The sequence below is a fragment of the Lethenteron reissneri genome, chromosome 14 (genome assembly GCF_015708825.2).
Source record: "Lethenteron reissneri isolate LAM-NWPU_2019-01 chromosome 14, ASM1570882v1, whole genome shotgun sequence".
In the NCBI taxonomy this organism is placed as follows: Eukaryota; Metazoa; Chordata; class Hyperoartia; order Petromyzontiformes; family Petromyzontidae; genus Lethenteron; species Lethenteron reissneri.
In genome coordinates this window covers 12,632,881-12,875,689 of record NC_083792.1, presented here as the reverse complement: position 1 = coordinate 12,875,689, position 242,809 = coordinate 12,632,881, and the positions used below count along the sequence as shown (strand labels likewise).

Sequence of the window (242,809 nt, the reverse complement as noted above, 5' to 3'; positions counted from 1 at the left end):
GTATCGGTGTGTCTGTGTATGCGGGCGTAATTCTGAACTATGTCTCTCTCGTCGCGTGACTAACTTTATTGCTGGACGTTTTCAGCGACTATTGTTTACCCATTAACTGTCTTGACATTCCTGCATTCACACGTTTTAGCACGCTGAAGCTGCCATTTGATCTCCGTGAACGCGTCAATAAATGATGGGTGCCAGCAGTGTGGAGAGACCTCATGCATCTGAGCAAGGCGGTGCGCTGTTTTCACGACACAATCGCGAGCCCGGTGCGTATGGAGGAGGCAAGGGCCTGGGTGACGTGTCGCGGGTTACTCTGGACAGAGCCGCCCCTAGAGGACGGCGAATCAGTGCAGCCGCCCCGGGCCCTGCACTTTGGTGGGGGGGGGGGGGGTCCTGCAATTCGACGTCACGGTGTCAGATGGAACACTTGCGGTTTGGTTTGAAGGCGTCGGCTGACCCACACAGTGGGATTTGTACCCCTCGATGGACGGCCCTGATACTGAGCAACATGATATTGCTTAGAGACAACCCATGTGCCTAAGATATGGCTAACATACACCCGTAATTGTTTTAGATATGGCTAAGGGACACCCACGGCATGTTTAGCAGTGACGTGCGCTGAGGTCAATGGCTGGGGAGGCACTGGCTCGTGTCAGAGCCAGATTCACACACTGAGGGGGCGTCGCCTCACTGAGGGGGCGTGGCCTCACTGAGGGGGCGTGTCCTCACTGAGGGGGCGTGTTAGACACGTCCCCCTCAGTGAGGCAGATGTGATAGCTGCCTCCCCTGGTGCTTTTTCATTGCAGTTTCATGACGAGACCAGCGAGCCTAAATATATTAATACACATACGTGAAATAAGTTACCTGGAGTATGGAAGGCGAGGACATGAAATGAAGGGGTCTACAAACATTACATTGGTGACATACTGAGATAGTAACAGGCTTATTGCCCGCGCTCCATCCAGTTACTGAGGGGTTGCGCAATCAGAGGGGAGGCTGAGCGCGTCGCTGCCTCACCTCGTCTCTTTATGTATTTGCTGCGGAACTCCGCAAATTTGGCGATTTTTACTATAAAAATGATTGGAATCGTACAGAAATGACATTTATAGCACAGATCAGTGGAAAAATCTTGGTATCTATTTTATTATTCTTTTTTTTAAGTAACAGCTATTTTCATTGGAGTATGACAGGCGAGGCTCTGCCTCCCCTGCCTCAGCTGACCGCACGTCCCTGACGTTTAGATATGGCTAAGAGGCGCAAGCTGTATATTTATATCGCTAAAAGACGCACCCAGATTTCCTAAACATGGCTAAGGCACACCCACAGGAATTTGGACAAAAAAATCACGGCATTTTGAGTCCTCGTTATTCCCTCTTCATAAAGGTGACACGGTCTGATGAGGCTCAGTAATGGGGCAGTGGAGTGTCCAGTCGTTGCGTAGATTGAGAATCATTACGGTGAAGTAGAACTCGTTGTTTTAAATCCTTTATATTAAGTTCACTTGCTTGCTTGCGCGCTTACGACCGTGCAAAATTTTCGGTCGTTTTTTAACCCACTTCCCGTGATCCAATCGAGCTGACATTTTGCACACAGACTCGTTGTGCGTGAGAATTTATTTTCGTGAAAAAAATTCCAAAATTTCCCACTTTTTAGGAAGAAAAAAAATTCATATTTAATTTAAAATACCAATGTTAAAAATGAAACTCTTACTCAAGAAAAACAGAAATGAATAATAAAATAAAACCGATGCACGCATATAAAGGATTTATAGTGAAAAACTTAGTTTTTACGGGTTAATTATTATCCGTTATGAAGTGCTGGGGGGGGGTGGCAAAGTTCGCAGATTCTATCCGTAATCTCACCTCGCCACCACGGGGAACTCGTTCCCTCTCAGGACACCGCCTCACCCCAGCTTCCACCGCGTGGGAGAGCTGCGGTGACTCCCACATCGCTGCATTGCCGTCGTGTGGCCAGGAGATGGCAGTGCAGCAAGTAGGTTCGTCAATCCGCACGTTTGAGTGGCGTCCTCCTCTCGTATTGCGTGGCTTTTTTTTTCTTAACTACAAAAAACAACTTCCTTAAAGTACCCCGGTTTCCTCCAATTGTTAAATACGATAAAAGAAATTGGCCAAACATTTCCATGCAGGGCCCTGCTGAGAGATAATATTGATACTCGGACTTTCTTAGGTAAATACAATGCAGGAAATTCACCGTGAATAAAGAGCTCCAAACAAAAATCAGACATCATGTTCGAGCTGAACCGAAACTAATTTTTTCGTCAGAAGTGACCTGTGCACACAAATGATAGCTCAACAACTTTGCTGATCGTGTGGAACTGTATAGCAGCCAAATACTCGAAATTATTGTTTCTCAATGTGAAGGGAACCCCCGGAGGGGAGATAGACGAACCCACGGGCTCCTGTATATCGGGCGAGGGAGTCAACATCTCGCCACTGTGCCACTCTTAAGAAAAGAACATTGGCTTGAGCATGGCACGTGACGAGACAGGATGATGGTCAATGGGCGAGACTCGCAATGGAATGGCAGCCAAAGTAGGGATCACGTCCAAGAGGGCGACCACCGTGGAAACGGAGCGTTCAAAGCAGTTCATGTGCAGCAGCGAGATGGGATAGTAGCAGCCTTCGTCGAGCAGTCGAGAGACAGCGGCTGCTGATGCTGATGAACGATTGCAACTCGCCCCGGTGCGATCCGGCCACCTCGGACACGTGCACAGGGGCTCGTCTGCTACTAAATCTGGTTTGCATGGAGAGCGGAAAGACCGTCACGCGTCTTTCAACGCGTGACGGCGCGTGACGGCTGGTGGCCGGCTATGCACGTGGCCTGAGATCCAGCACTGGGGAGGCGAGGGTTAGTGGATCACGCACATGTTGCAGAACTCCCTTCCCGTCGGCGTCGAGGTTGCCATACCCTCGCGTACCGGAAGGCGGCACGGTCAATGTGAACTCGAGCTGTTCCATCTGTACGAGATAGCGTATTGCCCCCTCGCATGCGTGGGTTTTCCCAGGGGGTGGGGAGGGGCGTCTTCCCCCCAATTGTAAACACTCATCAATTGGCCGAACTGCAGGAGGCCAGAGCAGATTGAGACATCTCTCGCCACCAGAGCAGATTGAGACATCTCTCGCCACCGCTGTTTCCCGTGACCGGGACTCAAACTCAACTGGATTTAGGTCGGCAACTCGGAGCTTTGATGGTGCCATGGACAGGAGATGTCTGATGTTGATGTGGCACATACAGGTCGGAAGTTCGACATTGGCATGCAATTTCCCAGGCTTAAAATCATGGTTTCCCCTGGTCATAGTATGTACACACACACGCAGCACTAAACACAGCACAGATTGGTATCTCTCAATCGTCGACTAAACTTTCCATATTCGTTATGAAAAGTGCCTTATACATAAAAAAAATATCTAAATAGGCTGACGTTTTGGGCAATGATGCTTCTTCAGAGCATGGATCTCTACTTTTGGACCCCTACCAACGCAGGTCCCTTCAGTGTTCCTTTATATTTGGCGAAGGTGTTGTGGGTCGAACTGACACAGGAAAACAAACGCAGGGCGATTTCCCGAAACGTGATTCGAAACGTTTACTCCTTATCGGACGGTGTTCATGATGCAAAGCCGTGAATTAAATATCTTCTTTGTGCTCGCCTTCCCCTCCCCGGTATTCATTCCCTACACTCGTTTGCCGTGCATACTTTGCTACGCCACCACGGCGACGAAATGTCAACTGATCCTGACGTCTGTATATCTGGAGTCTGCGTGTCGTTCTCCCCGTGGGTCGCGTGGATTTTTTTTCCCTTCAGGTTTTTCCCTCCACATTTCGAAAGACGCGTTGAGTGTATTTGTCCGCAATGCACGTCCACGTGATACGCCACTTCGTCGAGTTATCCTTTGTGACCAGGTCGCTTCTGAAAAAGAGCTCAGTTGGCCTTACCTGGTATAATACATTTTAAAAAATAGTTTAGTTTAAACTTAACCTGCCAGTGCCGAGTAACCGAATAGGGTAACTGGAGGTGCCGACCACAGCAGTGCTGCCATCATCACCCAGGAAACCCACCACGGTGCAAGGTGTCTGCGGCGCTTTGATAAGGCAGAGCGGAGGCAGATTACCACGATTAAGCTACACTCAGCAACACCCGTCGACAAAAATTCCACGAACCCGAAAAAACCACGAGCGTATGCATTGTAGGTGCATAGCCACAGCATTCTCCGGTCCTGGGAAAAGAGGCTTCGTTTAAACTTGATTTGAAGCTTTCGTGACTGCAAGAATTACTCTTTGGTTCTTTCGGTAAAGTCACGTCGAAAGAAATTAAATAATAATAGAATACGACGTTTCGATTTCAACACAAGCAATCGTCATAATGTGAATGAATGCAAGCTCGGAGAGACACACCTAAACAGAGAGACAGACACGGAGAGAGACAAACACAGAGAGAGACACACACATAGAGAGAGACACACATGAGGGAGAGACACATAGAGATACACACACGCAGAGAGACACACACAGAGACACACAGAGAAACAACGCCTCTGTGACGAGGCATTATATTTATAGAGGGGGGGGGGGCAGAGAAATTAGCATGTCAATGAGAGCGGCAGGGGGAGAGAAATTGGAAGTTGATAAATCTAGTACAATTTTAGAGAGCGGCAGGGGAGAGAAGTTAGAAGTCTGAGAAAACAAACCTAGTAAACTTAGAAATGTAATGCATTGCAACACCGAGAGTCGGCAAACACACCAGTTAACACTTTTCCTGGTTGATTACGTTACGGTAAAGTAATATATAATGTCTCGTCACAGAGGCGTTGTCTCTCTGTGTGTCTCTGTGTGTCTCTCTCTGCGTGTGTGTCTCTCTATGTGTGTCTCTGTGTCTCTGTGTGTGTGTTTCTCTCTGCGTGTCTCTCTCTGTGTGTCTCTCTGTGTGTCTTTGTGTGTCTCTGCGTGGGTGTCTCTCTATGTGTGTCTCTGTGTCTGTGTGTGTCTCTCTCTCTGCATGTCTCTCTCTGTATGTCTCTCTCTGTGTGTCTCTCTGTGTGTCTTTGTGTGTCTCTCTCTGCGTGTGTGTCTCTCTATGTGTCTCTCCCCCATGTGTTGCTGCTTTGTGTCTCTGTGTGTGTGTGTCTCTGTGTGTGTGTGTGTGTCTCTGTGTGTCTCTGTGTGTGTGTCTCTCTCCGAGCTTGCATCCATTCACACCCGATGACGGTTGCTTGTGTTGCAATCGAAACGTCGTATTCTATTATTTATATTATTTTCTTTCCACGTGACTTTACCGAAAGAACCAAAGAGCCTTCGTTTAATACAGTATCACGCACGGGCCCTATGTTATCCATTGCAGTCTGCGCTTATTCAACGGAGGAGGAGGAATAGCAAAGCTACACGAACTCTCTCCCGAAGCCCGCTAGTCGTGGCCAGCAGCAGATCTCCACGTGGGCAGGCTCCTCAGCAACGATTGCTGCTCTTGCTGCTGCTGCCGCCTTCGCACGCAACATGAGGATCGAGTCGCGTGCGTTCCTCTAAGCGCGCTGCGTTCGATGCAGATCTCCAAAGAGCCGCCTTGGATACAACAAAAAGAGAACCGTAGGTAAAAATAAACACATCTCTGGCCGGATGTGGGGGGAGGAGGAGGAGGGTCTCATATAGAGGGCGCGACTTCCCTGGACTCGCCAGGAGACCGAATGTCCACTCCCCCGTTACGCGGAGTTACCCCGCTGCGAGTATGCGCTATTTACAGCAGCGCGAGCGATGTTAATAGATGCATCGCCAGCTTAGCCTGATGCGTATTCGTACGTATGGCGTGTATGACCACAAGAACAATATTATAATACTACCTCTATTGCAATCGGGTAAAACAAAAATTCGAATTTAACACGGAAACAAATTTTACAAAACAGGCAAATAAGACGATAACAATATAACGAGGACTTACGATGAAAATCATTGTCGCGCTCAACCACGTGCCTGCCCTGCTCGCCTTCACGTTGGTGTCGTTAACTCTTCTCATACTCACCTACAACATCCTCGTCGACCCCACGCCCCACCAAGCTCACCCCAAACTCCGGGCTATCCTGCTGCGCACACGTGCTGATCAGGGTCACCCGTCACAAGCAGAGTCAGAGCTTCCGTGGTTGGACGGCACGGGAAGAGGGGATCCGAACACTGCCTTTTTGGGGACTAAGTTCCACCAGAAGCAGCAGCAGCAGCGACACGAGCAGCAGCATCAGCAGCAGCATCAGCAGCTCTTCCCCAGGCTTTGGGACGAGAGCTCAATGAATGGCGCTCCGAGCTGGGACGGCCGCTCCGCTCAGTGCTTGCCCAATGCGACCGTCGCTCACGCCGTGGAGGGCTTCGCCTCGCTGTCTCAGGCCGTGCAAGATTTCCTCACTCACCGCCACTGCCGCAGCTTCGGGCTCATCCTGCAGCCGGACGGCAGCAAGTGCGATTCACGTCCGAACGTCACTCTGCTGCTCGCCATCAAGAGCGACGCGCGCAACTTGGAGCGCCGCGACGTGATCAGGAGGACGTGGGGCCGCGAGGGGAACGCGCGTGGCCACCCGGTGCGCCGCGTGTTCCTCGTGGGGGTGCCGAGCGGGGAGACCCCCGAGAGGCGCGTGCACCTGAACGCCCTCCTGCAGGAGGAGAGCCGCGAGCACGGCGACATCGTGCAGTGGAACTTCCTGGACACCTTCTTCAACCTGACGCTCAAGCAGCTGCTCTTCCTCGACTGGCTGCACGAGCGCTGCGCGGGCGCGCGCTACGTCTTGGACGGCGACGACGACGTCTTCGTCAACACGCCCAACCTTCTGGAGCGCATCGCGGCCGAGGAGCGGGCGGGCCGGGGCGACGGGCACCTCTACGAGGGCTACGTCATCTCCAACGTGGGCCCCATCCGCGCGCCCAGCAGCAAGTACTTCGTGCCCGTGCAGGTGCACGCCGGAGAGTCGTACCCGCCCTACGTGGGCGGCGGGGGCATCCTCATGGCCGGGCGCACGGCCCTCGACATCCGCCGCGTCGCCGGGCAGCTCGCCGTGCTGCCCATCGACGACGTCTTCCTGGGGCAGTGCCTGGCGGCCCTGGGGCTCGCGCCCACGAGGCACCCGGCGTTCCGCACGGCGGGGATCTCGCTGCCCGCGCCGAAGCGCGCGGCGCTGGTGTCCTCCTTCCACCCGTGCTACTACAGGGAGGTGATTCTGGTGCACAGAGTGGAGCCCTTCCAGACGCTCATCATGTGGGCCGCGCTGCGCGACCCGCACCTGCGATGCGGGAGACCTTGAGGCCATCGGTGACGGCAGGAGGGGAAAGACGCGTGGAGGCAGAGGGCTGCTCAGCGTGCGCGTTGAGAGGACGGAGCTGCGATTGACGCTACTCGGGTCGTGTGGTGATACATGAGCGTCCCTTTGCATTGAAAGCACATTGTAATTATGATTATTCAATAATGCCAATTATCTTATTATTACTGGTATTGCCGATGTGATAGTGCCAGCGAAGGGATAGAATTCGTCACTGAGGACTCTGTAACAGTTGCGATAATTAAATGTTGCAAATGATGATACCGATTAATGATTATTGCCGATGGTTAATGAGTAGTGACAGTAGCAGTCATGAAATGGTACGCATTCAAAGGAGATGGAGCGATCGATCAATTAAGCTCGTGTGCGTATGAACGTGGCTCTAAGCATGAGTTGTTGATGATGTAAATCTGGTTAAACGTTGACTTAAAACTTTCGTGACTGCAATAATTCATATTCTTTGGTTCTTTCGGTCAAGTCACGGAGATCGAAAAAATTTAAGGAAAATAAATAAATAAAAATATATAAACTACGACGTTTCGATCACAACACAAGCGATCGTCATCCTGCTAATTTTTTTAATTAAATTTACTTTTATTTTTTTTTATCTACGTGACTTTACCGAAAGAACCAAAGAATATGTAAATCTGGTTGTTCCATATGTCTATATACAGATTATATGTTAATTTAATCAACAGTTTTCCAGCATATTAAAAAGAAAATGTTTCCGCGTAATCTGTCGCTGTAAAGAATATACTTGATACAACTTGTTGGATTAAAGGGGAGTTCGATAGAAGAAGCAGATAGTAATACATCCTCGCTCATTATTCTTGATAGCGGCGCTGACATTGTTAAAACAGTCGATTGGAACCTGTTTTTGTGTTATGAGGTACACATCTTGAGCCTAAAAATTAAGACACTTGTGCAGGTTGTGCCGATGAGAATCGTACCCAACAGCACTCGGTACAAAAGAAAAACATATCGGGGAGAGACATAAACTCACGCCCAGACCATGCCTTGCACGAGTGATGCGTATTAGAGTTACAGTATGTCTAAGTCAGATATGTTTCAACTGTAACGTTGTCTCCTTTGAAATTATTCTCCATACGATGTTCCCAAAGCCATTTTCGTCGTTGTGTTGTTGTTGTAATGTGTGTTAAATCTGCACACAATTTGTGCATTTATTTCGTAAATATGATTATAAATACACATGTATTTATTTTTAAGAATATAAATAGTTTTGAAGTCGACTGTTTTGAAGCTATTCACTTTTTTTTACTCAAGTCTTAATAATAATATATTTTCAAAAATGGGAACTTTCAGCCTGTTGACTGTCTCACTCCCGCACGGTGAATACTGCCCCCATGCGATGTTGGGTTAGGGTTGGAAAGAGGGGGGGGGGGGTAATTCGGCCATACTTCACCACGGCGGTCAACCAAGCTGCATGCAGCGCGTACAAAATAGTTTGACAGGAATCATGACGGGCACCGCGAGACCCCAGCGTGTCCGTCCAGTGGCTTCCGTTTGCCGAACGAGAGCTCGTTATGTCACTCCGTCACACACAAAGTGCCTGCCACAAACGAACCACACCACGTCGCCGATGTCGTCAAGGAGCAGAGACCATCATCGCGGGAACTCCGGTCATGCTCACAGCAGCAGCAGCGGCGGATTTTGGCTGCTGCCATCGAACAAAGACGGCGGTCACCGCGTCGCGCGCTTTCAGATGCGCTTCTGCGGCCGTCTGGAACGCTCTCCCTTCCGAGAGCTATGCACTTTTAGATCTCGATTGAAAACTAATTTCTTGAGAACTGCTTCTTGTCTTTAACGCTCTTCCTTCCGATATTAGAAAGCCACTTGAGCTAGGCACTTTTAAATAATTTACATTAAAAACTCACTTCTTGAGAACTGCTTTTTGTGTTTATTTTGTTGTCTTTCCCGCGCACCCACGATTATCTCGGTTGGCTACGTACGGCGCGAAAGAAGTCAAACATGCGTGTACATACGTACAACGCGGATGGGTGAAGGAGAACGGCCCAAGACGAGTTAGCAACAACATAAAATCCACCGCCACTGATGCTCGCCATGATTCGGGAATCAAACTCAGGTCGCCGGCGCGTTCGTAGCGCTGTAGGTGGCCCACTCCGTGGTGTTAATGCCCAGGACCACACTGGAACGTGGAGGCCTTTCATTGCTTGCGTGCGAGAGCGGCGGTGCAGTGTTCAGCGCCACTGCGCTACGAACCTCCCCGAGTTCAATGATCGCTCACGGCGGATAACGGTGGCCACACGAATGTCAAGAAGTGAAGCGATGGTGTCGTGCAGGGGTCGGTGCCAGAGCCGCATGCGACTCTTCAAGAACAGCTTCGTGACCTTACTTGTTTTTGACAGTCTCGTCTTCACATGCATTGCGGATCATGATACATTGAGGATTTTTTTATTGAATTCGAAGAAAAATGGCCCTCCTTGTTACTTTTGTTGCCGAGACCTTGTGTGGTGGTTAGCACACCGAACTTGCAATCTGGACTTGCAATCTCTTGGCGCAACAATTGACCTCCCTTGGAAGTGCATATTTTTTTGCGGCATTGGTTCACTATACACACAAATTCTGGACCGGTTTAAAAATTCAGTTTCTGTTCACAAAAGACAAGCTTAAGCCAATTGCTGGCGATCTTTCCCTTGTTTATAAGGCAATACAAAAATTATCTCCTATTGTTTACTGAAATGACCGTTTCCACTGTTTGCCAACATCGGGTTTGAGTTATGAAACAGCTTTATTGCACAACCCAGCTAATGTCTGTGTCCATCGGCTGCTGTTGACAAATCAAGGATGATTGGGATCATAGACTCATGCCAGGCGGTATGCATTGAACGAACTAACGACCTATTTTTATTTTACCAGCTAAGGCTATGGAGCAGTTTTTTCAGAAGCGACCTGGCCACAAATGATAGCTCAACGAAGTGGCTTATCGCGTACAAATTTAAAGCAGCCAATGCTCGTGTTGATTCTGAATGCCATCTCAGCATCATGGTCCCAGTTGATCATGTGTCGCATGGATTAGGTGTGAAATACATGAAAATTTTGTCTTCAAAAAACAAACAAGCCAGTACCTTGTCTGCGTGAGAAATACTTTAATTTTTGACATAGAGAGAGACAGATGTATGATAGACACATGTTGTCCACGTATCCACTGAAAACACGTGACGTGCAAACTCCAAATATACAGACGTCAGGGTCGCAGTCGGACATCCTGCATAGTCGGGCGAGATAAACACGCGTGCCAACAAGGACACTAAATTTATTTTAATAATGTTGAAGTTCATGTACAAAACTAGCTACTACTGGCCAAGACAAATGAGAGAATCTATCGAAATTGAAAGAAATAAAAATAATTGTAACCGTTCGGATAGCGACCGATTTAGTGCTGCGTGGAAGCGAAACACACAATCCTGCGGAGGGAGCTGGTAGGAACGTCGGGTTGCTCGGTCAATGGCCTGCAGGGTCAACGGCGGCGTGGTGTATTCCGCAAATATGCCCGACTGTGAGGGCGGGCACAAGCCGGCGTGAGTAGGTTAAACGTTGAGTTTTATAAGGGCACCACGGGGTGACCAGCCCCTCCCCACCCAGCCCCACCCTCCCACCCCCCAGCCAGCCCCACCCTCCCCACCCAGCCCCTCCCCACCCTGCCCCTCCCCACCCTCCCCTCCCCACCCAGCCCCTCCCTCCCCACCCAGCCCCTTCCTGCACGACGGACGGACACAATAATCCCCTATGGGCTGGTGTAACCAGGAGGTTCCTACCAGTATAATACATTGTTTAAATGCATGCCTATGAAGGGCAGCATACTTAAAAAGGGATTACCGTTGGTACGGTTATATTAATACACACAATGGACAGGAGGACATGATCAACAGGCTCGTATAATGCGCATGCATAATGTGCGTTGCCTCAGTAATCCCCCCCCCACATTGTGCAAGAGCGCAGAAGCGTGGTCACCACATCTACGCCTCTATATTAGGAACGAAACAGGTGGACTTTTCCACAAACTTGGCTGTCGCCTGATGAAGCTAGTTGTAATTACTGGCGAAACGTCGTACTCGGATTGTAAATGTTGTGGCTTGGCTCTCCAACACACCGGTGTGCTGTACTAGTGACAAATTGGCATGTTCTGTTGACGTGACAACCCTTACTAGTTGGCTGTGTCGGGTGGTGGCGGGTTTTAACGACACATTTATATGCGGAGGGCGAGATAGTTAACATCTAGACCCTACTTAGCTTATGCCTAAATCTTGCCCTCGCTGATGGTCAGTCGACTGGACTGGTAATGGATCGGCAGCCAGTGGAGAGGCCCTCGATGATGAATATCGTGGAGGTGAAGAGATGACGCGAGATGTGGGGGAGCCTTTCATGCAGCAGTAGATAGAACGTGGCGGATAATTTGGGGATGAAACTTGCAGCACCTTCACAAAGCCATGATCACGCGACGGTTTCACGCTCCAAAAAGCTGGCACGCTAGGTTCATGATCCTCGTCACATTGGCACAGCCAAGGTGAAATGGATAAGATAAAAACGAACATCCGTTACATCTTACACCATCATCTTATTATAGCCCACAACGAGAGGGTGTTTTACACAAATAAGGAACCTGGCATGCAAAGCGTTCGTGTCAATCCAAGATTACAACTGTTGAGATATCCGGATTTATTGGTCACGCTCGATAATGCGAATACGCGACGACTAAACCCGTCTACTCTGCTCTGAAGCTGCACGCAAATACAGCAATGCCCCGATGTACGTCGTCTCGCTCTTTTACGTCGTTTTGCAAACGTGTCGTCGCTTTCGTATTAACGCCGCTACCCGAGTCTGCGTCGCCTCAAGCCCACACTCACGTCGCTGACAGCATCATCAGCATCATCATCCGTCCTCTCTCGATATCCGTCGCCTCTCAGCCTTCGCCTCCACCACCCACGACCGCCCTGTACATCGCTTCGGTTTACGTCGTTTCGATATTCGTCGTCGCACCTTCGAGGAACGCATCCCCGACGTACAGCGGGGTGCTACTCGTGCCGCTGTTCGTCTTCGCAGTTGGGACCAGGGTGAGGGGCAAAAGGCGCAGCGCGGACACGTATCGCTCCTTGTGGACAGAGTCATCCTCGATTTGAAGCTTTCGTGACTGCAAGGATTCATACTCTTAGGTTTTTTCGGTAAAGTCACGTAGGTAAAAAAAAAAATTAATAAAAGTAAAATAAAATCAAATAAAAATCACGACGTTACCGAAAAAACCTAAGAGTAAGATTCATCCTCCTGCACCAAGCGGGCGTCTTGAGATCCGTGGCAGTGCCCACACGTCACCCCGCGACTTTGGCGTCCTCGTGTATCCTGATGGTGGACAGAGATGGGCAGAGCAGGGTGGGGGGAGGGATTTAAGCAACGTTCACCATTGCCTCAGCTGCCACGCCGGGAGAATGAATGATCTCTGAATTGCAAGCCAAGTGCGAAAACCACTGCACCGCGACACCTTCCTTACTTTTCGATTTAAAGCTTTCGTGACTGCAGGGATTCATCTTCTTGGTTCTTTCGGTAAAGTCACGTAGAAGGGAAGTAATAAAATAATAAAAATAAAACATAATAAAACAATTCTCACGACGTTTCGGCCACAACGCAAGCAGCCGTCCTCAGGTGAAAACCAGGTCCGTCGAGGCGACAGAGTCTGAATGAAACAGCACACGGGCTTGGAGCATATATATAAGCTGGGCGCATTGACAAAGGAATTTGCATATCAACAGGAATTTAGCATATTTATGGGAAATGCAGGAATGTAATTAGTACTGCATATGCATGTGCATTATGCAGGATTAACAGCATCAAAGGGAGCTGCAGTTACTGCTGCTGCAGCAGTTGCTGCTGCTGCTGCAGTTTCTGCTGCTGCTGCAGTTGCTGCTGCTGCAGTTGCTGCTGCTGCTGCACTTGCTGCTGCTGCTGCACTTGCTGCTGCTGCTGCAGTTGCTGCCTTATCCATTTTAATATAACACTATGTATTATTCTACCCACCCTAATGTGTATCATACTGCTATATGTTTACTGTACAATTACGACACCATACATTACTCTGCACACTGCACCATGCCAGTGAGTGGAAGGTGGTCTGAAAGTCACCGTAAACGTGAACACAATCAGTTAAGATCCGAAATGGTTTATTACGTCCTTCCAATGATTGCTAAGCCAGAATCCATCTTCTCGGTTGAAATTGTCTCTGTGTTTGTATATGTGGATCGCCTCATGAACGAATCTCTCATGATAGCCAGATGGCTTGCAGAGAACCTCTGTCTTGGAGAAGTCAATGTCATGTGAGCCCACTGAATTGTAACAGTGATCTGCCACGGCTGAGGTGTTTGTCCTACCGTGTTTCAGGTCTGCCTTATGTTCACGGATGCGGTCCGAGACATGTCGTTTGGTTTCTCCAATGTAACTGCTACCACAGAGGAAACTTAGTTTGTAGACGCCAGGGTACTGTATGTCTGGAACCACATCTTTTACAGACGGGACCAGATCACGGATTTTATGTACTGTGTTGAATCGGACCTGGATCTTGTGTTTAATCAGGATTTTGGAGATCTTTTTTGTGACCCCAGCAATGTAGGGTAAGGTGATGGTCTTGAAAGGCTCCTCAACAGGATCCTTCTTGATGGTTGGAGTGATGGCCTTGCGGATTGTGTAGTCGGAGTAACCATTAGCCTTAAGAGCTTGGCGTACGTGTTTGAGTTCACTGGAAATGTGTTCATGGTCGGAGATGCATTGGGCTCTATGATATAGAGTCTTGATGAGGGAATTCTTCTGGGATGGATGGTGGTGGGAATCCGGTTTTAGATAAGCATCCGTGTGGGTGGCTTTCCTGTAGACAGAGTGGCTCATTGAACCATCAGGTCTCCTTTTGATTAGGACATCCAAAAAGGGTAGCTTGCCATCATTTTCGACTTCCATGGTGAATCTGATGGCTGGGTGTATGGAATTGATGTGGTCGAGAAATTGGTCTAGAGCAGGCCGGCCATGTGGCCAGATGACAAAAGTGTCGTCTACGTACCTCTTCCATAAGGTCGGGCGTAGAGTGGCAGTCTGGATGGCGTCCGTCTCAAATTTCTCCATGAAGATGTGTATTATGTTTTATTTTTATTATTTTATTACTTCCCTTCTACGTGACTTTACCGAAAGAACCAAGAAGACCTTCCTTACTCTTGATAACGTCGCCTTTAATTTGTGTCAATCGTGGAAGGGAACTCCTTTCCGACTTCAGCTCCTGCTGCCTGGAATTCTCTTCCTCTTCAACTCCGTGCAGTTGACTACTCTTCCCTCGTTGCATGCACGTACGCTGAACTTATTTCGCACCGTACACAGCCGACCGTGTTAATGCGAGGTGCCGGGTGGGGCAGGGGGAAGACCCATTTGTGTCCACGTGCATCTTTGGCAATGACTTCATTTCGTATTCCTTGCGAGGCGTCTGGAGATGCGGTTGCAGTTGGACGCTCCGTCGTCAGTGTGTATCGCGTTGCACTTGTTCGGACCTGCATGCAGCGAGGCCCGTGCGGCTACTTGGGGACTTGGTCACAGCCAGGATGGGAACGGAGTGATTTACGGGGAACACGCTGACGAATTGTGACGTCGCAATGACATTTGTATTATTTGCTCATCATTAACAACAAAAATTAACTTGCATTTGTCAGTATAAATCATCTGGCGCTATGTGGTTAGCCATGGAACAAAGAGGTTGGGTTCTGCATCGCGCGCTTTCAGATGCGCTCCTGCGGACGTCTGGAACGCTCTTGCTTCTGTTTGGATTATTTGGCTGCAATACATTCCCACTTGATTCGCCACTTCGTCGAGCTATTATATGTGGTCAGGTCGCTTCTAAAAAAGTGCTGCATAGCCCAGTGGGCCTTACCAGTAAAATACAAAAACATAGTTTAGCTTAAATATGAGCAAGCTACTGGAGCTATGCTGGGCTAATGCACGTGGACTTCCAGTGGGTCAGTCCACTGCTGGACGATACCGTCTGCAGACTGTGTTGGTCATGGCGGTTACTTGACCATGCTTTCACCACACTGGCCACGATGAGTGGGTGCAGGTGGTGAACATAGACGTTGGAGCATGGCCAAGTACAACAATACGATAAACGATGACATACTGAAACGGTTTAATCAATCGATACCTACGGATAACGTAAACCCGCAATGTTCCATGTTCCTTTGCCCTCTACGGATAACGTAAACCCGCAATGTTCCCCATTTCCAACTTCGACATGGATTCTAGGTGCTACTCAAAGTATATCCACATGAAAGAGAGCAGAATGTATCAGTATCGATTGATGGAACCGTTTTAGTATGTCATCGTTTATTGTATGTATTTCATTTCTGTTACTGATTACTCTACGTGTTGTTTACCGAACGCGATTCAAATACGGCGCAGGGCTTACGAAACCGGTGAACCCAGCATCAACCTGAGTTCGATGACCACTCACGGCCAACAAACGCACCAGACGATTATCTGAACCGGTCTAGGGCCTCCCCTAAGTTAATACAGCGAGCGCCCTGTATATTATTTTTTATCGTTGTTCTAATCTTAATGCAATCATTAATGCATTTTATACGCTTGACTTGTAATGGACCATGTAGAAAAACATTAACCGAACAAATGCTGTTCTGCCAGGAAAGTAAACCCTTACCTCTGGTTAATAATTCAGGTGAATTCCATTTTAATAAAACAAATGTTTATTTCCTTGTTCGCCATTTACCACGACGAATTTGTACCCAGTAATTAAACAAACCCAGAAACTTGGGGCTTTGCAGCGTTTGGCAATCGTTGCAGCTGGGAGCACGACACCGTGAATGAGCGGTGGGTTTTTTTTCTCCAAACGCCAAGCGAACTCCTCATTAACGCAGTGCAATTAGCATTTGAATCGGCGTTCCCAACACACACACACACTGTAAATTGTATTGGATTATTTTTCAGTGGGTTAGTTTGTAATCTTATTCTCACAGGTGTCTTTTTTACGACCGGCTTTAATGACAATGTTTTTTGGTTTGGCCATGTTTGTTTGTTGTAGTACGGAGTTAGACTGATGGCCTTAATCTAAGTTGTCTTGTGGTTGTTGTTGTTTGACTTGCATCCCACTGGGATTTTTTCACACGGCGTTGGTGTACGGTGCTTTTTCTGCAATATTTTGCTGTCTTTTCTTGGCTTTTCTGTTTGCACTTAGTCACACAGTCACTTTAAGATGTTTTCTTGTTCAGGTTTTTGTTTTTCGTTTGTTGCGGTTGCACCCGATTCAAGAGCCGAATGGCTCACAGGGCTATACCTCATAAATGAACTTGAACTTGACAATGCGAGATGGGCGACCACGACACACAAGGCAGGTTTAATAGGCTGCGGGGGCCAGACCGGGGGCATCAGAGGGCAGTGCCACAAAATCCATTGTTGGTTGGGCGCCGCGGTGGCTGCCATCTGCCTCGCCGAGTATGCAAGAGGTGCGTGGGTTCGATCCCGACCTTGACGCCTGTATATTTGGAGTTGGCATGTCTCTCTTCCCGCAATCGGGTGGATTATTCTCCGGCTCCTCCGGGGGTTTCTCCTCCACATTTAGAGACATGCGTGTCGAGTATTTGGCGGCTATCAATTTGCATGTGATAAGCCAACTTCGTGAGCTATCATTTGTGGCCAGGTCGCCTCTGAAAAAGAGCTACATAATTTGGACATCCGTGTTCCCCGTCTCCAAAATGAAAATCGTGGTGGAGTTTGGTCAACCAAACCCATACAATTGGGTACCACTCAATACGCGTATGGAAGAGTGAATTTTCAGTTTTTTGGGATCACACCCTCCTCTCATTTTGCTGGTTTTGGTGTAAATGTCAACTGCTGAGAATCTCAAGCTAATCTGTTAATGTTTACAGGTTGCTTAGGACCTCCGATTAGCACAGTTGGCTAGGTACGTTGCGAAAGCTCAACATACACATATCCCTTCTTTCTCTGCATCGATGCCTCGATTATGTTAATGCATTTTTCAACTCTGTTGAGAAACCAGTAAATACTGAATTGTTTATTTTAAACTCGCAGTGCTTCCGTTTAACAGTAAAATTATAAAATCAGTAGGCGTGACCATGAAAATAACTTGAATTTTGAGTGGCCCCTATCCTATGACTGTACCGCGTGCGGAGGCCACAATCCAGCATCGGATTTACGAAAGGGTTGTACGTGTTATTATAAAGCAATGGTTGATTTTTTGTAAAACTTTTCTTGCAATATTTATTGTTACATGTGGAATACATGAAAAAATACATTAACTGTGGTCCAGTGATCCTCTTATTTATGGACAAAAGCCTTTGCGTTATCCGAGTTACACATTTAGTGTGGACAAATCCACAATTTGGAAAAACATTTTCATCTCCATAATAAATTAAGTGAACTTAAAAAAAGTTAAGTTGTCCATGAATATGAACATCTTCCACATTAAAAAATGTCAACTCATTATCTTCATTTGATTTAATTCTGCAAATGTTACGTGGAATTTAGAAATGCAGGCAAATCATTAAAACTCCCGAGTAAGAAATCAAGACAGGCTATACTACACATTTTACGAAGGGGACAAAGTTACTTACATGAAATGTGTTGTACTTTATTTAAAAATTCACTGATAATTATGACAATACACCGCACTGTAGAATGTTAATCTTTTACTCATTTGTTATGCAGTTTGTCTGACATTGTATACTCACGAAGCGTGACAGATGGCATCAATCAAGCAACACGGCCGTCTCGTGTTTCGTCGGAGTTATTCTCAAATTATTTAATTAGTATGCAACCAATTTTTGGAAAGAAAAAAAACTATGACCACAGGCCAACGAGTTTAAAAAAGTGAAAATGCACTTTTTTTCACTTCTGAACACTGTAACAACACTCATTTCTAGAAACAAGGTTACAAAGAATATTCGCAGGAGCAGACTATTCCAAAGGTTACAATGGGGTCACGCTACAAAACCGTGATTACACCATCAAACCAAACCCTGTGGCCTCCAATATCTCAGTTACTGCAAAGTGTATCAGCTGTCAAGAGGAATTAACATTACGCTTCCCACCACTAAGCACAAACTTATTTTCGTTTTTTTTTACAATTTCAAGTGATGTAGGTGCGTGCCACGGATGACCAATTCTCTCGGAATACACTCAATCCCGTCAGACCTCAGAAGCTAATTACGGTTGATCCCGGATCGTGTTTGTATGGGGGACCTCCACGTGTACAACAACAGGTGTTGTAGCCTACTGCAGGGGACCATTGCACTATGCTCACCACCTTCACCAACCCACGATGACCAATTTGGAGAAGTATGGACATACAACCCACGTGAGCCGTATCGCATGGAGGGTGTCATTCTGCAGTGGAGTGACAAAAAGGGCTGTACACGGAACGGCCATTGTATTCAAATTAACAATTAAAGACCTGGACACATCACCTGTGCATATAAGCTATTTTAACTGTATGAACAAGACCGCCAACTAAGTGAAACGTGGCACAGTAACTACTGTAAGTGGAAAGAGACATCCGTCAGCATGGGTTGTAATATTCAGAGTTTAAATACATCGTGGGCAGTGCCCTGGAGAGACTGGCAATCTAAGTGGAAATCGAAAACATAATTTGGTTTAATTTATAACGTCAGAATAAAACAGCTGTTGCGAGTCGGTGCATTGCAACAATGGCAGTTGACTTTAAAACAACGCAGAGTTCACGAACGGCTCAAGCCTTCTATAGACTGGCACCATTGAATGGTAGCTAAGCAAGCCAACACAGATATTGAGAATTCACTTATTTAGTACAAGGCGATGGTCCATCGAAACGGACTATCTCTTTCTTTACAAAGAGACCTGCTCAAAAAAGAAAGCACGTCCTTTGTCTGAATAAATAATATCAATGTGCGTTATTCTATTGAGACAAAAGAGATGCAGAAAAAAGTGGGTTATCAGCATCCCTAATACTGCAAAAAGCTGTATTATGCTAGCATGGAAGGTTTGTAAACAATAACATTGGATGTTCTTGTTATTCCAGGACATATATATAAAGAAACCAGGGCCGCATGGAGTACTGGGAAACTCATTGTAAATGCTGGCGTTCCCCCAACAAGGCAATTAATGCCAATCTGGGGTTAGGCATTTTAATAACCCAGAACGGCTTAATTGCTTTCTGGAATATTGGTACAACATATTCCACTGAAATTAACAGCCTTAGTCGAGTCTCGTACATCAACATTTGCAGTTGTCATGGCCTTTGTTGAAAAGCGTCGATTCCCTGACAGATCAGGGTTGCTGTGTGCAAGGCTTCCACAGGCAATTGTGCCAACATACATACACGGCGCTACATTTTAATCTAACACCAAAACAAATACATTTAATCGACCACAGAGTACAATATAGGCATGGACAGTATTGGAAAAAACAGGATTATTCCCAGTAACTAACGATAGAATTTCGCTTAAGAAACCGAAAAATAAAGGGGCGCATCCTTTTGCCCCAAAAAACTTGCAGCGCTCCACCGAGAGCATCGTCACTGCGTGGTGATGAGGTGCACGATGGTATCGATGATGCGCGAGCCGCGCGGGCACGTCGACAGATCCATGGTCGGGTTCTTGATCTTGTCTTGCAGCAGCAGGTCAAGCTCCTGCTTCAGCTCGCGCACCAACTCTGCCACCTCCAGAAGAAACAATATTGGCAAAACGCAGACACGTAGGAATTACAGGGAAGTCACAGCGAGGCCAGTGCAGTTGCACTGAACTTTATCAAATAAGTGGCATCAAAGGGCAGCAGCTTCGTTGCGTTGCATTTTGCTCAGACCTGCTGCGAGGTGGCGGCAAAGCGTATCCAGCCGTCGTCCAGCGACACGAGGAACTGTCCCTTGTGCAGCTGCACGTCCACCTGACCTCCCGCGAAGAGCAGCAGGGGGTAAACGGACACCATGCTGCAGTCCCGCACGTACACGCGAGTCGTCTTCACCTTCTCGTGGTACACCAGGTACGGGCTCTCAAAGTAGCGCACCTGCATCACGCACCATATACAGACACAGACAACGATCAGCTCGGTTAGCCTTACAAGACTGTTGGGGTGAGTGCTGTTAGCGAGCACCTATGAAGGCCGCCACGACGGGTGAGTGGCCAACACCACGCCAAGCTGGCTTTGTCTCTCCAGTGGCGTTGTTTATACATCGCACCAGGTATAACAACAACCGCCATTCACCACTAAGTGGCTGTGATGTCACCATGGCGCCTGTGCCAGGCTAAGTGCACTTTAAGGCCATGTGAAGTGTCGAACGCCCGCTGCCAGGAAGTCACGGGACAGACCCAGGTGCCATGGGTTGACTAAGATTACTGGCCGATACACCACCTGTGCCCCCTAATGTGCCAACTTTTTCCACTCTTTGTTGTGAGCATTGCTCCTCCGCCCTCCGTTGTTGCTGGAGGGCAGCGACTGCCTCCAACTGCCCAGTAGCGTCCTTCACAAGCCTCCTCCAGAGGCCGATGTTGACACAGCGGGTACCAGTCATCGGCAAGTCCACTCAGCTCCACAACCTCTTATACCACATCACTCCAACTTCCCTCCCTCTATCCACCTGAACAAAATCTGTTTAAGCATGCGGTGGCTGGGCATGCCGGCTACATGACCCAGCTAACGCAGCCTTGCCTGCTGGAGGAGCTCACACATTAGACTTTTTCCAGATCTTTGAAGGATATGTGAGCTCCTCATACAATCCAGCCTGGTTAAACCAAGGATGGAACATAAGCAGGCCAGTCTGAATGTCATAAGCACACTGCCCAGGTATGGAAAACTCTCCACTCTCTCCACAACTGCCTCATCACCAATGGCAGGTCGACTCAGCCTCAAATGAGAATCTGGTGCGATCTGTAAACGCCGCCACTGGGGAGACAAAGGCAGTCGGGCGTGGTGCTGGCCATCCCCTCCTTCGTGTACTGTGCCGCCCCTCACAGGTGCTACTCGCTAACAGAAATTGCGCCAAAAGTCTGCCGAGACTCTACGGGGGATCTTTGTTCATGGTGGTGACAATGTTGATGATGTCCGATGGTGAGGGATGTGGGATGTGGACCCCTATTCAAGCCACCGGGCCACATGCGTCCTGGCTGGCGGCAAGCGAGGGGACTTTCCTGTTGGCGCGGCGAAATGTGACCCGGGATCCCCACAGCCAGGGGTCCGAGTTGTCAGGCGCCACATTGTTCAGTTAAATACCAGATATTACAGTTATGTTTTAGTTGAGAGCCCATCGAGGTTTGATGGTCATGTTGTGAGGTAGACCCGTGTGGGGGAAAGTACGACGGTTTTAGCTTTCACGAGGGTCGTTTTATAATTTCAGATCTGGGATGTGACACAACATAGAATTGCCTGTCTCTGGGAATATTTTACTCTGTTGTTTAAATGCCCGCTACGCAGCAGATAATGCGCTTAAGTGATGGCCCACAAAGAAAAATAGACCTGGAAATGCTCGCGCCAATTCTCAATGCAAAGCGGGAAGTCCAAATAAATGGATATGTACATTACAGGTTAAAATTATAATTACACATTTTTTGTAAAAAATCCAACACCCTTCGTGATCAATACGTCGTAAAGCGAGTGCTACGTTACACTTCATCGTGACCGCCAGTTTGCCTCGTAACGAAAACGATGAGCCTCTTGGAAGCACCTGAAAGTTGACGGAGGATGGGTGGATGTGCACGGGCCCATCCGACTTTGTGATGAAGCGCAGCTCCTCCGACTTGGAAGGCATCCGCATGGCGCCCGTGCTTGTCTGCTGGAACTTGCCCTCAGGAACTGTCATCCTGCAACGCCGTCGCCACATTTCCAGACGAGTGTAAAGGAAACCAGTGACGACACAATATACAAGCCATCGCAGCGCCTACACCGCTACACGTCCAATGAATTATGAACAATATTATTATTGGGTCATCATGCGTCAAATGGACCAATGTACCGGAAGTCCCACACCTCACCACCTCAGATTCTCTTGAAAAAACGATTCTAGGAGATACATAACTCTGAGATGTGAACAGTCAAAAATTAAGTTCAGTGTGACAATTTTGGCCGAGATATGGCTCTTGAAATATCTGACCCGCGATCTCTTATACACTAATAACCCCGATGATCTGAACTGCATAGGTTAAGCCGCATCAAGCAGTGCATTGACACTAGAGCTGTACATATCAAAATCAAGATAGAACCTTAAAAGCAATACTTATTCAATTTGACATGATCGTTTCAGAATTTATCTATCTTTTATAGCGGGTTGGATATTAAATGGCAACCATTGTGAAAATGTTTTCCTTTTTTTCAATCTCTCATGATTAATGTTTACAAAGTATGAGACCCAAGACAAAAGTCAGTCTACCTTTTCTACCCAGTGGGTCACGCTGAGTGGGTTTCTGAACATATGGTGTGCCACACCTGATATTTTCCATCGATCTTCATGGGCTTACTTGGTGATGTAGATAGCGAATATAAATTAACAAAATTGTGAACACATCAAAGCATATATATATTCATCCAATATAATTGTAATTGGTTGAAGCATAATTTGACTCCATGTTTATTTTCAAATTGTAAAGATTAAAACTCCATAAAAAACTTTGGATATCAAATTATGCACTCGGTAGATAGATGGATAGATGGACTTAAAAAGCTAAAATATCCAAATGGTGGTAGTGACTAACTTAAGGGACCATGAAAAATGAACATTAGCTTTCTTCATTTCAGGATTCAATGACCATGCAGTGCCAAAATGACAGTTTCTATGATGGAAACGCAACAAACAAGAGTGAAATAATTCATGACCATTGTTGTCATAGCTACATAATTGACTCGTGACATCTTTAACCAGGAGGCATTGGTGCTGGTTGGCAGACTGCAAATGCTTCCGTTCATGACATGAGAGTTTGTTCAAGGTCTCACCTGCACAACGTTAGGGTAGAGGGCAGCACACAGCATGGCACCCACAAGCTTCAGATTGTCTGCGTTGGAGTTGGACTGTAAAAAACATATATCCACTTTAATAATATTGCAAATAATTCATCATCCGTGACAATATGATTAGTTGTTTGTGTTTAGTTTGTTGTCCTTCCCCCACACCTCCTCTTAGCACGGTTGGCTACGTACGGTGCGAAAGAAGCTCAACATAAACACATACAAAACGTGTGTTTAGGAAGCGTCAATGACTGAGAATCACTTGGAAAGCGTCAAATCACATCAGATTTTGGTTGCTAAGCTAGCTCGAGCAAGGATTTGTTTGGATGGGCGACCGTCATTCGCTCCATTCTGTCATGGACTGCCGCGGGGGTGGTGTTACGTTTCATTGTTGTAGTGTACCCCTATCCCCACGTCAACGCTGCCAGCCTTCAACCGCCGCTGACCGACGTAGTGCATTACGGTAAAAAAACACCCTAGGATGCACAACGATGTGCATTGACAAAAAGGGCTGTACATGTGCGCATGCTGGCAGTATACGCATGCGTAAGGAGACAACAATCACAAAGGTCAGCAACCCACTTGCTGCCCTGGCATCAGCTGGCCACAATGCAGCTCTGCAGGTTGTAAGTCACACACAAAGACAAATATCCCCCATATATAGCCTTGACAGACTGTTGGGGCAAGTGCTGTTAGTCAGCATCTATGAAGGCCAGCATGGCACACGAGTGGGTGGGTGGACAGCGCCACACCATCATGTGGTCACACACAGACACGATGACATCTACTCAAGTGACCAACTGCACCTCCAGAGCACTGTCTTGGCGGGTGCACCATCATGCCCCAAATGTCTACAACGCTAAAGTGGGGGGCGTAGCTTTGTCTTATTACAAGCGTACCAGTATCCAGCGGCCACCCTGGTTATGACTGCGGGTGTATTAAACCAACAGTAGGAAAAAAGGTAGTTCTAAGCACGGAAAACAATTACATAATGCTACAAAAGGAAAATAATTAGGTCACTACAAAACATTCCCTTTACCTTAATCCTAGTGAAGCTCGGCTCGGTCAAGGCGGTGTTTTGGTGGAGCGAGGCGTAAGGCGGCCCCCCGCTTTACGCCTCGCTCCGCGGTATTCATCCGCAACCTCACCGCGCTGCACTTCTCGCGCTCACGTAACCAACGCAAACGTTTCTGCACATTGACATTTCTTCTTATGTGATTTGTGGGACCATTTCCGTAAGGTGGGATATCCGTAAGTCGGGTCTTCCGTAACCCGGGGAGACTTTCTAGATTTGAAGCTTTCGTGACTGCAAGGATTCAAACTCTTAGTTCTTTCGGTAAAGTCACGTAGGTAAAAAAATGAAATTAAAATTAATAAAAATAAAATAAAAATCACGACGTTTCGGAGGCAACACAAGTCTCCGTCATCAGGTGGGACCGTCACAGCCAGATTTGCTGCATCAAGGGGAGACTTGCTGCACGCGCGAAATCGCACACAAACAGGGGCCCCGCGTCGAGCGAGGGAAACCTGCACTGGGGTCACCGGTGCGGTGAGCGGTGCGTGGAGCGGTGCGGTGAGCGGTGCGGTGAGCGGTGCGGTGAGGGCCGCTACCTCGGGCCCCGTGGTCTCGAGAACCCCGTCGCCGCCGTGCCGTGCCGCTCGTTCCATGTCGCGCGCGCGAAGTCCCTCGCGCACGAAGCCGATGTCCGAGAGCAGCTCGGCGAACTGGCGCTTGAGGCTCGATATCTCCTGCGGCGAACAGCGCAGGCACAATGGCGGCGTTGGCGTTTCACGTGCGTTGCGCGTGCTCGTCGTTTGCCGTCGTCACAATGAATACCGTAATGATCATCGCTCGTTCACGACTTTTGCATCTTTCCCTCGCACCGCTCGACTTTGGGATTCCCTCCCATCGTCTCGGTGACAATGCCCAGTTCAAGAACTGCTTACATGTTACAAGTTTGAAAAGGTTGTAAGCTGTTTGGCAGTTACATCCTTTTGGTCTATTCTGAGTAACTGTAATTAAAAGTTATTTCTTACCACAATTTGATTGTTGTGGTTTTTTATAGTAAGGCTCTATTTTTACAGGCTCCCCTATAAAAAATGATCTCCGATCCGTTGTTTGCTTTAGCATGACACATGATTATTTATCGCACTCGTGTAACTTGTAATGATTAACCACTACTTTAAAATAGCTGGAGTTATAAAACTGCACACAACCCGTGAATCAAGCACATGTGCAGGTTTTTTGTCAATACACTCTTGGATGACAGGATACCCACAACGTGCGGGTCATGGGAGATATTTGACCGTACTTCACCACACCGGTCAATGCGGGTTGGTGAAGGCGTGGAGCATAGAGTTGGGAGCATCATGGAATAGTACAACAGAAATTCCTGCACTGCCCTCTGCTGACAAGGCAGACATGCATTAATATCATTCCAGAAAACATTGAATCACTTTAATCTTACCAAAGAAATCATCATCAGTTTTAACCCTTATATTATACCATCATGACCATTTTACCTTTATCCTCATCAATATAATACATACCTAGAATAAGCCATTTTATCACCATTGCCATCCGTATAACATTGATAAATGTCACTCACCTGCAATTCATTGCGTACAAGTGCTAAATTTAGGTGAGGTTGATAATACAGCGACCGTCATTGGATGCAAAGGTTGATACCGATGTCGATACCAATACCAAAAACAGCACTTGTCCTTCCCCAGCCACTAAAATTAGATGCTTGACTAAAGGCTTTGTACTTAAAAGAAATACCTTAATGCCGCAGCCAAAGGTACTCTCATAACGTCGCGAGACTAAAGTTATATTTAAAACCTACCAGAAGGGATTCCACAGTCACACCACAAGAGCTTGCCTGACAGTGAGCTTAGGTTTTTTAATTCGTAAAAAAAAGTTCAAAACTGCCAGCCATGGAGCTACAGCTTATGTAATTCTACACAGGCTGTTTGTGTCTTGGATTGCAACTTCATTCAGGTTGCACATAGTCCTGCCACCCTATCTTCACGGCCGAGCTGCCACTTATTGCAAAAGGTTTCCGTTTCAGGCACAGCAGCCGCCCTGGTTAACGCTTCGGTTTAATAACCATGAATGCATGCCATCTATTTTACAGTGGATGCTACAGACGCCGTAAAGTTATTTGGAAAAGAGTAGACCACTTGCGCATGAACGACGGTCGAATTGGGAAAAATTATTTGCAAATTACTTAACTGGCTGGTACCACATAGCAACATCGCACCCCTACGGGCAAATCATCCTCGTCTGTGAAACATAGCACCGTTGTGGCAGTCTTGCGTCATACGAATGCCGCGAATACCAAATGTAACCATCCTCACCTGCAAGGTCCGCCACGAGAGGAAGTTCTCACGGCAGAAGTGATGGCCTTCGTGGACTCGATCCCTCATCGCGCCGAGCCAGCCCTGTGGCCAGAACAAAAACATTGTCACTCAAGCGCTACCGTACTCCTCCACCAACCCAAACGCTCTTGTCATACGGCAATGGTGATGCTTGACTATAGCCTACAACCAAATCAAACCGAATGACTGAGGAAGCTTAGCAGATTTTGAGCCTGGTTAGTACTTGGATGGGAGACTGTTAGGCAATACCAGGTGTTGTAAGCTTGGGCAGCGGGGTGAAATGAATATGGCAGTAAAATAGATTTGTGAATCTATCTGTGCGGAGCTTTGAGCATTGCCGCCTCGTATGCGTGGTGGGTTTTCTCCGGGACTTCCGGTTTCCTCGCACATGAAGCCAAACACTCGTTCATAATTCATCCCAATGCATGAACCTTCTAGAAGAGTATTGAGGCTCAGTGCCCTTGCTGAGTAAATAATGAACATTATAAAATTTGCAAGAGAGGCTTACTTAAACAGGATTTTTAAAAAATACATACATAAATCAGTTATCTATATTTAGCCATTTTGAGGAAACCAACGTGGCCAGAAAAATGCATGCCAATTATAGCAGTGTGGCTCAAACGTTGCATGTATAGGTCATAGAGTTGCCGCATAACATTGCTTCTTAAAAAGTAAAAGTTCCGTGTAATTGACACACTTTCCGTAGAATCACAGGCGCGTGAACACACAGGCAAGTGCAGAAGCAGCCAGAACTGGAGCCAACAATTTCCCAAGCTCTGTGACCCTCAATTGGGATGTCTGGCCAACTCATATAATGTGGAAATAACCCGAAGCACGAGGAGAAAACCCACATGTCCGAGGGCAGAAACACTCTATCCCATACAGATGAAAGAGATGGGATTCTACATTTGCTGTACCGCCTTATGGCAAGCCAGGGTAAGGCACCTCGATGCCCACGGGAAGGGAGTTTCGCGGGATTGGTGCGATCCACCAACACTCTCCATCCAAGTCGCTGATATACAGACGTGTAGCACCATGCAGACAACACGGACTCAAACACGGATGGTATGTGGGTGACAGGGTCCGACACACATTAGGGCCTGTATGATTGTGTGGAGTTGAGAGCACAGTCCTCACAGACAGGACCCTCACCTTGTAAGCCTTCAGCAGGGTCAAGTGGTCACTCTTTGCCTCAGCAAACTCCAGCTTCTTGGCATTTGCTTCTTGCCGTTTGTCCCATGGGGAGACCTTACAGAAACGACATTGAAACATCAGTAATGTTTTCTTTGAAACCAAATCTATGAGGAATAGGTTTATCATTGCAATAATTGATAGTAGCATACGTATTAGACCAGTCCCCAATTCCTGTAACATGTAACCGATACTGTTAATATTGTCACCTATGTAACCATGATTGTAACGAAGGTCTGTATTGTGCAACATCTGTACCATCGCAGGACACCCATGGAACAGAGCCTAACAGCTTATGGGGCCCTTGCTGCTGAAATAAATAACATCTATCTAATCTATCAGAAAAATCAGAAAATAAAAGTTAGGAAAAATAACTTCACTCTCATATTCGTTGGGTCTTTCGGTAAAGTCACGTAGATAGAAAAATAAAATAATAAAAATGAAAATCAAGTTAATTGTCATTTGTATTATTCTATCTACGCGACTTTACCGAAAGACCCAAAGAATATGAATTCCTGCAGTCACGAAAGCTTTAAGTCAAGATTTAACTTCACTCTCGTTGTCTATAAAGGGAAAAAGATTATTATAAATAATTAAATCGCCACCTGTTATCCACAAGACACACTGATTCACCTGGTTGTTCAATCGTTCCGGTCCTAGTTTACAGACGAAGGCCAAAATCAACACAACCTGTTGTGGTGGTGGTGGTGGCGGCGCCCTTCCTAATCAGAAACCACTGACACAGACTACCGCTTCATTAACTAATCGACTAATTTATTAATAAATGTATCTATTTATTTATACAATACTATACAATTTGTATTCACGTGATGACTATACAACTGCATTTCAAGACGTTACATACAAATGGAGAACATGTATGCATAGAGGAGCAAACTACAGCACAGAAAGGCACAGCAAATGGAAATGGTAATGGAGCGAATGAAGACAACTCGCAGAAGGAGGCAGTTATAGGCAAAGGGTAACGGGGGAGTCTGCAGCCTGAAATTGAATAAGGTCCTAGTCTTGGCATTCTACACCACTGGAGCACCAGCGCAGAAAGGGCATTCACCCAGTGAGCAGAAGTTGCCTGGGGGTTTTGCCTTAAGGCCATGATAGTTAAGAGCGTAGAGGATATAAAAGTCAGCATCGTGACATAACAAGGGTAAGTTGCGCTGGGAATATAGTCCATGGAGGATCCTAAATCCCCACCACCCCCAGCGGTCACAAAAGGGCCAAGGTTGACTCACAAAGGGCGACTTGAAGGCAAGGCTGGCCGCGATTGTGAGGATGGGGTCGAGACAGCGGAAGATGGCACCGAACAGCACCAGCTTGCCGATGCGCACGTCCACGGGCAGCGAGGCCAGGTGGTAGCCCAGCGGCGTGAGCGACTCCTCCTCTGTGAGCGCGCCCAGGTCTCGCAGGCGCTGGATGGCGGCCGTCAGGCTCTCGGGCGCCGGGGGCTCGATGAGCCGTGAAAACACGCTGTCCAGCTGCCGGTCCTTAAACAGGTCCAGCATCTTGATTCTGCATCGCAAATACAATATTCTATCGTTGTTCGCGAGGGATACGTTCCGGAGAAGCTCGTCAACAGAAAATGTCATGAATAATTCATTTAGGCGTACGAAAAGCATATCTTTTAAATGAATTACCGTAACTATATATACGTAAATAAGCTATTAAATACGTGGTAATGATAACGCGTCTATTTATCTCATCACTTTATCTCTCACCACTTTCTTTCTCTCTCAATTTATAGTCGTGCAGAGTTACAAAAGCGCTTCACCCATATCCAAAATCGTGAATAGCAAGTTCGTACAAAAAAATTAATAACAATGTCAAAATAGTAAACACACATCTCTTATAATACTTATAAAGCGGCGCCATGCTCACACACGTGTTGGGAGGTAATCAAATATATTGTATGTATAGAAATTTAACTTCTTTCACACCGTACGTAGCCAACTATGCTAATCGGAGGAGCTGAGTCACAATAACATATAAAATAGATACCTGTACGCAAACTTCAAGTACTTTTACGGGTCATATTTGGAGCTTCACGTAAAAACATACAGTAAGATTAACAGACAGTAAAGTTCCCGGGAGCGGAAGACCCGACTTACGGAAATCCGACTTTACGGAAATGCTCCCATAAATATTTTTTACAAAATCTATTTCCGTAAATGTTTGCGTTAGTTACGTAAGAGCAAATAGTGCAGCGCAGTTAAGTTGCGGCCCGCCTTGTTCCCTCGCTCCACCTCGCTATGGGATTTCATCTCGAATTTGGGGGAAAATTCGTTTCCGACATGTGCAAAATTCGGGTCACGGATCGTTCTCGGGAACCTGACCCTCCTCCTGCATCCCAGAGACTGCCTGAATTGCCTTGGCAATTTCCCTCGTTATTGGCAATGGAGACATGGGCATGTCTTTGCCAGGAAATAGAGGGAAATTTACATTCACCAACATATGCATTGGGTTCCAATATTAGATATGTAAATTTGACTCAGCTGAACAGAACATTATGAGCTGTGCAGCGTGTAGTACTGCTGTTGGTGATGATGATGGTGGTGGTGACACTGCTGCTGATTAAACCATAACATCCCCCTCGAATTCAATGAATTTCCCGCAATTTGGGGTTGCGATTCAAGAATTCGTGTTGTTTTTACCGTCTAGTTTGTATTTTCTCAATTTGTTTGCCTTATACGTAGCTTAAATGTAACATTCGCATATCATTTGCATGTATTTAAAATGGCAAATATTTCATTCTTACTCAGCACAATTCAATGCAAGTGTCATGAGTTTAAGAATGCATTATTTACATATTATTATAATATTATGCAAATAATGACAGTGAAAACTAGTTCCACCCGTGGCTGTGGAGCAGAATGATAAAGCACAAAGTCAACTAACACCCATCAATCAAGACCAGTGAACGGCAGAAACCAAAGCAATTCGTCGGCTTCCAAACCAACGCCGTTGAATGGCTAAAGAGCACAGACACCAAATTATAACACCTGTTGTCCTTACACCTGTTGTTCTTACACCTGTTGTTCTTCCACCTGTTGTTCTTACAACACGCCGTACACACACAAAAAATAAAGAGGATGACGAAAACGATGACGGCACTTACTGACCTCAGGCACAGCTGCTCAAGCGGGACGCGCTGGATCTCGGGCAGCTGCTGCTCGTCCAGGAGATGTTCGAAGCGGTGGCTTGTGAACAGGTGGAAGCAGGCGCCCGAGGCGACGCGGCCCGCTCGGCCCCTGCGCTGCACGGCGTTTGCCTTGGACACCCACGTCTCCTCCAGGCTCTCCATGCCCTTGCCCGCGTCGTACCTGCGGTGTCAATGATCAACGCGTCCCACTAATCAGCTTTCATTTGCCTATCAACCAAAGGAGATTGTGCAGGGTCAAACATTTGATGCTCAATCAGGGTTTACTTTGGAAGTGATTCTTAGCCAACAGTCATTATGCAAATATCTCCATAAACGTGTGAACAAAGATGGATAGTTTCAGGCCTTGACATCGCCAACTTGTCGTGACTGACAGTTAAAGTGTAAAATAGTTTGCACAGAATGTCCATCTGGATCCCTGAAATTAATGTCCACCCACCCCAAAAGCATAGCATTTGTGGGAGTGCGCAGAGGAAACAACCCGCTCCACTGCCGTATTTTCTGATGCGACTGCTGTAGCATCAACAATCAATGAGAGGTATACCTGCCAATATTGCGTTGGCGGTCGAGGAAGGAGCACCCCTAATAAACCAGAGGAGAGCAGCACCTTCCTAAACGTTGCTTTGGCACAAACCAGGAAATCAAACCTATAGCGCTTCATCGATGTATGCAGCACAGACCAAGTGGTGACCATGCAGATCTCCTCGAGGGGAATCCTATGGGCAGTGGCCAACCAGACCACCTCCACTCGCGTAAAGTACGCTATGGCCCTCTGACGTGGCCAGCTCTCAGAAACATCATAGTCAAGCCATAACATTGAACTCTGAGAAGGCCCTCATCTATACATTCAGCCCTGCGCAGGTACCAATTCAGCACTCTGGCTGGGTCCAGACGATGCCTCTGCCTCTTTCCCTGTCTGTCGTGAAAGGCAGGGACAGAAGGGCAGGTGGGGATTTCTTGCTTTCTATGAAATCTAGAGGCTAGCACAGAATGTCGTGCGCAGGGTGCAAAAACGCACCTCTTCTCCTTCATCTTTCCACAGTCGATGACGTAGACCACGTCGTCAATGGTGATGGAGGTCTCGGCGATGTTGGTGGAGATGATGATCTTGATGACTCCCTCGGGCGGGGCTTTAAAGACGGCCTGCTGCTCCTCGCTCGAGAGGCTCGAGTGCAGTGGCAGCAACAGCGCCCTGGACCCAAACAAAAAAAACATCGCTGCTGCTGCAGCCTCCACTGCAACGTATTGTGTCAAGGTTCTCCCGTTGTGACGTACCTGAATGGACCAGAGGTGAGGTTCGAATCTTGGCAGCTGACGGTGATTAAACTGGGTTCTCATGTGAAGTGAGTTTGTGGTGTCAACCCGGTCACTAGTAACTCTAGAAAATAACGCCCATATTCTACAATTTGGTTCTGCATTTTATTTCATTGAGTACAGTGTGCTAACCATTTACCTGTAACAACATGCCCGTGCCCTTACAGATGTGTGAATTCGTTCGGCAATGATTACCTGTTTCCACGGCGGTTGTTAAACATGGGATTCGTCTGGAGTTTCTCAAAAAGAGTCTTTATCTCCCCGAATCCAGGCATAAAGATCAGGACAGCTCCTTAACACACACATGGGCACAATGCAGACAGATGCAAACCGCAATAAAGTCATAATGCAAATACCATACGCTTGTAGATACACTGCATGCTATTTAGACTTGACATGCAATTTAAAGCAGGTGTTTAAAGTCAAACAGCCAGAGGCAGCAAACAAAAACTCTGGGATTTCCTTCCACCAACAGCCAGAGGCAGAAAACACATACTCTGGGATTTCCTTTATCCACCACCTGCTTGACTTACCTATCTGTGTGATCGACTGCCAGTGGCGAGATATGTCAGCAGTGTACCTGGTTTGTAGTCGTGCTTTCCTTCCAGGATCCACTCCAAAAGTTCCTCTATGAGGTCCAGGTTTATTTTCTCCAGGTCCATGGCAGCAAGTGTCTTTATTGTGGATATTCTGCACTCTGGGGGGGTCATAAACAAACACGAGTTACATCAACACCTGTAAACCCTGCCTGAATTGAATATGTAAAATGACCAATATGGTAACAGATGAAAGATGTTATTTTAATCAGTTTTCACTATCAGCTTCTTTAATCTAAACCTGCAATTCTTCCATGGCAATTTAAGCTAATGACCATTAGCATATGAGTGAAATATGGAATAGAGTAGAACGTGCATTGCATTGCATGGTGTGTATGAAGTGTGTCGACTTCCTAAGGACATGATGCGATGAGGATCAGTTATGGTAAAACTAAACTAGACATTTCTGAGCATTCAATGGAGATACTGCCACTACAGTTATAAAAACAATTTATTAAAGGCACATGCAGGTGTGCTGTTCATTTTCACTGGATGGAATTTAAGGCATGGGCATTTAGCCATGAACTGAGAATGAATCAGCGATGATCAAGGTGATGATTCTAAAGGTGCTGCTCATGACCATTAGCATTATGTAACATCTTGATGATGACTCAAGCGCTGCGAATTATTGTTTTGGCTAGCAATTAAACAAAGACAGCCCCTGCATCGCGTGCTTTCAGATGCACTTCTGCAGCAGTCTAAAACGTCCTTCTGATATTAGGAAGCCAATGGAACTATGCACTTTTAAATCTCGATGGAAAACTAATTTCTATAGAACTGCTTTTTGTGTTTGGTCTGTTGTCCTTCCCCCGCACCTCTGATTAGCAGGGTTGGCTACGTACAGTGCAAAATAAGTTCAACATACATATATAAATCATGCTGTATGATGATGAGTCTGCTGCTGCTGCTGATAATCATGCTAATGCTGTAAAAACCCTGAGAGAGTAGAACAAGGTAGTGTGCCGTCTCGCCTATGTATCGACTGTGCAGTTGCTGGATGGAAAGCGTGTGGTCCGGAGCCTTTTCCTTGACAGGCACCGCGTTTCTCGGCGAGAGAGTCAGCGAGCGCGAAAGCTCTTCCTCCAGTTGTCCCAGGATGCCACCTCCTTTGCCTCGGCGCCCTCCTGCTCCACTGGCACTTGCGCCCTTCCCTTTGCCACCATCTGGGCCGCCGCGCACGGCCGGACGCATGAACGGGCTGCCGTGTTCAATGATGTAGCTGCGCAGAGAGAGTGGGGATACGGACGGCAGTGACGTTTTAAACATTGACGTCAAACCGTTCAAAATTAAAACGTCATCCAAGGAACCTATGTAAAGGTTTTCGCAAACAGCACTTCACTGTGCCTGTATCCAGGAGTTAAATTACCACCGTACACCAGCTAATCTCTATGCACTCGCATCTAAACCCTTTGGGATCTCATTTCAAGCTACCATAGCAACTTGCATTCTCTTGACATTTATCCACATTTCCATTTTAACTAGCCCAATTCAAATACTGTACGTGTATTGTCTTTATCCACCTGGTACAGCATTGCTTTGTTGAGCTTTCTTATGTCGCGTGCACATGACATTTTTATTTTACAGTTCCTCCGTTATGCCTTGCTGAATACTCATTTAACCTGTTTGTTCATTAATTAACTTTACTTATGTTTAGGTTTCATGTTTAGGTGTCATGTTAGCCGACTCTCTGAGTTGCATTACTAAGTTGGATGTCTTTGCATTGACAGCTTGGATGTCCTACTCGCTCTGCCACCGATGCATCATTGACATTCTAATCACTCACGATACAATGGCCACTTCCACAGCCTCAGGGAGACCATCTCCAGCCCCACCCTCTCACCCTGAGGGGACTCCCATCTCAGGCCTTGACAAGACCTTGTTTCAGTAGCTTTCTCTCTCTCTCTCACCTCAAGACGACTGCTCGTGTTGCAATCGAAACGTCGTGATCTATTAGTTTTCTATCTACGTGACTTTACAGAAAGACCCAAAGAGTACGAGTAAAAATAGTACAATCTTGTTTCTGGGTGTTTTGTATACTATACTTTCTTCAGCATTATGCAATTTATTTCTTATCTGACCTCTGGGCAAAAACGGCTTCTAACCCAGATGTAATTAAATGTAAGATGCATTTGCATGTTGTATGCACTCAGGGCTATGCACATACGTGGACACCCTGATAATCGGTTTAAATAAAATGGTGGGGTCTTTACACTTTATACCACCATGATGTGCAAACCTACCCACAGTGTAAAACCATGTAATCACTGGAGAAAAACCAGAAGCACAAGTGAGAATAAACACAACCATGATCTCCACAACAATGACCATGCCTTGAAATAGCAGCTATTGATTCCACCCCATTACGTGAAATTCGATACAATGAAAGGAACGAAGAGCACTGAACTAAAAGGTTTTCTTTTCCATGTTTGTTTGCACCTTTACAGCACAGATCCAGATTGCATTGTGAGCAGACACAGCTAAGGACATATGAGTAAGGCTGCCTGTGGTAAAGGGAGCTGTTACCAACCGTCACTTTTCAAATTATATCTGTTTTGCAGGAGAAAGGGTACCAACACATCAGTGATCATTCAGTGACTCACCCAGTAAGGTCAATGATATCTTCAAGGAAATACTGGTCCACTGGAAATGTTCTCCCTGAGTTTGAAAGCAAACATAACTTGTTAGCATTTGATTGATTAAATGTAACGTCATTATTTTATGTCATTTCAGAAACAAAACACCTGCATTAGAATCTATTATTACTGCAGTGCCTACAAGCGTTATAAGGGCTGCTATGAGCATGATGTGCATTGGCCTGTATCATTAAAAGGATGACGTGCAATTGTTAGAATCAACATGAACTTCTGCCAAGTTAACATGAACACATAAATAAAATTACATTTACATTGATCACCTTAGATTTTTTAATAAATATTTTCCGAGCGATAAACCGCCATTTACACAACATAACCAGAAATATTATGCTCATGTTACATTTATTATAATGGACCTAACACAACTGAACAAGAGAGAAATTCATTATAAGACAAAACTTAAAATAAACTATTTTTATTTTACCAGGTAAGGCCCACTTAGCAATATAGCTCTTTTTCAGAACCCACAAATAATAGTTGAACGAAGTGGCTTATCATGTGTAAATTTATAGCAGCCAAATACTCTAAAAGCATGTTCTAAAATGTGGAGGGAAAAACTGGAGGACCCTGAGAAAATTCCACGCGACCACGGGGAGAACATGCAAACTCCAAATATACAGGAATCAGGGTCTTGATCGAACCCACAACTTCCTGTATACCAGGTAGTTAACATATCGCCACAGTGGCATCCCTAACAATGGAGATGGTAAAAAATAAGACAAATAATAAATCAACTCTTGGATGGACTTGCAGCCGATAATCAATCGAATGTATCGGCTCGCTGGGAAGGGTGAGGGTATGTCATTACATGCCGAGTGAGTGTGCTTGAAAACACTGCAACGCATCTACTAGGCTAGTGCTTCACGTGAAATCTGTCGACTGCGCAGGTCAAACTGGGTAGCCACGTGCCTGGTATGTGCACGACTGGGCAGCCATAGAGGTACTCGGAAAAGAGCTGTGCGTTGAGCGTGGCACTCATGAGCACCACGCGGAGATCACTCCGCTGGGCAATGAGGTCTTTGAGCACCATCAGAAGGAAGTCACTGCACACACGGAACGGATAACAACACGGCACCATCTTCTGAATCAAGACCCGCATAGCAGTCAACATATAATAGCATTGAAATTCCTTTGACCCAAATCAACTCAATCATCAGAGTGCAATGATTGCGAGCATACGCATTCATTTTAATACACGCATCTTTACATGCCAAATCATAATATAAGTGTATTTTTCTCCTACATTGGGTCTAGAGATGCAGATGCTTACATAATCCAAATTGTATCGCAGCATATTGTCCTTCTATAATGTTACGTGATTTTTGCATCTCAACTGTTTGTATGCCTGGTCTGATTAATTATCAAACTGGCTTTCCCATTAGTTATGTAATGACGCATTAATAAAACATAAATTAAGACTAACGTTATATGCATCCAATTGTGTTTAAAATGTTTTAATTTTCAGCTCGTGCAAGTTGTACACCCCGACAGTCACTAAAGGTGCTACCCATTAATTTTTTATCGAATTGCCACACCAAATCGTGACACTTGAATCATATCGAATCGCAGGAGGGCAAACCGCGACGCGCCTATCCCTTGCGTGTGTCGAGTGGCTCGTGGCGATGCCAGCCCAGGTGGTGGTTAGTGGGACCGGGAGTCCTTACCTCTCCTCCGTGCGCTCGTGCACCTCATCCACGAGAACATGCGTGACCCCCTGCAACATCGGGTCACCTTCAAGCCGCCGCAGCAGCACGCCCGTCGTGCAGTACAGCAGCCGCGTCGCCGACGACTGGCGGGGGGCAAACGTACAGCGGCGCACCGACAAGTCAAAATACAGCAACAGAGGCATGTGCAATCGGATACCCCAACTAATACCAAGACCCTTTATCCAAGCCTTCAAAACCTCATCACGGACTATTTTTATTCCACGGCCTCACCAACTTACAACCGTACCCTCGGTCAACCCTTTTGTCAATCCACAAGTTGTGTGGTTTAGTTGCCTATATTTCGTCACATCGGTAGGTGTGACTTTGAGAAGGCGGGCTACACAAATGCTGCACTGCTCTCATTGCCAGAAACGATCATCTCTGTTGCCACGTGCTGATGATTTCTTGGCTTCTGCAGGCGGCAGACTCGGTGCACAACCTGAAGCAGGAGCTGGGAGCATACTGCAGCTAAACATTTATTTTGCTGCACTGCCCTCTGCTGCCCACAATGTCACCCCAGCATCTTTATTTGAAAAGACAATTATACGAGGAGTCTTCCTTAACACATTGACGTGACAAAATAATGAATCCAAAATATTGCCCGTCGGCACTTAAGCACATCACGCAAATCGAGATGCCACGTTGGCACTGGAGCAGGTTCCTAAGCGCCCCCACCCCTGCCGAGCACGAGTGCAACTCCACCACCGTCACCTGCACGCTCTCCAGCCGGATCTGGTACCCGACGCTGTTGCCGAGGCGTTCGGCACGCTCGCGGGCCACGCGCTCTGCCACGGAGATGGCGGAGATGCGGCGCGGCTGCGTGCACACGAGGTTGCAGACGTTCGCGGGCGAGCCCTGCAGGGAGGCGTCCAGCACGAACTGGGGAACCTGCGTGGTCTTTCCGCACCTTCCGACCGATGCCAAAACAAGAGAGCGCGGTTAGCCGCCGTCAAAGAGGTCAACGGGCGTGCGACATGTGAAATTTGGTGATGCTGCGTTAGCAGTGGTGCACAACCGTTGTTAATAAATAAGCTCAACACATTCGTCAATACCACCGTCATAAAATGAACAATATATCACAGGTCATGTTCGTGGCTATAGTTCTTTCTCAAAGCACTTAAAATCAACAATAAGCATTGTCCAACACATCACCTATTATAACATTTTCTTTTCAAGGCATTGATACTTATGAATGAACATGAAAGCGTTATGATCATTAGACATGCAGAGACGCATGGAGGAAGCGTTCCCATTGTGGATACTGCCAGATTCCTCGTAATCTGCAATTCCTTCAACACAATTAATACCAACATCAATAACGAAAAAAAAGGAATTAATTAGACAGGTAACTATTCATCAATAAAAATGTATTAATATACCCATGAAATATTCATATATTTATGCAGAGAAGAACTAATAACTTAATGTGGAGGGAAAAACCGGAGGACCTGGGGAAAAATCCACGCAACCACGGGGAGAAAAACATGCAAACTCAAAAGATACAGGTGTCGGGGTCGGGATCGAACCCACAACCTCCTGCATACCAGACCAGGGAGTTAACGTCTCGCCACCGCGCCATTTATTCGGCTGTTTGTGGTCTCTGGTGACGTCTACGATCGTGATTCACGCGAGCAGAGGGGCTGTGCGTGGACGTACCCCGTCATACCGCTGACAACCAGCACCTGGTGCAACTGCAGCAGCTCCAGGATGAGCTCGCGCTCCTCCCAGGCAGGCAGCTTGCTCCGCTCCTGCAGCATCGACTGGTACTGCCGGCTTGACTGCCACGCACAACGACGCGAAGCGCACATTCAATTAGGACGCACGTCAAACGCACACGCCAACCACTGAATCGGTGACTGGGAGTCGGGTATGTGAATCATAGAATACAATTTGAAGGTGAATGAGCATCTAAATTCCGACTGCATCTATAGATGCTGTACTGCAACAGTGCAGATATTGATTTTGTAGAGGAAAATTTAGTTATAAGCAAAGACCTCCCTGATATGGGGAGGTCATCATTCAACAGTAACTATTATGTTGAATTAATTATTTAAATGTTACCAGGTTAATGCCCACTGAGAAATATTGCTCTTTCTCAGAAGCAACCTAGCCACAAAATGACAGCCTAACAAAGTGGCTCATAATGTGGAAATGTTTTGCCGCCAAACTGAAGAAAGGCTGCAAGTCTGAACAATTGAACACCTGGGAGGAAAATAAAAATCCAAAAAACACACACGCTTAAAAGCGATAAAAGCAAATGCAAAAAAAAAAATGCTGACCATTTTCTCCCGGTACTGGCGGCAGAGCTTGGCATTCTGCGCGAGCGTGTCCTGCTGGCGGCGGTCTCGCCGCTTGCGCTCCTGTTGCCGCTGCTTGAGGCGCACGTAGCTCTCGGGCTCCACGCCGACCGTGCTCGCGTCGTCTCCGTCCTCCTCCGCGGCGTCGCGCGACGACACCGCCGGCGACGTCATCGTCGGCCCCTGGGCTGTGCCGCGCACGCAATCCCTGGGGCCGTTCCGGTTGCCCCGCTTGTCGTCGCGAGCTCGCTCGCCGGGGCCGTTTTGGATGCTCGGCTTCTTGCCGCGCGTCTGGTCGACGGGGTCGATGGCGTTGGCCGCCCTGGTCTCCCAGGGCCGCTGCCTCCACGGCAGTGTCTCGCTTTGGGGGCGCGGCTCCAACTCTTCTCTGGGTCTGGCGGTTGCAGTGGCAGAGGAGCAGTGTCAGCAAGCAGCATCACATTTCGAGTAAAGAACACAAACCCCATTACATTCGTGATCAAGACCACTACAACTATACCATTGGGAATTGAGCCTACATTGACCCAACAAAGCTCGAAATAGGATTATAAATTACTTAAGACGACTACTGAATACAATATTTACCGTTTCATTTTACGCAGCATCCACAATGATAGCTTTGCACTTTATCAACATTTACCATTGAAATTACACCTGTGATAATCCATGGCACATCATCTTGTAACTGAAAATGGTGATTCATAATAATTTCAACTTGTAATACGAACAGTATTCACTTACTCTCGAAGACAGAGAATGGCACGAGGAACCAGAAATGTCGGAAAGGCGGCCAGGCGATGAGGAGACAGCACCAAATTCCCCTCAAAACTCTGAAGCCCTCGAAACATGTGTTATTGTCTAATGAGTGTTTACATGTGGGAAGAAACCCGAGCGCCCGGAGAAAACCCACGCATGTGAGGTGGCAACACTCTATCCCATATAGATGGAACAAAGGCCACAGTTTTCTGTATCAACTTCTCCTGGAAAGATAGGGTATGGCTCCTTGATGCCCACGGGAAGGAGGTTACACAACCAACCCTTGCCTCCAGTGCTGGATTAAAGGCATGCGCCACGACTGCCCGGCTAATTGATGATAATGGTAATGATGATGATAACGACAATTATTACTACCACTGGACTCACTCACCGGGGTGCTCTGCTGGCGATAGCGCTCTGCGGCGGTGCCTTGACGACCGAGGCCGGCTGCGGCGTCTTGATCGGAGCCAGCTGTGGCGCGGGGAGGCTAAAACTGTGCTCCGCCCTCTTCAGGAGCTCCGTGACCCTGGCCTCGTTCTCCTGCAGCAGCATGGCGAGAGTGAACACGGCCGGGAGCCGTTCTGCGGCCAGCGCCCCCGCCTCGGCGTACAGCAGCTCGCTAGCGTACAAGCAGAACGACGCCGGCAGCAGGACGTTGCTGGACACGAACGCCACAAGAGGAGCTACGCACGGGTAGCGGTTGTTGGCGGGGAAGCGGATCTCGAGCTGGTACATGGACTGAGGCGGCTCGGCGATGGAAGATTTTCCTCCCGAAGTACCGTCGGCTGTGGGCGCCACGTGCCTCTGCCGACAGCGTGTCCCGAAGCGACAGCCGCCACCCCGTAGGTAAAACCTGCACACGGGCCCAGCGTCTTCCTTGAGCCTCTCGTCGGCCCTCTGCATCTGGTGAGGGGCCTTGTTCTTCAGCTTGTCCGTTAGGAAGCCCAGCTCTAGGCTGACGAGCCACACCCTGTTCGGAATTCGCTCAATGAAGTTTGAGCCGAAGATGGACTCCAGGGCGAAGGCCTCCTCCTTCCGTTGTTCCAAGCAGTCGTCCAAGGAAATGTCAGCGTTAGCATAATTAAAACTTCCTGGAAATCTCTCCTGGAAGCACTGGGTCAGCAGCAACTCCAAGGAAGCTCCGATGTCTCCGTCGCATCGGCGCAAAGTGGCCTCGCAGCGAGACCTGTCGAAGCCGTACCTGACAGGATAAAAAACCTGTTAACAATATTGTAAACATTGCGGCGATATTCTCACATTGGACGATTTTATAGGAAGAATTCTGCTGGAAACGTTACATTCTCACTTATATGTGCATTAATCTGCATGTTGTGCTGCTGCTCAGAGTCAGGAGTGGAAATTCGACATTCATATGGTAGGAGTAAGTTGACCCGTAATAATAACCACTGTTGACTTCCCACATCTATATGTAGAGCCCTTTTGTCCATCTACTGCTGAATGTGGGCCTCCCCACACCAATTGTGGCAAGGGGTTTATTGACTATACTTCACCACACTGGTCAGTGTGCTTAGGTGAAGGTGGAGAGGAAACAACATGGGAATATAGTACAGCATAACAATGCATTTTTTTTCTGCACTGCCCTCTATTGCTCATAATATAGCCCTATCGTCGCCTATAACACCTGCCTCATGCATGTTAGTTGCCCATCCAAGCACGATCCAGCACAGCCTTGTTTAACTTCTGAGAACTAAGGAGATTGGGAGCATTCTAGGTGATTTATGTCATCTGTGTCTTCCCACAATAGTACTCATTATACTGATCCTGGGCTGAGCTGACTGAATGAGATTTGAGGTTGCAGCGTTCTAATTACGAGCTGCACAATCTGACAACCAACACATTCCTATCGATGGAGACCTTTTTTGGCAGTATTAAAATGATGAACTCAGAAAAATAGGCTTTAACCATTCTGGCAATAACACAGGTATTAAGATGTTCAAACACCAAATCGACACCTATTGCAAGGCATCACATCTGCATTAATCACACATTCTTGTGGCAAAAACATGTAAACAAACATGTGCTGATAATGATATATGCATCGTCTTTGAAACTGATTGGCCCACACCAGAGACAGCCTTGTTTTTGGCCTTGTCTCACCAGTGTTAGACCAGAGAAAGCCGAAAGGCGAACAGCACCGCTATTACATTCTGCTAATGTAAGAATGCTAGAAAAACGACAGGTAGATTGCATGCAAGCCATGCACACTGATACCTACAAGTGGTGTTTAATGTTGACATGGCACAGCAGTGTTTTGTCCCACACCTGGTGAGGTTGTGCACGGCGAAGGGGGACACCTGAGCCTGAGAAATGGGCTCAGGCCGAGGGCTCTCGCAGTGGTTCACAACATCTTCCACCAGCAACTCCTGGTCCGCCTCCCAGTACTCCTCATCGCCTCGCGACTCGTCCTCCTCGTAATCGCTGTCCCTGCTCGCCCGTCACCAACCAACACAACATTATCACACCCTCGACACGCACAAACCATGCCGTGTCAGTGCAATGCCCTGCCAATCCACACTGCAAGAACTCGGGTTAACCTTCGTGCCAATGGGTCCAATTCCCATGCAACGTGAACAGCCGTTTAAATTTAGACAAAAAGACAGCCAGATATAGAAATCAGATGTCTTTTTTATAAGAGAGAGCTGGGATAAAATAAGCACAGCAAAAGAACATATCAATGCCAAATAATTAATATGAATTATGATTAATACATTAATTATTTACTCGTTTGTAAATATTTAATGAAACAAAAAAGAAATGACTCAATTCGAACACACTTAATATAGAATATATGTCATTTACAGCCCTTTATCAAATGACGACCTCCCCACACTGCGATAGTCACCAGGCTTGTTTGACCATACTTCAGCACATACCTCACAATTCACCAGGCATTTAAATTCACAAAATCCCCCCAAAACCCTTAAAACAGCACTTTAAAAACGTTCTTGTGATAACAAAAATTACTATGACATCTGGTACAATAATGACATCAAAGGCAATCATGGAAAAATATAACAATGCCAAAATTGGCCAGAGAAATTAAAACCCAGTTTTGAATTACATTAAACACAAAGATGCTACCTGTCTACACATACAGTGGATATATTTAAAATGTCCTGTATTGTTTAAAGAGGCACTCACTCTGTCTCAGGCTCCTGTCCTTGAAGCACCCGGAGCAGCTCTTTGACGTGCTCCTGGTTAGCACTCGTCATGCGCAGCTTCTGCAGAGGTACCCGCGACTCCTGTCGCCCCCCCCCACGGCTTTTTCCTCCGCCACCACCTCCTCCCGCACCGCCACCACCACCGCCACCACCGCCACCACCACCGCCGCCACTGCCACCGCCCAGCCCATTCTTGCTTTTTGATCCAGAGCCTCCACCTCCCGCCCGAGCTCCACCTTTTCCTGCACCACCACCTCTTTCACCACCACCACCACCCCTTTCACCACCACCACCACCACCACCCTGCCCTCCTTTACCAGCCCCAGAGGACCTAAATAGAAACATGATCAAAAACATGGTTACAAAAAATACTTAAATACGCTTGTCAACTTTCATAATCTCAAAGCAATGGAACTTTAAAGCAATTTTGTAAGTGTATTAAGATAACATGTGCTGTTACACCATCAGGCAGTGTCACTCAGTCTCTGCGACCCTCCAAAGTGCAGCATTATTTTCAATATTATCCATTTATATTACAATACAGCTGCTAAATGTTGCACATAACCCGGTGGTTGATAATCATGAAAATGTGCACTAAAGCGGATCTTGAGGACTGGCGTTTGAGAAACACTATTCCAAGACATTCGTCCGCTGTCAGTTCATACATCTCTTTCAGAGGCAATATTCATGTACGGGCGATATTAATATCACTCATCAGTGCAGCCTCACTGACCTAGGCATACCGTCGAACCTCGGCGCTAGCACAAAGTCATCGTCGCCATCATCCCAAAAGTGGCTGGTGTTCTTTTTTGGACTCGCACAAGCCCGGCCACCGCCCCCCCTGGAGGCACTGCCTCTCGGCTTATTCCCGCGGCCACCGCCGCGGTTGGGCCGTGCAGCACCACGTCTCTTCACCACCTTGCTCATTCTCGGTGTCGCACAACTGCAAGCAGAGAAAACAAAATGACATTCGTGAAAGATTCTACTTTTCTTGCAAGTTTAAATTTAGTGAAGGAGAAAACCGATTTTGAAACAATGGTCAGGTATGCTCAGTCATAGAGCTCTGATGATGTTACTACATTAATGTTGTGATAAAATGGATGGAAGTTAAGTAATTGGGATGTCACGTCTGAACAATTCCATGATTTCAAGTATATTCGAGATGTGAAAAATCCTTAGTTTCGTCATAAAGTGGCTTTTCACTTGGGCATATGACAAATTAAGATTGAAATTGATTGTCCATTTTTGTTTTTAGGCAGAAATGCTCACAAAACACCCTTGACAGACCTGCACAGACAGATTTATTCATCCACGGTGGGATGGTGATGGTGCATTCAGTTGTGTATGTGTGAAACCATTGATTTATTCCACGAGAAAATATTTTCAAAAACAATAGATAATCGATGCTGCCATTGATGTGATCGTCAGTACATGCAATCCAGAGCTCGCCGGTTTGATCTCCCAGCGTGGCAGTTGAAAACATTTACAGCTTTATTAAATCCCCCGAGTTCTATGCACCGGGCTATATGAATGGGTACTCCACAGTGGGTTAAGCTAGTTGCATCCCATCTCTTCCAAGCAGTCTGGCGAACATGGACGGAGGCCAGAATACTCACGAGAGAGGTTCTCCACAGCATCCTCTCATTGAGGCCCATCAACCAGCAATGGCTTACCTTAACCAACCTTAAACAAACAACTACCTTCCAAATTCATATCCCTAATATTGTATTATAATTATTTTGATACTGTTACAGAGGTTGCGAAGTTTGTAAAACTTCTCTACTGCACTACATTGGTTTCAAGCCTTTTTGCTCATTACCGAATCTTCAAACTCAAATAAAAACGGGGACAAACAATTTACACGCGAAGATATACAGTGTATGGTGTTTTATCTTCCTGAGATGCGTTTATAACAACATTTTAAACCATTAATCATAGAAATCTGACCACATCCAAAGATCCTGTGCAAGTGGGGGCACACTGGGAGAAGGGGGAAAACAGAGGAAGGCGGGCCCTATGACGGCAACAGGTTTTCAATGATACGTGTAGGAAAGGATTTGAGCCAAGTTGCGAACATGGAAGGAAGTTAGCAGTACACACGGCAAGAGGCCGGGGGGTGAGGTCGAGACAGCAGGGGTGGCAAAGGAAGAGTTACATAATCATGTAACTCGCTGGCTGACGCCCTTCACCCACAAATCTCACTTAGGTATCAACCTATCACCATATTAGGCTTTTTCGGTTTAAAGCTTTTGTGACTGCAGGGATTCATATTCTTGGTTCTTTCGGTAAAGTCACGTAGACTTTACCGAAATAACCAAGAATATATATTAGGCTTTGTGAATGCCACTTTACAGGAAGGCTAATTGACTGTGTCAGTCAGCAGCGACTAGTAACTGGTTCAAGCACTATGACACAATCACACCCAGCAAAACAATGTCCGAGTGTGGCAGTAAACATGCAGCCTTTGTCAATCCACTTCAGGATGAAGACCTCCCTACGCCGTGCAGGTTGTGGTCATTTCACCATACTTCAACCACGCTAACCATACTTCTCCAGTGCGGATGGGTGCATGCAGGGGGCGTGAGAGGGAGGGATGGTGGGGAGGGACTCAGGAACTGCTCAGACATGAATCGCGACTGATGTTAGATTTGGCTGGGAATTGAACTTAGGTCACAGAGGTCACTGTTTATCCCCGGGAGTAGTGTCGAGAATGTATAATGCTTTTAAACCGGGCGAAATTATGTTTTACATCCAAAAAAGACTGCGAATTATGGTGCAGTAGAAGCTTGCTATAATGCCTTATAATGCCTTATTATCTAAGTGTGCTTGTATCAGACGTTTCCATTCGCATTCTCCAAACAGAGCTTATATAATAACTGTAATCATATCAAGTGTGCGTAGACGTTTCTCTATCTGATATATTTGGAACACAGCCATTACAAACGTAAGTACGTCCAACTTCTTTCGCACCGTACGTAGCCAAACGTGCTAATCGGATGAGAATGACACCGTAATTATGAACCCGGCATGGCCATTATGAAGCCTCGTAGCCTCTTATGAGCCCAGGCACCCATTGTAAAATCGTGTATCCCATCACCAATCCGACATTGCCATGACGAACCCGGCACGGCCATGATGACCCGATATAGCCATTGTGAATGAACACAGCCACCGCGAACACGACGCGGCTGTCGTGAAACCGACGGAGCCATTACCAGCCGTCGTCCCCCACCACCACGCCGACCGAGAGCCGCTTCCCGCGGCGGTGAGACGGACAACGAGAGCGAACAGGAGCCCGAGGGGGTTCGGCAACACGAGGCGGAGGCGGCGGCGGTGGCGATGACACAATGCAAGCCGCGGCGGCGGCACAAGCCGATCGAGTAACAGGACAGAAGCTACACTTCAAACAGGAAAACCCCGACGGATTATTCGCCGTTTCGTGCGCGTGTGTGTAGTAGTAGTAAATACAGGGGGGGGGATCGATAGTTGAGCGAGAATGAATTGAGAGACGCGTCACCTCACGCTGCTCCAGACGCCGGCTTCACGCGAGCGGCGCCATGCTGCCGAGACCGGAACCAATTTTTTTTTGTCCGCGGAAACAATCGGCGATCGCGATCGTTCAGAACGAAGCCGCTTCAAACTAGGGAGCTAAAACGCTCGTTTATTATCTAGCGCTAATCAACCGTACGTGAATACAAATCGAGTCTTTATGTATCCGTAAATGTTACGCGAAACGCTCTTTACCGTTGTAACAGTTATTGGGGCACGACTTTGCTGCGCTTTTTTGCTCTCTTCCACCGCCCGGAACGTCTTACGGTGCCATAATTGCGCGTTTCCGCACGACGAAGCACCGACGACCGGAAGCTGCCGCGTTGCCACGGTTACCGAGGGCCCGAGGCTTTTGTTGACAGCGGCGCCGCCGCTTGAACTAACAACTCGGCGGTCAATTACAGAGCCGCGAGGGAGACGACGACGACGACGACTTTAACCTCCGACACAGAGACGGCGAAGAGGCCGAGCTCGCGCGCTGAACACAACGGCAGCGATAACCACAGCGGCGGCTACAGCCTGGATAGGTGGTGGTGGTGGTGGGGCGCGTTAAAGCTCGAGTCGATGTCGGGTGAGTTGAAGAGTGAACGGGACTCGGGGAGAACGTCGCGTTTGTTGCTCATCACGTCGCGTCTCGGGCTCTACCAGAAGACGCTTCTGGTATCGGCAAGAGTCCGAGGGGCGGTCGGTGTGGAGTGGAGACGCAGAAGGCAAAGAGTTGGTGTCGGGACGGCGGGAGATCGACTAAATAATTAAATACGCAACATGCATGAATACCGTCGTGTTAATATTACAACAGTGATATGTTTATCGGGAAGAATCTCATTTGTTGGTTGGGGGTGTGGGGTTCTGGAGAGCACTGCGTCGGAATGTTTGACCAATTCCTTCATAAGTGGTTTTGGATCCGAGAGGGAAGCTCGATTCAGCTGAATAAACCCCACACCGAACAAGACGATGGCCACAATACGGGACCTTGCTTGCCAGTATCAGAATAAAACAATAGGTCTTCTTGGTTCTTTCGGTAAAGTCACGTAGAAGGGAAGTAATAAAATAATATAAAATAATATTATTTTATTACTTCCCTTCTACGTGACTTTACCGAAAGAACCAAGAAGATGAATCCCTGCAGTCACGAAAGCTTTAAATCGAAAAAAAAACAATAGGTTTTACCCTTTCTGGCAATAAAACAGGTTTTAAGATATTTTTTATTCTGGTTCTTTCGGTAAAGTCACGTAGAAGGGAAATATTAAAATAATAAAAATATAAAACAATAAAAATTCTCACGACGTTTCGACTGCAACACAAGCAATCGTCATCAGGTGTGAAATCCACAGCAAGAAAATTTGAAAAAAGTGGCGGTTTTCAAATTTTCTTGCTGTGGATTTCACACTTTTTAAAATTGTATAATTTCCCTTCTACGTGACTTTACCGAAAGAACCAGAATATGAATTCCTGCAGTCACGAAAGCTTTAAATCAAAATTTAGGTTTTAAGATGTTAAACACCAAATAATCTATTTGCAAGGAATCCTGTCTGCATTAACCACACGTACTTGTGGTGAACATGCAAACAAGAAACATGCTCTGATAATAGGGGATTACCACAACATTCCTTACAGATTGGTCAGCAACAAGCGTTTTTTCCTGTAAAGCTTCTATTTATTTTTTAACAACGTCTATCTCAAGACGAACAGAAAAAGCACGCCCATGTACACGAGTAATCCATGGGAAAAGGCAAAAATGTATGTTGGTGAACCACAAAGCTCCAAATCAAGTTTCTGTTGGTGAAGTTTGAGAGACTGACAGAACAGGGTCCTGTGGAATTACATTTTTGACCAAGACATTCGGACACAGTATAGTACTGTTTATATGTCAGTCACCGTAGTATCGTTGATGAAAAGCCATCTGAGATGATCAGGTTGGGAGTTTAACAGCAGACCATGAGCTCTGTATGATTCACCAACCCTGCAGCTACTGATATTCTGAGTTTTCTAATACGTAAAGTTTGGTTATTTTATGAGGATCATTGTTGCGTTGTTGGGTCCCAGTACGAGCATCGGCATTTGTGTGAAATTTCTGTGAATGGATCTCGGAAGCTAAACATGTTTGAACCTGGTTCTCTGATGGGCGACAGCCTGGGAGAAACCAGGTGTTGTAGGCTTCGGATTTGAGGGAGGCAGATGGCAGTCTAGCATTGGATTCTTGACTCTATGCAGAACGTTGCATGTTACACTTTCATGCTCGAGTTTATCTCCCATACCAATGAATCATGTGTGAAATTGACCAAACATCCTAATACAGGACTGTCATACCTGTCAACCCCTTATCAGTGCCTACCTTATTACACACCACTTTAGACCGTATTGGTCACTCCGTGCCCTTATAAATCTCAACGTTCACCCTACAACGTCCCATCACAAGAGAGAAACACAAATAGACACAACAAATTGCCCATATTGAAACGGCTGCACGCTGTATGGACCCAAAAACTCAATTTCTCTGTACAATTCGGATAAATAACTACTTAAAAAGTCTCGAGCCAAAAAGTGAGGCATTCGTTAAAGGGCATTACAGAACTGTACGTGTATTAATATTTTCTCATAAAGTGTTTTTTTTGTAATCAGTAAATATGTCATTAAATTACGTTTTCTAAGTGTAGTGTTGTTTTTTTTTAGGGCAAGTTATATTAAGTGGTTCATATGTCTTCCCCAATGGAGACAAATACGGTAAGCACAAATACCTCGCATGTAAATGTAAGTTGCCTTACACCATGTGTTATTTCTCTACTCATTTTAAATACACCCTGAGAACTTGTTTAAACATTTTCCTCCCATCTGACTCATCATTCTTAGGATCCATCAGACACACCCAAGTATGTCATGCGCATGCACTTTGAATGACTAACATAACATATACAAACAAAATACACGAGTTGTTTCTATGACACATGACAATCCTACAAAACATCAATTATGCTTTTATGGTATGGTGGGTCTTGTGCTATTTTTTGCTCATCTATGGATTTATATGATTTTATTAATTAAAAATAACCTATATTATGGATGATTAATCACATTCAATCATGACGATTCTTTACAGTTTGTGAGAGTTTACGGAGACGTCTATTTTGCAAGAGAGACTTCGAGCACAAAGTACAGCCCAAGATTGCAGTGCAGAAAATGCATTCAAAAGATGAGATATTTGTTATTAAAGAACATTGCTATAGTTGCCTGCATAATTGTGTGGGTATAGAAAATCTTAAGGAAATTGTTCCCCAAATTGTACTCAATTTGTGTTTTAAGAATTATCCAGTTCATAAACATTTGCTCCTTTCTGAATGTATCTGTGAGCTACATGACCCTGAGTTTACAGGAAGGGCTGATGGCAGAGGTAAAACTATATTTGGACCATACTTGCCACAAGGCTGCTTTGCCCACATATTACAATTATGTTTCGACTTACACTGTAGGATCACGGTATTATTTGGAGATCAATGATTTCCTTGGGGCAACAGTTCTCTACACATCTTGCAGAGGGTGAGTACAGCAAGAGTGAGGATGGTGTGATGGAGCGACATGGCACTGGGACGCATCGCACGGCAGGGGGCAGCATCTACACAGGCCAGTGGAAACACGACAAGGTGAGCACTAGGTTCTTTTTTTGTAAATAATAGTACCCTGAACCTGTAGTCTTGTTCGCAAAAATCACTGCTCTTTTCTTTTGCATATAGCTGAATACCAACATATTAGTCTACGTCCAGATTATTCAGGAAATAGCTTCCTTTTGTGAGCGGTGCATTGATTGAAATTTTGGAGATCAGTGATTCACAATATGGTTGATGAGACATGCGAATTAAATGCTGGCCAGTCTTGGAGATACATTCTGGAGATATTTCGTGGATCAGTGATCGGAGGCTTATTTGGAATAACGGTGTTCGTAAAAATGGTGAAATGTCCAAGGTGTTAAATAATTAGAAGGGCTTGAGCTGCACTCAAGCATTATTTGCACAATTGCAGGCATTTGCTAGATGTTAAAATGAGCTTGTAGTCTGATTAGAAGTGACTCGATTTAAAAAATGCTAAAATGTTTTATCCGAACAATGCCACAGATGGAGGGGACAGGACGGCTGGTTTACCTGTCGGGAGCCGTGTACCAGGGAAGTTTCCACGACAACATGTACCATGGCACAGGCACCTACACGTGGCCCAGTGGAGTGAAGTACATCGGAAGCTTTCAACACAACAAGTAAGACAGGATTATTAACCTTTGTGCTGGGCATGCTATGGCACATGGCCCAGCTCTTTGAATCTGTTTATGATAGTTCAGCTTGCCAAAAGAACTCCAACCTGCTCTCTGCTGTACCTTTATGGTTTTTTAATCTCATAGTCTTGTCTCCATAACTGATCTGGTATACATGTTCTGCTGGTTTCCAGTTGTGTCCCTCCATCAGATATCTCAATTTATTACCAATCTTGTTGTACATGACTTATGTTGTGCATATTTATCTCAAACCCAACTGTGCAGCCTTCTTCGGTAATTCTAAAATTTCCTGCAGGTAATCTTCATTGGACATGTCATCAGCAAAATCTGAAGTGATTTTATAAAATTATATTTCTAGACTACCTTCGACGTTCAATTCTTAACGAGACCAACATTTTTTAGTCCTGCCCATCTGGGCCTTATTAATAGGTGCATAGGAATGTGGAAATAATTCAAACTATGTGTGCTCAGCATGCACATAATTGAGCGTTGAACAAAATGCACATTACCAGTACATATATACATCTTTGGAAATATGCTGCCCTATTAAATATTCAAGAAAGCTCTCCTCGAAATATTTGTCCAGAAGTCTTTTCTTTAGTAGCTGACAGTGTACAATGAGTTAAATGACAGTAGTCGGCTTGTAGTTCTGCATAGCATGAAAAGACCAAAGGCAATGTTTTACCATGGCACACTAAGCAGTTCACCAGTAACAACAGTAGCAAAACGTATTTTAAAACGTTTAATTGAGTAGTAGTACACATGTGAAAGTCTGGAGGCTCATTAAGAGGTTATAATTTCATTAAGAAGAAATAAAGAGATGTGCGCATGTTACTGTTTGAACTCGTTTACTTGTGTTTCTTTGCTGCAGGCTAAAAGGGGAAGGTATGTTCACAGACACAGAAGGACAAGAGTGGACAGGGATGTTCCACAAAAAGGCTGCACCAGGCCTCAAGCTCAAACTCAACATGGGATGACTGCAGTCGTGCAAAGCATGTCCCTTTGCCATTATTACACCTGAAATGAAGTGGGCACCTTTGGAACATTTTAAAAGTGACATCAGTGTAATGGAAATCTACAGTTGCATTTGGTGATAGAAAAGCACCCGTATGCTCAATGATGAATTTAAAAGAATGTAAAAGTTTATTTTATTTATTGCAAAATACATTATGAACCAAAAATAAAGAAACAATGGATGAACCGTGGCTCATGAGATGCTTATACGTGTCAAAACAAACCTTCAAGCACAACCGTGTACATTGAAATAGCCCTCAGTCAACAGACTTTTAAAAAATGTAAATCAAGAGGACACCCTCAGAAATGTACAACTGCCACTGATTGCTCCCCACTATGCCCGATTTGCAGTTACATATTTTCACAATTTATATACAAAAAGGCTTGTATGGATATGGTCCCTTGGCCGCGCTGCATGCAAGGTGACGTGTGTCAATTGCAGAGCTTGCGCAAGTGCAAGATGTTGATGTCGTCGCTGCAAAACTCCTGGTCGTGATTTTCCACTGGGATTTTCTCCACCTCAAACTCTTGCTCGATCAGCTGTGCCACACACAGTTTGAGTACAATTAGTTAAGTGGCCTAAATATGTGCACACACTTGTACAGGAGTTAAAAAAAAATTCTACTTCTAGGTTTGCATTAATCTGTATTGATTTAAACTGACTTATGCTCATAATACCGTACATGCATCAATTTGTGCGTTATAAACATTTAATATTGCTGATTAATGTACATTGCAAATTATATGTTTAACTTACATTAATGCTAATGCGGTGAACAATATTTTATACAGTAGCTCCTTCTTGAATACAGAAAAATACTAATCTGATCAATTACAACTTCTTACACATAAATTACTGGGTTATCAATTAAACCCAAAGGTATTACAGGATAAATTTTGACTTTAAACTTTCGTGACTGCAGGAATTCATATTCTTTGGTTCTTTCAGTAAAGTCACGTAGATAAAATCACGTAGATAGAAAATAAAAATAAAGTGAATAAAAATATAGAAATAACCAAATAATATCACAGGATTGTTGTGGATCACAGACCACACCAAGATTAACCAAGGCCACATGTAAACACGCACGCACTTCACCTGTATAAATCTGCTCTGTATTAGTGGATTGCGTCCTGCTGTGCGCTCTTCATAGCAGCAGATCACAAGGGTGTTTGGCCCAGACAGGGCAGCAACAGTCCTTACCAGTGGCTCCAGAGACTTAAAAAGGACAACACTTTCTGGTAAAGATATATAACCACACTTACACAAAAAGCATCCGTAAGACAACTTTATCTGAGAGGTATTTGCTAAGTACAGTATTACCATTTTAATTTCGTAGCATGTCAAGGCATCTCAAGACCCTAGAAGGCAACCATACACATTAATAGGAGATCTGTTTATATTTAGATGTATACATCCGAATTCTAGCAATCTAATGTGAATATTCAGTTCCTGAAGAAGCTCCCAGAACGTGCAGTGAAATGTCAGACGTACCGGACAATGAGGTATAATCCGAAAACACGAGACGGCATAACTGAGAAATCTTATGCAGTAGCGAAGCCGAATTATATGAAAACATCAGATACATAAACATAATAAAACTAGCATTACACTCAAATTCAGATTATGAAGCATAGCCCTGCAGATGGTGAACTGTACAATTAGTCATAAAATCTAAATATAACCCCTTACCCAAATAAATGACTGAGTTGAATTATGTTACTTATGCCTGTACTAATGAAGACCTGCGAATGAGCATGACGTTGATGGCAGTTATCTGGCCATCCATTACCTGTTCATAGTAGATGCAGTCGGCCATGAGAATGTAATCAGGAGGAGGAAGAAATTCTTCTATACTTTTTCCCCTGCGAGGGAAAATGTTCACAAGTTTAAGAACTACAGTATTTATTCAATGTTGGTCAAGTAAAGAACATTTACATCACTGGTAAAATAAACCACATATCCTCAGCAATAAAGTAGATTTTTTTTTCTATTTTAATCAAAAGCAACTTGTTCAGTCTTCATAAGTTATTTTAAAATTATCTTGGACCTCTTGTTCGCTGTAGTGATTTCAGCATTATCATTTATGATGTAAGCAGATGTTGTTCCTTGCAAGATTTGAGCCCTTTGAGGAGATTGACATTACATGAGGACATTTAAATAGGTAGTTCATTCAAGTAAACAATACGATAAAGAGCATTTACTAAATATTATTGGTTCTTTCGGTAAAGTCACATAGAAAGGAAATAATAAAGTAATACAAATAAAACAATAAAATTATCACGACGATTCAGCCACAACGCAAGCAGCCGTCCTCAGGTGAAGAACAGAGTTGTCGGAAAGACAGCGTCCTAATGAACACTGCTAAGCTTGGCAGCGTATTTTAAGCTGGGTGGGAGGAGAGCGCCTTGACAAAGGAGTTTCCATATCAACAGAGGAATTTAACATGTTGATGACATGCAGATATGGGGTTTGTCACTCCTTGTGGAGTGTGTAGGCGGTGGGGGGTCTCAAAGTCATTATGCGAGAGAATTTTACTGTTTTAACTTTTAAATTTAATTATTTCCCTTCTACGTGACTTTACCGAAAGAACCAAGAATATGAATCCCTGCAGTCACGAAAGCTTTAAATCGAAATTTACTAAATATCTTAGCGATTTTAAGGAGGCAAAAATGCCATACAGACCATTCGAGTACCTTGGCTTGTGCCCTGCCCTTCAACAATGCAGAGTTGTCCTTGATGTTTGTCTCAATCAGGTCCATGAACTGTGGGAGATCCGTGAGGGTCACGTAAGCCCTGCACAAACACAAAGAGAGGACTCATGTATTGTAATATCAAACTTGTAGAAAATGTCGTATATAGTATAATATTACAACACACTTACAATATTGTACAAGCCTCACTCAACTTAAAACAAATATCAATTAGATATGAAGGATGAGGTGGCGTACGACTTGAGATCCAAGGATTTGTGGATCACGCATACAGTACTTGTGTAATTCCAAAACCTGTTGGATTGCGATGTTGCCAGATGATGTCAGTACAGAAAATGTGCGAATGAACCAATCTGTAGATATTTGAGCGTTATCCCCTCGTGTTTTTCTCTGGGTACTCCAAGAATTGGACAAAAATTAAAATGCAGAAATATAAAATCTAGTCTTGAGGTTTAGGCTTTCTTGGATACATTATTATATTCATGCGCAACGTCCAGCATCTGGCTCAAAACCAACAAGGAAGATTAAACTTGACTCGAGACGTTGGATCGACAACCAAAATCACAAGATACATTTTTGTTCGAATTCGGTGAAAAAAATTCAATATAGTCATATGGATATTGGTCGACAGATTGCCTACCTCTGTCCTGGACATACTGATAAAAAAATACAACCATGCATGATGGCTTGTAACAGGATGTGTGTGTGTGTGAAGGGTTAAGTGGCTTTAACTCCTGGCACTGTGCTGTACAGGTGAGGTCAAAAGAAAGTCGTGTGCGGCCCCCCGGTTCAAGAGGGCCGTTTCAACACCGAGACAAAGACATGCAGACACACTGAGACATACCCAGAGACAGAAACACAGCGAGGCAAAACAAGTGAGGCGGAGACGTCGAGACACAACTCGATAGTAAAAAAGATACGTGACCAGGGGTACGGAGTGACACAGGCGAAAGAGAGACGCAGAGGCGGCGGATACAATGCCCGTCAGGCAATGCCATGTCTTGGCGCCTGTGTCAGGCTCGGTGTTACCGTCCTGTCTGTTGAGGCCACGGGGATACACAACACGAATCACAGACAACGGAAATAATCGTTACTTTATCGTCGATGTGCATCCGATTTTTGTCATTCGTTTAATGCTGGTCTCCACGTGAAATGCCGAATGATCGCTGGCAGGTTCACGGGACCAAACACACACACACACAACAATACCGTCATGTAACATCACGAGTGACAAAGACATTGTAAGAAGAGAAACAACGCCTTCCACCCACTCCGCATGCCGGAAGTACAAAGTCATCACCCCGTGTAACGATCCCCGTGGGCTCCATCCTCTCAGCCAGTGCTCATCGCTGCAAGGCCCGCGGGCCACTGGCGGCCCCCCTCACGGCCTTTCGTGAGGCCCCTGACGTGCGGCCCCAGACAATACACAAAGAGTGACCCCCCCCCCCCCCCCCATCATCGTGCCGCTGTCAAATCCTCTCCCAATGGTTTCGAACGTGTGGCGGCCCTCACACCGATGATGTCTTATCGGCGAAACTTGCCGCCCCCTTCTAAACATTAGCGACGAACACCGTTCTACGGGTTCATGCATTACCCGCAGCTCGCAGCCACGAGACCCACGGCCCCGGTCCCAGCTCCCAGCTCCAGGACCCTGCGGCCACGCAAACAGCTGCGCTCGCCCTCCCCTCCTCCTCCTCCTCGCAGGCGGAAGGCGTCCGTCTCGAGGTACTTGGCCAGCACGATGGCTGCGTCCCACACCACACAGCCCACATCGCCGACGGCTCCCTGCCTGATCCACACAGGGCCTCCTCCGCCCCTGCGCTCTATGGAGCGAGGCAGCAGCCACACGCAACCCTCCTCCTCCATGCCGGCTCCACGTGTGCCGGGGGGGGCGGGGTCAGCCACGGGGGCGGGGCTGGGGGCGTCACTTGGCGCGAGTCAGCGAACTCCGACGGCCATCTTAGGTGGGGACACTGCAATGACTTCTTGACGTAGGGAATGGAGAGGACATCTTAGGTGGGGAATTGAGAGGCCATCTTAGGTGAGGAATTGAGAGGCCATCTTAGGTGGGGAATTGAGAGGGCATCTTAGGTGCGGAATTGAGAGGCCATCTTAGGTGGGGAATTGAGAGGGCATCTTAGGTGCGGAATTGAGAGGCCATCTTAGGTGGGGAATTTAAAGAGCTTCTTGGGTAGGGAATTTAATGGGTTTCTTTTGGTAGGTAATTGAAAGCTTCTTGGGTAGGGAATTGAAAGAGCGTATTAGGTACGGACGTCATTGTACAGTGTGGTACAGATGTCTTGTGATCCCCATTTAATTCTCAAAAACTTAATATGTTTTACAGCAAAGTGCATTTAAAACATAAATGAATGTGCAAATGAGAAACTTTATTTTGGGGGTCAATTAATTTGACGTCACAAGACATCTGGACCACACATGGTTAGTGAGGAGCGGTCGTACGAGTAACGGTGAGCGCGCTGCGCTACGAACCACTCGAGTTCGATGACCACTCACGGCCACACGACCACCAGTGACGAGTCGTGAGTCTCCTCTGGTTTTACTCAGCCTCAAATGAGTACCGCAGCCGGTGCGGTGTGTGGTAAGCATCGCCACTGGGGAGACAAAGGCGGTGGTCGGGCGTGGAGCTGGCCACCCACCCACCTCGCCGTACCATTGCCAGTCTTCATACAGGGTGCCCCATAAGTCTCGAATAATGGGGGGAAATAACCAATTAATATTTCCCTGGTCATTGGAAAGGACGACGTCGAGGGCTTGTGGAATGGCCAGCGAGAAGCTCCGATCTCACGCCACTGGACTTTATTTTGAATCTCTGGGGTCACTTGAAGGCGTTGGTCAACGCAGAGAGAGCTCAGTGTTTCAAATCTAGAAATCTCAGAGTGCTTCAAATCTAGATCAAATATAGAAATCTCAGTGTTTCAAATCTAGATCAAGTCTAGAAATCTCAAGAGTGTTTCGACTCTAGATAAAATCTAGAAAGCTGAGAGTGTTTCAAATCTCGATCAGATCTAGAAATCTCAGAGTGTTTCAAATCTAGAAATCTCAGAGCGTTGAACATTTTGCGGCAGCGAATTCTTGGCGCATATTAACAACCATTACATTACGCCTGGTAAACATTTACCGTGTGCCTGCTGACTGGGTTATCTCCACTGGAGTTGAGTATGAGGAACGATGGGGTCGAGACACATTGAGGACGTTTCTGTGAATAAAAGCGTGAATTGCCCTTTTTCGTGTTACTTTTTCCTGATTCCAGACTTAAATTTCGATTTAAAGCTTCTTTCGTGACTGCAGGGATTCATCTTCTTGGTTCTTTCGGTAAAGTCACGTAGAAGGGAAGTAATAAAATAATAAAAAAAAAACATAATAAAATAATTTTCACGACGTTTTGGCCACAACGCGTTTGAATGAGACGCTGTCTCCCCGACAGACCTGTTCTTCACCTGAGGACGGCTGCTTGCGTTGTGGCCGAAACGTCGTGAGAATTATTTTATTATGTTTTATTTTTATTATTTTATTCTTTCCCTTCTACGTGACTTTACCGAAAGAACCAAGAATATGAATCACTGCAGTCACGAAAGCTTTAAATAAAAAAATAAGTTTTAGAGAGTTAACTGGGGGGGGGGGGGGGGGTCACAAGACATCTGGACCGCCCTGTACAGTCGTTTGAACTTCAGCATCTGCGTGGCAATCAGCGTCGCCAACTTGACGTCGTAAGCGCCGTATAAAGTAGCTGTATAAAGTAGCTGAACGTGCCTTTTATTCAGACTTTAAATCTTCAACGATAAGTTTAATAGAGTTCAATCGTTCTGCCGTAAGCGATTTTATGAGCGTTGCAGATAAGTTGCAAAAAACGTGTACAGTATCTGATATAGTAATAATGCATTGGTAGTGCAGTATATTCAGTGATTATAGTTTGAGTAAACCAGTTCAATCTACGTAAACATTGATGAACGTGCAATGGATTAGCTTTCCTCGCTTTATCTTTTACTTGAATGCGGCAGTGTACGTGGACACGTTCGTTTTGTCGCACACTTAAACCACAACGGAAACACAAATGCCAAAGATTTCCGATGCAAAATCCTCTTTAAAAAGGTCTTGAGACTCGGCGAGCCTCTCCTGGATATATAATTACAATAAATTATTCTTGTTATCGTATCTTTGTTGTTATCCGTTCTTTAGGCCCGAAAGCGGAGCCACGGATTTTCCTGAATTCCCCGCCGGCGAGGGTCGCTCTCCCCCGGCACGGGGAGGCGGGAGGTGGGGGGGGGGAGACCGAGAACCATGATCTGTGTTATTTTGGTAGCAGGACACGGCACGCTGTTGGAAAATGAAATTAAGGTATTGCGCGAATTGCGTTGATTAATTGCACTGACCGACTTGTAAATAAATATCAGGGAGCACGAGAAACTCCCTATGCCCCTGCCCGAACGGCTATGAGTGTTTGTGGTTTAAGGGGGCTTTGTCGTCCACCCTGTCAGGGCAATCTCAAAGGAAAGTGTGACATCCTGTTGTACGAATGTGGGGTCATCTTTATTTAATAACCGATATTACAATATTTAAAGGCACAACCTGAATGTTAGGCTTTGCCCTCCACCTCCCAGTCATTTTGTGACTTTATCAAGTTTACTCAACGATAAAAGCTGCATTGTATATAATTAGTGACCTTAAGTCTTTCGTCACCATTACTCAGTCACCTGTGACCTCACCGTGTCTAATTTCCCCAAGTCTAAATCAAAACCGAACTCTTAACAGCCAAAAATCGGATAAGTTTACGTCTTTAAACCCCATAATACAATTCTGATGTAATGTGAATTCATGTAAATTTATATAAATTGTTCATATACCAATTCACAACTGTTTATATATCAGCTTTCTTAATTCCAAGTGTTTTCAGTACACTACAATCTAAATCACGTATAACGTGAGTCAATCTCTCTGCCCACTCTGCTCTGAAGAAGGGCCGTTTCCAAAAACATCAGCCTGCTATATATTTGTTATTCTCTAAAGCAATGCTATATACAGATGTTGTGGGGTTTTTTTATTTGCATAACCATTAAAAACCTGCAGCACTGCTTGATTGTGACTAACATCCTGTAATCACTCATATGTCCTGGCTGTGTTACGTCTGCAGAGAGACACGAGTGGGCTTTTTGCCCACTTGGAAGGGGTGCCAAAAGCCCTCTTGCCTGGTGTGGGCGGAAAGAAAATACTGGACTTCTGGTGGGAAGCACTACGCACGTAAGTTGCTGACATCTGTTCGTCCGCCCATTCAATCAAGTCGCTGCTCTATAGATCATGTGGAACAGGCGACCTATACTAGAACAATGATGTTTTCTCATCCAGAATTGCATGCCATAGAGGCATCTTCCTCTCTGATATTTATAGAAATACATTTGGATGCATGTGGCAATTATGTAAACTCACATGTCCCCGCTTTTCCACCTGTTTTCTTCCTATTGGCAGTGGTGTATCCTATTTTGACACCCACTGTTAGCCTTCCATCTGCAGTGTTTGTGGATTTTTTTTCCATAATTGAGGTCAATATGTTGTTGTGGCCAATGTCGTAGCTGCCATGTACCCTTTTTTCCTTCTGTTAGATGCCGTAGATTTTACAAAGTCAACACTTCCATAGTCTTACAATATCCCACCATCTGGTTTTCAGTCTTCCTCGAGGTCACCGACCAGTGGTGGTTGCCACTCCAATGCCTGTCTCTGTAACCTGCGCACCTCCATCCTGCACATGTGTCCCATCCATCACAACCTCCAGTGTACATGTACAACACTTTCTTGCCACTTATATTTCGGACTTACAATTACTTCTGTTTTACATTATATTCCTAACATCCTCCTAAAAAGCACCTCAAAATGCACTTACCACCCACTCAACACCAAAGCCCACTGCCTTCCAGATTTAAACATTTTGTGTGCTGGGCATTGGCCAGTGAGTTTCCATTCCTTGAAATATCACAAATTTGAAATGTTGGAGTTGAACAATTTCCGATAACAGTGGGAATTGATGGGGCATGTGTGCTGTGTTATCATTACATGTTGGTGTAATGTTTGGCATGCACCACCATCACTCCAGCGGTGGTGGCGGCGCATGCCTCTAATCCAACACTGGAGTCGAGGGTTGGCGGATTGCACAAATTTTGTGAACTCCCTTCCCGTGGGTGTTGAGGTGCTATACCCTGGCTTGGCCAGGAGAAAGCGGTACAGCACAAAGGTGAACTCGACCTGTCCCATCTGTATGGGCTATAAGTGATTTACCCCTCGCATGTGTGGGTTTTCTTCAGGTGCTTCAGTTTCCTCCCACATATAAACACTCATTAATTGGTTGATAACCCCTGCCTTCTTGCTTGTCTGTAATTCCTCGTGCTTCTGAGTCATTCTCTCTCTTCAAGAATGAGTCAATCAATACTTTGCGTGATGCAAGTTGGAATTATTATATTATTACATTGGTGTTCTCTAACCATTATTGTGAAACTCACTTTTTAGGAGGCAGCTGTTCAGTGAGGTGTACATGGTGACAAATGCTGACAAGTAGGTGACGTAAAATTTACTTTCATTCATCATTTTCAGAAACTTTGGCCTGTAATTTATTATCTCTGTTCAGTTCCATTTATTTTTCTCACCAGAAACACATATGGGAGATTGTTCTTCTGTATCTTCAATAACAATCAACAAATTACGTGTAAAAAAGCGTCGCAAAATGCACTTGCCACCCACTTACTCACACACCCACTGCCTTCCAGATTTAAACATTTTGAGCGCTGGGCAACAGCCAATGAGTTTCCTGTTAAGAACATTGTGAATGATGGGAGCAGCACAGAGGGCACGCGGCTCGGGGCCGTGGCAGACTTCCACTTGGCCGTGCGCACCAAGGCCATCGACGACCATGTCTTGGTGGTGAGATGGTGGGGACACATCTTCATTTACCATCGTCACTATTTCCCAAACGCTGGTCACTGCAGATCGGTGAAGGTGGGGAGAACGGACGTGGGAACACAGAAGTCCACTACAACAATGGATTTTGCTACACTTTCCTCTACTGCCCCCCAAACAGCCTTGCAGTCTGTAGTCTATAACAACTGTCATATATGATGGTCACTCATCCAAATAAGTGCTATCCAGGCTGAAACTAGCTTAGCTTTCTAGATCTAAAAAGATCAGCTGCATTCAAGGTGATTTGGTTATAGGCCAGTGTAGTAGTTTGTAGAAGAGTTAATGCTTTCTTTTTACTTCTGACCAACAGGTGGCAGGAGACATGCTGTGCGGTGACCAAAACTTTGACATCATCCAGGTCCTCAAATTTTTCCGGCTGAAGGTGAGCTCTGGATAATGATTGTGCAGATTATAAGCACACACACGTAGTGAACTCTGCAGGAACATACAGAAAGTAGTGCTCTACACAGGATTGTGTGAATTGTGCTGTTCAGGATGGAGAGCTGGCTATTTACTACGAAATGGAAGAAAGTGAAATCACCTCTTCCCGAGGAATTTTAGAGGTTTGCCCCATGACACACAGGTACTAATCTCACATCGACGTTTCCTCATAATGTTTCTATCTTAATGACATTAAAATTTCAAATGAGATCAAATTTTCCACTAATATGTCAGTTAAAACTCAAAAGTAATTAAAATAGATTAATTAAAATATATTATTTATTTTAATGTTGTATTTCTTTGAAAAAAATGTAAAACGTAATTTTATTATTATATCCTGGCACTCCGTGGTTCCAGCTTATTTGTCTGATCCCTGAGCCAACTAGAACCCTGAGAATGATTGTTTAAGGGCGCTTTATGAATTGAAATTATTATAGTGTGCTTATAACTTTATCAGACCTAACCATACCAAAATAACTCAACACATTCCTCAATAACACCGCAATAAATGAAAATATAATAACAAGCGGAATTTCTAACAGTGGCCATTCTTCATAGCTTTGAAGAACGTGTTGAGATTTTAGTAATTTGTGTTTGTGCTGCACTGCCAAAACAGTATCACCAAGTCATTTGTTTAATTGCAAATACAAGTCATATTACGATTCCACCAGTGCCACTCAATCAGGTGCAATTTTTTTTAAAATATATAACAGAGCAGTTTGATGGACAAGTTGGTGACTCCTGTTTTATAATTTGCTCTACGGGAATGGTTTTGCAGAATCCAACGTTTTTTTGAGAAGCCCAATCCCGGGGTGACTGGATCGCGTCTGGCGAGCGTGGTGTTCTACTGCTTTCGCAAGACGACGCTCACCACCTTCCCGGAGTTCCTTTCCCAGCAGCCACACCCTTCTGAGTGTGGCTTTGGAAAGTACATGGTGAGCAGATGGTATCACTCGCCTTCTTCGGGGAAAAAAAGCAGAATACTTTGATGTGGTGCGGTGACACAGTGGTTAATTCACTGCGCCATCAACCCAGCGGCCAGAATTCAATTCCTGGCTGTGGCTAATATTAGGGGAGAGTAATATATGATGGTCCCACTCTCCCACTTCACCTTCATCAACCTGCACTGACCAGATTGGTGAAGTATAGTTTAACAAAACTCATGACCGACAAAGCTTGGGGAATTCTTCATCCAACTTCGAAATGACAAATGGTTCTAAATTACTATTTTAATTACTGACTTTTAAACACTGTAATGTTATGTAAATATATGCATGTGTGTGGAACTTCTTTCACACCGTACGTAGACAACTTAGCTAATCGGAGGTGCGGGAGCATTTTAAATAAGAATTTTACAAATTGGTAATGATGTTAGAATATACATTTGTTTACTTCAAATAATGATTTATGTGTGGTAATTGACACCAATAGTGTGCACAAAGCAAAGTAATCGTTCATAGCCTGATTGTCTTGAAATGCTATCTTACCTTTGCTAGGAATGGCTGGTTAATGAATCAGATATTCCTGTGTATGGCATGAAACTGCCTGGAGGATTCCACCTAATTGGACAAGTGGTAAGCATTGGATGTTCTTATTGCACTGCACTTGCTGGTGCAGTAATGTTGTAACAACTCACATAATATAATTTTCTAGAATTTAATGAATATTTATGAAGACACTGCATGTGCATGGATCGCTGTATTTTCTCTATGTTTGTTGACTCCGTATGATCTTTTGTGCCTTTTCACTTCTTCCCGTCTGTCTCTTCACTCTGATAGGTTTTGTATTTTACGTGTGTATTTGCAAGTCGCTTTTTAGAGACGATGTTGCATTTCAGCAATTTATAAATGCAAATAAGTGTCCTTAAAACCAATCTTACAACCATGGAAATAATGTAGATATTAAACATTTTGTGCTAATCAATTTGTGAATAAATGCATGTATTAGCATATGCTTAATGTAGTTTTTTGTACACATAGAAGACTGGTCCTCTCCTGCTGTTCAGGGTTATTCAGGGTTTTGTTAATGCCTATGACCAAGTCACCTAGGATGCACTCGACCTCTGCAGATCTTGGAAACTAAGCAGGCTTGAGGTTGGATAGTGCTTAGATAGATGACCACCATCCATAACAGTTATTATAGGCTGCTACACACTACATGGTGGGCAACAGAGGGCAGTGCAGAAATATCAACAGTTGTGCTGTACTTATATGTGCCCGCATGTTCCCTGCTTTTACCAAACCTCACCCGACTAGCATTGTCCGGTATCATCAAGTAGCCCTCACCACCCACATTGTGGTGGCAGGCCTACTTACGTTTACAAAGGGCCGTAGATTTACATGTGTGACCCCCGGTAAGTGGAGTGAATTTATTTAAACTACTTAAGCAGAATTAATTGTTGCAGTGTACATAGCCGATGTGACTGTCGTTGGAGGCACTTCCATTTGGTCAACCTAAAAAGAGGTCTGCATCCATACCGCACAGGGCCTGTCTGACTACCAGAAGTGGCTCAGCTACTACTCGGAGAGACACTGTGACGTGAAGCATCGCCCCATAACGTGCCGCGCATACGCCAGGTGACCCAACAGTTTCCGTTATGTAATTTAATTTGCGTGTTTTTCGACCATTTTTTTATTTAGTTGTGACATTTAATTGTGTTTGCATCCGCGTGTCTGTGTTTTATGTACAGAGTAGGACTTATGGGAAACCCTTCAGACGGGTTTCACGGTAAAACCATCGCGATGACGATCGCCAATTTCTGGGCAGATGCCACCATCACGGAAAGCAAAACTTTGGTACGTTTATTTGCAATTCAAGCTCGTATGTGCGTGCGCACGTGTGTCCATGGGATTTGCAGACATGGAAATTTTGTATTAATAGTGATAAAGAATGTACCAAGCTTGTGCTATTCAATCAAAAAAGTATGTCTTGTATACATGTATGATACAATAAAAATACAATGCAACTTTTATTTATTTTACTTCTAAATCTCAAGATGCTGTACTGGTATCCTGCGAAAAGGAGAGATGGTCATAACCAGAGGAAAATATGACATTTTGGAGCGTAAAACTGTACAGAGGCAGAGACCACAGATGGATGTGAGTTACAGACTATGGGGGCAAAAGAGGAGAAAGAGTGACCTCCCACCGAGTGAAGTTTGACTGGGAGCTTTGTTCATAGATAGTCTTGATTGCTGGAGCAGAGAGTGTGCGTGGAGGGGAGTATAAGGATATTGTAGGGGAGAGTTAGGCAGATGTTGAGGGAAATCTTTGTAATCTGTGAATCGTCACACCTACAGCCATGTGATTGCTTTACTTGCTCTATGCCATCGTGATGATTTATATAGTCTTATTAAATCAAACACAGTAATTACTAATAATAGGTTTTTCCCCTTTTTTCTGGCAACAAAACAGGTGTTAAGATGTTAAAACACCAAACTAAAACAACTTTACAAGGAATCATGTCTGCATTAACCACAATGCTTGTGGTCAGAATGCATTGTTCTTGAATTGTCCTTGAAAAGTAATGACTCCGTAAACACTCAAATTCGAGAAGCGTTTAACTGCTCGCGTTTCTGTTACATTGCACAATAGCAAAAATGCTTGTTTGGCAAATTATGGGCAAATTGCTAACAACATTAATTATGCATAAAATGCTGAGTTTGATGCAGTGCCATAAAAAAAGCCACAACCCACAATAACGATAAAGAGATTTTGAAGTTGCATTTGTGCGTGACTCTGTGGCTCTCCAGAGGCATGTGACATCCCCTTGTGGCATTCCTCCTGTGTGGATTAATAAAGCATCAGTACAGTAATGTCACCAGAGCATGATGAAGGACCTGAGTTTACACTCAATTTGTTTCCCTCCACGAAGCTTCAAGTCTAAGGTAGTCAGCCTCAGACACACGTTCCAGTGATGTAGCTACAGGATAACAGCTGTTAAATGTCCCGCACTTCCGATTAGCACGGTTGGCTACGTACGGTGCAAAAGAAGTTGCATATTTAATGCCCCCCACCCCCCTTTTCCTCTCTCATGTACCGTAGGTTCTGGTTCCGCACCCCTTGAACGACCCGACGGAGTTTGGAAGTCTGCACGACCTCCATGGCATCAGCAGGAAGGAGGGGTCAGTGTTTGTCTTCACTCCAAGATGAGAGTGTTCCAATCGAAGATTACTATAAGTGCATAACCCTGCCACTACCCAATAATTCCTGGGTTGCTTATGAAAACTGTTGCTGTGCATGTAGGCATGAGCATACATTGGGTAGCAGTACACATCTATGACCATTATACCAAGGATAGGAAATCGTTTTTAAAATTGCCTACTTAAGCTGTAATATTCCAAAAGGTGGTCAACATTTCCCTGCACCTTTGCATATGGGAATTTAGTTGAGCTAGCATTTAGGAAGTGCTAGTCTGGTACACTCAGAAATGCAAATAAATACCTGCATAAGTTAACGTTTAACTTATTGGGTTGTATGTAATGTTGCTGTTTGTGATGATAGATACCTGGGCGGCTTGAGGTTGCTCCAGGCCACTTGCAAGAGGTTTTACCACTACTGCGCCGAGCATGGGTATGATGTCAACCTTTGCTATACGCATATGTCTCATCCATGTTTTCACGTGAGGCAAGGTTTGACTGTGAACCAAGCACTTAGGTGTGAAGCCACTGTTAGGTGGGGGCAGCTACCACGGAGAAAGACCTTGTCCAGAGAACGTCTCTCTGGAGAATTTAGGTGGCTCTCAGATGGAAACTATTCAGTGCTGCCTATTTTTTTGACCATTTAAATTAAGTCATTTGATGAACTACTCACATGCGATGTGAATTGGTCAGGAGATGGCAGTGGCTTTGTGAACCTCTGAGTTCAGTTCATTTCATTTATTAGGTATAGCCCTGTGAGCCATTCGGCTCTTGAATCGGGTGCAACCGCAACAAACAAAAAACAAAAACATGAACAAGAAAACATCTTAAAGTGACTATGTGAAAACAGAAAATCCAAGAAAAGACAGCAAAAATGATGAGTGTTATCCACTCATATGTATTTTCTCCAGGTGCTTAAATTTCCTCGCACACACAAAAAAAAACACTTGAATATGGATTTGACCAATACAAGACCTTTGTGATTAAGAGTATTGATACTAAGCCTGTCTTTGGAAAATCAAATACATGTTTTGTTGTTGCTACCATAAAGGCCGTCTCAATTGCTGTCCTCCAAGATGTCATTCTGTAGACAAGTTGATTGGACAATTTCTGGTTGCTTACGTTGCAGGAATCAAATTGTATTGCATGTGATTTTGTACCTGCATGACGGCACATGTGTGTGTGTGTTTATAATTACATTTATTTCATAGAATTGCATTGGCAAAGCGGAACTTCACACTGAAGTATGACACCAACATTCCACGACAAGTGGTGAGTGCATGATGAGGTTCACTAGCTTTTCTCTGATTTTGCATTGCATTAATACACTTATTAGTTTTGGCTGCAGTTGATTGAATTTACATTGTGCACAAGATAAACTAATGGAAAGCATGTAAACACACACATCCCATCCAATTATTATTTGTTCCTGCAGGGCCTTGCTGGCAGCAGGTAAATGATTTAATTTAACAACTACATTCATGAAGCAAATAGCTACTCACAATATTGAATCGTCAATATACATTTGCATGAAATATTTTTAGACATAATTTATTGAAGGTAATTTTAAACCAATAAGTCTGCAATGCGTTCACGGGTTGTGCCGTGTGTTTGGCGCAATGTCCGACGTTTAATTCCACGTTTCTTTGAACTACTTCGGGAACATTAATTTTTGTTTGTTTATTTGTGTGCAGCGCGATTGTTACTGCAACGGTGAAGTGTTTGATGAGATTCTACAGCTTGACGGATGATGTAAGTGCTGTACCACTTCCCATGTAACATCACCATCTGCAATGTGCTCCATTTAGACTAATGAAATACATCCAAAAGTCAAAGCAGTGCTTCCCCCAACATATCGATGCACCAAGTACTTTGCACAAGGGCTGCATAAATATTTATTGAATGAATGCATTCATTATCTACGACAGGCGTTCTATTCCCAACTCAGGCGCCTTTGTCTGGAGTGGCTGAATAGAACTTTCAAATACTTCTGGCTGGCCACACATTAACACGCACTTCAGTCACTGCCATTACTGCAAGGACCACTTGCCGTCACAGAAGTGACCAAGCATACAAAAAGTATAAAGTGTTGCCGGGACCCGATCTTCTTTCGTATGGCTGATGCAGATGCAGAGCAACAGGTACACATGCAAGTGGCCAAGCCAGACAACCGCATCAGGAGCAGTGGAATGTATCGCGGCTAAGATTAGTGCAGCTAAGATGCTTGCGGTGATGGACGGCTATTGTGTGCGGGCCGTTTAGGAGTGATCTGCCTCATCAGGGGCTGTATGAAATTAAATTGCATTCCTGTATGTGGCCCGTGGGCTGTAGGTTCCTCATCCCTGATCTTGAACTTGCCTTGACTTGTGGTGGGTGACCTCTTATTAAAACATGGTGCTCTGATGCCATTATTTCAATTGCTTTATGTCAAAGAAGAACACGTTTATACAATCTGCACTTATTGTATTATGCTTGTTTACCCAGGAAAGCCTCACTGAATCCCAATGGTCCTTTTCAGGAGGGTTCCTGCCAAAAAATTTCAGTCGGGGATCATGTTGCTATTTGTAATCCCAATTGAGTAATTTGCAGGTAATTTTCAGCATTGAAATATGTGGCCAATACCAGGTGCATTGTATGGTTTTTAGCTATGGGAAGAATCCAGGGAACCTTCGAGGAAACCCGTGCAGAACAGGGGGAGAACATTCAAACACCACACAACAAGGCACCCGAGTCAGGATGTGAACCCAGGACCTTCTTGCTGAGGCACAAGATGTTATACTACTGCGCCACCTCACTGCCCATATTTTATTCAGTGTTCATTGTATATGCTTTATATGATGTAATTCGCTCCCCTATATGTGTTATCAATTGATTTTAAAAGTTGTCATGGAAAAGTGAAGTCGTTTTCTGCTAAGGAGTCCTATCAGTACATTTAATCAACACTGAACATTTGATGAAGTTCCTTATTTGCATAGCACTTGACCCAGTAGAGTCAGCAGGTCAACATTTTAGATGAAGTATTAGCACTGCGTAGGTCTTCGTGGTTGTGCTGTGTAGTTCTCCGATGTGTGTTTGGGTTGTACCGCATGTTTTGCTCAGCGTGACGTCCGACATTTTGCTCGTGGGGCCTGAAGAAAGTTCCAAACGACGTAGAGCGAAACGTGGCACATTTTTCCGAACCATACGTGGTACAACCCGAAACGCACATCAGGGCATTTTAAAACAAGTAATGCTGTTCACCTTTGCTGCAATAAATTTCACGTGATAAGCTACTTAGTTGAGCTATCATTTGTAACCAGGTCGCTTTTGAGAAATAAGCTCATAGCTCAGTGTGCTTTACGTGTTAAGATAAAAATATTGTTTAGTTTTATTCACATATATATGTTTTAGTTATTTGTTTACCTTTCCTCTACTTTTCACTCCTATTGTGTTTTTGTATTGCTGTTGTAACGTTCTGACCTGCCCTCACTAGACATCTGTGAAAATTAGTTTTGTAGCTCATTGCATTTCCTGCCAGCGTAAATAAATATTCTGAATCTGCTCTCGACTGTGCCAGGACCTTCCCAAAGCGGCACGTGCAAACTTCATCCTGGGGGTGGAAATGGACGAGCTGTTCATCAACGCCGGCCTGCAGGACCGCGTGGTGCAGGTGTGAGCAACGTCTGGATGGGCGGTCCTGGGGCCGTCTGGAACGCTCTTCTTTCCGACATTAAGATGCCACTGGAACGATGCACTTTTAAGTCTAGATTGAAAACGAATTTCTTAAGAACTGTTGTTTTCTGTTTAGTTTGTTGTTCTTTCCCCGCACCTCTGATTAGCACAGTTTTTTACGTACTGTGTTAAAGAAACCCAACATAAATACAACATTTATTTAACGAAGGATTTTGTGCGGTCGACTGGCGACAGGGCTGACACCATCATCTTGCTGTTTTTGAGAGCCCAGTTTAATCACATGCGGCTGCTGTGATTCGAACCCAGGATCTTGGTGGTGCCAGCTCAGAGCTCCTGAGCCTCGTCCACCCAACTACCTCTGGAAATTCCCCGTTGTTGGGACCAGTTTTCTCCAGTCACCTCCCACTAAATAGTGCTGTATAAAGATTTGGTTAAGGGACATCTCACTGTCACTCCACCGAGGGACATTAAACTATAATAACATTTGGTGTGAGCTCAACAATGGTTGTCTTACTCTAACCCATATTGTTGATTCACTTGTGGTGTAGGTTTACGAAGGTCTTGTCTACATGGATTTCAGTAAAGAACTAATGGAAGAACAAGGCTTCGGCAAGTATTATGAATGGGTAGACAAACCCCAGTTGTCTTCTGTTATTACTTCATAGTTGAACTTTTGCATAGAATGATAAACTTTTAATAACACTCATCACACACTTACATACCATTACAGTAAGTAACTTATTCTCATATTGAGACCTCAATTATTAATTGACAAACTGTAGTTTGTTATTTGGCCTCCTTTTCTTCAAGGTAAGCCTCGACGACTTGTCAATTGTCTCATTCTGCCCCATACAGGAAACTACGTGAGCATGCCGATGGACTGCTTGCCCGAGTTCTGGCTGGCTTACCTGGGAGACCCCAGCGATTCCGGAAAGATCCACAGCGACGTGAGACAACGGTGGCTCAACGGCAAGTGGCCAAACGTTTATATATTGCATCTTTTATCTCAGAACAATACTTTGTGTTTGATTAAGATAATAATTCTTCAGTAATATAAACTGGATTCATGTAATAATTGAATTATTGCTTTCTATACCAGACATATTTATATCCTTGAAGAATGTCGGTCTTCGAAGTAAGATTGTCTTCTTATTCGCTGACATTTGCTCAACAGGTGATCAGGACGTGGTGGAAGCCATGAAGACGTTTGCAGAACTAACGGATCAGGCAAAGTATGGCATCGATGTTACGGTTGTGGTATGCAATGCGAGGTTAATGCTTGCGGAATGTGGCACGGCTCTTCCAGCCCTGTCATTGCCCAGAAGCTGGCAGTGAATCTTGCCCCTCTTAACAGCTGCGTTATTCTGGACTGTAGGCAACTGCACTGTTTCACAAGGCCTTCTCAAGGCAATTTCAAGCTGAATAGACGTTGGCAAAGGATGCGAAAGACCACATTGCTACGTTTACTCACGTGTTGCATGGGTGGAGCGGTGGCATAGTGGCGAGCACACTTGCACTGGAAGCTCTGTCACTCGAGTTCTACTCCTGCCCGCAGCTTATATTAGTGGTGAATGAGTAATTTAACCAGTTCTTGGTGCCCCCTTCACTCACCCGCACTGACCAGGATGGTGAAATATGGTCAGACAATCCCCATGACTGATACGGGAGTCGGGGGGGGGGGGTGCAGGCTTTGTCTATTAGTGTGTTGACAAAGGAATAAACATTATTATGTTAATATAGTGATTGGTTTATACCAAAGACTATCGACTGTTTGCGTGTTATTTAATTACTTTCTGTATAACAAAAATAATGCATGCATTGACAAAAGGGCTATGAGTTACTTATATATGATTATATGTTGCTATAACAACTGCGTCGATGTTTATTGTGATTCTCATGCAGAATGGCATTGGAGACGAGCAACTGGACTCTGCTTGCTGAACTGATGAATCAGAATTTTGACCTGAGAAGGTAAGGTTCAATGGTTTAAAGCACGGATTTGTATAAACACGCAAGGCTGTTGCACCTGCATCTGTGTTTACTTTTGGTTCTTAATGTAAACAGACATTTCATTTTGCGTGTTCCAGGTCACTCTACACCGATGCCTGCCTGGGTTCTGCTAATTTAAACATGGTCGAGCTCGCCAGACAGGTAAGTCCTAACACGCATGCTTATATTATAAAAAAATCCATGTTTTTCATAACTACAATAAACGACATGAAGAATAAATTTCACATGATATACATAACGTATTTAAAGCTTTAATTTTTAATGAATTATCATTTACTTTTAGAAAATAACATTAATTTTTTGTTGACCATGTTATTGCTGAAAATCCACCACAACGATGGATTTGCACAACTGCTCGTGACTTCCAACAAAATAGTTTTCATTTTATCAACGACAGCTGAATCGACCCCTAACAAGGAATGATTAATTTCCCGACTTTCTAATTGTGAGCCTTGTCGCTTCATTTCTCGGTGGGATTTTCCCATCATGGACTAGATATTTCATTCATTGCAGTGTTTATGAACTTTCACGATCCGTGCTGCTGCTGTTGTTGTGCATGTCGACGAGTGCCTCCATTGTGTTGCAGTTTGGCGCAGCGGTGAAGTTTCCAGGAAGCGGTGGGGCCGTCGTGGGAGTGAGCGCTGACCCACTGAGGCTGGCGAGTGCCCCATGTTTTCATCCCTCCACTCGTCCGCACCTGCCATCGCGGGGCCCGCATTGCTGACGCGTGTCCCGATGGGTCTCCTGGCCGAAACTGTGGCTGCGTTTTGGCCATCTGTTTCCTTTCCGTCTTTCATGCTTTTTAAAGGAGAACACTGTCGTGGCGCGAATGAATTTGTTTGTGTGTGGGGAGCGGTAGTGTAGCGGTTAGCGCGCTGCACTACGAACCCGGCAACCCGAGTTCGATTCCCGCTCACGGACAACATCAGTGACGATTATCTGAGCTGCTCCTGGGCCTCCCCTAGGTTGACTCAGCCTCAAATGAGTACCTGGTGTGATGTGTAAACATCACCACTGGGGAGACAAAGGCAGTTGGTCGTGGTGCTGGCCACCCACCCCCTTATGTGCTGTGTGTACCTTCATATGTGCTCACTAACAGCACTTGCCCCAAATATCTGTGAAGGATATATGGGGGATCTTCGTCTTGGTATGCACACCTGTGTTGTTTCAAAAGTGACCTATGGCATTTTACTCAAATTTTTCCCTTTCTGCTCACCCCAAACTTTTTTTACATGTTTCCGCAGAAAAACAATTCTGTGAGTTTAAATATCCGTGTCCTTGTGTGTTGTAGAGTTGTCCACCTTGTGGCTGCAAATGCAACAACACATCTTTTGCTAAATTGGCATACAGGTTGGAATTTGACACTGCAATTTCCCTTGTTAATCCACTCCTAGTATAATTGACAGTCCTTTTGTTACTGTACTGCTAAATGAAGGACTCTACATGCCATGTCGGTCATGTGAGGGTGTTTTTGCCATACTTCACCATGCAGAGCGGTGCTTGATGGTGAAGTGGAATTGGTGGGGGTGTGGGGCCTGGTACAGATATAATTCGTTACTGATGTCATCTGAGACCACGAATTGAACTGAGGTTTCCAGGCTCATAATGTAACATGCTTAGAAAGTGTGATGGCAGGATACATTTTAAATGATTTAATCCTGTGTTCTAACTGTGGTTACATAACTAATTGTTTAGAAGCTTGAAACACCTGCTTTCCCTTATTTACGCCTCTACAACACATTTCTTAAAAAGTATAAACAAGATACATTTACGATATTCCTAGCATCTGTGATATTATGTCTTGTCCGCTTCGTGAGACCAGCCACCTCACAATGAGCTTTTGTCTGAATGTTTTTTCAATCAGAACTCTGTTTGCACATATACATGTACAACCAGAGTTCTGTGTGATTCGCCCAGGAAGTCGGCATTGCTCATGATTGTGATCGTCCTCGTTGCAGGCGGAGATGAAGAAGGCTTTCCAGCAGCGTGGTTACGTCGTCTGCGACGTCGTGCCCTACGACCCCAGCACCAAGGGCAGCACGACTTCAACCTGACACCCCCGAAAGAGGCGGGGCGCACTTGCCAACCGCACGGCCGCCGTGCCTCTCGTCTCCAGCTGATGTCACTTGAAGCTTTTATCTGCATTGCCCATCGCCTTACAATTATCGGAACCGTTGCATGCATCTCAGAAGCGTTTGTCTCGGAACGGCATTCAATGGGCGAGTCCTGATTAGGCCCGTTCTCTTGGCACCATTGCGATGCAGCTGTGCTCCTGAAATTTCTCAAGATCCATATGTGTAGAAGTCGAGTCCAAGTGTGATTGCATGCTCATTGAGCATTTAGACAGTGCTCATCTCCTGCCTACAACCCATGAGCCAATGGTGGAAATTCCACATTGCTATGACGGGGACGAGTCTATAGAAGAAAATCAATGTTGACTAATTCTAGATTTGAAGTTGACTACCCCCCATAGTGGCACTCTTTCTATTGACCCTGGATGGACAATGGCTGCCGAGTCAACCTCCAAACAGGATTTGAACTTGCAACCTTCTGGTGTATGTATTGCATGTTGAACTTCTTTCGCACCATACTTAACCAACCATGAGCCACTTGCATGCCAGGTGAGCCGCCAGGATGGTTGATGTCGGCAAGGTGCATCTGTAATATGTAACAACTTAAGAGTCGTGAAACTCAATTGTTTTACCGCCAATGGTACACAAGCACAAAGTGGTCACTTTTTGTTTGCTCTTGATAGTTTTTTATCACATTTTTTCGCGCAGTGTTTAAGCTGAAGCCATTATTTGTCAACCTCATAACTCTCTTTGGTTCTTTCGGTAAAGTCACGTATAAAGAAAAAAAATATAAGATTGAACCTCATTATAACTTTAGCTGAATGTTAATCATTTGAGTCTGTGACTTGAAAAGTGCGCCAGAGATAATCTGTTTTAAGCGAGCATTAATTACTTCACGCTTCTAGAGATGTCGGTCGTGTTCATATTTGACGAGCACTGGATTAGAATGAGACCAGTGATCTGTGTGATGGGAAATTCACTGAAATGTAGTTTTTTTCAAAATGTGTTGCAGCCAATATTTGGCAATACGTTAATGAATAAGGCGCTTGAGCCCATGAACACTCAACACTTCAATAATATTTTGCATAAGATGCAAACACTTTTTTAATACTATAATTACAATAAATTAAGTTTCACTTATCAGATGTACACTTATTTTCATTTCAAGTTGCTAATGTGGTGGGCAGAATTGCTGCTGTATGAAGCATTACATTGTACGTGCGTTGCCTTTTTTTCCCAATGTTGGCTCTGGTGAAGTGGACGATGCGATGCAATTTGCATTTAGATTTGGAATTACAATACGTATTTATGTCGTGTATCTGCCAACCCAACTGATTGAAACAGTAGGCGAGTTTGATTCTGAAATACTTTTACTGCATACTGATTTTCAAAGCTATTCATTGCCGCTTTGTAATAATAAAAACTAATCTGTGATGCTATTTTCGTTTTGAAAATCAGTTTGTGGTACATTGGTTTAAAAACAGCCTACCGCGTAAAGCTGTAGGATTGACAAGTTAGATATACTAAGTGCAGATCCATATCAAGACGCTAAACAAAACCCAGCCGTGCACAACACAGCGAAGCCACAGAACACGAGATCCAACGTTTTAATGTATAACGCTTCACACTGCGTTACTGAGCACAGCGATGTAGACTTCTTTCAAAGTACAAATGCACGTGTAAAGCCTAATTGTCAATCCACGGCTGTATGAGGGCATCACCATGCGCCTGCGTAGTGATCAACTTCCAAGACACGTCGTGGAGAAGGCTTCTTTTTTATTATCACACTTTAAGCACAACAACTGGGCGATACATCTATGCGACGTTCTACGTAGCTACACAGAGCCGACCCTTCTGCACAACGGCATCGTCGGCGTCCAACTACACAGCTGTGTGACTAGTGCAGCGACGGCGACGATGAGAGCCTCGCAGAAGATCGGCCACGTGGCCGGACGACGAAGAGAGATGACGGCAAGCAACGACGCAGCCAGGACCCAGGACCGCAACAGCACCGAACCTCTGTGCTGTTCGGCCCCTCTTATATACACCCTGGCGCAGCCAAGCCACGCCCCTGGCCACGCCCCCTTCCAGAACCTTCGAGCAGGTTCCCGACTGACTCCGCCTCTCACCTTTACCCCAGACACGCCCCCCTCATAATGAGACATTATTACGTAACTTGCCCATAACGCATTACCCCTTCAGGCCGACAGGTGGCACCCTGTCATTACACTTGTGCAGGTCGTGAGGGTAATTGACCATGCTTCACCACGCTGGTCGATGCATTGTTATGCACTGCCCTCTTTTACACCACCACGTGGCCCCGCAGCCTATCATCAGAATATTTATAGTGGAGGAATGCGATGAGCTATAAAGCTCTTTTTTCACAGATGTCCAGAAGGGGTAGGGGGTAAGAACGTTACAACAACAAACATTACAAAAACATGATAGGAGTGCAAAGTACACTAAAGGTAAACAAATCTCCCAAACACAACACAACCATCTTCATCCTACCAGGCAAAGCCCACCGAAGTATTAACTTATTGTTCAAAAGCGCCGTGGCCATAAATGACAGCAAAGTGGCTTATCATTTGGACATTTATAGTAGCAAAATAATCTCGTCTAAACGCATGTTTACGATGGTCACCCATCCAAGCACGTTCGCGCTCGGGGCTCAACCATACTTTAGTTTCTCAGGTCAGTTCACGTCGGAAATATTTTCGGTACGAAATTTGGTCACTGGCAAACGTACACGTAAAGGTATATCCATTAAAACTTGATTTGGAGCTTTCGTCACTGCAGGAATTACTCTTTGGTTCTTTCGGTAAAGTCACGTAGAAAACATTATACACGAGGCTGACGGGGCGCGCCTTAATTGGCATGCGCCTTGTAAGCTGATAGCCAAAGGGTATTGAATTCACGTCCGTGCTCGTGTGTGCATGCATCGCGTTAGTAGCAGCAGCCTGTGTGCCAGCACCACCACGCAGTGGTCCTGTCCGCTCGTGTCGAGGGGGCAGCGTTGAGCGCCAATGTCGTGCTGTGTGCAGCTCACGATGATCAACCAGCACGGCTACTCTGCTGTTGAGCGTTGATGTCGTCTGCGCCGTCTGTAACTTGAGTAGAGACCTACATCCTCATCAGCTTGGAATTGCTACAGCCATTGCCCTGCCCTTTAATGCAGCTGATTGTCCGTACCTTTTTGCCTTTGTCTAATATCTACGTGCTCGCGAACAGCACTTGCCCCAACAGTCTGTTAAGGCTGTACGGGGGATCTTTGTCCTTGTTTTGTGTGTTATTTATGGCAGCATCTGCCCCCACCGATGTGGGGTTGCCTCCACCGGGGAATCATTTTCTCCGTGGTCGTGGTGGTGCAATGGTTCGTGCAAAGCCAGCAACACCGGGCGTCTGATGAGGTTGCTTCCCGGCCATGAGGGGCCGTCCATAAATGACGTCACGCGATTTTGGACGATTTTTGACCCCCCCCCCCATCGTCACACGGCGTCACAAAAAGTCAGACCCCCCCCCCTCAAATATGACGTCACAAAGCTCTGCCCCCCCGCCAAATAAAACATGCTTCAACTAGCTTTAGATTATTGTCATTGTAGTGCGTATTTAATGTGGCGCTGCACTCTGATGTTGTAGGAGAAAACATTTATTTAAAAAGTATATTTAATTAAGTAGAACGTGTTGTCTATATTTATTAAAAGTTGCGCATTTTTATGTGACGTCACATTTCTCACCCCCCTCGTCACACATCGTCACAAATGTCTGACCCCCCCCCTAGGTGCGTGACGTCATTTATGGACGGCCCATGAGCAGCATCAGTGGGCGAGTCATATCAGAACCGGTCGTGGACCTCCCCTGGGTCAACTCAGCCCTAAAATTTGTACCCGCTGCAATGTGTAAACATCAGCGCTAGTGAGACAGAGGTTGTCCCGTGTGTGCTATGCAGCCTTAATAGGTGCTCGCTAACTCCACTTGCTAACAGCTAGTGTTGACTATAACATGGGGGGTGGGGTGGGTGGGAGCATTGTGTGCTGTGCAGGCGTCGGCAAATGACGCGTGTTCTGTTAGCGTTGGTCCCAAAGCCCCTTGGTTACGGTTAAAGTCTCGCCTTATCAGACTGCACACAGTCTCGCCCGAGACTGCTTCTACACAAAGTCGGTAAGAACTTTACAAACATTTTGCCACCTCTATCGACTTCCATATATGTTTTCTCGCAGTGGGATTTTGTTTTTGTTTTAATATTTTTCTTGCCAATTGTTCACACTGTGAGCTGAGAGCTGAGCTGCGGTAGACTTGCCAAAGTAGCCAACAACAATGTTTTATTGCAGAGCTATTCTGTTTTTAATTGTGAAACAGAGCAGGTGACTTGGCAGGCTGGAAATAACTAAAGCTTCGCTGGTATGAGGCTTTATAACGTGTCTTAATGTTTGATAATTAAAATGTACTCCCTAATACTTTTCGTCTGACCAAATCACCCTGATTTTGACCCCATCTCATCAAAGACCGGATGCTAAGCAGTGTTAGGCCTGGTGAGTACTTGGTTGGGAGACTGTTAGAAAATTCCAGGTGTAGATTTGCAGAGGTTCGATTTGTATACCCACTCGTATGCATGTAGATTTTCGGAGTATTCAATTTTCCTCCCATACACTCATTGTTGGACATGTCCAACCATCCCTATGCAAGACACTCCTGAAAATGAATCTTGATTTTCAGACTTTGCTGTGTAAATATAGGGAATTATTCCTGTAAACCTCTGATTAGCACGGTCGGCTACGTACGGTGCGAAAGAAGTTCAACATACATACGTATACACACTCCCGAATTGTTTCTTAACATCTTAATATGTAGAGGACTACAGAGCAGCACCAACTCGCTGCTTGGCGGCTGCTGCCTTCCAGTACGTCTCTGTTTCCTGCGCGATTGTGAGATGCAATTTGCTTGAACGACGACCGTATATTTATATCTAACAACCATACATTTATACAGATTATCAGATATCTAGAAATGAAGTCTGACGAGCTATATCATCACGATCCATGGGCGGAGAGCCCATAGGTGTCCACTGCACATGTCGTCATTTGTTGTTTCCACTTTCCTCTCCGTCTTGTGCCAATATGCTCAAGCAGTGGCCACATCTTTCTGGCACCGACGTCTTGTGATGTCCTCGTCAAGCCACTCTCTGTCAGCTCATCATTCCTTCTTTCCGGTTCTATTTTTCCAAACAGCACACTGTTAATTGTCTTTGTTATCCATCCTACATCGGAGTCCAAATAGGTCGATTTTCCGCATTACTTTCTTCATTAGGTCTTCTTCCATAATGTGCGTTGATTACCATATAAAGTAAATAATCTAACCGGTGATGGATAGTCATTTATATTAGCAATAGTCATTTATATGCATTCATTAATTCCCCCCCCCCCACTTCACGCAAGAAGTTGCTCACAAATGGTGTCACCACACCTGCCCCTCTATTTAAGGAACGAAACAGGAGGATTTCTACACAAATCTGGCTGTCGCCTGATGAAGCTAGTTGTAATTACTGGCGAAACGTCATACTCAGATTGTAAGTGTTGTGGCTTGGCTCTCCAACACACCGGTTAGTGCTGTACCAGTGACGAATTTGCATCTTCTGTGGACGTTACAACCCTTACTAGTTGGCTGTGTCGGTGGTGGCGGGTTTAACGACACATTTATTAATGCGATCTAACCCAATACCCCTGCATTGTGTCTTCTTCCATGTTGTCTTCTTCCAGGTCGCTCTTCGGGCCCAGCTGAGATGCGGTGCCCCTCTGCAGCAATACATTGAGAGTGCCGATATCTTACATTGAGAGTGCCGATATCTTACATTGAGAGTGCCGATATCTCAGCCCTGCCCAAGTCTCGCGTGCACACGAGGTGACCGCCTCCCGCTGCTGGAGTGCCCATGGCACGTGCACAGCAGAGGGACTCGTGGTGACTCAAAGCCACGCGGTGGATTCCTGTTGCTGTGGTGACGGCAAGCCCGTGGAGACGCCAGCCACGTGCTGCCAAGACGCCAGCCACGTGCTGCCAAGACGCCGTGCTGGAAAGGTGATCGGGGAGGGGTTTAAACCTCACACTGGGCTGGCTCGCGGCCCCAGTAAACGTGCAACGTTGAGCCAACGTCGGTGCAACGTGTTCCAACCACATGCCGAGCGACGCTAGCCCAACGTTACAGGTTTACGTGGGGAATATCCAAACTCCTTCTGGACTTGAATGACAATATGGGGGGGGGGGGGGTGATGCTGCGTCTGCTGCGTTCACAGTGGTGTACCAGCACAGATTACACAAAGGTTCGATGCCTTCGTGGGTAACTCTGTGGCCTTAACAATGAAACGTGTATGATCCAGTGACGGGCATCCATCGCTTTCTTTTACATCGAAAGGAAAATGAAGCAGCTAAATGCAACCGCTTAGACCGAATCGATTATGTAAAAGTGAGGAACCAAATATTGACCTATTTCTCAGAATGCTGTATTGTTGTTTACTTTGACGAAAACGATTCTAATAGATGTATTTTCTTAATTCATAAACCGGTCTATCGCATGTAAAAAAAAACATCTGACTTCGGTAGTGTTCATAGTTGGGCGGGAATGATGCGTCGATTAATCGATATACATCGATGGTAAATCTCACTTGACATCCATCAATTCACGTTAGAATCGATGGTCTTCAATTCATGTCATCAGTTCACGTCACCCCTGCAGCTACTAGAGGCGCTGCCATTCACCGCAATGTTAGCAACATTGTGGGTGGCTCAATTACAACGATTCATCGAATTGTGATATTTTTTTTGAACAGCGTTTAACAACGGTGGCTGGTTCCAGTAGTTGACTGAATGAGTTCTGTTTGAAAATAACTAAATGAGTAATATGCAATTTTTTACAGAAATGTTAATTGTATAAACCAAAGCTGTCACTCTCGTAAGGATACTAATGACAGCCCATTCTCAATCAATTGCTGAATGATGGCCTCGATGTGTGTTGTTTGACCATACTTCACCATTTTTATCAGTATGGGTTGGTAAACCCAGGATCAGTTCAGATATCACTCGCCACTAGCAGGTTTTCCCTTTATAGATAAACACAAAATAAACACATTCGTCAATAATACTGTGGCCTGAAAAAAAAACTAGGCGATGTTTCGGGCAATGACCCCTCTCCATATCACAAAGATATGTGAGTTTGGTTTAGTATTCCAAGGGCCTATTGCTTGAAGTGTAACTGACATTTTACTTTCAAGGAAGTTTTAATAACAAAAGTTGTTTTTGTTAACACTGCATGGTGCATCACTGCCAACAGCGTATCCCCCAACAATCCCTTTACAGATTGGCACATTCCAAGTTAAACCCCTCAACATTTGCGCAGATCTCGGGAGTTGGAGCGTTCCATGTCACATGTGGGGGACGGGGGTCCAGGGGAGTCCTGTATTGGTCCTAAATTGAGCAGCCGTCGGCAAATGAATCTCCGGTATTTAAACCGGCAACTTGTCATGTTTGTGGCTGAAATCCGGCTCTTTAAAGGGCAAATATTCCAGTGGTGATGGCCCCACTCTCTGACTCGACACGTGGCACCCATGTTAGCATTGTCAGTGGAACAAAATAAAAAATAACGTGCCATTAAATACATTGCGACTTATCTGAAAGTTTGCAAAACATTGTAGTCTACAGTAATTAATCACAATGCGATGACATGTTAGCTATGGGCTTTGCCTCTGTTCTATAAGTTTGCATGTCAACACCGAGTGGAATGGGAATTCTTTGGTTTATGTCGTCGTGGTTCATGTAAGTGTTTAGCACGAGACTTACAGCTAAGGAGAACTTTAGACTGACCCTGTCCGATAAGCGATAATCTCCATGCTGTAATTTTAGGGGCAAAATTGTAATTTTTCGCATATTTTATTCGTAATTATAACCGTAAACGTAACTATAATTGTGCCAAATATCAGGTTCTACTCATTCTGTAACATTGACGAGAATGTGCGCTGCTCATTCACTCAGTCCTGCATTTGTATAATTGGTAAATCCACAAGCACCTGCAATCACCGCAACAACAAACATCAGAGGCGAGTCCCAAATTGGCTCAAACTTATGCATCACCGAAGCATGGTGGCTACGACTCGCTGCGCCATTCAACTGAATTCATGTTCGCTCCCTCCCCTCCCCTCATTTCTTTATCCTCGCCGGCGCTGTCCCCATCCCCCCCCAGGTCCAAATGTCGTGGGCACTGCTGAGACTCGGGTTACCCGTGGAGGGCTTCAGGGAGGGAGAGAGAGAGAGGGCGAGAGAGTGGGAGGGATCGTGAAGGGTGAGCTGGGGAGAGGTTTGTAGCGACAGAAAGAATCGATATCAGCAGGCGAGAGAGAGAGAGAGGCTGGAGGCAGGCAGCTTGCATGCGGCTTGACATCACTGCGAGCGTGGAGGCCAACACAATGGCATCTCGAAACAAAAGGCTTTGCCGGCTAGCGCCGTTACATCAACGCCATCCTTAACCGCGTTGCCCTTCTATTTTGCGACAACAAAACACGCGAACCGTTGTGTTGTGAGTGAAGACTTTATTATTTTTTGTTTTAGAACGCGGGCCACTGTTAAATGTGTTCAACAATAACTATTACTGTGTGACAGATCGCCTCTTGATTTGGACGCAAGGCAGCGTGGTCGACAAGTGGCTGCAGCCCCAAGACGCGGTAAGTGTGGCACCTTGCTCACTGCTACGTCCACACAATGTTTGCTTAACGCTGTTGCCTCGTCGGTCTCCCGTGAAGAATACAGTAGTACTACACTCGTGGTGGCCTCAATGGGATTATAAATACAGCTCGTCTCTCCTTCGATATCTGTAAGGGTCATGAACATTGTAGCCTCCTTTTGAAGGGCTGCTCTGCGCGGTCTGTACATCTGTCACGCGCTGGGCTGTCTCTTCATCCGTCTGTCGTGGCTTAAGTTTAATGAAGGCAGTGACAGTGAAACGATGATGCATCTATCCGACAATGAGGCTGTATATGCGCGTGGGCAGTGATACGAATCCGACAATGTAATTAAATTGTTTTTATTTGATTACATGAAAAAACTGGATTATGAATGTATGAAGCAACAGATGTCAGTCACGTGGGCATGTTTTACAACATATCACCCTTCATTCCTTAAATAGAAGCTCCTTGTTCAGCTGCTCAAACACAAATACGATTAAGGAAAACAACTCAATTAGTTCTGAGATAATCGCAGGTGCAATGTGTGTTTTAACTGCGGTACAATTTGTTGTGACTCCTAAACATGCACTCGCTTAATCATTCGGTAGGGTGAGCGATGCTGCAATTGATAAACCCTCAGCACTGCGAACCCCGTGACCAGAGTTGTTTGATTCTCAGCAATAGCGAACTATTCCTGGGTACCAGCCCACACTTCACTGCAAGTCTCCCTGTGACCAGCATGTTGAAATATGGTCAAACAAACATCCATAACCGACAGATGATTAATTGACATCGGGCTGTAAATGTCAATCACTTGGCATGCCGAGCTTGATTTGAAGCTTTCGTGACTGCAGGAATCCATACTCTCTGCTTCTTTCGGTAAAATCCCGTAGGTAGAAAAAATAATAAAGGAACACGACGTTTCGCTCGCAACACAAGTGTCCGTCATCAGGTGAGAAAGCATGATCTGCTGTTGTGGGGGGAAGGGGGGTTTGTAGAGTCGTGGCTGCAGGAGTTCACGACTCAAGCTCATGGATATGCTGATTTCTACAGCCTCACCGTCCCTGCACGCCACAAACCCTCCCCCTTCCCCTCTCTTGTGCCTATATAAAGCCACAACAGCAGATCACGATTTCTCACCTGACGACGGACGCTTGTGTTGCGACCGAAACGTCGCGTTCTTTTTATTATTTTGTCTATCTACGTGACTTCACCGAAAGCAGCAGAGAGTGTGTGTCGAGCTTGTTTAAGTCAGCTTGCCTTGCGCTAGTGTTGAATCCAGTGTCTCATTGCTCCCAGTCACTCTGGTTTCTAATTCAACGTTTGAATCTCACCCTTGCCGTTCCTTGTGAGTGTGGCTTCCAGGCTGTGCACCCACCCGCGTTAATAAATAACAAACACCTGCGTGTAACCTTAATGAGAAGGTTAATTATTCTGCTGAATTGCGTGCCTTCAAGGCATTACTGTAAATAGGTACTTTCAATGTGAACTTGGGTTGACCTTGTGTGATGTTTTAAATTGGTTACAAATGAAAACCTTTGTTCATATCAAGGCCGTAATTATAATACATATTGGGGGGGGGGGGGACACTTCCCCCCCCCCCCCAATATTCAAATATGCTCAAAATGTCCCCCCCAATATATAATAGATTTCTGTTTATATGATTGTGGTTATGGTTGTACTTTATTAATCCATAATCTCTGCCATTACCTACAATGAAACAAGAAAAGGTAAAAAAGAATTATTGTAAAAAATAAATAAAAATAAATAAAAAGCCCATCCCATGTGTTCGTGAATTTTTAAATATTTTAGGCAGGAAATGGCAGGAAATTCGTTTTCAAATTTAGATTTTTTTTTCTGGGGGGGGGACCCGAGACCCCCTGGAAAATTTGGTCCCCCCCAATTTTGACTCCATGGCTACGGCCTTGGTTCATATCCCAATGAAGAGCCCTCTGACATGAGACATCTCTTATAAAGTAGGCCTTAAAGACATTCAGTGAATGGGCAACTGTATGTATTGGTCTTATATTCCTGGCCATGGCTCGTGTCACTGGCGAGTGACATCTGAACTGGTCATAGCCCCCCCACCCTTTCACCAACTTGCCCTGACCAGTGCAGATGAATATGGTCAAATAACCCCAACGAGAGATACAGCATGGGGAGGCCTTCATTGACACAGGGCTGTATGTACATCGTGATGAAACAAATATATTTCACGGTGTACTAATTCATTGCGATGTGATATTGTTATAGTAGGAATACAGCCACAGGAGGCTAGTTAGGATGGCATAGGCAGCGTGATACCCGACTGAAACCTGAGCCAATGTCCGCGTGTACAGTGGCAGCAACCAGCGCGTGTCTATTCGCGACGCTTTCTCTCTCGTGTCTGCCGCGTGCACCGGCGATGTCTGGGAGGACGCACGCGGCGCGTGCTTTGTTTTGCCGAAACGATGCGTGAAGGCTAAAGCGCACGGGCACATAGATAATCTTACGACCCCACAAAAGCCGTGTTGTGTGGGGAGGGGGGGGATTTCGCGTAACGGTTGGCCGGACGGGGCTACCCATGTGCACGCATACTAATTGTGTGCCTGCATGTGCCGAATGGTCTCCGGGCGTAAGATTGCATCGCTGAGATAGACCACGAATTGAAAACTGCGGGGATTTGTAGCCGTCCGTTTTGAGTTATTTTTAAAGCTTCGTTTTTTCAGCACAAGTGCAGTACTGGCAATGTCAAAGGCAGTTCAGCAGTTTGCACTTTCCAATCATCTGCAGTAACTGCAGATCTACAGCTGAGTGTTACAGTACATGTTCATATCTGTCAACCACTTATCGGTGCCTACTTTATTACAGACCAATTCATACCTTATTGGTCACCCCGTCCCCTTTAAAATCTCAACGTTCATCCTACAAAGTCCCATCACAAGGAAGAAACACAAACAAATAGACACAACACATGTTGTGCCCTATTGAAACGGCTGTACGACGTATGGACTTTAAAACTCAATTTCCCTGCACAAGAATACGAGTAAACCATATGGTTTGGCCTGTCCGCATGTTTGTTTCTTTGTTAAACGTCGGTGCTCTCTAATATGTGAATGTAGCATGAGTGATTTTGAGGGCCCAATTTATTTGTGAATGTAAGGTCCATTTTCTGCCAATTTTCTGAGAAGAAATGCCAAAATTGCAGAAATGTGTCAACATTGGGACCCTCAGATTGCCATATATCTGCCGATAGTGCCTTTCTTGTCAACAGATGTATGAATTCCCCTCGTGTCTTATTGAACTATGGCGTTATGGTGCTGTCTGACAAAGCACTGTATTTATTTATGGTTTCTTAGGTTTTCTTTCCAAGCCTTTAAATTGTACAACCTGTACCCCCCCCCCCTTTTAAATAGATTTAATAAAGTTGCTGACTTTCATTTCTTAAGGAAGGTCATAGTGAAATCAAATTTAATTGAAAGTGTTTGAGGAACAATGTCAGCCTAATAATAATTTATTTTAATAATAAAAAAATGCAAACCGGCTTGTTTCTTACAGAAATGGCTACAGAGGTTACTCAAGAAGATGACTTGGCTGCCCACATAACACAGGTAACCTTCCTCTACTTAACACCTTCGCTCAAGGCGCTTAACGTAGTTTAGAAAACGGTAACAACAGAATAACTTACATGGCAAGGGGGTGCAAAGGCTGAGGAATGAGTGTCCTCGATAGAGGAAAAACTTAGGGGTCACACACGGGTATGGGAGGGACGGGAAGGGGTGGAGGGGCGAGAGAAGAGGAAGAGAATGGGCAGTAGAGTGGTGCTTTAGGAAGGGAACGGAAGGAGGTTAAGGATGGTGACTGCTTAATGTGTTGAGTGTATGGGCAGTGCTGAGTCTGTGGGCAGTGCTGAGTCTATGGACAGTGCTGAGTCTATGGGCAGTGCTGAGTCTGTGGACAGTGCTGAGTCTATGGGCAGTGCTGAGTCTATGGGCAGTGCTGAGTCTATGGGCAGTGCTGAGTCTATGGGCAGTGCTGAGTCTATGGACAGTGCTGAGTCTGTGGACAGTGCTGAGTCTGTGGACAGTGCTGAGTCTATGGGCAGTGCTGAGTCTATGGGGTTGAGTCTATGGGTAGTGCTGAGTCTATGGGCAGTGTTGGCTCTATGTGCAGTGTTGAGCCTATAGGCAGTGCTGAGTCTATGGACAGTGTTGAGTCTATGGGCAGTGTTGGCTCTATGTGCAGTGTTGAGCCTATAGGCAGTGCTGAGTCTATGGACAGTGCTGAGTCTATGGACAGTGCTGAGTCTGTGGGCAGTGCTGAGTCTATGGGCAGTGCTGCTCAATGTACAGGGGAAGTTGATTCCAGTGGAGGGGTGCAAGGAGGGGGAGAAGGGCCAGAAACGAAATTGGCACAGGGAGTAGAAGGTGCAGAGAGAGGGGAGATCCGTGTTGGGACGAAGAGGACTTGGGGGGACATGGCAGGAGATGAGAGAGGGGAGATGAGGTGGGGCAAGGCCCAGTGTTGGTAAAGATGAACATGTGAAAATAACATTAAGCTGAGCGTGACGAGATAAATAAGCAGACAGTCCAGCTCCTTGAACATATTTGTCTCTCTACATGAAAGAATAAAGGTATTGTACAATAACATTGCATGGCCTCCTGGGAGGGTGGATGAGCGCCTTCATCCAGCGGTAGATTTCAACAAATGTTTCTTCATTATTTTGGGCATACTCTATTCACCAAATCTCTGTTCAGACAGAGCTCTTCAAATAACAGAATAAATAGTAAGTTAACCGTTTGATTTAAACGAGTATGCTCAGAGACATATTTAACCTCCCACTCTGCAAACATTTAGACTGCCACTGGTATGTACACAACGTTTCAAAGAGGGCATTTCCTCAATCAGTTGTTCTTACTTAGGTCAGGTGAGAGCCCATGAAAGCAGTGGGTCTACGTCGGTTAAAGTACAGTCGTTTGATCTGCTGCTCACATAGAATCAGAGCTCCCAATGCAAAAGGCACAAGAGGGGTCGAGCACATGTTGGTCTACGCACCCAATTCTACCGAAGTTCGAGTCGTGGCTGTGGTTAGCGTGAGTGGAGAGTGATGCCCGAATCGGTCCTGAGCGCACCGCCTTCACCAGCCTGCGCTGACGAGCGTGGTGAAGTGTGGCACGGAGGGACCTTCACCCCCAAGTGGTTTGACGAAAGGCTGTCAATTATCGTTCTGTTTTATTCATTCTATTTACATGTGTATAGACGTTACCCCACATGCCTCGACAGTGAAGACACTTCACACGTGACTCTGCTGCAACTCTTCACTCATATTGGCACCACCTGTGCCTAGTATTCAGAGGAAGGGGAAAAAACAAAACCTTATATAAGAGACTCCGTCACTGCCCGAATGAAATGCAGCTACAGGCATCGTACAAAGTTAATCGATAAGTTTTGATGGCAAAGGTTTCAGTTACCAAACAAGGTTACTGCACAATATTGGATGAAGTGACCTCTTCTACCTGGGTATCCCTTCCAACACATCTGGCCCTGTTAGAAGTTCGAGCAGTGGCGTGAGCAAGCACTTGTAGGGCTGCGCCTTCACCCTTTTACCTTTACCTGGGAATTGCAAACGACAAAATCACCCGCAATGAGGCTGATCTCGTGAGATCTCGGAAGCCAAGCAGGCTTGAGCCTGTAGAGTGCTCGAATATGTTCCACAATGCCTAACAGAGGTTTTAGGCTGTGGGTTTATGTTGTGGGCGGCAGAGGGCAGTTTCAGCTGGATCAGTGTTTGTACTCTACTTCTATGCTCCCACTTCTTTATTTGCCACCGTCACCAACCCATACTGGCCGGCAATGGTGAAATCGTGGTCAAACATCCCCCACAAACCCGCAACGGGCATGGGTAGGGGGCCTTCTTCATCCCGGCAGCGGATTGACCAGCGGCCGTGCCCTGGGTCACGCGTCGGCAGCGAATTCTCTGCGGGTGTCACGGAACGGCCCCGCGCGGGCCCGTTCCGTTGAGAGCGAGTCGCGGCGTCGGGAGTGGACGTGTCTGAGCAGGTCCTACAGTGCGGTGGGGGGGTAAAGGCTTTGGGGAGGGAGTCGTGTGCGTGTGTCGTGCAGTCGCCAAACGTGGCGCCTTACTGGAAATGTGTGAAAAAGAGCTTCACGGCTCATCGGATTCCTCCAGCCCGAATCAAGATTGTGATTGTGACTCTGAAGAGAAAAGGAAGGCACGTGTTGGGTTACCGCCACGTCGCTTCTTTAAGCCGCTTGCTTGGCCAGAAGCTCAGCGATTGTACCATACTGCCTCGTGGCAACAATTCACAATCTCTATATGACGAGGAAAAACCCACGTCACGTGGACACATCAATAGAAACATGTTATCTCGCGAGAAACGCTGACAGGTTTAAAATAATTATTCCCATTAGTCAAGCTGATGGGCCCTCGAAGTGACACCATCATAATCAGTGCCATCAGCAGCCGTGGTCGATCCACTACTGGATGAAGGTGTCCCAAAGTCGTTGTCATCCTTGGTCTCGTGATGCAGAAATGTGTTTGGCTCTTGCGTGCAAGCTGAAATAGCCACAGAATAGCCATGCTAATTATTAGCCTACTGAATTGCACTGATTCTATGTTGCCATTTAATTTAAGGATCACATTTTTTCGTTTCATTTTTACTGTCACGTTTTCATTATTTATCCTGAACTTTTTTTTTACAACGTTGCACACTCCATTTGCCTAAACGTAACAATATTATGTCTATTTCATGAAATTAACATGAATCTTAAATGGCCGAATCTCACGTGCGTGATTCGATGCATGTTTTTGTTTTCACGAAACAATGCCATAACATACCGAGCGTACGATACGGACAGCTTTAGGGGTCGGCCATCAGAGTCGGTTAAGCTGGTTGCAAAGCTCTTCAGGAGTATGCTGGATATGCACGAGGGGAAGAAAGGGAGCTCACAAACCCGCGATCGATTGGCGATCGAATCTTCAGCAACCTCCTTGTCTGTGGAACAATACTCTTCTGCAGCACATTTTGGACTATCAGCTGATCAAGTCTTTTAGATCCTGTCTTGTAAGAGATTTGTTTCCGCTCGTATGCCACCTGTCTGTATAGATTGCGTGACTTTTATATAAAACACGTTCTTTTAGCTAAGGGATTGTTCCGCGTTGGGTTATTGAATGTAAAGCACTCTGAGGTCTTGTGTGAACGGTGCTGTTTCTAATATCGAGTTTTAGTTGGTTAGAAACACAGAGCAGCAACATTGTTTCTGGATGGGTCCTGAACATGCGACACGATACGCGTACGGTACGCGAATCGTTCCGTAGCTTTATAACTCGCGTCGAAACTCATGGGTTCCACATCACGCTTCTGCCGATGACCCCGATACTACGGTGGTTGCCTTGCGTGGCTCGTCTCGAGAGAGACGGGAAGAGAGAGAGACAGTCGTTTTAATAATAGAACATCTCCTGTTCACAAGGGGAGACCGGGGGATGAGGGGTGCTCTTCAGAGAGGAGGAAAGGAGAAAGGGGCCCTGCCTTGTTCCGCCGTAACCACTTGGGAGACGCGAGTCTCGAGAAATAAACGTGAATTGTCTTGCGCAGAAGACAAAAGTGTGTTTTTGTTTGGTGGCTGCTATTTAAATCGCCCCCCACCCCCGTCCGTTCGGTCTATGCTGTTGATGCCACAGTTTGTGTCTTCCAAGGAGCTCAACAAATTGGTGGTGTAGACCAGGGGTCGGCAACCTACGGCTCCGGAGCCGCATGCGGCTCTTTACGTGCTGCTTCTTGACGATATGTTCGTATGTACAGTATGTACTCAGATGCATTGCGGCTCTTGAAATACTGAATTTTGTACCGAATTGGAAAGAAATGGCTCTTCTTGTTATTTTGGTTGCCGACCCCTGGTGTAGACTGTAGACGCTCAGCCTTATTGCACGCCGTCCCCAAAGTCATGGTGAGCCCAAAGCTTCGTGATTCGCGTGTTGTTGGCATTATAAACAACCACTTGTTGGCCTGTGCAGAAGTAAATCGTGCATATACAGCTACTGGAGTGTCTATCCATGCCATGCATTTTGTTTAGCAAGTCATTGGGTGACGCTGCTGTTCCTCCTGCGTTAGCAGTGGTGCTAACGTGCTCACAAGTTCAAATGGATTTGTGTGTGCATTAGAATTGGCAACGTATTTACGATTCGTGCTAAATAATTTCCAATTACATTTAGGCGAATGGAACATGCAACCGTGGGGCCCATCGTCGGTGCAGCGGTTCCATGCACGTGTTCGACGTCTGGCCCAACATTGGCAGGTTTACTGTGGACTTAGAAGGGTGCTCTGTGAGAATGTGCCACAACACCGACGCGGCGCGGGGTGTGAATCCAGGAGGATGTTTGCCCCGCGGCTTCTGCACCATCACGTCGCCTCCTATGAAGAAGGAAGCCACGCTGGGGGTGGGGGGGGGGGGTCAGCATGTGAGGACTGTGCTGTCCTGCGTAGGCGACGATGCCGCCGGTAGAGCAAATCACCTGGACACCAGCGCTGCTCCCCAACACACACACGTGTGGCGGTAAGCCGCCACGTGTGCAAGTGTGATCAATCTCGCAGTGGGGGGCGAGGCAGAGACAACCTTGGTGTGTGAAGGGGGGGGCATAGCCAGTAATGGTCACGTGGCTTGCATGATGCGTGTACACGCTGTGAGTGTGATGTGTGTACACGCTGTGTGTGTGATGTGTGTACACGCTGTGTGTGTGATGTGTGTACACGCTGTGTGTTGTGTGTGTGATGTGTGTACACGCTGTGTGATGTGTGTGATGTGTGTACACGCTGTGTGTGATGTATGTGATGTGTGTACATGCTGTGTGTGATGTGTGTACACGCTGTGTGGGATGTGTGTACACGCTGTGTGTGGTGTGTGTGTACACACTGTGTGTGATGTGTGTACACACTGTGTGTGTGTGTACACGCTGTGTGTGATCTACTTCTACCCATGATGCTCTACAGCATCTCCAAGTGAATGTGTGAACTGATATTCATAGGGATGTGAAGTCGGTGATTACATAGCTGGGTGCAATGATTTTGCATCATGGGTTATGAACGCATACTGGCCACAACTAACACACTGGTGAGTGATATCTAAACTGATCCTGGTCCTCCACCCCCACTTACCTACTCTCATTGACCAGCGTGGTGAAGTATGGTCAAACAACCCCAATGACTAACACAGCATGGGGAGGAGAGGCCATCAGCCAACAGTGACACGACAAAAGAGATGTAACATAACATTATAAGCTCCACCGTATTTATTGAAATGTAGTTTCGAAGTTTTTTTTTCAATATGCATTTTATAAATCAATAAATATTTTGCCGTTCCAATCGTTTACAGTGCAGACGCACAGCGCTGCCGTTTAATGATCGCCGTCATGTCCCACGTTTTGCCCCACGTTGGGCTTAGTTCCTGAAGAAGCCCCGGGTACGTGGAAGCAAAACGTCGGACATTGTGGCAGACGCCACACTCGGTACGACCCGGAATTTTTTTATTAATAAAACGGCGACCACCAACGCATTAGCAACACAGCCGATGGCAGTGGAGAGAGCAATAGAACAAACCTGAGTCAGACTTCTCCTTTGAAATTGAATTATTTTCCTTCTCGGACCATTTCATTTAAAGTAAATGCCGCCTTCTTGGGATGGTGTTTTTTTTTGTTTGAAACGTTTTAGTCGCTGGAATATCACACGTGTTGCCTCGGTTTTATTCCACATGTGGTTAAGATGACACCGATAATAATAAAAAATACTTTCAACTTTGGCTGTGTAGCAATGGGTTTTAACGTATTTTGATTATCGTGCCAACACACATGGTAACCTGTTGCTTAGATGTTATTTTGGAGAAAAAAATGTTTTATTCACTATTACAAAAAGGAGACGACTTTATGTTATTCGTGTGTAAGACAAGTGCTAATTACGTGGAAACTTCCATGCAAACATTTAAAACGTTTGATCTCTTCATAAAACCTCCGGAAAGGTGTGTTCCTTTAATTTTTTTAGTGTGTTTTTTTTATCGAGGCAGTGTGCGGGACCGATAGATCACATTCTGACGCACGTATACACCACCAACATAAGCCAAACCGGTTGTGAAAAGCAGGGGATAGAAAGATAGGGAACAGGCCCGCTGCCCCAAACCATACAGGGGGGTCCCACCGGGTGTACTGCTGTGTTTAAACTGAATGGGCGGCGTGAGGCCCAAGCAAATGAAGCAAACATTTTAAGCCCCCAAGCAGCTCACGGGGGGGGGGGGGGGGGGCTCAGAGTCACGAAAAACTCATGAATCTGGGGTGCGCCAAATATCAACCCCGCTTCAAATCCTCATTAACACAACTGAACTGAAATGAACTAAAACACAAGTCCATTAACATAATAGGGTTTTCCCCCTTTTTTCTGGCAACAAAACTGAAACCTTTTAACAAGGATTCATGTCACTGCATTAAACACAATACTTGCAGTCAAAATGCAAACAAAAAACACACTTGTTTGCAGTCAAAATGCAAACAGAAAACACACTTGTTTGCATTTTGACTGCAAGTATTGTGGTTAATGCAGACATGAATCCTTGTTAAAAGGTTTCAGTTTTGTTACAAGAAAAAAGGGGGAAAACCCTATTATTATATTTTGGTACTGGCCAAGGAGGTCTAATGATGAAGTTCATTAACATTAAACGCCAATTAAGCTCTCTCATCTGGTCTGCAACTCTCTTATCTTATACCACTACATCCACAGTTTTTTTGATAATTTCTCCTGTGAATTGAAAGGGGGAGGGGGTGGGACTCATACATTATTTATGCTTGGGGCCCCGCAATGGGTTAGCACTGCCACTGATTACAATCGCCCGCTGGGTTTTCTGCACTTTGAGGAAATGAAGGCAAAGTAATTGGGCTGAAATTATTAAAACTATTATTAAAATAGAGTGACAAGTAAATTAGTATACGACGAGCTGTTATATCCCTCACCTGCTATGCTGGAGGTCGTGGGTTCGATCCCGACCCTGCTGCGTGCTGTGTATTTGGAGGTCACATGGTCTCTCTCCCCGTGGTCGCAGTGGATTTTTCTCTGGGTGTTTTGCACTCCACATAAAAAAAAAACATGCATTTAGATTATTCGGCAGCTGATATAAATTCCCACATGAAATGATGATATCAGCCATTTCGATTAGCTATCATGTGTGGCCAGGTCATCTCTGAAAAACAGCAAATAGTTCAGGTTGGTTAAAAAAAGAGATATAGTTAAGTAACTATATTAAAGATTATAGTTAAGTAAGTTAATTTCTCTATGTTTGTACTGCAGAGTTTGCCCAACCAGAGGCAAGACACCCAAAGGCTCATTATGACTTCAGGCAGACCACATGTGGACTGTGTCCAAATCCCTGCAAAGCTTGAAGTGTTTATTTAAATCCGGGCTTCCCAGGTGGATGGGTGGCTCAGGAATCAGAGTGCTGAGCTGGCACCCCCTGAGAGCCTGGTGGTGAATCTGGGTTCAATCCACGCTTGACTCAACTGGGTTTCATGGCTTTATGTCCTCAGCCTGGTCACCAATGAAATCCCATTACATTCTATTTTGTTTTCCTTTAATTTGTTGAATCTCAGCTTTGGGAACTAAAATATGTTGGTTTGACTGTCACGTGACATTTATTTCTAGCAGGGCACACAGGAAAGTGCAGCCCTTCGTGTGCTTCTTATAAATGTCACTCGTAGGCATTTCAGAAAGTCTTTCTACGGAGTCTTCCACGATGGCGTTTACTTATTTGTTTAGCAGGTGCATTAGAACTCTACGAGTTGTTCCAGCTCTACAGCATTCGGTCACCACTGGTTGTAACATTAGCTTCGACTGAGGGGGGGGGGGAGATGGGCAACTGCAATGCTGAATCCATTGCACCCCACCAAATCTCCCACCGTGATCCATTCTCTGCCACACGGAGTGATGGCATCGCTCGATGTGCGCTCCAAATGGACGCTTAATATCGTCACGTGAGGCGGATGGGAGGCAGATGGAAGACAATTGTGGAAACAAAACAAAAACACAGAAAACAAAACCAATTCTCGCTTCTTTACCTCTTTTCCTCTCCGCTGGGCTGGGTTGCAGCTGCACACGCTGGTGTCGGAGCTGAAGGAGGGCTTCACGGGCGCCGTGCAGGAGTTGGCTCGGATCCAGTATGGGGACTCGTACCTGGAGGAGAGGATTGAGCGCGACCGCGCCGAGTGCGCCCAGCAGACGCAGCAGCTCAAGGAGCTGCTGATGGGGCTCAAGGTGCCTCCCCGTTGCCGCCCGCATTAGCACAGCGCCAGGGGCAGCCAGCCACCCGGGCAACCAGCCAGCCAGCCAGCGCGACCGCCCGTGCACTGCGTGGCGTTCCAGCTGCCCTGTAAACACGGCGCAGATTTGTTGCCCTTTACAAAAGGCGAATAAGAAATTTCTATTTAAAGCTTTCGTGACTGCAGGGATTCATATTCTTGGTTCTTTTGGTAAAGTCACATAGAAGGGAAATAATAAAAATAAGAAAATCAACCGATTCACTCTTAATGCACTAAGCTTATCATATGTCTTCAAGATCACCGGAGATGGGCATGATTATTACTTGGATTGGAGACTGCCTCAGAGCATCGGTTGGTGTAGACTTGGGCTGTGAGGTAGCAAGGAGATGGAAGCCACAGCAATGGTTCCTGGATTTGATCTGTGTTAACCTCTAATTAAAATTTCCATATTTTTCCGGTGTCCTCCAATTCATTCTGATAATGCCACTAAATAATGGTGTTGGCCAAGCATCCCAATGCATGCAGGACTCTCCTGAAAAATAGAATCTTGACATTGAGTGAGGCTTCGTTTGGTCAAGCCACACCTCACCATCGCTTCCTTTCCTTCTACCAAATTCTTCAGAAATTTCACTGCCAGGGTGTGCTCTCAGATTCTCGTCCCGCTGATGGGGTTTTACATCCAGTTTGTGGCCATGTTTTTTTCTCTTCTCCTGTATTCGGCGGTACTGCTGGCCAACGCATCCGTTCACCGAGTCCGTTTGTTTCTGACTCTCACCCCGTTGTTGTCTAGGATGAGCTGGCGGACGTGGCGGTGCAGCTGCGGAAGGTGTCGGAGCGGCAGGCGAGCCTGGAGCAGCAGGTGGAGGCGCTCGCGAGCGAACGCTCGTGTGCTCCAGCGCAGCGGCAGACGCCCGTCACGCGCAGGTGACCAGCGGGGTAGAAAATTAGAGCTCGCTCCTCGTTTCCCCACATGATACCCTCGAAAGTGAGCCGGCTCGGTTTTGCAGACATCTCGGTGGAAAGATGGTACATACCCCAGGTCGTGGGTTCGATACCGGCCCTGACGCATGCTGTATATTTGGAGTTTGCGTGTCTCTCTCCCTGTGGTCGCATGGATTTTTCTCCAGGGTCCTCTGCTTTTTCCCTCCACATTTAGAAATATGCGTTTAGAGTATTTGGCTGCTATAAATGTCCACATGATAGGCCACTTCATTGGACATTCATTTGTGGCCAGATCGCTTCTAAAAGAGAGCTATATAGTTCAGTGGGGGCCTTACCTGGTAAAATAAAATGAAAATAGTTTTAGGCCTGGGATTACCCCTCTGACCCGCGTTTTGGAATTTGTGCTCACTTTTGGAATACGCGATGCAACTGTAAAAGGCACTGGAACTGCAGGAATTGTGTTGTTCTTGTTGAGAGTTGCCACTCGCTGATAATTCATTTTCACTCTCTGATTTTGGCAGCTTAACTCACCACTTTCATGACTTGACGAAACGTCACCGACACTACATTTGGCAAATTCCGAAAAATCTGCATGAGATGGTCTGCTACCACAGACTGAGAGAGAAACCTTCCTGCCCTTATTATTAAGTGACCGTATGACGTTTGCGGAGTCTCTGAATGTGTTTTTTGGGTTGTACCATCGAGCGTGATGTCTGACGTTTCGCTCCCGGGCATAGAGCAAAACGTCGGACATTGTGCCGTACAACATGCGGTGCAGACTCAAAAGGCACACACACACATCGTGAAAACCTACACAGTGGTCTGCTTGTGGGGAGTCTGCTGTCTACAGGGCTACAGGAGAAGTCGATTCAAACTTCACAACTATGGGCGAATCACAGAGGGGAGGGGCCACTGTTTCTGCTTAGCTTTTGATGCACATTCACGCGTGGATAATCAGGTCCAGATGCAAACAGTAGTTGTCAGGATTAGACTTCGGCAACCTCAATAAAACGCAGCTTGTCCAAGCACAGAGCAGTGAGCACTTCATCATTAAATCCTCTTCACTGCTCGAGAAACTGTGTCAGAGCAAGGGGCTGGTCCTGCATTTGAGTCCACGTTTCAGCCACACATGGCCTCACTCAACCTGTGCAAAAAAAGTCATAGTATTAATTAGTTGTTTTACTTTATTCAGTTACGCCAGTGTTGGTTGAAACGGGGTGTGTACTCTTTGCCGGATGCTAAAAGTGTGCCACGAGTATGGGTAAAAGAGGCCCGATGAAGTGACATCAGAATTACTTCGATGTCATCTTCTGAGCGTATTCGACACAGGATGGTGCACCGGTAGCTGCAAGAGTTCACAAAAATGTAAATTTCTTCTTCTCATAACAGCACGCCAGCAGCATAATTTGAAAATAGACTAATAATGTCATGCCAGTGCTCTCCACATCTTGTCACTCATGGAGGTTGTTTGACCAGAGTTCACCACATTGGTCAGTGTAAGTTGGTGATATCTGAACTGGCCCAGAACCAGCTCTAATATTATTTGGCACTAATTGTCGCCTATGGGTGGGAATCAAATTCACACCGTTTGGTTCTTAGCGCAGTGTTTGATCCACTGCCCCACCACTCCCATCCCAGTTGGAATAACAAAGAAGGTAAAGGTGCAGCTCTGAAATTGTTTTGCTCACACCACTGCTAGCAGAAGGACCTCTGCTCAAGGTAGTTCTAGACAGTTCATTTAGAGCAGCGCCTTTCAATCATTTTCAGAGGGGGGCAACTTTCGCCGATTAGACATCAGTGTGAGGGCCGCCACACACTTGAAACCATTGGGTTTGGCAGCACGATGGGCTGTTTTCACATTTGTGTCTTGTTCGGGGTCACACTTCAGGGATCACCGTAAAGGTCAGCAGGGGCCGGCAGTGGTCCATGGGCCTTGCAACGAAGAACACTGTTTTTAGAGAGTTTTAGATGTGAAAATAATATTTGAAAAAGAGAAGCTGAAATATCAAAGAAGCCAGTTTGAAGCTTTCTTCCTTGGGCCCACATCTGGTTGGGCCTCAGCCAGTGGCAGCCTGGTGGGTAAATATATTGGAGGGAGTGGGGGGCGTATGCGGTTTACAATGTTTATAATGTGCATGCGAGTCTTGCTACAGTTTTGTTTTGTTTCACCAGTGGGGCCCCAGGCCTCGCCACCCGCTCATGGCGAGCCATCCCAGCCGGCAGCGGCCTCACCGCTTGTCCTCTTGGCCCCCCCCCCCCCCCCCCCCCCGCTCAGGGCTCTGTTTGCCGGGGCGGTGGCTGCCGCCGCCGCATCGGCAGCCGCGGCTGCGCCCGAGCTGTCCCCGCGCTCCAGCTGCAGCAGCACGGACGCCCTGCCGAGCGGGAGCAGCGAGGTGACGGCCGACAGCGGCGTCCACTCCGAGGAGCCCGGCTCGCTCTCCTCCTCCTCCTGCCAGCCAGGCGTGCAGGTGAACTCCACCTTCCCCCCTTCCCCCACGCCCCTGCGCTCCTCCGTGCCTCGGTTCAGTCGGAACGGTCCGGAACGGGCACAACCCTGGGGATTATTTTCGGCACGCCGTAGCCAATGTGGTATGCCTCATTTCCCGCCCCCCATAATCATCATTAAACTATTTTTTATTTTACTAGGTAAGGACATTTTAAAAGCAGAACAGGTATTTAGCAAACACCGATGGTTTGTCCCTCTTGCACTTCAAAGGCCTATTGTGATTCAAGGTTGTGATTCAATGACAGAAGTTACACGTTTTATATTGTGGTTAATGCAGCGACGTGGTGGATGGAAAGGTCACGTGAACCAATTACATACAACATCCATTCTTTCATACCTATTCCATGCACTAATGTTAATCTACGCATTGTTAACACCACTGCCAGATATATCTTCATCATCATCACGATCCAAGGGCAGATAGTTCGTAGGTGTCCACTGCCCTCTGTCTTGTGCCAATCGGCTCAAGTAGTGCCACATCTTTCCTGCACCAATCTATGTAATCATCAGCAGATGTATCACAAATAAATAATAAATGTATCTTGTCTCCGGTTTGGCATACTTCATGTGCCACATGGCTGATAATATATTTACATTGTACAACGTGTGCAGGAGCAGTGCACTGTATTTGACCGCGTACTTTCACTTTCTCTTGGGGAAATGTAAATGCCACTTAATGCCATGCATCTCCGGCAGGAGGCACTGCACAGAGTGCTAGTTTTCCGCTAGACCAGGGGTCGGCAACCTACGGCTCCGGAGCCGCATGCGGCTCTTTACAGGCTGCTTCTTGACGATATGTACAGTATGTACTCAGATGCATTGTGGCTCTTGAAATACTGAATTTTGTACCGAATTGGAAAGAAATGGCTCTTTTTGTTATTTTGGTTGCCGACCCCTGCGCTAGACGGTGGAAAGAGGTCTTCTTAGCCAATAACCTTTTCGTCTATTCCAACCTATAATAATATTGTGGTGTATGTACTTTTAATAAATTGCACAGCAGCAACCTCTATAACATACCATCGTTGGTATGTTATAGAGGTGGCCGTTCTTTTCTTAAAATAAAACGTGAGAGTAGGTAAAGAGGAGGAGAGGGTGTGGGGGGGGGGAATGGCTCACACACAGGAGGGCTTGGAGTTGCGATGGTTGGTTGGGGGACATTTGTGCCACTTTAACGCAATAAATATTCTTTGTTGCTATGGACAGATCTACCAAGAATTTCAAGCAACACCCGGTTGCTTTGCCGTATGAAGGAGGTGAGACCTGCAAAGCTCGGCACCGCAGAGAAGACGAGGACGCGCCACAGGCACACGGCAGTCGGCCGCTCCAAAGAGAGGACTCAGCCGGCTCGCGAGCAGAACTCCGCAAGCGCAAACGGCTGCGGCAACCCCGCGGAGAGCCGGCCTCTTCTGCTGGCGAGGCGGCCGAGTCGGCGCGAGGAACCCCCACGAGGATGCTGCCCGGCGACCGCAGCGACGGCGGCACGGGCGCCAGCAACGGCCACCCGTCGGCGGGCCGTCCCGGCCTCAAGGCCAACTCGGACGCGAAAGCGACCAGAAGACGAGGCGGACGACGACGACGACGACTCCATGCGGGACGCTTCAATTCTAGACTTCCAGTCCGACGACGCCTCGTCAACCTTCGAGTCTCGAAGCGAACCTCGGCTCAGCCGGCTCGGGCCGCGGTCTCTCCGCCGCGCGCCAAGTACGGCGTGCTAGGCGATGGGGACGGGACGGACGGCGAGAGCGCCCGCCGCCTCCGCTTCCCCCCCGCGGAGGTCACGTCCAGGCGGAGGCCACCGCCGAGGAACGGAGGTTTGGCCGGGCGGCTGTCGAGGTTCGGCGTGTCGGAGGAAGACATCCTCGCGCGTTTGGAGAGCGACCACGGCTACGCGCAGTCTCGCTTCGCGCGCTCCCTGGCTCGCAGCCGGACTACGGAGAACCTCGCGGTGTGCGTGGCCGATGTGGACCCGGATCCCGTGGGGCAGCGTGCGCCGGACGGCCGGGGGTGTGCTGCGGACGGCAGCGACGGGACGGCGCGCGCGGCCACTCCCACGCGGGGTGGAAAGTCACAACAGCGGCCGGCGAGGAATGACGACGGCCGCTTTGGGCTGAGGGACTCCCTGCGGAAGCTCTTCAACAAGAAGAGGTGAGGCTGATGGTTAACACACAAAAAACACCCCCGAATTTTCTCCCGATTGTGCTGTCAGCGTCATGAGATGAAATACCCATCCCACGTTTAGGAGTGCGGGTGTCACGGAGATCCCTTCGAGTGACCTCAGGTCCAGAGAGTAGAGGGCAGTACTTCACAACACACGCCCTGCCACCGAGACAAACGTTCATCGCAGATCAGCCAAGCTAATATTTGAATTCCCACGACCAAATTACGCTCGAAGCAAAATAATTGTACGAGATGCTTTTTTTGTTGGCAATCAATGGTGACTCACTGCACTTGAGAATCCAGTTTAGTTACTTGCGGCTGCCCAGAATCTCAGTGGTGCCAGCTCAATGCTATGACCTCTGAGCCAGCGGGCCACCCCATAGGCTCTGCTGACGAGGGCGTCACGGTGGAGAGATTGTTCACTCCCTCGCCTGGTGGACATGAGGTTGTCGGTTCGATCCCTACCCTGACGCCTGTATATTTGGAGTTTGCATGTTCTTGAGGTCCTCCGGCTTTCCCTCCACATTTAGAAACATGCGTTTTAGAGTATTTGGCTGCTATACATTTCCACATAATGAGCCACTTCATTGAGCTATCATTTGTGGCCAGGTCGCTTTTGAAGAAAATAGCTGTAGAGCTCAGTGGGTCTTACCTGGTAAAATATTTAAAAGTTTACTTTATAGTGTTTGTCAGTTCAGCGCCAGAGTGTGTGTAAGGCCATCGTTGAGCACAAACACATTTCTCCCCGACGTAAATTGGGAGGTCATTTTGCTGCTGGATGGTGGCCTCTCCATGTTGTGCATATTGTGAGAGATGTTTGACCATACTTCACCATGCTGGTCAGTGGAGATTGGTGCAGGGAGCATAAGCGTGGGAGCATATAAATACAGTACAAGTATGGATTTGTCTGTACTGTCCTATGCTTGCCACCACATAGCCCCACATCCTATAACACCCATCCAAGCACGAAACAGGCTCGAATCTGCTTAGCTTCTATGATCTGACAAGACTGGACACATTCCAGATGTGCGTGTCTCCAGTCAATATGACAGAAGATGTTATCCAGATAGTAATTATCTTGTGCATTTCCAGTCGCTTGGGTCATATGCAAATTTAGAGGAAAATAGTTTAGATGTATTTATTAATAATATACATCCTACACAGACAGAATGTAGAATAAGGAGTGGCGTTGTAGCTGGCATATTCTTGATGTTTTGTGGCATGGAACCAGCCTGATGACTGCAGAGTCACGTGATCTGCAGGATCACACCAGGCACCTAATCCACCCACCGTGCGTAGTCAGCCGTGCTAGTCAGGCATGCCTGTTCCTCCCCTCATAACACATTCTTGTTCTGCTGCTCCTGTTAGTGAATACTCACAGAATATGTGTGTGCCCACTGTCATTCCGATTAGCACGGTTAGCTATGTACGGCGCAAAAGAAGTTCAACATTCGTACAAACATTCGCTGGCACTTCAATTTAATTATCAGCCAGGCAGAGAACTGAGCCAGCATAGCTGTAAACCCGAGCTCAAATTCAAGTTATAGCCACCTGTGCTTAGACGATGCTCTCTGTGTTAGTGAGTTGAAGGCACCAGCCCAATAATCAATAACTACACAAAAATCCCCATCATCATCAAATTAGTTTAGTACTTAATTGGTCAAATTCTGGGCCTGAGAATTGAAAAACATTGCTTTGAATGCCATGTGACGAAACATGTTTTGTCAGGCTGTGTGGGGAAGTAAACCCTTTAGTGTTTAGATAAAAGGTTACTTGTAACGATGCCATAATTAGTTCTGCGATATCACCTTTCATGGGCCATATCGGAACGGTTACCTTGTCTCATTACATGATGCCCATAGCACGATCGGAATCAAATTGAGAGAAAGTAATACAAAATTATAATCAGTTGACCACAGAAAAATGTATGTCACACTCATAACAGTGGCTGTTGCCGTGGTGCAATGGTTTGCACACTGCAATCCACAGGTCACCTTTTCCATTTGTTCTCTTGGCGTGCCACTGCCTCTTTCCACTCAGGAGTATAGATGAGTATAGCACCATGGATTGGCATGTCTTGCATATGGTGGGGTAAGGTGTTGCTACTCCTGCCTCTTCCAAGACGTGCATGAGTAGGCAAATTAGCCTCTAGATGCGCTTCAAGTAACTTACTTTAGTCGAGGCCCTTTCATCAGCGATGGTGTGAGTATAGCAGTCCCACCCATAGCGATGGTGATGATGATGTTGTTGATGATGTTGATGATGTTGATGATGTTGAACGTTTGTGTTCAAAGCTCGACCGTGCGCTTTGCGGATCCGCCTGTCAGCCGACCACGGAGCAACACGCCAAGCCGAGCCCTGGGGATTGGAAACCTGCGCATTGAGGACTTTCTCGACTGCGGGGAGCCATGCAGCGCTGTGTGACAAACACTGACGCAACAGAATCGCTCCGCGAACATTTTTGTCTTTCGCTCAGTGAAGATCCAAGGCGGAAATCTGCGTGTGTTTTGACTCAACGGAATGAAGATTTTCAAAACAGTGCACACTGCAATCACAAATGCCACCACTCACTGTGTATAAATGTACATACGGGTACTGTAAAGTATATCTTGCGTAGGGTACTGCACGTATAAATTATTCCACCATCGGCTCGTGGCTTCGGTCGTGGGAGTCTACGCACACCGCCTCGCGTTTTCAAGTCTCGGGTGACACGTGTCTGTGGATTCATCTCACAGTCGTGATGTGAAGGTGATCTTCTTTCATATGGATTAATAACAGCGGATTAAAGACGTAATGTTAGATTTGTTAGCCACTCAATTTTCTGTTCAGACAATGACATTACCGTACAATCATTATGTTTTTGCTGCTGACAACACAGACCCACAAGCATCCCTACAACAGCCGTATGCATGGTGGCCGCACATCCAGGCACTATCCAGGCTGAAAATCACGCTCAACCAGGACGCACTCTGCCCCTCTCGTTTGAACCAGAAAGCCAACAGCTGTGTGCGCCGTTCCCCTATGAATGAGGTGACTGCCGTAAGATGGGGGGGGGGGGGCAGCAGCCGTGATGAGCGGTGCATCCCGTAGGGAGAGAAAGGGGGAAGGAAGTGATTGCTTCCCAGCCAAGTGTGCCGTGAATATAGCGACCGATTGTAGAATGTTTCAACTTGTGAACAGCGGGCGGGCGAGAGGACTCACACGGACTAAACACGCTGCCCAATCTTGATTGAGATTTTCTGGCTTTGAGCCCAGGTCGTGGTGTTTGTAATAAATAAATAACACGGCTGTATTTATATAATACAGCTGCTTTTTACGCGATCTAACACCAAAACCCCCCTGTATTATGGATTATATTGGTCACGAAAGATTACGCGTTAAACTCCTGGATTCCTACCCACGCAATCATACACTGGGTTTCCATGAAAGGGTAGGAGCAATTACTAATTTGAATAAAATAATATAAATTGTTCGGAATTATTTAACTTTGAAGGCTACTCCATCATGGATTTAAAACCTCGTCGCTCTGTGCTCAGTGCATTTATTCAATAAAAGCTAAACATATATGATACAGTACGCCATAAAAAAAAATTGTATGCAGCTTGAAGGTGGGATACTTTTAAGGAAGTGTATATATTATCTCCCCGATTGCGTTTCCAAACGATTTTCACGTGAATAAACAGGAACTTATTGAAACAAAAAGTGAACTGAAACCCAGCAATGGGTTTTAGGAAAATACGCAGTTCCCTTTTGCTGCAGCAAGATAGCCATTGATTGTTCCTGGCAATGTTGCTTGTAAAATCAATTCTAATGGAGAGAAAAAAATATCGGCTTTTTTCATTACGCAGGGCTTTTACCGCCAATATGATTCATATTCGAGTTTTGGGTTAAGTGGCGTAATTTGTTAAATGTGTGAGGATGCCCTCCAACACACCCCGAGTGTGCTGGCATGTTTGTCCACGTGACAACTTCATTTGTTTACCTGTGCCAGGTGGAGGAGGGTGCACGACAGACATTGGCATTTTACTCACGCGTGGCTATCTGGCCCAACAATCAATAATGAATCATTGTGGTTCAGGTTCATATATTTTTTAAATAATACATTTTGTGCACCTTACTGAAACTTTCGTACCTTGTATTTTGGTAATTTATATATATACATATGTATAAATGAAACCTTAACGGGGTCAAGTGATAGGCACCTTATTAGGGCTACCTGTAAACAAAGTGGCGCAACAATTGAACTTGAAACGTGATTCTGCCTTGGCCAGACTGTGACTCGTATGTCAGTGGAGGAAGTTTTGTATATTGCGGTCTGCATATATGTTCAATACAAGTATAGCCATTTTGTCAAGTCTACTGCTGGATGACGATCTCGCCATGCCTTGCGGGTCGTGGTGGTTATATGACTGCGTTTTACCACGCTGACGAGCGTGGTTTGATTGAAACGACGAGCCGAGACATTGCAGCATAGGTAATTAACAAGAATGGATTTTTATTAACTTGCCCTCTGATGAAATACCATACTCATATATGTAACATAACTCTATCAGTACAAAAACACCCACATGGGAATCTGCATCATGTTACTCTGTGTAGCGGTTACCACACTACACGTGAGCACTGATGTAATCGTTATTTTCATACTCAACACTGTCCAAACACCAGCGTTTGGTATGCCCTTCTGGGTGCATAAATACAGTGACCATTACTGTCAAACCAGATTTCACCAGAATGTATATCACAACTTAACATGCTTGTTCATGACATTAGAAAATGCAATGTCACTTTACCTTTTTTGTTAAAAAGATACTCGATGCAGTCTCGGTTATTTTAAGCTGTTTTTAATCAAGGGCTTGCAAAATTTATTTGGATAATTTTTTAAAGGTGCGCCGTGTTTTGTATGTTTTGTCGAAAGGGAAATAAAGATTGTTTGATGGCGGGCCTTCCAATTTGTTTGCTCTGTTGTGTTAGATTTAAAACTGTGTGCCATAGTCAACGTGTACTTCATGTAAGTGATAAACCTCAACACATTCATCAACACTGCTCTCACACTGAATGTGCAAAACACGACGTTTCAGGCAATGGCCCTTCTTGGCGCCAGCAACGTTGCCTATTATATATTTTTCCCTTTGACGGCAGCATTATTGACGGACTTTGTTCCGTTTTTTGCTGTTTGTGCTTGTGCACCAATGCCACCGCAGTGCCTCAGTGTTGTTTATATGTTCTATAGACTACTCTTGTACATACCAATGAAACAAACAACTGCAAAACGTGTGAAATCATTACGTTCAGCTTTTTGTCAATTCACTTTGTTGATTGAGGCCTCCCCGATGCTGCGATCTTGCTCATGTGGTTGATTGTCCATACTTCACCACATTGGCCAATGCAGATTGGTGAGTGATAGGAGGGCCGAAATTATAGGTTCAGACACCACTCCCCACCGTTAGCAATGGCCTGGAATCGCAGTGCCGGTCACACGTTTCCTCTCGCGGTGTGCAAGCCACTTTACCACTGGTTCCGCATAAAAAAAGACTATACTACAAATATTAATGTGGTTCTTGTTTTGCAGAACTATCCCCATGCTTGGGATATATTAAGACTCTTGTGGCCCATTGAAATATGTGGGCTAACTTGCTTTTGTTCTATTAAACATTACGCTTTGAGCCTTACCGTCATCATTGTCATCAGGCATTGCCTATCCGCTGCTGGATGAAGGCTTCCCTCTGATATAACTTATCCCACAACGGGGAGGGGCTGGGGGCATCCTGCAATAGGGCTATTCCTCCCTTCTGGTAATTCTGGTCGAGAGCCATCACAGTGATAACAACGTTCAGTGGGACACCGTGCACGCCGTAGGGGGTGCACGTGCGTTGCATTGCCGCTGCAATACTTTGGTCCAAACAAAACGCTGTCTGTGGCTTGTTCCCCAAAAAAATGCACCTGGGTAAACTCTTTACAGCTGTTTTAAAATTAATCGGGCCTGCTGATAACTACTCTGAGTTTCTTCCTCTTTAAAAAAAACCACGTTAGGCAAAATATGATCTGTATGGGCTCTTGTTGACCCCTACATGGCTATGAATATGTTAAATGATGTTTAAGCAAAGGCATAACTGCATCACTGTACGCTCGTTGAGACATAGTGAAAGGTGCCTAATAAGTGCAACTTATTGCATAATACAAGGCAGCTGCGAACCAATTACATAGGGTTTCACTTTCATGAAGAATCATCAGGATAGCAAAGCCTTGTTATTATACTCTGTGTTCCATTCCCGGCTATGGTGAGCATCAGTGGTGAGTGATATAACCCCCCGCCCCGCCTTCATGAAGCCACCATTACCAGTCTGGTGAAGTTTGCTAAAACAACTCTCATGGCTGATATGGCGTGGGGGATCCTTCATCCAGCATTGGATTACTACGGGACTGCAAATTCAATGAATACCGTATTAGAGGCATGCAACTAAATAGGGAATTATCACAGCCCACCATCTGTTCAAGTGCATGTCTCGAACTGACCGACATGAGTTTGAAGCCCTATCAACGATAACACACATGCAGGGATTCTGAAATGCTTGTCGGCATGCGTTTGTCTGGGAATGTGCAATACAAATTGTTTAAGCGCAGTTGCCGGACAACAAACAGCGCCATCAACGTTGCAAGTGATAGAGTCAGCACGTTTTTACTGAATTGAGCAAGATTGAAAGAGCTTGGGGACAGAGGCAACGTGGAGCATTTTTGAGGGAAGAAGCAGAGAGAGAAATGCTTTGACCTGCAGTGTGGTGAGTGAGTGGGTGAGTGGGTACGTGAGTGAGTGGGTGAGTGGGTACGTGAGTGAGTGAATGAGTGAGTGGGTGAGTGTGTTGTTGTGGCCTGCAGTGTGGTGAGTGGGTACGTGAGTGAGTGAATGAGTGAGTGGGTGAGTGAGTGGGTGAGTGGGTACGTGAGTGAGTGGGTGAGTGGGTACGTGAGTGAGTGAATGAGTGAGTGGGTGAGTGTGTTGTTGTTGTGGCCTGCAGTGTGGTGAGTGGGTGAGTGGGTGAATGAGTGGGTGAGTGTGTTGTTGTTGTGGCCTGCAGTGTGGTGGTTGAACAGAGTGTGGATGAGGCAAATAGTCAGTCTGGTAGTCCTCAGAATGGGTGGAGGAATCGGTGAGTGAAACTCACGAGAACGGTAACCGCTGTAGTAGCTGTAGAATAGTGATAAGGGGGGGGGGGGGGCTGACCGCAGGTGATCTAAGTGACTGCAGTGAATCAGTGAGTGCTGGAACATCAATCAACCTGACCACATTAGGTTGAATTATTTACGTGGCAATTTAATTTTGTAGAGAGCATGCGCAGGTTAGATTATATTGATCGCTGAGATAAGTAAGTGGTCTTGGGCAGGACACGTTACCATGGCACCTTTCGACGCGTATTTTACATGTATTGCAGAGCTTGGGTCAAACCTTGGATAAATGTGCCTGGTTGGAGCGTGGTCAAACAAGCCTCGATAACCCGCATGGCGTGGAAGAGGCCTCCATCGAGCAGTGGATTGACAAACACGCGCAATCCCATTGCCTTAAAACATGTCCCTTGTTACGCTTCCTTTGAAATCACAATGCGTTTGCTAAGCTGTCTCTGTTCTTTATGACTTGCAGTTAGCATGTGCCATATGTCCTCGTCTGTTTACATACTATTGTAGTCCAATAGCCACCCTCAATTTACTTGTTGATGGGTTTGTATCTTAATTTGACTCTGAATGTTTTTTTAAAAATATCATTTGCCCAAGCCAACTGGAAATCCATTTTATTTAACATGTTTATTGTTCTGTTCATGCACTGTTTTAGATTGATTTTTGCTGCTGCTTTCTATTTGCTTGCTTGTGGTGCCGCCCGGAGTTTTTTTCATGCTATTTGTTTTGACGTTTCGGTGACCCAGGTGATGATTGTAATTGTATAACCAAAACGTGATTTTGGTTATACAAAATCACGTTTTTTGTACTTTAACCTGACATGTTCACCCAATGACAACGTTGCTATTATTATTGTTCGTTTCGTGGTGGTGACGATGCTGCTGCTGCTGCGTTGCCAGTGGCGCAGAAGCACAAACAGCGACTAAACCATCAGCACGTAGGCAACGTTTCGTGTCAGGGCCCTCATTAATAGCCAAAGATCAACTCCAAAACTTAAGGGGCCGTGGACAATTACAGCCAACGTGAGTTAACCGTGGACAATTAGACCCAAGCCGAAACATAACATATTAAAAATAATGTTTAATTTGTTTTAAATGATGGAATATAGTATTGTCATCAGTACGACATAAGTATATCAAGTTTGCAGTCGATACCACATTGGGAAGTGGGTTAAAATTGAGTTACAAGATTTTAGGATACAACAACAGAGTGAGTAACACATCCCTGCGGAGGGAGCTGGTAGGAACGTTGGGTTGCTCGGTCAATGGTCAGGGTCAACGGCGGCGTGGTGTATTCCGCAAATATGCCCGACTGTGAGGGCGGGCACAAGCCGGCGTGAGTAGGTTAAACGTTGAGTTTTATAAGGGCACCACGGGGTGACCAGCCCCTCCCCACCCAGCCCCACCCCTCCCACCCCCCACCCAGCCCCACCCTCCCCACCCAGCCCCTCCCTCCCCACCCAGCCCCACCCCTCCCACCCCCCTCCCAGCCCCTCCCTCCCCACCCAGCCCCACCCCTCCCACCCCCCACCCAGCTCCTCCCCACCCTCCCCACCCAGCCCCTCCCTCCCCACCCAGCCCCTCCCTCCCCACCCAGCCCCACCCCTCCCACCCCCCACCCAGCCCCTCCCCACCCTCCCCACCCAGCCCCTCCCCACCCAGCCCCGCAAAATAAATAAATAAACCCGGAATATGCAAATGACCGCCTAGCACGTGACGCTGGGTGACCACGCCCCCGTTGCCCCCCCCCTCTCCCCGGGGGACGGAAGTGACGTCAGGCGCACTTTAACAAAGTTGGTGGCGCTCGACGCTCGGCTGAGGACGTGCGGTGGCGGCGGCGTTTTTTGTTATTTTCTCTCTCGGGGCCGCTACGAAAGCTATCGAACAAGCGGCAGCGAGCACATGACAAGCAACAACGCACGGGACTACGAAGCGTTCGTGTTGTTTTGAGTGAGCGAGCGAGAGAGAGAGAGAGAAAAGAGCTGTAATTTTTTGTTAAAGAAAAAATATGACGTCCAAAGTGTCTGGGAGTTTGGAAATATCGAAGAAGAATCCGCACGATGACTTCGAGCTCATTCAGAGAGTTGGCAGCGGCACCTACGGGGACGTGTACAAGGTGCGTACCGCCATGGGCGACAAAGCGCTTCGGAGCTCTTCGGATTTGCCCGCTGTACACGCGCACACATTGTGGCTTGCTGGTGCTGTTCGTGGTGTCCCCACGTCCTCCCGATGTGCGAATGAAGTTGATCTCCACAAGTTGATCTCCACAAGTTGATCTCCACAAGTGTTGTTGTTACAATGGTTGTGGTCACCGGTGTCATCGCTGCTGCCTTGCGACTCTTCTACTCAGTAACTCAGCCGCGAACGGCGCTCCTGTTACAACTACAGGGGCGCTTACTGTGTTGTTAGAGTCACTTTGATATCGTTGTATATTCTTGGTTCTTTCGGTAAAGTCACGTAGAAGGGCAACACTATTTTGTATTATTTTTTTATTATTTTATTGATTCTCTTCTACGTGACTTTACCGAAAGAACCAAGAATATGAATCCCTGCGGTCACGAAAGCTTTAAATCAAACTTTGATATCGTTGTTATCGTTAAGTGTCGTAGCTGCTTTGTCTTTACCGCAGCTGTTGTGATTGTTGTGAACCCAAGTGTCACTTGCTTGGGTGCTTCGAACGATACCATCATTAGAAGTTGAACAGAAATTATTGGGTGGTGGTGGTGATGATGGTGATGACCCATTGGCAGTGGTGAACAAGTGTATAAAAATGAAGACATTTGCGAATAATAACAATGCATGTATATCCTGTAAACAATCCAATACGACTATTAAAAGAACACTGCAGTTACTCACGATACAAACAATGTTACATCTATACAATACTTACGTTATAACTCCTCTACAGTACATTGTTATACGGTATTATAGTTACTATTGTAACTGCGGCGGTGTGACTTGTAAGTTCTGTACTGCAATGTGATTCGCCATTCCACTATAACTTCTCATATCCTTTGAGGCGTTATAGTTACAGTAGTTACTAGTATAACGACTGTGTGATATCGGTATGGTAGCCAAAGTGCGTGTTATAACAACTGCAGTGGAATTGCTGATCTTTATCAGGTACTACTGTTATAACTGCAGTCGAATGCTCCTATGATAGTTATCGGCACGTTGAGGATAATCCCAGGGTGGCTGTTACAAGCACTGCACATGTCCCTGTTTTAGAGCTCTAATGTGTTATGATGACATTTACTGTTCAAAGAACTGCAGTATAATCACTACAGTATATACAGGACAACCACTATAGTATTATACTGTCGTATCTACAGGGCACTATTCTCACTGATGTATTATAATTCTAAACATTTTCTATAACAATACAGTATAGCTATCCTAACAACTGCAGTATTACTGTTATGATTACATTACAATATTACTATTATCCCTATACTATTATCACTAGTGTATTACACCACATGTATTACAGCCTAAATCATAACTACTGCAATGTAATTATTATAACCAATACAACACTAATCATAGCTACAGTATTTACATGATTGTTACACATGTGACGACATTGTTTCTGTTGTAAAGTACGGTAATTACAGTGCTGTGGTTTTCCCGAAGTTTTATCTTGCTGAGTGTTGGGTTTCGTGAACCTAACGTGAATTATGAACGAATCCTGCACAGAATGTTACATCACTTCTAAAACCTTTGTTAGTCAGAGACTACTTGTCCGTGGCCACAAGGAAATCGGGAAATCCAAGGTCTGTTTGACCTCCACTGTGCAGCACTGCAAGATGGAAATATGGAAGAGACAACAATGCGTGAGACTTGCTGCCATTGCTGGCATGAGGACAACGTTTCAAACCTGATACCTCTCAATGTAGGACACCGTAAGAAGTAGGGTAAGAAACACACCTTCAAGGTCAGGTGTTGGCTGCTAGAACTTGAGGTATCCGAAAGAGCTGCCTCCAAATATGAGGGCACAAAAGAGGGCATGTTGCCCCCCCCCCCCCATGGAATGTACGATCCCTTGTCAATCCACCGTGTAAATGTATAGGGGGTTTGTTGACGAAATCCCACCGTGCACCATTCTCAGTGTGGTTGTTTTGAAAGTGGTAGGTCCAAGGACCGGTTGAAATTTAACCCCCCCCACCCCACTTATCTTAGTCATGGCCAGGAATAAAATTCATGTCGATGAGTTCAGAGTACAGTGTACTGCCTTAGAATCGCCACCACCACCACGACAATTTGTATTTACATTACCACCCACTCCATCCTGTAAAAGAGTTGGTACTACATTGGTGATTTTCATTGGCGGATGTAAGTACTGGACAACATCAAAAATCCGATTGTGTGGGGGCTGATATGTGACACGAACAGATATTGGAACACAGAAAATTCCAGTTACATCACGTTATATAGGCATTGATCTCAGTCCACCATAATCCAATCTCAGCATTGTGCAAAGTTGAGGTCAAACAGCCCTTAGGTTTTTTTTCTAATGGGTAAATAGTCTAATAAAGGTTTGAGGAGTGATGTAGCAATAGCCCTATACAGTATTTGGTATTTTAAAAGTTACGTTCGTGCAACTCATGATTTTACCTCGGGGAAGCAAAGTGCTGTACTCTACTATTGGAAAGGTGATTTTTTAAAAGTAATAATCTGTTTACTGATTATATAAAGTTTTTAAAGTAACGTAACACAATCCCATGTTTTGTGTGTCAAAAGGAAATGTACTTACATTTCCTTTTCTTTGAACGACCATGTATTATGTTGATTTAGCCTCTGAAATTATAGCAATGTGCTTGTGTGGCTTTGTGGCACGTGTTGTCTCCACTGGACTCCCAGTAACCGCAGTGAATTGCTGACATGGTCTTTTCCCATTCATTTTTGGGGGGGGGGGGGGGGAGGATACGTCTTGACTTTTTAAAAATGAAAGTAAGCATTAAGCCTTATCAAGCCCTGCATCCTGCACAACGGTAAGATGATTGCACACGGGAAAATTAGTAACATGGCTTTACTGGTGCCTGCCTACATTTAGTAATAGGGTTACCGCCGTACAGTTTAACACGTTCCAGGAAATCCACCGTGATGAATTCCATCGTGTGAGAAGTTTCCTTAATTAACTAGGCACTCCTGGCTGAAGGTTGGCTTTTGAAGACATTATTAGTGAGCTGTCGATTCAAAGATGTCGTTTGAATGAACCGTCACTTGCTTTACTGAAGGGCGTTCATCAGAATACAATCTCATTCGGTTCCTACCTGGCTAAATAAAGGACTTGTTCAATGTGGTAAAATAGAGGACATCATTAAAATAAAGAAGTTGAAATTGGTTGCCACCTTATTAATCCTTGTCAGCGATTTTAATGAGGAACAAATGTGTTTCCTGTTTTGGAAAGAGTGATAACAATGGGACAAACAAGCACAGCTCCGAGGGCTAATTCACCACGTCGCCTTAGAGCAAGCCATTTGCCCGTCTGCACAGCTCCAAAACATTGTCACTTGTGGAGTTTGTGCCGAGGAGATAGATCCTGGAGGGATTTCAGATTATTGATGTGATTCCTCAGAGAAAACGTGGCTTTGCTCACTTGAGTGCAATCTGCAATGGAGTAAGAATGTTCATAAGCCTCTTTGTCATGGGCTTGTATTCTACATGATACCTACCCCATCGTCTTATGTTGTGGTTGTTGTTAACGTACTGGATGTGTTTTTTCTCGAGTCCTTTTTAGCATGTCAACAAAACGTTTCAGAATCCCTCAAGACTGCCATGTACTTGTTGCGTGTGTATTATACTGTGCATGTGTGTCTCTTAGTTTGCAATTTACCCTCTAGGCGTTATGTTGTTTTTTGTTGCCGATTGAATAATGGGTGTGGGGCCTCGGTTGTTTTACCTTCAGCTACTTTGAGCACTGTACAACGCCAAGTTTTACTGTGAGCTCCAAGCACATTATGCCATAGTTGTTGAATGGCTGCGGTGCACTAGCTCATTCGAATAGCTTTGGTCCAACTGGATGATCAAATTCACCTATTGTCTCCCAACTTGATGTCATGTCTCTCACATAGCATACGTTCAGATGTGTAGCCTTTTCTAGTGTGCATGTTACACAGGCCTGTAACATGCACACTAGTATGCCAGATTACCTAGGCGGGTATTAAGCAAGTGATTATTCTTTTCAGGAGTTGTTCACAAACAACTCCAGAAGTTGTGGGTTTGTAATTCCAGTCAACAACACTGTGAGGAAGTGTGATACGGCTTCACAATTAAGCGTTCTTGTGATATCAAACTGAACTATTTAAAGGTTTACAGTTGCAATTGGTACGAGCGTTAAAGAAAATACAGGAAGATTGAGTGCAGTGATTTTACACGTTGCTCTTGGTAAACTTGTTCTGCTTGTGTGTGGCAAAGCATTGTTGCCTAGGTTGACCTTAAAATCACGAATGTAAACATTTTTAGCAGTAGCAGTCTTACAAAAATGTGTCCTATACTGCCAAACATTACAGTGCACTCTACTGTATAGAAGTACTGTACTGTGTTGTGTTATGGCTCATTACGTGCACCGCTGTTTTCCCGTTCAACCTCTTCTGACACTGTTCAACCCGGGCACCACTCTCAAATCAACAGACCCGTTCGAACAACACAAGTTCCGGAAAATCGAGCCCCCACCTTGTGTGTGTTGTGAGCAGCCGGAAGGGCAGTCGGTATAGGTTCTCCCCGAGTGCAGAGAAGAAGTGTGTGTGTGTGAATTGGTTTCCAGGTGGGCTTTACAGTATTTCCGCAAGTCTCGGGGTCAACGCGTGGGTTTGTCGGTTTAAAATGTCTTTTCTCACGGGGAAGTACCTTTTCTCAATTGTGCCTGGCTGGAAATGTTGAGAATTTGCCGTCTGAATCAAATTGGTATGTTTTTAAAATATCCAACCCATGAGCTATCGCGTTTAACAATTGTTCGCAAGAGTTAAGCTCTTGACTTTTGCTGGGGTTGTGGCCAGATTTTGCCGCTTGCTAAAATGTAATGCTCTGCCCTCCCCCCAGAACAGCAGATAGGAGGCTCTTTGTGTGCCGAATAGTTTGCAGCTAAATGGGGTTGCACTGTGTGTATAAATGAGCTTAATAATATACTGATTGGGTGAGTGGGGGGGGAATAAAAGCATCCATGTGGTTTTGTTGGGTGCAGCACATTTCTGTAATGTTTGCTATACAAATTAATAAAAGCATCTCTCACTAATAGTTTTTTTCTGATAATGTCAGCATTGTTAGACAAGCATAAAATCGGTTCACACATGCAAATGTTTTTTGGTGTACCACAGACGGCAAATTATTTTATTTTGCACACAAACTCTTCTGAAACGCTGTGCTCTCCTTTACGCTACGGTAGAGCCTTACTGTCCGATTTGGGTTTGGCTTAACTGAGCTATTTCTTTCACCTACCTTATTACGGTGATGTCTCTTTGCCTTCACATGTTGTTCTTTTCTTTTGATAATAATGCTAAATTAAATGTCATATGGCCTTTTGTCTATCTGCTGTTGGATGTCGGCATCCCCAATAACGCCGTGCCGATTGGTTGGTGGGAGTTTGTGAAGGGAGTTTATTGGGTGTTTGCCACTGATGCTAACTGAGATAAGGAACTTAACTGAGGCTGCGGGTTCCGTTGTGCACCGAGCCTGACTCTCCGTCCCACTTGCATGCCTTCTATTATTCATGTAAAATGTGGCCTCTTCTACTGAGGCTATATTGCACCACCATCCACACACACAGCACAAGTGAATAACAACTGAGGCACAAATACTGCCGCTATGTTCACATTGGCGTTCGAGACTATTGGAATGTTGCGATCGAATGCAGAGCAACATTCTGTCTTTAGTGACGTGCTCGCATTTTTAGTTGCCGCACAAACGCTTTTGCGACTGCCCGCACGGGCTGATTGATAGCAGGTCAACATTGGGGCCATCCTGACCTCTGGTTGCCTTGAAGCTGCTCTGAATAAGACAATGGCACTGTACAGGGGGGGGGGGGAGCAGAGTGATTATAGTAGGCAGCACCAATAAAATATTTCCAAACACGCTAACTTGTTATCGCGAGAAACTACTGACTTTTGTGTAGTGATTACTGTTGTTGCGTGTTCCTTATTCTCGTAGTCAATTTCAGTTGTGTTTAAATGCCCTTTGCTTGAGATGTTCAGGGTTACGCAACGTATCAGGCTGACTAGATGTCAGCAAGTGATATGTTGATTTAATCGGCAGACGCATCGGCTCACTTTAAACAGGATACTTTTAAAAGGCTTTAAGAGAGTTATGATCAGCTTTGAGGATATTGTTTTATAAAGTAGTTACATGCGGTAACACCCTGCATTTAAAATATGCTCTTGTTGTAGAACTGTAGTTTTTAGTTCTGGCATAAAACAATACTAAAATGCAAGTCCGTTTCCAGTTTTAAAATTGTCATCGGCCATGATCAACCCACTGCTGGATGAAGGCCTTCCCAAGTGGTTGTCATCTCGACCAGCCCTGCGATGCAACAGTCCATCCACACGAGCTGATTTCCTAATTCTCTCTCTGTGGTCGATGTCTCTCAGACGTATTCTCTCCTTTGCCACTCTGTCGTTAGTCTCGAACACGAGTCACGACTTGTCCTGCCAAAGCCCTTATGTGTTATTCAAGATACATGTTCTGCCAATTCCCACTGTTTCTATGATGTAAAAATTGCATATGTTCTATAATTCATGTGCTCTTCTTTCTATTTCTAAGTGTAACTCTAAGCATGGTCCTGTCCATGCTTTAGTGTTTGTTCCATGTCCATGTTACTGAACCAAATATTATAATGGTTAATTTACACATATTCAAAACTATCTCTTTGAGGTCTATTAGTATGTTCCTTTTTATGAGAGTTTGTTTTTCAAAAGCACTCCAGTTTGCTCCTATCCGGTATATTTTGTTCATCATGTTGGTGTTTGTTTCACCTTTAATAATGGGCCTACGTACAAATTCCGACGTCTTTTCCAGTTTAGTCCCTCGCAAGAGATCTGAATTTGTTTTGCAGACTTCTTGTACCAAAATTCGGTTTTCCTGTACTCTTATTTATTTTAAGACCTTTTTTTCAAGATCCTTTATCAACTTATTCTATCATTTCCTGTAGGTCACTGCATTTGCCGCAAAAAATATCCCACAACAACGCTTATCCAAATAACATGAACAGTTGAATGTTGTAAAATGTATACAATTATTTGCACTTGCGTAATGCCGATTCCGCCGGCAAAATCGGTGATAACGCTGCTGTTTGGTATTTAAATAGGAGCACGGTTGTCCACGTACGGTGCGAAAGAAGTTGAATGTACACGTACATAGATGAAACAGGATTCCACAATTTGATGGGAACACGTAGCTGCTAATGTAGTTCAGAGCCAGCTGTGTCCCAGCAAAGTGTGCAGACCGATAAGTGCGACTGTCATTGTGGGATAGTTATCACTTATCGTTGCACCATGTGCAGCTATAACGAGAGTCAGATCGGTTTGCAGCTGCCCTAATTTTGCAGGGATCAAGTATAGTTCAGAATAGTATTAGGAAGTTGAGCTGGCCTGGTAAGCACAAGATTACGACTGTGTTAGAAAGTAATATTCCAAGGAATATTATTAACAATAGGAGTAATAAGCCAAAAACGTGTGGCGTTATTTTAAACTGACGAGGCAGGTTTCTGATGAAGTCATCGTCATTTGAGAAAATAAAGTTTATACGCTCCACAGTCTTACAAGTTGGTTAATTGTTAATTGCATTACACTATGAAAGCGCTGCTTTGACATGCATGTTTTGTCTGGAATGGATTACTTATAATCTGGAAAAGTGCATTATGATGAATAACTTGTTTTTTCTCTTCATAAACGATAACTGCTGCAGCAAGTGCAGTGAATCTACGCTAAATTAGACCGAAGAAAAACTAATTGGGCCGACTTTCTTTGAACTTCTGAAAAGTTATCATCATCATTATCAACCACATGCAATCTACTACCGAGAACATTCCACCTAATACTCGCATTGTAATCTCCAGCTATATTCTACTGCAGTCTCTTCTATATCTAAAGTACACATGATCGGACATTAACGACGTCCATAACGTGAACCACTCGTCTGCACTCCTTCGATGGGATAATGATTATCGCAGAACGACACGAACTTTCTGCTGAAGCCTTCTCGCGTTGCTTGCAGACATCGATGGTGGATTTCAGCTCCTGAAGATATTGCCATACGCAACAACAGAATACAATGCTCTGAAATGATCACTCCACCTCCAATGTGGTTGTCTTTTAATTTGTTATTCCCATTAGGCGGCAAGTCCACGACTAGTTTTGTCAAAACGTTAAATTATCGTCGCTCTCAGCACGTGTGTCTTGTCGATGCACATGTGTTAGTCTTAGTAGGGAGTTTATCTGATGCATGTTCACCGTCTATCTTTCTTATGTTTTTAAATAATTACAAGTAACGTGATCTCATATCCTTAGCCATATGTGCATGGTACATAGTGTTGTGTAATTGTTTCAATTGTTTGAGATCATTAACCTTTTGGTAATGGAAAGTTAAATATGATCTATATATTTAATTCTGACATTCTTTTTTAGGAAGTTGTGGTTGGTCTATAACTGCAGAGGAAAGGAATGTCTAGTTGGGTATTTATTGACTCGAGTTTGACTACGTTTGCCCTCGAATATACCGATATAAATAATACTGTACCAGTATTTTTCTACACATTAAATGTTCACACTTAATGGCAAATAATAATAATTTGATGTCTATAGAGTCTTAGTATTATATGCATCTCTTGACAATGTACAGGAACATCCATTTATATCAAATATACTGTGGACCAGACTTACTGAAGTTGCCTAGCTCACGTGACAGTAAAATATGAAATAAAATTGAGTTAAAATGAGATAAAATATAGAAAACCAAATACTTTTATCCGATTGGACGTATAAATAACCATCCTAGAGTGGGACATTTTATCCGTGTTTGTGTGTCTTGGGTTTTCTGTCGGTTTCTATTTAAATGTAGGTTTAGATGACAATTACAATCGAGGTGGTCCTATGGAAATGTTTACACTGCAGGGGGATTTCTCATCTTAAGCAACGCGTTTGCTTCTGGTGGCTGAAAAAAAATCAATAAGGCTCACCCGCATAAGACCATCATACATGGAGATCGTAAGCCTACGTGTTAAACAAATCGTAACATGTTCGGCATATCTTCATCGGGCAGATTTTTTTGTCGTTAAGCCCTATCACTGTTTTCCAAGTCCCTTCTAAAAAAGAGCTAATGGCTCACTGGGCCTCACCTAGTAAAATATTGTTTTAGTTTTGTATATATTTTAAAAGTGATTTGTTTACATATTATTGGTTCTTTCGGTAAAGTCACGCAGAAGGGAAATAATAAAATAATATTAATATAAAACAATAAAAATTCTCACGACGTTTCAACTGCAACACAAGCAATCATCCTCAGGTGTGAAATCCACAACAAGATTATTTGAAATTTGAAACGTGAGAATTTTTATTGTTTTATATTTATATTATTTTATTATTTCCTTTCTACGTGACGTTACCGAAAGAACCAAGAATATGAATCCCTGCAGTCACGAAAGCTTTAAATCGTGATTTGTTTACCTTGCCTATAATTTGCAGTCCCAACGTGTGTTTGTATTGTTTGTTGTTTTAACGTTATGACATGCCCCTTAGTGGACATCTGTGAAAAATAGCTTCATAGCTCATCGGATATTCCTCCGGTATGAGTAAAGATTCTGGTTGTGATACTTCGCTTGCTGTCAAATGTAAACTACACTACTTGCCTGCGTTGGCACAAAATCCATTGCAAGTGGCCAATGTACGTGTGGACAGTCATTACCCACCCCTCTCCCCCCCACACTTGTCTCACCAACTCCCACTCGTGGATCTTCATTAGACAAAGTGGCTGCAACAGCGCACCCCCAATGCCCTCTTGAGAGTCAGAGTGGATGACAGTGATACTGTACCGCCCGAGTGGTCACCAGTGCCTCCACTCGTCTCCGAGACGTTTTTTTGCAAAGTTTGTGAATGCTTATAATGGAATCCCCTGGAAATGCGCCACATATGATCGTGACTCTGAAGCCTAAGCGTTGTTGAGCGTGGATGGCGCTTGAATGGGTGACCACCGTGCGCAAAGAGTTTGTCAGAAGCTTGCAGGGCCTACGCGATGGCCATTGCGGCACTGTAGTTTTGTGCTCCCACTTCTGTGCCCTATGCCATCACGAATGCGCGCTGCCGGACAAGCTTGGTGAAGTGGCGTCAAATAACCCCCGTGACCTGCATGGTATGGGAAGGCGCTCATTCAGCAATGGGTTGACAAAGGGCTGTACATGGGTATTGAATGTGCAAACATGCCGGTCGGTTGTGCTAAGTTCATCGGAAGAGGACACAATGAGCTTGCACGCATGTGTTTCGGGCTGATTGTTGAAATTGCAGTGGAGGTTCTTACACAACACGTGTACCGGCATTTTTTGCTTTTTAAGCAAAGGGGACTAAACTACATTCAACACGGCAGGATAGATGTCGTGTCCTGAGGTCTCCCTGGTTCGGATTGCGTCATCTGTCATTTAGCGTGCTTTGTATGAGCCCAACACTTTTTGCGCACTGCCGTTCATGGTGCGACACAATGAAACTTACCACGTTATTCGAGAGAGATCAAGAGAGATCTTGAATAACGTGTCACTTGTCAACTGAAAAGGTGAACGTTGAGCAACCTTATTTTAATGACAATAATCATGCTTTACGGATGATGTTGGTAATATAGTTACCTCCAAATCCACCCACCAATCTTTTACTTAATACAGAAATTTTGCTGTGACGGTTTCACCTGAAGACGGAAGCTTGTGTTGCCTCCGAAATATCGTGATTTATTTTATTTGTTTTCTTTTAACCTACGTGACTTTACCGAAAAAACCAAAGAGTATTTTACCGAAAAGCCTATATCGGAATTTACAAAGTATTTTTGTCCGCTGCACGTGATATGGTTACATCATGGTGCAGATTTTAACGGCAATGAAAGCAAAATATTTTGGCCTGGTTTGGTCATTGCAGACAAACCTTATGGGTTTACACATTAGAACCAAAGTATAATTTAGCACAGTTCTGACATAATATCCTCAAGGCCCAAGCAATACTTTATGTAGGCTGTTGGTGAAGACTTTACATCACTTTATTACTTAAGTTTATTTCAGTGCTATTTATACTTTCATAGGCTTGATAATATAACAATGTAATGTGCACGTGGCATGTTACATGCACCGTGTGTAGGTGCTAGAGAGATTGTTAGATGGCAGGAGCGCGAGAGATTGCGACAGCTTTGGAATGCCTTCATCCAGCAGTAGATGGGTCATGGCTGCTGGTGTTGATATCAATGATTACTTTTGCTAATATCTACAAGAAAGGTCATGTTTGACTAATTTTACTCGACATTGTTGGATACTATCTGACCTTTAACTTTAGCACTAATAATAATTCACATTTATCAACACAGTATAAACTACCTTTAGTCGATAAATTGTTTATTTAGTAGTCTGTGTAAATATGTAATTATGTCAGACTTAGCTTAAATTTTACTTTTAAAAAAATCACATTTAAAGGCTGCTGTTATTTTTGGAATGCCTGCAGAAACTGAGAGAGGGAAAAAGAGGATAAACTGTACCTGAAAGGACAGCTGCCAAGGTTATTCTGCTAAAATGCAAAATAACTCAAATAGTCCAACCAACGCTTTTATTTTTACGTCTTGACAAACTGTAACCGATGAATGTCAATGCGACCACTGGTTACCTTTTGAGGCTTTTGAGGTCAGTGGAAGCCTTCTCTGGTTGTAGCCAATGTTTTCATGGAAAAATTTGAGACGGACGCCATCCAGGCACCCGTCCCTATGGAAGAGGTATTTGGATGGCACATTTGTCATCTGACCGCATGGCCGACCAGCTCTGAACAAATCCCTCAATCACATAAATTCCATACACCCAGCCATCAAATTCTCACCATCGAGGTAGAAAATATGGCAAGCTACCTTTCTTGGATGTCCTAATCCAAAAGAGACCAGATGGCTAAATGAGCGATTCTGTCTCCAGGAAAGCAACCCATACTGATGCCTAGCTAAAACCTGATTCCCACCACCATCCATCCCAGAAGAATTCCCTCATCAACATTCTACACCATAGAGCTCAATGTATCTCCGACCATGAACACCTAACCGGTGAACTCAAACACGTACACCAAGCTCTCAAGGCGAATGGATATTCTTGTTACACAATCCGCAAAGCCATCACCCGAACCGTGAGGAAGGAGCCATCTGAGGATCTGCCATACATAGCAGGGGTAACCAAAAAGACTTCCAAAATCATGAACAAACACAAGATCCAGGTCCGATTTAACACGGTACATAAAATGTGTTATCTGATCCCATCTGTGAAGGACAAGATCCCTGACCTGCAATATCCTGGCGTCTACAAATTAAGCTGTGTCTGCGGCAGTAGTTACATTGGGGAAACTAAGCGACATGTCACTGACCGTGTTCGTGAACATAAGGCAGATCTGAAACATGGTAGGACCAATACCTCGGCCGTGGCTGATCATTGTTTTAATGCGGTAGGCTCACGCGAAATTAATTTCTCTAAGACGATAGTACTTTGCAAACCCACTGGCTATCAACAAAGATTCCTTCATGAAGCCATCCATATATACGGACACAATTTCAACCGAGAGGATGGGTACAAACTTAGCAATCATTGGAAGGACGTGATCAACCAGTTTAAGTCATAACTGGCTGTGATGTTCCCATCCTGCCACCTTCCGATGTTAGTTGTTATTTTCGGCTCTTCTATGAACAGGTTACATTTCTCACCAACACAGCCACCTCCGCGTGCCGACCTCGACGTGACGGCGGCTCTGCGATCTTACATTGACATGCTAATTTTATCTGGCAGCCTTTTAATTGGTGGAAACCCACCAACAGCGCCGTCGTTGACCATCCCTTACATTAACATTATCTGCTCTGCCTATGCTGCCGACACTTGGGCTACGCCGATTTTAAACCTTTATAAACAGTTTGCCTTTAGAGGCTATAACCCCCTTTTTCTGATGACGACTGCTTGTGTTGCGATTGAAACGTTGTGGTTTTAATTTTTATTTAAAAAAATTATATTTACGTGATTTTACCGAAAGAACTAAAGAATATGAATTCCTGCAGTCACGAAAGTTTTAAGTCAAAATCTTCCCCATCAAGTTGAGCTCGGTCCAAAAAAAAATAAGCAACAGTCGTGGGACATTGAGAATTGTAAGAATGTGGGCTGGGTTTCGTTCTCTGGAATATTGACAACAGATGTCAGCATTGGCTACTGAAGCCAGTAAGCATTTTACAAATAAGCTCGGGTGATGGGGGGGGTGATGTTTGAAGTAATTTAGTGCTGTTATGTATATAGTGTCTTTTTGCTAATGGTCAAATTTCATTGCGTTGTTTCACGTGATTTGAAGATAAAAATAACACGTGCATATGGTGGAAGTTTAATCTGTCACGAATGTGTCTGACACTGGGAAAGAATTGACTGATACATATAGTATAATATATTCGCTATGCAAATGTGGGTTTTGATAATTTCGTTTGTATGTCCCCTTCCTGTGCTGTGCGGCCTTCATAGGTGCCTGCTCGCAGTACTTGCCCCAACAGTCTGTTAAGGTTATACAGGGGATCTTTGTCTTTGTTTGTATATATATGTATGTATGCAGAAGTTTTTTTGCACCATACGTAGCCAACTGCTCATCGGAGGTACGGAATGGCCATGTTGGTTGATTGAACGTTCTTGGTTTTCAAGCACAGTGGCTTTGTCTGTTATTCTTCCTCTGCTTTATCTCAATTGGGTTGTCATATTTGTTGAACAATACTTGTTTAAAATGAGGCCTTGATTTGATTATTTAACCAAAATAAAATAAATGTAGCACTGGGCAAAGGGAATGCAACATGTCAATGTACTGAGGGTGTATGTCTCAATACGATACTCAAAATACTTGTATTTCAGTGTACCTTAGTAACAATAAACCTATGTTTTGGTGATATTGCGTTGACGTGGTGCACAAGCAGAAATTATAAATACATGAAGCAATACATTCGTTATTAACACTGCCTTAGGTGACGTTTCAGGCAATGTCCCTTTTTCCTAATCTCATAAATAGAGGCCAGAGAGAGGATTACAATTTGAGACCACCTTTTACACAATGGGGCCTGATGAGAAATAAATGTGAAACATGTTTTCTGTTGATCAGTTTTCAAATTGGTGCCATATATGAATACAACTGTTCACTGCCATTATCCTTGAACTTTAGGCGACTGATTTAATATGATTAAATTGTTTATGCTACAGAGGTAAACAGTGGATTGACTTTTGTGCTGATGAAAGCAAGTTATCTGCTTTATGGCTTTTCTAAGTTGACTTTACTTTGATAATGCGTTTCCCACCCTTGGGGCAACATATCCAAAGTTCAATATATTCTTCTGTGAGCATCAGTTGACTCTGGTCCACTCTGGACAACTTACACATTAACCAATAATTTACATTCACCTGTCAAACACAGGTCTACTCATGAAACTCAACTAAGATACTTTACTCACGACGAGACACGGAACTGATCGCCCCTTCACGATTAAATGAACTTTCGATCTTAGGGGTCGCCAGTCGATTGAAATATCGGTTATTTTTGTAGCATTGTGATATATTACAAAAACTGCTATTCGCTGCCTCTGCAACATTTACAAATCACACGTGTGCTGCGAGCAGAATAATTGATTTTAAATTAAGTGGTGCGTCATCACTCCCCTTACTCATGTTTAAACGAGACGCTGTCAAACTGGTTAGAGACAGTGTCGAAAGGCCGCTGCTGAAAAGCAGAGCCAAAAATGTTGTCTTGCACTTGGAAGCATGTAAGGCGTCAGTAGTTGCATCACCGTTGGAGGTCACTTGTTTTTCCTACAAACGGTTTGCACCTCTGTCCACTTGCAGGGCACACATGCAGGTTGGGGCAGTTAATTGTCACACTTGACCACAGTATCCACACACGACTTGTTGATGTCCGACTGAATGATGCAATGTGGTGTATCGCCGGAACTCTCAAGTCGACCCCAACCAACACGGCCCCAGCTTCCATTGTTTCCGCACATCGCTAAGCCATCAATTCGCCGCGATGCCAGGAATCTCAAAAAACCTCCCTCGCTGCTTTTTGTGGGCATGCCAAGCCCCTTTTTGAACCGAAGTGCTTAACCGTCAACAATGCAACTTCCACCCGGATGATGCTTGGACAGCCCACCGGAGTTCACGAGAATTCACACACACACACTTCATGAAAGACCCGATGCAGAAGATCCCTTGCTTCGATTTTCCGCAAAGGTTATGGGCCGTGACCCTAAAAGCACATATGCACAAACCATGGCAGATGCGGATTCTTGATGCACAATTGAAAAAATAAATTCCTAGTGAGACTGGTCACCCAGAACAGACCATGTAATATACAACAACTCATTGCCTGATTTACATATACCATGTATGCAGCACAGCGATAAACTTGCCTGCTCCTGATGCAATTATCTGGCTCAACCACATCACTGTAAAATTATAGTTGTGTATGTACATCAACATCAGCCATACGAAGAAGACCACTGTAGACTTGGATTATAAGTCCAAGCAATGGCTGTGAGCACGATAGCTCAGAAATGTCGAGAAGTAATACTAACCAATTGTTTCGATTTAAAGCTTTCGTGACTACTGCAGGGATTCATCTGCATCAAGTCATGTATAAGGGAAATAAAATAATAATAAAAAAATAGTGAGAATTGTATTTTATTATGTTTTATTTTTATTATTTTATTATTTCCCTTCTACATGACTTTACCGAAAGAACCAAGAAGATAACCAATTGTTATTTTACCAAGTAAGGCCCACTCAGCTATATATCTTTTTCAGAAGCAACCTGGCATCAAATGATAGCTCAACGAAGTGGCTTATCACGTACATAGCAGACAATTACTGTATAAACACATGTTTCTAAATGTGGAGGGAAAACCGGAGGACCTGCCACGGGGAGATACACATGCAAGTTCCAAATGTATAGGCGTCATGGTGGGGAACTAACCCAGGACCTCCCGTGTACCAAGTGCAGTAGTTAACATCTCGCCACCGCGGTGAAATGTCGCAAGTCGGTGGCTTGGAGAAAGTGTTGTGTGTGGTGGGTGACTCAACGCTGACTCGTGGCCAGCCCTTTTGCAGCGTGGTCGGCTGTGGAGAATTTTCCTGGTGTGGGGTATCCCTTCATTTGATGCCAATGCAGCCCCATACAGGTAGCATACAGTGCTCTTGATTGTTTGGCATGCTTGCCTGTTGCTCTGCTTAGATTTGCATTTGTCCTTATTTGTGTGTCTCATCCATCCATCTCTCTTTCTACCTCATGGCAGATTCACTGTGTCTGCACTCCTGCCAGGAAGAATATCCTTCATTGTTTCTGCTAATTTTAATATCTGCATGGCCAATTTAACTTTCATGTACGTTCCGTGGTAATTAATTATTCTTCTATGAAAAGTGAGAATAGTTTGAGCCGTGGTTTCATGGGGGGTTATTACGTTTTTAAGGATCACCGATGAGCCTGCATGGGCTGTACATTAGAACCCAATAGAAAAATTTGGGGGCATTCCACCGTTATACAGCACGTGACTGACGCCCCTTTCATTAAAATGTGGGGGTTGCATTTAATTCAAAAGTTGAGTGTATATATGTTACGACTGTTTTATATTTTGAGGCGCACACACTTGGCCATGTCAAGTCGTGCATATACCAGTACTTTTCTAAAATGGAAGTTTACAGAATATGTGAGATTAACCGTGCAGTTATAAGCCGTTTTATAGTGCTCTTCTCTCTGTGATACCAGTTAAAACGCATTTGTTTATTTTTATTGTTAGTATAGTTGAGTGAACTGCATTATGAGAACATTGTGTTTCTTTCATTGCAATGTTTATAACTATCTTAGAATTATGAACCTCAGCATTCCCCTTTCTGTGGAACAATCATAATATCTTGGCATTGCAATGAGGTGCAGTGCTTGCAGGCTGTTACAATATACAGCAAATTGCTCTTGGCCATTAACTGACTCTTTCCAAAATGGGTGAAGATATACTTAGTCATGTATGAAAACTGTGCGACTGAGACTCTATAAGTTCATTAGCAGAAGCAATATAAAAAATGGTTAAAAACCACCCACGGCTCCCAGGTTGTTGGTCACTAAAGTGCACATAAATGTCTTTGTGCACACACTTGTGAATGTCGACAAGAGCGTTTTATGTGCAGGGGCTATCTTTGTGTCGATATTTTTTGTAAGTTCGACAGCTTGTAACGATTTCAAACTTGGCCTATCCTCTGCGGCATCAACATTTACCACTGTCACCTGTGGCTGTGTGGGGAGGGACAGTGGTTTGCGCGCCAGTCATGAAGATTAGGGGGATGGCAATGCATTGGTTAGTCGATTGAATAACGATCACGAAAGCTCACGATACACAACCTTGTTTTGTGATATTTTTATCTGTACATTTTGCACGCATTTTGTCCACGTGACCACCCTGCTTTCAGCCACTCGATGCTGCAAAAATAATTTTTATGTTAAAAAACAATCTAGCAGTTGGATGTCTTGAATCGCAACAAGTAACGACACCGCGAGGGGGGCTAATATGTACATCCTTACTAGCGAGATGCGACAGCCTGTTTGGCAATCCGCTGCTGGATAAGGACTTTGCCATGCCACGTGGGTCCTGGGGGTTATTTGAATTTGACTATACTTCACCACGTTGGCCATTACTTAGTCATGGTGAAAGCAGGGAGCATAGACATCGCACCAGAGGACAAAACAACAATGCATTTTCTTCGCTGCCCTCTGCTGCCCGCGTCCTATCTCCGCAGCAACCTACAGCACCTGTTTCACGTGCGGTGGTCACCCGTACAAGCACTCGTCCAATTTCAATCTTGCTTCGCTCCTGAGATCTGGTTATTTGTGATTCGTTGCCAATTTTAGTTCATGGTAATTGCTCTCTTCCTCTGTGGAGACCTGGAACTTTTTGGCCTACTCGCACACATCCCGTGGCATTCCTTGTAAGAGGTCGGCCATCGTGTGCTGCGTTTCACGATCAGATTTGCTGACAGGGCCTCGTTGCATTGACAGACGAACCTCTCATGAGTGGGATCATGTCCCCTCGGTCACACACTGCGCATGTATTTTAACAATGGAAAACAAACTAATCAAGCTTCAGACATAACCGTATTATAATTGAGTGCTTAATGTTCTCTCCGTGTACATTAAGCCATTAATACAGCATTAAGTTAGATTTTAAGATACATTGTAGATATACATTGGGTATCTTACCTTGGGTCACAAGTCTAACTATTGTACTTTATCTGCAGGTGCAAGATTAGAAAAAAAACATTGAGGTTTAGTGTGCGTCTGTTGGAGACCATAAAATTGCAAGGCTTTATCTTACTGATGTTTCATTGATTAATTAAACAATTAAGTGCCAAATGCAATGTTGTGACTACTGCCACTAGAGAAGACATTATTCAAGTGTCTTAGTTTATACAACTAAAGCCCATACAATAAACCTTCGCTGTTTTGTGACCAAGGTGTGAATTTTTACCTACCAAATAGGATGCGCTGCTACTCGATGGTTGCCCCCACAGTCTGGAATGCCATCCCTCATTCGCAGCATCCCCTCCATCTCCTTCAAGAGACATTTAAACACTCACCTCTACCACCTGACTTTCCAGTGACTCTGAGCTTGGCTCCACGCCTCTGAGTTGCGCCCGTTCTGTCCGCAAATTTGCATCTGTTACAAATTGCATTATTACTAGATGTGAGAATAATTATTGGAATGCCACTGTTTTGAACTTTAAAACTCTCCTGGCATTGTTGGGAGGTGGACAAGTGGCCCAAAGGACAGAGTTCTGAAACTGGCACCAGAGAGAGCCCGAGTTGAAATCCATGCATTGAACACAGGGCTATGCATGTAGTCATTAAATTATCAATTGGTTCATATATTCTGTGTAAAAATTCATAATTCACTATGCAAATGATCTGCAAATTTAAATTTGAGATCATTGTAGTAAATTGGAACATGAGACGGGCAATGCAAATCATAGGTATGAAGGATACATAAGAGAATACATTTTGTATCAAAGCATGGCAATACATTGAATCACGATTTGGGTGAATCGGAACATGCCTCATGGTGCTCACGTCACTAAACCATTTGTCCATGTGCACCAAACAACTCTGCACATGTGAATGTACACATGAATGCACACGTAACTGTACAGATGAATGGGGAAGGTCACACAGTTACTTAAATCTGAGCCATATGTAAGGAATGTAGATAAAGAATCGCACATCTTGGAAATGTGTGCACTGATCAAACATGTTTGCACTCTTATTTCTTGTGGTGCAATGGTGTAAACATTTAGCTTGTGAACATGCAGGTTACACAATGTGTCAATGTTGTGCTGCATACATGTCCTGGCTATGCATGTGTATGTATGTAAGAGTGTATTATGTTGAACAAATTTTAAGCCAATGTCAATTATTTTATTAACTTTCGCTTTCTTCAATCGGACACTGCACCAACACCACCCACTGCGCCTTGACTAGCCGGCTGTTATATTCTTCTTCTTACTTGCGAGAGGCGGTGTGCAATTTATTGAAAGAGTTTGCAGGATTAGTGTGTTTATATGAATAGCTTTGTGCAGTATGGCACTTTTGAGTCATGTATTACTTGTGAAGAAGCACAGCATTTTACCACAAGCAATTAATGATGGAACCATATAAGCATACGATGGGATATAATACGTCTTTAGCAATACAATGCCTGTTTCTATACAATTCCTACGTTACAATACCTTGTATGCAAATCGATACTGGGGCTCATTCCAGCAAGCTTTGCATTCATACGTGGGTCTTTTACCTTCATATATTCACGCTTATTTCTTGTGTGCTGGACATAGGCTTCTGGAACAGGTCTGTAGCACACAAGCACAATGCGACTGCCATCAAATTTCGATTTTTGTGTGATAGATCCTGTGAAAGCACTTGCCTTGTTGCTGTACTAACAGTAACTATATTAATGCGCTCCTGGCATTTTATACATATGCTTGTTCCTATGACCAAGTCATCCAGAATGTGCCCGATCTCAGCAGGTCTCAGAAGCTAAGCAGGCTTGGGCCTGTATAGTGCTTAGATGACTGCCCCATTATGTGCAAACACAGATGTCATCGGGGCTGTGGTGCTATGTGGTGGGCAGCAGAGGGCAGGAGAGGGAAATCTATTGTATTGTACGTTTATGCTCCACGCTTTCACCAACCTGTCCTGACCAGCGTGGTGAAGTATGGCCAATAACCTGCATGAAATGAGGAGGCCCTCATCCAGCGGTGGATAGCCATGTTAACTCACGACACTTGAACTCTGTTTCATCTCGGGCGGTTACCTAGATGAGAACTCATGTGACAAGTGGTACAAACCCAGTGCTGTGACGTCTGATCCATCTGGCCAGTTTGTCATTAAATCCTGCACGCCCAGGTTCTGTTGCTCTGAAGATACTTGCAGTTTTATCAGCAGTGGCCATTTTCATGGGTCCGCAACCGAAATAACAAAAGTATGTTTTTTGTTCGAATTCGGTAAAACACTCTATTTCAAGAGCCGCAATGCAATGTGAATAACGTCACGAAGCAATCCTTAAAGAGTCACATGCACCTCTGGAGTCACGGGTGGCCCGCCCCCTGTTCCATCGACTTCAGGCGATAAGTCTGTCCTCTGTCGATGTATTGCGACATTCAACTTTGGTATTGAGATAACTACATAAAAAACACGTGGAACCAGACGCAGGCATGGCCATGGCATCCTTAGCGTACTTATTAAGGCACACTGTGGAACTCGTTCCTGCCTGTTTTGGATGTTTGCGCATTTGGCACAGTGCCATTGCATATGATGTTACAGTGCAGCAGATGTTTTAATTTCATTTTCACGTGTTTTTTGGAACATTTAACTTAACAGAATGCCCCACATTGTACAGTCAATTTACTAGTATTTTGTACTCATATTTAATGTACAAATACCGTACTAGTTTATGAGACTTTTGAACTGTGATTGTTGAAGCTGCCTCAGCAATTCGTAACAATAGGCATGAATTCAAGAAAATGAATATGACTGTGGGGTGCTTGGGGCGAGGTGCGGCAAGTTGGCAAAGCGTTCCATTAAGTGAGCCTCCTTCATTTGAGTGCTTCCATTTTGTTCACGAGCAGAAGAACACCATGTTGGTAATGCCAGGGTCGGCTGGTGAAGGTCCACCTGGAGAGAATCTGGTATGCAGCTGATAGAGTAAACGCTCCGATTATGAGGTAGGGGCAGGGGTAGTGGTCCACTGGTGAACTCGCTGCATTGTGTGCCCATCTACCGGAGGTTGATTCTTGGCCCTGGTTAACTTGAGCGATGAGTGATAATTCAACTGGTCCTAGTCCCCCCTCCCCCCAATCCTCTCGACAAACTGCACTGCTCAGTGTGAGGAGTGAGGATGTATGGTCAAACGATCTCCATGATCGCCATGCGTGTATGTCATGTGAACACGCGCACGCCGGCTGGTACACACTCCTGTTGATGTATGTATGTGGATATTCTGTCGCACCGTATGAAGCCAACCGCGCTTATCGGAAGTGCAGGGAAAGCACAACAAACTAAACACAAAAAGCAGTTCCAAAGAAACGAGTTTTCAATTTAGATTTGAAAGTGCATAGCCCCAGTGGCTTCCTTTCAAAGCAGTCGGATTGCTGATGTGTGGTTGTATGTCACTACGCATGATCATAACTGAGTACAGATGAAGCAGGCCTTTTAGCTCCAAAGTTTGAGGTTGCCTTTAAACAATTTGATAGCCAAGAGAATTTCTGTTAATTTGCCAGGCCATGTCAGGTCCAAGTGGCCTTCTGGCATTCAGTCAAGTCTCCCAGGCTTGAGTAGGAATCTTTCATCTTATGCTCTTGCAGTTGTCTTGAATCTACAAACATTACACTGAATTTCCTCATTGTGCGGTACTACTGTACATGCCATTTGTTTGTGTGTGTGGGTGTACACGTGTGCACGACTGAAGTACATGCGGGCTACTACAATCTGACAGGCACTTAAGAGGAAATTGGTTCAGCCCATAGTGAGCAGTTTTCACTCAAAACTAATCCCACATTCACGGCTGGTCACTGATGTTGTACACAAACCAAGCCATTGATCCAACTCAAAGTTCCGTAACTGGCCAGTGGTTGGGTTTTCATTTCATTTGATGCGAGAATGGCTTCTCTTTCGTTGTTGTGCAAGATTAATGAACGTGACCTTGGTGATAACATTTTTGTTTCCTTGAAGGTATCCCAACATGGAGTAATTTGGGTTATTTTTACTTTTTTTAATCATGGTGTGGTGGAGCTTTTTTCATAGCTATTTATATTGTCGAGAAACGAGATTGTCAATGTCAAACCATAAATGAGACTCCTTTCTTTGTGTCCAAATCCTTCAGGGTCACGTAAAAATAAACATCTTTGTTTACGTGTAAAACTCTTGTGTGATGCTCTTTACTCTCACTTTGAAGTGGTATATACGATATGCTGACTTGGTTGGTTTGTACATCTGCACTTGAAGGTATTTAAATAATGATTGTGCTCCGGTTTGTTTCATTTTCAGGCAAGAAATGTACAGAGTGGAGCACTCTCAGCCATCAAGGTCATCAAGCTAGAATCTGGTAAGCGTACAAGTATACGGACAAGTCTACCAAGGCAGTCCAAATAATTGAACCGCCATGCACTTTTGTTGTACATTATCTGTATTGATCCAAACACGGGGGGAGGGGAGTGTACAACCTCTGCGACAGGTGAGTGGTGCATAGTGGGATAGGCGGACGTGCAGGACCGTAGTGTTATGTGGTAGGTGCGTCAGATCCCTTTTTCGGGGAAGGATGGAGGAAAATGGGAGGGAGTCGGTCTCATTTCAAGTTCAGTCAAGTAAACTCGGGCTCTCTGGAGTGGCATTCACGAGGGGGCCCTAGGAACCGCCATTTACTTTCTGTAATGTCAGATCTCCATTCTAAATGGCCCCATCTCTCAATAGGCTCTCACACTTTTAAAAATAAAGTTCAAGGATTAATTTTTTATACAGATTTTCGTGCAAGGTTCTTCCAAGAAGGAAATCTTTTTGTGGCTGCTTTGGCAGTCTCATGTCAGTGTTCAGATGACAGGCAGTGTGCTCACATTTATTGGTCAAATTAAAATGTTGGTATTGATGGACCATTCCGGACAGTGCGACACTACACAAGGACAAATATTTTTTGCCACTGCGTGCCGCTATACAGGGGACGACTTCACCGTGATCCAGCAGGAGATAATCATGATGCAGGAGTGCCAGCACACCAACATCGTCGCCTACTTTGGCAGCTACCTCAGGTATCTGTTCTTCTTGCTTGTCATGTGATCCTGACTCTTCAGAAGCTCGCACGTATCCCATTCCCCCAAGGCAATGACTCAGCTTGGCCTACAAGCTGCTTTTAGTGTTTAGTTTGTTGTCCTTCCCCCGCACTTCTGATGAGCATGGGTTGGCTACGTATGGTGTGAAAGAAGTTCAACAAACAACATGCTATGTATACTGCATGGTTTGTTGTAGAACTGATTTTTTTGGTGTGTGTCTAAGCTACAGAGATCTTCATGCTTTGTTTGGTTTTGTCTCTCCCAAATTTATTCCAATTCTATCGGTGTCCTCTCAAGAGATGAAGTGTCCATTTGGAATTTTGCAGAGCATTGCATCACCCCATATTTGAGAACTGCCTGCATAAAATGTCGCAGCACTACTTCTGTGATCATTTCTAGTGACCTCTTACCCACACACTCGGTGGCTCATTCCATACACCCTGCACAATTATTTTTTCTTGCATGGCATTCAAAGCAATATTTAGATTTCTCAGAGCTGAGAATTTGCCATATTGAGTGAGAAGCTAAATTCACTGTTTTTATTACAACCATTGGTGACTGGGCTGAGGACCAATCAGCTCACTGTTTTTCATCACGAGGTTTAATCACGGAAGGCTGGCCAGATTAACTGGGTTTTAATGCTTGTTTTTGTTTACAGTGCCCTTAATATAGTTTCACTAGTGTTTTTATTTTGAACAAGTTCCTTGTTGAGCTACTTCCCTTTTTATTTTGCCCAGGCCTCTAATACAAAAGCAACTTGGCTGATTGGGCTCCTACCTGATTAATTACAAATTATTGGTGAAGAAGATGGCGGTATGTTGTGCCTGTGTTATTTGCGAAACTTACAATCTGCAACTTGTAAACAAACATGTGAACTGTTAGCTTGTTACTATGTTAAGTAGCTTTCTCAAGAAAATAAAAATTCCTGCATTTGCTGCACATGAAGGTAGTTCACAGGGAAGGTCTAGCATGGTTACATGGTTGGTAGGTGTGTAATGATGCATTGCTTCATTGATTCAAATGTGTTGCAATGCTCACAGTTCATTTCTTGAATTGTGTGCTTACGAATAGATTTTTTGCAATTTATGGAAATTATTATACAAAGGCAGATGAGGTGAACAATGCTATGTCAACGATTTGTGGAAAAATAACACCATAAATAGATTGCAACCCTGAATCATGCAATACCTTGAATCTCTGAAGGGCAAAGTGTATATTCCTGATCTATGATAACATGACTAATGCCTGATATGAGTTCGTCTGAATTATTTCTTGCTCAGATGAGCATCTCCACTTGACAGCACTGATAGTGGTGGAAATTCCACTTTTCTTTGTGGAGGTGAAGTTATCCATGGGACAACCATTGTGGACTTCCCTGCAAAGTGACTCATTTTATGTAACTCCGAGCAATGGTGGGCTGAGTCAACCCCCAAACAGGATTTAAAGTTGCAAGCTTACGATTGCAAGCTGCTCATTCTTCCACTGAAACCACCCGACCAGCTTAATAGGAGTTAATATTTAATTGTAGAAATGTAACGTGTCATGGCATAGTAAATAGCTGCACACTGGGCATGTATGGACACTTGACTCCTTCAGCAATTCGTCACCAGCAAAGGATCATATTTCCATTTGATTTATGGCAAAGCCTCTCAGTTTCTGTACCCACGCTACCTCCCATCGGTCACACAGTGCTTCCACTAATGCATCGCCATCATCATGTCAATGTTCTGCACTGCGTGAACGTCAACAGCCACACGTGTGAACCTTGCACTTTGCAGTGAGCAATGCTGCCAAGGCCTCCCTCCGCCCCACTGACCTGTAGTGTAGCTTTGCTCTCTCCGCCCATATCTGATTATGCATACCAACCCAACCCGCGGAGGTTTCGTACATTGAATATACAGTATTGAAAACAAACTAGAAAAACAGGTACTGGATTTCCCACGTCAAGTGCCCGTGCCTCGTGTAACTGTCCTGAGACGATAGTTCAAGATGCGGAGTGAACGCTGACTTTGTGCCCCTGGGTGCTGTGCGTAGGTGGGATAAACTTTGGATCTGCATGGAGTACTGCGGAGGTGGCTCCCTGCAGGACATTTACCATGGTATGTATGTTGAGTCAGCTGTGGGTTTGAACTTTTACATATGCGTAGGCTTTGTTGAGGTGTTGGTCAACAATTGTTCCGTATTTTCATGTGCAGCCCTTTGCCAATCCTCCGCTGGTCAAGGGCCTTCCCGTGCCTTGCGGGTTCTGGGGTTTATTTGACCAAACTTCATCATGCTGAGTCGTGGGGGTTGGTGAAGGCGGGGAGCATAGATTTAGAAACATAGAAGTATACAGTACAACAATGCGTGTTTCTGCACTGCCCTCTGCTGTCCATAAAGTAGCCGTGCAAGCTCTATACCATCTTTTATGTATGGCGGTCACCCACCCAAGCACTATCCAGGCCTGAACCCTTGTTTGAGATATTAATATAATAATACGAGCAGCCCGCATGTCCTTTGAACATTCCCTCCCTCCCAGCGAAACATGTTTCTAATGTAGTATGATTAATATATACATATAAAACAAATTCATATCTCAATTCCATCTTTGGCTTCTAGCATTTTACCCTTGGTTTGCTGCTCAAAAACATACGCACAAAATTTTCTCATCAAAACTGTCGTCCCGATGTACAAATTTTCCACTGGTTTATAGAGTATCTTAACATGCTTTTATAATCCAAATTGTATTGCACAATAATAATCATAACAATGGTCAAACACTCTATTCAGTCCCCTCCTGAATTGTTTTTGTCAGGCTCAATGGAACTTCCGTGGATAAATCAATGGCTTTTTTATTAACAGCTGTGTACAGAAAACAAATTTGTGCAAAGGTAATATTTTCCCACCTGATGATGGACGCTTGTGTTGCGCCTGAAACGTCGTGATTTATTTTATTTTATACCTACGTGACTTTACCGAAAGAACCAAAGTGTTAAGGTAATATTTTTAATATTTGTCCAACCAGACAGACAAGTAAAAAAAAACTACTCGTTTATGTTATACAGCTGAAAGAAATCTCTAGTTACACACTGAAAATAACTTAAGCTATGCTGTTTCCTCATTGCATTGTGCTTAACCAATGCAAATCTGAGCCAGATTTATAAAAAAATGTCAGCAGTAAAATAACGTGTTGCTCTCTTTTGCAACGAAAACAGGCGAGTGATTGTGTGTGTTTTTACGTTTGTTCTTCAGTCACAGGGCCGCTGTCTGAACGTCAAATCGCCTACGTCAGCAGGGAAACTCTCAAGGTGGGCATTACCCTTATGGCTCATGTGCAGTCAGCAAGCAGCCTGTTTCACAGGAAGCATGACTCACGAGCTCATGCCACAGCAATAATAATAATGGATAATTGTTGTACTGTTTGTTATCTTCTCTATCATTTTGAGCATGCAAGCTGATACAGTTTTTTCATTTTTCCTTTCTCATCCATTCATAGGGTTTGGCCTACCTCCACAGTAAATGTAAAATGCACAGAGACATCAAGGTAAGTGTCTGAATGAAATATACCGTTATATATTTCGATAAATGTTTTACTTGAGCATTTTTTTAATTCAACTTTTTAGTTTCACTTACTCCCATGGACTATCGAGTGAAATAATCAGCGGCAGCAGCATTGGCCCAGAGGCGAGAGAAGAAACCAAAAACGTTGGAAATAACACAAGCGCACACATTTCGTAATAACCGGTGCTCATGATCATATCAATAATTGCACAGATCTTTTTCTCGTGTGAAGTTTTCCACAGTTTCAACAATTGGACGAGAGGGGCGTTCAAACCTTAGGAATTGGTGCGTGTAGAGAAAATGGCACGTAACGTTCCACGGGGGAAATTTTTTTGAAAGCAAGGAAGGTTGCCTGGCCATAACGCTAAGCAGCAAGTTTGATTCCCGCCCGCTGCACAGGAATCTTACTCTGGGGAGACAGTGTGTGCTCGCGTCCTGGCTGGCCACAATAGTTGGTGTTGGCAGGAATTGGCTTTGAGCCGTTACGAAAAAATGTGGTCTTGTGAATCCCCCCCTCTCTTCACATTTTGTCTCGAAGTAAACATTTGAATCTGAGCTAGTTTTTGTTGCGATTGATTATTTATTTATTGTGAAATTATGATATTTAAAAACAAATTTTGGGAAAAACAGGAAGTTGACTTGAAAAAAACACGATTTATTTGCATCATAAGTAGGTGGTTAGTGGTTGTGCCTGCAAGTCGACTTTCTGCCTGCCTGAGCATGCACAATATCTTTTAGACCAGTCTTACTGGAACACCCCAAGGATTGCTTGCACAATCATTACATTACCTTGACTGGCTGTGAATGTCAATGGTTCACAGGCATGTTTTACCTTAATTCACTTAAGCTGATCAAATACTCTTTATCGTAGTTGTGTGGATTTTTCTCCGGCTCTGGGTTTTCCTTCCACACTTAGAAACGTGTGTTTAAGAGTATTTGGCTGCTATACATTTCCACTTGATGAGCCTTCATTGGTGGCCAGGTCGCTTCTGAAAAAGAGCTACATAGCTCAGTGGACATCAACTGGTAAAATAAAAAAAACTGCAGTAGCTTTAGTTAATATGTTTGTATTGATATGTTAAGGATTACAGATTATTTTAGTACAATATGTTAATGGTTAACATCAATTGTTAGAATGTTACACAAGGCATAGAAAAAAAATATTCGTCAGACAAGCAGCATAGCAAAATGTGTTTTAATCAAATGACTGCTAAATATTATAATTTTACTATTTGTTGGTAATTGAAGGTCTAATCCACAGAGGTTTTTTTTGGGTTAGATCGCATTAAAATATATGTCGTGAAAACCCGCCACCACCCGACAAAGCCAACTAGTAAGGATTGTCGTGTAAACAGAACGAGGCAATTCGTCACTCGTACAGCACACCGGTGTGTTGGACAGCCAAACCACAACATTTCAATCTGAGTTCGACGTTTCGCCAGTAATTACAACTAGCTTCATCGGGCGACACACACCGCCTGTACTAGTGAAGAATTGGCATGTTCTGTTTACGTGACAGCCCTTACTAGTTGGCTGTGTCGGGTGGTGGCAGGTTTTAACGATGATATTCGTCGCGAAAGCCTACGTGTTAAACTGAAAGTCTAATATTAACGTGATTCTTTATTTGATGCCTTTGCCATTCTTCGTATGCTGCAATTGTCCTCTGCTTGTTTTTTGCGTGTTTTTCTAATATTAGGGAGCGAATATTTTGTTGACTGATCATGGGGAGGTGAAGCTTGCGGATTTTGGAGTCTCTGCACAGATAACAGCCACAATTGCCAAGAGAATGTCCTTCATTGGCACGCCGTACTGGTAAGACTGGCCATGTCCGTTAAACACAAGCAGGCGCGTGACATCCGCACATTAAAATGGTATTTTGAGTGCAGTTGATTAATAGAATTCTGTGTCGGTAACCAAACAGCATTATATTGTGACAGTTTGATGATTGTGAATGTAACTAATAGACATGGGGCGATTTGATGAATTGTCACAATGTGGGGGCCACAGCGCAGTTCAAATCTCGACGATTTTTTGTCTTGTTTTTACCATCTTGTTTGTACTGCCTACTGTATATGCTCTCTTATTTGTTGTATCTCGATCAGGCTATGAGCCAAAAAGTAAGATTTATTTACTTTACATGAGTTGTAAATAATATATTTTTATATGTAATGATATGATGCTTGTAAGTGTTAATTTTATTCAAGAATTAATACATTGTTACGTGCATAGCATATAGACCCATTAAGTGACTCACTACAGAGCAGGTTTTCCTGTTTGGCAATCGTAAGGTACATGCGATGTGTAACGACTCGGTAGTTTGAGTGGAAAAGATTGGTAACCATGAAAATGTGCTTGTTACTGAGCCCGTTGTATCCAAGGTCTTGAAATTTCTAAATCAGAGTGGTGAGCTTGTTCCTGAGACCGTTGTATCCAAGGTCAAATGTTTAGTTCTGGCTGCTTGCACGTAATGTCTACCCTAAATCACCATAGCCCAACATCTGCTGTCATTGGTTTTCACACGGTTAAGCAGTCAATTTAATGTTAATACGTGTGACTGAAAATTGTGCTGTGGACCACGTGGTAGTACCAGAGGGCAATGTAGCAAAAGAGAATGGTTATACTGTACAGCTATGTCCCCGCATCAATGCTCTCTTCCTTTACCAACGTGCACTGACAAGCGTGATGAAGTATGGCTACATAACTCCTAGGACTCGCGTGCAATGGCGAGGCTCTCATCCAGCAGTGGATTGACAAAAGGGTTGTACATTGACAAGATCCGCTGCAACGCTGTACGTTTCCAGGCAGCGCAGTGCACCCGTGCTGTGCAGTGATGCGTGCGTGCTTTGCGTGGCACAGGATGGCACCAGAGGTGGCGGCCGTGGAGAGGAAGGGCGGATACAACCAGCAGTGCGACGTGTGGGCCGTGGGCATCACTGCCATCGAGCTGGCCGAGCTGCAGCCGCCCATGTTTGATCTCCATCCGATGCGGTAATTCCACCTGTGTTGATCAAAACCAAAAAAAATTGTCATGGAAGTTACTTTTGAGATTATTGTCATACATTTTTAATGAAGATAATGTTTGGAGATGGCAGGGTGTCCCCTTGGAGGTCAGAGCACTGAGCTAACTTGGCTGAGATTCGGCATTTGAATCCAGGCAGCCGCCCATAACTTAACTTTCTTCTCAAATGCGTTGAGTTATTGGTCTAATGAACGATTACCAAGGCATGCAAATTTTTTTTTTAACTGTAAGTGTCACTTTATTTGACTAAGCCCTGAACATTATAATAAACTACAAATATCTGTTTGAAATCCAGTGAATATGTCCTTCATAGAATCGTTTATGAGATTGCACATCCTACTGTGTCGATAAAATACGGTCAATGAGAATGATATCAAAAGTTGTTCTGGCCATTCTCTTAACACATGGGGTGATGCACGCTTTGTACAATTTACAAATAAATATTTAAGTTTATAAAATTATTCATAAAAACACAATTGGAATACAATTTGGAAAAGGACCAAAGAAAAATGTCAATTTTTTTTATTTAACCAAGAAAAGATTCGCTAAGTCTCCAGTCTCATTTTATGAGGTTCCTGCAATAAATATTTGGCCGGTGCCCTCGTGAGTATTCTTTATGAAGCACAGTGCCTGAAGAAACCCCAAATTTTTAATCGGGTAATACCCAATCTCTGCACATCCAACTTGCATACCTGCTTACTGCGCTGCACGGTTGCCCTGCAGGAGGGTATTCCAGTGACATCATGGCTCTCTGCATAATTTGGGGCCACGATCCGATTCAGTAAGCAGTTTTTTTTTTACATTGTGGTGGATAGCACTTCTATTGGCTGCAGGGGTAACACGAATCCATTACATGTAACATATATATATATGCTTCGAATCACGTGAAGGATGCAAGAATCTAGTTTAATTGAGTAATTCGTGCATAGTTACACCCATAATAATGAGCTATATATGGTGCGAAAGAAGTTCAACATATATTCACTCTCTGGTTTGGTATTAACAATCTGAATTGGTGGGAGTGCTTGAGCAATCTCATCAGCTCATCCATTATAGGGCATCTAAAATTCGTGCTGTATTTCATCTTCTAGTTAGTATGCCAGTGGAGCGAGTAAAATTGTGTTATTCCTTTGTGTTTTGTTTCCCGTGGCTAATATGTTTTCGTTCGCGTGTTATTGTTTTGTTAACAAGTTTCTGTTGCAATGGACTATGTGAACGCATTAAGCATTGCCATCCAAGTATGTGTCTTGTGCCCATGTATGCACACGAATGAACGCTGAGTGTCGTGTTTAATTTCTCAATTGTCGACGATTCACTAGTGTGTGGCAGGTGCTTTATAAATCGTCTCCATTGTCAATGTTGTAGCGCTTGCATAGTCTCCTCTTAACACATCGGGACTGTACAGACGCACTTGAGGTAATGTCTGTGCAAGTTTGTTTTGGAATTTGTGGCATGTTTGGGTGGTACTAGTTAATATTTATACGTTAGAATAATGATGTGTGGGTTATGATTGGCAATATATTTATTGGCGGGACTGGCCAAGGGCTGTAAAACTGCAAGGGCATCTAGCAAGCAAACTGAAGTTTGCACCCGTGTGGTTTCAGTGGCTGTAACCTTATGGTGGTCTAAAACAACACTGCATTCTCCAAGCCAGTACAGTATTGTCACGTGACACACAAGGCATGATGGGAGGACTGATCCTCTGGACACAATTGTACCTCCTGCTGTTCTGAAATCACCGTTTGCGTATTACTCTTTTAGTTTCGAGTCTGCATGCACTTTTGTGTGCCAGCTATGGGTGTGGTGTGGTGGCATGATGGGCAGATTTGGCATTCTCCCAGACTCCCACTCACTTTTGTTGAGACTCAACCCATGCGGTCTATAGGTATCAGTGTCACAGTTTGTTTGATTTGGCAATCAATATCAGTAGCACACATGGCAGTATATTACCTTTTAAGGTGCCCCTAGATAAAACTGAAATTTTTTATTGAGCAGTGTTTTGGCAGATAGATTTGTATTTTATTGCCCATGCATTTCTATTACCGTTGATGTTCAAGACATTGCAACATATGTTACCTTAAAGCTTAAACTCACTGCGACACATACAATGCATGGTTTTATTCTCAGTGGCTTTATTCAGAGATGACCTTTTCTGATTCATGAAAAAATATGCAAACACCGTACAGTATCTATATACGTGTTCTTTTAAAATGCCACTGAATTACCACCAGGAAATAGTTTAATGTTAAATACTATTAAATGAGTTGTGCACATATATTATTTATGACTCATGTGAAAAAAAAAAGTTAATGTTTTTTCCTGTTGTGGGAAAGAAAATACAGTTTCTAAATTCAGTCACATAATTTCAACAGGTTATTATCAGCGATGCAGATTCAGGATTGACTCATTTAAATATAAATTGGAGTTACCATCCTGTACAGAAGTAAAACTGATTATTTCTAAGCATTTCAAACGAAAGTAAGATATTTTACTTTCTGGTTTGGATAAGGATGGGGCTGAATCAACTCTGGACAAGATTTAAACTCATGACCTCTAGACAGGGAAACCCGCTGGTCTATCACTTCATTAACTATTATCTATCCACTGCCGGATAAACGCCTCCCAATGCCGTCACCATCTCATAGATATACAATGCAGCAATCCACTCAGCGTCTCAATATGAGCTTGTTTCATCACTCCGTATCTGCAGTGCATGTACTCACTGGGGTGTTCTCTCCTTTGGCTGCCACTCTATCGTTAGTCTCTTCCACTAGCCATCGTCTCGCCTAGTCATGTCCTGCCTAAGCCTGCGCTTATTCTTTTAACGGCCAATATGATGTCTCGAAATTGCATGTTTTCAAATACATTTGTTCATCTTCCTGTCTCTCAGTCTATTTCCAATGTTTGTTTGTACACGTTTAAACTTTTGTTCAGTGTCTTGATATCACATTTTTAAGCTGAATACAATTTCTTGGTTGGCAGCGAATTTATCTACAAGGGATGAATGAGTCATGGTACTTAAACACTCGTTCCATAAATTAGGTGCCACTAGCAGAACCACGGCAATAACAGGGCATAAAGAAACAGTGGTCTTGGTATTTCAATTTTTGTTTGGTTTTAAAATGATTTTTGATTGGTACAAAAAATATATCCGAAAGATTTCCATTTTGGTCTGTGAGGCTGAGATAACCAGTGATTCAGAGGTAGGTATGTTTGCATCAGGATCTGAGGTTTTCCAGTCCAATAAGCACATGAGCTCACCAGATACTGCTGGCATGTTATAGAGACACTTTGCACTGAAGACAGTGTTAACCCCCCCGCTGGCTTAACATACTAGTCAAAATGTGCCAGATTATTGAAAATTACTCACAAATGTACAACTGTAATATTCATCACAATACTCTTTGGGTCTTTCGGTAAAGGCACGTCGATTGAAAAATAAATAGGTGAAGACGATTTCCTGTGTTGCGATCTAAATGTCGTGATCTATTATTTTTCTATCTACGTGACTTTACCGAAAGACCCAAAGAGTATGAATTCCTGCAGTCACGAAAGCTTTAAATCAAGTTTCATCACAATCATCGCAACCCCGACTGGGGAGAAAATAACTTGGCAGGACCCTCCTGAAAAAGAGTCATGAGACTTGGCGAGGCATTGCTGGGTAAACATGCGCAATAAATAGTAATAATAATCTTTTAGTGAATAACAAATCTCTACCCTGCACAGGAGGATGCCAGTAATGTCCACACATCTTGCAAACTCATGTTTTTCCAAAATAGCAATTTATTTCCTCCATAAAAAGTCATAATATAGAATACCAAAATAAATGTACATCATTATGGGTGGCCTGAAAGTATGTGTGCTTACCATTTATTCTGAGCATGTTTTGCACGCATGTAGTCTAGCTGAAAAGACTTCTATAATTTAGTGAATTATTTACCCAGGATAGCCTCACTGAGTCTAAAGACTCTTTTCAGGAGGATCTTGTATTTGGATGATTGACTAATACCTTTTAATGAGCATTTGCCTTCTGGGAGAAAACTAGGATTCCTTGAGAGAGAGCCCGTGCATCGAAAGGGGGTGACAATTATCATTGCTGTCTCATAGCCACCACCACGTCTTACAGCGTCATACTGACAACACTGGGCAAGTGTTGTTCGTCACCCATCCAATTACTAATCAGGCTGAATTCTTATTAGCATCGGGGATCTTATGAGACTGGGTGCATTTGTGCTATTATGATTATACCGCACCTGATTTTCCCGCACCTCTGATTAGCATGGTTGGCTGTGTACGGTGCGAAAGAAGTTCAACATACACGCATACGTAGGCAATAAACTATGAAAATAACAACATGTACTTCCTTGTCCAGCTTATTTTGTTAATTCTGTACATGGTTATAAACAGTAAGTGTACAGAAGACCCACTTAATATATTGGCTTTCCTTTTTTTATATTTCCTCCAAGCGTTGGTGGAATGTTTTCCTTTAAAGCATGGGCATTTCCATGCAGTGCCCCCCCAGAAGGCTCATTAATCGTTGTTGTGTATGTCACCAGGGCACTGTTCCTCATGTCCAAGAGCAATTTCCAACCTCCCAGGCTCAAGGACAAGATGAAGTGGTGAGTGCCGTCAGAATCTGTTTGTCAGAGGATGTGGAGGGGGGTGAGCCAGGGTGAGCCATGAGGTTTGTAAGGATTTCTCTTCACGCTGCTGGGGTTCAACGATGGACCAGACAGATGTGAAGCAATGATAAGGATGAGTTGTGAAGGCTGTCATTGCGTTAGGACTGACACCAGCTTTAGGGAGCACACGCTACTAAAGAATTATGGTTACAATGAATGGCTCTTGGTTATCAATCACCCTTCGCAATTGTCCACGTGTGATACTTTAATGGTGATGTGGTCTATTTGTGGAATAGTGGTCGCAGGCTTAATGAGCCTCGATGCAGACATTCGCTTGTCCCAGTTTCGCATTGTTAAAAGGTTCCCGTGAAGTTATTTTTTAATTTCTGTTTTAACTTGCGTTACGTCTCGTATGCTATTTTGAAAAGACAATACACATGGCAAACCTGCCTGTTGCTGTTTTTTTTATTATTGGGAATTGACTTTTTTACATAACAAAAAAACTCAGTGTTTCACTATTGACCTGCAGATCACATTACCACATTAACTTCAAACAAATGTTATATCTATTGATAACGTGTTGTGAATCTACAAAATGTTGTATTGCTCTGCTGGAGTAATGTTAGTTATGTAGATTAATTTCTCTTACCCTTGTTGTCATTGCTTGATTATTAAATTTGTTTTACGTTGACTGCGCCATACAGGTCAGGAATTTTCCACAATTTTATCAAGCAGTCTCTGATTAAGAACCCAAAGAAGAGACCAACAGCAGACAAACTCCTTCAGGTACAGTGCCATTCACGCTGCCCACTCGCTACTTCCTTTCTGTTATCTCTTATCTGAAGTTCAGTAGAATTGGATGCAGCCCAAATGCAGCAAATGGGTTGGCACATCTGTTGGGTGCGCTAAACCCTGTAACCATATCCTTTCACATGGATGCTTCTCATGGATAGCAAAGGAGAATGGGATTAAATTGTATTATTGGTTCTTTCGGTAAAGTCACGTAAAAGGGAAATAATAAAATAATAAAAATTAAACAATAAAATTCTCACGACGTTTCGATCGCAACACACCTGATGATGATTGCTTGTGTTGCGATCGAAACGTCGTGATAATTGTATTGTTTTATTTGTATTATTTTATTATTTCCTTTCTACATGACTTTACCGAAAGAACCAATAATATGAATCCCTGCAGTCACGAAAGCTTTAAATCGGGATTAAATTGGTTAATAAGCGCATACACACAGCATCTCCAAGCCCAAATGGTGTGGAATTCAGAAGGCACTGGGCTTGTGCTGTTGCTATCCCTGCATGCTTGTTACTGCGTTTAGGATCCATTTGTGATTCAACCTCTGAACCGATCGCTGGCCACCGAGCTGCTGGATCAGATGAAGTCACCGGCTCCTCCCAGGAACTTCTACGATGATGAGGAACCCGAAGTATGTGTACCAGCCTTCTACACGTCCTCAAACATAAACACACACACAACGTTGAACAGCGATTGACTCGGGTAATGGGGCTTTAAAAAAATATATATAAAATCCAATAACCTGTTGACCTGGTTCAATAATGTAATGAATATACAGCACTCTAAGATCCCCGGCTGGATGAAAGTCTCCCCATGCTGTATCGGGCATGAGGGTTGAGTGACTATACTTAACCACGCTGGTCAGTGCAGGTTGGTGAAGTCAGGGGTAGACAAGATTGGAATCAAACTCAACGTTGCGGAGTTCAAGCAGTGCGCTAACCACGATGCCACCGCTCCATTCCATCATGTTGTTTGTCAGTGCTTAAATATTTGAGCTGCCACACCAACTTTATGCATGTCATGTCATGCATGAATAGGGATCAGTTTTCATAGGCCTGGTGCCTATTGTTCCATGTTATTTGAGCAGGCAAGGCTCTCTCTGCCATCGCTGAGCTTAAAACAGTCGTCAACCGGAATGGATTTGCAATTCTGCTGTCTGCATTAAAGCAAGACTGTGTGAACCAATAACGAACCAAAACATAAAACATATTTTAGACAAATCCTGCCAGGTGGCTGGAGGCACTGTATTGTGTATTTCATGACCAGAGCTCACTATTTAACGAATGAGTGAACATGCCGCCCTTTGACGGAGAACACCCCATTGGCCAAGTTGCGTTCGTAAAATACCTCGATGTTATTTGCAACATCACCTCATTGTGATAAAGATATTCGTGGATAATTACCCACACTTAACTTTTTCAGTTGATAACACATTCATTGCCTTTGGACATGAACTGTGCGCAACTGGCACGTATGACAAGATCAACTGAGATATATTAAAAGAAAACAAATGCATACATTGAGAATACAAAGGTTTACATAACCCTTCACTGAATTATATCGTCTTTGCAGCCTCCTGCCGCTGTTCCCCAGAGGATATCCTCAATTGCCAAGAATTCCCGGGCAGAGAAGACTCGCTCTGAGCTGGACTGTGAGTTAGGGTGTCTTAACTGCAATGCAGTTTTACAGTGCAGTTTACCTTCATAAAGCACCTAAATACACCACTACCTCTATATAAACTTCAGAGAGCTCCTAAACAGGAGCAGCACAAAACAACAACTTGTAAGGAAATGGAGATTACAATGAGATGATGTGGGACCACGGTAAGATAACATGGGAGTCTTTAAATTGCATGTTTTACAGCATTATAGCATTTTCATGACCGCCAGAAAATAGTATTTCTTAGTGAAACTGATGTAAATATTCAACTGGGAAATCATGAGCATTGCGGAAGTTGCTTCAAGTTACGCTGGTGTATTATTTTGTGTGTAACTGTATCTGTGCGATGGTTTGAATACACGTTAAGTATCGAATTTCTTCCCTTGACAGTTGATCAGTTGAGATTTCAGCCTCCGATTCCCAAGATAACGGCACCGCAGTACATGGAGGTAGGGTGTATTGTTTAAATCTATGCATTCTCCCTTTAATTTCGTACCATTGAAGGCTATAGTTGTTTCAGCTTTTTGCTTTTCTCTCTCTCTCTCAATTACAGTTCAGTTGTACTGTCAGTGTCATGTGAAACGCTTGGGCAATTTCCATTTGGAATGAATAGCAGGCGCTGCACCTCCCTGGGTCAGAACCATCCTGGAAGATGACATAACGTAACTGCTGCTGAAGTCCTTTCAGTCGGCCTCGTATTTAATTTTTAGTTGCGCAACATTTTATATAGGATATACATGGAGTGTGTGCAACTTGGAAATGTAATCAAAACGGTTCATTTTCACATAAAGAATATGACCAATTTAGTGTAGAACATAGGCACACCATACACTGGGGTTTAAAAAATTGTGAAAAGTTTCTTGGTTAACTTAATATGATTTTTGTTTATTTCCTGTTACCTGACTTTTAAGGCATGGAACACATAAAGGCTACTTTTTCATGACAGTCAAACCAATATATTATTTTTTTGAGCTGTAATTTATGAAAATGAAGTACAGAACCTAACTTGATGTATTGATTTTGGTGCAGCCCATTGGTGAACGGTTTGAAACCACGAGCTCTACTTGAGAATCCGGTTTAATCACAGTTTGCTGCCGAGATTCAGACCCAGGAGCTAGGCACAGCCTAGGCAGTGGCATCTCGGTGCTCTAAGATTAGTATTGGCTCCCTGAGCCCCACCTAGCCACCACCTCGGCTTTGTGTATTTTTATAAAAAAACCATCTTTGTTGGTCAACATAACACGAGTACTGAGGGGCAGTCGAGTGAATTGAGCTCTCTCTGGGAGTTATGTATGTATGTTGAACTTTTTTCGCACCATACGTAGCCAACCGTGCTATAGTTATAACTATAGAATGTTCTCTCTAGAGCTTTGTTAATATATGTCCGTGCGTGCATTTAATTGCGTGCAGGGAAATCATCGGGGCTTTTCTGATCAATACGCCCCAGCCAGAGGCCATCAAAGGTATTCTGCAAAGCAAACATCAGAAGTACTTCTTCTCATAACACATTTTATGAATACATTCCTCTTTCTTGGTTTAAACATTTTTCAAATGCTCTAGTCATTTAAATGTGATGTTTTCTTCACCCAGATTTCAGCAGGGTGCAGAAGATGATGACGATGGTGGAACGTATGTACTCTTTCCACATGGACCATCTGATAGACATTGATGCGCTTCACGAGTAAATAAATAGATGTCGCTCATTTATGGACACACTGAGATGTTTTGCTGCACATAATGGCATAAACTTGCATGCTATGCAATCGCAATCATCAACCCTGATCTATCTACTGCTGGAAGAAGGCATCCCCATGCCATTCCTTATGATGCCACACCCCATCTTGCACATTAGCTGATCACTCCATCTCCACATTGGTCATCCTCTTTGGCATGATCTCTCCTTTTGGTTGAGTGGTGCAGTGCATTGAAACCTTATCAACAATTAAATGTAGTCAGCCTGTTAAATTATTGTCTACAATGTATAATGCACCTCTTCCAAGACATCTGTATCTTTGCTTTTTGTGTAATGTTCATCAGCTGTTTCACAATCTAAACGTATTATTGTGTTGTGCATGTGGGATGTTTAATTCAGGCTGAAGAAAGTCCCCCCTCCTCTTCCACCAAAGGTACTAAGACGAGACTGATCTTGTATTTGATGAAAATGCTTTTTTACCCAACTACATCCCATTCATATGTTGGCAAAGCGTATCACCTTGACAATTTACCCTATTTGTCTAAAGAAATCAAGTGAAAATGGGCATCAGCATGTAAACGCGGGTCCGAGTCTTGTTAATATTGGAGCATTCGTGAGCATGAAATGGGGATGATGGTGGTGGTGGTGGTGGTAAAGACAGTGGTGATGAACCTTCACCTAACTCCTGAAACTCTGCTGATCTGTCACAGCCTTGGTGCAAGAGCCCCACGGAAGACGGCAATGAGGGCTCGGGCACCATCAAGCAGCGACCTGCAGCGCCGTCCCCAGCACGGTCCGACGAGCGCTACCCTCCCGTGCCCCGGCAGAAGCCCACGAGCCCGCCTCCGGCGCAGGGCTATGGCCCAGCCCCGGTGCCGCCTCCGCGCGTTTCCCAAGTTGGGCAGTCGGCCTCGCCCATGCAGCAAAACCGACCCAAGTACAACGTCCCTACCCCGCCGCTCCCACAAGTCGTGTCGCCCAGCAAGCTCGGGCAGCCCTTGCCCGCACCACGCCAGCGATTCCACAGCCCGCCGCCACCACCACCCCCGTATGCTCGCACGCCACACAGAGCCACCCCCCTGCTACTGCCTCACAGCTCTTGGCTGCATTAGAGATGCAGCAGGTGGTACGATTTTGCCCGCCAGCGTTGATTTATTTCCAGCCCGGCAACAAGCCCATTTAGATCAAAATAATCTCTCGCATCACGGGTTAGCAGTAAGCCACTCTGGGAATATATTGAAATTGCCAAGTTGTAATAAAAAAAAAAATTGGCTGTGTGTTTCTTGAAAATCTGGGGGAGAGTTGTTTTGGTCAACATTTCAATTGGGCTCAGTCACTTATGTCCTGCAATAAATAGGGCTGAGTGTATTATTTTCAGGCAAACAACAACAACAGCAACAAAAATGCGAGAATCGTTTGCATTAGTAAGCAAAACTTATGTTTGTGATTGTTGCCATTATATTAAACAATAGTTGAGGTTTCGATGTTATAGCTGTTGAAAATGTTATCACATTCACATTGATTGGTCTTCATAAAGAAACTGTTGCCACTTAAGTTGTGCCACGGTGCATGTTACCAGCTGCAGGGGAACCCCTCAGCTTGTGTAGGTTGTCGCTGGGTACCGCGGTGGCGAGATGTTAACTACCTCGCCTGGTATACACGAGGTCATGGGTTTGATCCTGACCCTGACACCTGTATATTTGGAGTTTGCATGTCTCTCTCCCCTTGGTCATGTGGGTTTTTCTCTGGGTCCTTCGGTTTTCCCCCCAACATTTGGAAACATGCGTTTTGAGTATTTGCCTGCTATAAATGTCCACACGATAAGCCACTTCGTTGAAACTACCATTTGTGGCCAGGTTGTTTCTGACACGGAGCTATATAGCTCAGTGGGCCCCTTAGGAAAAACTAAAAACTAGTTTATACTAATACCGCCGACGGGGGAATTTGTTGGCTTGCAGACACAACATGGGCAGGAACGGGCGGCCTGCCCCGGCAGTGCGGCGCTCCAATAGCGCATCGCCACCTCCGCGGCCGCCGCTGCCGGACCTGGTGAGCGGAGCCGGGGGTTCGGCCGGGCGTCGTTGCTCCGCCGAGGTCCTCTCCACCACCGAACACCTGCAGCGGATCAACATGGGCCATCACAACGCGCTCGATGGAAGCAAGTGTCTTCCAATGCTACTTGCACACATTTGAACGTGTTTCCTGCCCCAGGGGTGTCGCTGCGTTGTAGTCCGATTCCAGAGGTCGCCACTCTGTTTGGATTTTCTAGTGCGGTGTTTGAAATTGTGGACAGGTTTTGTAAATTCGCCTCGCCACCCCCTCTCCCACCCAGCAGCATAAGTGGGTTCGCCGCAGTCCATCAGCAGGTTGCGTGCGATTGAGGTAAAGTGTGGGTGCTGTCATTAATGGTCAGCGTTGAAGAGTAGACCAATATACCCTCGAGAGGGCTGCTCTCTTGAGCTTGCTCTTGTTGAGGCCCTTCCTGTGGCATTGGCGTGAGCAAGGAATTGAAGGGCTGCACCTTTACTTTTTATATTCTGCTTTTTCATATCACCTGGGGGGTACGTCCGATCCCATCATATCTTGGAGGCTGTCTAGGCTGGAGTGAATCTGTGCTGTTCTGTGAAAGCCCTGGTGCAAGAAACCTCTGGACAACATGGCCAATCACACGTCAAACAGGCTGTCGCAGGTCTGTGGGGCCACGTGGTGGGCAGCAGAGGGCAGTTCGGTACAATCCATTGTAGCGTGATGCTTTCCACGTCTATGCTTCGCACCTTCAACGTGCACGCACCAGTGTAATGAAGTATGGTCAAATGATTTCCATAACCCACACAGGCGTGGGGAAGCCCTTGTCCATCATTTGATCGATAAAACGAGCTGTACAAGTTTACATGTATAGAAACTTTAAGTATATTGCTTTGTAAGTATATCGGACAATGCTTGCTCATTTCTGCCTGGTGAACCCAGTATGAACCTGCCTCTTGCATCTGGTTTGATTGGACTGGTCTCGATCAGTATTTTTCAAAATTTCATCTCTGTAGGCCCCTTGTTGTGTACAGCTTACTGATGCTGGAATGTTACATTCATATGCAAATCAGACTGCTCGTATGCAAATCACACTGCACCTGCGGAGTAAAGTTTGAGAAACACTGATCTAGGCAGTTATTAATTTTGTATGTATGTTGAGCTTCTTGCGCACCGTACGTAGCCAACCATGCTGATCTGAGGTGTGGGGGAAGGACAACAAACTCAACACTAAAAGCAGTTCTAAAGAAATGAGTTTTAAATCTAGAATGTAAAAGTGCATAGCTCCAGTGGCTTCCTTATTATCTGAAAGCACGCGATGCAGAATCTTTGTAAGAATCGTAGTTCGAATAGAGTCAACCGATGCCCTATGAAGCTCTTTCCCACAGATGTTTAGGAGGGGTGGTTACAGAGGTCCAGCTGTAGTTTTACCAACGTTGTTCTGCTTCAGTTGCATTCGTGGCTGGTCTGTATGTAATCTTACAAATGTCTTTATTCATTTTTAAATGATGTTATCCAAATAACCCTTGTAATTGTTGTACAACTTATTAATTGGTTTAGCTGTGTGACCATTATGCAATTCCCAAAAGAGCCACACCTTTGAAGCATTTCCTAGTGTTATGTATTACATTTTCTCAGCAGAAATACTTCCTTGCTACGGCATGATCCATTGGTCACTGGAATAATAACATGTTATTTTGCTAATTTCATTGCAGGAAATTGATAGCACAATTGGCAATAAAACAATTACTAAATGGGCTAAAGCTGAAGCGGATAATTCTATTTACAATTCCCTGTTGCCTCAATTGCATTTTTTCCCCTTAATTTTCCCATGGAGTAGTTGTATTATTGAGCCCACACGTGAGCAGTTAAATAATTCCCGTCGTCTGTTTGGCTACATCAGGCACCGTGGCGGAGAAGCAGGACGCGAGCCGTACGAGCAACTGCGCACCGCTGGACCCTCTGCCAAAGTTGTCGGTGAGTTTCTTATGCAATCGCATTGAGCGTTTACGAAGGAATGTATTCTACCCGTCGGAAAGCTTTTTGCAGGCACTTCGTATGGATCCTTGGGCAGCTATCCAAGGCGTGAAGTGTAGGACCCCAAGAAGAAGTGCCACTTTTTTTTCTTCTCTGCACAAAGTGATGTGCAAGGAATCTGAGCTTTCCCATTTTAAATAATAATAAAAATCCCATCGCGGCCCAAGTTGGCAGGCTGTGTCCTGAGAGTGGAGCAGTGGAACATTATACGAGTTGTTAATTTATTTTACTATATTTTTTTAGATTTTATTGTTACTACACAATTACCATTAAATTTGTGGCCGCACCTAATTGTGTGGCCTCTACGAAGTGGGTACTTGTATAATACTCCTTTCTTGCTGGTGAGAAAGTAGGCCTCTCTGAGTTATAATATACCTCTCAATTTTACGGTGAGTGATGTTGATTTATGTTTTAATAACGCTTATGCTGTTTTATATTTATATTCATATTTTCACAGGAATCAAGTAGTAAATCAAAGTAAAGATTAAATGTTACTTTTAGTGCAAGTACTGGAATTTTATATATCTTGATCTCAACCCTGATCGATTTAAAGTACATTTTTCAGTACCGATTGTGATGTCTGTCTTTTGCCCAGAATTTGCTTGCCAATGGACTGCCACCAACACCAAAAGTGCATGTGAGTGTTCTAATGGATAGCATGCAAACTTGAAAGAATCCACAAGAAATATTGCCTTTTCATTGAATTATTCAATGTGTTGCATATTTTCAGACACATTTGTTAGACCACATGTTCTCAATAGTAGCAAATACAGCCGTTAATGATATCAGTCGTTCGGTTTATTTTGAGTGAGGCCCATTGAGCTAAGAAGCCCTCTTTTCATGGTGACCCAGCCAAGGTGGCAAGCACACTACACGGGAAGGGAGAGCTTACAAGGGTTGCATAAAACAGAAGCAGGTAAATGTTATAAAGATGACAAAAAAATAAATAAGTTTTAAATGATTATAATAACTCAAAGATAACCACGACTATGTACATTATGCAAACAGACTTAAGTGGAAGAGTAGGAGGAAGTTAGGGTGGATATGGAAGGAACCATGGAGGATACGGAAATGGCAGTAGGAATGGGGGAGGACAGGACATTCTTTGAATGGCCCAGGCAAATGATTTTGCAGTGGTGAATACCAACTTCCAGAAGCAGGAGGGACATTTGATGATCTACCAGAGTGGAGAGGTGAAGAATCGGATGGATTTTATTTTGGTGAGGAGGAAGCACCTGAAAGAAGTGAAGAACTGCAAAGTCATCCCTGGAGAGTGTGTGGCTGAACTATATAGACAGACTACTGGTGGCAGATTGCATAGTGAAAGGAGTTAGGAAGAGGAAGGTGAGACAAAATAACTGTAGCAGGGTAAAGTGGTGGCTACTAAACAATGAGAAAGAAAACTGCGGTAGGCAAGCTATGCAGAAGTTAATCAACGTAAGGTCGAGGTGGAACGTGAATATAATATTGGAACAACTGGCAAGTGGAACACTGAAAGCAGGTAGTACAGTGAGAGTTGGCAAAGGAAGACAGATGCAACAGAATTAAACATGGTAGGGGAGTGATGGAGTGCAGAAGGCAACGAGAGAGAAAAAGGCCAAGTTTAAGAAGTGGCAGAACATGAGAGAGAAGGACCATCTGGATGAATAGCTGGCAGCGAGAAGAGATGGAATGCGAGTGGTAGCAATGGCAAACACAACAGCATTTGCAGAACTATACCAGAAGCTTGACAGCAAAGAAGGCGAGCCAGAGAGAGAAAGACCAGGGACATCGGCCATGTGCAGGACGAACAATCTTGGATGAGATGAAGTTTAGAGAGAGATGGAAAGAGTACTTTGAGAAGTTGCTGAATGTGGAAAACCCAATACAGGAAATGGTTGAGGAACATCAAAGAGTAGAAGTCGTTGCAGAGACTATAGCCAGAGAAGAGGTGGTGGAGGCTCTGGGGAGCATGAAACATCACAATGGAGTGGGGCCAGATGAGATTCCAATTGATGTGTTTAAATTAATGGTAGAAAAGGGTGTTGAAATATTGATGGGGCTGTTTGGGAAAATCTGGATGGAGAAGAAAATTCTGGATGTGTGTAGAGAGCGAGTCACATTGGAAAGGTGATGGACAAGAGTGTGGGGACTACAGAGGAGGAGCTTTGACAAGTCACACCATGAAACTCTGGGAAAGGATCATAGAAAGGAGACTGAGGAATCTGGTGGATGTTGGCAAGAGTTTGGATTCAAACAGGAAAGGTCAACAATGGATGCAATCTTTTCTCTGAGTATTGATAGAGTAGTTCAGAGAGAAGAAATGGGACCTGCATGTCGGTGTTTATTAATCGAGATAAAGCGTACGGCAGGGTGCTTAGAGAGGTCATCTGGTGGTGGATGAGAAGAGGTATTTTGTGTATCTGAATTACATAATGCTGTAATTAACATATTTTTGGTTATTTTATTCACTAAATAACAAAGTAATTGGGCCTTATAGAGAATTGAAGCTTATAGTGCATTGTTTCATACGCATGTACACTCACATGCATGCGTTGCTCTTTAGATTGATTGATTTCCTGTTTCGATTTAAAGCTTTCGTGACTGCAGGGATTCATCTTCTTGGTTCTTTCGGTAAAGTCACGTAGAAGGGAAGTAATAAAATAATAAAAATAAAACATAATAAAACAATTCTCACGACGTTTCGGCCACAACGCAAGCAGCCGTCCTCAGGTGAAAACCAGGTCCGTCGAGGCGACAGAGTCTGAATGAAACAGCACACGAGCTTGGAGCATATATATAAGCTGGGCGCATTGACAAAGGAATTTGCATATCAAAAGGAATTTAGCATATTTATGGGAAATGCAGGAATGTGATTAGTACTGCATATGCATGTGCATTATGCAGGATTAACAGCATCAAAGGGAGCTGCAGTTACTGCTGCTGCTGCAGTTGCTGCTGCTGCAGTTTCTGCTGCTGCTGCAGTTGCTGTTGCTGCTGCAGTTGCTGCTGCTGCTGTTACTGCTGCTGCTGCACTTGCTGCTGCTGCTGCAGTTGCTGCCTTATCCATTTTAATATAACACTACATTACTGTATGGTGTCGTAATTGTATAGTAAACATATAGCAGTGTGATACACATTAGGGTGGGTAGAATAATACATAGTGTTATATTAAAATGGATAAGGCAGCAACTGCAGCAGCAGCAGCAGCAAGTGCAGCAGCAGCAGTAACAGCAGCAGCAGCAACTGCAGCAGCAACTGCAGCAGCAGCAGAAACTGCAGCAGCAGCAACTGCAGCAGCAGCAGTAACTGCAGCTCCCTTTGATGCTGTTAATCCTGCATAATGCACATGCATATGCAGTACTAATCACATTCCTGCATTTCCCATAAATATGCTAAATTCCTTTTGATATGCAAATTCCTTTGTCAATGCGCCCAGCTTATATATATGCTCCAAGCTCGTGTGCTGTTTCATTCAGACTCTGTCGCCTCGACGGACCTGGTTTTCACCTGAGGACGGCTGCTTGCGTTGTGGCCGAAACGTCGTGAGAATTGTTTTATTATGTTTTATTTTTATTATTTTATTACTTCCCTTCTACGTGACTTTACCGAAAGAACCAAGAAGATGATTTCCTGTTATTGGCTAGAATTCAATCAGTTGATATCCAGCACACACGAATAATGTAACGTGTTAATTAACAGTGATGAAAGCGTTTCTTTTTTAAATACTTGCTATCCTGGTTTTGCAGATGGGGGCTTGTTTCTCCAAAGTGTTTAATGGATGCCCGCTGAAGATACATTGTGCAACATCGTGGGTTCACCCAGATACAAGAGGTAACTTGCCAATCACAAGGGGTAAAAATTATGTGTCAGCTGTCTGTGTGGCCCATTGGGCCATCATCCTTCTAGGCACCCAGCCAAAACGTATTGCCAAGATCTTTATTGGTCTCTGCTGTGTGATATGATGGTATAGGAAGCCACTTCATAAAATTGTTAAACAAAAGATTGACGGCGTCTCTCAGAGGTAGTGGAATGATTTTAAAATATATTTGTTGCCTATTTCCTTCCTATTTAATCTCAATTGTGCTATCAGCATCATGTTGTGAGACTGAGTATCTCACAGAGCAGTGCAATCCTTCATGTAAGGGAATGGTCCAAGGAAGAAAATTCCACAGCTACTTAATATGGCCTCTTGTTCTGTGGCACCACGGTGGCTCGGAGATGTTAACTACCTCACCTGGTATGCAGGAGGTTGTGGGTTCGATCCCAACCCTGATGTCTGTATATTTGGAGTTTGCCTGTTCTCCCTGTGGTCGCGTAGATTTTTCTCTGGGTCATCCGATGTTTCCCTCCACATTTAGAAACATGCGTTTAGAGAATTTGCCTGCTATAAATGTCCACATGATAAGGCACTTTGAGCTATCATTTGTGGTCATGTCGCTTCTGAAAAGGAGCTATATAGCTCAGTGGGCCTTAGTTGGTAAAATAAAAAATAGTTTAGTTTCATACAGAATGGGGCAGCAATTTCCCACCTGCTGTGCCACTGAGGGCAATGTTTGTTGCACGACAGTAAAATCATATTTTTAAAGTAATCCTCAGAGCTGGAATATGTCCAGATTGGTGTAGAACCAAATTTAACGTGAATATTTTTTGTGCTGTCACTGGGCTGAGATCATCAAATCGCTATCCATGAGAATCCAGTTTAATCACAGGCTGCGGCCTGGATTCGAAATCCAGGTTCTCTCAGCAGTGCCGGACTGGCACTGCTGAGAGGTTTTAGCCACCATGCCGCCTCAGGCTGTGTAATGTTTTCATTGAGGGCTTTTTCTGGTCACCTGTGGCCTCTGTTGTCATTGTAGGTTCCAGGAAACCGTTTGTAACTATTGTAAGCATTGCATGCTCATAAGGAAATCTCTCACAGGCGTCGTTTTGTTTCCACCTGTTCAGGTCCTGTTGCTTCACGCCACAAGGGAGACATTTTAAGCAAATGACGTTCGACTTTAGAAACTTTTGTATAATCTACTTCCTGTCAATTATAATCACTTTTGGGGTTTAAATCCTGCCAGATGAAAGGGGTTATTTTTAGTTTTGAAGCACGCTTCCTTGCATCCAAATCCTGCCAATGTGTCTTATTCTCAGCAGTTTCTAGAGCAGCTAAGTCATCTCTATGGTACTGACTGCAGAATAAACTTTGCTTTAGGTGATTGTCAAACAGCTGTTGGGTATTATCGCACAGAGAAGGAAACATCATTGGCATCTACAGCTGCATGATCAAGCTACCAGTCAGCATGCTGTCTCTTTACTTGGATGGGACAGGGTTAAAACGCAAATATTTGAAGTTTTTTTCCTTCCACATTCGATTAGAACAGTTGGCACCACTGATTAGCACGGTTGACTACGTATGGTGAGAAAGAAGTCCTACATACATACGTACTTTTACTATAGCGAATGTAAAATGAGAAGCAGGTTGAGTTCCTAAATCGTTGCCTGCCATGTGCACGTTTTTGGATGTCATTGGACAGCCTTGCTCGCTGCAGATAAGCCTGCTAAGATATGTCTAAGTAATGCGAGTTGTGATTGCCTCTTTACAGACCAGCATCTGATATTTGGTACGGAAGAAGGCATCTACACGTTGAACCTGAACGAACTGCACGAAGCGACAATGGAACAGGTGGCTTCTTCATTGCATTGCGGAATCATATCACTGCATCCCTTTTGTGCGTTCAATAACTAAAGATCATTACTTTGTTTTTGTTTTCTTAAAAATTAATGTCACTGCTTTTGTAAGTGGTACGTTTTATTGAGGCTATTCAAAAATAGCTGTTGTGGGTTTTCTTTCTTTTTAGTTGGTTCCACGGAGATGCACATGGCTGTACGTGATGAATAATTTTCTAATTTCTCTCTTGGGTAAGTTTTGCTTCCTTTACCTCATTACGCGAGTGATTTGTATTCTGCAAGCACACTTTATATTAAATGCCTATATATTCTCGAGTTTAAAGCACTTGAAAATGTATTCGAATCTTCTTTGGGGTGTTTTGCCCATTGAATTAAGATGAAGTGGGTTCATGGATTAAACCACGGGTGGGGAACCATTTTTCTGCCAAGGGCCATTTGGATATTTAGAACATCATTTGTGGGCCATACAAAATTATCAACTTAAAAATTAGCCTGTTATATTTGGTCAAACATTTCATTAACTCACCCCTAATGTGATGCTGGAACAGACTAAATGATTTCGCGGGCCTTATACGGCCCGCGGGCCGGACGTTCCCCACCCCTGGATTAAACGATACATTCTAAAACCATTAATGATCTAGTTTAATCCGTCAATACAATTTGTTTAAAGCCTATAGAAGGAAAAAGTGTATTTTCTAAGGGAAACCTGGATTACATACAACAGTGCACATTGATAAAATATGATCATTATGAATACATTATTATAGTTTTATCATTATATACGTATAAATATGTTTATGCACATTCATAGTAAGCTGTGTTGACGCAGTGGTAAGCACACTGCATTATGAACCCAGGCACCTCCGTTAAATTCCCATCCATAGCCATTGATATATGACCCAGTTCTTGGCTGCCCTTCAACTTGCACTGACTAGCGTGGTGAGATATTATTAAACAACTCCCATAACTGACATGGCATGGGGTAAGCCTAAATCCAGGAATAGATTGACAGAGGGCTATAAGTCAATGAATTGTGGACATTGGTAATAGCTGGCGGGATGACGAGATTGTTGTACCATCTCCTCGGGAGCAGTAAGACAGTTTGACATGCCTGGGCATGTGTCCGATCGCTGTTGCGTATGTGGTGGCGTGTTGTGATGTCGCACACAGGGAAGACCTGCCAGCTTTACTCGCACAATCTGATGTGGCTGTTCGACAACACGCGGAAAGAGCAGAGATTGCCCGGACTGTCGGACATGCTGCACGCCAGGTCATCCGCAGGCCTTCCACACCGTTTGCCTTTCCATTCCCCCACACGTTTAATTTTACTTCTCTATTCTAGCATTTTTCAAACTCACGTTGAGCCTGCCATCCTTGGCCGCTTTTTCTACTCATTGTGTTCCAAGCCCATCTCCATGTCCATTCTACAGACCTTCATATTTTTGGTCACATTTTAAATCCACCTCTTTTGCATAGTTTTCTCCAATCAGTGTTTTTACATGTGTAGAGGAGTACCGCGAGGACCCAACAAGGGGTGAGCGTGGGAAGAGGGACGGAAACGGAGGAGCCGGAGAGAGGGAAGAGAGAGTGAGGGGAGAGAGAGAGAGGGGGATTTTGGAGGAGAGACGTGTGAGACGGAGCGGGGTAGCTTCGGGAGAAAGGAAGGAGGGAGGCGTGGACGGGGAGGTAGCGAGGGGTCACGTCGGGTGGAAGTGTGGAGAGAGGAAGAAAGAATAAACGGCGAGCAGCCCTGAGCAAAGACCTGGTCTCCGTGTGATTCTAAATACCCGGGGTGTCCAGCAGGGGAAGACTCTAAACATGCATGATATCAGTCCCCATTCTCAAATAAGTTCCGGATGGTTCTGAACAAGTGAGGGGAAATTGATTAATTCTATGCAAGAGCCATTCTTTCCATTAGACAACCACTGTTGACTTCCCATGCCTGAGGTATGATGGACTCAACTGGGATTTAAAATAATTTCCTCCCTGCTTGAAAAGTTGTGGAATACAATTTTGTTCATATTTAACACACCACTTTATTGTAGTGCTTACATTAGTTCGGTGGAATGTTTGTTCTGGGTATGTGTGTGGTTTTAAGGCTTGTTGACAGCTTCTTCTGCACTGGAGAGAATGTCATGCTCTTGAAATACGATTGCCTGTCAAATTATATGCTGTTTTTTATGACAATGGCGCCGCTCACAGACCATTGTGTATATTGCAGGAGATACCCTTCAAACAGAATACCAGAGACCAAGGGATGCCAGAAATGCTGTGTTGGTAAGGGACATTTTAAAATATCAACAAAGATCCTATTGTATGTATGTTGAACTTATTTCGCACCGTACGTAGCCAACCGTGCTATTTTGACCATCTCGCAGTCTGCAGAACACTTTGGCGCACTTACATATTTTCTATTTTACTATTTAAATTTTACCAGGTACGGCCCGCTGAGCAAGATAAGCTCTTTTTCGGAAAACGACTTGGCCACAAATGAGCACACAACAACGAGAAGTGACTTGTCACGTGCAAGTTTATAGCAGCCAGAATACTCTGAATGAACATAACGTGCAAAAGCATCACAATGTCGTCAACTTTCTGTAAACCGACTGGGTATACTTGAAACTGACAATTTTTCCTTTGTTTTTGAATCCCCGGCCACTGTGCAGCCAACAACCTTTACACGGGAAACACGTACCTGTGTGGTGCTCTCACGTCGAGTGTGGTGCTGCTACAGTGGTACGAGCCAATGCAGAAGTTCATGCTGGTCAAGGTAAGGAAGCGAACAGAGCGAGTTAATCCTTGGTAACGGTTCACAGTTAGTTTCTTTCTGAGTTAATTTGTGTTGGTGTAATGTTTCTTCTTGTCAATTATTTTTATTGATCCAACCACGGGAGTGGGGGGGGGGGGATGTATAACTTCTGTAACAGGTTAGTGGTGCATAGCGAGATAGATAGGCGGCTCGGACAGACAACCAAAGCGGACGTGTAGGACTGTGGCGTTATGTGAGACCACACATCAGATCCCTTTTCTTCAGGAAAGGACGGGGGAAAAGGGGAGGAAGGGGAGGGAGTCGGTCTCATTTCAAGTTCAGTCATTTAAACTCAGGGTCTCTGGAATCACCCCCCCCCCTCATTAATAATCATGAACTGAACAATTTTTCTGTTGATTATTTCAGATTTACTGCAATATACACCCGTCCTTGGATGGGCAAACAAGCTAGTGTTTGAGATTTGATGAGATCTACGCAAGATCCTGGGTGTATACAACACCTTTAAACAGCACATACTGTTTTAACAGCCGAATCTTAGACTGATAAGTATTTTGAACTGCTCTCTGTGGTTCCAGTGTCATGGTTCTCAATCTGATTAGTGTTCCAGTAGTGTACATAAATTAAATGTCATCTTTATTAATGCTTTACGATAAAAAATTACGTGTTTGTTATTGCAGACGTAATTAATCAGGACCCAGTGTGGTGAAGCCAGGCCAAATGATCCTCATAACCTGCCCCGCATGGGGAGGTCATCATCCAGCAAGGAACTGACAAATAGCTGTACATGTACATTTGACTTTGTGTCTGAATAAGTCAAATGAAGCATTGCCCCTAAATGTTTGTCCGGCATGTGTGTCTATTTGTATTTGTCATTCTGTTGCGCAGCATTTTCACTTCCCGCTGCCCAACCCGCTGAAGGTGTTTGAGATGCTCGTGGTACCCGACCAGGAGTTCCCACTCGTGTGCGTGGCCGTGGGGTGTGGCATCGATCAGGGCCAGGACCTGCGCTTCGAGACCATCAACCTCAACTCGGCCTCTTCCTGGTTCACGGAACTCGGCTCTGGTAATGTGAATGCGCCACGGAGGCGAGATGTTAACTACCCCGCCTGGTGTACAGGAGGGTAGTGGGTTCGATCCCAACCTGATGCCTAGGGGCCATCCATTTAGTATGTAGGCAAAAATTTGTCAAAACTTGATCACCCCCACCTCCCTGTACACACGCATACTTTTTACACCCCCCCTGCCCACCTGTGTATGTACGCTTGACGCACCCCCCCCACCCCCAATCCTATAGAACGGCCGATATTTAATCCACGCAGAAACGTTCAAGGATGAATAATATTGACATGTTTAAGCAAACAGTCCCCGCCGGACTATCCAACTCATTTGAATCAACATGTGTCTACAATGTTTGGCTGCTATACATGTCCACGTGATAGGCACTTCTTTGAGCTATAATTTCCCTCTAGGTTGGTTCTGAAAAAGAGTTGTATAGCTCAGTGGGTCTTACCTGGTAAAATAAAAAATAAAAATCAGTCTTTTGAACACGCGCGCATGCGTGCGCCGGCTGACACACATTCCTGTTAATGTACGTATGTATATTGAACTTTTTTCGCACCGTACATAGCCAACCGTGCTTATCGGAAGTGCGGGGGAAGGACAAAAAACTAAGTGCAAAAAGTGGCTTGAAAAAATATGCGTTTTCAATCTAGATTTAAAAGTGAGTAGCTCCAGTGGCTTCCTAATATCAGAAGGAAGAGCATTCCAGACGGCTGCAGAAGCGCATCTGATAGTTAACCAATATATATTGTTAAACCGCAGCATCGGCAAGACATCTCTTATCCACGCATTCAGCCCTTTCTTGGCGTTTTGGGCCTTCAGGCCTGTGCTCGGCAACCCTGATAGTAAAACAATCTTAAACTGTTCGAGACATTCAATTTTGCTTACAGTCACTGTACCGATTGTATCCATTGCTGCAGAACTGCTTTTGTTTGTTGCGGTTGCACCAGACTCGTGAGCCGCATGGCTCACACGGCTCTACCTAATACATGAAACTTGAAACATTTTAAGATATTTATCGGGGAGGCTGAAACTACTATAGAACCGCATCCAGATGGTCCCTCAGCAGAGGGCGCTCTCTGCAAGTTGATTTCATTTGGGCTGCCAGACCACTTCAGAAATGTTGCCAAATAGTCTGCGAACACTCACAACTTTAACCATAATACAGGTTTTTTTGGGTTAGATCGTGTAAATATATAAATGTGTCGTTAAATCCGCCACCACCCGACACAGCCAACTAGTAAGGGTTGTCACGTAAACAGAACTTGTCAATTCGTTACTAGTGCAGCACACGGGTGTGTTGGAGAGCAAAGCCACAACATTTAAAATCTGAGTGACGTTTCGCCACTAATTACAACGAGCTTCATCAGGCGACAGCCAGATTTGTGGAGAAATCCTTCTGTTTCGTTCCTTAAATAGAGAGGTAGATGTGATGACATCACTTGTGGTCAAACAACTGACTGGACTCTGTTATTGTTTATAACATGTTTTAACACCTGTTTTAACACCTGTTTTAACACCAGTTTTAACACCTGTTTTATTGCCAGAAAGGGTAAAACCTGGTGGCGTTATTGGAAGTCATGGACTTGAAGGGTTGTTGTTCCGTTGTGTCGGGAGGTTTCTGTGCACTCGGCTGAGCTCTCCTTCACCTGCATTTGCCGGCTGTGCGATTTTACTCCATTACCTTGTCTCAGTGTTCGTCCATTTACATTGCATTATATTTAAGTGATCAAAAGCCATACGATAATCACATTTAGTAACTTAGTCTGTGGTATGGAGGTAACATTTAACTGAAAAATGTTATGCTCACATGTGCGCAATGTGTATTGTGCACGAAATAATTCATTATTCCATTTATTTTTGCTTTAAAAACAACTTGCAATTCTACCCCCCCCCCCCCCCCCCCAGTGTTTGGAATGGATGAGACGGAACAAATGAGATAGGCGGGCAGATGAGACATGACAATTCATTCCTGACAAAGGAGACGCAGTACAAATGGGACCGGCAGTACAAACAGCACAGTGTACACGGGGTGGGCAGACCAGCGCCAATGAGATGGACATTTCAAACAAGATTGAGCAAACGAAACCGTGCAAACAATGACAAAAACAATAGATTATTAAATCGAATTATTACACAGTCAGGTGGTCGAGGGAGGGAGAGGTGAATTGTTGGATGGCTAGTCGATACTCAAAGTAGTCGGTGTTCTGCTTGTGGCAAAGCACATGAGACGTTTATTGCAAGCGAGTTAAGTGGTTGCTATCCCACATTATAACTGAAGAAAGCTTTATAAATCCGGATTTTAGCGCTGCCACAATGATGTTGTTAAATCGTACTTATTAGCGTGGAGGAGCGACAAACGTAGGCAGGTCAGACTGCATGACATTAAATCATCTCTGTCGGATGATGTACTATTAATAGCCACGAAGATGCAATACTTTGGAGAGAGGTAAACAGCTTCCAATTAGTGATTACATTTGCCGTGTTTCACATTGCCTGCGGTGGAAAACAGCTTCGTCATGCTTGTTCCCCGCTGCCTGCTACCCACACTGTACTGGTGCCATCGCAAGCGCTTATTATTTAAGTGGAATTGATTTCTACAGTGGGTGTTGTGTTATTTTGCTGCACTATGTCACAGTTCAAGAGTGAAGTAATATGTCCAAAGCTGTGGGTGAATTTAACAGCAACAACAAAAACGAATTAACTTCTTATGATATTAAATTCTTGTGTTTTTTAAAGGTCGCCGAGTTAGTGGCAGTATATTTTTGAGAACCTAATACCTCACAGCCAGGATGGGGATCATGCTCAACCGCCTGTGGTGTTACTGTGTGTAATTTAACAGTAAATGTCTATTAATCTTTGTGGTGCTATTAGCATCGCGTGTTCTTTTTATAATGAGGTAATTAACCCGATAATTAATCTCTGAGAAACGTTAAATTGCACTGGGGCTTCTATTTTCACAATGGAATTGAACCTTGTCCTGTAAACGCTATTGGAGGTTTTAAATCCTCGTCAACGGCCATCGTCAGTCCACTGCAGTTGGAAGGCCTCTGTCACCACCATCCCTTAGCGGTTTTGTGATGATGATGATGTTTAATATTTTTGGTTTCTCTATAATAACCATGAGCGAGCGGGTGTATATTACTCTTGTTAATTAGTCCAAATTCATAGAGTAAATGCACATAATTTAATTTTACTGTTACATGGTAATATCCATGCGTTTAACTATGCATTTATTATTGATTAAAAGTTATTCTTACGCAAATATATGTATCACGGGAGAATGGATTGTTTGCAATTGAATACAAGGTTTATGCAGATCATGTGTGTAATGTTATATTTAACCTTATAAATAAGACAACTAAAATGTATTTTAAGTGATAATAAAAAAAAAGACTAATGAAAGCTCAAGTCAGATCATGCACCCCCTAACCATGTTTAATTGAATCGCTGGAAGGGTAAATAGCTACGTGTATGTATGTAGAACTTCTTTTGCACCCTACGTAGCCAGCCGGGGTAATTGGAGGTGCGGGGGAAGGACAACAAACTAAACACAAAACGCAGTTCTAAAGAAATTATTTTTCAAGCGAGATGATTTGGCTCCAGTGGCTTTGTACTTACTTCCTATCATAGGAAGCCACTGGAGCTATGCACTTTTAAATCTAGATCGAAAACTAACTTCCTTAGAACTGCTTTTTGCTGCTAATAACTGTTTAACTTTAAAACAATTAAGTCTGTCTTTTTTATATGCCAAAAATGTGTCTTTTTTAATTGACCGCATTGAAAGCAATGTGCGCTAATCCAACCGTTTTGCGTTGTCCCGTTTTAGGCAGTGCCCAGCTGGAAGCTATCCACCTTAGCCAGCTGGAGAAGGACACCGTGGTGGTTGCCATAGACAGTACGTACCGTGTTCTTTCTACTCTCATCCTTCAGCGGTGCTGCTTGAAAAAGTGTTACTATGGGGGTCAGACAACCTCGTGTCTGATCTCCTTTGCATGAAAAAAGGCAACTTCATTACCTTGATCATCTTTTTTTCTATTTTAACGTTTTTCAATTTGCGATTCAACTGTGCTATCGGTGTAATATTATGACACAAAGCATCCAGAGGTAGTTCATCACCCCCCACCCTGTTTTTGTTTGAGAATGGCCCACAGAAGGAGATATAACAGAACTACGTTTGAGATCTATTCTCCTGACCTCTGTTTCAGACTACGGGCGCTTACACTTCCCACATGCCTTCCAGTGGTGATGTTTATTGCATTGCAGTCAAAATTATTTTTATTTTATTATGAGACGAATTTTTGCCGCCTTAAACAAAGTGCCACGTTTTATATTGGTCATAAAATATATCCTTAATATAGCTGTCTCGCCACATTAAAAAATCCCATAAGTATTGTTTTTACACAACCCCGCAAACAAAGCCAATTGGCCCCACAACGTTTATGATTATAATATTTTTTGTGTGTGGTTGCTGTGATGATTGAAAACCTGGTTTTACCTCAGATTTTAAACTGAGGATCACAGCTTTTAATCCGCTGACTCCTGTGTCACCCAACCTCCTCCACTTATGTTTTTGATGAGAAGATGTGGACGTCGTTTGCCACCTCTCTCCTCAATGTCCCCGAGTCGGCCACCACCCACTGTTCCCCCTCGGGGGCATGAGAGCTCCCTGTGCAGCAACAAGCATGGCCTACATCTTGAATTACAACCAGACACGCACACACACATGGCAAAACAATAATAAAATAGAATTCACATAAACACTTAAGGAACTGCGATAAAGCGGTAGGAGGTAAATTAAGTTTTTGGAATTAATGATTTATTTTTCATAAGATAATTGCAAAATGAGAACATGTTTAATTTGGGAAGGGATACTGGGTTCTAAACGAGTATTTTAGAGACGGGGTTTAGTAGACAACACAGACATAATCCTCTTCTTAAGACTCCCATCTGGCAAGGGCTGGATGGCCAATAGATGGTATCGTATAAAAAAAAATAGGATCTTTTAATTTTTGAATTTCGTCTCGGTGTTTTTTAGCCCATGCGGTCAACTTTATATCTTGGTGTAAAATACTCGCAAAAACATCCCAATATAGAATCCTATCGTGTGTTTGCGGCACAAGCATCACGCGTAATGGAAATAAAAAATATCAGTGTACGTGCTTCTCCAGCGGTCAACTCCAGATTCATCATCCTCGAGAACACTGCGGAAAATTGGGTTAGCATTTTATATGCCCGAAGACCCGTTGTGTAATTGACTCGGGAGCTAGTTAGTCGTGAAGGTTCATTATAGTCTATGAAATGCTTCAGTAATTGCCCATCCAGGGACATTGCACATAACTGGAGTATTGCTGTGTGTGGCACACTTTTCCTTGGGACAGCACCGCTGTTAATGCTGCATTTAGGCTGCTTGCAGTCAAAACAACAGTAAGCGACTGGAGGCAGCCACTGCTAATGTCCAACCGTTCCTTCTGAAAATTATGTCCTTTCGTCCATATCCTAAATGGATTCAAGGTGTAGGCGTGGTATTTGTGAGAGATGGCAGCAATGCATGCCTGCAGTGCAGAAGCTGGGAGGCAAGAAGGTTGCTGGATCGGGGATATTAAGGTTAAGTGAGACGCCCAAGGTTAGCAGAGACACACCTGAATGAAGCAATACACCTATTAGGTCTTCACGCTATCCATGGAGAGATACAATTATTATCCTTGTTGCTGGTCTGTGCTTTCCCCGAGTGCTTACATTTTCAGACATCTAAAAATGCTAACTTTTTTCTCTCAAATTTCTCAAAGCACAACGCTCCTGAAGAAGAGTTGAGACTCGGGCAAAGTTTTTTTTTGGGTAAATATAATCTAGTGTTCTCGATGACCCAATGCCAATAATGGAAATGTTTCTGTTCGCCAAGGTGGCACAGGTGTGCCCGTATTCAGGTAGAAGTAATATACGTGTGGAAACTAATATAGCACATAAAATGGGTGCCTTTAGGGAACAGGGAATCTATTGATAAACACACATAATCTGCTCATGCTGACCCAAACAAGTCCTGCCTAGCGATAGGACAATCATATACTTTGCATCTAATTTCCAGGCAATTTTATCCCCCCCTAAACTGAAAATGTCATGCTCTTTGTTGGGCATTTCATGCCTTTTCTTAATATTTTTTTACACCAGTAATTGGGTTGAAAGCAGGAGCCACACAATGCTAGGGATGATTGAATTATATTTGCTGTTATTCATGAGCGGAAGCATTCTCCTCTGCTTTGCATAGTACATATAGTTCCCAAAACAAAGGGGAAAAATACGAGAAAATTGCATGCCTTTCAATGCATGGGAAAGGGTAAAAACGTTTTTCGAAACAACCTTTATAAAATTTAATGGATATGGCTTTAACTTGTCCATTGAAAGGAATAAAAGTCCTCTGGGTGAACTGTAATATAATGAGCTCTGGCATCTAGTAGCGCCTTGATAAAGGGCTTGCAAACAATGCATCCCTGTCTCGTACGCACAAACAAGCACGTGGAAAAGGCCGCTCTTATTTCATATTCACTCAGCGAAAACCTGATGGCACTTACAAAAGGTGACATTTAGGAGTACCTGTTCCAATTTGCTACGTAATAAATATTGTGCTGCCTAGTCCACTGTTTTTTTTTATTAATGATCGCCCCGACTTCATTCTTATTCACCTCTTTGTGAAAGGTGTATACGAGTGTTAAGGTGGTGTACTTCCTGCTTGACTGGCTAGTTCTTACATCTTATAAACCCTTGTGGTTCCAGTCGTTCGTCTCTATTTTTGTATACCTTTTACTTCGTAAAAAGGAATACACTTTCGCCTTCTGTTTACATTGTTGTGGTGGCGAGGTGATGAGATGTTGCTGCCAAAGCTAGTATCTTTATAATGATACTGGTGCTTTGCGAATCAGAATCTACGCAAACTTCACAGAATTCCAAGAAGTTTTATGATTCCAGCATGTCACTCCTGCCGTCGTATATCAGGCTACCTTGAGGCCCTGCAGGCGAGTGTTCCACGCACCTGTTTGTCGCTGTCTGCGATCCGCCAACCCCACCTTAACATCACTCGGTTACAGACATGTGCAGGAGATGACACATTTTACTTAATTGAAGTAATGGAATGCAAAGCGCAGCTATATAAAACAAAAATACACTTACGTTGTATAAGATTGCTTCTGTTTATTTTGTCTTGCATTGCACACGCTTTTAAGTCAACAACTTTGGACGACCAGTTTTAGCAGTTGGTTTAAACGCTGATCTTTTCCAGAACGTCAAACAATTATTCAGACATTGGGCCGCTGCTTGCCAGCGGTTTTGTTTCCAGGGAAACGCTGCCCTTGTTTATTTTTTATTCCCACAACTCCAACGTGACAAAGCGGTTTGCGAAAACATTATACACGCCGCCCGACGCCATAGAGACATCACCCGGTGCTTTCCCACACGTACATTTTCGCGCGTACAAACAAATTTGGGTAATATGTTCGATTGTTGGGATAACGTGGTGCCTACCACTCCGTGGTGTATTGACACGGCACGTCATTTGCAAGTAACTTCATTTGCATGTGCACTCGTTGCTCATTATTAACGTTTTCACAATTGTTTTCGTTGTTGAAGTCTGGAGAAGTTTATTTGTTGAAAACTATTTATGGAACTCATTTGAATATATATCAAAGTTGAGTTTGTGTTGTCAATGTGCATACTCTTCCAACACTGAGTCACTTGGGTTATTTAATCAGGGCGTGCTGAATACTTTTATATTGAGGAATACCATCACTTGTAGCCTGTCACTGTGTAAATACTGTTTGGGTTCAATAATACAACTCTATCGGTTGTTACTTGTGATGCAACAGCATCTTTTCAACAATTATTGTCTATTTAGTCTCACTTTAATGCATTGAGTTGCGTGTGAGAACTACAAAGAAGCAGACGAAATTATAAAGCATCTAAATTAAACGTAAAAAAATTGTCTGCATATATGTTTTATGAATAATTTCACCTAATCACAGCCTTGAAACGTGACAATTTGTGACCATTCATTTAATTGCTGTGGGTTGCAGGGGATGGGGTGAATTATTCCAGCCTTAGCAGTTATACTTGCAGCATACTTTGTATACAACTCTTGAGGTTCATAATGGACATGTGCGACTCAAAAGGGCTTGTGAGCCCAATCTAAAATACTTCATACAAAAGTATATTGCATACCATCGGGTGCACAAATGGAGATCCTCTATATCGTTTTCCTCCTTATGGCCGGTGCACATTGGCAGGACACATGCGCGATGGCTCCACGCAGGTCTGCGTGCGAGGTGATGTCACGACCTGGCAGTGTCGTAATGGCGGTATGGAATTACAGCTTAGGCGGCTCAGCCCTGCGGACAATCAAATAGTATGATGAAAAGAACACAACTCGGGTGTGTGTCACCGCCACCCCCGTGCGGCGATCCCGTAATGCGAACCGCCATCCGCATGTTCTGTTGCAGCTCACAAGTGACAGGCTCAGAGTGTCTGTGGTATCGGCTCACAAGCACATACACGAGTGTTGTTGTTTGCAGCCAGACGGTCCCACGCGTGCATATTGAATGGCCCATGGAAACACCGTTAATGATGGGCGGGGAATCCTATTCTCAGGTTGCTTGGGAGTCATGGGAGCTTAGGGGGCCACATGTGGGATGGGTAAGGGTTGGATCGGAGGTCGGCAACCAAAAAAACAAGAAGAGGCGTTTTTCTCGAATTCGGTGAAAAGCTCAATATTTCAAGAGCCGCCGCCATGCAACGTCAATACGAGACGGTGGAGTCCTTAATAGATGACGTCACGAAGCGGTCCTGAAAGAGCCGCATGCGGCTCCATAGCCACAGATTGCCAACCCCTGGGTTAGTCGGTTACACAGTTGGGGTGTAACTGTTGGCCCCCTATCCCCGCTGGTGATTTCATGAATTGTTGCCATTCGCAGCCAGTATTGATCCAGGAGCCGATTTTAGTTTGCCTCGTTTTTACTGTTTTTCAAATGTTTAGTTTTTTTGCAACATTGTGTCTTAATTTAAGTAATCGTTTTCGCATACATTTATCGTTAGTATATAGTTTCAATGCATTTTGCATAAATCGATTTTTATTAATGGGATTTGCACCTATCTTGAGTCTTAAGCATCAGTATTAATCGGTGCATTCTATTACACCCCGATTAGATTATGAATGAATTCGTGTGGTGTGTATATGGTGCTTATTGTGGGGCAGGCCTGTTGTAAGTTTGAACATAGTGTATGTCGTAAAGGCGTAGTTCAAACATAAGTTGATTACCACATAAGTGGGTTTAAGTTAAAATTGCTAACGCCATAAGTTAGAAGCACAGTAATAACTTGGAAATTCAAAGGTATTCCTTTCCACATATCTATATCCCAACTCAACCACTTACCTCCTGAGGAGCACAAATGTTGTTGAAATCGTTGAAATTGCTTCTCAGAGCTGAGTATAAGAATTTGGTGTCTTATATGTGCAGATCACGTGGCGGCTGAGTGAGAGCAACAATGTCGTCATTGCTTCTATTTGCCAGAGTGATATATGGTTATTCCACATGTTCCCTTGAGAATAGAGGCACGGGCAGTCGAATATTGCTTCCATAAATGCATTCACATTTAAGTTGCTTGAGAGGCGAGAAGCCTGAATATAAAAATGTATGTAAATAAGAAAACAATGTCTAGTTTGTATCGCTGCATATTGCTACATCTGAATACACGAGTTGTTGGTTTATATTTCCCTTTTACAAATTGCATTCCAATTGTATGATTGCCATCGTATCCTTGAACGAACTGTCCATGTTGGAACACCTGCAGAGCAGTGCATCACCTTCTCTTAAAGAACATCTCGCGAAGAAGTCGCAGAATTTATTCCGAAGTCCCCTCAAGTGACTTCGTTTGTTCACACACGAGGGGGGTGATATTTGCACGCACCCTGCTATCGATACATTTTAATTGCACGTCAGTTCGACACAGTATATTTGAATTCTTGGGTGGAATTTAGCAAGTCAAATTAGAAAATATATTTTTGTATGCGACTTGCTTTTGCGCTCGGTCATTTGTGACTGGCCTGAGACGATAAACTTTCTGCACATTGCGAAAACCCAGTTTTATCGCGGGTGGCTTAAAATGTGGATTTGATCCCAGGTTATCGGCAGTGCCAAATCGGTGCCATGACCTTTGAGCCTTCCAGGCATATCTATTTCTACTCTTTGGTTTATTCGGTAAAGTCACGTAGGTAAAAAATATATAAAATAAATAAATGAGAAAACAACTCAATTAAATCACGACGTTTCGGAAGCAACACAAGCATCCGTCATCAGGTATGTCCGCTCCAGCAAAATTACTGTAGCGTAATTACAGTAGCATATGGGATTTTAATTTTGCTGGAGCGGTCATACCTGATGACGGATGCTTGTGTTGCTTCCGAAACGTCGTGATTTAAATTAGTTGTTTATTTCATTTTTTATTATTATTTAGTTTTAATTTTTTACCTACGTGACTTTACCGAAAAAACCAATGAGTATGAATCCTTGCAGTCACGAAAACTTCAAATCTAGATTATCTATTTCAGTTTTTTATTACACATCGCATATGCAAATGCATGTTTGTGTCTTGGGGGAAGAATGTTATGTTGTATACATAAATGGTGTTCAAAAAGCTGATTTACATCATTTTAATGCACATCCCATAAGACCCAGGCAAAAATGCTTTCACTGAATATATAATGTGCTACTGAGCACATTATATATTCATGTATTGCGCGTGGGTGTGTATTTTACCGAGATTATCTGAAGTATGTACACAGTATGGGGGACTCCATTATATGTGGTAATTCTGCTTAGAAATGGCACGCTTATAACTGTTTTTCCCATGTAATATTGGAAAATTGCAATAGGATGCTAAACACTTGCAAAAACACATGATGTCAGCAGTAGTTTAGATTTTTATTTTAACCATTCTGCTTTAAAACACCAACTGTGGTGTTCTAAAAACGATGAGCTTATCAAAAAAATAATCATGCAATGCTTTTCTAGAAAATGTAATTAAAGGGGGACAGTGGTAACACTATCATTAGCACCCTGCACTGTGAATACAGTGATCTGAGTTTAACTCTCAGCCAAGGCTGATGTATAGTGTGCGAGCTATATTTGAAACAGTCCTGGGCCCCTTCATTCACCCACTTTAACTGACCAGCATGATGAAGTGCAGTCGAACACATTGCACAGCCGACATGGTGCAGAGTGGCCTTCATCAGCAGTGAATTGAAAAAATGGCTGTAAAGTTAATCATACCTTGTTTGCATGGAGATGTGCAAGCCGTTTTGACCAACTAAAAATGATCGTTATTGAATCAAATACAATTTCTGTACTCGCCAGAATTTCCAATATGTATAAAATTGGAATTTACGGTGTAAAAAAAACCAAGGTATTTAAAAAAGATAAGGCCCCCCAAAGTAAATTCGTCTACTGTCATGTGATTTTATGATCACTGCCTGCATTGTTCGTGTTAGTGATGACATTCATGGGAGTGTGCCATTGTATTTGTTGCATTAATGCCTAACACTTTCATTTTTTTTCCATTTGCAGAGAGTGTAAAGATAGTCAACCTTCATGGAAAGCTGAAGTCAAACAAAAAACAAGCCTCCGAGCTGCACTTTGACTTCCAGATCGATTTCATAGGTGAGCAGACATAGCCTGTCACAGAACCCTCATGCATTCTGCACATACACTGCATACATGGAATGCATGTAAAGTACAACTTATCTTACTTTGCAGTTTTGAACGTTGCACATATCATCTCTATGCATTGGTTAAATTTGTCTATTTATTGGAATTGTGTACAAAAGGGTGTGAGCGTTTTCCCATTTTGCGAACATCAGAGATGCCATTGTCTTGTATGTTACACCTTACACTTAAATTGGGAAAATTGATTGGCAGAAATGTGATGTTTGTAAATCAGCATAGATATCTGTTGCCATTTATATCAAATATTCAGTAAGATTTGAAAACATTAAGTGAGAGTTTTCAAAAAGAAGATCTCAAATGGTCTAAGTACCAGTCACAAGCACCACGTCACCTCTGCATATATTGGCGATGGCCAACATAAACCTTGAAAAACTCTCTCGAGGTGCGTTGTGCGTGAAGCAGTCATGTGTTAAAACGTCGCATATCGTCCCAACGACTCTCGTACGGGTTTGGTGAACCTTCGGACATCTATCCGTGTATGGGGGTGTCTTGAGTCATCGTGTTGCCGTTCCCGTTCCCTGCAGTGTGTCTGCAGGACAGTGTTCTCGCCTTCTGGAAACACGGCATGCAGGGCAAAAGCTTCAAAGCCAACGAGGTATTAACATGCTGCCAGCCGAGTGTAAGAGTGAGGGTATTGCTTTGAGAACAGTTAAGCTCTCCGAACTATGCACGCTGTCAAACTGTTAATGCTTGGAGGCAGGGGTCCTAAGTAAAATGTTATGGCTGGAGAAGTTTCCTTTTTTTTCTGCGTTGATTTAATTGCCTTCAATATAATTAATGTGGCACTGACCTGCAGCAGTTGTAGGTTATACAGGGCCATAACCTATTAAAATATATCGTAAGTAATGTGTACATGGCATGTCTGAATGTTTTGACTTTGAATTGGTGCTTTGAATGACAGCACAACTGTTTTGCCCTTTTATGGCATTTAATTGGACTTCCTTAATCATTCATGTTAAAAACCCATTATTGGCATCGTCATAATAAAAAATGAAAATCTGCAAATATTAGCTTGTGTATGTAGTCACAGAGAGGTGATACTTTGGCCATTTGGCCATCATCAATACAGCAATTGATACGTGCGCATTTCTCCCAACGTCAGGTCTCGTCAGTTTTGAGTCATCAAACAGCAGTCGGATCATTTTGCTACGAGACATTTGTAACTGTTCTTTGTGTTCACGGATGGACAAGTATGGGGTGTGGTGGTATGTGAACTGCCTCCGTTAGTTTGCGTTAATTGGGCCTGCGTCGTTCAAGTTGCAAATGAGTGCTGTGTCTGCCTCAACTCTGCCTCGTTACTGATCACCCCATCAACCTCTGCCCTCCCGTTAGGCATTGCTTCGCGTAAGCGTCTCTTTCTAGAAATAATTAACTTAGCGGTACAGCCCAGCACTTGTCATTCAACTTCACCTCTAGCTATTAAAAAAACGCATATTGGATTGCGTTTCATTAACCTTTCCCTTCAATTGATTGGTGCCGTGTGTTTTTTTTCCCCCAGGTTACCCAAGAGATCTCGGACCACACGAGGGTCTTTCGGCTGCTCGGATCGGAAAGGTATTGCCACTCATGTCATTGTCACGAATCGCCAGCTTTCCGACGGCCGAGTATATTGAACCACTGGCTGACTGCACAAATAGCTCGATAGGTTTTTCAAGTTGTAACACCTCTGTAATCCGGGATCCGGGTTTAAAGTCCAGCATGAAATGAACACCCAAGAGAAGGGTTATCTGACCCGTTGGTCTTCAGTTATGTTTGTTGGGCTAACCAAACAGACTTCAGTGATTCTTCACTCCTAATGGAATGTAACACATCTGTCGTGAATCCGGTCTAAATCATTATATTTGAACAGAAGGTTTGTAGCCAGTTGGTGGTGGTCGTCAACATTTTAAAAGTAGATTTGGTGATTATTAATTTGTTCTTGAAACATCTAACAGTTTAATTCAAAGTCTGTTGTCGAGTAATAATTTGTATTCACTCCAGCAGTGCTGAGGTTTTATTTATGTTTGGAAACACGCACTTTCACCAACCGTAAATTCCGAAGGGTTAAAGATTAATATGAACACCTTTGGGCCAAATAGTGTGATACGGATGAGTAACCACAAGTGTGCATTTTTTTCTCTTTGTATTTTACCCCCCTTCTCTTTTCACATTGAGAAAACCCTACATCTCCCTAAAGCGTGCCGTCCAATGCAGAAACGATTTATTTCTATGGGAGAATATTTTTTAAAAATAGTTTTGTGAGAAACGTTTTTACACAATTGCTTTAAAGAGGGGGGCATTGTTAGGTGTGCATTTAAGCGTGCATTGAGCAGCACGGACGAGAAAAAAACATTAAGAGTATTTTAAAATAACAATCCGCCTTGCCGTGTTGACGTTGCATGGGCTGCTACCTTGCTTTGGAATGCCACTGGCTGGGCTCGTCAAACGCACAATCCGCGCGTGAACCAGTCTCTTGGAAGCTGTGGCCTCGTGGGGCAAACTCGGGCTCTGTGGAGCACAGAGACGGACAGACAGCACCAGAGATTGAGTTCCTGAGCTGTGGCTATACTTCGTTAGCATCAACTGTGCGCCCGTCCCCGCAGACTTGTCAGTGAATTTCTTGTAAACGGCATCGTATATTGTCATTACGGCTCGCGGGCACTTCTTCAGTGTGTGGTGCTTTTGCTTTGTGGTTGCGATTTTAAAATTGTGTTCCGTTTGAAAGGGATATTTTGTGTTGACTTGATTTTATTGACGAGGAGAAATATTTCTTCGAATTAACATTTTGTTTCGTAAATGATGTTTACGCGAAGCATATTGTGCAGTTAACACATCGAAAATGAAGAAGTCATCAGATTTTAAGTGAAAAATCTAAAGATAATTCAAAATAATGAAATGACAGCTTTGGTAGTCTCATCACTAATTTGCACAATTTTTACATTTGGGCTTTATTATCAGCCTGACTTATCTTTAGAGAATGGTAACACCACAGAGCCAGCCCAGGCAGCTACGCTACATTTGTTTATGAGTTATACACCACCCGTAGACTTGGCAATTGCAACTGCCCATACGCATTTAAATGCCTGTTACAAAACTTGTTACAGCCGACTAAACCCACAAAGGCATCCAATCTGCTCGACCTGTTTGTCTCATTTTCCTTTGATGTCCCATTTCCGCCTCATAAAAAAAAACATTCTTTGGCTCAACAGGGGACCCAACTATTTATTTGCTTAAGATAGCAATGGAATATTAAGTTGAGCAATGTTGACACAGGAGTGAGCACAAAGCTGTTCAATGTATCCCTGTGCTGTTTTGTTTGCTTGGCAAATAATTGTAGTGCAATTAATAATAGAGCCTGCCCTGTGAGCGGCCTTTTAATAAATAAAGAAAGCAATACAATACAGTACGTAGCTTTTTTAATATACAATTGCTTTAGTTTAAAAACAAATTGGGCTCCTACGTGTACAGGATGAAAAATAATGGATATGACTGTGTCTTTGAGTATTTATAGTATTGTATTGTCCATTCCCTGCACCTCCGATTAGCGCAGTTTGCTATGCACGGTGCAAAATAAGCTCAACATACATACATTTTAATATAATTCCTGTCATGTATTTTTGTTAAGGCATGAGACTGCGGAGTCATTGAATTAATTTAGTATTTAATCGAATGTGTTTGACGGGGTATTATATTCCATTATATAAATGTGTAAGTTATAGTATTAAACTGTTTTGTACGCATGACGTTACGCATCTGCTAAGTGTGTAAATATATTCTATGGGCATCTTAAGGAATGTTCCAGGTGACAATATTTTAATGGACAAAAGTTAGCGTCGCCATGGATTGTGCGATCATTTAAGAGCTATCGCACAGTTTGCTTGCATTTACAAGCCTGCACATTTGATATTTTACAGCTCGGACAGTGTATAGCATTGATTTTACTTGCGTAAACTTTAATGTTTCGCAAACAAGTAGCTCATAGCAAACTGCACTGGTTATCACTGAGGGTGCCTTAACCCTTAAAATGCACTCACTCTGCTTCACAGTGGACTTTAAAGATCACGTGAGGTTATTTGCGAGAGCAATGCGTGCCTGTGCCTGTGTCACTGTCCACATTTGATGATTATAAAAATAGTTACCAGCAATTGACTCGGATGGTATTGCAAGATACAATCATCGCCCCTCCTGAACAGAGTTCTGACCCATTGAGACTCCTGGGTAAACAGACGTTGTCATAATAATAATATACTTCAACTTGTTTTTTTCAGGGTTTTTTTTTTAAACGTCATTTGCTCAAGAAATTAATTTGGCAATGGCAGGCTAATAAACTTGTAGCAAAAAACATGGCTGTTTTGTAGGATTTATTTAAAAAGTGTTTAATCGTTTCAACAAACTCTTTCTCAGTCACTGATATTATCAACGCATCTTTTGTGAAAAGCACTTCGTTACTCTCTGCATGGATCTTGTTTTTTCATGTTGGTAAATCCAACTTTTTGTTCACCAAGATTGGCCCAGTGTTCATCTGTAATCGCTTTATTGACCACACTCATTGCCATGGCAACAGTGTCTGGACAGAAGAGCGTGTGTGTAACGACCTAATGCACCTTGGTAGCGATGGGTGTCATTATTTGTGCTTTGTACGGCTTGCTTCCCTGTTAAAGGAATTGGGCTTGACCGATAAAAGACTTTGAATAAACCGTTGTGCCCAGCGGCACAAACTTGCCATAACGGGAATACTTAAATACATCGGTGGTTTGTGCGTGTGCATGTTTTTACTGTAAAGGGTGTATTTGTCTACGGATTCATCAGTGTAAGGTATAAGCCCTGTAACAATGCGGAAGGCCAGAACAGAATCTACTCTGATACTACGAGACATTTAGAATGCAATGGTGCGAATTGATTTCATGTCCAGACCGGCGAGGCAGAGAAAGGTGTTGCCTGTACCCCGTGGTGTAGGTGGCATGGTGAAAAATCCCACAAACCAAAACTAGTCAGGGTAAGGCATTTGAGGACAGCTTTTCCAATTGTAATATACATAATGGCCTCAAAGGCCATTTTCATAAAAAACAAGAATGCACCTCTATTCAAAGAGCTGCGTGTTGCTTTCCACTCTCAGCGCACTGCTCGATTCGTGCCCAGTTCTCCTTGCCAGATTCTTCCAAGAACATGGCTGCATTCTAAGTATGCTCCCTGTTAAGTCCCCAAAGGGAATTGTAACATGTTGGGCTTCAAGAGTGTGGCCACATCGCATCCGATCCCCTCCCAGTCCATTGTCCACTGAATTCCTGATTCAAATATTCCCGCATTGCGAGGTCGTAAAGTGCCAGAGCCCCATCATGCAAGGGGACGATGTATGTTGGTCTTCCCCCTCCCTTAGCCCCAATGTATTCCAGGTGTGTTATCATTTAATGCGCCATTTTCATCTCATATAATGTGCGCATATTTGCATTGTTTATTCACTACGCTGCCTGAACGTAATTTGGAAATATTTTAATTTTGTGTCCCAGACTGATATGATATGTTATTACTTCCCCGTGAGGATGTTCTTAAAGTGCCCTTTTTTTTTCAGCAAGATATTGAATGATTTTTTGTTATAAAACCAAAACACATATATTAACACGTATGCTGTGTACGGTTGGTAGCAATATTTTTCTAAATGTAGAACAGTAAAAGTATATTTATTGTTAATGTTATTTCTACTCGGTGATGTAACACATCACACATCACACTGCATTCCCACGGCTGCTTGATTAAACAGGTGACAATTGTAAGCTCCTCGTTCTGTAGAATTTGGATCTCTTCCCCACACGATGCAATTTGATAGAAAGAAAGCAACTGCTGGCATTGTTTATATATATTTCATACTTATAACTTTTGCTGTAGAACGTTGGACGACAAAAAAATCGCACACAAATATCCACCAGGCCCATGTACCCGACGCGTCCTGGTTGATGGGGGGCGGGGGGCAGACAACCCGAGGAACTGCTGACATTGTTAAGAGAAAAAAAACGAAATCCTCACTGCCCGAGTTGGATGGATGTTGGCCTAGGAATGGGGCTTGCGGGGCCCCTCCGGTTATCCAAACACACCTTACCCTTACAGTCGCACGGTTCAGCACACTCTCATTGACCACTGTCCATGGGCGCCTTCTGTCCCACACTCATTCATCACCGTCCGCAACTAGGTCGAGGCCTAAATGAAGGCACTTGCTGCGCATTTGAGATTAATTTGGGTGTTGGGCATCGAGCTTGTGGGCTGCACAAGCTGCTTGCAAGCACAAGTACAAGGCCTAAGCCACAACAATAAAACATTTGGTTGAATGGGCCACTGCGTCGCAGCTAATATGCAAGTGCCCCCTTTCGTCTGTGTTAAAACACGTACGTCTTAACATGTAGACTGCCGTAGAAAAATGTGTGGACATAATTGGAGTCGAGTTGTGATTATATTTTCCCAGAAGGTTGTTTTGTTGACCTGAAAAGTTATGGTTAATATTTGGTTCCTGGGATTTTAACACAGGACATAACACAGGACATTCCAGCTGCGTGGAGCTGCATGAGTAGACACTCGTTTGAAAGGGAAACTACTTATTTGGAGAGAAAGAGTTAAAACCTAGAAAATGTATTATTCGGTCGATTTGACAATTTACCACGATCACTTAAATAACACCTCCATTAAAAACAGTACTCAAGTGTGCCTATATCGACAAATGCTCTAGCACTTGCTTCCAGTCTGGTCTTCCAATAGTTACCTATGCCACTGCAGCGTGTGTTCCCCTGGCTACTTGTTATTAACAGCGAGGAGGGGGGGGGGGGTGAGATAAGGGCTGTGTGATTGAGAGGTGGGGTGGTTCTGGAGCCTTCGTGAGTCCGTTACCACCACAAACAGCAGGACTCTCTTGTGAAGGAGGCTTTTATCTCTATGCATACTCTGACGTCATACGGACTCAAGGTGTTACTCTTTTGCTTGAGTGAAACCAGTTAAAAATAACAAAGTTGTAGTCGTTTTAAATTTTTCACGGGAGAAGTTTGATCAATTCTACAATTTCGGACGTACAGTTTGGGTACTTTAAATATGTGGGTAATTGGTTTAAGTATGAAGTGGCTTTTGGACTTGGGCATAGTGTGTCAACCAATTTTGAATGTTTATGCAGAGAGAAATAACTTGCCCATGCTAAGGGACAAATACTTGGGACGAATTGATTGTTTTATCCATGCTGAGATGGTGGAAATGCATTCCATTTTAAATATACGTGTCAAAACACCAGATTATGCCACAAAAAAAGCTTTTTTTCTAAAAGTATGCATACTTACCTTTGAAATGCCATCTCTTAAATTGTCTTAGAATGACTTGGAAATGTTGACTGGATTTGTAGAAATGCCTATATACAGTTTTTCTTTGTTAGGTCCGTTGATGTACGGTACTAATCACGTGGAATCTTGTAGGCATGTAACAGTTCACACCCTGTGATGCGCTGAAAAGGTGTGATTCTGGATTGTGATTTCATTCAAGGAGTGATTCCTTTTTATTTGCTTTGCCATCATATTTGCATTGTTTTTATTTTAGCCGCATAGATTGTGACGAATAAATTGCCACGCTCGCAATTTGACGTGTGTGTGTGTGTCATGTGTGCGAGAATATATTTTAATAAATTAATCATTACGTGCCTAGGTAGTTGAATGGCAGGACCATTAAGGGATTTCGACGATATAGGGAGGCCTTCATCCAGCAGTGGAGAGACAATGGCCGACTACAACGGTGGTGATGGTGAATCCTTGTCGAAGCTCATTGCAGGCATGTCCTGCAGTGTGTGTGCTGTTTATTTTAATATAAACATTGTTTAACATTAACCTATTCTGGCGCTGTGGCCCAAAACTCATTAAAGCACAAGCTACGATCCCACTCACAGGCTCTGCCCACTCCCAGCGCCACTCCAACACACGCCCATGTGTTATTACAGGCCGGACGGGCGCTAGCGTGGTTGACAAATGACGGCACACTCGGCGCCCGTTTATGTTCATGCCCGCCCAGGCGTGCGAGCGTGAGTGTCCCAGAGTCCTTGGTGCACGAGGCGAGCTGAAGAAAACAGCTTTGTTTTCTCGCAGCAAAGCCTGCACTTGTTTGCTTTGGACCGGGTTTGATTGATGGCATTGTTGTGAAGGGCATTTCTGCAGAGTACACCTTTTGAAAAGCATTCTGCTCCCATTGAGGAGCAGAATGCATTGTGGCTTTCGAGAGGGACTGGTCCCCATTTGCAGATGCTTTTGCGGAGAAATATATATTGCGCTCTTGAGATTGATCAAGGTGGAGGTTGTTGCAATCTGGGTCGCCATGGTATGCTGTTGACCTGCCTCCAGTGGGAAATTTGTCTGAAAAAACTCTCAACCGGTAACTTTTGATTGTGGCAGAACCTCGAGTGCTCACACCTGTCCCTTGGCTGGCCGTCAAATTTTAGCGAATATCTTTTTTCATTTGCTTCAAAAAATCGGAAGAGCTAAGAGGAAGAGGAAATCTCGCGTGAATTGAAGGAAACGACAGGGAAAGGAGGAGAAAGCGAGGGTTGTTTTACAATTGCTCGACCTGTTGGTATAGACAAGACACATTGGGTTGTATTACCTTCCTAATAATCGGCGTGCAGATGATTATAATCCAGCTTGATCTGCCGCATTGCTTCATGTATCCATGGTTTAGTTTTAGTTAACAAGTAATATTTGGACATGGAGTCGGTTCTTCCCCCAAAATATAAAATAAAAACCCCATGTAACTTCATCAGCCAATAAGCCCTCTGGACCAATTGTTTTTCAGCAGTATTTGTTTTAAGTAGGACCGTGTTTGACTGGAATTGACTTGTCTCAATGGGTTTGTTAAAAATGTATAAACAACAAAAATATTCTGGATAAGAATTGTTCAGAAGCTACATTGACCAACCTCCTTAATCTTAATGTGTTTTATTTATTTATTGTTGACACTCCCTTGGCTATTTATTATCCATTATTAATCTATGAAGGTGTGGCTTTGTGCACATGGATACATTTACAAGTAATAGTAGATAGCAGACTGTCCTGCCATGGCACTTCTGTATCTACAAAAATGAAAACAATATGATTGGCGTTTATGTAGGATATTGTGGCTATACTGTGCTAATGAGTCCAATAAGAATGAAACCAGTTCACAATTGGCATGTTGTTCGATCCAGCTTTGTCGAACTGGTGACTATCACAGGCTTCTGCATAATCTATGCAATATCAGTTGCTGTCTAGCTCAGGGTGAAGCTGGGATAGTGCTTGGATGAGTGACACTATACACAGCATGTTGTTATAGGCTGCTGCAGCAGAGGGCAGTTGAGCAAAATTAATTGTTGTACTTTACTTACACCACTTGTATGCTCCGCACCTTCACGAACCCAAACTGATGAGTGTAGTGAAGTATGGTGAAATGACCCCCACGACCTGCACCACGTACGGTTGTGTAGGGAGGCCCGCATGATTCCGTGGTGGATTGACGAAAGGCTGTGTGTATTTGTGTATTTGTCCGCGTCACATGTCATCTTGACGCGCAAAGCAAAGCTGAGATTTCCTGTCATGCTTTTTCGCTGCCCAAATCACTGCCGCGTGCACGCTATTCTGTTGTCCCCCCCCCCCGCACCTCCAATTAGCATGGTTGGCTAGGTACGGTGCGAAAGAAGTTCAACGTACGTGCATACGTTCTCTGTTGCAGAGTGGTCGTGCTGGAGAGCAGGCCTACAGATCATCCGACGGCGCACAGTAACCTCTACACGTTGGCGGGGCACGAGAGTTCCTACTGAGCAAGGCGCTCGCGACTCTGCGCTGCTTGCCAGGCCGCCTGACACTCCGTGGGGACACTTCTGGAATGCTCCTCCAAACCTCTGGGCCGGGTTAAAGCCTCCTATCCTGCCCCTCGAGCCATTCATTATTTCAGTGGCTTTTGTAGAAATGTGCAGAAGCACCGACTCCCTAAAAAAATGCTTCCTGTTTTTAAGTAGGTGTGGGAAACTGTTTAAACAAAGGGAATACTGTATACAGTAGTAATAATTATAATAACGATGTTTTTGTAACGACGTTGACATCATTGATTGTTTCCTACATGTAAAACACAGCCATTTCTTATAGGTACAAGAGGTTGATGATTCTTCGGATTTCCACCGGCGAAGGCTCCAGCTGGGATGTGCAAATGTTTTGCTATCTTTGGTGCATCTTGGTTTTAAAACAGAGATGATGTTTGGGTCTACGTGACCGTTTCTGTCATTCATGGACACAATCTCACGGATGTGAGGTTTGATTTTCATTGTACCCTGCAGAGATTTCTAATACCGGTACAGAATCATGTTTGCGCTGTGTCCCATCTGAGCCTACAGAGGCAGCTGCATTTCTTTTCACACCTTGTGGAAAATGTTTGCGATGTATTCCGCTTTACAATATGTGCCACGCTCGAGTTTTAAATCTCCCTTTTATACGTGGACGCAAACTATGCAACTGCCGAGTGATTTCCGCGGCAAGGCACATTTAATGAACGCATGACACTAAAACATTCCACTGACAAGTGGTCTCTGTAATCGGACATGGATTCCCAGCATTTTGACTGAAACTGTTAAGGGCTTTAAGTGTTTCCTAGCACACCAAAGCCGTCGCACTCCCGTGATTGAGTTTCACCGCTGTCTCAATTTGGTGAACTTTGTGCACTCTACTCTGGCAAGGAGCTTTGCTTCTTAAAAGGTTCATCTCGTTCAAACGTAGAATTTAGATAAGTTAAAGATGAAAACGAGAATTTAATATCTGATATTTTTAGTCACATTTAGCCTGCATATGTAAAAAAAAGTAACGCTTAAAATGTTTATACTAACCGCAATTGAAATGTGTTTTTTTCCTTTAAAGCTTCGTCTCCCACGTAAGGACTCTACCGGTTATTTAATCAATCTGGATGTTTCGCTACGACCTTGGCACTTTACAAATGTAAGCCCAGCCCCATTAAATGCGTCCTTGAGCTGTTTTTTTTAAACTCCCTCTCCATAGTTATGATTCAAGCCGTTAATGTGCGCCGTTGGCATTGATGTGCAAATTTTCTACAGGGGGCGGGTGTCGTTCTTTGCACTGCAATTGCCGTCGGCGAATTATTTGGGCGGAACCACCTGTCACGGGCGCCACCTCTGCCGAGAGCTTTCATTCTAAAACCCCGGCAAGAAGTTGCAATTTAAGACCTATTTTATTGTATGCGCACTTAAGCGTTTAAATCTTGTGCCTTTAGATTGGCGAAAGCTAAGCGATGTTTTTTTTTAGATCGTGAAACCCTTTCTACACGAAGATGCAAAAATACCTACGTTCGTACACCGCCAGTTACAAGTGGTACAATTTGTGTTTGTAGAAGGTGTGAGTGTGCGTAGGTGCGCGTCCACCTACACACCTTTGGCCTTCTGCTGGCCTGTTGGTGCGTGGACAGACATGGGTGTGATGCCGTGACGCTGAGCTACCCCATGCCGATTTTAAAGTCTCCGTTTCAAGTTTGCCGACTTGCTGTGAGCAGTGAAACAACGCACATCACTGTCAAATCCGTGCCCTCTATTTGATTGATGCCCATTGTCCAGAAATGAAACCCGCTACTCTGTCCGTAGATACTTTGAAACGGCGTGCAGGGGAATAAAAACACGTGGCTTGAATAAGCAGGTTGTGCCAGGCTCAGTTAGAATTGATTGGCGAACAACACGTTTTCAATTCGATTGTTTAATTTGAGAACCTCATTGAGAATGAGCGGTGATGGTTGAAGTCGATTTGTATTTGTTACTCAACGCGCAAACTGATTGCTGTTCACCGCGGTAAGGGTTTGATCGATGTGCCACTACTTTTTTTTACACAGTCTACTCATATCTTGGACAAATCTGAATAAACTGGTAACCTGGGGTTTAGCAACACATTGCTTTTCGGGTCATTATTTAAATTAAAGTGCAAAATTATGTTGTGGGATATCACTCATACATTTGTAAGTGGACTCGGTTCTTCTAACTGATTGTGTGGGCATGCCGTCGTCAATGTGTATTGATCATTGTCATTGCTGGCACCACAGAATGTAATATTTAAACCTCTGACTCCTGACCTCCAACCTTTAACCATTTTCATGGGAAAGAGGGCACCTGCTCGTGCCTTTCTGTGTGACGGCTGCAGTCGTAGAATTCGTCGACTCGTGCCCCACAACGCATGTCCCGAAGTGCTGACTTGAGGAGATCATAAGCAGCTGTGCATTTGCCTTGGGCATAACCCCATATTTAAATGAGCTGCATCAGTGTCATAAACCAGTGTTAAAACAGAACAACACCAAACGAGACGGCATACGCACGCCTTAATTTGTTCCCAATTTGGGAGTCTACGTGAGATATAAACCAGAGCTTTGCGAGAGTTCATTATTATTTATAAATGTGCCCGTGTGTAGTGTGCTGTTTGTGCATCATTTGGCTTGTGCTTTGAAATGCGCGAAGTTGGACAACATGCTTCGGATGTGGGTCTCTAAGAGAACGGTGCAGGAGTGCAGCGCCTTCCATCGCTGCACTGCAGGCGCGATGCATGTCTTAAGATGTCCACGTGAACAGCACAATGTGATGTTTCGTGTGCACGTCTCAACGTCGTTTCGGAACTGTGTAAATACTCCGTGCTTTCAACTGCGTATATTTTCGTCTCTTTTTTTTTTTTTGCTAAAGGAGAGTAATAACAATAGAAAGTCAATTTTAAACATTTAGTTACGTTGCCAACTTTTCTACACTAATGTGTGTAATGTTATGCTTGACGTTTATTGTGTCCGTGCAATGGTGGGGTGCTTTGGATTGTGACCGTTTAACATGCGTTGTATATTAAACTTGGTGTTACGTTTAAGATTCCCATGATGTGTTACGAGCATTTGCCCACTGATTTTACTGAGCGAAACGGCTGCCGCTCTCCTACGCTTTTGTTCATTTTTATTCGTCTGTAAATCATTATCTTTGTCATTATTCTGCTGTCCTGTTAAGGCGATATACTGTGACTCGCGTAACACTTTACACCGCATTTTATAACAATATATTCGCGGTGTCAGGGACCACTCGAGACAACGTCTTTTAAATGTCTATCTTTGCTTCCTGGCAAAAGAGCTTCTCCTGCATTGCGTTCGGCTGTCTTTCTGCACTGCTTCAATAGTAAGCTTCGCTTGGTGCATCTTTCGAGTGGGTGTAACGATTCGTTTAAATTCGTGGGACTAATATCAGTTCTTTAAACTCAAGAAACGTGCATCGAATCGCGTATGTAAGATTAAATGTTCCTTGATTTGTATATACGTTGTACGTAACGGGGGTCACGTGACATACCGCCGCAACATTGGCCGTGATGTAACAAAACACCCAGGTATTCAATCAAATCGCGACTCGAAATCGTGAGAATTGATTGAATCGGCAGGGCCGCGAGGGTGGTAGTGGATTTGTTAAATGGTCACATCACTATGCCTTTAGCTTTTACTCTTGAGCAGTTTTTAATGGTATAAATTTTGTTTTATCATGTATGTTCACTTCACGTGTTTCCCAATATCACACGGCTACTTGCTCCCACAAAGCAATTTGTGAAGCACGTATCGATTTTTTAAAATGAAATAAGAGGTTTGTTTTGCCCAAGGATTTGAAAAAAACCCTGCATTTTGTATTCCTATAGAGGTATAAAACCCTGCGTCTCTTAAATAAATGATGTCTGGTTCACTATGCTAACTTTTGTATGTGTATATAATGGTATGAATAAAGAATTACAAATTGCTTTCTTGGTCTTCACTTAATATTGCAAAGTTTTTTTTGCGACAAATGTCGCGCAGCATTATATAAACGGTGTACACATTCATTTTTTACTTAACTTTTGTGACTGCAGGAATTCATATTCTTGGGTCTTTCGGTAAAGTCCCGTAGATAGAAATAAAAAATAATAAAATAAAATAAGAATAAAAGCAAAATAAGACGTTTCGATCGCAACACAAGCGGTTTTATTTTCTATCTACGTGACTTTACCGAAAGAACCAAGAATATGGTGCGCACATTCCGTACTTAAAATGTTCCACTGTGTGGACATTTTTATTTCTCAGCAGCAACAGGCGGAGAAATGTGCATGCCGGCCGAAGCCGATGTAACCATTCGCCAGCCAATGCCCACATTGTAGGACCAGTTGATGTTGGTATAATGTTTGCAGATCGCCTTACTCGTTTAGTCTCTCGGTGGGGCTGCTGGTGATTTGTGTACAATCCACTGCTGGATGTAGCCGTCTCCACGCTATGTGGGTCGTGCGTGCGGTGGTTAATTGACCATACTTCACCACTTTGGTCAGTGTAGGTTGGTGAAGATGGGAATCGTGTACCCTGGAGCATCGGAGTACACAACAATGGCTGCACTGCCCTCGTGGCTCCGCAGTAGCCTATAACACCTGTTACATGGTGTTCGCCCATCCAAGCATCATCCAGGCTCAACTCTGCTTGGCTTTGAGATCCTATTGATATCTGGCACATTCCGTATGGTTCTGTCGATGGTTATACGTTGCGACTTAGAAAGTCAGTACAGGGTGCTTTAAAAAAAATGTTTTAACACTTTTGAGAATTTGCAACAATACCACGAGAAATGTGCCTCGTCCGGGCGCTGGAGACCACCTGGAGAAGATTCCAGGCAATGTGTTGACGATGATGGCGAACAAGTGGAGACTGACTTTTTGAAGCTATTAAATACATTGATTATGTTACAGTTTTCCATTAAAAACGATAGTCCCATATAAGTGTTAAAGCATTTGTGAAGCACCCTGTACATGCATGTTGTCGTATGTGCTTGGTGGTTTGTCTGTTCTACTGGGTGAGTGGACATGGCGATGTCTGAGAACACTTTTTTTAGTTTTAAAAGGGGGGGGGGGGCTGCCTTTTTCAGCATGGGGGGGCGGTCAAGTGTCCTGGCGATCAAAACAGGCGTTTGGGTATAGGACGTGTTTACGCCACCACTCGTCTAACGGACAGCAAGCAGGCTTCATGTTCTTGGTTATTTCGGTAAATTCACGTAGATGGGAAATAATAAAATAATAAAAATATAACATAATAAAATACAATTCTCACGACGTTTCGGCCACAACGCAAGCAGCCGTCCTCAGGTGAAGAACAGGGCTGTCGGAAAGACAGCGTCCGAATAAACACCACCAAGCTAGGCAGCGTATATTTAAGCAGGAGTTAGAGGAGGAGAGCGCCTTGACAAAGGAATTTACATATCAACAGAGGAATTTAGCATATTTATTTTTTATTATTTTATTATTTCCCTTTTACGTGACTTTACCGAAAGAACCAAGAAGATGAACCCCTGCAGTCACGAAAGCTTTAAATCGAAAAAGCAAGCAGGCTGTTTCTCCAAACGCCAAACCTTGCGATCCACCACGTAGGTGCCCTACATCTTTCCCATTCTGTGTCAACCACAACTTCCCGTTCAAAATGCAAAACTTTGTGTTTTTGTCACGCGCTGCACGGGGCTGACGATTCGTAGGATGCGTCCCGTGGCGTCGAGGAAGCACGTTGGGATGGAGTGATCCGGAACGCCGCGGATGAGGCACACGAGATGTCTCCACGTGTTTATTTGTCGCGTGGTCTCCGCGTGCAGGCGAGGTGTTAAACAAAACCCGCGAGCGACGCCTCATGTCACGCAGGGCACGCGTGTGCCAACACAACATCTCTCCCTGGCAGTTTTCATCAGTGCTCTGTGTGATGGGGGACCCGTACACACACGCACAAGTTAAAGCACTGATTCAAATGCTGTCACGTGGGACAACAACAAAAAGAACAAAAATCCCCGTATAGCTCTCAACAGATTGTTGGCAAGTGCTGTTCGCGAGCACCGGTACGGCGCGCCAGGGAGTTGGGTGGTCGGCCTCGCACAGGCATTGTACTCATTTGAGGCTAAGTCAACCTAGGAGAGGCCCAGGACTGGTTCAGATAATCGTCACTGGTGTTGGCCATGAGCGCGAAGCGAATTTGGGTCTCCGCTTTAATTCGCGTTGGAATTTTCTACACCGCGGGGGGGGGGGGGGCATGTTTCGCAATCATCGGGCGCGTGTGGCGAGTAACGAGGTTCCAGTTCAGGGGTCGGCACCCCGCGGCTCTTTAATGCCTGCTTTGTGACGTCACTTATCAAGGACCCCACCGTCTCGGACTCACCACGTGCTTTGCGGCTCTTGAAAAACCGAGGTTTTTTTGTTGATCGAATTTGAAGCCTTGCTTTAGTAGTTCAACGAAAGATCAAGCGGCGAAGAGTCGTACCGTGGCGGGTCCCGAGGATTGAAGTTTGGGAAATCCTGAACTTTTTGTGACCAAGATTACCTTCAGCTAAAAGCCGCGTTTGGGAGAACTACTACAAAGACGGCTCGTTGTAAATGTAAGCAGTGCCACTCTCTCTGTGTAAGTCCTGTGCAGGTGTAGGGCCCACCTTTTCCTACAGATACCGGGCAAAGCAACACTGCTTTGTCTGCCGAAGAATGGGACTCAAATCCGCGTAACCTTTTCTCGTTTCAGCGCAGCCTGCTTTGTATGCGGCTGCGAGCGGCGGCTGTGTGAATTGGTGATGATGAGTGATGGCAGGGCTATTTTAAAATACAGCGGCGTAGGTGTAATGGGGCACTGCTATCCGTGCGTTGTCTCACTGTGCGCAGTAGGCGGGATGCTCGGGATGTATGCCTCAGCCGTCCACGTGTCCATTTCCATCATTTTCCAACCTTTCAAATAGTGGAGAGGCACGGGGAGGCTGGATCCTTCCCGCCCACGCAAAGAATGTACACGCAGTGCTTTGTTTTGTGTGCGGGCAATGTTTTTAGCCGAATCTTCAAAAATGATAGAGGGAAAATATTAGGTGAAAAGTAAAATATCAAATAGATGCATAAGGTGTTGTGGCAAAGGTGAAGCCCCCGCAGTTTCTTGCTCACGACACTGCTGGCAGAAAGACCTCCAGCAGAGGGCGCTGGGGACCAGCCCCTCGAGAGAGAGGATCTGTGTGGGGACTTCTCCTCACACTTTCCCAGACTTGTTGGCAGTGCCCACAGTTTACACCACCCCACGTGCATCTGCTTATTAGCTCACTCAAAAAAACATCTTGATTCAAAAACAACAAAAAATGGTAATGTATATATATGAATACGTAGAAAATAGGAAATTATATTCTCGTTATGCAGCCCAATTACTGCAATATAATTGATACAATCAATACAATGACACAGGGCACTTCAGAATGTCTCATACCGTTCCTGTACAGTTTATTCAGCAGGTAGAGCGTTTCAAAATATGAATTCAGCAAAAAAAATTGCGTCATCTTTTTGTTCTACAATTTGTGTTGTTAAATGTATACACAAGCGGTGAAATTATATCTTTGAAAGTGGGTACGCGTAAGAAAATGGTTGAAGAAAAGCTGTCATATCTATATATATAAAATCGCGAATCTGTCTGTCTATCTGTCTGTCTGTGTGTCTGTGTGTCTCCGGACCATACGCACTTTCATTGGACGCCGGTTGCCCCTGCCAACGGCTAGCGACGCCTTCGCCGCTTTCATTGGACCTGGCAACGGCTAGCGACGCCTTCGCCAAGGGCTGCACTTTCATTGGACGGCGGTTGCCCCTGCCAATGGCTAGCCACGCCTTCGCCACTTTCATAGGCTCCGTAAATAATTAAATAATAGCCATTACACAGTATTGTTGGAGCGCTGAGAGGGGGGGGGGAAGGAACGCCACCCGTACCCTGCCTCTGTCGGGTGCCCAATTTTGGCGAGGCCGCAGGCTCTGCACGCTACTAGGCCTCGACACCCACCACGCCACTCTGAGGTAAATTCATCAAAGTTTTTCGTACTCTTCACTCCACCCCCACCACAATGTGTGCGCCAACAATCGATTACTTAAATGTTCACTGTACAAATAGTCATTAAGCTGGGTCAGCGTACTGCCAGTCTATCATGTAGACTGTAGCCTGCTTATTAAGCTCGGTGAGCGTACTGTCACTCTATCATGTACACTCTAGCCTGCTTATGAAGCTGAGTGCGTGTACTGGCAGTCTATAATGTGGACTGTTGCCTGCTTATTATAATCGATTCTTTTTCATAATCAACGATTTTTGGGTTTAGATCGCGTTTATTTATAAATGTGTCGTAACCCTCCACCACCCGACACGGCCAATCAGTAAAAAATGTGTCACGTTGACAAAGACAAATAGTTCACTGCTTTAGCCCACCGGTGTGTTGAAGCAACAACATTTACAATTTGAGTACGACGTTTCGCTGGTAATTGCAATCAACATCATCGGCGAATTGCCCGATGATGCTGATTGCAATTACCAGCGAAACGTCGTACTCAAATTGTAAATGTTGTTGCTTCAACACACCGGTGGGCTAAAGCAGTGAACTATTTGTCTTTGTCAACGTGACACATTTTTTACTGATTGGCCGTGTCGGGTGGTGGAGGGTTACGACACATTTATAAATAAACGCGATCTAAACCCAAAAAAATCGTTGATTATGAATAACATTGGTCGCGAAAGCCTACGTGTTAAACCAATCGATTCTTTATATGTTCTTTGTACAAATAGTCATTAAGCTGCTTGAGCGCCCCCAGTTCGATTCCAACTCACGCCCACCACCGCTGACGATTATTTGAAACGGACCTGGGCCTCCCCTAAGTCGACTCAGCCTCAAACGCGTAACTGCTGTCGTGTGTGAACATCGTCACTGGGGAGACAAAGGCGGCCGGGCATCGTGGATCCAAGTCCCGGGCGAAGCCGGGTCATGTCTATGTGTGTATGTGTTTATGTGTATGTCTGTGTGTCTGTATGTATGTGTGTATGTATGTGTGTGTATGTGTTTGTGTGTATGTGTGTGTGTATGTATGTGGGTTTTTTTGTATGTCTTTATGTGTATGTCTGCGTGTCTGTATGTATGTGTGTATGTACGTGTGTGCATGTGTTTGTGTGTATGTATGTGTGTGTCTATGTATGTGTATGTGTTTCTGTGTATGTATGTGTGTGTATGTATGTGTGTTATGTGTCTGTCTGTGTGTCTGCATGTATGTGTGTGTGTATTGTGTATGTGTTTGTATGTGTTTGTGTGTTTACGCTCGCGTTACACAAATGTGTTGCAGGTCTAAGGCGTTCCTTGCGCAGCATTGCCGCTTTATTATTTCAGTTGTTTAATGCCGTACGCACCCTGAAAGTCGTGTGTGTCTGCAGCAAGCGCGTGTATGTGTAGCTATGGACGCGCGCGCGTGTGTTGTGTAGGGGGAACGGTAGTGTAGTGCTTAGCGTGCTGCCTGTGTCTGTGTGTGTGTGTCTGTGTGTGTGTGTCTGTGTGTGTGTCTGTGCGTGTGTGGTGTGTGAGGAGCGGTGGGTGTAGTGCTTAACGCTACGCTGCGCTACCAACCCAGCGAACCCAGTTCAATTCCCGCTCACGGCCACCACCGGTGACCATTATTTGAACCTCCCCTAGGTCGACTCAGCCTCAAACGAGTAACTGCTGTGGCGTATTAACATCGCCACTGGGGAGACAAAGGCGGCCGGCCGTGGTGGATACAAGTCCCGGGCGAAGCCGGGTAGTACAGCTAGTATTTTATGTAAGAATTGCAATTAATGTCTTGCGGCCATTCACCCATGGTGGTGCAGACACACACTAGCCAACGCTGCCAATGGGATAGTATTGATGTTGCTTGTGATCATTCGTAAGCGATTATGACCAAGTGCCCGAGGTGAGTTTTGGAACCCCCGGACGCTTGAATTAATATGCAAGTGCTCTATAGATGTGCACAAAGTAGCCTCCGTATACCGTAGTTGCACAGACTTTACGGCCAAAGTGAGAAGCTATTCAGGCTGGCACAGCTGCACAATGGACTGCTGTGCATCTTTGGCAACCGGCAATTTACACGGCATGCAAGGCCGAGTCGACCGAGAGCAGGACAGCTGCAGACATCACTGATGTCCGAAACGGTCCTGGGTCTCCCTTGGGGCGACTCCGCCTTCAACGTGTTTAGCGCATCTTCTTGGTTCTTTCGGTAAAGTCATGTAGAATGGAAATAATAAAATAATACAAATAAAACATAATAAATTTATTTTATATGAGTATATAATTTTATTATGTTTTATTTTTATTATTTCCATTCTACGTGACTTTACCGAAAGAACAAAGAAGATGAATCCCTGCAGTCACGAAAGCTTTAAATCGAAGTGTCTAGCGCAGTGTGAGAATTACAATAAACCTTGGGGAGGCAAGGGTGGCCGGGGTGGTTTCGTGGCCACAACCCACTCCTATGCTGCAAGGCGCTGCTGTGATCGATGGATAAAGCGTCCTCCCCTTCACGGTACGGTCAATCGTCGACTCCACCAGTGGATGCACATTGCGCCACGTCTCTCCGAGCCTGCGATCATCATCATCATCATCCCTCTCTCAAACTCACCTCCCTTCGTCAAACAGTTCCAACCGTTTCTCTCCGACGCTTGCGTTATGCAAATGCAACTGTTCGTATGGAATGCAGGTTTATTAATTGTTGCGCAGATGTTGTCGCAAACTGAAGTCTGCCCCCGACTGCAGGAAAATCAGACTTGAGCTATTGTGCATCGCCTTGATATAGCCGAACGGTCTCACTTTGTCTAATAAAACGGCGGGTGTTGTTGTCCGTACTGCTTTGTCATGCGTATTCATATTTATCCCAGCTGCTCAACGTGCATCGAACAATGTCTGTGTACAGAGCGCTTTTAGGGCGGTGGGCACGTGATGTTCGCACGCCTTTGTTACGATGCAAAGCACGCGTTCAAAAACACACGCACGCGCACGTGCACGCGCGTGTGTGCGCAAACACCGGGACACACACACATGCTGCCATGCGCGCACACGTGCAAGGGTGAGGTAGCCATAACGCGTTTGCAACGAGACATAAACAGTCGTTTTTAGGTGACCTTGTTTTCTCCAGAGGTCAGAGCGCTGAGCTGGCGTCCCTGGGTTCGATTCCAGGCGGCCGCCAATGATTTAGCTGAAAACAACAACAACGCATTTGTCAAATATCACTGTGGCCTTAGAATGGGGAAAACAACATACAATAGGTGGCGTTTCGGGCAATGCCCGTTCATCATAGCACATTCGGGCAATGGTCCTTCATCATTGAAGTGCTGTGAAGAAGGGCCCTCACCCGAAACGTCACGTATATTTATTCCTAAGGCCACTGTTATTGACGGATGATTGTGGATGGTGGTGGTGGTGGTGGTGACGACGATTGTTGTTAATCGAACACTGCGGATTGCTGTGCTGTTGCTGCACTGAGCTGAGCCCCACGGTGTTCGTGGCGATGCTGATTAGTTCAGACAATCAAATCGGCAATTCATCGTTCAACAGGCCACAGCCTTGCTGATGAGACTCAACAAGTCGAAACCGGCATACAGTTGTCCTGCTCAAATGCTTTCAAACATTTATCCTAGAGGCTCCGTAAGCTGATGGACCAAAGTGTTGTTTCCCTTGTACGCGGTGAAAGAGACCGGTGTATATACACGTACATGTAGAATATAATATAATACACGTACACGTACAATATAACGGGAAGCGATAGTGCAGTGGTTAGCGCACTGCGCTACGACTCGAGTTCAATACATGCTCAGTTTAAAGCGACCAATGTCATCCATAATACAGATTTGTTTTGGGTCAGATCGCGTGACTATATAAATGGTGTGTCGTTAAACCCGCCACCACCCGACACAGCCAATTAGTAAAGTTTGTCACGTTAACAGAACATGCCAATTCGTCACTAGTACAGCACACCGGTGTGTTGGAGAGCAAAGTAATTGCATGACGAAGCTAGTTGTAATTACTGGCGAAACTTTCGATTTAAAGCTTTCGTGACTGCAGGGATTCATCTTCTTGGTTCTTTCGGTAAAGTCACGTAGAAGGAAAATAATAAAATAATAAAAATAAAACATAATAAAATAATTCTCACGACGTTTCGGCCACAACGCAAGCAGCCGTCTTCAGGTGGAGAACACCTAAAGACGGCTGCTTGCGTTGTGGCCAAAACGTCGTGAGAATTATTTTATTATGTTTTTATTTTTATTACACCTAAAGACGGCTGCTTGCGTTGTGGCCGAAACGTCGTGAGAATTATTGTATTATGTTTTATTTTTATTATTTTATTATTTTCCTTCTACGTGACTTTACCGAAAGAACCAAGAAGATGAATACTGGCGAAACGTCGTACTCTTATTGTAAATGTTGAGGTCCTCCCCACGTAGTCTAGCAGTGAATTGACAGCACTTTCGAAACTCACTGCAGCTAAAAACATCACGCCCTGGGGATACTGCTGCTGCTGCTGCGGCGTAACGGCGAGCGAAAGGAGCTTGCAATGCGGAGCAGGTTCGATCTCCCGAGCCGCCAGTCGAAAGGATGGACACGTTTTGTTGAACCCCCTCACCTCCAGCCACCGAGCAGTGTGCAGCTCATCGGTAAGGTGGGGGTACAGTACTTGCCACCTCTTCCAGTGCGTCTGACCAACGTGGAAGAGGAGGCCACATTCACTCTCGATCGGCTCTCTAAAGCCCCACCCCACCACTTTAGTTGAGGCCCTTCCACCGTCAATTACTGAGGACAAGCACTTGCATGGCTGCGCTTTTAGCTGTCTTTACTTTCTACAATGACGAACATAAGCAAAAGGACAACAACGACAGCACAAACGCACGTGAACACATTTTACTTTGGGAATATAAGAACGAGTCTCACCGTTTACCCAAATGTCTGAGCGTGAGAATCCACGAGGTTCCACGAGGTTCACCCCGTAATTGTCCACCCACCACCCCCCCCCACTCACCACCCCCCACCACCCCCCACTCACCACCCCCCACTCACCACCACCCCCCACTCACCACCCCCCACTCACCACCCCCCACTCACTCACCCCCCACCACCACCCACCACCACCTCCCACTCACCACCCCCCACTCACCACCACCCACCACCACCCCCCACTCACCACCCCCCACTCACCACCCCCCACTCTCCACCCCCCACCCCTCTCCCGCAGGGGTGGGTGGTGTTGGGGGGGGGGGACCTCGCTTCACCATTGGTGGCACGGCCACGAGAGGGCGGCTTCGCTCGGGGAGATATGTCACCGGGACGGGAGGCGTTTGAAGTTTGTCAGCCGCTCACTGAGCAGAACAAAGGGGCCACGTTTGACCCGCTAATGGGCCCCGTTGTCAGCGTGCGGCAATCCAACAAAGTCACCTCCACGAGGGACATTGCAGTCACACTCCCGGCTCGCGAAACTGTCAGCTCTCTCTCTCTCGCACGTGTCTCACTCGCACGCGTGTCTCGGCATAGCCGCTAAGCAGAACGCCCTCACCGCTGCTGTGCTTATCATTGCACGTGGCTCCATCATTGCCCGTAGACGAGGCGTGACGAGAGGCTGTGTCTTAACGAGGACTGAATCAATGGTGCCATTGCCATGAACTAAGTTATTTAGCGACAACAACGACAAGTAAGGACGGGTGCGTGACTCGGGTGGTTGCTGTGGCGAGCCGATGTTCGGGAGCTCCCCCGCTTCGCTTCTCTTCCAGCTGAAGGCTGCGAAGGGGAAGCGCTCGGCTCGGCTGCCTCCAGCCTGAACGGTCGCAGCCCACGACTCGTGGCGTGCGTGCCCCTCGCGCTGCGTCCGCTTCAAAGCAGCGCTGCTCTGTCAACTCACATTTGGCAGCCAGCCACGGCGGTGGACGACCACCATCGAGCACCGCGTGTCGCATCAGCGACGTGCCACTTGGACGAGACGACAGCGACCATCCCTTGCTCGGCGTGCGTCAAAGGCGACGCAGCCTCGTGGCACCGTGCGCGCCTCTCTCGACTCTCTCCGTCGGCAGGCAGACGCGATAAGCCTCGCAACAGCGGAGAGGCGAGATGACGGACAAGTACGAGAAATTACGCAAGATCGGCGAGGGCTCGTACGGGGTGGTGTTCAAGTGCCGGAGCCGGGACAGCGGGAAGATCGTGGCCGTCAAGATGTTCGTCGAGTCGGAAGACGACCCGGTGATCAAGAAAATTGCGATGCGCGAAATCAGAATGCTCAAGGTAGGCTTTGTTCTCTTCGCATATTTGTCGAGAAAGATCGCCCTCCCCCCCCACGTGTACAGCCTTGGCAGACTGTTGGGGCGAGTTCTGTTCACGAGTAGCACCTGTGCAGGTGGGCGCGGAACACGAGGGGGTGGGTGGATGGGCAGCACATGCCCGGCCGCCTTTGTCTCCCTAGTGGCGATGTCTACTACACACCGCACCAGGTACTCATTCGGGGCTGAGTCAATTTGTATTCACACACTCCCACACACACAGCGCGCAAGGTGTTTACCCGATAATATATCGACTTGAGCGCATCACCGCACGCACCCGTGTACGTGTTCCCCTTAAGGGGGTATCAGTGGCAATTCGACTCGCAAGGACGACGGGACTGTGCCACACGTGCCTGTATACCTTGAAAGCACCCTACGTGGTTTGGTAGCGGCTTGCGCGGGCAATCTTCGGGGGGTGGCGGAGTTGCCAGGGGGCCGGTGGGCTGTCTGGCCACACCACCGCCACCACCACCGCGGTGAGCGCCTGCTGGTGACGAGTGGGTCCAGTTCAGATAGCGTGCGCCACTGATGGTTCTAGCCGTGGCACGGAATCGACGTTCAGATAAGCCGGGTTAATAGTGCAGTGCACTAACCACTCCACCACCGCCCCCCCCCCTCATTAAACGTATGATGACATGAATGCGTAAATGCAGGCACTGTTAACGTGATCACAGTTTTGCACCGTGATGCCTCGTGACACCGTGGAGAGAGATTGTTGAGGTCGTCCGATTGCGAGGCTGCTTGCGCTGCGACCACGTGGCGTGGCAGCGGCGTGCCGAGACGTCCTCCTCCTCCTCCTCGTCATCTTCTTCTTCTTGTGGAGCGCGATATAAATAAAACAGCAACAGCATTGCACAGCGGCATATATATATATATATTTTCCTCGAAGGTCGTTGTTTTGTTTGAACGGGTTATTGTTTTGGGTTAGGGTACCGAATTATATTGTGATATCATAATGATTTTGATGAAATGATGCATTTAAGCAAGTGAAGCTTCAGAGAGTCTCAAGCCTTGATCAGGTTTTTATTGCATGCCTCTGTGTGTCCGTAGATCGACTCAGAAGGGAGCGGTGGTGTAGCGGTTAGCGCGCTGCGATACGAACCTGGCGACCCGGGTTCGATTATCGCTCGCGGGCAACACCAGCGACGATTATCTGAACCGGTTCTGGGCCTCCCCTTGGTCGACTCAGCCTCAAATGAGTACCTGGTGCGATGTTTAAACATCGCCGCTAGGGAGACAAAGGCGGCCGGGCGTGGTGTTGGCCACCCACCCCCTCGTGTGCCGTGCCGGCCTGCATAGGTGCTCACTGACAGAACTTTCCCCAAATAGTCTACGTCTGCAGGGGTCATGTTGTATTTGTCTTGCCTGTGCACTGTAGTGTGTGTGTTCTCTGTGTACTTATTATAACAGTATTTTATTTAAAAGAGAAAGCTTCACTGAGTATTCCGACTCTTTTTCAAGAGAGTCCCGTTCATGTTTGTGTCTTATTCTATGACTGTCCCTGTGTTTGGGTGTATGTGTGTGTATGTATTGACGTGTGTTTACTTGTATAAAGTGTCTGTGTATGTGTCTCTTTGAAATCTGATTCTGTCCTGATGATCTCCTCGGTCGACTCAGCCTTAAATGAGTACCTGTACCTGGTGTGTAAACATCAGCACAGGGGAAACACTTTCCCCAACATTCTGCTATGGCTATAGGGGGGATCTTTGTCTTTGTGCATATTGGAACAGATTTAAGCAATGTCTATGCTCTGGACGATCATGAGAAAAATAAAGCCAATTCGTGTGCCGAGCTGACGTCTCGGTGATTGAGATGGCTGTCCACAAGAGGCTGGGTTGGATATGGGGTTCGGTTTTGGGAATATTCTCAAATGCTATCAGGCGGACAGCTTCTTGTGGATGTGGTGTCTACCTGAATCTGAATCATGTCTATAGACCACGTGTACGCGTACAGCTATCGTGTCAGTCCACTGCTGGATGAAGGCCTCCCTCCCCGTGCCGTGTGAGTCGTTGGGGCTTATTTGACCACCAACTTCATCACACTGGTTTTCCTTGAATTTAAAATGCCTCTCTAAGTCGGGGGGGGGGGGGTAGTGCAGCGGTTAGCACACTTGATTGCTGGTCACAGCTAACACCAGTGACGATAATTATCTTAACCGGTCCTGGGCTTCCACTAGGTCGACTCAGCCTCAAATGAGTATCTGATGCGGTGTGTAAACATCGCCACTAGGGAGACAAAGGCGGCCGAGCGTGGTGCTGGCCACTCACCCCCTCGTGCGCCGTGCCGGTCTTCACATATGCTCGCTAACAGCACTTTCCCGAAAAGTTTGTTATGGATACACGGGGGATGTGTGTATTTGTGTGTGAGCACACATCGGCTTCATGCGATGAAATGGGCAAAGCATGTGCGAGTGTTTTAATTGATCATTAATCCGTGTTATTGTCATATGTTTTACGAAATTCATAGCACAAACCTGAGATTTTAAATCAATCAAACCTCAGATAAACACAACTCTCCACGTACATAAACAAGTAAGCATCCGCTGCTGTTCGGTAACGCGGTCTAAAGAATCTCAACAGATTGTCACTTTTTGGTGAAATAAAAGGAAAATCAACCCACGCGCGTGAACCACCGCAGCAAGTTCACGCGAAGCCACTCCTGCACCGTGGAGGCGGTGTTGGAGATTTGACGCTTCCACGTTTCAAGCCTCAAAAGTCAAAATGTCATTCCCATTAAAATTAACGAGACAGCCGGTCTAACCACTCCTGATGGATGGCATGTTTTCATTTAAACCCTTGTAAGCCGCTGTAAAAGCCAATGGTGTGCACTGTGTATGACAGTGATCGGGTGGAGCGGTGGGGCAATGGTTAGCGCTCTAGCTATCTGCCCGGTTCATGGCGCTCAAATCATCAGTGGCGATTTCTATTGGATCCGGTTCAGCCACCCCTTCTCCCTTCCTCCCCCAAACCTCTTACCAACACCTGCACTCACCAGCGTGGTGAATTATGGTCAAGCAACCCCCATGACCAAAAGGCGTTGGGATAGGCCTTCAACTAGTCGTGCATTGAACGAGGACTGAAAGTCTAGTATAACGTTACTTTTGTAATAATAAAAAAGACAGATTATTGGTGTTGGCCATGAGCACGAATAATCAAACTCGGGTCACCAGGTTCGTAGCTCACCGCGACACTACCGCTAAACATAGTATATACACACACACACCGCTCTGTGCTCTAAATTCTATACTATACATTTCATGTAACATGCCCGCTGCCAATTAAACATCTTTGTTATGACTACCATGATAATACAGCACACGCGAGTGTGGCAAGTGTGTAACAAACTCCCCTTCTTGCCCCCCTATAGACAAAGGCACGTTAATAACGAGTCATTGTCCACAACGTCGGTATCGGATGGCAGGTGCATTTTCACACAATCGCTGTCTCCTCAGACATTCGATTGAATAATTGGGTATCAAGCTCGTGATGGAGATGCAAATGTGTGCATTGACGGCTCGGGGTGGGGAGAAAAAAGGTACTCATCTGATTTGATATTCATCGGCATGCTGACTCACACCGCAGCGTGCCCTATGACATGGCCACGACAAACTACCAAGGGCACGTGGTTGACCCGAGGAACGCCTCAATGAGTCCCAATACTTTTGCAGGAGGGTCCTGCAATGGGCTGTGGACCCGATTGCATCCATGAGTGGCAACGCTTTTCAGCGGATTTATTTCGGGTAAGGCCGATTGGCGTCCTGGCCAACACGGCTGAGCTTGTTGTTATGGGGATGGGCGGGTTTTGCAGGGGAATGATGCGTAAAACAAATTCAGTGAAATATTACATCAGAATGAGAATCTTTATTTATCCTGGATAAATCAGATGAGCTATTAAGCGCTTTTTAAAACAAATGTTCAGTCGGGGCAGGTCAGAAAGTTACAGCAACAGCGAATACAAAAACGACAGGACTGCAAAGTATAGGAAAAGTAAGCCTATCACTAAACATTATTGATTAAACTAAAACTGTAAACTATGTTTTATTTCACCAGGCAAAGCCCCCTGAGCGATTTGTTATTTTACAGAAGCGACCTGGCCACAAATGATAGCTCAACGAAGTTGCAAATAATGTTGGCAATGTATAGCAGCCAAATAATTGATTATAAACATAATCAATAATAATAATACATCATCAACAACCAGGACGACAGTATGCACAATGGCAACCCAGCAAGCCACAGCGCACATCAGTGGTGAGTGACATCCAAACCAATCGTGCTCGTGCCACCCTGCACCCAACCGGCACTGAGGAACAGCAGCAGCAGCAGCAGCACGGGGACGTTTTGCCAACCCCTAGACAACCTGCGGCTCCGTCGCCACATGCGGCCTCTTCAAGGTCCGTTTCGTGAGATGTTTTTCTGTAAAGTCGTGTAGAAGGGAAATAATAAAATAATAAAAATCTAACATAATAAAATACAATTCTCACGACGTTTCGGCCACAACGCAAGCAGCCGTCCTCAGGTGAAGAACAGGTCTGTCGGAACAGGTCTGTCTTTCCGACAGACCTGTTCTTCGCCTGAGGACGGCTGCTTGCGTTGTGGCCGAAACGTCGTGAGAATTGTATTTTATTATGTTTTATTTTTATTATTTTATTACTTCCCTTCTACGTGACTTTACCGAAAGAACCAAGAAGATGAATCCCTGCAGTCACGAAAGCTTTCAATCGAAATTTGACCACCGTTCTATTCTTTGTGTCTTTCGGTAAAGTCGCGTAGATGGTTCAAAGGAAATAACAAAAAAATAACAAACTCTGACGTTTCGATCGCAACACAACGACCGCTTGTGTTGCGATCGAAACGTCGTAGTTTTTTGTTATTTTCTGTCAACCTATCTACGTGACTTTACCGAAAGACCCAAAGAAAAGGAATTTCTGCAGTCATGAAAGCTTTAATTCAAGACCACCGTCTTGTATTCGCGTGCATTGTGGCTCATGAAATATTTAGGTTTTGTTTACCGAATTTCAAAAAAATAGAGGCTCTTCTTGTTATCTTGGTTTTGCCGACCCCTGCCCATGACTGGCACAGCAGCGGCGTATTGACACGGGGATGTATATTATGAAATATTTATCTCATAGCCACGTGTGGAAAATCACCAGCAATGACATCATCATTAGCAGGCGGCCTTCATGCATTTCATCTCACCTGGGCCACAGCGAGCGGCAGCGTCTCGCTGGGTGCCACCCTTCCCACGGGGCCGGACCGCCGCAGGGCATTACTTGACGCGGCGACCGGCTATTACATAAGCAGAGCCCCCCCCGTGTGTGGTGAACAACACGGCAATGCACACAGCGGGCCCTATGCTCAGTCAGCTGAGAGCACAACGCTTGGTCATTTCGGGCAACGATGCAGCTTCCATGCTAATTGGCGGTGTTGCGGTCATGTCCTTGCTCATGTCGCCCAGGTCCCAGAGGGCCGCGATGTTCCACGCCGCCACTGGTTATTGTGGCAGCGATGTTAACGGGCTTGCAGGTCAAAACCGTGTTACATAACAGTCGGGGTGTATGTTCTTTAGTTGTCATCATCATCGCCGTCGTCATCATGCCCGATGATGCTAAGAGTCTCAAAGGACCATCGCACGAAGAACATTTCATCCTGATTAATTCTCGTCAATTCTAAAGTTTTAAAAATACATATATAGTAACATACGGTGCCTGATGAATGCATATGACCAAGACTGACTGCTGTAAAGTCTAAGGGTGCTTGAGATGGGCGGGAAATGGGAAATGTAGCACAAATATAGTGGAGCTTTTTGCCGATAGCTAGACATTTGCAACATATTGAATGTTTTTACTCAAGGGGTTTGTTCAGCCTCTAGTTATATATTTGCTTTAAATGTTGCGTCTTGCACTTAAAACTAAACTATAAACAATTTTTATTATACCAGGTAAGGCCCACTGAGCTATCCAGCTCGTTTTCAGCAGCGACCTGGTCACTAATGACAGCTCAACGAAGTGGATTGTCATCATCACGTGGACATCTATAGCAGCCTGTTGATTCTAAACGTGGAGGGAAGACCCGGAGAAAAATCCACGCGACCACAGGGAGAACATTAAAACTCCAAATATACAGCAGCAGCAGGCGTCAGGGTTGGGATCGAACCCCCGACCTCCTGCACACCAGGCGAGGTAGTTAACATCTCTCTACTGCGGCACCTAGGTAACATAGTTAACGTCTCGCCACTCACTAAGTACGGTGCATGATCCCCATCAGTGTTGTTGAGACGCCTGTTGAGTATTTTGATAACAGGGTAGGCAGAAGGGAAATAATCAAATAATAAAAATACAACATAATAAAATAATTCGGAAAGACAGCGTCTCATTCAGACGCTGTTTTTCCGACGGACATGTTCTTCACCTGAGGACGGCTGCTTGCGTTGTTGCCGAAACGTCGTGAGAATTATTGTATTATGTTTTATTTTTATTATTTTATTATTTCCCTTCTACGTGACTTTACCGAAAGAACCAAGAAGATGAATCCCTGCAGTCACGAAAGCTTTAAATCGAAATGTAGGGTAGGCAGAGTCTAGTTTTGCCTCTCTCTCACAACCATACACCTAAATCTCAGCACAGATACCTTTGGCTCGCTGAAGAGCGCTAAGAAAACGAAACTTAACCAAATTTATTGTTGACCCATTGCTAACGGCTCTTCCGACGGCGGCAAAAAGACTTGTCGCCTTAAATATAATTCTTTACCTTTCACGCTGAATCTGTTTGTATTCCACTCTCGATGCATGCACGGGCATATTGTGTATCGTGTGTAATGACTCATGTCATAGTTGTCACATTGCGCGTGTCGTGAGTGTCATACAGAATGACTCACTCCGCACAAACATCGAGGAAAACAGGGGACTTGAAAATAAATCCTCCGTGCGTTCTGCGGACATTTGCCAGTTGCGTTCAGTATTTACGCGATCGAACCCAAAGCAAACCTCGATTATGGATGACATTGTTCGCGAAAGCATCCGTGTTAAACCGCGTTCAGTCACCTACGCATGTAAGCACATCACACGGAGCGTGTCACCGCGTCTCCCTTCATGTCTAATTTCATGATGAATTGTCGCTTACGGAAAGGGAGACGCAACGGCTCGTTACCTCTGGCTTACATTGCGACGTCGCTGGAGGTTGTAAGGCGAGCCGACCCTGCGTGCGCCTGCAATGCGGTGGGTCGGTGTTCGTACATTTGCGCGAGTACAGCGGCTAGCGGCGCTGTGCTTACGAAACCCCGGCTGCTTGAGTTAGATTCCCGCTCCCGCCCCACAATCGGTGGGGAATATTCTGTGTTTGGGTCGACTCAGCCCTAAGTGAGTAAGGGCGGCGGTGTGTAAACGTCAGCAGCGGGGAGGCAAAGGTGGCCGGGCGTGGTTCTGGCTACGCACCGCCTTGTGTGCCGTGGCGGTCTTCATCGGTGTTCACGAACAGCACTTGCCCCAACAGTCTGAAAGAGCGACTTTGTCTTTGTATGTCCAGTACTGTATATTGTCCACATGTATTCAAGCTGTGTCGCAAGCTTAGAAATGATCTGCCTAATACGTAGGAATAAATGCAATAGATAATTTGGTGTATGCAAACTCGCATGTTGGCTTATGCGCTGTTTTACATGCGTATTACTACTAATGCTCATGCACAATCTTGATTGAGTGAAAAGTGAACGCATTCGTCTTGAAATAGAAGCATTAGCCGACGTTTTGGGCAATGGGCCGACCTATTATATCTGTTTTTCATTTCAAGGCCGCAGTGTTATTGACGAATGTGTCAAGTTTTTATTTACGCTCCTGCACCACTGCCAATGTCGTATCACTAAAAAGCATTGTTCTGTTTGTCTGATGCATTCTCTCATCACGGCCTAGGTGGGCTGCAATGTTGACTTCTGGCACCAGTGCGTACAACTGTAACAAACACGAAACACACAAAAGATTAACATTTGGGCCTCAAAATACCATGAGCTGGAGGTGGATTAAATTCACCGATAGGACAGGGTCCGTCAAAGTATGTTAAATTGCTTCAAGTACATTATCACGGTAAAAAAGAATACACTCTTCTCATAATCATCAGTGGACTCAGAAATTGTCCTCGCCTGGAGTGAGTGCAGAGAGTGAGCACAGCCTGCCGCCGGTTATTTTGAGCGTAAACACATCTCTTTAGAGTTTAAACGATCCCCGTGAATCGAGTAAATCTATGAGTTGTATCTTCGCAATGGAGAAACAATGAAAGCGTGAAACCCAACTGAATTTAATCACAAGCTCAGTCTAAAGGCAAAGGTTGACGTTCATTGGATTTCGTTTTTTTGTGTGGAAATGACCCCCCGATGTCTCGATCACTGACAATGGGGAGAATCGTCGGGGCGACGTGATGCGGATGTTTCAGCAAGGGCACGAGTCTGGCCAATGCATCTTTTGTTTTCCTTAAAAAAAAACACCGATTTCAAAAGTGTGCCATTTGCACTTCGTAAATTTGCCAGAATTTAACTGAACAAAATTTTAAGGGCAAAAAAAAACCTCACAGCAATCATCACGAACACCCGCTTGATTGACCCATGGTGATGGCTAATTATTACCTTGATTATTCCTGCAGTGCTTTCAGAATAAATTTAAAAACTCCAGAAAAGCTAGCTCAGGATGTAATAAGTCAAGGGCCTTCTTTAATATTAACCGAACAAGCTGTGGCCGATGTGATGTGATAACCCAGCAGTGACAGAGGTCGCGGTATGAAACGAGCAGCCTGCCCCCCTCTGAGTGTGAGGCCTGCGTATGTTGCATCGCGTGCGCCCACCGCCGTGCGCTCGTGCCGCCAATTCGCCTGGTGGACGTCGCACTTTGTTCAACTTCACCCGAGGCGCGCGCGTGTTTGGCGCTCAGATTTTGAAGCGCAACACGAAATTGGTGCCACGCGTTCACGCCCCCGTGAATGTCAGATATCGGGGCGCCAGACTGGTCTGTCACTCCGCCACGCGCGCGCGCATGTACATTGACCTCTTTGCACGTGCCAATTGAGAGTGGCTATACACGGGTCTTCATTTTTGTTTTACTTTTGTGTTTATTTCACGAGTCAATCGAATGAAACGTGCGCGTCTATTCACAGTTGTTGATTCCCTTTGAAATGTGGCACCCACTAGCAACCCAGCTAATCACAGTTATTCCATCAAGTGCATTTTCCGCCCCTTTCCCTCCCTCGCGAAGAAGGCACTGCACGTGAGACGAATGTTCTCTTGGCGTGAAGGAGCGTCTTGTTCACGCAGCACGCGTCACTCTCGTAGTGCGTGTGTCACGCAGCACGTGTCGCACTCGTAGTGCGTGTGACACGCAGCACGTGTCACTCTCGTAATGCGTGCGTCACGCAGCACGTGTCACTCTCGTAGTGCGTGTGTCACGCAGCACGCGTCACACTCGTAATGCGTGCGTCACGCAGCACGTGTCACTCTCGTAGTGCGTGTGACACGCAGCACGTGTCACTCTCGTAATGCGTGCGTCACGCAGCACGTGTCACTCTCGTAGTGCGTGTGTCACGCAGCACGCGTCACACTCGTAATGCGTGCGTCACGCAGCACGTGTCACTCTCGTAGTGCGTGTGTCACGCAGCACGCGTCACTCTCGTAATGCGTGCGTCACGCAGCACGTGTCACTCTCGTAGTGCGTGTGTCACGCAGCACGCGTCACACTCGTAATGCGTGCGTCATGGGAACGTGTCACTCTGGTAGTGCGTGTCACATGGGCACGTGTCACTCTCGTAATGCGTGCGTCACGCAGCACGTGTCACTCTCGTAGTGCGTGTGACACGCAGCACGTGTCACACTCGTAGTGCGTGTGACACGCAGCACGTGTCACACTCGTAGTGCGTGTGACACGCAGCACGTGTCACTCTGGTAGTGCGTGTGACACGCAGCACGCGTCACACTCGTAATGCGTGCGTCATGGGAACGTGTCACTCTGGTAGTGCATGTGACATGGGCACGTGTTACACTTGTAATGCGTGTGTCATGGGAACGTGTCACTCTGGTAGTGCGTGTCACATGGGCACGTGTCACTCTCGTAGTGCGTGCGTCACGCAGCACGTGTCACTCTCGTAGTGCGTGTGACACGCAGCACGTGTCACTCTCGTAATGCGTGCGTCACGCAGCACGTGTCACTCTCGTAGTGCGTGTGACACGCAGCACGCGTCACACTCGTAGTGCGTGTGACACGCAGCACGTGTCACTCTCGTAATGCGTGCGTCACGCAGCACGTGTCATTCTCGTAGTGAGTGTGACACGCAGCACGCGTCACACTCGTAATGCGTGCGTCATGGGAACGTGTCACTCTGGTAGTGCGTGTGACATGGGCACGTGTTACACTCGTAATGCGTGTGTCATGGGAACGTGTCAAGGCGCTGATTGGTCGATTGTACTTGGCTGTCACGCTCACAACACCTGCGTAGATTCATGCGCGTGGGAAAAAAAAGATTTATAATTCGTGCAAATTATTGTGCTCATGTTGCTCGTGGGGTGAACAACTGAGACGGAAGGAACACGGGAAAAACACAAACGAGACGGACGGTGAAATCAGATCGTGAATCGTGGCGGTTCACATCGAACCGATGAGCACGGGTTCAATCATTGCGTCTCTCGCATCGAAATATCCCACGGCAATTATTAACAGCGCTGCGGCTTGCAACGTGCTGCCTGTGAAAGATGCGATGTAAAAATTGACGATGATGATTACGACGATGTGAACGATAATGACGATGACCACGTAGATGATGTTGGTCGTGTTTATAGTTAATGCGCGTGCAGGCCACAGTCGTGCGTGACGCAGTGGTGGTGCACGGCAGTGTGCGCGAGCAATTGCTAAGCAGAGACGGTCTGTGCGAGGACACACCAGGGCTCGGCATTACTCGGAGTGAATGTCTCTTCCCGTTCCTCACGCGCGCGATGCTGCTTAGAGCCCCGTGCTGCCCGCACGTCGCAAGAAGAGAAGAGACAACAGCGGGATTCCATCTCTTCGTGTCATAATTTCCCGCAATTTTTTTTTATTTCCAAACAAGATATACGATTATGCACACAGCCAAACACACGTCCACGTGTACGTCAGTGCATGCCTGTGTGTGTGTGTGCTAGGGGAGTGGTGGCGCAGCGGTTAGCGCGCTGCGCTACGAACCTCGCGCCACGAGTTCAATTCCCGCTCGCGGCGACCACCAGCGATGATTATCTGAACTGGTCCTGGGCCTCGCCTAGGTCGACTCAGCCTCAAATGAGTACATGGTGCACTGTGTAAACATCGCCGCTGGGGTCACAAAGGTGGTCGGGCGTGGTGCTGGCCACCCACCCCCTCGTGTGTCGTGCCCCAACAGTCTGTTGAAGGCTACAGGGGGGATCTTTGTCTTTGTTCAACAATACTATCGGTACAGGACCGGTGGTGGTGTGGTGGTTAAGCCACTGCAATAAAATCCAGGCCACCGACGTGCTTGATGTGTTTGTTTGCTGAACGTGGTCACACCGATGAGGAAGCCCGGCACAATTAAAATAATTCTCACTTATCACTGCCAAAGAGAAGCATGTTTTGGTGAACATTTGTTGGGGAGTGGTGGTGCAGTGGGTTAAAACAATGCCCAACGAACCAGGCAACGTGAGTTCGATTCCAGACCACAGCCAACGTTTGTGGCGAGCGATATCTGAATCATTTCCTGGGCCTCCCCTAGATAGACTCAGCCTTTAATTGCTCCCTTTTCAGTAAGCACTGGGGAAGATACAAAGGTGGCCGGGAGTGGTGCTGGCCCCCATCATCACCCCCATTCTGCGCCGTGTCAGCCTGACTGAATGGTGCTTGAGAACAGCCCTTGCTCCCACTGGGCTGTGTGTCTACACGGGGGGGTGGCGGGGGGGGAGATCTTTGTCTCTATCTGCTGCAGCATCTGGGCAGGCGGCTTCAGGCAGGGCACTGAGCCGGTCTCGGGGCTGTGATTTACGGCGGCGAGCTGCGTTGCCCGAGGCTGCGTGACGAGCAAGCCGCCGCACAATCGGACTCGGCACAGCCGCTCGCTCTCTCTCTAAACACGGCCCCCCCACCGCCCCCCCACGGCCCCCCCCCCCATCAGCGCCGAGTTCCTTCTGCCTCCAACCCCCCAGAGACCCACGTCTCGCCGGCTGGAAACACGACGCGTGTCGCTGTGCGTTCAGAGGTCCGTGGTCTCCTCCCGCGCCCTTCCAGACAAAAATCTCCGTTGCGTACAAGCAAAATCACCGCCACCACCCACTCAAGAAGCCCAGCCTGCGTGAAGCTGTGCTCAGGTGCAGGGTGCTTCACAAAATGTCGACACTTCTGCGAATTTGCGACGATACCACAAGAAATGTGCCTCCTCCGGGCTCTGGAGACCACCTGGAGAAGATTCCAGGCACGCGTTGACAACGATGGCGAGCAAGTGGAGACTGACTTTTTGAAACTATTAACATAATTTTTCGATTTAAAGCTTTCGTGACTGCAGGGATTCATCTTCTTGGTTCTTTCGGTAAAGTCACGTAGAAGGGAAATAAAAAAAAACATAATGAAATATATTATTTTATTATGTTTTATTTTTACTATTAACATCACATCTGTTATCACGTTACAGTGTAGTATTATTATTAATTCTTTTTCCATTAAAAACGATAGTCCCATGTAAACGTTAACATTTTTTTGGAGCACCCTGCATACGGGCGTTGGCTGCCACTGATGACGAGCGAGCGAGCGCGTGTCGCCCAGCCTCGGGGCGACTGTGCAGACACAAAGAGAAGGCGATTCGTGTTGGGTGGCGATGCTGCTGCGTTGGCAGCGGTGCACAGGCACTTCTAACAAAAGAGACTCAACAAACCCATCAGCAACGCTGCCTTGAAATAAAACAATATGTAACCGGCGACGTTTCAGGCAATAGCCCTTGCTGAGGAATGCGATGAAGAAGTGCCATTGCCTGAAATGCCGCCGATTTTATACTGAGTGTTCATGTTTCTTTTCTTTTAAGGCAGTGTGGTGTTGATGAGTGTAGGCCAATTAGTTTCAAAGACAATGCGAGCGAATAGAATCAGAACACGTTCGTTTGGTTAATGCAGTAACTTGAGTCCTTGAAAAAAGGTTTCTACTTGGTGTTTGAACATCTTAACACCTCCTGTTTAATTTCCAAAAAGGGTAAAACCGATTTTTTTGTCATACTTTGATGAATGTGTTGAGTTTGTTGTTAATAACGAGAAGCGATCGGACACCATACCTGGGGTGGAACACATCCTGCAGTGAATAGTATGCGCGTGAATAGTCATATAGAACATGTCATATGGTTGTAATTGTGGTGTGGGACAGTATTTGAGTATCATGCGGTGAATAGTATCATCGCACATGTCATCCGATGAATTGTGACGATTTGGAGTTGTGATTCGATTTTTTTTTTATTTTGTTTCACGTATTTGTCTCATTTTCACTCTCCTGTTATCGTTTCGAAATCGTGCACTCCACGCGCTTCACTTTCACACGAGAATATCATTTTACACAGATCGTGAAGGCAATACGCGATGACTGTCACTCGCAAAATTCGTTTCATGTACAGTGAGCACAACCATCGATTTGAATCGATGCGTTGACACTTGGCTCTGGAATAGGATGCACTCTCTGAATTATTCTTCGCCGCTTTGCATTCTGGCCAACAGGCCTGCAGGATGGCATTACAGTCGTATTCATGTCTGCTGCTCACTGAAACAGCATTGACATATAGATATTTACTGAAATGTATTTCCATTTCCTGCCTAATCCTTTTGGGGCTCCGTGATGAAGTGGTGACGTCCTCACCTACAACACTGTGCCTTCCCGACAGCCTAGACGGCTCGACTCACTGATGAGCCCGAACGAGCGTGAATTTCGTCTGTTTCCCAAGCTATAGGCTGCCAGTGGCCTTTATTAGGTCGAGCAGTATTTGTCAGTGGTGAACTTTACAATAATACGATAAATGTATATGTGCATATTGTGCATTTGCGATGCTTGCTTGAGCTTTGTCAACCCACGTTTTTATTTTAAGGTTGAGTCAACCTACACGAGGCCCAGAGAGAGAGACAGGCACGGAGAGGGACACAGCGAATGGGAGATACAGAGAGACACGGAGAGAGACAAACACAGACAGAGACAGGCAGAGAGACGACACAGAGAAAGAGGCAAACACAGAGAGACATGGAGAGTGATGAACAGTCATGGAAGGGCAGACACACACACACACAGAGATCATTCTGGGTGGTCCTAAAGAAGAGAAACCCTTGTTCACATGCACAAGTCACGGACACGTACACGCACACACACCGGAACCAAGCACCCTGACCATCGCATGGGAAATGTTTCACGTTGCGACGCGTGGATTTATCTAACGGGGTCCTGTCCTGTGGGGTGTGCCTCTACGACAGACCCTGAAGCACCCCAACCTGGTGAACATGCTGGAGGTGTTCCGCAGGAAGCGCCGGCTGCACCTCGTCTTCGAGTTCTGCGACCACACGGTGCTCAACGAGCTGCACCGCTACCCACACGGGTACGAGCGCAGACCCCGCTGCCCGCACTCCATTGCACCTCACATTGGCACGGCTGGCTACGTGCGGTTGCGAAAGCACTGACTGATTAAATGGCTTACCACGTGGACTTTTATAGCAGCCAAATGCTCGGAATGCGTTACGTCGATTTTAAATGTGGAGGGTAAAAACCGGAGGACCCTGATGGAAATCCACGCGACCACGGGAAGAGAAAACACGCAAACTCCAAATGTACAGGAGTCAGGGTCGGGATCGAACCCCTGACCTCCTGCATACAAGGCGAGGTAGTTAACATCTCGCCACCGCGGCACCCCAAACGTCAACAGACATGCATGCACCCTGCCTCAAGCTCGCTCGTCTCTCTCTCTCTCCATGCCAGCAGTCTCGTCCAGCGGGGTGAGTGCAGAAACCTTCAGGGGATGGGAGGGTGGGGGCAGGGCGGGGGGTTGGCGGACAGAGGTGCGTTGCAGCTGGATTCTGTGCAGGTTCAACTTCAAATGTGCTCGGGGAACGTCAATGCTACACTGGTGACGAAGCAGATGAATGCACATGTATGTAGATGTATGTTGAACTTCTTTCGGACCGCACATAGCCAACCGTGCTAATCGGAGGTGAATACCCATTTTATTTAAAAAAAATGCACGACACGTGCAAACGTAAATCCGCAAAGGGAGTTTCTTCATTAAAAACACGAAGAGCGATATTCGTGGGAGATATTGCGAGTACGAGCGATATAGTGACACACACACATGAACGGTTACAGACGTACCCGTGCGCACCACCTCTGGAGCCAATGTGTGAGCAGGCGTTGCTGGCTCGGGTAATTTCTAATCTTTGGGAATTTATATTTTTTCGAGAATTATCTGCGTAACATGACGATGCATACCGTTGCCCTTGTCCGAATTGTTTACATGCCCAATTGAAACATGAACATTGGGACAATTGCAGACAGCCTTCGTCTAATTTTAAGAGGCGGTATTTTAATACAAAAAAAGGTCAATTTCCCCACAGAAAAATGCCTTGTAGAGTTGCACGGAGGCAATGTCTTGTCGGTGGTGATCAGCAATTGCCATCATGTACGAAATAACGCAAAACAACCCTGGTCTTCTCTCTTTATGAAAAGCACAACATGGTTTTTGTGTAAGCAACAACAGCAGTAGCAGCAGCAGCAGAGGCAATGCATTTGCTTGATGAGCGTGGCACTCGCAGTGCGTGCGTCACGCAGCGGTGCCCACGAGGCCACGGCGAGCCGGTCTCAGCGCCATCAAAACAAATCTGTATGAGTATGTAGAAATATTTAATTAATATTGTTATTATTACACCTCATCCCCAATCATTTGCAAAATCAATTTTTGTCGATGCACACACACACGCACACCTGCACCCACCTGCGCCCACCGATGCGCACACGCTGCCTTGTTGCTACGGAGGGATACGTGCGGCTTGTGGTGGAGGGGTTTTGTGTCGGGTTAAATATGCTTTTAGCACTCACAGCATTCAACGGTCGCGGGGTTTTCTTTATCGCCGGGAGCTGAATAAGTGCAGAAGCCTCACGAGAGACGACACCATAACGACGCGTCTGCGGAGCGGAATGCCATGCGGGGGTTGATCCCCGCGCGTTTTGCTGTGCGCTGCTATCGGGGCCCGCCACTCGTGCACGTCCGCTCTGCCTGCCACACGCGCAGCGAGATCGCGTTCACTCACGTGCCCGATATACGTCGCTCAGGTTCGCTCTGCAAAAAAAAATTCTTTCCACAGAGAAGAGGGGATTGAACCTGGGTGTGTAATTGCTGACACAAAACTACAGGGCCAGTGTCGTCAGCTACCACTTCTCTTCTCCATTGCCCAATCCCTTCCTCTGCCCTCCCCTCCCCTCATCCCTCCACTCATTCCCATCCCTCCCCTATAGCCCTTTCGTGACTCCTACGTGCGCTGTGTTATGGTCACTCATTCCTCGGCCCTTGCACGCCCCTTGCCATCTAATTATATAACAAGGATAAGAAATTGTTGGGTGCACCTTTGCCGAGAACCGGTCTCAGACGAGTGATGTGGATCCGGCACATTGACGAGTGAGCGCAGGGCACGTCGCATGGCAAATCCGTTCGCTCTCTCGAGCAATCCGAATGGATCGACTCAACGCGAAGTCTCATTTTCACATTCAAGTTACTCACGGTCTCGTTTATGCTGTTTCTTATTTTCCTCTGTTTCATTTGTACAGCGATTCTTACACATACGCATGTCGTATGAGCGTGAGTGTCGTTGGTAATTGATGCGATGATATATATCATTGTATGCTTTGTGCACGTATATAGTTTTTACAGTTCTACGTTTCTGTGTTTTTCTTGAAAGAGCAGTGGCGCAGTAGTTAGTGCTGACTGATGATACCATTGGTTAACATGGGTGCATGGCTGAACCAGTAGCTGGCCATCCTGTTTACAAACCTGCTCTGACCAGTGTGGTGAAAGACGTCACGCGAATTGGGGGAAGGCGCTCATTTAGCAGTGGATTGAAAACGATTGAAAAAGTGATATTTGTCTACAAGAATAATGTTTGCATCGTATGTACTCTGCATTGAGCAATGGCTCACTCCCAGGCAATGTCAAACCTGGGCCCATTCCCGTCTTGACCTCGGCAGCGAGACGTGACCCCCTCTGTGTAGCGGAGAAAGTTCACGACCCCCCCCCCCCCCCCGCGAAACGCCTCCATGTCGATTGTACCTTTCATTCCCCTTCAATTTCACTCCAGCGTGTGTCCTGAGAGAGAGAGAGAGAGAGCGCAAAGCTGAGCAATTGGCCTCCGCCTCCTTTCATCCGTTTGTCCATGAAGCATTCACCTTGAGATACAGTTCTGCGTTACGTCTGCGTGCGCGCGCGTCCTCATTGCAAGACACATCACACCGCTCACCCGGAGCAGCCCCATTGTGAGCCAGGGTCGCAGCCGAATTTGCAGGATCACTCACAATTACTCAATTACCGAACTGACACGTCTCAATGCCTGCCGCAACTGGACCCTGCCACCTTCGCGAACACGGGGGATGGGAGACTTCTGACAATCAAACCGCCTTTATTGGAACAAAAAGTCCCGTGATTACGATGGCCCACGCTGGTAAAACCCCGCTGTTGGGTGGTGCCCGCTGTCTCTTGGTTCTTAGGGTACTATCCAGCCGTGTATGTCACTGTAGCCCCAAGCGCAAGGCTATTTACATCGGAAAGCCCGTTCACCCATAGATTGCCGGTGTCACGGTTAAATATATATTGGCACAGTTTGTGTGCAGTGAGTCACCCAGGTTAACACGTGTGCAAATATAGATCGAACTGAATGCATGTCGTCCGGTTACGGTTACACTTAGCCTGGATCTTATTTATAATACGAATGTGTCGGCAACCTGATCCGTCACGGCACAAATAATGCAGTGATTCCGGCTGGTCATGTCAACCCTTTGATTAGTGCCTAAGCCAAATGGAAAAACAAATATTTGTCCATATAACTCAGGGATATTTTCAAGCATATGTGTGTTTTATGGGAGGCTATTAAACATTTATGCTTTGGCAGAGCAATATAAAACAGCAAATTTAAAAAAAATATGGTATTGTGGCTGAAGTTAAATTAATTCAATAGTAGATTTAAGTCCTGTTGTATTCTTAAGAGGGTGGTACCAGCCCCTCCGATGGCTGGGATTAATCTTTTTTTAAAAGTTAAAGTCTAGAATGTAAGAAACGTAATTTGACTCTCTGCGGGGTGAGTCGTTATTAAAAGCAGTACATTTAAACATCAGTGTCAATGTCTCTTGTTTGGATTAAACAAAGGATATTCTAATTTCTGACACCTCACAATTTCGAAAGACCAAATATGAAAATGTGACAATTCAGACCAATAAAACCGAACTGTACATATCATGTTGTCATGTTAGCCCTGCATCATTCCACCCTGACCTCTCTACTCCGACATATAGAGGACTTGCGAAAGAGAGTTTAGCCCACACACCTCCGATTAACACGGTCGGTTACATACGGTGCAAAAGAAGTTCAACATACACACGTACGTACAGACACGTCTTAGACAATCTCTATAACCCCAAGATTATCGAGTTGAGGGGATAGATCAGGCACAGCTCATCATCCGCACCGTTTGTTGCTGCATTCTTTTGGCCAAAAATGAATTCACCATTGTAACTCTGTACGATGAGAACGGCTCAAGTGAGAGGTGAGACCGTCTGACTTGCCAGCGGATGGACACATTGGGGTTTCTTATAAAGTGTTCTCAGTGTTCACAAACACTGGACATCTGTGAAAAAGAGCTTTATAGCTGATCAGATTCCTGCCGTATAAATCAAGATTCCGGTTCTGAAATTGACACGCGGTCGCGAGGTTCGCGGTGATGTATGGTCAAACAAACCCCGATGTGGAGGGGCTTTGATCCAGCAGTGGATTGACAAAGGGCTGTGAATTAATATTTTATTCAAACATATAAATACTCAATCGCATGATTTGATGCATGTATTGGGAGAGTAAGAATACATTTTAATAACGTTTCCATTGTTAGACACCTGATTATCACTTTGCTATTATGATCATGATGTTGACAATGACGACGACAATGATGATGACACTGTAATGCTGTGTTGGCTGGAACTGTCCGTCCCTGTAGGATTCCTGAATCCCAAGTGAAGAGCTACATCTGGCAGATCCTGCAAGCGGTAGCCTACTGCCACCGGCATAACGTGCGTAAAAAAAGACACACACACACTATGCACGCTTCTTAAAACCAAATGCAGTATAAAAATAAATGGTACACGCAAAATGATGAAGATTCCCCCGTATAGCCTCGACAGACTGTTGGGGCAAGTGCTGTTCGCGAGCTCTTGTGAAGGCCGGCACGTAAGGGTTGGTGGGCGGCACCACGTCTATCCGTCTTTGCAGACGAGGCCCATGACAGGTTCAGATAATCGTGACCCGGTGTTGGTCCTGAGTGGCAAGCGAACTCGGGTCGCCGGGTTCAAAGCGCAGCGCGCCAACCCGCTACACTACCGCTCCCCGGTACCGCTCCCCACACACACAAATGATCACATCTGTTGTACTCTTAGTTTTTTCGGTAAAGTCATGTAGGTAAAAAAATAAAATAAAAATTTGTATTACTTTATATTATTAATTTTAATTTCATTTTTTTACCTACGTGACTTTACCGAAAAAACGTAAGAGTATGAATCCTTGCAGTCACGAAAGTTTAAAATCTAGAATAAACACATGTGTTTTGTTTGAAAACAAATTTACAACTGTCCTCGAATGGGCGCACGTGCTTAGTGGCTGAGTGGGTGTGACTATCGGCTGAACAACACAGAGCTAAGCAGTGGCTGCTCATGGGAAAATGTTGTCCCCGAGAAAGCTGCATGGCCGCTGCTTGTATAATTCTCTGTCTCTGTGTCCTCACCCTCCACCACCACCACCACTGCTACCGCCGGCACTTTTGCTCTCTGCTCTACGCAGAGTGCCCACTCGAGCTCGCGGTCTCAATTAGCTCCGCGTTCAAACGGACAACAAAAAGGTGACTTGTGGAGAGGCCCCCACGAGGCCTCGCTCGGAGTGATGCTGAACAAATTAGACATGTGTGGAGGGCACCTTGCCAGGGGCTGTGTTGGGGATTTGGACTGCTAAGATCACAAAGTGCACTTAGCCTGGCACAAGCAGCGGCATCACTGTGGTGGTGATGTCACCGCCAGTTAGAGGCCAGCATGAGGTTGTTGTTTGTTGCTATGATCGCAGTGCATCTCCCAAGATGATAAGAAGCTAATGCCCTAGCATTAGTCATTCGTCTGGGTCAAATTAATAATAATAGTTTAGCACAAGCGTCCACTCTGTACTCTTCATGAATTGTAGAAACGAGTTTTTTTCTGTGACTGTGAAGTTTGCTTGGCATGGACCCGCATTGTGTGATGCCATATATGTAAGTATTTCATTTTATCCCGAAGAGTTTGGAATGTTTCGGCAATAATTTTGGCGTGCCACATCCATCATCTCTCCTTACCATTGTCATCATAATACTGCGGTGTCATGGGATGACAGAACATAGCAAGCATAGGGTATATCAATCGAGGGTACACGAATTTAGGATTGTTATGGATATGCGTAACCTGTTCTCTAGTGGCCGTGTATTACGCTGATAATCACTACTCTGTAATGAGAACGGCGTGGGCTGTCTGTATTGCTTCTCAGTCCCTTTCACCTGTGTTTGTGCTGAGCAGCAGCTTTTTGATGTCAACGTAGGTATGAATAGTTTCTCAAATCTCTTTTTTTCTGTAATAACTTTGCTTGAATAGCGCGCAGTGTATTTGCGTTCCCATGATAAAAAAAAAAACCAAATACGATGATTCAAGCGGTCATGCTTGCATGTACATTGTACGCTCACCCACATGCTCAAAACAAACAAACCCTCTGCCCCTCTTACCTTGGGTTCCATGCCAATCAATAGGCTGCCGTCACTTCTTAACGCTCACAGACACGCCGCACAACCGCTGCAAACGAAATCCCTTCGTGTTGTCAAATCACATCCCCGTGTAAAGGACAGATTGTCCTTTTCATATTTTAATTACTGGCCGGCCGTGGACTCTTAATTTGGAGATGTCGTCTCGAGTGCACTAACTCGAATGATGCTTCATCAGTATCATTATCATGAATGATGCTGTGCCTTGCAACGATCAACCGAGCAGCTCAGCTGCTGTGTTCACCACCCTCGACGGGACTCGAGCCGGAGTGCTGCTGGTGGGCGGTAATTGACCACACGCTTGTGCCGAGTCGCACCGCAGTGCCGATTCAAAGCGGCGTGTCTCCGGGTAATAGGATGGGAGGCGCGGCGGGCGATGGTGGTGGGGGGAGGGGTGATGGTGGTGAGGTGATGGTGGTGGGGGGGGGGGGTGTTGGTGGGGGGGGGGTGATGGTGGTGGGGGGGGGTGATGGTAGTGGGGGGGGTGATGGTAGTGGGGGGGGTGATGGTAGTGGGGGGGGGGGGTGATGGTGGTGGGGTGATGGTGGTGGGGGAGGGGGTGATGGTGGGGGGGGGTGATGGTGGTGGGGGGGGTGATGGTGGTGGGTTGAAGGTGGTGGGGGGGGGTGATGGTGGTGGTGGGGGTGATGGTGGTGGGGGGGGTGATGGTGGTGGGGGGGGTGATGGTGGTGGGGGGGGTGATGGTGGTGGGGGGGGAGGTGGTGGGGGGGGGAGGTGGTGGGGGTGATGGTGGTGGGGGGGGTGATGGTGGTGGGGGGGGGGGGTGATGGTGGGGGGGGTTATTTTCATGATATCCTTGTGCTTGTTTTTTTCTTCCGTTCTGGCTATCTGCGTTGCTTCGTGCGTGAATCGCTCGCCAAGACAATCACGCCGATTCAAAAACACTCGAATTCTGACGTCCAAAAGTCACACATGCTGTCGTGCCTCCCGCCGCCGCTTGTTTTTTTTAATGGTCATTTCATTTTGCTCGATTCCGCTGGAGAGCCGGTGGCAGCCTGTAATCGAAATGGGTGGAGAACCGCATGAAACAGCCACCTCCACTGCCACTCATTTCACCTTCTCCTGTCCCATAAATGCCCCCAGGCAGGTGCACGGACTCCTAATAACCTCATAGTCCTTGCTACAGGAGATGCACACACGAAAATCAGTCACGCGACCCATTAAACATCTGCCGCAGTGCACACTGCGGAGTGCTGTGGGAGGGAATGAGTATAACAAAAAGGTAAATTTCAGTCATCATCTGTAGACTGTCCTTCCAGCTGTTGTGGTCTGGGGATCAGTCCTCTCACAGCACAGACTCTTCACGATTACGCTCCTACGTAACTGTCCGATGCATTTTTTTGGGGTTGTTCTGCATAATGTCCGACGTTTTTTCTCTGAGTGCCGGGGGAGCTCCTTCAGGAATTACAATCAGAACCGGTCCTGGGTCTCACTGGAATCATATCGGGCTCACGTGAATTCCTGCTGCGAAGGGATGATCACCACACAGCCCCTTGCATGGCCAACGTGGCCAAAAGTGAGTCTAGTCACAGACAACTCCTTCGTGCGCCAATAGGCGCTCGCTAACAGCTTTACCCCAATAGTCGCCTGCAAGACTGAAGGATGGATCTTTGTCTATAACTCTGGTGCACATATATTTATTGCCAAACATACACGTACGTACACATGTATACACCACCGCAGCCCTCTGTGAATGATGAAGGGACATTAACAGACAAAAATACCATTGCTCAATGTTAAAGACAGAAAAATAAATAGTGGCATTATTTCACTAGAGGCAGCTATTGAGTCACATTGTCATGAATACACATTTGGACAATTACCCACAATTACTAGATTGCTAAATTTGACAATTCTAGAATGTCTTTTTGGCAATATTTCAATGCCCAGCCTGGGGGTCATTGCTCTGGGTGAAACCCTGTTCAAAGCCTCAATGCACATAACCCAGGGGCACGCAGTTACAATTCAGCTCTTCATTTGCAATGTCAATGTCTCTCTGGCTGATGGGGTCATTTGTCGTTGTCCATTAGAATTACAATAGTAACAAAGACGTGCAGCATTATGTTTTATGTGCGCGCGCTGTGGGTGTTGTGCATATATATCTTGTAAACTACACGTTTTAAAAAAAAACGGATGTCGGATATTTTAGGTTTGTTTTTATTGACAGCAACCTTTGCCCAGAGAGACAGGTGCTGTTCGCTCGTTGAGGCATTTTGACGATGACTCTTGAAGCGGGAATGCAGAATTGCCGCTGCCGCCAGCGATGGAGATGGGGCGGGAGGAACGATGCTTGATGTGAGAGTTGGCCCTCAGCTGTTCCCCCCAAAGGCCCCCCTCTTTACAAGGCTTTGTGGCTCATCCACAACCAGGCCTATTTAGCAGGAAAGGTCACACCGACACAACGCGGCTTTCATTCGTGACACCGGGAGCCTATAAACATTGCGCGGCCCGGGGTTAGTGCCCGCATTAATGCGCAAAGGCTCTTCAGCGCACACGGCAGGGCGGGTAGCCTCCATTTGGAGCGGGCCCTCCCGACAATATCGTGATTTTCCACGAGAGTGACCAAGAAAGACGTCTCCTAAGAGGGAGCAAGAAATAACGGTGAGGTGGTGGTAAACAAAACAAAAATGAAGCGACACGGTTTTTATTTTTCATTGCATTTCCTTTGACGTGGAGGTCTACACGCGAGACAAAGACACAGATCCTCCTCGGAGCCTCAATGGACTTTCGAGGCAAGTGCTGTTAGCGAGCAGCACCTATGAAGGTCGGCACGGTATACAATGCCCCGGACCGCCTTTGTCTCTCTCGTGGCGATGTTTACACAACGCATCATTTGAGGCTGAGCGGACCTACGGGAGGCCCAGGAACGGTTCAGATAATCGACGCTGTGAGGGGGAATCGAGCGAGGGTCACCGAGTTTATATTGCAGCCCGCTAACCACTGTGCCACCACTCCCGCTATACACACAAGGCGCCTGCAAGTAGATATACACGTTCATGTGTGTGTACACACACGCATGAACACACAAACACAAAGATCCCCCGTATAGCTTTAACAGACTGTTGGGGCAAGCGCTGTTAGCGAGCACCTATGAAGACCAGTACGGAACACAAGGGGGTGGTTCGCCAGCATCACGCCCGGCCGCCTTTGCCTCCCTAGTGCGATGTTTACACACCGCACCAGGCTGAGTCGACCTAGAGGAGGCCCACGACCGGTTCAAAAAATCGTTACTGGCGTTGGCCGCGAGCTAACCGCCACACTACCGCATGAACGCACACAAACGTGTAAGCCGTATTTGGCCCAAACACACGGTGACACGCGTGTGAAACACGAGTTAATTTGAACACACACTCATCCAGAAGCATAGCACATGTTCATCCACGCATCTCCTGCATGTAAAACACATTTACTATGCACAGAATATAGAATTTGTTATTCTATGAAATATATATATATTATCAACACAACATTTCACCGGGTCTTTATTTTTTCACGAGCTTTGTGGATGTTTTGGCAAAATTGAGTGCTTTTTTTCGCGTGGGAGGAGACGGGACAGCGCCCAAGAGAAACCCACGCCAATATATCACTGCAGTTGCGAGTAGACATTGCTTGCTATGTATGGCTCTTTCCGTCTTTAATACCTTACATCTGAGGTTGAAAGCGTTTACACGTTAGCCCTCTCTGTCTGTCTGTCCGTCGGTAATGTGAGGGGGGGGGGGGGGGGACAACTCACACGAAGATGATCGAATCTGAAGTAAACTTTAGCACGGAGAACGTTTTATAGGAATTTGCCACTTGGCACCTCCTGAATATCGGCCGGGTTGATCATCGGGTTGATCATCGGGTTGCCCGAAACGCGCAGACTTCACCGGCGTTGAAAGGACGATCGGCTAACATGTCAGCCGTGTTGAGCCCTAACAGAGTCCCATTAACATAATGGGACATTTTTGCCAGTATCAAAGTATGAAAAAATAAGAATAGGTTTTACCGTTTCTGGCAATTAAACAGGAGGTGTTAAGATGTTCAAACACCAAATAGACTACTTCAGCATTTTCTTGCTGTGGTTGTTCCACCTGATGAAGATTGCTTGTGTTGCGATCGAAACGTAGTGATTTATTTTATTTCCACCTCCATGACTTTACCGAAAGAATCAAGAAGAGTATGGATTCCTGAAGTCACGAAAGCTTCAAATCAAGACCAAATCGAAACTTTTTGCAAGGAATCAAGTCTGCATTAACCACACGGTACTTGTGGTGAACATGCAGACAAACATGCTGTGACAATATACAAGCTGATTGGCCTATACCAGAGACGGCCTTTTATATAGGGCCTCATCTCACCAGTGTCAGCCCAGAGAACGCCAATAGGCCGACAGTGCAGTTCTTTGCAAGAGGTTTCTTTTTAGTGTTTGAACATCTTAGCATGTTTTATTGCACAAAAAGGGTAAAAACCTATTCTTATTTTTTCAGATACACATTCGTTTTCCGTGCTACTATAAACCACTGCTGAGGACATGCGTGTACTGGAGCGTGTAACAGTATCCCATGGATATGCATGACAATTATCATATTTGTTTCCGCTCGAAAACGAAACGTAATTTTGGCATTTGGGAAGGAACCAAAAATGCCCGATTTAAACCTTTACACGCGGAGACGCTGCCAGGCCAAGTGCCGCGTCGCTTGCACATTTTTTTTAAATTTCAGCTGCGATTTTAAACGTGGATCACCGTGTGCGATAATAGGCGCGGTGATTTTGTTGAGCATTTTTCGAAAGGTATTTGGTGGACGGTTGAGATCACGGCTCCACGAGTGCCACAGGCCGGCAGTTTTGCCGCTCGGCACAGTTCTGCAGCCCTTGAAGATGCTTCAGCAGGACTCTGAAGGAGGTGAACGAGCTATTGACACAACCGGCGTAAGGACTCGGGCCCAAAAAAACCAATGTGCACACATTGGATGAGCTCTGCGCCAAAGGAGCAGCGTATATCTTTGAGAAGGAAAAAGGCCAAATTCCGTGCGGTAGGACGTGCAGATTTGACAGGTGTATGCATCACGGGCAGGACGATAAACACTGCATCCACACACACATATATTTATCATTCAGCCTATGAGCAATCCACATGGAATTCGCCAGATCCTGACAGATCATTGGAAGTTAAGCAGCAGTGCAGGAAATCCATTGTTGTACTGTACCTCTACGTTGCCCTCTTTCAACCCGCACTGACCAGCATCGCGACGTTACAGTCAAATAACCTGTACGGAATCAGAATCTCCATTTAGCCGGGAGGAATCCGATGCGCTATGAAGCCCTGTTTCACAGACGTCCAGTTCGGACACTCTCGCCGAGCAGGTGATTGACAAGGGAGTTTAACCTGCACGCGCGTCCGTAACAGCGGTGGGTGGTCAAAACATCTTGCAATCTATACGTTAAGTGTGCATGTGCACTGCCTAACAGAATGGCAACCTATGATTGAAATAGTGACAAACGTTGTAAGCCTCCGTCAGTTGTAACATTATATTTGCCCGAAACGTCTTAACGTCTTTGTTCCCAGGAGTGGCAGCGCCAGGTAGAGGAGATGTTGCGCGTGTGTGGTCTTGTTCGGTGGTCTGGAAAAAAACAAGTGAGAAAAGTTGTTTTGCCTGCGTGTGTGCTCATATGTTTGAGTGGACGTATGTGTTTGGGTGTGCATGCCTGTCTGTAGTGGTCAGCGCTACGCTGCGCTACGAACCTGGCGACCCAGGTTCGATTCCCGCTCACGGCCAACACGGGTGACGATTATCTGAACCGGTCCTGGGCCTCCCCTAGGTCGACTCAGGCTGAAATTAGTACCTGGTGCAGTGTGTAAACATCACTACTGGGGAGACAAAGGCGGCCGGGGGTGGTGTTGGCCACCCACCCCCTCGTGTGCCGTGCCGGCCTTTATAGGTGCTCGCTAACAGCACTTGCCCCTACAGTCTTTGAAGGTTACACGGGGGATCTGTCTTTTTTTATGCCTGTTTGTGCGTGCGTATGTGTGCGGATGCACGTGCGTGCACTCGTGCGTGTGCGTTAGTAACGTGTGCATGAGCGTGTGTCCATGTGTCCATGTGAGTATGTCCACATATGCACGCACGTGTGCAGATGTGTCCTTGTGCGTGGGGAGCTGCTGGTGCAGCGGTTAGCGCACCGCGCCACGAACCTGGCGACCCCAGTTAAGATTCCCGCTCACGGCCATCATCATCGGAGCTTCGCCTAGGTCAACCCAGCCTTAACACACGTCAGTATTGTGGAGACAAATATCGGGTCAACGTTGGAACGGGGTCGTTGGCCCAACGTTCGCCCCAAACGTACCACGTTGCACCCGGGCCCTCCTTGCTGGCCTTCTTTTATCGGTGCTGTTTGGCAACAGCACTTGTCCCAACAGCCTTGTGTGAGGCTATACGGGGGGGGGGGGCATCTTTGTCTTTGTGTTTGTGCGCGTTCCCTTCGCTCAGCTCCGTGTTTACAGCGGCCACGGTTGGACAGGGCCCACCCGCTCTGTGTGCGTCAGGACGGCAGCATTCTGCACCTGATTTACGCTCGCCCGACGTTTATTGGCGTTGGGTACCGAGGTGCCGGCTACCGTGGGGGTGTGTGGGCGTGGGTTTTTTTTTCTGGTTTCCATGCGCGCGGGGAGAGAAAATCGAAGCGCATAAGCATCATTGGCATCTGTTTGTTTAGGTCCGGATGACTGTACACGTGTGTGTGTGTGGCCGCACGCACGCCGGGGCCAGGGCGATGTTTTCCACAACTCGGCACCCAGGAGCCTCCTCTTTAGGTCTCGCACACTCGGAATCGTGACTCGCGATTCGCGGGCAGCAAACCCCGGTAGGATAAGTTTCGTAGAAACAACGGCGCGAGACCGGGTGGGTGCGCGTGTGTGTGATGGTGGAACGTTCGAACGCAGTTGTCACAGCCCTATGGGTGGGAAATGCGTACGAACGGCGACGTACGGTGCGAAATAAGTTCAACGCACACACACAAACCACAGCTCGTCAACCGGCGGGTCACATGTGGCGGGGTAAAACTGTGGGTATTCCCACGTCTTTCAGGTTGTCTGCCCAACGTGGAAGAGTAGGCCAAAATACACTCTCAGGGGGGCTCTCGCTCCGCCAGTGATGTTTCGATGGAATGTGGTTTCGGCGCTTGGCCTCTGCCAATGGAACAAGCGGCGTTGTAGCTGCGAGTGATGATGAAGGGGACACGTGGGAGGCCTTCCCGGCGCGCTGCTCAACGTTCTGATTTCCACGTCAGTGTTTAAACCAGCGGCACATTTTTACTCCACAAACTGGTGAACCCCACACTAAAACTATTCAAACTAAACCATAAACTATTTATATATATACATATTTACCAGGTAAGGTCCACTGAGCTACGTAGCTATTTTGTTTCAGAAACGACCTGGTCACAAGTGAAAGCGCAATGAAGTGACTTATCGTGTGGAGATTTACAGCAGCCAAACACTCTAAAGAAGGCTTCTTTCTAAATGTGGAGGGCAAAACAGGAGGGCCCGGAGAAAGATCCAGGCGGCCACAAGGGGAACATCCAAAACTCCAAAGACACAGGTGTCGGGGTCGGGATCGAAGCCACGACCTCCTGTATACCAGGCGAGGTAGTTAACATCTCGCCACCACGCATCCTGAAGGCACCCCCCCCCCCTATCTTCCACACAATTCTCCTTCGTCTGAGCAATTCTCCTGTCGCACACGAAAGTGAATCTCGCTCGCACACACCCCGGATCGCCTCTGGTGAACTCGTTAGGATCCCATGCTCCCCTAACAAGCTCAATGCACGAGCTTCAAGGCTACGTTGCTAAGGAACGAAACATCATTGCTTCACTTAGTGTATGTGTGTATATATACACACAGCCCACTCACCATATGTAATGATGATGATGATGTGTACTAATGTGTACATTTTTACAGTTGTGCTGTATCGTGCCGGGCCGATGCGTTACCGGGGGTCGTACCCCGTGTTGTCCGCTGCACGATGTCCCACATTTCGCGCTGCACGTGCCAGGAGCTTTCAATTAATGTCCTCGGAGAGGCTCCCAGCAAACGCCTGACGAAACGACGGACGCCACGGATTTAACGCCACGGCAAAGATGTGCATTTGCATGCACCCCAGTTCTCGCGTGACGAGAGCTCCGTTGCGATCGGTTCTCTCTCGAAAATTTGCAGATTGCAATGATGAATTATTGGGCGACCGTGCCGAACAATATGGGCCCCCCAACCCAAAATCACTCTCGGAGAGAGCTGCTGGGCGAGAAACAGTGTGAACCAGCAGTCCACATGCATTGAGACCGTGGCTGATTTTTCTTTTGACCCCCTCCCCCTCGGCAGTGCATCCATCGTGACGTGAAGCCTGAAAACATACTCATCACCAGGCAGGGCGTCATCAAGCTGTGTGACTTTGGTTTCGCCAGGATCCTCAGTAAGTGGCCTCCTAATCCCACTCCACTCCCTCCCTCCAACCATCCTCCACCCTCTATTACATGAACACAAACACACACCCCCCCTGCTCACATTTGAAACACCAGGATTAGCATCAGGGCCAACTTGATGTTCACACGAGGCGTTAAGGATTGCCTTTGTCATCGTCACATGACCCCCCCCCCTCATTTTTACGGCTCTACTTCGCCCGTTTATTCTTACGTAAGTTCCATCTCGCGAGTGTGCGGTATGAAAATAGGTTTTTATATTTCGGAGAGAAAAAATCATCCCGATATAGGGTCTTGGCGGAGCAGTGGTTGGCGCGCCACCGGCGCTACAAACCCAACGACCCAAGTTCGAGCCCTGGCAATAGCGAGCGATGTCTGCGCCAGGCCTTCCCTCTTCCCTACACTCCCCGGCCCCCCGCTGCACCCATCTGGTCGACCGCCACGACTGACTCGGCATGGGGAGAGCTTCATCCAGCAGTTGACCGACAAAGGGCTATACATTATTTTTAATTCTTATTTGTAGTAATAACAGAGAGTTTGTCATATTATACTGGCTTTAAAAAATAAACTCTCACAGCAAAGATCATTCCTGAATCAATGCACACATGTGGACAGTGTGCCCTGCAAGACAATAAATGTGACAGCCGTCAGCTAGGACTAGAATGGGGCCAGCTAATGCACACACACACATAGGTGCATTATGCAGGAACCGGGGAGAAAACGTTGTTTTTTTGAGCATATACAGAGGCACACGGTGATATACGGAGATTATAGAGATGATAATTAAGAAGCATAAAGGGCGCAAAGGAAGACGCGTAAATACGCGGATAATGGAAAGCAAGGGGGGAAGAATGGACGAACAGAAAGGAGGTGGGGAACGAAAAGGGGAAAGCAAAGAGAGAGGGGGCTACCGCTGTCATGACTGACAGTCGCGTCGCACCAAAGAATTCCTTTCAGCTGGCCGGGCCTTGAAGAGGTTTCCACTTGTGCTGCGGCCGCCATGGCAACGCGGGCAGGCGGGAGGGCAAGGGGAGCGCCCTCGGCTATGGCCTCCTGACCACACGAGGGTCCGGCACCCCCCCCCCCCACCGCACGCTCGAGCCTGCGTGTGACCACACGGGAGGGCCGTCGCACGAAATCAAACGCATCGCCGTGCCCTTGGCCGATGGGTCCGGACACATGGCAATTGTGTCCCTCGCTGGGCCGCGGGGTGACGACTAGGGCGCCGCGCTGGCTAGCAGATGTTGACTACCTCGCCTGGTATGCAGGGGGTCGCGGGTTCGATCCCGACCCTGACGCCTGCTGCTGCTGTATTTGGAGTTTGCGTCTCTCCCCCCCCGTGGTCGCGTGGATTTTTCTCCGGGTCCTCCGGTTATTTGCCTCCACATTTCGCAACGTGCGTTTTAGAGTATTTGGCTGCGATACATTTCCACGTGATGTCACTTGTGGCCGGCTCGCTTCTGAAAAAAGAACTATATATATCAGTGGGCCTTACCTGGTACACATAAAAAAAATTTCAATGAAGATAGTTTAGTGGTTTAGTTTCGCCTGCTGCTGCCGGCCTACCGATTAGAGCTTGCAGGATGAAATGACTTTCGATCTAGATCGGTATTCGATTAATAGACTCCCACCCCTCTCTTTGTGCCACCGTCATCATCATTGTTGTCATCAGCCTCAATCAATCCACTGTTTTATGAAGACCTCTCCAAGTTGTCAAGATGTTACCACGTCATCGATTCTGCGTTGTAACAATCCATCCGGCACCTGCACACGAGCTGACTTGCATCGGTTCCTCCCTTAAAGCAACCCCTATCACTACCACAAGCACTATCACTACCACAACCCCTATCACTACCACAACCCCTATCACTACCACAACCCCTATCACTACCACAACGCCTATCACTACCCCAACCCCTATCACTACCCCAACCCCTATCACTACCGCAACTCCTATCACTACCACAACCCCTATCACTACCCCAACCCCTATCACTACCCCAACTCCTATCACTACCACAACCCCTATCACTACCACAACCCCTATCACTACCACAACCCCTATCACTACCCCAACCCATATCACTACCCCAAAAACTATCACTACCCCAACCCATATCACTACCCCAACCCATATCACTACCACAACCCCTATCACTACCACAACTCCTATCACTACCCCAACCCATATCACTACCACAACCCCATCACTACAACAACTCCTATAACTACTTACGATACCCGTTGGCTGTCCCGACTAACGCTATCCAGCAACGTTTGTTTAAGCAAACAAGTCCAAAGCTGGTTTCAAACTTGTGGATGTCACCAGTGCAGCGAGGCCTTTAAAAAAAATACACCGCTAGGTTTCCAGATGTTATTGACAAGAGTACTCCCTCAAAACACAAGAGAGCACTATTGTATACACGCTCTACCACCGTTGAGGAGCATTTTGTGCCACGAGCGCTGAGTAACATGGGTTCATGATGTACTTCTCTGCTAACACCGTGGGAGTTCCAAAAGGAGATATTTTAATTCCTTGACATTGCACCAATAAAAACATTCAGAATATAACGGGGAAAATACGACCCCCCCCCCACCGCTCCGCCCCGAGTGGCTTGGAGGGTGAACGTAACTTGTTGGGCACATTTGAGGACTTGGATGGGGAGCGCCAGACAGAAAGAACAGAGGGACATGAAACTCCGCTCCCCTCAGCGTGAGAACGAAGGGCGTGAGCATGAATCGATTTGGCCGCACCTCTCCTTCTGCGCGCATCGAGCTGCTGAGCCCTCAGAATTGGCCGTCGATGATTTGCACGAATGCTACGCCTTACGACCCAAATCACCCAGAATGCAGCCGATCCCGTCCAACCTCGCAAGCCGAGCAGGTCTCAGCCTGCACAGGGCTCGGGCAGGGGTGACCACCGCGCACGCGAGTCAGGCGTCTTGGGAGTTTGTTAGGCCGCAGAGGGCAGTGCGTCCTGCCACGGGCTCAAGTTGATCCTCTGCCGCCGCGTCCGCAGCGAGTCCCGGGGACGAGTACACGGACTACGTGGCCACGCGCTGGTACCGCGCGCCCGAGCTGCTGGTGGGCGACACGCAGTACGGGCCGCCCGTGGACGTGTGGGCCGTGGGCTGCGTCTTCGCTGAGATGCTCACGGGCAACGCGCTGTGGCCCGGCCGCTCCGACCTCGACCAAATCTACCTCATCACGTGCACGCTCGGTACGTGCGCACGCGCACACACGCAAAGCACTCACGCGCACGCGCGGAGATGTCACGCGCACGTGCGGAGATGTCACGTTTACACTGGGAAGTGGTCAGGTGGCTGAGTAGTGCAGCATAAGGGTGGCTCAGTGGTGGTGCATAAGGGTGATGCACCGACCTGAGAGTTCCGATGGACACTTCATCTGCAGTGCCATGACAGCATGAACATAATTGTCGTAATATTATGAAAGGTAAAGAAAACAACACTTAGACTAAATCAATTATTCACTTTGTGACACCATAATCCACAAGCGACGTGAGGCCACAAAAACAATGGTGGAATTCCAGAGCCACCATTTGGTGACGATGTAATTTCCACGAACGACCACCTTCCTGGAAGACACAGCCGGAAGTTGTTACCATTTCAAGAAAGGAAAGTAAACAACATTTTATTTTCCATACAATCGTGACACTAGCACCCAACACGCAACGTTAGGCAAGGGACACGTGATTGAGCTTGCCAGTGTGGGTCAGCCTTGCTAGGAAATCCGTCCCAACTTTATGACAAAACGAGAAGAAAAAAAAGCACACTATGTGTCTGGCCTGGAATCCGTAGATGCCGATAAAAAAACACTCCAAACACACAAATGAATGAGCAAACGAAGGAATGAATGGCCTCGAAAGCAATCCTGAAATTGATGTTGCCGATTGATTCGCTCGCACTCGGCTGTGGGGTTACAAATGGGTAACAGCGGGGGCCACGGGGCTCATTCGTCTCGTGCAGCGGGAGGCGGCTCTCTCCGCCTCCAATTAGGTTCCGGCGCGTTTGACTGAGGCCTGCGGCACGCCCAGCCTTCAGCAGTGTCAACAGCGGCAACTGGGGAAAGGAAAAAAAAATTGCCTCTTTTTTTGCGTCAGCGAGGCCATGCACGCGGCACGCTGGCGACCGAGTGTCAGAGTTGTAGCCAACAGTGGTTTGTGATAACAAGCAATGATAATGCTGCGGAGGGGGGTATCGGGTTGTACCATGAGTTCATATTCTTGGGTCTTTCGGTAAAGTACCGCGAGTTGTCCGGAACAATGTCCGACGTCTTTCTCCGCGTGCGGGAAAGCTTCTTCAGGAAACCAATGTTAGTATGTGTGTTGAACTTTTTTTTGCACCGAACGTAGCCAACCGCGCTAATCGGATGTGCGGGGAAGGACAACAAACTGAACACAAAAAGCAGTTCTAGAGAAATTATTTTTCAATCTAGATTTCCAAGTGCATAGCTCCAGTAGCTTCCTAATATTGGAAGAACGTTCCAGACGGCCGCATAAGCGGATCTGAAAGCGCACGATGCAAGTGACTGTCTTTGTTTGATGGTTTGCCAAAAGCCACTGCGAGGATGACTGAAGTTTGCATGATGGTTTATGCTCCTTGACGAGATGAGCGAGGTTTGCAATACATCAACTGAAGACATTGTGCCGAGCAGCAGGTGGTCCAACCCGAATACACATTGGAGGAGTCGTGGTAATGTAATTTATTTATCCACGAAATTCTCACAAAGTCTCAAGGCCCAAGCCTCCCGTAAACTACGTGACTTCTGTGTGGCCACCGCCACTCTAAACCCCTTCCCCTGCCCCCTGTGAAGACAGACGCCGCTCCGCGCAGCCCCGTTGAGGTGCTGATGCCGCCTCTTCCTCCCCATCCTCATCTCTCCTCACCCTTTGTTCCAGTTTTTCAGTTAATTTTCCATCATTTTCCTCTTATTCTTTCTCTTCTCTTATTCTTTGTCTTCTCTCTTCCCTTTCCTGTTTCTTTTTCTTCATCCTTACATTACATCCTCTATTTCCCTTGTATCCTCTCACCGTGGTGTGCCACAGGTAAAACGTTGCGAGTGTATATAAAAGTGCTGGTCCACGTAGGTGTTCCGCACTCCACAGCGATTCTTGCGGTGTGGTCCGTTAGCGCATGTATCGACCTCATTGCGTTATTACTCTGCATACAACTATATACACCTATAAACAACTAATCATCGCTTAGCCTGCTCATTGTTGCATTTCCTGGCTGTCTCCTCTCACCTACCAGGGGACCTCATTCCCAGGCACCAGCAGGCGTTCGCGTGTAACCAATACTTCAGTGGACTGGGAATCCCCGAGCCCGACGTCATGGTGAGGTCACCCACGCCACCACTCACCCCCTGACTCGGGGTCAATCCTGAAGCCACTTTCACGTCAAATGCATGGCAGAGAGGTCCGCCAATGACACCGGATAGACGGCTGGCACAAGAGCTGTTCGCGAGAGGCATATCAAGCCGGCACGGCACAACAGAGAGAGCGTGGCCAGCACCACTGCTGTCTGACTTTGACTCTTCAGAGATGATGTTTATAGGAGAGGACCGGGGAATGTTCAGAGTTTATATTCAAACTCAAAACAAAGACAAAGTTCCCTAGTGTACTCTATGTAGACCATTGGGTCAAGTGCTGTGAACAAGCGACCATGTGGTCCACAGCGCGCCACACGATGTGGTCGTGTGGTCAGCACCAACGCCTGGCAGCCTTTGTCTTCCCAGAGCTGATGTTTACACACACTGCACCACTGCACCAGCTACTCATGTAGGGCTGGGGCAATCTGCGGAAGGCCCAGGACGTAGTCAGTAATCTAACTGAAATAGTTGGGTCCATAGGACAATGTGCTAACCAATGCGCCACAGCTCCCATACATTCACCAACAACCACCGTTCACTACTAAGTGGCGGTAACGTCACCACGGCGTTTGTGCCACGCACACAAAGACAAAGATCCCCCGTAAAGCTTTAACAGACGATTGGAGTAAGTGCTCTGTTAGCGAGCAACTATAAGGCCAGCACGGCACATGAGGGGGTGGGTGGCCAACACCACGCTCGGCCGCCTTTGTCTCCCCAGTGGCGATGTTTACACACCGCACACCAGGTACTCATTTGCGGCTGAGTCGACCTAGGGGAGGCCCAGGACCGATTTCAGATAATTGTCACTGGTGTTAGCCATGAGCGGGAATCGAACTCGGGTCAGCCGGGTTCGTAGTGCAGTGTGCTAACCGCTACACTACCGCTCCGCTACACCACCGCCACACACACATACACCACACTCTCGAACACTGTGACCCTACACACACACACCACACACGAACACTTTGACCCTACACACACACACATACACCACACTCGAACACTTTGACTCTACACACACACACCACACTCGAACACTGTGACCCGACACACACACATACACCACACTCGAACACTGTGACCCTACACACACACACCACACACACACACTGTGACCCTACACACACACACCACACACACACACTGTGACCCTACACACACACACATACACCACACTTGAACACTTTGACCCTACACACACAGACACACACCACACTCGAACACTGTGACTCTACACACACACAACACACTCGAACACTGTGACCCTACACACACACACCACACTTGAACACTGTGACCCTACACACACACACACACACCACACTCGAACACTGTGACCCTACACACACACACCACACACACACATTGTGACCCTACACACACACACACCACACTCGAACACTGTGACCCTACACACACACACATTGTGACAACACTAACTTTGCTTTAGGCGCTGTTGCTATGTGTAAGCCAGATCAGCCGAGGGGCTGAAATGTTCAGTGCCCTCTGTTAATTGCGATTAAATAATTAGACCGAACATCAACGTGTGACTGGCGAGTGGCCTTGTTGGGTCTCACAAGCATTGCCAATAATATTCGGATCATTCTGTATTAATTATTCCACCGGGATATTTACCAATTATCATATCCTCAGTGCTACTTGGACTTGATAGATTTTACATTCTAGCTGTTCATATGCTGGGCAGACGTCTTCAGAACTTTCTGAGCAGCTTTTAAAGGAGCTTTTAAAGTAATTGCTTTCGGGGATTAAGTATATCTTTAAAGCTTCGGTAGCAATATCAAAGGACGGATGAAAATGCATTACCGTTCTATTATTCGAGCTGTATAATTTATGATCCTGCCTTTTAACATTCAGGCGATATTGTCTTATTGCTGACTTCCTCCCACACTTTTGCCCTCTCTGTGTCCCTCACATTTCACAGGAGCCCTTGGAGATTAAATTCCAGTCCCTCAACAGTCAAGCTCTGAGTTTTATGATGGTAAGTTTCTACGCGCGGCATGCGTGGGTGACCTGCTCGAGGTGCGTGGGTGGCCTAGCGGTGAGGCCAGTGAGCCACCAACAGCTGACACCCTGAGTTCAAAGCCAGGCTTCATCCACCCGCGGTTAAACTAAACACGCAACACATTCGTCAATGGCAATGGCTTTAAAACTAAAAAGATCTAAATAATCGTCAGGGGTTTTAGTGAGTTTTTGTTGTTATATTTCTGCTTGAGCATCACACCAACTAATGTTGACTCGTGATTAAAATAGCTTCTCACGTGGTGGTGAGCTGGGTGTCAATGACTGCACACACAAAGCAAATCATCTCATTCAATGAGGGTTTTGTATTTGATTTTGCTTTCGCCGAGCATGCGACAAACAATTGTTGCAAAGCGTTGAAAGGCGTGCGTGGCCCTCGTGTGCATACGGAGATGCCTGAAGGAGTTCTGTAACATTCTCTGGGGTCATCCCCCGACACAGGGTGGTGCACAGCTAGCTCTGCTGGTCCGGAATAGAAACACATTCATCTCATTACGTGACGCCATTAGCATAATTTGGAATGTAATTGTGAACAAAATCCCCGTTAGCATATTATGGTCTAATAGTCATTAAGTAAAGATGAGGCTGGATGTTCCGTTATCAGCGGTGTGTAATCTCCAGATGATTTAATCCTCCAGGCCGATCTTCACCTTTTGATCATTATGCGCAACGTGAATGTGAATGAGGTGGGGCGGTCGCGCGTGGCGTCTCCTCCACGCTGTGCTGCGCCGTCGCTGCCTCGTGGCGGCGGCGGCAGCTTCGATCATCCCGAGGGAGGCGTCAATGCGCCACCCTCGTGAGCTGCATGGAGATGGTGGTGGGGGGGGGGCTCTGAACGAGAGTCCTGGGGGGGGGGGGCTCTGAACGAGTGTCCTGGGGGGGACTGTGAATGGGGGGGGGGGGGCTCTGAATGAGTGTCCTGGGGGGGGGGGGGCTCAATGCCGGCTGCGATCTTGCGTTTGCGACCGTGCAGTCACCTGGGAATTCATCCCAGCTTCTCAAGCCACCACGGCAACGATTAAACGAAAAAAAAAAGAACCCACCTGATGAAAAGACGATTGGGAAGCCCGTCCACATTCAATGGCTTCCCCACCCACACACATGACCCCTCTCCAACGGTACATGCTTATCATTATTTTGAAATGTGGCTGATGTCACATGTCAGGTTATTGTAAACAATAAAACAGAGAAACCACACCTGGGCCAATAAACGAATTAGCGAGTAAAAGATAATTTATATTTCAGTATGTTTGCTCTCGTTGCCATGAAGAACATATTTCGAGCTTCCGAATGACTCATAATTTGAAATTTGGTGGAGCGGTCTCAGAGTCCTCTAGCCATGCATGCACACAGGCTGGTCACTTGTTATGGAGATTGCTCTGCATTCGATTTGTTCGGCGAATCCACAGAGTGAACGACGAACTCGTCTGTACATCTAAATAGTGCTGTCGGCGTGATGTGGTTGAATAAGCCCCTTGATGGGTATTGAGCGAAGGGCCTGTGGCATCTCGCAGCCGATTCGCTCCCCAATGCGACTCGTGGCCTGCTTGTCGGAAGATGTTCCAGAAACTAAGATCGCTTTTCTCCATGGCTGCCACACGATAGTACAAGTGAACGCGCTAGCAAGACGGTCTGTTAAGTGAGCCTCCCTTCCATTCGGAACGCATCCACACATTTGTCTTCGAACGAACAAATGGATGGACAGAAGAATAGATGGACGGACACACAAATAGACGGACGTATTTCCCCGTCATTGCAATTACCAGAATATCGGCTCCCTATCTTAAAAAAATGCCAGGGTCGGTTGCCGGAACGGGTGCACATGACCGCATCTTGAAACGACACGAGGCGTGCGCGTTTGCTCCCGCCGTCGATCCGAATACGCGTGATGCCACCCGCCTCCTCCTCCTCGTCCCACAGAGCTGCCTGAGGATGGAGCCGACGGCTCGGCTGAGCTGCGAGGCGCTGCTCCAGCACGCGTACTTCTACGCGTTCCGGGAGGGTGACGGGGGTGGTGGCGTCGGGAGCCGCGAGCCCGAGCGAGGCGAGCGCCGGCACGACAAGCGCGGACGCAAGCGCCTCCCCGCGGTACGAACCGCGGCCGCTTGCGCATCTCTCGGCAGCTATTCCCGTCGCTGAGATTTTCACCACTTTTTTTGTTTTTGTAAGGTGGCCGGGTGGCGTGGCTCCTGTGTCAGATAAGGGTTGCCGGGTCTAAGGTGCAAACGCACAGAATATCTCACAGTCCGTCCGTTTGCCCAACTGTCTGTCAATCCATTTGTCCATCGATCTATTTATCTGTCCATCTGTTGATACACGTATACATTCATCCATCCATCCACTTGTCTGTCTGTTGCTCCATCCATTCGTCCATTTACCTGTCCATCTGGTAATTCATCCACCCATCAATCCATTCCTTTACATATCTGTCCATCAATTCATCCATCCATCCATCGATTTGTCTTCCTCTCTGCCCATCCATACACTCGTACCGCGCCCGTCTGTCCGGCCATCCACCCGTCCGTCGACATTTCCCCCAATCGTTGAAGCGGGGCGCGTGGTCCCGTTTGCCGACAGATGCTGCTGCTGCCGCAGCTGATCGGCAACAGCAACTCGCCGGCCCCGGAGGTGCGGAGGTACGTGCGCAACAAGCACGACCACCACCTGCCCACCATCTGACGGCGCGGGCCCACTGGAGCGTGCCGCCCTGGAACCAACAGCGGCGGAGGAGGCGCTACCGAGCCCCTTTGTTTTCCCGTTCTGTTTTTTATATTTTTAATTACGTTACTTTATAAATAACTCATGAGCCATCTGCCACAGTCTTGCATTCTCCGTTCGGTTTAGGAATAAAAGTCAACGAGAGTGGCGTGAATGTGTATGCAAAATCGAAATAAAATTAAAAGAGAACGAAACCGTAGGGTGCAGAGGGAAGGGGGTGCTAGCAGATGTCTGAAATCTGCACGCCGAGTGCTCGGAGATGGGCAGGGTGCCTGGGACTCGGGGCGGGGGGGGGACTGTGATTGGGTTCTCCTTGAGCGCTGGGGGGCAGGGATCATGTCGCAGTTACGATTGCATCGTGCATGCCCGCAGTGAGCCGCGAGTCGGTTTTCACTGCAGTCCAAACAGGATCACTGTGGGTATTTTTATTATTTGCCGCTCATTTCCCGCACCCTTAACTTATTTATGCATTCCTTTTCAGCATTAGCACGGTTGGCTACGTACGGTGCAAAAGAAGTTCAACATACATACACACATTAGGTGCGTGCCTCGATTGCTTGACAGCTCTCTCTCTCTGATGTTTGTCCTCCTTAAAAACACTCCCGAACTGCCCCTATTCGCAGCTCTCTCCTTCCCTATCCTAAATCAACGACAGTTACATTCATAACTATACGATTGCGTTCCCAGCAACAAAATGTGCCACCACCGACGTACATGATTCTACGGATACCTGACAGCATCTTTGCTGACGATCATCACCATCATCAGCAGCAATGCTCTATCCACTGCTGGATGAATGCCTCCCCAAGCCGTCACCATCTCTCGTCTAGGCCCTGCACGCTATCTGAGCTTCTCGCTCCATCTCCGTGGCGGATGACCGTGATGAAGGTGGTGGCATAATTATGCGATTAACATGACGACAATGGTAATTGCGATGGTGAGTAGTTTATATACAATTTGTCTTCGTAGGCTTTTGTGCATTAAACATGCACATATGATTGAAAGCTGTATTGCAAACTGCCAGGATGCTCAAATTGTAAGCAGCTGTTGCTGTTTAAAAAGTCTAATCTCACAATGGGATAAACGAGAGCGGCTACATCTTATCCTTGACATCGTTACCTGCGACTCCTATTATCCGTTGCAGCTGCGGGGTTCACAGAAACTCCTATTAGCCACGATCCTATTCTTCCTATTATTCGCGATTCAAGTGTGGATTTGCCCATTCCTGATTTGCGAAACGGCTTCCTGTGCGTGGAGTTTTCCCGGACAAGAAGTCACGCGGCAAAATACATCCTATTCTCTGCGAGTGGCCATGCTTTTCACCGCACAGGATAAGCGACGCAAATTGTATGGAAGCCCCCACAAGATAATAGGATCTGCCATATTGGTTTCCCTCCGTGGGAGGAGTTAGGAGGAGTTGTCGGTGCAAACATCTACATCGAAAATGAGATTCCCAGTTGCTGAAGTTGTCCGGTTTTTAATTTCATCTCCCTTACAACACGCACACCATTGTCTGCTCTCGCCCAGTGCCGGCGATACAATCGCAATTCGAGTACCTTCCATTGCGCCTGCCGCGGAGCCTACGATTGTCTGCCCACATTTGCGTCTCAGCGGTTTTTCATTAACCCCTTGTCTCCTCGGACAGCAGCCTCCCCTCTGTCCATGCAACAATACGCCTGCTGTCGTAGACAGCGGTGGCGAATATTCCTTTGGGAGACTGAAACACGTTTTTGTGGGGGGCAGTGGGCGGGGGGGGGGGCGATGACGACGACTGAAATATGTTTTAATTAAGCATTTTTGTGTATGAATTAAATGTTTAAAATATATATATTTTGAAAAGTGACGTCCGAAAACTGGCAGAGCACGAGGTAGCCCGGGGCGCCAAAGGGTGGCGCGGTGTCCCCACTTTGGACACAAGCAGTCTACATATTTGTCAAATTGCACGGCATCACCAAATCCGTTCGCATGGCACGCGCTCTGCTCGTGGTGCGACATTGCACCCTCTCGCCGGGTCTGTCGTCCACAAGGGGTCCCGCTTGTGCATGGCTGCGTTTGAATGCAAACTGCTCAATAGGTTTCAGGGGCCAAGCCCCGTTTGGATGAACCGCGCCACCGGCTGTGCTTGCTACAGAAACATCAAACGCTCGATCAAGTCAGTCCCTGCACTCATTTTAATATTTTTGGCGCAAATAATTCCCCTACCCTGAATAATCACCCCCCTCCCCAAAATCGTTAATTTCACTCAATTTAGATTGATTATGTGAAGACACCAGACCTTAACATGCTCCCCAACTGTATTGTTATCCATGATCCCCAACACCAAATCTTGTTCGATGAAGAACTTCAATGTGCTTCTGCTGCTAACAAATTGTGTCATTCCCACGAGTGGAAGGACATTGCTGCATTCATGTTCAGCTCTTGGTGTACCAGCGCTGGGGTCTTGGCGACCCGACAAATCAAGCCCCATGCATACCGTGGGACACGAAGTTCGGCCGAGTTCCCCACGCCAGGTGCATTTACTTACGTGGAATGATTGCCCAATTGGCCAAAACAGACTATTTAGTTTTTATTTTACCAGGTCAGGCCCACTGAGCTATGTAGCTCTTTTTCAGAAGCGACCTGGCCACAAATAATAGCTCAACGAAGTGGCTTATCACGTGCAAATTTATAGCAGCCAAATATTTTAAACTCATGTTTCTACATGTGGAGTGAAAGATCGGAGGACCCGGAGAAAAATCCTCGCAACCACCGGGAGAGAGAGTACAGCCAACATCCAAATATACAGCAGGCATCAGAGTTGGGATCGAACCCACGACCTCCTGTATACCAGGCAAGGTAGTTAACATCTCGCCACCGTGGCGCCCAATTAACATCGTTAACATCTCGCCGGGGAATGAGAGGAAATCACTGGGTCACCGATGTTACTGATTGTAGAATAACAAAACTAAAACGAAACCTGGTTGACTGCTGAAGCTCGCATCACTCTGCTCGTGTCCATGTCATGTGGGGAATGACTTGGCAAAGCCGACGACGTTGAGACGTTCAAGTTGGCGGGCGCAAAGGGTCATCGTTTTCATGACTCCTGCGCGCCACTGATGGCGCACGCCGTTCTGGTGAATATCGACCGTGGGGCCGCCTTCAAGTAAAATCGCAGTACCACCGTCCTCTTGTTGAGAAGACCTTCACGGGCTCCTGTGTGCTTTTGTTAAACACCCTAACATGTCCGAAACACTGTAAACAAACTTCATCATATGGGAGACTTTTATACATTTATAAGCCTAAGCATTTAAAACGCTCCTCCGAGACCTACACACACCCTTATATATAAACCGGGCTTGCCTGTGCTTTTATCTTTTAACTATATAGTGTAATTACATTTAGTGCAGTGGTAGTAATATATACCGTGATGCATAGTTGTAATATTTTTCAAAAATATTTTGATATAAATGACATGTTCTGATATATAATGTAATAACATTTGACCAGCGCATTTCAAAAATTTTGCGTGCTTACATTGAGTTATTATTGTGTACATACGCTGTTATCATAACTCCTGTTTGTTTAAAGTACCTGGATGATGAATTGTGTGCATAATAAACGTCTTTTTTGTTTTTTTGTCTGATGCAGCGTGCTCTTTTACAGCGCGGAAATATGAGGTTAATTTTATTTTCAATTTTCAAGCTCAATCCGAGTCCCTCTCCAAACCCTATTATATTGTCACCGGTATGAAATCCAGTTTCAATTTAAATCTCTGAGAAGTAATCACATTTATCAGACAATGTGTGTGTTCTAATGCATTTAGATTGTTATTAATGTATATAGGAGTAAAATAACCTTCATATTCAACTTGACACACCTATGTAATACAACATTTTAAACAGGCAATACAAAATCATCTATAAATCCTTTAGGCAGTGTGAGAGATCAATGTGATTGGCCAATGGTGCCGATCGAGGCAGTGTGAGGAATCAATGTGATTGGCTACTGATGCCTGTATAGGCAGTGTGAGTGTAATGTGATTGGCCAATGGATGCCTGTATAGGCAGTGTGAGGTCAGTGTGTTTGGTTTCTGATGTCTCTGTAGACAGCGCCTGTGCAAATTGCAGGAAATCCTAGCATCAGTCCCTGATGCCGGTTGCCCTGCTGCCGTGTGGGACAGCCGCGAGACTTGTAGGGCAGAGACCAGTGGCGTAGCGTGGCTGGCATGGGCCCTGGTGCAAGCAATGCAATTATCGATGTTCCCCGTCCAACGTCGAAAGCTGCCTCAACCTCACCTCCATGTCCACGTGTAGAGATGATATCACTACCAACGATACTCACTTGACGTGGTGGCCACCGCGTAGCACGGATAATCAGGAAGTAAAAACACGCCCCTCTATGATGGTACTTAACGTGCCTGAAAGGTTGTTGGTTCGAGGCAGGGACATTGATGAAGGGATTGAAGGAGAAATGCAAATGGGGAAAAAGAGTGGGGAAACGGAGGATGAAAGACAGGGAGGTCGGTTGGGATTCGTTCGAGAAAGTGGAAGGTGATTTGGCTGGAGGGGAAGTGGGTCAAGGAACCTTCGAGAAGGAAGCGTTGAGGGATATACACTGGGTGCATCAAAAAAAATGTGAACACTTCTGAGAATTTGCAGCAATACCACGAGAAATGTGCCTCTGGGCTCTGGAGACCACCTGGATAAGATT

General features: G+C 45.4%; 9 protein-coding genes and 1 long non-coding RNA gene across 19 annotated transcripts; 7 read left to right on the top strand and 3 right to left on the bottom strand.

Annotated features, from left to right (window-relative positions):
- The first annotated feature begins 5,243 nt into the window (after positions 1–5,243).
- On the top strand, positions 5,244–9,077 carry LOC133342421 (N-acetyllactosaminide beta-1,3-N-acetylglucosaminyltransferase 3-like). The gene has a single exon (XM_061551595.1). It carries the CDS (start codon positions 5,946–5,948, stop codon positions 7,287–7,289), a length of 1,344 nt encoding a protein of 447 aa, XP_061407579.1. The 5' UTR covers positions 5,244–5,945; the 3' UTR covers positions 7,290–9,077.
- An 8,866-nt stretch (positions 9,078–17,943) lies between these two features.
- DHX57 (DExH-box helicase 57) lies at positions 17,944–47,428 on the bottom strand. 2 transcript variants are annotated; one of them, XM_061551586.1, is made up of 24 exons: positions 47,294–47,428; positions 44,283–44,492; positions 43,530–43,880; positions 42,651–42,812; positions 40,759–41,568; positions 39,594–40,005; positions 38,971–39,092; positions 38,026–38,221; positions 37,273–37,397; positions 36,514–36,651; positions 35,555–35,605; positions 33,926–34,173; positions 32,939–33,055; positions 32,554–32,650; positions 32,063–32,236; positions 31,007–31,207; positions 29,123–29,399; positions 27,834–27,929; positions 26,661–26,744; positions 24,912–25,049; positions 23,288–23,363; positions 22,027–22,160; positions 20,172–20,372; positions 17,944–20,028 (listed from the first exon to the last, which is right to left on the bottom strand). In XM_061551586.1, the coding sequence occupies exons 2-24, from the start codon at positions 44,474–44,476 to the stop codon at positions 19,885–19,887; spliced, it is 4,548 nt and encodes a 1,515-aa protein (XP_061407570.1). In that variant the 5' UTR covers positions 44,477–44,492; positions 47,294–47,428; the 3' UTR covers positions 17,944–19,884. The 2 variants fall into 2 exon arrangements, with proteins under 2 accessions (XP_061407570.1, XP_061407572.1); XM_061551588.1 differs by lacking the exon at positions 47,294–47,428 and adding an exon at positions 47,067–47,229 and having other exon boundaries at positions 22,027–22,162; positions 23,290–23,363.
- A 12-nt stretch (positions 47,429–47,440) lies between these two features.
- Positions 47,441–52,556, top strand: MORN2 (MORN repeat containing 2). 5 transcript variants are annotated; one of them, XM_061551590.1, is made up of 5 exons: positions 47,441–47,669; positions 49,772–49,822; positions 50,566–50,736; positions 51,205–51,341; positions 52,254–52,556. In XM_061551590.1, exons 2-5 carry the CDS (start codon positions 49,796–49,798, stop codon positions 52,375–52,377), a joined length of 459 nt encoding a protein of 152 aa, XP_061407574.1. In that variant the 5' UTR covers positions 47,441–47,669; positions 49,772–49,795; the 3' UTR covers positions 52,378–52,556. The 5 variants fall into 5 exon arrangements, with proteins under 5 accessions (XP_061407574.1, XP_061407577.1, XP_061407576.1 ...); XM_061551593.1 differs by having other exon boundaries at positions 47,444–47,669; positions 50,611–50,736; XM_061551592.1 differs by having other exon boundaries at positions 47,453–47,669; positions 50,630–50,736.
- VCPKMT (valosin containing protein lysine methyltransferase) lies at positions 52,477–56,957 on the bottom strand. The gene is made up of 5 exons (XM_061551589.1): positions 56,680–56,957; positions 55,057–55,167; positions 54,164–54,236; positions 53,470–53,589; positions 52,477–52,910 (listed from the first exon to the last, which is right to left on the bottom strand). The coding sequence occupies exons 1-5, from the start codon at positions 56,949–56,951 to the stop codon at positions 52,803–52,805; spliced, it is 684 nt and encodes a 227-aa protein (XP_061407573.1). The 5' UTR covers positions 56,952–56,957; the 3' UTR covers positions 52,477–52,802.
- A 1,786-nt stretch (positions 56,958–58,743) lies between these two features.
- On the top strand, positions 58,744–75,827 carry LOC133342416 (uncharacterized). Of its 4 annotated transcripts, none has more exons than XM_061551583.1 (24): positions 58,744–58,813; positions 59,283–59,441; positions 60,235–60,341; positions 61,599–61,643; positions 61,856–62,009; positions 62,356–62,427; positions 62,540–62,628; positions 63,265–63,421; positions 63,983–64,060; positions 64,971–65,062; positions 65,176–65,281; positions 66,530–66,609; positions 66,989–67,057; positions 67,836–67,896; positions 68,060–68,076; positions 68,319–68,376; positions 70,181–70,273; positions 70,845–70,905; positions 71,152–71,265; positions 71,471–71,528; positions 72,199–72,267; positions 72,384–72,447; positions 72,893–72,964; positions 74,265–75,826. In XM_061551583.1, exons 2-24 carry the CDS (start codon positions 59,385–59,387, stop codon positions 74,358–74,360), a joined length of 1,869 nt encoding a protein of 622 aa, XP_061407567.1. In that variant the 5' UTR covers positions 58,744–58,813; positions 59,283–59,384; the 3' UTR covers positions 74,361–75,826. The 4 variants fall into 4 exon arrangements, with proteins under 4 accessions (XP_061407567.1, XP_061407569.1, XP_061407568.1 ...); XM_061551584.1 differs by having other exon boundaries at positions 58,796–58,914; positions 74,265–75,827; XM_061551582.1 differs by lacking the exon at positions 58,744–58,813 and adding an exon at positions 58,938–59,105 and having other exon boundaries at positions 74,265–75,827.
- A 2,596-nt stretch (positions 75,828–78,423) lies between these two features.
- ARHGEF33 (Rho guanine nucleotide exchange factor 33) lies at positions 78,424–100,142 on the top strand. Of its 2 annotated transcripts, XM_061551581.1 has the most exons (8): positions 78,424–78,539; positions 80,135–80,450; positions 83,022–83,083; positions 86,621–86,673; positions 95,203–95,367; positions 96,163–96,296; positions 98,590–98,782; positions 100,024–100,142. In XM_061551581.1, exons 4-8 carry the CDS (start codon positions 86,623–86,625, stop codon positions 100,066–100,068), a joined length of 588 nt encoding a protein of 195 aa, XP_061407565.1. In that variant the 5' UTR covers positions 78,424–78,539; positions 80,135–80,450; positions 83,022–83,083; positions 86,621–86,622; the 3' UTR covers positions 100,069–100,142. The 2 variants fall into 2 exon arrangements, with proteins under 2 accessions (XP_061407565.1, XP_061407564.1); XM_061551580.1 differs by lacking the exons at positions 78,424–78,539; positions 80,135–80,450 and having other exon boundaries at positions 82,713–83,083.
- On the top strand, positions 100,087–105,914 carry LOC133342414 (uncharacterized). Its single transcript, XM_061551579.1, has 2 exons — positions 100,087–100,965; positions 103,272–105,914. The coding sequence occupies exons 1-2, from the start codon at positions 100,271–100,273 to the stop codon at positions 103,399–103,401; spliced, it is 825 nt and encodes a 274-aa protein (XP_061407563.1). The 5' UTR covers positions 100,087–100,270; the 3' UTR covers positions 103,402–105,914.
- A 4,021-nt stretch (positions 105,915–109,935) lies between these two features.
- On the top strand, positions 109,936–188,117 carry LOC133342409 (mitogen-activated protein kinase kinase kinase kinase 3-like). Its single transcript, XM_061551574.1, has 32 exons — positions 109,936–110,262; positions 132,935–132,992; positions 133,599–133,689; positions 135,745–135,809; positions 136,942–136,997; positions 137,186–137,233; positions 138,947–139,062; positions 140,107–140,238; positions 144,826–144,888; positions 145,596–145,677; positions 146,225–146,332; positions 147,274–147,352; positions 147,751–147,809; positions 148,771–148,823; positions 148,951–148,989; positions 149,453–149,486; positions 149,764–150,101; positions 151,012–151,211; positions 152,982–153,055; positions 153,711–153,752; positions 156,844–156,928; positions 158,686–158,765; positions 158,941–159,001; positions 159,941–160,040; positions 160,992–161,047; positions 161,437–161,540; positions 162,426–162,603; positions 166,429–166,497; positions 174,206–174,298; positions 174,889–174,959; positions 175,863–175,918; positions 184,058–188,117. The coding sequence occupies exons 1-32, from the start codon at positions 110,155–110,157 to the stop codon at positions 184,143–184,145; spliced, it is 2,886 nt and encodes a 961-aa protein (XP_061407558.1). The 5' UTR covers positions 109,936–110,154; the 3' UTR covers positions 184,146–188,117.
- LOC133342413 (uncharacterized) lies at positions 176,720–198,158 on the bottom strand. The gene is made up of 3 exons (XR_009755127.1): positions 198,052–198,158; positions 195,287–195,360; positions 176,720–176,851 (listed from the first exon to the last, which is right to left on the bottom strand). It is a non-coding gene; the product is annotated as an uncharacterized LOC133342413 (long non-coding RNA).
- Positions 198,159–198,244: 86 nt separating this feature from the next.
- On the top strand, positions 198,245–241,735 carry CDKL4 (cyclin dependent kinase like 4). The gene is made up of 9 exons (XM_061551578.1): positions 198,245–198,428; positions 212,902–213,023; positions 217,669–217,741; positions 227,877–227,967; positions 230,994–231,194; positions 233,245–233,327; positions 235,305–235,361; positions 237,323–237,490; positions 237,980–241,735. Exons 1-9 carry the CDS (start codon positions 198,258–198,260, stop codon positions 238,079–238,081), a joined length of 1,068 nt encoding a protein of 355 aa, XP_061407562.1. The 5' UTR covers positions 198,245–198,257; the 3' UTR covers positions 238,082–241,735.
- Positions 241,736–242,809: the final 1,074 nt, after the last annotated feature.

Excerpts from the sequence above, each read along its gene's own strand:
- LOC133342421 (XM_061551595.1), top strand. The coding sequence starts at position 5,946 with ATGAAAATCATTGTCGCGCTCAACCACGTGCCTGCCCTGCTCGCCTTC.
- DHX57 (XM_061551586.1), bottom strand. The coding sequence starts at position 44,476 with ATGAGCAAGGTGGTGAAGAGACGTGGTGCTGCACGGCCCAACCGCGGC. Across the intron at positions 41,569-42,650 it reads GCCGTGCACAACCTCACCAG|GTACGGCTTCGACAGGTCTC; the intron begins GTGTGGGACAAA and ends TTATCCTGTCAG. Across the intron at positions 29,400-31,006 it reads CTTGAGCAGCTGTGCCTGAG|AATCAAGATGCTGGACCTGT; the intron begins GTCAGTAAGTGC and ends TTTGCGATGCAG.
- MORN2 (XM_061551590.1), top strand. The coding sequence starts at position 49,796 with ATGTCTTCCCCAATGGAGACAAATACG. Across the intron at positions 49,823-50,565 it reads CCCCAATGGAGACAAATACG|GATCACGGTATTATTTGGAG; the intron begins GTAAGCACAAAT and ends CTTACACTGTAG. Across the intron at positions 51,342-52,253 it reads GGAAGCTTTCAACACAACAA|ACACAGAAGGACAAGAGTGG; the intron begins GTAAGACAGGAT and ends GTATGTTCACAG.
- VCPKMT (XM_061551589.1), bottom strand. The coding sequence starts at position 56,951 with ATGGAGGAGGAGGGTTGCGTGTGGCTGCTGCCTCGCTCCATAGAGCGC. Across the intron at positions 53,590-54,163 it reads ACTGCATCTACTATGAACAG|TCTCTGGAGCCACTGGTAAG; the intron begins GTAATGGATGGC and ends GTCCTTTTTAAG. Across the intron at positions 52,911-53,469 it reads TACAGAGCAGATTTATACAG|CTGATCGAGCAAGAGTTTGA; the intron begins GTGAAGTGCGTG and ends TGTGTGGCACAG.
- LOC133342416 (XM_061551584.1), top strand. The coding sequence starts at position 59,385 with ATGATCTGTGTTATTTTGGTAGCAGGACACGGCACGCTGTTGGAAAAT. Across the intron at positions 65,282-66,529 it reads TCACGGAAAGCAAAACTTTG|GTTCTGGTTCCGCACCCCTT; the intron begins GTACGTTTATTT and ends CATGTACCGTAG. Across the intron at positions 72,268-72,383 it reads CAGAATTTTGACCTGAGAAG|GTCACTCTACACCGATGCCT; the intron begins GTAAGGTTCAAT and ends TGCGTGTTCCAG.
- ARHGEF33 (XM_061551581.1), top strand. The coding sequence starts at position 86,623 with ATGGCTACAGAGGTTACTCAAGAAGATGACTTGGCTGCCCACATAACA. Across the intron at positions 96,297-98,589 it reads CAGACGCCCGTCACGCGCAG|GGCTCTGTTTGCCGGGGCGG; the intron begins GTGACCAGCGGG and ends CCCCCCGCTCAG. Across the intron at positions 98,783-100,023 it reads CCTGCCAGCCAGGCGTGCAG|ATCTACCAAGAATTTCAAGC; the intron begins GTGAACTCCACC and ends TGCTATGGACAG.
- LOC133342414 (XM_061551579.1), top strand. The coding sequence starts at position 100,271 with ATGCTGCCCGGCGACCGCAGCGACGGCGGCACGGGCGCCAGCAACGGC. Across the intron at positions 100,966-103,271 it reads AAGCTCTTCAACAAGAAGAG|CTCGACCGTGCGCTTTGCGG; the intron begins GTGAGGCTGATG and ends TTGTGTTCAAAG.
- LOC133342409 (XM_061551574.1), top strand. The coding sequence starts at position 110,155 with ATGACGTCCAAAGTGTCTGGGAGTTTGGAAATATCGAAGAAGAATCCG. Across the intron at positions 135,810-136,941 it reads CCTGCAGGACATTTACCATG|TCACAGGGCCGCTGTCTGAA; the intron begins GTATGTATGTTG and ends TTTGTTCTTCAG. Across the intron at positions 148,990-149,452 it reads GATGATGACGATGGTGGAAC|GCTGAAGAAAGTCCCCCCTC; the intron begins GTATGTACTCTT and ends TGTTTAATTCAG.
- CDKL4 (XM_061551578.1), top strand. The coding sequence starts at position 198,258 with ATGACGGACAAGTACGAGAAATTACGCAAGATCGGCGAGGGCTCGTAC. Across the intron at positions 217,742-227,876 it reads CCTACTGCCACCGGCATAAC|TGCATCCATCGTGACGTGAA; the intron begins GTGCGTAAAAAA and ends CCCCCTCGGCAG. Across the intron at positions 231,195-233,244 it reads CCTCATCACGTGCACGCTCG|GGGACCTCATTCCCAGGCAC; the intron begins GTACGTGCGCAC and ends CTCACCTACCAG.